The sequence below is a fragment of the Psittacula echo genome (assembly GCF_963264785.1).
Source record: "Psittacula echo genome assembly, chromosome: 7".
Lineage (NCBI taxonomy): Eukaryota > Metazoa > Chordata > Aves > Psittaciformes > Psittacidae > Psittacula > Psittacula echo.
Window position 1 is genome coordinate 17,181,730 of NC_137740.1, and position 255,986 is coordinate 17,437,715.

The 255,986-nt window shown below is 48.7% G+C and overlaps 11 protein-coding genes across 35 annotated transcripts; 6 read left to right on the forward strand and 5 right to left on the reverse strand.

Moving 5' to 3' along the window:
• Nucleotides 1-13,899: 13,899 nt before the first annotated feature.
• On the reverse strand, nucleotides 13,900-39,969 carry SEPTIN2 (septin 2). Of its 2 annotated transcripts, none has more exons than XM_080624096.1 (13): nucleotides 39,916-39,969; nucleotides 37,354-37,386; nucleotides 36,116-36,236; nucleotides 31,255-31,341; nucleotides 30,241-30,364; nucleotides 28,265-28,399; nucleotides 27,917-28,034; nucleotides 26,130-26,231; nucleotides 25,741-25,886; nucleotides 22,848-22,931; nucleotides 19,746-19,803; nucleotides 17,279-17,386; nucleotides 13,900-16,868 (listed from the first exon to the last, which is right to left on the reverse strand). In XM_080624096.1, the coding sequence occupies exons 2-12, from the start codon at nucleotides 37,360-37,362 to the stop codon at nucleotides 17,282-17,284; spliced, it is 1,089 nt and encodes a 362-aa protein (XP_080480222.1). In that variant the 5' UTR covers nucleotides 37,363-37,386; nucleotides 39,916-39,969; the 3' UTR covers nucleotides 13,900-16,868; nucleotides 17,279-17,281. The 2 variants fall into 2 exon arrangements, with proteins under 2 accessions (XP_080480222.1, XP_080480221.1); XM_080624095.1 differs by lacking the exon at nucleotides 39,916-39,969 and adding an exon at nucleotides 39,655-39,723.
• On the forward strand, nucleotides 39,828-80,816 carry HDLBP (high density lipoprotein binding protein). Of its 11 annotated transcripts, none has more exons than XM_080624093.1 (29): nucleotides 44,463-49,128; nucleotides 50,351-50,394; nucleotides 59,087-59,154; nucleotides 59,688-59,800; nucleotides 60,674-60,828; nucleotides 61,365-61,580; nucleotides 63,227-63,433; nucleotides 63,890-64,105; nucleotides 64,953-65,159; nucleotides 65,388-65,495; nucleotides 66,641-66,745; nucleotides 67,192-67,270; nucleotides 67,893-68,032; nucleotides 68,338-68,442; nucleotides 68,723-68,836; nucleotides 69,158-69,244; nucleotides 69,395-69,526; nucleotides 69,831-70,049; nucleotides 70,873-71,094; nucleotides 71,327-71,545; nucleotides 72,065-72,203; nucleotides 72,952-73,106; nucleotides 73,736-73,840; nucleotides 74,538-74,672; nucleotides 75,195-75,338; nucleotides 75,519-75,704; nucleotides 77,099-77,215; nucleotides 77,672-77,800; nucleotides 78,456-80,816. In XM_080624093.1, the coding sequence occupies exons 4-29, from the start codon at nucleotides 59,725-59,727 to the stop codon at nucleotides 78,540-78,542; spliced, it is 3,804 nt and encodes a 1,267-aa protein (XP_080480219.1). In that variant the 5' UTR covers nucleotides 44,463-49,128; nucleotides 50,351-50,394; nucleotides 59,087-59,154; nucleotides 59,688-59,724; the 3' UTR covers nucleotides 78,543-80,816. The 11 variants fall into 11 exon arrangements, with proteins under 11 accessions (XP_080480211.1, XP_080480218.1, XP_080480220.1 ...); XM_080624089.1 differs by lacking the exons at nucleotides 44,463-49,128; nucleotides 50,351-50,394 and adding exons at nucleotides 50,434-55,028; nucleotides 56,416-56,547; XM_080624084.1 differs by lacking the exons at nucleotides 44,463-49,128; nucleotides 50,351-50,394 and adding exons at nucleotides 55,112-56,323; nucleotides 56,416-56,547.
• Nucleotides 80,817-81,686: 870 nt separating this feature from the next.
• Nucleotides 81,687-99,164, reverse strand: PPP1R7 (protein phosphatase 1 regulatory subunit 7). 3 transcript variants are annotated; one of them, XM_080623667.1, is made up of 11 exons: nucleotides 99,087-99,164; nucleotides 98,293-98,370; nucleotides 98,003-98,125; nucleotides 92,287-92,342; nucleotides 91,426-91,491; nucleotides 90,633-90,763; nucleotides 89,708-89,870; nucleotides 86,435-86,551; nucleotides 85,368-85,472; nucleotides 84,349-84,435; nucleotides 81,687-82,082 (listed from the first exon to the last, which is right to left on the reverse strand). In XM_080623667.1, the coding sequence occupies exons 2-11, from the start codon at nucleotides 98,333-98,335 to the stop codon at nucleotides 81,906-81,908; spliced, it is 1,068 nt and encodes a 355-aa protein (XP_080479793.1). In that variant the 5' UTR covers nucleotides 98,336-98,370; nucleotides 99,087-99,164; the 3' UTR covers nucleotides 81,687-81,905. The 3 variants fall into 3 exon arrangements, with proteins under 3 accessions (XP_080479793.1, XP_080479794.1, XP_080479795.1); XM_080623669.1 differs by having other exon boundaries at nucleotides 82,003-82,120; XM_080623668.1 differs by lacking the exon at nucleotides 98,293-98,370 and having other exon boundaries at nucleotides 99,087-99,138.
• A 1,018-nt stretch (nucleotides 99,165-100,182) lies between these two features.
• Nucleotides 100,183-121,075, forward strand: PASK (PAS domain containing serine/threonine kinase; the record flags this gene model as incomplete). Its single annotated transcript, XM_080623735.1, has 17 exons — nucleotides 100,183-100,354; nucleotides 101,436-101,662; nucleotides 102,613-102,783; nucleotides 104,138-104,278; nucleotides 104,829-104,963; nucleotides 105,720-106,013; nucleotides 106,385-106,484; nucleotides 108,060-108,234; nucleotides 110,131-111,008; nucleotides 111,677-111,858; nucleotides 113,235-113,402; nucleotides 114,205-114,330; nucleotides 116,309-116,443; nucleotides 117,706-117,905; nucleotides 119,451-119,584; nucleotides 120,600-120,746; nucleotides 120,947-121,075. The coding sequence occupies 17 exons, from the start codon at nucleotides 100,183-100,185 to the stop codon at nucleotides 121,027-121,029; spliced, it is 3,468 nt and encodes a 1,155-aa protein (XP_080479861.1). The 3' UTR covers nucleotides 121,030-121,075.
• Nucleotides 121,076-122,527: 1,452 nt separating this feature from the next.
• MTERF4 (mitochondrial transcription termination factor 4) lies at nucleotides 122,528-123,717 on the forward strand. The gene is made up of 3 exons (XM_080623860.1): nucleotides 122,528-122,850; nucleotides 122,934-123,118; nucleotides 123,205-123,717. The coding sequence occupies exons 1-3, from the start codon at nucleotides 122,547-122,549 to the stop codon at nucleotides 123,559-123,561; spliced, it is 846 nt and encodes a 281-aa protein (XP_080479986.1). The 5' UTR covers nucleotides 122,528-122,546; the 3' UTR covers nucleotides 123,562-123,717.
• A 1,381-nt stretch (nucleotides 123,718-125,098) lies between these two features.
• Nucleotides 125,099-145,047, reverse strand: SNED1 (sushi, nidogen and EGF like domains 1; the record flags this gene model as incomplete). Its single annotated transcript, XM_080624149.1, has 33 exons — nucleotides 125,099-125,500; nucleotides 125,910-125,947; nucleotides 126,179-126,262; nucleotides 126,843-126,930; nucleotides 127,408-127,524; nucleotides 127,773-127,859; nucleotides 128,637-128,707; nucleotides 128,935-129,079; nucleotides 129,452-129,730; nucleotides 130,249-130,361; nucleotides 130,451-130,634; nucleotides 131,829-132,125; nucleotides 132,671-132,784; nucleotides 132,869-132,982; nucleotides 133,384-133,497; nucleotides 134,263-134,376; nucleotides 134,567-134,740; nucleotides 134,823-134,936; nucleotides 135,147-135,263; nucleotides 135,345-135,461; nucleotides 135,940-136,056; nucleotides 136,210-136,323; nucleotides 136,778-136,882; nucleotides 137,167-137,292; nucleotides 137,798-137,914; nucleotides 138,053-138,166; nucleotides 138,334-138,447; nucleotides 139,215-139,328; nucleotides 139,475-139,600; nucleotides 140,479-140,641; nucleotides 141,348-141,488; nucleotides 141,969-142,256; nucleotides 144,838-145,047. 32 exons carry the CDS (start codon nucleotides 145,045-145,047, stop codon nucleotides 125,911-125,913), a joined length of 4,329 nt encoding a protein of 1,442 aa, XP_080480275.1. The 3' UTR covers nucleotides 125,099-125,500; nucleotide 125,910.
• Nucleotides 145,048-154,465: 9,418 nt separating this feature from the next.
• On the forward strand, nucleotides 154,466-156,267 carry MAB21L4 (mab-21 like 4; the record flags this gene model as incomplete). The annotated part of the gene is given in 3 exon segments (XM_080623981.1): nucleotides 154,466-154,791; nucleotides 154,793-154,949; nucleotides 156,046-156,267. Coding segments are annotated over 3 exon segments (705 nt in total).
• Nucleotides 156,268-158,044: 1,777 nt separating this feature from the next.
• On the reverse strand, nucleotides 158,045-161,593 carry AGXT (alanine--glyoxylate aminotransferase; the record flags this gene model as incomplete). Its single annotated transcript, XM_080623037.1, has 11 exons — nucleotides 158,045-158,152; nucleotides 158,555-158,683; nucleotides 158,891-158,986; nucleotides 159,104-159,173; nucleotides 159,425-159,520; nucleotides 159,779-159,863; nucleotides 160,176-160,246; nucleotides 160,477-160,577; nucleotides 160,656-160,720; nucleotides 161,062-161,254; nucleotides 161,360-161,593. 11 exons carry the CDS (start codon nucleotides 161,591-161,593, stop codon nucleotides 158,045-158,047), a joined length of 1,248 nt encoding a protein of 415 aa, XP_080479163.1.
• Nucleotides 161,594-169,155: 7,562 nt separating this feature from the next.
• On the forward strand, nucleotides 169,156-201,913 carry KIF1A (kinesin family member 1A; the record flags this gene model as incomplete). 10 transcript variants are annotated; one of them, XM_080623280.1, is made up of 48 exons in its annotated part: nucleotides 169,156-169,261; nucleotides 173,983-174,059; nucleotides 174,154-174,333; nucleotides 174,828-174,893; nucleotides 175,092-175,270; nucleotides 175,618-175,729; nucleotides 176,078-176,155; nucleotides 176,474-176,539; nucleotides 176,807-176,824; nucleotides 177,170-177,245; nucleotides 177,360-177,438; nucleotides 177,713-177,855; nucleotides 178,264-178,290; nucleotides 179,646-179,854; nucleotides 180,371-180,450; nucleotides 180,773-180,848; nucleotides 183,008-183,087; nucleotides 183,376-183,482; nucleotides 184,107-184,190; nucleotides 184,299-184,479; nucleotides 184,562-184,634; nucleotides 184,897-184,990; nucleotides 185,121-185,269; nucleotides 185,426-185,604; nucleotides 185,694-185,831; nucleotides 186,682-186,939; nucleotides 190,146-190,264; nucleotides 190,345-190,430; nucleotides 190,777-190,915; nucleotides 191,086-191,254; nucleotides 191,597-191,687; nucleotides 192,112-192,230; nucleotides 192,411-192,466; nucleotides 192,897-193,005; nucleotides 193,127-193,193; nucleotides 193,286-193,370; nucleotides 193,948-194,053; nucleotides 198,630-198,744; nucleotides 198,986-199,119; nucleotides 199,260-199,321; nucleotides 199,425-199,570; nucleotides 199,679-199,891; nucleotides 200,050-200,127; nucleotides 200,424-200,548; nucleotides 200,689-200,835; nucleotides 200,954-201,146; nucleotides 201,222-201,340; nucleotides 201,871-201,913. In XM_080623280.1, the coding sequence occupies 48 exons, from the start codon at nucleotides 169,156-169,158 to the stop codon at nucleotides 201,911-201,913; spliced, it is 5,436 nt and encodes a 1,811-aa protein (XP_080479406.1). The 10 variants fall into 10 exon arrangements, with proteins under 10 accessions (XP_080479406.1, XP_080479408.1, XP_080479410.1 ...); XM_080623282.1 differs by lacking the exon at nucleotides 178,264-178,290 and adding an exon at nucleotides 195,814-195,840 and having other exon boundaries at nucleotides 179,721-179,854; XM_080623284.1 differs by lacking the exon at nucleotides 178,264-178,290 and adding an exon at nucleotides 195,814-195,840 and having other exon boundaries at nucleotides 179,721-179,854; nucleotides 186,706-186,939.
• A 3,372-nt stretch (nucleotides 201,914-205,285) lies between these two features.
• Nucleotides 205,286-218,987, forward strand: ILKAP (ILK associated serine/threonine phosphatase). Of its 3 annotated transcripts, XM_080623862.1 has the most exons (12): nucleotides 205,286-205,396; nucleotides 206,151-206,216; nucleotides 209,326-209,448; nucleotides 210,169-210,295; nucleotides 211,192-211,298; nucleotides 211,764-211,857; nucleotides 213,777-213,864; nucleotides 214,228-214,349; nucleotides 216,186-216,305; nucleotides 217,695-217,776; nucleotides 217,973-218,154; nucleotides 218,922-218,987. In XM_080623862.1, the coding sequence occupies exons 1-11, from the start codon at nucleotides 205,351-205,353 to the stop codon at nucleotides 218,111-218,113; spliced, it is 1,116 nt and encodes a 371-aa protein (XP_080479988.1). In that variant the 5' UTR covers nucleotides 205,286-205,350; the 3' UTR covers nucleotides 218,114-218,154; nucleotides 218,922-218,987. The 3 variants fall into 3 exon arrangements, with proteins under 3 accessions (XP_080479988.1, XP_080479987.1, XP_080479989.1); XM_080623861.1 differs by lacking the exon at nucleotides 218,922-218,987 and having other exon boundaries at nucleotides 217,973-218,261; XM_080623863.1 differs by lacking the exons at nucleotides 205,286-205,396; nucleotides 206,151-206,216; nucleotides 218,922-218,987 and having other exon boundaries at nucleotides 209,343-209,505; nucleotides 217,973-218,261.
• A 2,586-nt stretch (nucleotides 218,988-221,573) lies between these two features.
• KLHL30 (kelch like family member 30) lies at nucleotides 221,574-225,010 on the reverse strand (the record flags this gene model as incomplete). Its single annotated transcript, XM_080623982.1, has 7 exons — nucleotides 224,222-225,010; nucleotides 223,971-224,136; nucleotides 223,674-223,760; nucleotides 223,308-223,463; nucleotides 223,032-223,220; nucleotides 222,359-222,504; nucleotides 221,574-221,822 (listed from the first exon to the last, which is right to left on the reverse strand). The coding sequence occupies exons 1-7, from the start codon at nucleotides 224,993-224,995 to the stop codon at nucleotides 221,574-221,576; spliced, it is 1,767 nt and encodes a 588-aa protein (XP_080480108.1). The 5' UTR covers nucleotides 224,996-225,010.
• Between the last annotated feature and the right edge of the window lie 30,976 nt (nucleotides 225,011-255,986).

The window sequence follows — 255,986 nt, forward strand, 5'->3', positions numbered from 1 at the left end:
GCAAATGTTTAATTTGACATGGGGAAAAAACAGCCTGCATGTCTCTCCCTGGCTCTCCCACACCAAGGGAGCAGAGGCAGTATTTGCAGGTGGATTGAAGTGGGGTCTACACGAACAAGAGGCACATGCGCTCAGGATGCAGTGTGCCCAACAAAGCCACTGTCCCACTCTCATCACTGGCATGAAGGATTTGGCAGCCACGTGCAAGGCATTCAGCAGAAACACACACAGGAACATCTCAGCTCCTCAGTGCTTCTGGTTGCATTTCCCAAATACCATACTATGCCTAAACAATCAAAAATATGTGGATACTGACATTGGGACAGCCTTCACATGGCCACCACACTACAAAAAATTCAGTGAAGTGTTAGATTGTTTCCTAATAAATGTGTTTTGTCTAAAAAGGAGAGGCAGATCATGAAAACATTCCTTTGTCCCTCTACGCTTTGAGTAGGTAGGCAGCCTGCTGTGGGGATTTAAATGGAGCCAGGGTTATATATTGTTAAACATTGGGGAGTGGTGGGGGTGGGGGTTTTAGGTTTTTATCCTTGCACACATTGGGATTGGTCAAACATCTTCCTGGCTTGCAGACCAGTGGGTTTCAAGGTTTCTTTTTACACTTGCAGACCCCCCCAGGGAGGGGACAGATGCCTCCTACCTGATTACGCCTACCACAGGCTTGATTGGCTTAGCAGTCCCTCAGAGGCCATGTGAGTACTGCAGAGCCCTCCAGAGCAGCACGGCTCAAGACCACCAGAGAGATGCCTCCAGTCTCCCAGCTGATGACACACACAACAAGAAAGCATGAAAAGGACAATCTCAACCTTAGAAGTGTGCGTACACAGCTCAGTGCTCAACCTACAAGTTGTAGACAATTTCTGCTCATTTGTCACCTTTCACAGACCACCTTGTGCACACCATTTCACTGAACTCCCCACTCCACTGAACTTTTAGATCTCAGATTTTAAAAGCACCACCACCACAAGAAGAATCAGCAGAGACAATTGCCCAGGTTACGCCTTTAACTGCTAACCTGGAGAGAAACCAACAGAATCATAGTATGGTTTGGGCTGGAAGGGACCTTAAAGATCATACAGTTCCAATCCCTTGCCATGGGCAGGGACACTTTCCACTATACTAGATTGCTCAACGCACCATCCAGTATGGCTTAGTGTCATCTATACCCCCTTGATACTGCATCCCTTATAACTTAACTGCACGGTAAGATTTTGCTACTGCCATTCAGACGCTTACAAGCAACTGAAGTTGCCCAGAATCAGTTATGCTTCTCAGCAGGCTATTAGACAACCACTCTTAAAACTAGCACTATGTGACCACATTCATCCCGCTCTGAATAAACATCTACTAGAAGGGATGGACACTGCAGGAACCCAAAAGGAAAAAGATGTGAGCCCTGACAGAGGCTGTGCAAGGAGCAGTCCCATGGCAGAGAGGCTTCTGCAGCATCCTCTCCGGCTGAAGCCAGATGGTTCCTGAAGGCAAGGCAGGCAGACACCCCAACTCCACACTAACTGAGGAGCTCCTGGGTACTTTTACTAGCTCTGGTTACCAGCCAGGAGGGACCAAAGTCATGTCAAATGGAAACTGCAGATGTCAAAAGTCCTTCCCCACAGGAAAAGTGAATTCAGCAGTGCTTGGCCTCACATCTTGCTGATGACACATTTCTAAAAATATTTACCACTGGACTAGTCCCCATCCAGCATATATCCACATTTTAAAGATCTAACAAGCACCTAGGCAGAAACACAACAGGCAGCAGAACTAAGCCACGTTTCCCAAGGAAAACAGTGCCCTGCCCGCTGTGGGGCAGCTGAGAGGATCTCCAGACATCCAGCTCCCTCACAGCGCACACTACCAATGCAGTTGCAATCAGTACAAATCCCCAGATAGTCTGGTCTGCTCCAGCTGCCTCAAAAACCAAAACTGGGAGGAATATTAATCAACCCAAGCACTGTTTCCAGCTCACAACCAATTTTAGTTACATACCATGTTTTCTGTAAGCTGACTACATACAACATTTCTTAACAAAAACCATCATGCGATGATTTAGGAAGCGATTCAATTAAAGGAGCTGACTAAATGAAAGGCAGAGGAAAATTAAAGAGCTAAGCCTGAGGTAAGCTGCAAGCACTGGGAAGAAAGAGATGCTCTATGGATAATGGGCAGAGCAGAGAAAGTGTCCAAGAGCACTGAGAGTCTCCTATCGACCCCAGGCCAGCCAGAACAGGGTCTCATTTACCTTCTCACCAATGCAAAACTAAAATGCAATGTTAGCAGTTCTACAAAAAAAAGAAAATAATCTCCCTTGCACTCACCCACCCTGAACTTCTTTGCAACAAGTGCTTATCACGGTAATTTCCTATAAACCTGGGCCAGGCATCAAAGCTAAATCAGCCCCCTGAAGCACAGTGATGGAATGACTGCCACTTTCAGCCTCCAATGAAAGAACAAATGGAATAAAGCTTAGAACGTTTAGGTAGCTTTTTTGTTGCCTTTTTGAACTAGCTTTGAAGCCACAATGAATTTGATCTTCTACTTGAATGCAACAAACCTATTTTTTCAGAAGCAAGACTGTTTTTCAGCCAGCAGCAAATCTGGACAGGCAGCTTACACCTTTGCATATGCTTATGCAAGATACCAAGGGCTTCCAAAGAAACTCCTCCAGGTACAGTGCCTTTTGGTCAGTGACAGGTCACTATGACATTCCATCTCTCGCCTATGCAGAAGGCTGGACTGAAGTAACATCAGTTTCCCAGCTCCCTGGTCTGAGCAGAGCAATCCCTGCTTCCCATAAGAAAGGATCCCCTCCACCCGCACATAGTGGGACCCCATACAGAGCAGCAAGGGAGCACTCTTAGAAAGAAGTGCTTCCTGAAAATTTGAGAGACACTTTCAAATCAGGTCCTTTCAGTCCACCAGAAGCAAAGTTTCATCTTTTACCTTTTCTATTAGGCAACAGCAAACTATTAATGTCACTAAACCAAGCCGGAACCAACTGATGCATCAGGAACTCAACAACTGCAGCAAAGAGTGGTGAAGACTGAGTGCCCAGCTGCGCCAGGAGAGAAACATCTCCTTTAAACCCAGTTCCCTCACTCCCCTAGCAAACACCATCCCATCCCTCCTCACAACCACAAAAAGGGTCTTACAGCTTTTTCCTGCACTGCTGCATCCTGCAGCACTGCTCGTGTGGAATGAGCTGGAGGCACAGGTAGGATGGAGAAGGTCTGCGGCCGGTTCCTGCCAAATGAATGGGGCTTCAGGAACGCTTCTTTAACCCGATCACAGGGAACCAGCAGGGCGGCGCAGCACGACCCCCTGCACTGCGCCCGGCGAGCTCCGAGGGTCCCTCGCAGGGAAGCAGATGCAGAGCGCAGGGCATGGGCCGGGTGGCAGGTGCTCCAACACTCCCAGTCCGAGCAGGAAGTGCCGAAGCCGCCCAGTCCAGGCCCTGGGAATCATCCCGGGGAAGGCGCTCCCGAGCCCGCCAGCCAGAACCCCCGCCACCAGGGCTGCAGGAGCGACCACCGCAGACCCTCCGGCGACGCGGGCAGGGCCGAGCGCGGCCCTTACGCTAGGGCTTCTACCCGGGCCCGCAGCGCACGACACCGGCCGTGGGCGGCGGAAGCGGCGGACGCGCGGACAGGCCGAGCCGGCAGCCCCGCTCCACGGCCCGCGGGTCCCGCTCAGCTCCCGGCCCGCCGCCTTTCCCCCCGCCCGGCCCGCGGAGCCCGCTGTCAGGAACGGCTTGGGGCCGTTCCGCGGGGAACGCCGCACCGCGCCTCACCTCAGCGCCTACGGCCGGGCGGTGCCGACCGCCGTCCCACCGCGCGCCGCCGCAGCTGCCCCGTCCCCGCGCACCCCGCACGCACCGGCCCCGCCCATTGACCGAGCGGGGCGGGGCCTCGGTCCCTCAGGCGGCGCGGCCCGGCTCGGACCACCCCTGGCGCAGCGCAGCTCCTCCCGCCGTCGGGACCCATGGGGAATGTTGGCACCGAAGAGAGCCGCGCGCTGGGGGTCCGGGAGTCCCGGCCTGTGCGGCCGGAGCAGCAAGAGAGATGGAGGCACGCAAAAATGAACCCGATCCCTTCTTTCGAGCGTGTCGTGTTCCTGATCGTCACGCAGGGCTGCTGTGGCACACTTGTCCGTGTCCAATCAGTTCTGCCAGGCTTCTTGTATTATTTAAAAAACAAACACAAAAACCCCACCAAAATGTTTGTTTTCCGGCACGAGCAGTGTGCCGGGGGTTGGAACCTTTAAAAGAATATTTATGCCAAATCTTTTCCCGCCGGAGCTGAAGAGCAGTTGGCTTGCAGAAAGGCTGCCCCTTGCCCCTGCCCCAAAGAAGTGAACATACAATCACGCAGCCACACATACCAAAGCACCCAGGGCCAGCAGATGCTCTGCCCAGGAGTGCGAAACACTGGCAAATCCCATTTGGCACGGGTGAGTCGTGCTCTGGTAAAATATCATTACATGAAGCAGTCACTAGGATTCAGGCAACAAATCTTATGTATTTTGCTTTGAATAATAAACATTTTAGTTCTCATTTAGTTAACTTCCTTTTTCAGACAGATTTTATACACAGATACAAAGAGCCACAGCACTACAGAACAGGGGAGAAGACACCACTGCTGCACCCACGTGCTAAGATCCAGCACAGATGGCTGAAGACCATAAGAACATCCCCCTCCTCACTCTCCAGCCACCAAGCCCATCACTGAGTAACACCAACAAGAACCAAATGTGGTAGGAAATTCAACACAGGGTGAACAGAGCTCTGCCCAAACAGACCTCTGGACCTCCCAGATTCTGAGTCTGCTCAAAAGTAGACGCGGAGGCTGACCGATGACAGGGGACCAAGAATCACAGAATCCCAGACTGGTTTGGGTTGGAAGGGACCTTAAAGCTCATCCAGTTCCAACCCCCTGCCATGGGCAGGGACACCTTCCACTAGACCAGGTTGCTCCAAGCCCTGTCCAACCTGGCCCTGAACACTGCCAGGGATGGGGCAGCCACAGCTCCTCTGGGCAGCCTGTGCCAGGGCCTCAGCACCCTCACAGGGAAGAATTTCCTTGTGTCTAATTTAAATTTCTCCTCTGTCAACTTAAAGCCATTCCCCCTTGTCCTGTTCCTACAAGATCAGAGTATTCCCCAAAAAGGACTGCTTTTGACAAACCCCTCCAATCTCCTGAGGTACCATGTGTCACTAGAGCCTGCTTTTCAAGATGAGAAGCAACAGAAATGGGAGAAATACTTGTATTTCTCTAGGAATGGGTTGATGGCCAATAGCCCAAGAACTGTGAAGAGCCACCTTGTTTCTGAGAACTTGACCTTTTCACAGCAATCTGAAAACCAAAGTATTAGCATAGCACATGACTTTTATATTAAACAAAACACACAATTCATGCAGAACAGCCCTTTCAACCTGGACGAACTTCACCACTCTCACCCGCAGAAAGAAGCAAATTTTATGAGTAATTCCTGATTAGCAACATTCTCATCTCTTAAGAAGAAAAAAAGACGCAAGGTTTTAAAAATATGTCCCATTATTTCTTCAAAAGTGAAATGGAGCTGAAAAATCTCATGCATACAAAAAAAATCAGGAAAGTTACAAAAAGCATACACAGTATTTTAGATAACTCCATTCATAAAACCACTCATGATTCCAATAAACTGAAGTGCATTCATTACCAAAATTGATATTTCAGTATCCTGTTTTGCCAACCATTTACATTACATTTCCATAGGCAATGGGTTTTAGTCACAGCTTAAGCACTAACATAGTTTTGCATCCTTTAAAGTGCCGATACTTCAGAGCAATCTTCATTTCACTCATTTGCTTTAACATCTAAAAAGAGTAGAATTTGTCTTGTGCAAAAAAAGTAGCTGCTGCTAAGTTGAAGAACAGATCTGATGGGATCACTTTAAAGGCAAAATACAACAACAATCAGAGAGGAAGCAATAATTACAGATACAGTAAAGTCTTCAGAAGCATCAACACCCTGCTGTTTATGCTTCACTGTATATTGCTGTTATTGCTCACAAAAACACATGTAATTTACGGTGCTGAAACAATCCAGCACTGAAGGCGCTGCATGTTTAAGTGTCCACATACCCAGTACTTTGGTTTCTACCTGCAGCTCATTTCTAGCCTTTCCACCATAGCATTGGGAGTTCAGCAGGATGCACAAGTATTTCTCCAAGACCTGCTTTCTTGCCATGAACCTGAACCTTAAGAAGTCTCTCTTCTTACCTTTTCATATCTGCATTCCCAATTCTTCGGGGCAGAAAATATCACCTATGCTGATGGCACCTGGCAGTGGGGTTTCACCAGGTTGCTCAAAGCCCTGTCCAACCTCACCTTGAACACTTCCAAGGATGGGGCAACCACAGCTTCTCTGGGATGACCTGGCCTTGTGAAAAGTCCCTCTCCAGATTTCTTGTTGGCCCCTTTAGGCACTGGAAGCTGCTATGAAGTCTCCCCAGAGCCTTCTCCAGGCTGAACAAGCCCAGCTCTCTCAGCCTGTCTCCACAGCAGAGGTGCTCCAGCCCTCAGAGCATCTTTGTGGCCTCCTTTGGACTCACTCCAACAGGTTCACATTCCTTTTGCATTGGGGGCAAATGCCACACTGCCATTGTCCTGCTCTGGTTCAAGCTGGTACAGTGCCTTGTACTACAATTCTTGCATCTGTAGATATTCAGTGACTTGCTGTACACATTGTTAGCCTAAGCATAGTGTTGGTTAGGACTAACTGCAAGGGCTGACGGCTTTCTCCACAGGATAGTCACTCTTTTTTATCCTTCACCTTTGAGGACCTGGTGTCACAGTACCAGCCATACAGCACTTCAGAGGTCCTCCAAGGGAAAACTTCTAATTTCCACAAATGTGACCACATCTTAAGTGGACTGTCATGACAGTTAGTGACTGACCTGGTCGTATTCCTGATCTGAATGAGTTTCATCCCAGAAGACCTCAGTCAAGTACTTTGCAGTACTTTGTAGTTTGCAATGGTCTGTGCAGCAGAACCAGACAGGAGACCAGTTGTCTTGTCTCACTGTATTGTCTTTCACATTGATTCAGACATCTCAGTAGACAAGTCTACATGAATTGCCAAATCATTCCTCAACAAGCCCTCTTCCTAACAGCTCAGAACTGCATCAGACCACTTCTCAAATAGGAAAATCATGGCAATTTCAGCATTATAGCCAGGTGCTGTTCTGTACTTACAGCCCAATCGTACTCCAGATGGTAGGAAAAAAATGAAGAAGAGAGTGAAATCACAGAATTTGATCAATACACTGACTGTCATAAGCAAAGGGCAAAAGACCCAAGCCAAGGTGAACAGGAATTGCTGGATAATCAGAGATTTGATCCACATGATCAGCACAAAGAATGAGTAACACCTGAATAATACCTGTACATATTACTTTACAGAATTACTCTTTTATACGGGGTTCACTTACTGTTAAAATTGACCTGGAGGTACAAGAAATTCTGTTCTTCAGCAGTAATGAAGAGACTTCAAAACCTGGCAGAATGCACCTTGTTCTACTGGCAGAGATATAATGTCAAAAGTACTCATCATTAGCAGCATCTTGCTAAGCCAAATAGAGAAACTAACTTCCATAGTACAGAATTTTGTGGACTCTGGAGGGGAAGGGGGTTTTCCACTTCAAATCTTAACCTGTGTCTGCTTCCCCCCTCCCCAGTCATGCTATCACACTCCCCACCAGTGTAATCCTTTGGGCTTTTCAGGTTGCTTACCTATGCAGCATTTTTCAGCAGCCCATTTACACACACTGTACCTAACCAATTACTTTATCATTTATAAAGTGCAAAGTCCACTAGCCTCAGACTGTGACCTAGAATTAAACCTCCAGTGTTAACCAGTTCTTTAGAACAGGCATGGGCGCTTACATAGAGGGAAAATACTGCTCATCTGCTAACAGAAAAAACAGTGGATGCCATCCTTTTTTGCAATTGCCTATGTTGACTTTCCTAATCGTAGCTGCATTTTAAGTTGACTTTCATGGTGAAAGTGCCAATTATAACAGACAAATGAAACACAGCAGATGTTCATACCTGTGTGTGCACACGCAGGCACAGGCACTTGCTCTGCAACTTCTTTCAGCCTGATTAGTGTACTAGTCTAAACACGTTCTTGCTACCCAGAATGTTCAGTGTGTAGCCAGAAAAAGCTCTGAATCAACAGCACAGGAATCAAGAGCATGCACAGGCTACAAGCTGCAAAAAAATACAGCTGCTGAGCCACAACACTGAAACAAAAGTCCAGGCAAAACCTGGCAACTATGCCACCTATTTTCTTAACCTACAGGTAAACAACTCAGTCCAACCGCATATTGCCCCCGTGTGGTAAAACATCCTATTGCAGAAGAGACTAGGCACAGAATTCCCCTGTATTTGCTTTAAACTGAAATTTAACATAATTTGATAGGTGTCAGTTCTTTGACTGTAATAGCCTAAAAATTGAACAGCTATAAAACATTCTTTTCTACAGCTATGCAATTTATACATCTCTTTTTTTTGTTACCAAAACCTGCACCTGAGGTTGACCAAGCATATCTGAAGCAGCAAAGCCTAAAAAAACCCAACCCCACACAACTGGAAGCATCAGAAAGTTCCCCCTCCCCCCATTTTTTTTGTTTAAAATCTCATTAACATTCATCTAATTTCCCTACCCATTAAAATCAGGCAACTACTTATTTCTTTAGAGGAGCTGCACAAGGGTACAGTCCAGTCACAGCTTGTACGGTGCTTCAAAGATCTACATCAAAAACTTCTGTAAGTGGTTGTGAGGGGGAACAAGACATCACCAAAGAGAAACCACCACCCCCCAAATCTGAATTTCTAAAAGGAGAAAATTATCATCTCTTTTTCACATACCAGCAAACTTTAGTCTACACAACTACACAAGGGCCCAGTTGAATCATAGAATAGAATGGTTGGGTTGGAAGGGACCTTAAGGCTCATCCAGTTCCAACCCCCTGCCACGAGACCAGTTTGCTCCAAGCCCCGTCCAGCCTGGCCTTGAACACTGCCGGGGATGGGGCAGCCACAGCTTCTCTGGGCAACCTGTGCCAGGGCCTCAGCACCCTCATAGGGAAGAATTTCTTCCCAATATCTAATCTAAATCTCCCCTCTGTCAGCTCAAAGCCATTCCCCCTTGTTCTGTCACTACAGGCCCCTGTAAAAAGTCCCACTCCAGGTATCTTGTTGGCCCCTTTAGGCACCAGAAGCTGCTCTAAGGTCTCTGTGGAGCCTTCTCTTCTCCAGGCTGAACAAGTCCAGCTCTCTCAGCCTGTCTCCATAGCAGAGCTGCTCCAGACCTCGAAGCATCTTCACGGCTTCCTCTGGACTCACTTGAGCAGCTCCACGTCCCTCTTGTGTTGAGGGCCCCAGAGCTGGATGCAGGACTGCAGGGGGAGGTCTCACCAGAGCAGAGTAGAGGGGCAGGATCCCTTCCCTCAACCTGCTGGTCACCCTCCTTTTGAACAAGCCCAGGGCATGGTTGGTTTCTGGGGTGCGAGTACACACTGATGGGTCATGGTGAGCTTCTCATCAACCAACACCCCCAAGTCCTTCTCCTCAGGGCTGCTCTCAATCCAGTCTCTGCCCAGCCTGTGTTTGTGCTTGGGATTGCCCTGACCCAGATGCAGCACCTTGCACTTGGCCTTGCTGAACTTCACGAGGTTCAAACAGGCCCATCTCTCCAGCCTGCCCAGGTCCCTCTGGATAGCATCCCTGCCCTCCAGTGTGTCAGCCACACCACACAGCTCAGTGTCTTAAGGATCTATGTTTCAAAACAAAACAAAAAGAACAATCATAAAGGAGAAAAAGGCTTAGACCAATTTAATAAACAAAACACTTCAGAACAAAAAGAAAAAAGGATCTACAGACAATGATCACAGATAAGTATAGCAATTATTTTACTGCCAAATAAACCTGACTGGAGGTTTTCAGTAACATTAACTGTGCTACCTTATGTTACCTTCAAAAATTAGGCAACCAAATGGTAGTCTGCTAGCAAAACAGCAAACTGTTAGATCCCCACAAACACATTGTTTCAGCTGTTTGCACCAGTAAACAGAGCCCTTAAGCTCCCAATGCCATTGAAAGGCAGTAACTGAGCACAGCCCAGGGCTGCATGTGGCAACTGGACACATGTGCTGCCATTCCCAGGTTTCTGAGTAGATAAAGTAGACAGCCTGACACTATTTGCTGGGCATGAAAGGAAGATTAAAACCACTTGTATTGCTCCGGAAACAAACTTCCCAAAGAGAGCTCTAGTCAGCAAGGTAACTGCTGCACCAAAATACCACCAGAGAGCCAAATCACACATTTTCTTCAGAGGAAAAGGCTCTGAGCTTGGAGCAAGTATCACTAAAGGAACAGCCTGACCTAGGTTTTAGGCTCTCCCTTATGGAAAAGCTTCTTAAAAGTAGAAATTAATCAAGAACATCAAAACAACAGGGGAATTGCAGATTAGGAGGCACAGGAGTGGGCATGTTCTGAATAAAGCATTTCACTGTCAGTGCCTTCCCCTTTTTTAAATAAACATGCTGTTGAAGCAGCACAGGATCTGTTTCAATGAGTGTTTTACATTAGCTCTCGGGGTGTGTTTATTTACTCATTCTATAGAGTATGCTGAGTTATCTTCACATAACTTGGGAGCTCCTCTGTTTCCTACATGGGAATTTTCCCATGAATTTCTGGCTTCTGCTTATAAAAGTGAGGTGATTCCTTCTCTTTGCCCCACCATCCTCAATTTGTTTCTTAATAAAAATCAGGAGGGCAGCCAGCCTGAGACATTTTAAATATGATACCTCCACAGTGAAGTTGCTAATGGCTGGCACGCCTTTTAACTCAAATCTGACTGACCTTTTGCTGGCCGTATCTTCCTTTATGGGACTTATGGTTGAGCAGAAATTTGTACCTGGCAACACGGACCCCTCTTGGGAGATGGCCATAGCTTAAACCTGACGTGCCGCACACCAGTTACATTATCAAAGAAGATATGTGCAAAGCTGAGGATCCAGTGAGGACTGAGACTAGAGCATGAACAATTAACTGCATCAATCCTACAAAACCATTTATCCTGGGTTTCAAACAAAGTGAACAGGAGTAAGCCCCAGGCTCAGCAGTGAGTAGTTCTCCTCATTCTTTTCCTACCATGGAGCTCAGGCTTTCCCACAGCAATCAAAGCACTGAACTACTTGCTTTGTGAGACCTGCTTCTTAACAACTGGAGCTGTCTGCAAGGCCACCTCCACTCTAGCCAGAGGTAGTTTCCAAGAAGAATGCTGTTCTCTGCCTGAGATAGCTGGTCACCTCCTCTGTCTTGCTGGATTTACAGGCTCTCATTCCTGTGGGTGGAAGTAAACTTCATTTGTCTGCTGCATTTCAAGCACCGAAACTGACCTTACAAACGCACAGCTCCATCAGAAGATCTTGCCTTGCCAAACAGTGTAGAAACTCACCGACACACCTGAAACTTTGACACACCCATCTATGGCTATGATCCAGACCCAGCAATCCTGTCATGGCTGGGCTGCACTGTGAACGAAGCCGGCCAGCAAACCACTCCTTAGACAAACTTCTTTCTCCTCGTACTCCCTCCAATCCCAGTTTCTGGACTTAATCCAGAATTACACAAAATCTGACTTTCCTGCACATGCTTTCACCTGGTTACTGTGACAACAGCCTGATTTTGGCATCATTCAAATCTCCATATAAAAGGACACGCAAGCAGGTAACAGCACCTCCCATTTTTTTTGATGATGAAGAGACTCTTGTTCAGCCTGGAGAAGGCAAGGCTCCAGGGAGACCTTAGAGCAGCTTCCAGCCCCTAAAGGGGGCCTACAGAAAATCTGGAGAGTGGCTTTCTAAAGGGCCTGTAGTGACAGGACAAGGAGGAATCAGAGGGGAGATTTAGGTTTGACATTAGGAAGAAATTTTTCCCTGTGAGGGTGCTGAGGCCCTGGCACAGGTTGCCCAGAAAAGCTGTGGCTGCCCCATCCCTGGCAGTGTTCAAGGCCAGGTTGGACAGGGCTTGGAGCAAGCTGGTCTAGCGGAAGGTGTCCTTGCCCATGGCAGGGGATTGGAACTGGATGAGCTTTAAGGTCCCTTCCAACCCAAACCATTCGGTAATTCTATGGGAGAAAACAAACAAACAAACAAACAAACAAAACCCAAACCAAACAAAAAACAAAAAAAAAAAACCAAACCCCAAAACCCCCCAAAAAACACCAAAACCCCATATCCCTCTTTTTGCATAGGCCTTTTAATACTGCTGCCCAGGATAATTAAACTGCCAGTGTACTGCTAAGAGAAAGGCTGAATGCAGTCCTTTTTGGTAGTGCTTGTTAATGAAATGCCAAACATTCTTTTCTCCTTGCATCACAAGACAGCTTTCTTCTCAGTTGCTCACTCTGAGGTCATTAGAATGTTTATAAAGTATAACTAACTTATCCACAGGTGTCATCTAAATGCAAAGCCTAGGAGCAAGTGGTGTTAATTTGATTTCCAGCCCAGCCATCCTAATATTTAGAATGACCTGAAACAAGTACACAAGAGGCTCTACACGATCTCCTTTTTTGCTAAAGAACCAAGGTGGCCAGGAAGTAAGCTCCAACTACTCTCTTCAAAAAAGGGAACACATCTCTAGACAACTGTCACTCTAACCAAGACAAATGGAACCTACAACAATGTTACCCCAAAGGTATGGATGAAATATAAGAATAACAATGGATTCTTGAAGAAACAAAAAAAGGGCAGGAGTAGGAAGACAGAAGAAAAAAATTGACTGAATAGCACAGAGACAATAAGAAGAAAATTAATCTTGAGTATGTTGAAGAATGGCACAAGTAGGTGAAAAGGACTGGGAAAAGTTCACAGAAGTGCAGGTATACATTGGATGATAAATGAATTCAGAGGAAAAAAAAGGTTAAAACCCACAGTTATACAGAAAATCCAAATATATTTAGCTGTATTATGCTACTGCATCTAAAAGCCATGAGAGTTTATCTGCATAGCCATATACTAACAATGCACTGCAATTCCTCCAAAATAATGTGATCACTTGGTTTTATGAAGAAGATTTAAAGTAAAATAAAACTTGTTCCAGCCTCTAAGCACATAAGTCAACATGCTGCCTAAAAATGCATTAGTGCAACATTCCTTCTAGCACTGTCAATGGCAAAAAAAGTACACAAAGGACATTTGCAATGTGGACAGTTAGGTTTATAATGAATTTAATAATATTTATACTACAGTACTGTAATATTTTTATTTTTTGTTTCAAGCCCAATCTTCCTTTTTCTTTCTACAGAACAGTGTATAATAAAAAGGCTTGAGAAGACCCCTGCCACTAATCCACACATTTCAGAATAGAAAACTTACAATCTACTGTCCTCTTTCAAAAAGTAGGTCTGACATATTCAGGACGCTTCCTTGCCTCTCTCTCCTCTCCCTATAGCCTAAAGATGCATCTTCCTTTATTGTACCAGTTCTACACTAAATACTGCAGATAAATGAAACATAAATACATAATAATTAAGGGACATGCAAGTTTGGTGAGAACTGCTGAAAAGGCAAGATCCCATAGGTAGGACTTTGGCAGCTCTGGGAACACCCATAGGGAAATGCACTGTACCAATACACTTGGAGCATATCATACTAAATGACTGTATTTTATGCAGGTTCATCAGTGCATTCTCTTTCAAACACATCTGCATTTCTTCTTTATATTTAAAACATATCACCACAAACAAATTAATATTGCAAAGGTTGATTATAATAAAGAATCATAACAAGAAAAGGTGTATTTTAGCATTTTTTATTTTAGTTTTGGCTACTGGCAGTACATAAAACAGAATATAACAATTTTTATATCAAGAGCAAGTAATTTTTGCTACCAACTATAAAGCTCTGCAAATTCAAAAGTATTTTGACTCCTAAAATAAAAACCGTTACAATGTTGTAACAGAAAAAGAATTGTGGCTACTTCAGCAAGCCACTGAACAACAGCTATCTTTTGTCTCCAAGTATTTCTTCTACCAGTAGTTGAGTTTGTCTGAAACAGAATGTGAGAAAGGTAGTCTTGCTTTTCATGTCTTACCATGAAACCATTAATGACAAGACCACCACAAGAAAGTGAAGGTGAAACAGACTTTCACAGACATCAGGCACACTATGAAAGGCTGCCCCCAAGACCTGGAAAGAAGAAACAATTGGCTGTCTTAAGTGTTTCACTTAAAACAGCAAGTGACATAAACTTGCCTTTTCTTATTAAAAACCAAACCAAAACATAGGAAAATACTTCTCCTGCTAGATTTTGTAGATTAAAAAATATCTGCCTAAGAATCAATCAGAATACCCTGATCAAGTATTTTAATAGAAATATGATATTTCAAAGAGTAAGACATTGCTTAAAATAATTCCACAGGTAGTGACCCAACAGCACTAAATGCATGGACAATCTGCTTTTGTTCCCATGCTAGAAATTACAGGAAAAAACTATCAAACCAACATACAGAGAGAGCGCCATATACGCAACCAGTCTTCCCTTTGCATGCATTTTTGATTTCACAGTTTTTCTTCAAGTATGGGTTCATAGTACTATTGCAGGTTACCAGACCCTACCAAGCTTACAGGTGAAAACATGGGATGTCCCAGAACTGGCAAAGCAGACAGCATCTGAAGCATACAGTGTGCAAAACATTTAACAGAGAAAGACCACACAAACTGCTTAAAACTCTATAAATGCTGCATTATCAGGGAAAAATAAAAACAACAACAAACAAACCAAAACCCCAAGAAAACAAAACAGATTTGTGGCAACTACGCACAGCATGGGAATTCAGAAAGTACTCAATGACTTAAGTGTATAGTAACTTCATTTTGGAAACTTAGGACAACTGATTCACAAAATTCATCAAAACATGTAGAACTAAATCAGCTGTTGTGGAGCGTTTTCTGACAATACTGTCACATTACTTTGTTTCTACACTTTCTTTTGAAAAAGCAAAACAAGAACTTAGAAGTGCATGTTTTTCCATCTAACTTTTATATGTAAATATATGACAAAATAGGACTTACTCCTTCTGTGCACCTCAACATAGAAAAAGGTTCTCATTTTCACTTTTGTCCAGGTTAAGGAAGGTCAAATGAGTTGCACAAAACTTTGACAGTAACTGCTTTCGAGAAGAAAACTGGAGCTCCCTAGCAAAGGCTTCAATGCAGGATTTTACTTCACATTTTTATAAAGATCAAATATAAATCAACTCTCAAACAGTAGTTTCAGACAGGTAAATATTTCAGTTGCTTTGCAGGTTTGTATTTAATCGAGCCACGGAAATAGGGCTGGAATTACACGTTAGCTGTACAAATACTATTCATTTTTTCAAAGAAACATTGAAAAAAAACCAACCCCAAACCTATCAAAGTCATAGCTGCACCTGAGCTTAAAGAAGAGAAAAGTTGCAATTCTAGCTGTTTGTTAGCTGTTCAGATAGCAATGTTTTATAACAGATCAGATTAGGAAATCTGATTGCTGGCTTTATCAGAAGTAGTAAAAACCAACTATGGTATATTACTGTTTACCCTCCCAGCTGCCACCTATGGAGCTGCACACTACAGCTGTTCTTATGTAATGCAAATGCAGTACCAAACATGATATGTAGTACAAGTCCAGCCATGCTAAAAACCAGTCTCCTTTACTGTCAGTGTTAAGGAAAGTGACCTTGGCACAAAAAAAAAAAAAAGAAGTGTAACTTATCAGAGTCACTTCTGAAGTAATACTGCTGACTCCATCTTAGAAGCAAGACTTTAAAATACACTTTGCATTGATCCTGTCAGGCACAGATCACTTCAAAAACAAGAGGAGTGTGCTATTATATATATTTTTTACTACAATCAAGTTTCCAATGCCCTAAAAATTGTATGAAAATACTCATTAGGAATTCTAGAATCTTTTATGTGTTTGGATATAGGAAGCACCTGTGTTCCATGAAAATAACTCTTTGGGGTTTAACTCATTTAACAACATTGGCATTATTCAAGTTCCTTTGGCTACAGTAAAGCTAGAAAATAGCAGGACTGATTTGCGCTGGCCTACAAGAAAATCTTAAAAATTCTCTGCAAAAAGAGTTTAGGCAAACAATATAGAATAAAGAATATATATCCCACAAGGTTAAATCATGCTTATTATATAAAATACAGTGTGCCTCTTAAAGAGACATTGCCTCATTTCTTTTCTTAAGACAAAATGCATGCTTAAATTAATTTGATACTTGCAGAGGCCAGTGAAAACATCTGCAGTGAGCAGAGACAAAAAAAAGAGCTGATGGACTCACGGCATGGACTTACACACCTGTAAACACGGCAAAAAATACAAAGTTAACCTTGCAGGGATCTTTAGTGGGGATCCTTACATGCCACTGAGCAAGGTAACACTGTCAGCTGCTTATTTCTACATGTAATACAAAGTTAAGAGCAGGCAGCCAATAAGCCATATAAAAAAAAAAATATAATCTAACACCTTATCAGGCTGGAAAAGTTCCCATGTCTATTTCTTATCCCTCATACAATGGGAAATTGAAAATCAGCTCAATATAAGAATTACTAAACAAAACCAAAGTCAAATGTGTATAATATATAAAATACTGACTACATGTTATGAAATATGTATCACAAGTTACCACAATGCATTACCACATTAAACTCTAAAGCAAACTCCAAGTCACATGTTGAACAAAAGGCATCCTTTCCGGTATAACACCACCGTAATTCAACTTCAGAAGGTCTCCGTTAAGTCAAGGTATAATCTAAAATCAAGACAGAAAATACAACTGAAGATCAGCTATCTTCTTACAGTTAGAAACCTGAAAGAATAGCATGCATTTTAAAAACCACAATGAAACAATGATTTCATCATGAGTTTGAGAATCACTCATTTACCCAATTCCAAAGACTCCTTCCGTGATTCTTGCCAGCATATATTGTACTGACTTTCTGGAAAATTTGGATATATAGACACACATATACACACAACCACACTAATGTTTAGCTCAGCTCCGAGCCATTTTACTTCACAAACAGCAGTTAAACCTTTAAAATTAAGACTGAAACCTATGGAAACCCATCTTGTGAACATTTTTCCAAAACTTCTTAATACCAACCACAACAATGAGCAGCTAAAGGAAAAACCCTTTCAGTGGCTATTTAAACATCTTACCATTTATACATGGTGTTCATGAACTGCGCTGTTATCCCCGTCTCCACTTTGCATCTGCAGCTGCATCTGGGCCTTCATTCTCGCAATCATCTCCTGCATACGACGAAGCTGGAAAAGTAGCACAGAAGAATCCTGTGGCCTAGTCTCACCTCAGAATATGATTCTTCGCTGCCACCACATTATTAATTTTTTATATTAAGGAGAGGACACATCTGCATTGTCTTTATCTGTTAGGTAACAATCTCAGGTTTTGGCATCTTCTACTGCTCTTTTCATCCTTCAGAAAGTTGGAAGTTTACTGACTGAAATAAGCAGGCTTCATTACTGCAATCTGGGATGAGATTTTTGAGCATCCCTAAATGAGAGTCTCTGCTTCCTCTGAAGTTAAATGAATAAAAATGATGGTGCTGAAGTGCTGAACACTTGTTACTAAAGCTTATCACCAGAAGAAAGGCAGCTTATGTATGTCACTACAAACTACACCTGGATCAGTCATAAAAAAATTGTCAGGATCACTTCCCAACTCCCTTGCTAGTGGGGACTAGGTGGAATCACATATTACAAGCAAACCATCCAAGGAGACATAAAAGTAATTAGAAATGGTTGAAGCTCAATTTTAGAGCACTGCAACACTGTCAAATATGTAACTCAGCTACTAAGATTAAATTAGCTGTGTTGCATGTACAATAGTCAAATTCTTTTAATGTACCCAACTCTGACAGGTAGGAAGTGAATCTCACTACTGGAATATTTTTGTGTGTGCTTGCCTTTGTGCACCTATGCTGTAAACTCAAACTAAACTTTTAAGCTTAACAGTGAAAAGTTAAACCTATGAGTTCTCAACATGGACCTGCTCAAGTGAGTCCAGAGGAGGCCACAAAGATGCTCTGAGGGCTGGAGCACCTCTGCTATGGAGACAGGCTGAGAGAGCTGGGCTTGTTCAGCCTGGAGAAGAGAAGGCTCTTGGGAGAACTTAGAGTAGCCTTTCAATACCCCTTTAAAGGGGGGCTTATAAGAAAGATGGGGACAGGCAGGACATTTTTATTAGGATCTGTAGCAACAGAAGGGTTAATAATTTTAAACTAAACGAGGGTAGATTCAGACTATACATAAATTCTTTTACAATGAGGATGGTGAAACACTGAACCAGGTTGTTCAAAGAGGTGGTACATGCCCTGTCCTTGGAAACATTCAAGGTCAGTTTGAATGGGGCTTTCAGCAACCTGATCTCCTCGAAGATGTCCCTGCTTAATGCAAGGGGGTTGGAACTGGAAGAGCTTTAAAGGTCCCATCCAGCCCAAAGCATTCTATGATTCTAAGAAATGGTTACACTTTTTATATTCCTTGAAACAACAACCCTTTTAATTTTTATTCCTGGGACGTAGGTAGCCACTAAGAACACTAACAGAAGACTGAACATCTGCTTGTTCTAGGGGAGACCAAATAGTCCATCTAATTCAGCCTTCTCTCCAATGCTGGCTATCAGCATATGCATGGAAGAGCCCAAAAGCCAGATGCACACACCCAGTATTTCCCAGAATACGCTCTCAGACTCTAAGAGTCTGTCATTTTTGAACTTGCTAAACCAAAAAATTCTACCTTTTTGGTTAGTGAGCAGATTTGTGGAGAAACTAAAACTCTACAGTCTCTCAACATTCTTGAGCTTATGAGCATTCTTGTTATTGCACAAAATTCCATGCTAATGAGTTCTACAATTTACAGACTATCTTAAAACTATCTTTCTATTTCAAATCAGCCACCTACCACACATCCTGCTATCTATGCTTATATAAGCCCCTTAGTAGATCCTTCCCCTTCCCCGCTGCCATCTACTTCCCAACAAGATCATTAACATCATCTCTCCTTGTACAAGATGTGTTTCAGATCTCCACTTCAGCCTTTTTGCTTGCTTTTTGCCATTTTACTGCACTTTTTCTAGTCTTGGCTATATCCTTTTTGAGTTAGGGGGACAATGGAAACAGTGTTGGCGCTATGCATAATGAATTTATCATTGTGGCAGAATGAGAATTCCTGTTTCACTCTTTATTCCTAACAATTCCTACCATTGTTTCCTCCTTTGATGCAGAGCTGATCTGATTTCTTCCCAATCTGCAATTGCTAAATTTAGAACCTTGACTTATGTGAGAATGGTTCTCCTTCCCCACATAACATGCACTGCTGATCAGTACAATGGAATCAGACATTTTATCAGATTACACTTGTTCCAGTAAATCAGTATGCTGAGACTCCTCCAGACTTCTTCACATTATTTTGTCACTGCACCTTGAATAACTTTGCATTAGCAAATTCTGTCTTTTCCTTTTCAAATTATCAATATTTATATATAGATATTTATATATATAATATATATATCTATATGTAAATGGATATAAATCATCTGACCTAAAGTAGAGGCACAAGAATAAAAATTCCCCCATTACAAGAGTACAGAGTTCTGTCATCTTACTTCAGCTTCTTTTTCAAGCAGAATCTGGTCTTTATTTACTTCTTCATCTTCTATTTTCCTAAAAAAGATGAACATTCTTCAGTAACATGCATACATTCTACATTTTGTGCTTCCACAGAAAGCTTTTTTGACAAAATCGAGGCTCATAAGACACATGTCAGATTTTCATAGTACAACCAAAATTCACTAAAACATGTTGCCCACATAGCTGAAATTCATGGTTTTAAATTCTTTTTAAGACATCAATTTATCCTTTACTCCTTCATAAAGTTATACCCAGAACAAATATAACTCCAAAACACATTCTAGCTATTACTAAAATATGACAGATCTTCGCATGAAGTTATCAGTAAAAACTTTCTGAACAGTATTCAAGTATAGCAGTTTACTCAAGCTTAACATTATCCAAACTGATTGCAATTTGAATGCCACACAGATAGAACAAATTCAAAACTACTTCAAAGATTTATTCTTCCCGTATTTTATTATTCCCTTATTTAATTCCTCCCTTTCATTGGTGCAATAAATCAATACAACTAAATGAAAATCTAAGTTCAAGGTAATGCTGGACAAATGTAACAAAAATATGGAAGCAACAAGCAACAAGTGCTCTAAGAAACTCTGTATCTGTAAACTTGACTACCTCTCCAGGCAGAACCTTCCTGCCATGCAATTCTATCCCATCTCTTAACTTCATGAACTTTGTTTGCTACCAAACATCTAAAGAATCATAACCAAAACCATGAAAGCAACATGACCATTGTACATGTCTGGAATCCTTCCAATTAGAGGAACTCTCTATCCTCTGCTCCACTTAAGACTTTGAAATTTGATTACTTTTCTAGTATAGTCACTTTTTTTATTTTTCTTTTTTGCAAAGCCAGAAGATTTGTTGTGTGTAACCTGTTGAAGTACAATACAAACACTGACTACTCCTGTTAAAATAAAGCTTTCAATCAGTACCTCAGCGAACTCCTCCTTAATTGGGATGTTCCAGTTTTACATTGAGAAACAAAACATTTTATGTACTATATTTTCAAGGTTTCCTACCACTTTGCTAACAGATTTCTTATATCACATGTTGCAATGTGGAAGATCTGCTAACATATCTAATCACAGAAGTGCCATCAAAAGCACAAAGTGAACAACCTGATGCGTATCAGAAGCCTCTAAGAAGGCTGTGTTCACATTAGTGAATACAGCCAACAAGCACTAACTGCCAGTGAGGTTTGAAATCACATGCAAACTACCCTCACTTATAGTAAACTTAATGACATTCTAGCACCATTTCAGAGAGATGAAAACAAAGATATATGGGCCACTTAACCAGACAAGATACAAACCCATGTTTTAGTTTCACAAAGAAAGATAGCCCAGCTCAGTATCAAGTTGTCTCAAGTCCTTGGCAGAGGTAACTTTAAGTCTTCTAAAAATTGGTAAATGTTTGTCCTGGGTTCAGCTGTAACAGTTATTTTTTTCCTTCCTAGTAGCTGGTGTAGTGATGTGTTCTGGTTTTACTCTGGGAACAAAGCTGATAACACACCAATGTTGCAATTGTTGCTAAGTAATGCCTACTCTGATCAAAGACTTCCCACTCTCATGCTCTACCAGTGAGGAGGGACACAAGAACCCTGCAGGAAGCAGAGACAGGACACCTGACCCAAACTAGCCAAAGGGGTATTCCATACCACAGCACATCTGCCCAGTACATATATTGGGGGGAGTCACCCAGAAGGCCCAGATCACTGCTTGGGTTGGGCTGGGTATCTGTCGGTGGGTGGTAAGTACTTGTATTGTGCATCACTTGAGTTTATTGGTTTTTTTTCCCTTCCCTTTTTAGTTTTATATTCTCTCCCCTTGTAATAATAATCATGTCAAGGGAAATAACTAGCAGTAGTAGTTTTGTATTACACTTTAGTTACTGAAGTGTTCTTATCTCAACCCATGGGGTTTACATTCTTTTGATTCTCCTCCCCATCCCACTGGGAGCTGGGGGGTGAAAAAGGTGGGGAGTGAACAAGCGGCTGCATGGTTCTGAGTTACTGGGTGGGCTTAAACCATGACAACTTTATTTTAACTCTGGTTGACCTCAGGTTACATTACTTCTAAGATCTTCACACATACCTGTTCGAAAACAGACACCAGAACTTGGCAAAAGATATAGTTTTGTTTTGTTTTGTTTTTTAGCTTGAACTTCAGAAGAGAGGATTTAAAATGGGGGGAGAAGAGCATGACATCTTGCCTGAAGGGAAAACTGAACTTGTAGGCCAATGCTCCAGGCAGAGACAAATTCCTCTTCCTGAAAACTGACTGGGCATGTGACAAAACCTGTATCAACAGCTTGCTGGAAAAAGCTTTGCAAAATATATCAAGCCCACTGAAATGTGCAATTATGAAACCCTCTAGTGGTTGAAATAAGAGATGCAACTGAAAAGTCTAAACAGGGAAACATCCAGTTTTCAACAAGAATTCAAACTCAACTTTACAAATCTTGCTGTTTTAGTTTTTAACTAAAATATATCCCCATAAAATATATATGGGATGTTTTGACTGTCTCTTTTACCAGGAAAGCTGTGCCCTGCCCACCACAGCTCAAAATAGGGTGGAAAGCCATTATCCTGTTAGTGCTATGCAAAAAAAAACTATGTATGTGTACTATTCTGTGATTCTATGTTCAATAACTGCAGAGGATTTGAGTTTTTCTTATTAAAGACACAGTCCAAATATTACAGTAGATAATTCTGAAAAAAATCCACCTCAATATCAGCATTAATCTAGCTTGCAGATAAAAAGACATTTATCCTAGACACCTGCTTTACTTACTTACCTCAAACATTCCAGTCCAACTGTTTCAAACCTTAAAACAAAGCAGAGCTCTAACTCTATCCTGTTAATGCCACCACTGCCCCATTAGATTTATGTAATGCTTTTTCCTTCACCCACTGTAAGCCAATCAATTGAACTTGGTGCTGACTGCTGTTACCAAACTGTCCATCATCTATCAAATCCTAGCAATGAAATGGTAGAAGAGATAGAGAGAGGGACCCAAAAAATAAATTCAGAAGAGGAAGAAACAGCATGCAACAATTGTAAGATAACAACCTGCCGCCTCGTTTGAGCCTCTCAGAGCGGAAGTTCTCATAGTGAAGATCCTGGGTCACCTCCTGAAGATCTTGCATATGGGTGCTGGAGGAATAAAAATCATTAAAAGATAAAAAAAACCTGTGTCACTTCAGCTTGTTTAACGAGCTCTCACATTCAGCACTGTATGGGGTCAAAGTTTCAGCATGCACACCCATTTAACACACTGATTTAAAATCTAATTTAATTCCAGTTAGAATTAAATTTGGCTAGGGATGTGGAAGATAAGAGGAAGGGATTTTATAGGTACAGTGCAAATAAAAGACAGGCTAGGGTCAACGTAGGCCCCCTCTGGAAGCTATCAGGAGAACTGGCTACCCTGGATTTGGAGAAGGCTGAGGCTCTTAATGACTTCTTTGTCTCAGTCTTCACTGGCAAATGCTCCGACCACACCACCCAAGTCTTAGAAGGCAGACACAGGGACTGTGAGAATGAAGACCTTAGGCCCACTGTAGGAAAGAATCTGGTTCTTAAGAACCTGAACGTGCACAAGTCCATGGGACCTGATGAAATCCATCTGCGGGTCCTGAAGGAGCTGGCGAATGAAGTTGCTCAGCCACTGGCCATCATATTTGAAAAATCATGGCAGTCAGGTGAAGTTCCCCACAACTGGAAAAAGGGAAATATAACCCCCATTTTAAAGAAGGGGAAAATGGATGACCTGAGGAATTACAGACCAGTCAGTCTCACCTCTGTGCCTGGCAAACTCTTGGAGCAGATTCTCCTGGAAGAAATGCTAAGGCATATGAAAAACAGGGAGGTGCTTGGTCACAGCCAGCATGGCTTCACTAAGGGGAAATCCTGCCTGACCAATCTGGTGGCCTTCTATGATGGCGCTACGGAACTGGTGGACAGGGGCAGAGCAGTTGATGTCATCTACCTGGACTTGTGCAAAGCGTTTGACACTGTCCCACACAACATCCTTGTCTCTAAACTGGAGAGACATCAATTTGATGGGTGGACCACTTGATGGATAAAGAACTGGCTGGACAGCCGCATACAAAGAGTTGTGGTCAATGGCTCAATGTCCAGCTGGAGATCAGTAATGAGTGGTGTCCCTCAGGGATCGGTGTTGGGACTGGTCTTGTTCAACATCTTTGTTGGTGACATGGACAGTGGGATTGAGTGCGCCCTCAGCAAGTTTGCCGATGACACCAAGCTGTGTGGTTCGGTTGAAATGCTGGAGGGAAGGAATGCCATCCACAGGGACCTTGACACACTTATAAGGTGGGCTGATGCCAACCTTATGAAGTTTAACCATGCCAAGTGCAAGGTCCTACACCTGGATTGGAGCAATCCCAGGCACAGCTACAGGTTGAGCAGAGAAGAGATCCAGAGCAGCCCTGCAGAGAAGGACTTGGGGGTGTTGGTCAATGAGAAAATGAACATGAGCCGGCTGCAGTGTGTGCTCGCAGCCCAGAAAGTCAACCGTATCCTGGGCTGCATCAAGAGGAGCGTGACCAGCGGGTCGAAGGAGGTGATCCTGCCCTTCTATTCTGCTCTCCTGAGACCTCACTTGGGAGTATTGTGTGCAGTTCTGGTGTCCTCAACATAAAAAGGACATGGAACTGTTGGAACAAGTCCAGAGGAGGGCCATGAGGATGATCAGGGGGCTGGAGCACCTCCCGTATGAAGACAGGCTAAGAACGTTGGGGCTGTTCAGCCTGGAGAAGAAAAGGCTGCGTGGAGACCTCATAGCGACCTTCCAGTATCTGAAGGGGGGCTACAGAGATGCTGGGAAGGAACTCTTCATTAGGGACTGTAGTAACAGAACAAGGGGTAAAAGGTTAAAACTTAAACAGGGGAAGTTTAGATTGGATATAACGAGGATGTTCTTTACTGTGAGGGTGGTGAGGCCCTGGAATGGGTTGCCCAAGGAATTTGTGAATGCTCCATCGTTGGCGGTGTTTAAGGCCAGGTTGGACAGAGCCTTGGGTGACATGGTTTAGTGTGAGGTGTCCCTGCCCATGGCAGGGGAGTTGGAACTAGACGATCTTAAGGTCCTTTCCAACCTTAACTATTCTATGATTCTAATTTAGGTCAAATAGGTGCAATGAAAGACACAGACAGAGACCACCTCAGACCCTGAGGCAGCACTGGTGTTAGCTGTCCTCCTGGGTGAGGCGTTTGATAAAGCAGTGCTGGGCAGGTGAAGCAGAGTAGCAAAGCCTGAAAAACAATCAACTAGTGGACTTCTGAAGTCTCCTCCTATTCAGATTGTATGTACATATAGATACATTTAAATAAGCACAAGGAGGGAAGCAACCCTTTTATGTTCCTGAGGATCTGAATAGAATCATAGAATAGTTAGGGTTGGAAAGGACCTTAACATCATCTAGTTCCAACCCCCCTGCCATGGGCAGGGACACCCCACACTAAACCATGTCACCCAAGGCTCTGTCCAACCTGGCCTTGAACACCGCCAAGGATGGAGCATTCACAACCTCCCTGGGCAACCCATTCCAGTGCCTCACCACTCTCTCAGTAAAAAATTTCTTCCTTATATCCAATCTAAACTTCCCTTGTTTAAGTTTGAGCCCGTTACCCCTTGTCCTGTCACTACAGTCCCTAATGAACAGTCCCTCCCCAGCATGCTCTGTTTGATGAAAGAATTAGACAAAGGATTATTTTTGCAGAATCACTAATTCAGAATGGAAAGAACCTATTGAACCTATGTGGTCAAATTCCTGCCTAGGCCTGGGCCAGCTAGGTCAAGGCTGCTCATGGCTTTCTCCAGACAAATTCTGCATGTCTCTGAGGATTCCACAACCAATCCAAATGCCCAATACTGTGTTTAGTATCTTCCTAATGATTGTTTTTTAAACTACTATCTATTTGGAATTTTCTAACTTACATTAACATGGTCCTCAGCTTCAGGAAGTCATTATGTTCCGGATTTTCCACTTCCACTACACCCCAGGGGTAGAGTCGACCTCTAACTTTTTTACCTTTGGCTTCAATAAGTTGATTGGAACCCACTACACAAAATGGAATGCTGGCCTGAAAGCAGAAAATGCAAAAATTACTAATAACTAACCTGAACATACAACTCAAGTTCTGCTCAGCACTGCATATTATGGTAATAAGTTCTCAATGCTTTTAAATTTGAAGGCACAGAGACACAGTGACTCACTTCAAGTCTCATTGAAGGTCACAGAATGTATCTTGTTCTAAAGCCACCTGAGCAGTCTGAAAAGATCCAGTATATTACCCACATCTGTAACTTTATGAAGCTTGTCATACCTTCAGGAGTCTGGTTTGCTCTTTAAAATCTTCATCCTCATCAGATTCAGCATCAGGCAGGTGATAAATCTTGATGCCATGCTCTTCTATTTCATCCAGAATCTGAGATTTATAATGTAAGAAACTGAGATGATATACATGTAAAGTCATAGAATCATATGATAGTTAGGGTTGGAAAGGACCTTAAGATAATCTAGTTCCAACCCCCCGCCACGGGCAGGGACACCTCCCACTAAACCATGCCACCCAAGGCTCTGTCCAACCTGGCCTTGAACACTGCCAGGGATGGAGCATTCACAACTTCCCTGGGCAAAAAGTCAATACTTTTCAATCTTAATGCAAAATTACTTAATTGGTAACACATAGTCTCTTGAGCAATGTGGGCCTATCTTGCTGATCTAAGTTACCTAGGAAGTATTTGGTTTTAAACACCATTCTTTCTTCATGATATTCAACAACTACTTGCCACAGACTTTCAGACAAACAATAGTGTTCAAATAACCACTGTCCTTTGTGGACTACACATAAGAAATTTCACTTTTTTTAAACATTTGCAATTGTTTTGTTGTTTTGGTTTTTTGTTTGTGGTTTTTTTTTTTTTTTTTTTTTTTTATTTATTATAAAGCATTGACTCAGAAGTCATAATTGCTTTGAACAGCCTATAACTCCCTGCTCTTGCAATTATGGAGTCATGGAATCAACCAGGTTGGAAAAGACCTTGAAGATCATCAGGACAAATCATTCCACAGCACTGCCAAGGCCATCACTAAACCATGTCGCTAAGGGCCTCATCTACATGGTTTGTGAACACTTTCCTCTAAATTACTATTCAGAGGAGCAGGGGTAGGAGTGTTTAAAAACCTAACTGAGCTACAGACACCACAAACACTTTTTTCTGTCTTCATAACTGCCAAGAACGGCACCTGCAGCTGGAATCCCTTTGCCATAAGTCCAAATTTTGCTCTTTAAAAAAAAAAAATATTTCTGCAGAATTTTATCAAAATACATGTATCAAACTGAAGCATGTTTCTTTCATTTTTTGTTGCAAGCTTGGTCAGATAACTAGAAGGATTTTCAGAAAAATTGGGAAAAAAAAAACCAGAACCAAGCCCCCTGCCCGCCCGCCCCCCCCGATAAATTTTATATAGAACAGCTAAGACTGGATCAAGTCAAGACAGGAAAAGTGTGCCTTCTGGCAAATCAATTCTAACACTTCTTTCTAAATGTCATACTGTTACTAACTCACGATGGCTTACTGCATTTTCCCCCTCCTCAGCAAATAGATCAAGTCCTGCAAGACTGAATGTGTTAAGGGATCTTGTCTATGGAAGAAATATCTGGAATGTATTAAAAGAGGGTGACATAAGGGAAGAAAAACAATCCCCAGATCAGAAAAATCTCTGAAAATCCTATTTTTCAATCATCAGAATACTGAAAGTAACACACATGATACACGCAGGTAACTGTGTTTGCTTTTTGTTTGGATTAAACAGGTAAGGGAGGAATTACCATTAGAAAATGCATTTAAATATTTTTCCAAGGTTTCAAGATTCCCTCTAATGTAATTGGAAATGTAGCCAGTCTGCCATTTCACAGGCAACATTTTAAAGTCAATTTCTCAGTTGTCGCAGACATAATAGAAGAATTTACAAGATATCAAACTACATATGAAATGAAGTTTTCTTGGCTAGGACAGGTACGGTTGCATGAGAACACCCCTCTCTTCAGCAGCTGTGCTGCTCGAACCAAAGGACAATATTTTTTCTGCAAGCTAGAAGAATACTTACCCTTTTCTTTAATCTTTCTCGCTCTTTCAGTGAAAGAGTATCAGCTTTTGCAATCACTGGTACAATATTTACTTTGTTGTGTATAGCCTTCATGAACTCAACATCCAGAGGCTTAAGGCTAAAATTAAGATATGGAAAAAGTTTATTTTTAATCTAGATTACCAATTTATTTTCACACCAGTATAGAACTCTCTTTACATGGAAAGAAATAACATATCCAGTTAATCGCAAGAGTTCTAGTGCTTCCTTAAGCAATGGCAATCTCATCTGGAAAAATTTAACTCAACAGGCACAAACCAAATCCCCAAAATAAAATAATTTAGAAAATATAATCAGACAAACACCTACCCATGACCAAATGGCGAAATGAAATAGAAGCAGCAATGGACCCGGTTATCTATGATGTGTCTTCTGTTCAAACCACTCTCGTCATGCAGGTATCGCTCAAACTGCTCATCAATATAAGAGATTATGGTCTTGAAACTGGAAAACATATATGGATTTGAGAAATTAGGATCATTCCCAAACAATCATTTCAGTGGTATTACAAAGGCAATATTAAACCAAATAAATGCTGCTGCTGAACCAACCTGCTGCTGGACAAAAACTCATTTACAGATGCTGTAAGACTGCAAGAGTAGACAAGCACATATCTTAAAATGTTGATTGAATTTTAGAATAACAATCTACTCTGCATGTTTATATACATGTAAAGATAAAATATACATATATATAACACATAACTTCCATAGCAAACTTCTCATAGGTTTAGATGTAATTTTGACTAGTATTAATAACACATGCTCAAGATAATCTAAGCTTCTTGTTCCAAATTTATTTAAAATCATAAAATGGTTTGGGTTGCAAGAGACCTTTAAAAATCACCTAGTCCAATCCGGCCACAGTGACATCTTTCAGTATATCAGGTTATTCAAAACCCCATCCAACCTCACCATGAACACTTCCAATGACAGGGCATCCACAACTTCTCTAGGAAACCTGTTCCAGTGCCTCCTCACAACAACTGTAAAAAACTTTTTCCTTATGAGGATAAGGAGTTGGGGGTGTTGGTTGATGAGAAGCTCACCATGACCTGGCAGTGTGTGCTTGTAGTCCAGAAACCAACCATGCCCTGGGCTGCATCAAAAGGAGGGTGAACAGCAGGTCGAGGGAGGGGATCCTGCCCCTCTACTCTGCTCTGGTGAGACCTCCCCCTGCAGTCTTGCATCCAGCTCTGGGGTCTCCAAAACAAGAGGGACGTGGAGCTGCTCAAGCGAGTCCAGAGGAGGCACAAAGATGCTCCAAGGGTTGGAGCACCTCTGCTATGGAGACAGGCTGAGAGAGCTGGGCTTGTTCAGCCTGGAGAAGAAAAGGCTCCACAAAGACTTTAAAGCAGCTTCCAGTGCCTAAAGGGGCAGGAAATATGGAAAGAGACTTTTTCCAAGGACCTGTAGGAACAGGATGAGGGGGAATGGCTTTAAACTGACAGAGGGGAGATTTAGATTAGACATTAGGAAAAAATTCTTCCCTGTGAAGATCAAGTCCTTTAGCATGTTCAAGTTCCTCAGGTGGTCTCAGACCTGATCCTCTCATGATAGGGACAACTTAATTTTCAAGTCTCTGCCTTGAGCTTCAGGGGTTTGAGAGATGTGGGAAGAGGGATTACCTCTGATTTTAAGATTATTTCTCAGTACTTACTGTAATGTAAATTTCTTAAAAAAACAAACAAAAACCAAAACAAACCCCCAATCAAACCCAAAGATGACGAAAATGTTCTTAAAAATGAAGCACAGAATCTGAGAACACTCAAATGAACAATGGATAAGATCTACAGGTGGATTTTTACTTGTACTAAACACTAGATGAATTACTTCCTCAAAGTATTGCTTAATTTCTTGTGCCTGGTGGTTCCACTGCTTTCTGACTATGGAAAAAGTCAAGGTCACTGTTCACATAAAACTCTTCCAAGCTTAAGAAAGTTAATTATGGCAAAAAAGAATTGTGTCACAAAATGTATTTTGAGCTGTGTTGAAGTTATTGATGCCTTATGACATGTATCTGAATTAACTTGTAACATTGAAATTCAGCATTTCACATAACACACCAAAGAAAGGTAAGATAATGACTTAACAGTATAATCACTTTGAACCACCTCTGGAATGGACGTGTTTAAAAGAGCTAGGGTTGCCGCTGGGGACATCCTACTTTGAGTTGCCTATCATTAGTACAGCCCTACTTCAGTTATTTATTCTCACCCTCCTAGGACAAATATGAAATGGATGTCACTGCTTACACATACATCAGTATATACTCTGTGTACATACCAGTCTCGACAATTGATAGCATCCCCATATCCTGGTGTATCTACAACAGTCAGACGTAGCTTCACACCCCTCTCTTCAATTTCAACTGTTGAGGCTTCAATCTGCACAGTGCGCTCAATCTTCTCTAAAAGACAATGAAGTTGATCTTTCAGAATAGAATTTGTAAGACACTGTCATTTTGAGATAAACTCAAAAGACTAATTTGCAGATTCCACTCTATAAAGATTATTCCACATATTATCTCCTAAGACCTGATAACTTAAAGACTCACTATTAAAGGTCTTCAAATTTTGTTTGAAGATATAGGGGATTTCATACTGGTCTTAAATATAACAGAAACTAATGCAAAAGGGACTTAATTAAAAAATAAACCAGTAGGTAATCAGCAATCTGGAGAACAATACTAAATTATACATAATGGATCTTTTTTTTTCCTAAGGTTGAAAGTGATAAGTTATCATTAGCTAACATTATAAAGTATTATAACAAGTCATTCAACAGGTAGCAAAGAGGGGGAAAAAATAGCCTCTTCCTCTATTTTCTTACACTATTCTCTTTCCCTGGATTATTGTACGCCTTCTTTAACAGAATAAAAAAGAGATGGGACTGAAGAAGAAAAGGAGGTGAAGTTCACATCCACTACATATCAACCCAAATCAAAGAATCAAGTTGCAACTCCAAGCAGGCATCAACAATGTGTATATTTAGAATTGCAACAGAAAGAAAATTTCAGATTGTTTCTCACAGTGACACCATGACTTTTTTTTTTTTTTTTCTCTTAAGCAGAAGAAAGGATTAACTTTCTAGGTGCCCATATGAATACATCTGAGCACTAAACAAAGACCCCATCTACATCCTGGGTACAGAGGGAACCAATTCTATACAGTATCAGGAAACACATTAGAAATTATTACAGCTAGGAATGACTACCAGCTGTTACTAAAATCCAAAGATAAAGCCATTAAACTCCAAAAATCATTGACAACAGATAAACTTGAACAAAAGTGTGTTTACCAGCAGCTCCTGGGATTATCCTTTCTGGGTAGAGATCTGTCAAGAAGAGGCTATTTATTAATGTAGATTTCCCCAATCCAGATTCACCTGTGATTCAATATAAAAATAAATTCAATATATTTACATAAATAATTTCAACTATATCCAGACAGTATCATCTAACTATACATTTTTTTCATGTTAAATGTAAATATTTTCATTTAAAAATTTACACCTTATAGCTTTGTATTAGAAGAGTTCGCACAAAAAGGTTGAATAACAATTTTTACATCTTAGCTTTATAATACACTTTCTCAGAGCTTTCACTGATGATTTTTAATTAAATCTGTTAGTAGAGTTCTGCTCAATTTAGACTTAAAATTTCCCCATTTCATGTCTCCTGATTTGTTAAGGCATGCTTTTCTGCTGTCACTCCAGGATGTGAAAAATCATACACATGGGGAAGCTGGATCCTGCCTAGGCTGTATCATCAATTCAAATAACAAAAAAGGCACTTCTGACCTTCTGCACAGCCAGCCCTCAAAAAGTATGACTTATTTCTGCTTTTTATGCTAATATGGCAAACAAAGATCCAACATAAAAAGAATATTACATGGCCACTGAGCATACACACAGAGCAATTTTTTTCACTGATGAAACTGGGGATTATCACATTGTACCAGAAATATATTTTTGGTTTTAGGGCTACTGATTGAGCCATAAAGACAGTTCAAAAGCCAACTAATTAGTTAAAGATCAAGATCTTCATCAGAACAGATGTTCATGGTATAAAAAAGACTGGCAGCTCAAAGTGCTCAGCACTGAATTCACTGAACAAATCCTTTTTCTAGAATTTTATTCCAGGTGTTGATAGAGGCAATTAAAAAAAAATATATATGTTAAAAATGATGGGCTATATGACCCCTCTGAGTAACTGTATTGGGTTTGCGTGGCAGGGGTTTGGTAGTGGGGGGGCACAGGGGTGGCTTCTGTGAGAAGCTGTTAGAGGTTTCTCCCATGTCTCATAGAGTGAATGCCAGCTGGCTCCAAGTAGTACTCACTACAGGCCAAGGCTGAGACAATCAATCACAGTGGTAGCACCTCTGAGATAACATATTTAAGAGGAAGTAATTACTACACAGGAGCAATTGCAGCTGGAGAGAGAAGTGAAAATATGTGAGGAACAGCCCAGCAGACACCAAGGTCAGTGAGGAAGGAAGGACAGGAGGTGCTCCAGACGCCAGAACAGAGATTCTCCTGCAGCCCACAGTGCAGAACATGGAGAGGCAGGCTGTGCCTCTGCAAGCCCATGGAGGTCCACAGTGGAGCAGGTATAATAACCATGCCTGGGTCACCCTTTTCTAGTGGTTGTCCTAGGTTTCCAGCTCAGCCTTTGATTGCAGATTGTATCTCCAATCTTTCCTTCACAACCTGATGACCTTCTGCCTCCTACAAGTCCTTTATCTCCTTTCGGACCTGGGTTTCCTGGAAACACAAGTCCTGGGAAGCCTGTGTCACCTGTTGGTAGTTAAATCGTATTTCCATCACTTTGGGGTAGCTTTCTCTCGTGGTTTTCTCTTGATGAAACCACAGCACAACTCAATGCATTTCAGAAGTGCAGACTCAGAGGTGTCTCTTGCCACTGCTCTCTCAAGAATTGGTGTATTTTCCTGGTTGGCCTGAAACACGGCATGGCTGCAGAGACCTGCAATTCTGGACAAAGCAGTCCAAGTAGCTGAGCTCTTGTCAAAGGAAGCACCACTCTGGTTCTCTGTAGCATCGACCTCATGAATCTGATTGTCAAACCACACGTGTGCAACAGTGTCTGTCACTGGGGTTGGAGTGGCTGCAGTGTCTGTTGTCAGGGTTGGTATAGCTGCTGTGCTTGGGGGCTGAGTAGCTGCGTTGGCTGTTGCTTTGCCATCAGATCAAGAGACACCTTTTTCCAAAGAATCTCTGTAGGCATAAACCAAGTCCCTGCAGCCAATGGAGGACCCCACACAGAAGTAGGTTTGCTGGAGGGACTTGTGACTGCACAGGGGACCCACGCTGGAACAGCCTGTTCCTGAAGGACTCACCCTGTTGAAAGGGCCCACACTGGAGCAGTTCATGAAGAACTGTAGTCCATGGAAAGGACTCTCATTGGAGAAGTTAATGAAAAACTGTCTCCTGGGGGAGGGACCCCATGCTGGAGCAGGGGAGGAAGGAGTGGCAAACAATGTGTGACCCATTTCCTGTCCCTCTACACCACTGTGGGGGAGGAAGTACAGAAAATTACTAGTAAAGTTGAGCCCAGGAAAAAGGGAGGGGCAAGGCATTTTTAAGATCTGGTCTTATTTCCCATTACCCTACTCTGAATTAATTGATAAATTAAACTAATTTCTCCAAGTCAAGTCTGTTTTGCCAACAGTGGTAACTGGAGAGCGATCGCTCCCTGTCCTTATCTTGACCCAAGAACCTTCATATTTTCTCTCCACTGTCCAGCTGAGGAGTGATAGAACAGCTTCAGTGAGCACCTAGCAAGAAGCCAGGGTTAACTCACCACAGTAGCACACTATTCTGCCATAGGAGTCTAACAGATAACTGAGCAAGAGGAAAAAAAAAAAAAGAGATGAAATTATTTTTTAAATAAAGATTTGACTAGGATCTGCCAGTTTTTAATGCTTTATAGAATGCATCTCTCAAGATTGGATTTTACTGTGCAGCCTTCTCCAGTGAGAGAGACAAAGTAACAGCCAAATGGCATCATTTCAGCAAACCCCACAAAAGTATGATTTTAACCAGTAGCACGTTCCATACTTCCAGTCTGGGTAAATATTACATGCAAAACAAATCAGTTTTCATAGACGCTGTCAAGGATTATACTGGCCACAATAGTTAAGAGTTTAGTGACTCCCAAAAGAAATGACTATTTAGATGAAGTCATAGCTTAATAAAGAGAATGAACATGAAATTGTTAAATAAATACAAATGGTTAGGATTTCTTTGGAAGCAACATAGCAAAGCAGCCAAGTTGTTATAAATTCCAGCTCACATTATCACAAACAATAAACAATAGCATAAAAAAAAAAGCTAAGAATAAAAAGTTTTGATTAAGACTCTGTCAGTGCACACAGCTTTTAAAGAAACATTCTCCTGCTCAGAAACTAAGAAGCATGGCAACTTAATGAAGAATAATAGTTCAATACAGACATTGTGATACAGACCATGAGAGCATACTTCAACCCCATGCATACTTCAAGAGAAAGAATTCACATTCCAAACTGTTGAAATAATCAACATTCTACAGCACGGTTTATCTTACATTGCCTGCCTTCCTCTGCTAGTGTATCTTAAAATATCACTCCTAATTTTCAATGAAACTACATTTTTACAAGTTTTCTTCCTGTAGTTTTCATTTATCCCTTAGAATACTGGCAAATTTTACTAAGACACAGGTGGAGTTAACTGCATTTCTGTTACTCTGATACCATGTCATTTCCCCCCTATTTTCTATTTTATAAGAGGCTAGAAAAAACTGTTTGCTTTCTACCATTTCACATAGCTTTCTGAAAGAACTGTTTCACTTAGCACTATTTGGAAATTAAGTTTAGCTGCAGCAGAGAAAGCAGGTCTTTTGTTTCTCAGAACTGTCTAGATTTTTAGGATCACTGAACAGTAAATTCTGGAAAGTTATAGTAGATACTGTAATTTGAAACATCTGCTTATAGTTTGGCTTTACACTTAGATTTTATAAGATATCCATTATGATATTATCCTAAGTAAATCCAATGAAAGATACCATAAAGTTCTAGAAGGCAAAAATAAGGGACAGCTCTGTGCAACACTGAACTACAAGAGACAGAAACAGGATAAAAGCAATGCCAGGACTCTCATTTGGCAAAACTAATGAAAGGTTTGAAGACAGACTCTTTCTGTAACTACTGGAATTCAGAACAATAAAGAACTTAAACACCTCCTATCATGTACTGCCTCACCTCTCCTTCTCATTTCCACTGTTATCTCTCTTTGACAAACCTAACACACAAATGTGATTTACTTCTTATTACACCAGGAAATAAAGAACCTGATTCTATTAGAGTATACTTTTTTGCAAAAGCCTACTTTAAAAGGGAGAATTACAGAATTCAAACACCAAAACCCAGAAGCTACAGCTCCCAAGCACCATAACCAGGAAAGATACAGAAGACACCTAAGCCTGATTTGGGATCCTACTTCATTTGCAAAAATTACACTGACTTCTTGAAGGACCAACATATTTCTGCAGACACACTAAATTTTTCTTTCCTTTCTACATACCAACAGAAACTCAGTGAAATACCAAAGAGAATTAAACTTTGAAATGTAACTGCTAAAAGAAAATCAAGATCAATTTAAAAAGTAACAGCTCCCATTAAAACCAACTAATCCAATTCTTATTCTTCTCTTAGAATAGTATTTAGAAGGGGTGGAAAGACCACAGCTCCGATTCTTTTGAACTGCAGAAGTATAAACGCTTTTTAATAGAATAGTCTCCTTAATACTATTTTCTTAGTCAAAGCATGCAAACATTTCATTCACGTGCAAAACCAGTCTTAAATTGTATTTTAAATAGAATGCTTGAATTCTGTAAGACAGGAGAGAAGGAAGGAAGCAGTGAACACTGGAGTGCGCAACAGATTTTTTTCACTTCACCCACTAATTTATTAGTGTATTCAGTTTGTGATGTGGACAAGTGCTGCATGAATTAATAAACCTATAAAAGAAAGTAAAATGCTACAGTATAGAAGAGCTTTCTGATGCAAGCTGGAGACTCACAATAGTGTAAGTAATATCCATTTTAATTCCAAATTCCCTGCAAGGAAGTACTGATTTGGAGAAAGACTATAAAATATTTCCTTACCAACCACCATAAGAGTAAATTCAAACCCCTTTTTCACAGACTTTCGGTGAACCTGATTGGGCAGGTTTGCAAATCCAACATAGCCAGGGGTTTCTGGATTGGTAAACTGAGCAGGCTGTTGCTAAAAATAAAACAAAATAAGACGATAATAAGCAACCACTCAAGACATACTTGTTTGTATAACTGCTTTCCTCAGTTATTTCAAATGGCTTGAAGCTACACAACATGCAGAGAGAAAACTACACAGAGAAAAACACTACTCAGCATTTTCACAATACAGAGCAACTGTATTCACCTAGAGTTAAAAAGCTTCATTTATTCAGCTATCCAGCCAAGATCACTTGAAGAAGAAAAAATTCTGAGCATTTCTTTATCGAAGTATGAAGTGCGTTCACTAATCACACACTTTCTAGACAGTGTCTTCACACAGGTTTAAAATAAAAAAGCTTGTGTCCAATGTTTATGGACCTAAATAAAAAGGTGACCATTTCTAATTAGTTTTTAACATATCCAAATGAAAAGCCTAAATGACTACTGAAGTGACAGACATCTGCTGGAAGTTCTCTTTAGAGATCTCTTTTAAAGGGGGGACAGAATTTATACAATAGTGTTTGAAATGCCCACAACTACAAACACTGCAGAGAAATCCTTAGATCTGCTAGTTTCCCTCTTCAGGCACATTAACCTGAGTATCTTTTATCGATTCACTCCAATAAGCTAACATGGATGTTTTATCCATTATACCAAGTGCAGGGAGCCAAAAATTAAACGTATTCCAGCGTGTCAATAATACATTAAGTTACCACATTGTTTATGAAGGATTTTACTGTAAGATCAGTTGACCATATTAGTAAATGAAGAAATTAAATCTCAGAACATCCTGTTCTTAATGATTCCTGCTCAAAACGCAGTAGCAGAATGGAAGTTTCAATGGAAATGCACCAGGGAGCTTGTATGCAACTCCAGAACCAAAATTTAATCCTTCCAAAAGCATTAGTTAACTGCAGAGGTTTATACTTCTAGGAAACTACTTTAATGTATGCTTTACATCACTCAAGTTTTCAATACTATGTGATATAATATTACGTGAATTCTCTCAAATTTATGACCCATAAATTTAGCATATACATCATCATCAAACACAACGCAAGTTACACATTCTGCCCTTGCAGATTAGCATTTAAAAACATACACCTGTTTCACATTGTTACACTGGAAGACAGAAATGCTATTCTTACCTTGGACATTTTTATGGAAGGTCAGGAACAAATCTGGAAAAAAGTAATGTTTTTCAGCTTACTAAGAATCATATAAAAAAAAAACCCAAAAACCCCACAAACAACAGAAATCAGAAAACAATATAATATCCACTGTTGCACATTAAATTAAAAAAGAAGCATTCTTGACTGGCTGTCCAGATTTTGAAACAGTGTCGACTTCTCCACAGAGTACCAGTACCTGACTTTTCAGTGCTAGCGCAGAGCACAATTTTCAGCAGCCATCACTCCTTTTAACAACAATAAGCTCAAGCAACATGAATATGGGGTGCTAAAGGCACCAAATATATGACAAGCCATTTTGACGCCTTCAGAGGCAAAGTTCACATCCTTTCCGGAAACTAACCAAACCAGACTGCTAAAGACATCTCACTATTTACAGGAAACAGATCTTTCAAAGCTAAGAAAACCCCCCAAAAACCAACTAAGGTCTTTATTCTTTCCTTTTAAGCCTCCTTCCCCTCAGCATTTCCTTTCGTGCTTGAGTGTCTGTAAAGAGCTGACAGCTTCAAAATAAAGCATTTTCTCCTCTTCTTTCATCTGGATGTTTGCAGACTCAGTCACTTTAACTTCTGTTGTCAAGATAAGATTTTCATATGCAGCTGCATCACTTTGAAATACAAAGCAGACAGGCCAAAAAAAAAAAAAGTCAAAAAATCATTTAACACCTCTATGACAAAGACCCATCAACACACTTGTATCTCATTAACTTACAGGAGTTCAAGAGATCATGTAATTTACTATGGCAATATAAAAATGTCAGCATATGCTGTATCTTCAAGTGATGAGTGCTCCAAGACCCCCTTCTAGAGCCCCCCTTGGCTTGCTCTCTTAACGAAAAAGGTAGCTGTTCCCACTCACAAAGCCTACATATCACAGCCACCTCTTATCTATCTAGCTCACTCCCACTTCCATTCTATGGTTTTAAAATGATCACCATCTGATTCTTTCTGTCTTCCAAGCAGATTTGTGTCAGTGAATTTAGCTTCATGTGAAATGCCACTACACTGCTTCAATGCACAGCACCCTCCAGTCCACCCCTCCCATCAAAAAGCCATCTTCAGGTCAAAGCAACTGCCCAATGTCAGATGGACAGAAACCCAGTCTCTTTTGTGCTAGGTAGAAGGCAAAGTTGTTTTCAAACTGGTAATGATTTCTGGCAGCTATCACATTTGCTTCTCAAAGCTACTGTATTTTATATATATATATGCAAGTGCAAACTAATTCAGGTTTATGAAGATGGAACTTTTTAGCTCACTATGATTACTTCACTGTTAACAGTTACCAAGCTGGTTTCCCTCTTTACTCCCAAGATAAGGAAGAAGTCAGTTCTGAGGAAGGCTTTTTGATGGGAGAGACAGACTAAAGGTGCTGAACACTGAAGCAATTTGCTGTCATTTCACATGAAGCTGAACTCGCTAACAAAAATCTGTCATCCTGATTACACACACGGAATAAAAACTGAATCACATACTTCTCAAGTGACATTTCATGCTGAAAATCCACTATCTGCAATGCCTGTATTTCAGTCAATAAGCAGCTCTATGACCAGTGGAGTAAGTCTTCAACTACAGAGGAGGTTATCTGCGAGTCTTTTATCATCATGTAAGATTGCTTTGATAGCAACTCTTCCTTCCAAGTGTGTTTCCTGCCGAGTGATGTCACTGACTCCTACTTAACCATTCTCCATGAGAGATCTTCAATGCCAAACAAAACTAGATCCTGCTAGAACACAGAAGGACATTCTTTTAATTCACGAGGCTTGTCTGTTGCCCAACTATTTCTTAGAGGCAGGCCAAGAGCAAAGTTTCTCACAGCCACCAAGAAACAAAAGAGAGCTATTTATGCAGATGGCTGCAGTTACATTAGGTTTTAGCATATGGATCAAGCACAGAAATCTTTCACAGATCTTTCCCATAGCATTCCCCTGAGGGCAGCGGCTGAGTGCTCCCACATAGGCAGGAGCACGCAGTTCAGATTTTCCTCTGTAGCTGGTCCATCACGTTCCCTGCCCTCCGGTTTTAAGAACCCAGCTAGAGTTTTGGTTTGGGTTTTGGGTTTGGTTTGTTTTCTTCAGCGAACGTCTTCTGATGCGCTCCGTGCAAACGGCCCTGGAGTGAATATCTCACCCATTCTGAAAAGAGAGGACGGCACCTCCGAGGCCCTCCCGTTTCGCGGGTACCTCAGACACTTAGGCGACGCCACCCCTTCACCCAGCCGTCCCCCCTCCTTCCGCTTCATCCCACCGCCCCTTGCCCTCACCGTCTCTCCTTTCACCTCAGCAGCCGAGCCGCCCCACACGCCTCCAACGTCCACAACCACAGCTCCCGCGCGCGCGCGCCGTTGGGGGGTAAGTGGGAGGAGCGCGGCGGCTCCACCCTGCCCCTCAGGCCACGCCCCAGGGGCTGTGCCAGGACAGGCACGCATGCGCCCGGCCCGTTCCCATAGCAACCCGCCGGCCAAGGGTACGTAGGGGAGGGACCACCCATATGTTGGTAGGTCACGCACATCCCTCTTCTTTACCAAGATGGCGGCCGGTCCCTCGGCGTCGTACCCAGCATAGGCTTCGCTGCAGGCCTACTAGAGGTAAAGCCAGTCCCGAGGCCCAGTGGCGCCGACCGCGCGGGAGGGCGGCATAGGGTGGGGAGCGCCTCAGGTAAGTGAGGAGGAGGGCGCGGCCCAGCTGAGCGGTCGAGCGGGTTTTGCTGCCTCCAACAAGATGGCGGCAGCAGAGAGACGGGCTCCCCGGGCAGAACGTCTAGCGAGTGCCCGGCTCCGCTCTATGGTCTTGGCCTTTCCGATTGGCGACGGGTGGGCCACGTGCCGCCGGGCGCCTTCCTCCTCGTGCCACGCTTCTGCCCTTCGGTACGGGTGTGGGAGCTGCTCGGAGGGGCTCCGCCGCTGCTCCCTCGGGCAGCGGACAAAAAACATGAGTCATGCACCGCTTCCACTCCCTGCGGCGGCCGCGGGTCAGCCGGCGGTGTTTCCGGGCTGCCCCTGAGGAAACCAGGCTGAGGAGGGCTTGCACGCCTCCAGCCGTGACACGGATAAGGTCGTCTTCCACGGCCCCGCCGTCGTGTCAGCGTGATGGCAGGTTCTCTCATGGGGCCTCATCGGCCTCTTGGACTGTTAGAGTTCGAGCTTGAGTGTAATAGTCTCATTTTGCACTGCTGGTGGGCATGGAGGATGAGATTATGGTCATGGGCTGTTGTGGAGAAAGGTTTCTGTGTCACCTGTGACTTTCAATGAAGACAGGCTGAAAGAGCTGGGCTTGTTCAGCCTGGAGAAGAGAAGGCTCTGGGGAGACCTTAGAGAAGCTTTCAATACCTGAAGGGGCTGTCAAGAATTCCGGGGGGGTGGGGGGGAAGGAGGGAGAGGACGGTCGATGGCACTTTTTACAAGGACATGTTGTGACAGGATGATGGGGAACGGCTTTGAGCTGACAGAGGGGAGATTTAGATTAGACGTGAGGGAAGAAATTCTTCCCTGTGAGGGTTGTGAGGCATTGGCACAGGTTGTCCAGAGAAGCTGTGGCTGCCCCATCTCTGGCAGTGTTCAAGACCAGGTTGGACGGGGCTTAGAGCAACCTGGTCTAGTGGAAGGTGTCCCTGTCTATGGCAGGGGGTTGGAACAAGGTTAGCTTTAAGGTCCTTTTCAACCCAAACCATTATTTGATTCTTCAGGCAGAGCCAGCAACCTCTGTGTGATAGAAGGGAAATTGTTCTTCTTCACTAACTGCCCTCTAGTCGTGCAGTGTGGTTTTATTGCAGGTTATTTATAGGACAGGGAGATTCTGCAATTAAGCAGAACTGAAGAGGGTTAAGCACAGGGCACTCATGGTTCTTGGGCCCAGTTTGGCTGTAGCTGAAGTGGCTTGACAGATGGTAAGCAGTGCTTCTTGTGCTGGCCTTCCCCAAGCAGTAGGAAAGGATTCCCAACTGGCAAGAGTAATTCCTTCCACTGAAACACAAGAAGCAAGAGAGCTGGTTGTGCTGGGAGTGTTAGTAATAGCATCAGCAGTTCACTTTTAACTGATGAGGAGAGCCAAGGTCCTTAAATCCACAGCTCCAGTTTAGAATTTGAATTCAAATTTGCAACTCTGTGGCTGGGGGAAGAGAAGATTAGAGACACTGAGTACCAAGGAATTTCATAGAATAGTTAGGGTTGGAAAGGACCTTAAGATCATCTAGTTCCAACCCCCCTGCCATGGGCAGGGACACCTCACACTAAACCATGTCACCCAAGGCTCTGTCCAACCTGGCCTTGAACACTACCAGGAATGGAGCATTCACAGCTTCCCTGGGCAAACCATTCCAGTGCCTCACCACCCTTACAGTGAAGAACTTCCTCCCTATATCCAATTTTAACTTCCCCTGTTTAAGTTTTAACCCATTACCCCTTGTCCTATCACTACAGTCCTTAATGAAGAGGCCCTCTCCAGCTTCCTTATAGGCCCCCTTCAGATACTGGAAGGCTGCTATGAGGTCCCCACGCAGTCTTCTCTTCTCCAGGCTGAACAGCCCCAACTTTCTTAGCCTGTCTTCATATAGGAGGTGCTCCAGCCCCTTACTATCCTCGTGGCCCTCCTCTGGACTTGTTCCAACAGTTCCATGTCCTTTTTATGTTGAGGACACCAGAACTGTACACTTTTATCTTTTTTTTTTAAAAAGAGTCACTTCTTTTCTTATACTGGTGTGTAATATCAGAGAAAATGCTGCACACTGATACGTGCTGCATTGACTTTTTGCATATTTTCTTTTTAGTAAAGCAAGTGAAGCTGTTGCCCAATGATTTGTTGTCACTTTTTCCTATTGTTGCTCTTCAAATGCAATAAAATTGTTTTCAGTTAGAAGACAATTTAACAGATATGATAATGGCTGTTTTTTCTATTACTGGTCTTCCTCCCCCCACCACTCAGCCCAGACTTGAAAGTGTTGTTTCATGTGTTGTTCCATAGGGGGATTGGATATCCCTCCCTCTGACAGAGGAGCATATATCAGAGGCAGTGCAGGAAAGGAAGCAATAATGTAATGTGTAGTTCTGTGCATGCTAAAGCTCTGTTTCTCCAACCCGTTGCTTGTTCAGATTTCAGCTGTTAGAAAAAACTGTCTTCCTGTTTTTACATGGACTTTCATGCGGTGTGGTCCAAATCGTAGGTATGAACACCCATATACTCAGACCACCAAAAAACCCTAACCTTTTTCATCCAGAAAAGTCCACAGTAGTACGTCTTTCACAGATCAGAATGACAGGCACAGGAAGTGCGCTCACTAGATGTGGAGGTAACAGTATGGAGGTCCATAAATGTAGCGTAGAAGAGGCAGTGTAACTGTCTAGTCTGAGCTTTGCTACTGTAGCAAGATGCAGTAAGCTTAGGTCATTCTCAAGATTTTCTAAGGGGTTTCTAAGAAGCAGATAAAAAAGATTCCCTTGTGTTTGTCCTATATAGATTGTTCTGGTGTTTCACTCCTGATGGTGACACATACTCCTCTTGTCTCCTCCTTCACTGCAAGATAATCTGATTTCTTCTTGTCTTCTTTCTCTCCTCTCCCCCAGTTCTCCCTGAAAAGGTGAAAAAAATTATAACACCATTTCTTATATATTAAAGGTTATTATGTTCCCTCCTTTTTTTGTTGGTCCTACTTCTCTAGACTGGGATGATCAGGAAAGAGGTAACCGCTGATCTGGAATTGGAGCATAATGTTATTATGTTATGCAGCATGGTGGTAACAACAGTAACTTATTTTTGGCACAGTAGGGGCAGTTAATAGTTCTCAATCAAGTAGCTCATTTTTTCAATTCACATTAAGCTGCTTCTGAAGATGTATAATTTGTTAGAAGAGGGATCTGTAATCTTGGATTTCATAGCTGTTATCAGATTGGAGAGCCATCCCTGACAGACCAGCCTCTGCAGTTTATACTTTTTCAAACAAAATTGGGATGTTTTATTGGTTGCAGTATTTCAGCTGATACCACTTTTACCAGATCATACTCTTCCTTTTGCATATAGAAGCAAGACACTGTAGCAAGAAATATAAGCCTCTTAGTACTCTGTGGATCAAGCATAATAACAACCTCTTCTCTGTAGTTACCCTTATGGGAATGCTGTTATAATCTTGACAAACCCATGCACTGCTGAAGAAGTTTCAACAGGGGTTTTCAAAGTGTGCTGAGGAATTCATGTTCACCCAGTAACAAGTCTGACTTGTCCAAGAGTACATTACTGAGAGACGCAGAGCCTGTAAAACTTTTGCAACATGGGTCTGTGCAAGAGTTAAGTAGGTGTTGTATTAAAATATGAAAACAGATATAGAGGAGGTAGGAAAATAAAACCCAGCTGCAGGATTAGGCTTCTGTTCCTCTTCCTAATTATCCTGGCCTTGAGAGTATGAGGTTGTATTGTGTGGTGTGGTTTGCTGGTGGATTTTTTTTGTTTGATTATTGGTTTTTTTCTAGGGCTTTGATCCAGAAGCTATTCCAAGGGAATCTGTATTACCAGGAGGCTGTGGTATTTATGGTGGGTGGCCTGTGAGACTGTTTGGAGTAGGAGGTCAGTACGACCTACTGGGGGAGGGATTGTGGAGGAGCTCAAGACACCTGGAGCTGGTCTCCAGACCTCAGGTGCTTCGCTCATAATTATGGCAAGAGTCTGAAATCCTCAGTTTGGGGCTGGTTTCAAGAGCTCGTTTCATTTTAGAAGTTCCTAGCTATAGAAGAATAATTTTGGGTTACAGGCTTATCCTGGATACCTGAGAGAATTCAGCATGTGGCTTTATATTGAGCAGTCCTTTAGCTTTAAAAGAAAGGTTGTTTATGTCAGAAAAATCTGCTATTAAAATATTGTGATTTACTTTACCACCTTAAATGGGAAAGTCCTGCATGCCTAATAATTCTAGTGACCTTTTTCCCCGTCTTCCTTCTGTGAACTCATGTTGCCCCATAGCTCTCCTGGTGTGACTTCAGTGAAAGAGAATCATGGAGTCAGATTGAAAAAAGGTGTATAGAAGACTTCAGGTTACTGGGAGATTTATGCGGCTTAAAATTTTGATTCTAACATGGAAAAGTAGTTAGGCTGTGATGGATGTTCTGGGTTTATTGTTTTGTGAGAAACTTATGTTTGTTACAGCTGAAATGGTTCTATTTTCCTTCATTTAGGTGATCTTTGGTGTTTCTACCTACACAAGCTCTGGTGTTTTCCCAGCAGCCTCACAGAAATAAGAGCATCCTTTCTAGCAGCTACCATACAATACAGATACTTCTTTGAACTTGCTGGTAGACATCACTTGTTCCTCACAACTGGTTCAATTTTGTTGACTATTGAATCTGATGGATCTTTTAAGGCTTGAAAGAGCCCTACTAGTATTTTACAAATTATTACTAGATATGATAGTATGTAAATAACTTAGATACTTTTGTACCTCACCATGCTAATTTATTAATTTCATCTGACTAAAAAAACCTCCTTTGGTGTAATAACAATGCCAGTTGGATTTCTACTTACTACTCTAAAGCAAAACAGTAGTAGTATTGCGGGGGTGAGGCAGGCACAACAGGACTTGTAACTGCACTTACGGTGCTAACAATGCTCTTGCCTCAGTGAAGTGTCTTTAGTTGCACTTTCTCAGTTGCTGGACATGGGAATAAACCTGTGGGCTCAATGCCAGGAGCAGGTTCCTGAGCAGAGGCTGAAGGAGCAGTCTTGGTCCAGTTGCCGTGTGGGTGTGGAGGGCTGACCTTGGCCACAGCTGCCCTTACTGTGAGGCTGTGTTGCTGAGGCAACGATGGAAGCATGTCATTCTTTTGTGTGGAGCAGGGTTGAAGCAAGGAGCTATGTCCAGCTATGTCACAAAAGAGGTGCTCACAAAGCAGCAGGCAGAAAAAGAGGGAGAAACCTGAGAGAAAAGGTGGACCACAAAAAGCTCGGTTAGAGGAAATTGTAATGAATTTAACTTCATTGGAAAAACAGCACTGGAAGAAGGGAATGGATTGGGTCAGTAGCTGTAAGAGACCAAGAAATAATGATTCGCAGGAAAAGTTTTGCCTTTGAGAGGATTGAATAGCAGAGTAATATTCAAGCAACCTTCCTTCAGTGATGGTGTTTAATTGTAAAGTAAAATGGATTTACTCTGTGGCAGAAAATGGAAGTAGTGCCACATCCTCTTATGCTAAGCAGCGCAGTTTCCGGTAGTTTTGCTGTCTTTACTAAAGGTTTTTCATTGATGGGAAAGAACAAATGGAACTGATAGATTTGCTTAGCATTAATGAAAGAAAAGAAGATAAATGCCCAAACAAACCCAGTGTAACAAACAGAATTCCACGAGTGACTTGCATGTAAACATATCAGAAAGTGGGGTGATTCTGGATAAAACATCTGTGCATATAACTTGTGTGTACACCATACCTTTTACCTGCACGAAAAATATCAGTGAATGAAACATATTTGGAAACAAGTGCTGATATGGCAACTGATACTCCTGTGCTGTAGCTATGTGGTTGGCAGCAGCCCAGCAACTAACCTGATTTTAAGGACAAAAGACTTTGAACCCTGTCATGTTTTGACTATTACTATTCAGCTTGGAGGTGACAGGACCCAGTCCTTTCCCTTTGTTATTAAGCTGATAACTGCTTGTTGGAGTCTCTGTCAAAGCCCATGAAAGTGCTGTCTGGGCCATACGCAGGGCAGGTGATAAGGTCTGTATCAGCACTCTGATTTTAAAGGAAGGTTACCAGTATTATATCTCACAGTAAATATCACGAGGCAGGCATGGCTAACTTTCACAAAGCTAACTTCTGGCCTGTTTTTTCCTCAGGGATTGTATAACTGGAATAATCTTCTTGCATGATTCAAATGTCAAGCTTGGTTTAGGGTATTGGCATGTAGCACGGGCTTCACTCCCTTGTCCCTTTTCCCCCCAACTCTGCTAGGTTTGTTTGACTGGTATTTCAGAGGTTTTGCAGTGGGTTGTCTGAAAAATCGGCCAAAGCCTTTTTTTATTTCTTTTAGGGGAACAGTGAACACCTTGATGCTGTTGCTATATTTAGTTATTACCACCTGCAGTAGTACCGCTTGCTGGTTCTCTTCCTGTTGTTTCTGGTACTCTGTTTCTGTCTACCCTTGCATTTCTGTCACTGAGAATTAAACTGGATATTTCACAAAATAAACTGGATATTTGCCAAAAATGGGCAACAAACAAAGCCTAGGCCAGGCTGTGTGGCAGGAACAGGGACATCGGGCATGGGGTGTGTACATGGGTCAAGTTAGGGAAAAGGAAGGGAATAAGGGTCAGAGTTAATGCAAGGAAGATTTCTCCACTGGCAGGGACAGAGGCAGTCTTAGAGAGCCCCAGTGAGTGTGAGAGGCCAGGAGCAATCCAACTGGACTGGTTGCTGCTTGCACTGGCCGTGGCCTTGGGTGAGGAGTTGGAGATGTTTGTGTCTCTTGTGGGCACTGGGGATGGTGTGGGCTGGCTGATCTCTCCTGCCCTTCCCAAAGAGGGGAGCAGGGCTCTGCTCTTTGCAAACAAGGCCCTGGCTGTTTCCATTGCACAGTAGAAAGTAAGCTTGCTGTTATCTCTGTTCAAGTGATAATGCTGAAAGTAAACCTATGTTGAAGCAGTTGAAAGAAAAGCTGGGAACAACAGCTCACAGAGCAGCAGGGTGAGAGTATAGATGGGAGTATGTTATGCTTGGCCTGTTATTGCATATGCTTTTGTTTTCAAAATGAATACTTCAGCAGTTGGTGCAGCCTGCTGGGATTTAGGTGTTACAAGGACCTTTGAAATTGATGAACAACAGCAAGTTGTACGTATGTGACTGTTGCTTAAAAGTAGAGAAAGTTAAGTAGGGTGGAGGAAACTTTAAAGTTCTACTTCTGCTCTTACAGTTTCTTTAAATTAAAATACTGAGTTGATGGCTCTGTTGATTGTGCCAGACTTGTGGGTAAAAATGAGAGCAAGCAGTGAGTGTTTAGAGAGGTTTAGAAGTTCTTGTAAATTTAAGAAATGTTAATCCCTCTTTAGTTTTTTTTTATTTTAAATTTCATGTTGCTTATAGCACTCTTTTTTATTAATCCAAAAGACAGTAGCAACTGGGTGGAGGACGGTACAGAATAAGGTATCAAAGCAAAAAAAATCTACCTAAAATGGCACATGTACCCTTCTTGTTCAGCCCAAAGATGAGCAAGGTGGGACTGGCAATTAGTCAGTTATGAAAACAGGGTTTAAGCGTAGAATAATAGTATTTGTTACAATTCGTGGAAATAGTTTTACTCTGAGTTCTTGCTTGCTACCCTTTCATAGCAGGCTTAGAGTGGCCTTGCAGATTTGGAAGAGAAGACTGTCTGGTTTTTTCACTGTCAGTTTAGATCACTCTGATGTAATTCTGTCTAACACATGAAGAGCCTTTTGCTTGGCCTAGTAGAGATTAGGAATTAGTGCTTGTCTGTGGCTATGTTGAGCCCCTGTTGCATGTGCTATGAATAGGACAAAGGGAAGGCTGTGGTTAAATAGCGAGGGTCCTATCAGTGCTTTAAACAAGTGGCAGTTGGAATCAGGTATTTCCTTTAATGCCTTTTCAGAGGAATTGTTGCCAAAGTGAAGGTGGGTTCTTTTTGTATGGAAATTTTTTTGTTTGTTGTGTTTAGATTTTTTTTTTGTTTGGTTGTTGGTTTGTTTTTTTTTTATTTTTTTTATTTTTTTTTTTTTGGGGGGGGTGTGTTTCAATTTTAAATTGCTCATTACCTCTCCAAACAGAGCAGTAGCTTCCCTGCAAGTTTATTTTATTCTTTTGAGGGTTTTGTTCATCACAATAACACAATCATCTTTGGGTCATATTTTCAAACTGCTGAGTGTAACTGAGAGATAGAAATAAAGGGGAAAATATTACAGAATTGGAGAGTCTTGTGAAGCCATGTGACTTGGGGAACTGGAACTTGGAGGGAAACATACCAGAGCACGTAGAAAGTTTATAAAAATGGAGCTCCAGGATTCTCTGAAGCCTTTGTTATCCAATAAATAGTAACTGAGGAATCTTGAAAATCTTTCACAAAGCATCAACAACCTTTCTTCCGTTTTTTCTTCACAATAAATACCTAGTAGCTAAGCAAGTTAAAAACCAACCAAAACAGACAAAAGCAAATGTCTGTAAACACAGTTTACATGCTGAAGTTGCAAATTGTCCCCTGCCCCCCTGAAAAATGTCATTTGAGATGTCTCATTTAGTTTGCTAGTTTTTATTTGCTGTATATATTTAGCTAATTGATTCTCTGTGAAAAGAAGTGGTCATCATCTTTAGAAACTTTATAAACAGCTCCTTAAATTCTGCCCTGCAAAACATTAGCCTAACAGTATCTGTAGGAGGGTCTTTAGGGGGCATGGTGACAGCTTCAAGCTACGAGACAAGGGTCAGCTTTGAATTGTCTGAATATAGGGCAGTTAATGTGGAAAAGGGTGAGTCTAGGGCTTGCAAGTCCCCTGCCTTTCCAAGTTGTGTTATGTGTAGCACATGAGAGCTTCTGGCAGCATCTCCAAAAAAAGAAAAAGACTTTAAAAATTGCCACGTGTTCATTTTATATTGCAGTGGCCAAGGAAAAGGGAACAAAAGACACTGGAAAGGTAAACAAAAGAACTCCAACCCAGCAGCCAGAGGAGGTTGAAGTGAAAGTTTCCTTCTGAAGAACAGAAAGGGAATAATAGCCTGTGCCGTGTTCTGCAGCATCCCCGCAATCCTCGCTCTTGGGTAACTGTGACATTAGCAGGCGTTGGGAACTAGCTCTCAGCTAATTATTTGTGGAACATTTTTCTTTTCCTTCTGCAATGCAGGTTCAGCAGAGAGCAGTGTGGCAGCACCACTCTGAAAGCACCTGTTTGTGATGAGCACATGGTTGGGGGGGGGATCTAAATTAACAAGCAAGCTCTGATCAGCATTAAGATACAAAATTGAAATTAAAGGTTCTGACTGCAAGTAGGAAACTTAGGATAGTCACATGTTGGAACAGGTTGCCCAGAAAGCTTGTGCCTCTTTGAAGGTTTCAAAGATCTGAAGAAAGCCCTGAATGCCTTGGTCTGACCCTGTTTTGAGCAGAAGGTTGGACTAGAGACCCCAGAGACACAGACCTCCAGCTTGTTGTCAGATACTCTGAATTTCTTTAATTACTTTCACTTCTGCTACTCTGTGCTACTGCCGCTTTCTAGGCAATATATCAGGAATCTTTGGTTTTGGAATTTCCTCCTGATCTTGAATCGAGTCAGTGTTTTGCTTTGCTATGAAATTGTAAAGCAACACAAGAAGATACTTTATTTCGTTTTGTCCCTCACATTTAAAAAACATTCCTCTTTGAAGTCTTTATTGGCTCCCCAAGGCCAAGAACCTGAAATTTGCTTTTACTTTTGGCAACCTTTTCAATTCCTGAATTTGCCTATAACCACGCTTGAAATACAGGTGGAAAGTTCAAATCCGTCATTCTTTATCTGAATGTATTACTTCTGTTTTCATCTCATTACATTTCATCTTGGTTATTTGAAATCCTACTTCTGAAAACCAAATTTGTGTTAAATAATTGGATTTCTCTCCCAGTGTAAGTAGAAGGACAGACTCTGACCTATCCTGTGTGGTTTCCTTTTGCTTTGCTTTTGCATTGATCTTATTAAACTGTCCACTGGCTTTCTTCCTCATCTCTGAAATGGCGTTTGTTTTGTCAGAGCACCTGGCATCCAAGGATCACAGCCTTCTGAGCAACCTGAAATGAAATAATGAGTCCACAGAGTAAATCAAGACTGCTGTGTATGCACAGCCAGGGTAACTGAATTTCACTGGTCAATTCAATGAATCAGCAGCAAAACTAAGAGCAGAATTTGAGTCTCTTCACTGGTTTGTCTGCATTAAATCTAGTTTGCACAGTGTTCCTGTGTAGAACGTGCATCTCTGCCCATTAACTAGCAGCTTTTTTCTCTCTCTGCAGAGAGTTTGAAGCTACTTGCTCACACTGGAACTCTGTCCACACCAGTAAGTTGCTCCTGTTCTTCCTACCTAATTTGCTTTCCCCTTTTTATATTGTACCCTGTGATAGTCTAGGAAGCACAGTGTATATGGGTTTTGCTAACTGATGGTTGCATAATTTTATTGTCAGGATGCCCAGGAAATAAAAGCAAGTCTTTTAAACAACCATTTTGGCCTGAGAGGCCTGCTGAGGTTAGTCACCTTCATTTGATGTCTGGTCAGCTCTTCTGCTTGTGCAAGAGAATTGCTCTCGATAAACAATGTAGGTTTTGCCAGGAGTAGTGTTGCACTCCCCTGGGATCCCTTATCTATACCACCTAGGTCCCATGTGAGACACATACATGCAGTTGCTCCTCTTTCTTCCACCTCCCTCCTTTCTTCACAACATGATTGAATGATTGGAGTTGGGATTAGCGTATAGGTTCAGTTAGACTTTTCTCTTTCTACCATCAGTTCTCTACTTGGTTATTTACAATGGGCCTCTGAAGATGATGGGGTTGCATTCAGTACAGCTGAGAGGCAGAATTTAGCCTACAGAATCATTTCTTCCTAGTACTGATGTGTGAATGGGGAAGAGGGATGCCTGACTTGCACATCCCTGGAAGTTTCCTTCCTTGTGGCAAATACAGAAAATCTGGTCTCAAAGTCACTTAAGAGACATGAGTAACCTGGACTTGTGTTCAGTCATTTTTTTTTATGATGAAGCTTTTTTCATTCTCCTGGCAGAAGGATCTATATAATTTGAGCCTTAGCTTCAGTTTAATAGAGGTTTTCCTGTAAAAAATAAAAGCATTCTGTTGGAGGATCCCATGGCAAGCCATGGAGATAGCTTGAGAGCTGAGAGGTCTCTCTCACTTGCTGTGGCTGAGAACCTTGGTACTCTCTGACATACAAGTGCTTTGCGTCCTGAATCCTTATCCACTTCTTTTTCTAGTGTGATGCAAAGTATTCCTCCAGTCCTTTTCTGCTCATGCCACTGGTGAGAGATGTGTTGAAATAGATGATTTCAGGGATAGTTTTTTTGTGGTGTTCTCTAACTTAGATGTGTGGGATAAGCACCCAGGGTACAAAAAGGGGGCCTGTTTGTACAGTTCTAGAAATCTGGAGTTATATTTAACAGGAAGTAAAATCACAGCACACTCTTTGGAGCATACTTGGGTTGCTTTCCAAATAAGGCTTGCAGTCTCTGGCAGGAAAATTAGGGATCTCTTGTAACAACAGAAAATAAGAACAGGCTAGAAGAAATCCTTTGCAAAATCCTAGCTCAGCTAAGGGTGCATGTGCCAGGAAAGACCAACCTTTTTTGTGGTCCTTGCTCCAGTGGTTTAAGGAGCTGAAAGTTTTCTCTCCCTTCCCCAAGAGTCCTGAAGTGGTGTGATTATGGAAAGCTTCTTAACTCCTTAACCTTTTCTTTCATTGGCAAACACATGTTCAAAAAAACAAGCCCCAAACTTGTGAAGAGTTAGTTTTATCTCTGTGTGCATTTCATATTTTTGCTGGTCCTATTTCTGTGTCCTCCCTCAGACTGGTGATAGGAACTGCCAGTTTGATAAGCCATGGAAACTACATATTGCCCAATTGTTCAACTTTTCTGTCGCACATTTGTGCTCTTTTGGGGAGGCTTTCTCTTCCATTTTCTTTCAAGTCACGAAAATGAGGTCTGCCATAATGCTGCTAAAATATGGGATGCTAGAGGGAGGGAGGCAGATTCGTGTTTGTCAAGGGGCTGGGTACCTCCTGTCTCCTCCTCAGCTACCAAAAATTCCCATGCCTGATTTAGAGGAGCCATTTTACGTGCATCTCCACAACAAGCTTTTATTCATTTATTGGTGTGACATTGCACTTCAGGGTTGAGTAGAGACAGAACAGATACCAGGTAGCCCCTGCAAACCTCTGTCTGCCCATATGCCATTGCCTTATTGAAGAAGAAAGATGGGATGCAATGCAGATGGTTGATGATGTACTGGCAGGAGGAGCAAATATGCCTTTATCCATGCACATGACATTTCTGTACTTCCTGAACATGGGAGGAAAGGTGAGCTCTCCCCCTGCACTACCCTCTTTTCCTGTGGAAGATCTTCCTCTAAAAACAGCCTGTGACAGTTTTGCAGTGACAGAAATCATTATTTGAGGGTGGCATGCAGTGAGATGCTCTATGCCTTCCAGTAACTTCTGGGCCTGGCCGGCTTCCCTCCCACTACTTGCAGCTGCAAATAAAGGAAGAGCTACAGAAACACATGGGGAAGATTCCTTCTTAAACGGATCTGGAGAGGAAGCTGTGATAAAAGCCAGAAATCATAGAATCACGGAATGGTTTGGGTTGGAAGGGACCTTAAGGCTCATCCAGTTCCAAACCCCCTGCCATGGGCAGGGACACCTTCCACTAGACCAGGTTGCTCCAAGCCCCATCCAACCTGGCCTTGAACACTGCCAGGAATGGGGCAGCCACAGCTTCTCTGGGCAGCCTGTGCCAGTGCCTCAGCACCCTCACAGGGAAAAATTTCTTCCTAATCTAAATCTTCCCTCTGTCAGTTCGAAGCCATTCCCCACAGAGGGCCCATACTAAACTAGATAATGAGAGGGAGAAGGATGTTGGTGTTTCAGTAAGATGCTCTGATCTGGCGGTTGCGATGCTCCTCTGATTCCTCGCACAGGGGATTGCAGTACTTACCAGTGTTGTGGTTAACTGGATGCAGCGAAGTTGACTGTTGAGAGAAGGCTGCTTGCTTTGTGCTGGGGAGATAAACATGAGGGGGTGAAAGCATTGTGCACCTCAAGGGAGGTTCAGAGTGCTCAGCTCTAAGTCTCAAATCACAACCCCTTGCATTCCCAGCTGCTACCTGGAAGCAGAAGTGTCCAAAGTCTGGAGGTGCTGCTTCAGGTCCCTGAAGCTCTGCTTTTGCATGAACCACCTCTGTCTCTGTAGGCATGATCCTGCTTGTGTGTCTTACAGGGTGCTGCTGGCATGCACAGCCTAGATGGTTTGTGTTGGAGGAGCCTGAGCCAGCTCTTGGAAGTGTATATGACGTGGCAGTAGTAGTTGCTGCCTTTCTGTGTGGCAGCTCCATGCTTGAAGCGGTATCCCTGCATCCTCCCTTTAACATACTGCCCCATTTCACCCACAAGTGTATTATTTACAGTGATAAATTGTTGTTTGAGTCAGAGTTCAGGTGCTTTAATGATGTCCTCATCATTAAAAACCACAGGATTAAAAAAAGGAAAACTGGAGAAATCTACTCTTGCTCAATAATAGTAATAAGTAATCATAATTTTACTTATGGCTAAATACCATCTATCTTACCATAAATACAGCACATGAATATATCTAAAGATTACTGCATGTAATCAAAAGCAGTTGTTCCCAAAGACCTTGAATGTCTGTGGTCAGAGCTCCACAAAGCAGGTTCTTGTATTTAGTTTGCTGGGGTCTGGAAGAGAGCAAGATGTGAATGAGAAAAGCAGTCATTAAGTGCAGTTTATGAATGATGAGGAAAATTAATCCTGTGTAGCAAAACAGGCAGAGGCTGAGCTAATGCAAAAATCAGCTCAAATTCCATGTATTTTTACACTGATGTGATGATTTTTTTTTTCTCCCTCAGTTCCCTGAGTGTGCAGGGCTAATAATTAAAAACATCTATATTGCACAAACCGTAATAAACATCCTCTCAGCAGGAGAGTATTGTGCTTGTTGGCTTGCCTTGCCTTTGCTCTTCCCCATTTCCACGTTAGAGATTAGAATAAGGAGAGGGGGCTGTTGCTGGTGAGGGGGTATTTAATTTTATTTTTTTTTTTAGTCTTGCTCTTTAACTTGCTCCTTCTCCTGTTTGCAACCTCAGCAGCAGAGAAGCTGCTGCTCTGGCACAGGCTGCACGGAGAAGGAACTGGCTGCCTGGGGTTGGGGCCTCAGTGTCCCTCTCCACTTGTGGGACAGGACAGAAGCCCCAGGTGTTGGCTGCTCTCCGGTGCCAGCCGTGGTTTTAAGAGTGCTTAGAGCCCTCATGAGCCTCTCTAGCTCACAAGCCCTGCGCGAAACCGGCCTCAGCTGAACACAGTGGGTAGGGTAGTGGGAAGCTTTGGGGAGCTGAGCTGACTCCGCCACCGCAGAGGGGCCTGGCCCGGCGCTGGGGACAGCCAGCCGCGCAGGCTCGGTTCTGCAGCAGCTCTAGCTCTAGCTTTCGCGTCCCACGGAGCCGCCGGGCCACAGACGGGAGGCATTGCCCGTGTCTGCGTTGTGGAAGGCAAGGCGGCCGTGGGCTTTCCCGCGAGCGGCAGCCTGGGGCGGGAGCAGGCGGCGGCTTGGCAACCCCCGGGGCGCGCAGCGCGGGTGGAAGCGACCCGCGGCTCTTCTCTCGCCGTGCAGCCCGTCGGGCCGAGCGGCGGGAGCGGGACCGCCGCCAGAGCCGTAGGTTCCCGTCCGAGCCGCTGCTTCATTCCTCCGCGGCGGGCAGGCGACGGGGCGCCCCCGGCGGCGCGGGGCCCGCGTGGCGGTCCGGCCCCGCCGGGAAGGGGCATGTCCCGCTGACGTGCGGGCCGGGGATTGGCAGCGGCCCGGCCTATATAGGTGGCGGGGCGGGCGCCGCGCCGCTCTCCCAGGAGCGCTCCGGTTCTCCAGCAGGGCGGGCGAGCGGGCACCGGCCGGAGTGAGTCACGGGGGATGGGGGGCGGCTCCTCTGCCGCGGCGCCGACGTGGAGTCTTAGGGGGGCTCGGCCCGGCGCGGCCTCGCTTCCTTTGCCTCCACAACGACGTGCCGGGAAACTCCGGGATAACTTCCCGCCGGCTGGGCCGGGCAAAGTCCGGCGGGAGCCGCTCGGGGAAAGGGGCGCTCGGAGTAGCCGGTGGCGCAGCCTCGGCCTGTGTCGAAACGGCTGTGCCAGCCGACAGCAGCTGTTGGACAGCGCCGGCGTGCGGCGCCGTCCCGGGGCCCAGCTGATGGGGACGCTGGGCCCCGCGGGTGCGTGGGGAGGGGGCGCAAGGGTCGGGATTCCTCCACGTAGTCCCCGTTGGTCGGAGGGTTTGCGCCTGGTACAAGCAGAAACGGTTGGCGGCGGGCGCTCCTCTAAGCGCCGCATCAGTCCGCGGAGCGGAGTCGGCTGGCAGCGTTTCCTCGGATCCTGCTGTGACTTACAGTGCGAGCACCCCGGCCCCGCTCCCTGGGCCGTCGGCTGGGGCGAGCGGGCTTTGGTAAGGTGCTAACGCCGGACTCGGGGCAGACTGTGCCTGCGTAGTCTCGCACCCCACTCGCTGCCGTCACCGGCAGTCTCCCGGCTGTCACCGAGCCCCCCGCGGGAGCACTTTTCCCCCCACTTGTGTGTTGCGGCCGTCCCCGGCCTGCAGCCCGGAGGGCCGCGCCGGGCCGGGCCGAGGTGTACTGTGCTGGGACTGCCGCTGTCCCGAGGCGCGGCGCCCGCTGTGCTCCCGGCCTCATTCCCGCACGAGCGTTGCGTTGGCGCGTGCACCTTCCGCGCGCTCAGCCCCGCTCAGGGGGCGCGGGTGACAGCGGGGCCCCGCCGGGCCCTTTAAGGGCGCCGCCCCGCCCCGCCGCTCCGCCTCCGGTGCCGGCAGTGCTGAGGTGGCGCTGGCGGCGCCGCCCGCCCCAGCCTGGCTTGGCCTAGGCCGCGGGGCCCGGACGGAGGTTCCCGCGCCTCGGCGCGGCCGGGCACCGCAGAGATCGGCGGAGGGTGCCCAGCAGCCTGAGCTGCTGCGCTGCCCGTGCCGCTGTAGCGGTACAGGCCCGGCGGGTTCCAGGCGCAGCCTGCCCCACTCGAGAGGCGATCCCCAGAGGCCGGCTGCTCCCTGCGTGCGTGGCCATGGAAGCCCGGCCCCTGCGAGAAGTACCGCCAGGGCTCTCCTGGACCGTGTGTGAGTGCACGTTGGTAACTGGGCTCACACAGAACGCCTCCTGACCAAGGACGAGGAGTGACGGTGGGGAATGTGGTGGGTCATGGCATTGGTGGAAGAGTAAATACAAGGGTTGGTAAGGTGTAAGTCTGGCTGTGGCTAAGGCACCAGTTGTGTTGCTTTCTCAGATGTACTGCTTCCGGGATCAGTGCGAAGGGAAAAACTGTCCTGCCACACAGCAGCTGTCTGCATGCATGATCTCTCCAAAACCAAAGGGTCTGGGCCTTCAACATCTGGGAGAGCCAGCTGGTTTTCAGAAAGCAAGTATTTTCATGTCTGACCACTCATCTACCAAGAGATCACCCTGCCCTGGATGGACATCTGACAGAGGACAGTCAGATGCTGCCCCAACCAGCCCAGCCCCATTGCAGCGTGCAGTCCTACCTGCATCTGATTTTAGCTACCTTGATTAACGAAAAGCTAATATTTTTATTAAATATGTTTTTAAATAACAAGTAACTGATGTTTCTGACCACACGTACTGATTGCATTGGCAGAGTAACTCATGACTTTGCTTTTGTTTCTCTTGACACAAATGTTTCTTACATGGTTAGGTCTGTTCCTTGCTGGTGGTTATTTTTAGGATTTCATTCTCTGTATTTTAAGTGTGTGCTCTAGACTTCTGAAACTTCTTTTGTCGCATAAAGCCGGTGCTACAGTGTTTAAACTAGGCAGTTGAAAACCTGTTGACCCAGTCAGCCGCAGCGTTGGTGTGACATAGCTGTAATCTGAGTTTCAAAACCTAAGGTGGGAAGTCGAAGAGGTGTAGGCTCCAAATGCAGTGCCTGAGCTGCTGGTTTTGACGTTACATTTAGAATACCATTCTGATGGCTGCCTCCAATTTTGGCCAGAGATGAATCCCCGAGGCCTACAATGTGCCAGATGTTTGAGGTTACTGGAAATGGAGAGCATTTGTTCTTAGCTTGCTGTATGGATGACGAAGCAGAAATTCATATGGATAAACACTGTCCTTAGATTCCTCTTCGAATGTCTAGCTCTTCTCTTGAGGTGGAAACTGCAAGGAAGAGCTCTGCAGCTGGTGTGGACACAGCGTAACCAGCAGCTGTGCCTTGCGGCACTCAGGCAGGTGCTATATTGGGTGTCGCTCACAGACTTCTCATCCTTGACACCTCTCTAAGGAGGAGAGCACATGCAAGATGAGCCAGGTGGTGCTTTCCAGAGAAATGAGAGTTACAAGCACATCTGTGCTGTTAGTGAGGCTTTAGCCAGACCTTGGAAGCTACTTGTGATGTCTAGAATGGTTCTTTCTCCTGCCCTCTTCCCTGTTTGCAGTTTGCCAGGAGGTGGTGGCAGCCTTGATGTGACCCAGCGGACTGGAGGGGCTTACTGCATCAGTCTTGCAGGTCTTGCTGAAATACTGTGGGACAGATGCTGTGCTGCTAACAGGCTTTCCTTGGTTCTGTGGCGGCTTGAGCCATGCAGTTGTGTACCATGTACATGGAACCATATGCTACACCATAGTGTAACCATGAACAGCAAGACATCAGATAACTAGCCACCCTTTCATATACACCAGCTAATACCTCAGCATGGCTTGCTGGCTGTCCTCATAGCTGCCACCTTATAGTAGCAGATCATTACAGGATTAATTGTAACATTAGCTCTATTACTTTGATAGCACAGGTGCTGTTGCTGTGTGCCTGATAAGAGGCATGTTGAAGTAAGGGAAAAAACCCTCTGGCTTTCACTGAGGTGTGGATTAGGCCTGTACAGCCCAGTTGCATTACTGTTCTTCTCTGCTTCCTTTCTGCCGCTGTCGCCTTCGCTTACTGTGTCATGATGTGAGACACCACATCAGCAATGCTGTGGGTGTGGAAGCCAGAAATGGCAACTGTCAGTTTACTGGAAGGTGTCAGAGTTTGTTGTTGAGTAGGTTTGTATGGGAGAGGGGTCTCCTGTCCCTGAGGAGTCAGAGGCACTGACTTTTAGGAGAGTGCAAGCCCTGCAAGAGCACATACGACCACTTAGCAGAACTCAGGTGTGGGAAATTGTTGTACATCTAGCAGTGTGTGCTGTACTGGCTTGTACAGTTTTACTTAGATTCCTAGCCCCTTTTTCAGTAAATCTGCAGATCCAGATACAGGAGATGTAAAGCTCCCATCAACAGTCTGGGGTCTTTTTACTCGTTCCATTTTGTGTATGTGTTTAAAATAGTCCATGTAAACCAGCATGGGTTTTGTTCTTCCGATTTAGGCCTGGAGACAGAGTTCAGTACCTGGTGTGTCATCTTATTACAATAGAAAATGAAGAGGTGGACTGACCAGCAGCTCTATGTGGATAGCCCTAAGTGTTTGCCGTTGTTTGTGAGGATGTCTGTGTTGATTCAGCCCATCTCCACTAAACTACATTCCTAACTTCTGACTGATGGCAGTGTTGTTGGCAGGTTTTCAGGTTGCTAGTCTCTTCTGACTAGATGTTGATGCTGTTGCTTGCAACCCTGAAATTTCATGTCTATCTTGCACATCTGTTAATAATTAACTATATTTTTGCCTGATACTGGGTGGCTGCTCCTGTAGCCAGTTTGATGAAAGAGTAGCTACTCCAGGCTTCCTGCTGTGAAGTTTAAGTAGATAGTGGTGTTGCCTGTAGCTGTAGTAAAACATGACAGGTAAATTATGGTGAGATGTGACTCAGTATGAGAACATTTTGGATAGGTGGCAAGTTTGAAATGCAGTACAGGCGGTGCTCTTTTGAGAATTACAGTAACGGGGTGTCGTGTTTTCCTCTTGTCTTGGAGCAGGAGCATAATTTTTATTCCGTTTTTTTTCTCCCCTAAAGCAAAAGCTGGCAGGCTGACAAACGGGCAGCTTACAGGACGGACTCTCTGGCTACTGACCATTTAGCTGGTAAGTTCTTATTTTGAGAGAACCAAAGATCTTGCTGTTGCTGAGCTTGTTTCTCATAGTGGCTTCCTGAGTGTAGCCCTAAGTCTGTGGGAGTTCAGGCACCTAAATAAGTCTCTTTCAGGAAGAGGCAGCATCCTGGGCCTTTTTTTTTTTGTTTTATCTACAGGGTTATGTAGTGGTTTGCACTGACTATCCAGACCTTTGGATGCTCATTTAAAAATTGCACACCATTAATAAATTATAGATTAATTAGAGTACGCTTTGACAGCTTCTGGTGTCCCCTGTTCGAGTGACCTTCATAGGTTGCACATCTTCGGTCTCCTTAATGAGGAGCACTGGTTTGGTGACCACTGTGTTGTGAGGAAATATCCCTCCTGAGTTCCTGTCTGGTTCACCAAGAAAACTGGGCAGCTGCTGCCACTGTAGGTACTTTTCAAGAGGCTGACTGGAGAAGGGCTCAGTGACACATACTTTGTCTTCTTGGAGTGACTTTTACGCATCTTGAATGGTGTTGCCACCGCTGCCTTTTCCAGTGGCATACCCGGATTGTGTGTGGGTGGGAAGTCGACAATGAGCTCCGTGGCAGTTTTGACCCAGGAGAGCTTCGCTGAACACCGCAGTGGCCTGACTCAGCAGCAGGTGAAAGGTGAGGAAATGCACTTCAGTTCCTGTGATGTGCTTCAAAATACAGACTGCACAGGCAAGTGTCTTTATACCCAAGCTCACTCCATGTGTCCAGTTCCCCACAAGTGTGAAGGCACTGCGTTCTGCGTTCCTAGACTAGTGGCTTTCCACCAGAAGAACACAGTGGTGATGCTGCACAGTGCAGGGCCAGGAAGAGGCAGGCCTCAGATCTGCATCTTCTCTGGCTAGCAGTGCTGTCAGCTGTGGGACAGGTCACACGCAAGAATGGAGCTACAAGAGAGCCTCATGGGATCACTGCGCTTCCTCCTTTTACTCAGCCAGGTGCTGGGGGAAGTCAGTGTAACTGTATTAACTGCCTCACCGATGGGTTTGGCACATATCCTCCAGCTGTGAGCTGGCCCACCTAGCACGGCCCAGTGCACAGCTGAGTCCAGCATAAGGTACAGCCTTTCCCTGGACTCTACCTTAACTACAGCGCTTCTCTCTGTCTTCCTTCTGGGTGTGTTTGACCCCCTTCTGCCTGCAGCCCTGCTCTGTTCCTTTCACTTTCTTTCTGCTCAACCTGTTCTCCCCTAATTAAGCCCCTTTTGACAAAGTTTGCAAAAATGTGCTGTTCACTGCCATTATTCAGTTGCATGTTTACTTCCTGCATCCATAGTGCCAGCTTAGACAAGGCTGGTTCTTCATGACATCTGCTACAGTCTGTGCTGTACTGAGGCCACTTGTGCTCCAGACTTGGCTGCTCCACAGGCATAACTGTAATAGGATTACAGTAGTGCATAAGTCATTTGCTTTCTTTTGTTATTGGTGCCTAAATACAATTGCATTGCCTGTGAATAGGGGCATCTTGTTTACCCTGTTTGCTTCACCCCAGTTACAGCTTTAAACTCGGAAGAAGAGAATGATCCTCCAACCTACAAGGAAGCCTTCCCTCCGCTCCCTGAGAAAGCACCATGTTTGGAAGCTGCCCAGGAACCTGCTGGGCCCTGGAGCAAAATCCGACCAATAAAGGCTTCTGTCATCACTCAGGTTGGTGAGAGTCGGTATCTTATCTCACTCTGATTTCTTCCCTCCAAAAAGTAGGTGAAGTGAAGCTTTCCCTGGAGTATGAAATCCTTAGTGTGTCAGATTGACAGCCTTCTTGTTGTATGTATGCTGGGGCACGAGGAGGGCTGCAGCTGACAGCTAGGAGTGTTCTGGAGGGGTGGGATGTGTTGGAAAACTGTCCATTAAAAGTTCTGCATCCCTGTTCCACAAATAGCTGGAGCAGGCCTGAAGGGAGAATTGCAGAATTCAAGTAGTGAGCACTAATCCATTAAAGTATTCCCCCCATAGCACGTACTTTAGGCAGACACCCAGTGTGGGACAGACTACCTGCTCAGTGCTGTTGCACTTTTCCAGTTCACAGCTGGTGTCTCCACTGGAAAGCTTGATGGATTGCACAAACCTTGGAACTTAGTATGCCAATAAAGTCCTGTATGGCAATGAGAGAGAGAAGCACTGGCAATCAGAAGCATACTGACAGCTTGTTTTGCCCTTGTTTTATCTGTCCTGTGGCTGAGCAGGTGTTTCATGTGCCACTGGAGGAGAGGAAATACAAGGACATGAATCAGTTTGGAGAAGGCGAGCAGGCCAAGATTTGCCTTGACATCATGCAGAAGACAGGAGCTCACCTGGAGCTGTCTCTTGCAAAGGACCAGGGCCTTTCAATCATGGTCTCTGGCAAGCTGGAAGCAGTCATGAAGGCTCGGAAGGAGATTGTCGCTCGGCTGCAGACTCAGGTGAGGGCGTCTAACTGTTTCTCACTTCATCTTTGCTCTTCCCCAGGACTCGCAAATGCTTTGAGACCCTTGGGTGTGTGTGCTTATAAGCCAAAGAGGTATTATTAGATGACTAATTCAGCTTTGCCATATATTTTCAAAGCACACACTTGGCAATTTGGAATGGAAATGAGGCTTAAAATAGGGTTCAAAGCTAATTAAAGGCCACGGTGTTGCATGAAGGGTGGAGTCTGCAATCTCTGAACACTTGAATTGCAAACAGTGACTTTGTGCTGAGGTGCTGGTGCCAGAGGGCGTGCAGGCCCCTCATGCAAGGTTAGTAGTATGTGAGGACAGGACTGTGCTTTCTCTGAAGTCCTTCAGAGGAGAATGGGGAGGGATGGGAGAAATAGAAGTAGCGAAGAGGAACTCTTGCCAAAAGCTGAAAGCTTCAGGTCAGGGTCCTGAATTGTGTAACTCAAGCCACAATGGTAAGGAGCCACAGACCCGTTGTTTCCGTTGCTTCTCCTTTCATTCTGCTAGGTTTTGAATTCTTCCCTTCAGATTCTTGAGTTCGTATTCAAGATGGCAGTTCTTGTTTGGATATAATACAGCCAGTTGTCCTAGTGTGTTTTAAAGTGTGATGTCAAAGGTAGTTAGCGCAATAGTTAATACCATGTCTGCTTAGTGCTGTTCAGCAGCCTGTGTGTCATACCCTGCCAGAGGGAAGAGAAAGGGACAAACCCTACATAATATGCGTCTGAAAAAATAGTTCAGGTCGTACTGCCACAGATCAATTCCCCACTGTCCTCAAATGTACCTCCTACTGCCCTGGCCCCAGGTCTGAAAGGTGTGTCTGTATTCCAGCTTCTAGGCTTGGCTGGCTTTGGTACAGGGACACCAAATTGAAGAGTCATGCCAAGTGATCTGGTTTTGACTTGGGCTTTTTTTTTTTTTCCATTGTAGCTTCAATTTTAAGTGTCTGATTACTCTTAGTAGTCAAATATTCACAAACGTGGTAGCAATCATAAGCTGCCAGGTCAGTAAAAACTCAGTGAGAAGGGAAGAAGTCAGGAATCCTTGTTACAGACCAGCCCTTTAATGGTAGATTGAGAGAAGCTCTTGGACCCCTATTCCAAGAGGGACCATCTAAAAGCAGGAAGTGAAGACACCTTAGCACTTAGTAGTGGTAAGCGTCTCCGAGCTGTCTGCCTGCAGAAATAGGTTTGTGGTGTTGAATTTCTGTTTCCTAGGAGTCAGGCTGTGTCTTGTTTTCTATAGCCTTGGCAGCAGATGTCAGAGTTCAGATAAATTCCACCCATGAGCCATTGTCTCAGTTGCTGTCTGGTACTGCTCCAGTGTCTTGCACTGGAGAATAAACACCACCTTGTCTGTACCCAAAGGCCTTTGCTGATACAGACTACTACTCCTGTGCAAACAGAAGGGTTTTGAGAGAAAGGTGGGCTTTAGATTCCTGGTATACAGGCACTGTAGATCAACTATTCTGGTACAGTATCAATCCTTACACAGAATGTGCTGGAAAGTCATTGTATCTGCTCCTCAGCAGTACTGCTAAGCAGCATCTAACTTGCTTTTCCTGGCTTTGTTCCTGTGGATCTGCCAGTGCAGGCAAATGTTCTCATAGATGCTTGATTGTTGTGTTGCAGGCTTCAGCAACAGTTGCCATCCCCAAGGAGCACCACCGTTTTGTCATTGGAAAGAATGGTGAGAAGCTGCAGGACCTGGAGCTCAAAACTGCAACTAAAATCCAGATCCCCCGCCCAGATGACCCCAGCAACCAGATCAAGATCACCGGCACTAAAGAAGGGATTGAGAAGGCTCGACACGAGATCCTGCTTATCTCTGCTGAGCAGGTACTTCAGTACTGTGGTATCTCTCATGGCATTAGCTGGACAACCATTTTGCTTCTCCATGGTATATTAGCTGCCTTCAGCCACCGTGGCCATAGTCAGTGGCTTATACTGAGGCTTATACTGTGCCACTGGCTGCATAATCACTGCTGCCAGGTTCTGCAACTTGTGGTTCTCCATTTTGTCCATCTTTGAAGTCAGATAAGCATGTTTCATGTTTGAAATGAACCCTATTAGATGCCAGCTGAGATAAAACAGGAGATTACAGAGGTGAATATTGTAAATCACCAGCAGCAGTGTTCATAGATTGAAAAGGATGGAGATCTACAAGCCTGCAAACTGAAAAAATGTACTTGTGCCAGAGTGTCAAGCAAGACAGCACTGGGAACTTAGCTGTGTCTGGCAGAGACTGTAATATGGAGGGTGGCTCCCACCGAGGTCTGTTCTGGGCTTTTCCAGGATAAGCGTGCTGTGGAGCGGCTGGATGTGGAGAAAGTGTACCATCCCTTCATTGCTGGCCCTTACAACAAGCTGGTGAGCGAGCTCATGCAGGACACAGGGACACGCATCAACATTCCTCCACCCAGCGTCAACAAGACAGAGATAGTCTTCACAGGAGAAAAGGAGCAGCTGGCCCAGGCTGTGGCTCGTGTTAAGAAGATCTATGAGGAGAAGGTATGGATGGTCCATAACGCTTCCCATCTTACCCCCACCTGCTTGTAGTCCCTCTTTTTTGTGCATCCCTCTGCTGTGTCCTTCTCATGTCAGCTCTGGCTCAGCACCCCTTGCAGTACATGGCCCTGGATCTTACAATTTCCTCACTGAGCAGAGTAGGACTTGGGGTGATATTATTGAGGAGGTGACAGATTTCTCATTCTTCTACATGATGGGAATTAGCAGACCACAAAGAGCTCCCCTGGCTCTTGTTCACACAGGTGCTACTAAAGAAGGAAGTGTGAAGTCTACAGTGACAGCCAGCTGACAGTATCAAAGTTGCTACATAAGTAGAAGCTGCTGAAGAGTGAATTTCACTCCAGTTTATTTTCTACAATACTGCAATTTTCTACAATACTGCAATTTTCTACAATACTACAATATCCTTCTTGTGAGTTGTCAGGCTGTTTTTCTTCATGGTTAGGTCTGCATTTGTACCAGTCTGGAATTTCAACAGAGATAATCAGCTTATAGCCTAGTGGCCTACATGGTGTTGCATTGCAGTACTGCCTAGGGGACAGCTGGGCGTTGAGCCCTGTTGTGCAAGGGGATGTGTGTATGTGGTCTCTTCCATGTAGTGTCTGAGGGAGCTTGACACTGAATACCAGTGTTGTACTTCACCTGTGAATTTTTGGGCACAAGGCATTCTGTAGGCAGAAAGGGTGCTAGAATACTGCAGAACCACTGTGCTCACCGTTGCTGCATTCTTTCCTGGGTGCAGGGTTTCACTGAATCTTGTGCCTCTTCCATTCGCTCTTGTCCTTCCCTTCCCCCTTGTGATTGATGCCTAGTGCCTCTGCTCCTACAGAAAAAGAAGACTACAACCATTGCAGTGGAGGTGAAGAAGTCCCAGCATAAGTATGTCATCGGCCCTAAGGGGAATTCCCTGCAGGAGATCTTGGAGAAAACTGGAGTCTCTGTCGAGATCCCACCCACTGACAGTAGCTCGGAGACGGTGATACTGCGAGGCGAGCCTGAGAAGCTTGGGCAAGCACTGACTGAAGTCTATGCAAAGGTACACACAGGATGGGTTAGGCCTTCTTTGAAAGTCCCATAAACATATATCCATGAGCAGTGGGCGTGGGGTGGGGGGTGGTGTCTTTTTGGTGGCTGTCTCTAATCTGTCAGAGGAGCAGCTTAGAAGTCAATACTGCAGGTGCAGCATGAGAATTGAAACTGAATTTTTGTGAAGACCTCTTCCAGTCTGTCCACCAAACAGCTTCTCTGTTTTTCGGTGTCTCAGGCCAACAGTTTTACCGTCTCCTCAGTCTCTGCCCCCTCTTGGCTTCATCGTTTCATTATTGGAAAGAAAGGACAAAACCTGGCCAAAATAACTCAGCAGATGCCAAAGGTATGGATGAGCTGGTTAGGTTTGCACCCTTGATGTAGAATATGGTTTAGTCCAGATCACTCTTCGTAGAAAAGGGAAATGTATTTTAGCATGGTGTGGTTTAACCCCAGCTGGTAACTCAGTACCATGCAGCTGCTTGCTCACTCTCCTCTTCTCCCCTCCCTGGGTGGGATGAGCTGGAGAATCAGAAGAATGCAAAACCTGCATGTTGAGATAAGAACAGTTTAATAATTGAAGTACAATACACTACTACTAATAATAAGGGGAATAATGAGAGATACAAAACTAAAGGGGGAAAAAAATCCAAACAAACAAACCCCCAACAAACAAACAAAAACCCCAGAAACAAAAGTGATACACAATACAATTGCTCACCACCTGCTGACCCATACCCAGCCCAAGCAGCGATTGGCCCCTTCCAGGTAAGTCCCCCCAGTTTATATACTGAGCATGATGTGCTGTGGTACGGAATATCCCTTTGACTAGTTTGGTTCAAGCATCCTGTCTCTGCTTGCTGCCGGCTTTTCTTGTGTCCCTCCTCACTGGCAGAGCGTGAGAGTGAGAAGTCCTTGATCAGAGTAGGCATTACTTAGCAACAATTGAAACATTGGTGTGTTATCAGCGTTGTTCCCAGAGAAAAACCAAAACACATCACTGCACCAGCTACTGGAAGAAAATTAACTCTATCCCAACTAAATCCAAGACACATAGGTAAAACCAGGGAGGAAGTGACACAGATGTCAAGGAGACCCTCTTTTACTGCTGCAAACGCTACTCATCCTTTGTTATTCTCATGGGTTGAGCTTTTCAAAGGAAGCTTTATGTGGTACTATTTTGAGAATTGATGTAGTAGGATACCTGCAAATGGTGACTTCTGTGAGTTAGATGATATATAGAGAAAGGCTAGGTGATAAGTTCTGCAAAGCCCTTGCAGACTCCAGGACAGCAACAAAGCCTTGGTCTCTAGACACTGTGATATGGCCAAAATTGTAAGTTACCTATTTCTGAAACCATGGGAATGATCTGTGTACTCTGTGGAAAGGAAAACATCTCTTAATAGCAGGGGTTGGTGGTATAGGCCTCACTAACAGCATGGCCTGGCTTGTATCATGTATCTTACTGGATTTATTGCCTTGCCTCTCAAGGTTCACATTGAATTCACTGAAGGAGAGGATAAAATCACTTTGGAAGGACCTACAGAAGATGTGAATGTGGCTCAGGAACAGATTGAAGTCATGGTCAAGGATCTGGTAAGTTCTGGTACATAAAAAGAAAATGAGGGAAGAAGGGGCAACAGAGCAGAGATGATATGTTTACCATGTCCCTATGATGTCTTGGCATGCTTAACAACTTGCAGAAGACAAGTTTTGTGGCAGATGGATGGAACCTTTGGTTATGAAGCTAGCCCATAGCATTCTTAAAAAAAATCTGCTGCAGGTCTTAAATCTTCTGATGCAGAGAAGGAAGGATTCTCTTTCAGTTATAGCTGGAGAGCCATCTAAGTTCCTTTTTAATTTTTCACAATATGGTGCTCTCAGCTCAAACCAGAGGAGTGCTACTGCTCTCCTTAATAGCAGGAGGAGTGTTTGTAGCTGGCTACTGCAGAGTCAGTGCCAACACTAACAGTAGGCCATTACTTAGGGTATAAGACAGAAGTGGTGGCCTGCCCTACCTAAGCTCTATACTTTCTTTATAGATCAACCGGATGGATTATGCAGAAATCAACGTTGACCATAAATTCCATCGACACCTCATTGGCAAGAATGGAGCTAACAGTAAGTGGGGTGCCTTTCTAATCCTTCTTATGCTTGGACTCTCTGTGTTTAGTCCAGCGTATAAGGGGCTCTGTAGGTCATCCAGTGTGCTGTCTTAATCACATTTCCTCTGCTTTTCTGGGTTGGTGTTGGCACAAGAAGGTAAATGGGTGGTGAGGCCTTGGGATGGCTTTAATTTGTGAAGGTGTCTTGGGAAATTAAACAGTGGTGGGATTACTTTGTCTTGGCAAAAATACATTGTGGGGGATGAGGTTGGAGAATTGCCTGGTTTTGAAGTTGCTCTGTGTGTATTACATTTTCACAGCTGATTAGGAGTGGTAGAAATCTGCTTGGTGAGTTTCTCCAGAAAAAGAATTTGAGATTATAAATGAATGATCATGTCCTAATCTAGATGGGGAAGAGCCAAATGCCTCACTCTGGCATGCGAACAATTTGCTCTGTAGATGGCACAGTATCTACTTGTCCAGGTTCTTGTGTGGCACATGTCTGCTCTTGCTGAACTCTGGTGCCTTCTCAGAGGCTGATTTACTTTTTAAACAGTCTCTAAGCACTGATAAGCAAGATGCCTTGCTTCCAAGTCTTGCCCTATCAGACTGTGTCACCACGGTCTTTGCCTTGAAAGTTAACAGGATTAAGGACCTCTACAAGGTGTCTGTGCGCATTCCCCCGGACAATGAGAAGAGCAACCTGATCAGAATTGAAGGAGACCCACAGGGGGTCCAACAGGCCAAGAAAGAGCTGCTGGAACTCGCTTCCCGTATGGTGAGTAGGATGTGTGATGCTTGGGAAGCCACAGGGTTTAGGCTTTTATGTTCCCTTGGAACCTTCAGGGCCTTCTGTGTGCCCCTTGCCCACCGAGTACTTGGATGTCATGACAAGTGTGAATTTGTCTTCATGGATATGTCCCTCTATTCCCTTGCATACCACTTCTCTGTCAACTTAGAGTGAATTTTGACTGGAGGAGAAAAGAGGGAGAGTGCTGGCAAGTAAACTTGTCAGGCAGCAAACTGGGAATTAAGTCTGTGGCTCTCCTGCTGAACACTCAGTGTAAACTCTGTTTTCATCAGGAAAATGAACGCACCAAGGACCTAATCATTGAACAAAAATTCCACCGGACCATTATTGGGCAGAAGGGTGAGCGGATCCGGGAAATCCGGGAGAAATTCCCAGAGGTAAGGCTTTCTAGGAGATGAGGAATCCAGAGGATTCCAGTAGATATCCAGTAGATGTATCCTACTTGGGCAGTAGACACATTGTCTCCCAATTCATAAATTTATTGGCTCTGTATGTAATATGTATGAGAAGATAGTTCTTTTGGCCAGAGGCTGCTAACATGGTTACCCTTTCCGAATGGGAAAGTGGATGTGTAGGATCTTCCTGACAGGTTTCATTTGTCTGACACAGCAATTCTTTCATTTGCTTGAGCTGACTGTAAATGATGGCCTCCTGCAGGTTATCATCAACTTCCCAGATCCTGCACACAAGAGTGACATCGTCCAACTTAGAGGTCCCAAAAATGAGGTGGAAAAGTGCACCAAGTACATGCAGAAGATGGTGGCAGACCTGGTAAGGGGGTCATCTGTCTGCTGTTCTCTCCTACATGCCTGGATAACCCTGCATAGGGCAGAGCCATACTGGCTTGGCTAGGGCTGAAATACCTCAAGATGAGGAAGCTGTGAACACCTCTTCTGGCTGACTGGGGTTAGGGAATGGTATTTGTTATTTAAGGGCTAGAGGAGAAGGTACTTGCCTTTGCTTATTCTTGGAAGTATGTCTTATAGAGAACTTTATTGGGTTGAAGCCTATTGTCAAAAGCTTGTTTATCAAGTTCCTGGGATGGAGCATCACCATGACAGTGTAATCTTTGGTTCTTCCTTTCCCTCTTAGGTTGAAAACAGTTTTTCTATTTCTGTCCCCATCTTCAAACAATTCCACAAGAACATCATAGGGAAAGGAGGTGCCAACATAAAGAAGGTGAGATAGTTTTCTTATCACCAATGCTCATTATGGTCACTGCCTGCAGCTAAATCCCACTTGCTGCTCTCTCCTGCTCATTGGTGATGGAAAATATAATCTCCTTTTTTTGACATTGGACATCTCTGAGATTTTTTTCCTTTGTGGCAGATCCGTGAAGAAAGCAACACCAAAATCGATCTCCCGGCAGAGAACAGCAACTCGGAGACAATCGTTATCACAGGCAAGAGAGCAAACTGTGAGGCTGCTCGCCACAGGATTCTTGCCATCCAGAAGGAGCTGGTAAGTTAAACGACTGGCCTGTCACATATGAAGCACTTGAGAATGTTGCTAGAAGACATAAACACAGAAGTACTTGTAGTGGGGGAGGGCAAGAAGGAGACAAATGTGAGTGTCAGTCATTTTCTTGACTCTTGAACCTAAGTTTGTGGCTGCTCAAGTGTCAAGAGTAGCCTGTCTCAAACCCCTCTGGTAAGGCATTTCTAACACACAGCTATACAAAGCTCCTAGGAGTTAAAGAGTAAGCCAAGTGGATGCAGACTCATTTCTGCAGCTTGTCTAAAAGCCTGGTGCTGTCCTCTCTTAGGCCAACATCACAGAGGTGGAGGTGTCTATTCCTTCCAAACTGCACAATTCCCTTATTGGCGCCAAAGGCCGTTTTATCCGCTCCATCATGGAGGAGTGTGGTGGAGTCCACATCCACTTCCCCACCGAGGGCTCTGGCAGTGACACTGTGACCATAAGGGGCCCAGCCCAGGATGTGGAGAAAGCCAAGAAACAGCTGCTGCACCTGGCAGAGGAAAAGGTGAGCCTTGTCTCATAAGGGAAGGAGCAAATTGTATTGGCCAGGTGTTTCTTTTCGGGGGGTTGAAATGATCCCCTCTGCCTGCTAGGAAGCTCCTGGCATCAGACAGCCTAATTCTCTTTTGAGGGATTTCAGTACAGTTTAGATGATTAAAGGAAAACCATGCTTCCATAGTTGTGGCAGTGAGTTATTCCCCCATGGGAAGAATTGGCTGTAATGCTTCTTTGCCAAGGCGGGGGCATACTCAAAAGGTTAAGGCTCACTGCTCCTGTGGTTGATTGCTGTTGGGTATCCACACTTCTTCCAAACAGCTTACTCTGCATATCTCATTTACTTTTTTCTTGATCTCTAAATTCCAACTCAAGTTCTTCCATTTTACTGCATGTATCCAGGTTTGTGGCTGGGTGACTGGTGATTTTAATAGCAAGAAAACCTTTTTAACACGAGCATATGAACATGTTTTCCTGATTAGTTGGTTGCCTCTGCTGCCTGGCTTGCAGCAGTCAGCTGGCATATGGTTATGCTGACTTGTGTGTCAAACCCTCCTCCTAGGGAAGTCTTTTCTGCTCGTTTTCTCACCATTTGTGTTGTGTGGAGAGTTAGTTTTTCAGCTGATTAATAATACTACTTGAGAACATCTTTCAGGTGGTGTTATTAATTTAAGACATTGTATACCTTTTTGACTTGTACAGCACACTGCATCTGCCTTGCTCTTACAACACGCTGTTAGTGGGTGCAGGTAGCATACGTACATGCATACTGTTGATGCTGATGGGTATTTTCGCTACATTGTCATGTTCCATGGGTATGTGACTCCTTTCAGCAAACAAAGAGTTACACCGTGGACCTTCGTGCAAAGCCAGAGTACCATAAATTCCTCATTGGTAAGGGAGGTGGCAACATCCGTAAGGTGCGTGACAACACCGGGGCCCGCATCATCTTCCCAACCTCTGAGGACAAAGATCAGGAGCTGATTACTATCATGGGAACTGAGGAGGCTGTCAAAGAGGCGCAGAAGGAGTTGGAGGCCCTCATCAAGAACCTGGTATTATGAACTACTACTACTTCTATTTTCTTGCCTATCACTGTAGCAAGATATAATGAGCTAGTGTGGAGGTGCTTCTTCTCCTAAAACATCTGCTGCCCTTTATGGGAGCTCAGGAGTATTCTCCTTGCTGTTACTTGTTGGGGATGAGGTTGTAAACTGCAGTTGAGTGCAGCAAACTTGTGATTATCACCAGGGCAGGCAGGGTTGACTGGCTGTCATCTGTTGGCAGGATAATGTGGTTGAAGACTCCATGGTGGTTGACCCCAAGCACCACCGCCACTTTGTCATCCGGAGAGGGCAGGTTCTGCGTGAGATTGCAGATGAGTATGGTGGTGTGATGGTCAGCTTCCCGCGCTCCGGCACCCAAAGTGACAAAGTCACCCTCAAGGGAGCCAAGGACTGTGTGGAGGCAGCCAAGAAACGCATCCAGGAGATCATCGAGGACCTGGTATGTCACAGGAAAACTGTTTCTTTTTTAATTTGTTCTTGGGGTTTAGGAGTAGAAATAGGAGACCCTTCCTTGGTATACTTCTAGACATTAAAAGATAGGAGCCTTCTTGTGCCTCTCTGTGCCTGGCCTTGGGCAGTGGTTGCTCTCTGGGGTTTCCTGTGATGTTGGTATAGGCTTTTGGAAGTGGACAGCTGTCAGACCTGTTCTTTTTCCTTCTTTCCTTCATCTTTTTCCTTTCTTCTAATGCTTCTTCCTCTTCAGGGTAATAGAGAGCTTGAGCTTCGGTCCTGGAAGCCCTTAACATCATGTGTTGGAGGCAGCCTGCATTAAGAAATCCTCTGTTAACTTCTCTGAGAGAGGACAGATTCTATGAAACTTTCAGTTTTTCCCCTTTCAGCAGCTATTACCTTTTCTGACTCCTCTCTATGTCTGTTATGGATTTCACCATGCACCAGCATCCTGTTTTCTGGTGTGAAAGAGGCGGCATTGCAATAGAGCAACTCTTCTTTCTCACAGGAAGCCCAAGTGACAATCGAATGCACCATCCCACAGAAGTTCCACCGCTCCATTATGGGCCCCAAAGGATCCCGAATCCAGCAGATCACCCGGGACTATGCTGTCCAGATCAAATTCCCTGACAGGGAGGAGAACCCAGGTATACCCATGGACACATGTTTGCATGGTAGCTGGTGTGATCACATGAATGCAGTGCCTACACTCTGCATCAGGGAAGGTGTTCTACTTAAAATCTGTGGAGAACTGACCTCAAGTGTTCCCCATAGTGTCCTTGAATTTGGGCTTAGCACCAACCTTGCCCTTTCGGGAAGAGAGGACAGTTCTGGGAGGTAAAACTGCAAACCTGAGTGTTCTGAATGTATTCTCACTGCAGAGCACAGGGACCTATCCCAACAAAAAGGGCTCTACAGGCTTACCAAGGTCTCTGAGCTCGTGCCCTCATTGCTGGAGGTACTGAACTTCAGCACAGCTGGAGCCTGTTGGATACTCTGGCCTAGTGCTAGCCATCCTGCTGCAATATCCAGTGCTGTGCTGTTGAACTTCCCTGTTGGGGAAGAAACTGCCAGCATTACTTGTTGCTTCTGTTAACGTAGGAGTGCAGCTTCTGCTTCCATAGTGCAACTGCAGGTCCTTTCTGTGCAGGCAAAAGCAGTATCAGTGCTGTGCAGAGAGGTGTGAAGCAGACTGTCTCAGTGAATGTTTTTGTTCTGCTCATTCCAGGCTAAGCCATGGCAAGCTGCCTGTGCTAGGAGTGACCTGCTCCATAGTAGTCTATAGTGTCAGATCTTTGGTGGCAAAGCCCAGTCAGAGCCTGAGGATCTAGAGAGCGAGATAACGAGCAAAGAGGGGCCTCTGTGCATTTAATGTGAGACTTTCTATGTTTCCAGCCCCAGTTGCAGAGCCAGCCATGCAGGAGAATGGTGAGGAAGGTGGGGAAGGCAAGGATGGGAAGGATGCAGATCCCAGCTCTCCAAAGAAGTGTGATATCATCATCATCTCTGGCCGCAGGGAAAAGTGTGAGGCAGCAAAGGAGGCGCTGCAGGTATGTGGCTTTCAAAGCCTCTTAGCCCTGTAATGTATTGATGTCCTGATGCAAGAAGATCACTGCAGATTTAGTGGTGGTAATAAAAGTGACACAATCACAGTTGCAGTCCAGGTGGTCACTGATGCTGACTACAGAGGTGGTCTGTACTGCACAAGGGAAGTTCTCTGCTTTGTGATTTAGCCTGGCAGCTTGAATCACTGTGCCTGACCTTGCAGTTGCTAGAGCCTATAGGCAGTCCTACTTTTTTTATGCCATAAAAGCGTGACAGACTTGTTTTGTGGAGCACAGCTGGAAAGAGGAGTCTGAAGCTGAATCATTCTAGCTTTAGCAGACCTTGCCATGCTGCTTTAGTGATGATTTCAAAGTCTCTGCTAGATGGAAGCCAAGGATATGAAAACAGCCTGTCCCCAGAGGCAGGGTTTAAGATTGCTTGTTTGGAAAAAATGCTTTCAGCACCCAACAGGTCATGTTGGTGTTTGCAGCTGTTCTCTCTTCCTGTAAAGTTTGTATCCTTACTACAAGGGAATATAACTCAGTGCAGCAACACGTTCTTTTGGGCAAGTATATGGCAACCTGAAAGACAAGAGAAATATTTCAGCTGGTAAACTGTGCTCCACTCTCTGCAGGCTCTTGTTCCTGTCACCATTGAGGTGGAGGTTCCCTTTGATCTTCACCGTTATATCATTGGCCAGAAGGGAACTGGGATCCGCAAAATGATGGATGAGTTTGAAGTAAGTAGTTGCCCTTCCTCTGATCTCCTCCGTCCTGAAGAAACTGCAAGTGACCATGTTTGGGGTGGTGGCAGTCATTTGCGACATACTCAGGACTGTTGTGGCTTGACCATGGAATACAGGCTCTGTAATAAGAAAATGAGACCTGCGTGATTTAGTCACTGGCTCTGAAGCTCAGTAGATTTTGTGCTGAAGCTGTACGATTAGTGTTGATGCCATGAGTGCTGCATAACGTGTTTGGTGCCTACAGGGATTTCTCACCAGTGTGAGAGTTGTTTTCCTCCTAAGCCGTAGGAAACAGCTCTGCTGTGCCTGCCCATTTGGGAAAATTCTCATAAGCCCACAGGGACTCTTGGGGCTGATGCAGGTTGGCTGCAGACAGCCCTATTGACCATGTGTTTGTTTCCTAGCCTCTCCAGGCTGGCACAGGCGCTGCTAGGGGCTGAAGCCCTAGAGCAAAGCAATCTGATAATGGCTGAAGAAACAGTGTTCTATTCAAAGAACATCTAGATGCAGTACCAGACAACTGCTTGAGACAGGTGGTTAGTCCAGATGACTTCCAGAGGTCTCTTCCAACCTCAGCATTCTGTGATTCTGTGGTTTAGGCTATCTGGGTGGGAGCTGGTCTCTGTGATACCAACCTGCAGTGACAGGCATCACAAGTGATACAAAATGATAATTGCTTCTTGTTACTCAGGTGAACATCCAGGTCCCTGCTCCTGAGCTGCAGTCGGATATCATCACCATCACTGGGCTGTCTACCAATCTGGACCGTGCCAAGGCGGGGCTGCTGGAAAGAGTGAAAGAGCTCCAGGCTGAACAAGAGGATCGGGTAAGGCCTGTGCCTGTCCTGTCAGGTGAAGGCCTCGTCTTTTCAAAGTACCCTTAGGTGCTGTGTGCATGTGGAGTGCCCATCAGTGTGTTACCCAAAAGTAACTCACTTTACATGAACTGACAGGAGAGTTCTCAGATTTTACTTTAGGTAACTTTAGACTGTCCAGGGCTTTATCACTTCATGTGCTTTCAGGACTCTGCAGGATGGGAACCTCACTGTGCTAGGGATCTCTCTGTACCTATTATCACTGTATCCTTATTACAGCTCTGAAGTGAGGGTTGAGTTGGATGGTTGTTTGCTACTTGTAGTTTCCTGCTGAACTTGGTGAAAGTACAAGGCCCCAGCATATGTATGTCTTGGGTCCTCTTCTATAGCCACGTATACTCAAGCATGACCCTGCAGAATCTGTTCTGTGCATCTCAGAAGCCAGAAGGAAATGCTGCGATGTAGATGGACATCACTGGACCAGCCATGATGTGTTTCCTGCTGTTGTATCTCACGCTGCTTCTTTTGTTGCAGGCCTTGCGAAGCTTCAAGCTGACAGTCACTGTGGATCCCAAGTATCACCCTAAAATCATTGGGCGGAAGGGAGCAGTGATCACCCAAATACGCACAGAGCATGAGGTCAACATCCAGTTTCCTGACAAGGATGATGAAAGCCAGGTGAGAGGTCATAAGATGTGCAAGGGAGTGCTGGTTGTCACTGAGCATAGGAAGCACAGCATCTTCTTTAGGGCTCTAAATTCCCAGCACTGGCTCTGGATAAGGTGGAGGGGTAAATCAGGGAGAAAAGTTGCTCGGCTGCTTATGAGCCTGGTTGCACACACACTTCCCTGTTACCAGGCCCAAGACCAGATCACCATCACTGGCTACGAGAAGAATGCCGAGGCTGCCCGGGATGCAATCATGAAGATAGTTGGTGAGCTGGAGCAGATGGTGTCTGAGGATGTGACCCTGGACCATCGTGTTCATGCACGCATCATTGGTGCTCGTGGTAAAGCCATCCGCAAAATCATGGATGAGTTCAAGGTGAGCACTGGGGCAATGCCACACAGGTTGGGCTGGGCCTGAGTGGCCAGTGTGCTAAGAGCTTGGTATCAGCTTGATGCTAGGGCTTGAATTCTGGAACATGAGGCTCGTATCCTTTGTGGTCTTTATGTCTTGTGCCTGTTGAGCACTTTGAGCTGGAACAGGCACAAAAGAAACGTCAGTGCTGTCCTGCTTACCTCCACCTCTGTCACCACAAGCATGTGAGGAGAATCTGTGGGCCAGGGCACCCTGGTATGCCCAAGGCAGCTGGGCTACCTGGATACCACACCCAGACACCAGCTGAACCGTTCCCACGCAACCTCAGCTCTGAGTGATCTTTCTTCTGGGAGCCACACAGGGAAGAGGCTGAGCTCTTCCTGTCTTGCTGGAACACAGGCAGAAGAGGAACCTGGAAGTGCTTCCTTGGTGTTCCGGGTTAGCCCAGCAAACGTCATTGAGGTCTGCCCCTTTGTGCAGCCCTTTTCATGGGTTTCTTGCAGACAGGGTCCCCAGGTGGCCTTCAAAGGGAGGAGGTGGGTATGTCAGCTACTCTTGAGTACTCAAAGTGAACAGCTAGGCCTGTTGCTGGGGAGCTCTGGGAGGAGTCTGCACCCAGACCCTCTCCAGTGGAGCTTAACTCAAGGAAATACTCCGGATTTCTTTACCTCTCCAGGCCGCTGTTGATGCTCTTGAGTTTGGGAATCTTGACACACTCTCAGCGCTCCAGATGTGGCAGTCAGCTGGCTTGGGAAGGGCAGAGACCTTTGCCCCTGACAGCGTGTGGCAGTAGCAGTGAGCTTTACTACAGGGCAAGTAGTGAGTGTGAATCCAAAGTGATGATGCTTTTGGAGACTTGCATCTTGGCTAGACTCAGTTTGGCTTTCCTGCACACATCTGGAAGGCAAGCTGTGAGAAAACTTGGTGGCTGTGTATGTGGTACACTAAGCCAGCTCCATAAAGCGATTGTCAGCCAGGATTACTCTGACGGTGGAGGAGACAGAAAGCTTATTGTGTTTCATGCTAATGGCTTGATGATGAAAATGCTTACAGCAGTGTGAGGACACTGTCTGGAAATGCAAACTCTCGTGCCTCTGCTGCAAGTGCTGCACAGAAAGCAGTGGTCCTCTGGGCAGTGAGAACAGATGAAGCTTCTGGAAAATGGGTCATTACTGCAGACTGTCTTCTGCCTTCCGTCATGGGGAAACTGGACAGGCTTCAGGGATAGGTATATCCCAGTGTACTCTCCAGCATGTGAATTGTAGAAGTCCTAAAGAGACTTGTGGCAGTGAACAGATCATGGCTTTTATCTTCTGAGAATCTAATGATGAGGGTTGCGGGGAGTCTGGATTTTCAGATGTGCAGATGCAAGTCCCGTCCTGTTCCTTGTGTTGCAGGTGGATATTCGCTTTCCCCAGAGCGGAGCTCCTGACCCCAATTGTGTGACTGTGACAGGACTCCCTGAGAATGTGGAAGAAGCTATCGATCACATCCTGAATTTGGAGGAAGAATATGTAAGTGTTCAACAAATATGTGCAGGGGCTTAGAAGGGAGTTCCTCTGCCTTAGAGGTGGATGTCTGAAATGTCTGTATGTGGTATTTTCTGCCACTGCATTAAAGAACTTAAGCCCTGTGCAAGTGGCAGTCCTCTGCAACTGTCCCTCAGAATAACTGTGTGCAGAGCCCAGGCTGTGCTCTGTGAAGCAATGCAAGGACTGGTTCTGATGTCCAGGAGAGGATAGTGAATGAGAATGCTGGGGCACCAGCAGGATGTCCATATGCTTGTCTCGCTGCAGCTTGCATCAATTAGTTGTTGGTGGCCCTTGGACTAGTGCAGAAACACTGTTTGGTCATTGTAGAACAGACTGGTGACCTTGGACAGGTTGCAGCATGGTCAGGTGGTAAGAGGGAGGCATGTTATACCAGGAACTATCAGGATCCTCCCCTCTGACTGGGCTGTGTCATTACAGCTTGCAGATGTGGTGGACAATGAGGCAATGCAGGTGTATATGAAGCCTTCTTCACATGAAGAGTCCAAGACCCCATCCAAGGGCTTTGTGGTGAGAGATGCCCCTTGGGCTACCGTCAACAATGAAAAGGTGAGTGCTGCTGCTTCTACAAGCCTGGGGACACAGGGTCCTCTCTGCCGAGGACTTACTCTGAGGTCTGGCCCTCTTCTCTTGGTTGGGGAAACAGAGCGTTCCTTCCTCCTTTGGTGGCAGAGAAAGCAGTGGCCTTTGCAAGGTGAGAGCAGGCTGGTTATGCCTGTCCAGCTTCCAGAGCACTGCTGTCTCTTGCAAATGTCTTACCCACACTGACTTATCCCACTGTGGAGCTGCTGGAGAATGGGGGTTCCTTACCAGAAAGTGTCCTGCCAGGTTGTGGTGTTTCTAGAGGCAGGGCCCTGGAACTTCTGCCTCTTCTCCTGCAGCACAGAGCCAGCTCCACCTTTGCAGCTGTGTTCTGGCTGGGAGCAGTGATCTGGGACATGTGGCAGCTCTGTCTCCAGCTGTCCAAGTGCTCCTGCAGGACGGGCCTGACCCTGCTCCAGTGACTGAGTTGCTGAGGTTGGACTCTCAGAGTCCTTAATGTGCCTTGCTCCTATCTGCACCCTCCTAGATGTCATCTCTAGATGGCTTGACCACCCAGCCTGGGCAGTCCTAAGGACTCATGGGACGTCAGAAATGCTGCTGAGCTCCGTGCAGGTTTGTAGCAGGGCAGGAGCTTAACTTGTTCCCTTTTTGTTTGCTCTAGGCCCCTGATATGAGCAGTTCTGAAGACTTCCCCAGCTTTGGGGCTCAAGTGGCCCCCAAGACTCTTCCCTGGGGACCCAAACGATAATGACCTGGAAGCAGAACCTCCTCCAGCCCGCTGACCTGACACTAACCTGCCACAAATACTTCCTGTCTGAAATCTGACCCAGCGGCTGGAGCACAAGTCAATTGCCCCAAGAGGTCTCCTAATGGTGTCTGGAGTGCTAGACCCCATCCTGCTCCCCTCAGCTATCACCGTGGCTAGGACCCACCCTCATCTCTTGATGGATATTCTTTCCCCCTTTGGAACAAGACTTCACTGAGATTCAAACACTAAATGTGTGTGGTTTTGTTAGAAACTTCATAATCGACTCAAAATGGCTAAGATTCGCAGCTTCCCAAGAGCAATCTGCTCTCTTGAGCATGTCTTACTAGGCATTCTCGCCTTCATTAGGAGACCTCCTTTACTGTGGCTAGGAATCTACTTCCTGTCTCATGACCTCAGGAAATAAATTTCCTTGACTTTCTAAAGCCAAAACGTTTGCCCTCTTTCCTTTGTGTTTATCCCAGGCCTTACCTTACCTTTGTAGAGTGCAATCAACTTTTTTTCCTTTTAACTGCCAAAAAGTCATTTAATGCTGATAGCTGACTGTGGGGAGAGCTTAAAGTAATCTAAAAGGTCAGAAACTTGCTTTTTAAAGGAGCAAAGCCTTCAGTAGGTTGTAGAAGCAGCAGAGATGGAAGGGACCAGAGCAACATTATGGCTACTCTGGTCAGGTAAACACCTCGGAGCACAGCACCAAGCACAGCCCCCACCTGCACGCTTGACAAGTCTTCCAGTGCGTGATGACAGACCCCGCTCCTAGTTCCTGTGTGCCCACATTCACCCTTCCCAACAGCCCACAGTGGGAGCAGGCAGGTGATCCAGCACATGACAGTATTGCCAGATGGGACAGATTTGGGTTGGCCAAGGATGCTGCAGTGGTATGGCCCAGGAGGAGCTGGTGGGAAGCACGGCCTTGGGAAGCTGTAGTTCTCTACTAGCACTGCAGGATCTAGGCACGAGCGGTAGAAACACCTATTACTGTTGCCTTCTTTCTACCTCAAAAGTCAGTACGATGGTGGCCTCTGTGTAAGTGGGTGAGCAGCTATTCCAGTTCTTGCCCTTGCATCCAGAGCAGAAGCATGGAGGAGGAGCAACAGGAGCCTTTTTTCTTTGAGGGGCAGAGGGAGCTCTGCTGGGTGGAGGCTGAGTGTGGTGATGATGAGGGAGGCTGTGAATGGAGAGAACTGTAGGACTGCTCGCTGAGCTAGAACAGGGCTTGGCCCCAAGGCTGTAGGTGCAGCCTTGCCCCAGCCCTGGGCTGCAGAGGTTGTGAGCCAGGCTTCTGCTCTGATGGCACTGGGGGGCTGATGGTGTGTTGAGCCCTCCCTAAGGCCTCCATCATATGGGGGGTAGAGGGTGATCCATGCTCTGTACTCTGTGCCGCTTGTGCCTAGGTCCTACCACGGCTTGCGTGAAGAGGGGTGCTGTGTCCAAGCTCCTCCAGCCAGGAAGAGGGTGGCTTTGAGGAGGGAGGCAGGGAGTATGGGGTTTCTGTTCCCTCTTTCCCCTGCCTCAGTCCTACAGAGTTGTGGTCTGAGCCATTCCTCTATCCCAGCTGCTTCAGCCTTGGCCAAGCAGGAGTCCCTTAGCCTCTCCTCTCTAGAGCTGCTTACAGAGCCAGAGATCCAAAACTGGCAAGCTGAGACGAGCATTCTTGCCTTTCCCTCTATCTGGCGGGCTTGACATGCCGACGCTTCTTTCCATGCCAGCTCTTCTTGGAAGAGGCTGCTATGCAGAAGTTGAACCAAAATCTCACAGTGCTCTCCTTAGGTTTGAGACATGATTGAAGCTGACCTTGGCCTGATGCAGGGCACTTGGCTGCCTAGGGTGGCCTTGGCTCCAGCACAGGAGACACAGGGTGGGTCAGACAGAACTAGGGTGACACCCTCCCATCTCCATCTGTCAGAAAATGGTTATTACCCCTGTAGCTTAGGTTTGTCCTACGTCACCAAGCCTATCACCCCCCTCTCCCTCTTTAAGGCCCCTCACCAGTTGCACAGCTAGGCTTGAGTTACATTTGGGGCACCACCATCTGAGTTCATGCCCCATAGCCTGACCCTCCACTCTAAAGAAGGTCATGAAGTGATTGTACCTAATACTGTCCCCCCACCACCCTCCTTCCGCAGCAGACTGTGGCATGTGTCCATTTCTTCTCTTTGACGTCTTCCATATTGTACATTTCCATAGCAATGATCCCTTGGCCTTAACTTTGGAATTTGGAGACTATATGCAAACATGTAAAAAGGCTCATGAGTATGGATGACACTGGAATTTTATAAATTCTAAAATAAAACCTGAAACAGCTCAGAGTGTCATGGGTATTATTTCCGTGGTGGGTTTTGATCCAAGGCAGCCCTTCCTTGGCTGGTTCGAAGAGTTTGGTTTGCACACGTCAACCTCTGCTGCAGCGATGCCCTTGCTGAGGTGGGGCTCATGCAGCAGGCAGCTGGGTAAAGAGGCGGAGGTGACAGCAGCAGAGCCCTGCACCTGCTCAGTCACGGGCTGCGGGCAGTCATGGATCAAACTGGGCACCCAGATGGATCTCCACCCAGGGGTGAGCAGGGAGGAGAGGGGCCACCACTGCAGGACTGGGAGGGACAGTCTGAGAGATGGCAGCAGCAGCTACACCATCTCCTAGCCCTTTCCTGCAGGGAGTGAGCAGCCCTTCTCTCTGTAGCACCCATGGGCTACTTGGAGTGAAAGCTCCTGTAGCTCCTGCCTCTCCTCACCAGCTTTCTCTCTCCCAGTGCTCCAGCCCTCCCCACCCTGAGTGAGGCCTGTCCCTCCCCAACTCCAGGTACTCACAAAACAGCCCGTCGACCACCAGCAGCAGTTGGCCCATCACCCAGGGTGTCTGCTCCACCAGGACCACCCCACCTCCTCCTTGGTGGAAAGGAGCTTGTGCCACCAGCACTTCAGCCTCCTGGGGAGATGAGGGTCCAGGTCCTCACCTAAGCGCCCTGCAACACACTCGAATCCTGAAGCCCCATATGCTGTGCAGGCTGATGATCTACTTCCCCACTGTGATGACTCCCACAGAGTCAACCAAAGTCAGTAAGTGGCTCCAGTGCTCCAGTGTGTTGCAATCTTTCTTGGCCATAAATAATAGACACAAGCACAAGGAAGTCTCTTGTGTTAAGATTTAATAATTATTATTATAACAACAACATTTCAAAAACAATGAGTGCATTGTACACAAGATCTGGTATTCAGTGCTTTTGCTGGACCATTTGCTCTGCGAGTGTCAGTGTACTTAAGACCTGGGGAGTGAGTGGTAAGTGGATAAAAAACCCAGCTGGGACATTGCTGCAAGGAGGGCAGGAGAGAGATTGGGCAGCAGGAGGCTCAGAATCGAACAAAGGTGGCATCGATCTGCCGGACAGTGGGGAGGGTCAGCATGATCTTGCGCCGGTACTGGGGGTCCTTCTGCAGGGGGTTTCGCTCCAGATAGACGGTTTCCAAGTTCTTTGCTCCCTTCAGCTCATCCAGGTCACTCCAGCTCTCGACCAGATTATCATTCATCTGCAGAGCACACACAGCCACCCTCACACACACAGGCACTGCCAAAGTAAGCATGGTGAGCAGGAAACTACCCACAGCAGTGCTGGGAAAGCCCTAGCAGGACACTGAGACAGTCTGTAGAGTGTCCCAGCCCATACACTGTTCATTTAAGGGTTGGAAATCTTTGTTAAATGTTTCTTCTACTGTAACATCTATTATTACTTTCATGACTTCCCAGGAAACATTAAAAAAGGTCCCAAACTGTGTGAAAAGTGACATTTTCCCCTCTCCTCTTCTCCACATAACCTGCTCCTGTACACCAGAGAAAGCACAGAGCTCTCCTGTTCAGGCTCTCCTCCGCTCAGCCTGGGAGCTGCCTCAGTGGTGGCACTGCAAAGGAATTCCCATGCAAAGGAATGAATGCTTCACCTGGCTGGGCAAGAAAGCCAAGTGTGCAAGGTGGCAATGTGCTGTCCAACCTAGAGACTTCAGCCACCCATTGCTTTTGGATACAGAGGCACTCACTACACCACCACCACCTTTAAAAATAGTAATATATACATTATATAAAGAATCAATGTATTTGCCCTGGTACCCCTCAACAACTGTAGTTCCTTGCACTGGGCATCCCCAGTAAAGTGGGAAATTTGTGCCCCATTTCAGGATCATAGAATCACAGAATAGTTAGGGTTGGAAAGGACCTTAAGATCATCTAGTTCCAACCCCCCTGCCATGGGCAGGGACACCTCACACTAAACCATGTCACCCAAGGCTCTGTCCAACCTGGCCTTGAACACCGCCAAGGATGGAGCATTCACAACCTCCCTGGGCAACCCATTCCAGTGCCTCACCACCCTCACAGGAAAGAATTTCTTCCTTATATCCAATCTAAACTTCCCTTGTTTTAAGTTTTCACTCATTACCCCTTGTCCTATCACTACAGTCCCTAATGAAGAGTCCCTCTCCAGCATCCTTATAGGCCCCCTTCAGATACTGGAAGGCTGCTATGAGGTCTCCACTCAGCCTTCTCTTCTCCAGGCTGAACAGCCCCAACTTTCTCAGCCTGTCTTCATACGGGAGGTGCTCGATTCCCCTGATCATCCTCATGGCCCTCCTCTGAACTTGTTCCAACAGTTCCATGTCCTTTTTATGTTGAGGACACCAGAACTGCACACAATACTCCAAGTGAGGTGTCACGAGAGCAGAGTAGAGGGGCAGGATCACCTCCTTCAACCTGCTGGTCACGCTCCTCTTGATGCAGCCCAGGATACATTTGGCTTTCTGGGCTGCGAGCGCACACTGCCGGCTCATGTTCATTTTCTCATCAACCAAAACCCCCAGGTCCTTCTCCACAGGGCTGCTCTGAATCTCTTCTCTTTGCTGCATGGCAGATAAGCGCTCCATTTTCTCCAGCTGCGTCCCACTAGCTAGTTCAGTGAAAGAAAATTGCTTCTTCATGGGAACTGCCAGTGTTCCATCTGAAGAAGGCTTTGTAGTTAACACCCTGGTCTAAGATCCTGAAGAAAACCTGCTAGATCTTTCCTTTTGCTACAGCTCATCACAACATTACCTGAGCCAGGTCACTGGACCTTCAGATGTGTTAGTCCCTCCACTGCGAAGGTGGTGCTGGGAAACTGTCAGGAGATTCCCAGAGTCTCTAGGATTTGAAATTCTACTTCCTTAAGGTGTTAAAGGACTTTATGTTTCAGGAGGGGGTTCTCTGCATATTTCCTGACCTGACTTATGAATGACAAAGGGCTTACCTATTTAGGGTGTCAGAAAGAAACAGAAGCAACCCTGAACAGTTATCTACCTCACAGGAATGGAAGTAAGAGGACAGTTTTGTTTTCTTCATAATGATATATGAACATATGAACTCTCCTCTAAACAGGTACCGTGATCTACTGCACTGGTGAGACAATATCAGCTTGCCCCCCTTACACTGTCATGTTCACTTAAGGAAAGATGAGATCTGCAAAAATAGGACACAGTAGGGCTGTTTCATAATCATCACACGTGTGAAGGCAGGGGCTATCTCCTAGGTACAGACAGGCTCCTTAACACTAAGCAAAGCCCTGCAAGGAAGTTTTTAAGCTCAACTCTTTCCCCTGAGGAAACCATCACTTACTCTGTCCATGCAGACTGTCAAGACCTTAAAGCTGATCACCAGAACAGGAAGAATTTACTCCAAGACACAAAAGTACACACAATCCTCCCACTACTCCCTACCAGAAGGGATTCTTTCACCACTGAAGACATTTCAGGAACAACTCCAGGTTGTGCTTACCCAGAATTCCTGCAGCTCTGTTAGGTGACTGACATTTTCAATCTTCTTGATTCTGTTGGCTGCAATGTCCAGCATTGTGAGTTTGTTCTAAACAAAGAAACACAAAAACATTAGACTGAGCTTTCTTTCATCTTCTCTGCCTCAGTTTTTCCAGGCCCAGAGCTGGAAATCCCAGAAGCAGACACTTTGTTGCCAGCCTCTTGCATGCAGCACAGGAACTCTCACTGCCTAAACATAGCAAGGAAGACTGTTTTAATTCAGCTGGGTTACTGACCTCCCAGTCCCTCTGGAAAAAATGAAAGCAATCACTGGCCAGATGGCAACTGCCAGCTGAGGACTCCTAAAAAGTGAGCTTTCCTTGCAGTACGTTAAGAGAAACCCATTAAAAATCAGCTCTTAAGTGTCTTCTTGAGCAGCAGAGTTGAAAAACTTTCGGCAGGAGGAAAATCAAGTTCTAGAAGTTTTATGTTTTCCTGCCTTGCCAGCCAACTAAGTTCCAGACTGTCTCTGCTTTCTCACAATGCCATCTACTGTCAGGCAAGAATGAAAACACTACAGGCTTCTGTGAAATCCATCCTATCCAGACATCTAGAAATGTATGTTTACATGAAGCCACAAGCCACGACTTATCTCTCTTAGTCCCAGCTCCCGTTGCTGTCACACTGAGGCTTCCTCCTTGGGTATCTACAACCTGCTGTCTGGAAGGCTGCAGTAGAGACAGCCAGCTGTGGCCATCAGTCTCTCCACTTCTGAAGATCAGCCAGGCTACTGCATTAATCACATCTTGTGTTTCCCCTCCCCAGGTCATGAAAACACACCTACTCTAGAAGCTCTGGAGAAGCTTCACCCATGCAAGATAATTTAACAAATACTTAGATCTTTGTGGTCTTTTGAAGAGACTGAGAACCCCACATACAACTGGGGAAGCTGAGGAACAAAAGCTTCCAGACAAACACAGCCACTAACAGGAGCAGCTTGGGGCAACAGTCCTGTCCCACACTTAGTAAGAGCCTGCTCACATTGTTCTCTAGTCCCTCGATGACTTCAATGCCATTGTGGCTGAGGTACAGCTCACGCAGATTCACCAAGCTCTGCAGCCCCTCTATCTTGGTCAGACGGTTATTCTGAAAGAGAAATGACAGCTTAAGTCCACTCTAAACAAACCAAACCCCAGGGGAGTTACTGAAGAAAAAGCATGTATTTCATATATTCATCCATCTGATGTATTGATGGGCAGGGGAAATAGTCTGCTTGGGTCCACACTGATCTCATGAGCTCAGCTTGTTCCATCAAGCCAAGGCGTTTAAGTTTAGAAGAATCAGACTCTGAACTTCCCATCAAAAGTTGTAGCCTGAAAGTTTTCCATTTGGTGTCTTTGGACAGGCCTAGGTCTTAATAGCATTAATTTTTTAAGTCTTTTCAATGGAAAGGTCAGAACAGGAGTTACAACACTTCAATCCCAATACACTCCACAGAAGATAATTCTTTACATCCTATAGAATGACGATGCGTACAGGTATTACAACATGTAGTGAGCATGCCTGTCTCACCAACAGCTATAAGAGGTACCAGAATACACCACCATTGTCATGTGGACAAGAAGGTGACTCAGTGACATAAATTTGTTGAGTGTCTTTTATTCCACCTTTTCAAAAGAAAGAAACTTCCCATCAGCTAGTTAAGGCCAGATTTCATTAAGCACAGGCTTGTTCACGTTTCTTCCCTCTTCAGGAAGAGGTTAGTGACACTGAGCCCTTATAACAACTTCCCGGGCATAACTCATTTGATGTTATTGTAACGTATTAGGAAACTGTATTTCAGGAAGGAAATGGGGGATAACATAAATTTCCCGTCTTTCTTGCATAAAAATCAAGTATTTGTTTTATCATTTTATCAGTGCCTGCCAATTTCATTTAGTATGTAAAAATGAGAAAAGTTAGCACAAAAAAATATCACACGTTGTTCCAGTACAAGAGTTTGACTCAAACACTGAAACCTGCTGATTCAGAAGAGCTTACCATAAATTACAAGGCTGTTCATATAACCAAGGCTGTTCAAACATAACAGTACAAAGTAGAACTAATACCTGTATACTGAGCACAGTTAAGTTTGTTAGTGCATCCAAGTTCTGGAGCTTGGTGATTTTATTCTTTCCAAGGAACAGACTATCAAGATTAGCCAAGGCGTCGATGTTTTCAATTACCTGCAAAATGACCAAAGGACACAGCGTTATTGCTGTGATGCAGAACTCCAACCTGTAGATGTGGTTGGCATTTTCTAGCCTTAATCCACGGAGCTGCATTCCTGGGAAACGCAAACTTGTCAATTCCACAACACAAAGCATGCACAAGGTAGGGCCTCCCTTGTGACCCAAGAATAAGTGCAGGACTGCGCAGCAACACTGAACCTCAGCCCATGTGACAACTGGCTTGTGGCACTGCAATTCAACACAGCAACGGCTATGTCACTCTGCCCCAGCTGTTGCCTCTGCTGCCCAGGCAGCAAGAGCAGAGAATGGAAAGGCTCAGGGAGCACTGAAAATGACATTCCCTGTGCCACAAGGTACATTCTGGGCAGGAGACACTCATTTGTGAAGGAAGAAAAATCTGTCGCTAGTGAATGGAAAGAGAATCTGGGAGGAGAAAACACAATTTGCAAATGCCCACCGGTGACCACATAAAACAGAGACAAGCTCTTCAGCTTATGTGCACAACAGCTGTCATGAGCAGGGTTAAGAGTCTCATGGGTGTATGTGTTCATATATTTAACTACTGACTATATATTCTTGCTACTGACAGAACATACACAGACCAATTAAAGTGATGTATGTGTTTTAAATGTACATGCTACTGGCAGAACATACATGCTATACCAGTTTAAGTCCTGAGCTCAACCTTCAGTGGGAGAAAGTAAGGATCTCTGTGAGCCATCAAGAATTCTTTATTTACAAAGGCACCAGAAAGCATGAAGAGAAGAGAGAAAAAAGGGCAAGAAAAGGGGAAAAGCGTGGGCTTAAAAAGAGGCTCCTTTAAACTGAAGAAAAGAGAGGATTTGGGTGCTCAGTACCTTGTGACACCTCAGCTTTTCCACATCCTTTTTGTCTGGCAGTTTCAGAGACTAGTAGTGCTGGTAAGACAGGCTACAGAGTCCTACCACACCTTAGGTTACTGTGTGTTTGTGTGTGTGCATATTTACCTGCACATGTATAAAGGAACAGGAAGATGGACACAAACACACACACTATGAATTCAGAGATACCTTCTGGAAAGGAAAGCAGCTTTTCAACCTCTATCCCGCAACTGCCACCAGATTCAACATAAGATGTTTATCAGCTCAGATTTGGATTCACCCTCCTTCTAGCCTGTGGACTTACCCCTGTTTTGACTTTGCAAGAAAATGATAGATTTGCTGCTCATTGGTAGCTCCCCCAGCCACGAGGAGGAAATACTTGTGATTCTTGAGGATACTGAGAAGATATAGTCAGGGGAATAAAACGGTCCTTAAAACTATAAAAAAGCCACAGGTAAGTGAGAGTATGAAACAGATGGACATGAGGAGAAAAAAGATCTAAGGAGCAAATAAGTAAGTGCTTGCCTTATAGTTGCCTCAGTCCAAGTCTGGAAAAAAGCATGAAATGTGTCAGCTCAAGCATGAAGTTCTGCCTCCCCACCATTCATACAAAAGGAACAGAACTGCAAGTGCTTAGGAAGTCATGACTGACCCACTTCAAAAGGTTAGAGTGTGCAGCAAAATGACTAAGACAGCATTACTGCAGAAGCTTTAATGCACAGGGGATGAGTATATGAGGCACCTCAAAGCCAAGAACGCTACCTGAACAGAGTCCATAGGCTTTTACCCTAAAGAGTAAGGAGATGCCTACTTGTAAAGCACAAAGCAAGGCCATCCTCCCAACAGAAAGCTATTAAAAGAGTTCTAGGCACCCCAATTACCATGAGATGTATTTCTTCATGCCTAGCCTAGACACAGGTTACCCACTCCAATAAAGCCATTAGCAGCATAGAGCAGAGCTGTTTGAAGAAGCCAGAAGAGAATTAGCAGATAAACAGAAAAACACTGCTAAAAATTAAGTAATTTAAGAAGCTTACCAATTCCACAATACAAGCATATGTATTTTACCCAACAGTGATAATTTTGGGGCTCTGGGTTGTTTTGTTAATATGCTCGGGCTCAGTGCTGAGAAAACACACAAAATAAATGTAACCTAATTGCTTAAAAGATATTCTTTGGCTTGACAATATTAATGGCAATGTACCACCTAAGTATCAATTCAGAAATCTAGCTGATTTGTTTCTTTTTGCAGAAGGTAGTGATGCTTAGATATGGAAGACAGCACACTCTTGCTTAACCCAGCTTTTGAGGTGTAAGGATCAGTGTGCTCAGCCTACAGCTGAATAAAGGAAAGTGCCTCTCTCTAAATCATGTTTCCCCTACCTATGTAAATTCCAAGGTTCCTGATCACTCACCTGATCTGGCTGATGCTCTCACACTCTAGATTTATTCCCCTAAGTAACTTAATTTACAAAATAGAATTTGTTTTTGATGGAAAATAATTCAGTCCAATTTACCTTTAGGAGCAAAATAAAAATTTTCCAATTCATAAAAGCAGCATACATTTCTGCCTTCAAAGGCTGTTATAATAGCTGAAATTTCCTTTTCCAGAAAGAGAAGTGTGCTTGCACAAGGCTTGAAATAGAGAGGACAAACAGTTCTTTCCCTAATTTGCTCTTTCAGCCTAACAAGTAATTTTTCAGATACTGTAAATGAGGAGCACCAACTTACACAATTTTCAGACTGAAATGCACTCATCTGTTAGAAATATTATCTAAAGTGTACAGAATTGGAAAAAGCTTCTAAAAATCAATAGTTTACTTTGCACGTGGCTAGTCTTTTGTGTCTTCTCTTTCACCAGTTCTCTTACAAACTGGGCAAAACACAGGGAAGCACACCTTAAGGAAGGACAGACTACTCGGAACTGCTTCCTTCCCCTTAAGTGGAATAGATTTTAAATAACCTACACCGAAAAAGTCACAAATTTTACAATGCAGAAGTACTCTGTAGCAGAAGGAAACCATCACCTGCAAAAGGCAACACACAGGGGGTGCATGAGCTTGCTAAAGAGAGAAATCAATAAAATAGTACTTTAGTAGCCAGGCACTCCATGCACACATGATTAAAGCACAGAGCATGCACAGCAATAAGCAATTACACATTAAATGACTGGAATAATAACAAGAACAGAACTGCAAGTGTAAGTCAATGAAGTGCACTTTCAGAAAACGTTAACCCCAAGCCAAAGAGCTCAGAACTCTCCAGCTTACATCTTGCAGAGCAAGCCTACCCGAATTCGATTGGATCCCAACTCTAACATCTGCAGCATCTGCAAGTTGCTCAAATTCTCAATTTTGCTGATTTTGTTGTTGACAAGGAAGAGTTTTTTAAGTTGGCTAAATTGATCAAGTCCTTCAATGTGTCGCAGAACGTTAAAGGAGATGTCCAGGACCCTGAGGTAAAACAAAACAAAGGTCACTTCAGTCCATCAGGCGCAGATGACTCTGGAAGAGACACCTGTAAATTGGTGGAGAGCCTCACTATCTGCAGAGATCAGACTCTACTAGGTCTTAAGGCTACAGTCATAAGTGTTACTTATTTTTATTGGAGATGGCAACAAATATAACTTTCAAGATATTTCTATAGTGTGTCAGGGAAAAAGGATAACCTGTCACATGCAGAAGACAGCCATTGTTTCGCCCAGCCGTGAAGTACCACTGTGGGAGGAAGCCAATCTTCGGTACTGAATATTCCCTGGGAAAGATACATGCCTACATGATCTGCCTTTTACAGGACAGTATCAAGGCCTTCCCTAAGCATGAAACTGTGAGAGCACTACTCCTTCCCTAACACCCACCATAAGAAGTCCTAATCTCACCTGAAATCTCTTGTCAGGAATAAAAACCTGTTATACCAAGCTCTCGCTGCCAAGAGCAAGGGGTGCCTGAGTGCTTCCACACCTGCACAGAAGCTGCAAACTGCCTTACACAGCACGTGTTTCATTTCCAGCTGACTGTCCCTGGTGAGCTTCAGGTTAATGAAACTAGTTGACTGCACAGGTTACATGTTAATGGATAACAGACATTACCCTTCACAGCACCCAAATGAATCATGAGCAAGGCCTGTGTGATAAATACTGGAATAAGTGCAGCATGAGTAACTCAGTGCACAGCAAACCACCCTCAAACTAATCCTAGTGATTCCCCTGGACTCACTCAAGTTCCACCAGAGACTCCAAGTTCTCAATCTTCCGAATTTGATTGTCATAGAGATCCAGTTCCCGCAAGGTCTGCAATTGCTCCAGGTTCTCAATGCGCTTAATCAAATTCTGACGGAGACACAGAGTCTAATAGATGGAGAAAAGTTTGAAAACAAACAGGAAAATGGATATTAATGGCATTCTGACAATAAAGTGGTTTGGATTCTTTTTCTCCATAAAGTTCTGTTGGGTTTTGGTTTGGGGATTTTTTGGTGGTGTTGTGTTTTGTGGGGGGCTTTTTTGTGTGGGTGGGATTTTTTTGGTTGTTGGTGGTTGTTTTTTTAAATAGAATCTTTTCTTCTTTCATTCCAACTCTACAGAAGGAAATCTTTTTACCACACAGATGGTCAGACACTCTAACAAGACCTCAGAGAGACTATGTAATCTCCTTCCTTGGAAATACTCAAGAACTTGGCTGGAGAAGGCCTTAAGCAACATGCTCTAACTGAACTTGCTTTGAGCAGGGCTTTACTAGAGCCCTCCAGAGGTCCTTTTTAATCTATATTATTCTGTGTTAAGCTTGCTGTACATGTACAGAATGTATTCCTTAGGATAAACCCTGATGTGTTGTTTCTCACTCACAAAACCAACTTGTAAAACCCCAGGATTTTTATTACTTGACAAATGGATAAACACTATCTCCTTCAGTTAAACCTGAAGTGAACCCATCAGGATCTCAACCTATATCTGCCCTCTTATAGGTCATTCTCGAATTCCAAGAGGCATTCTCTATTCCTTAAGACTGATACCTTCACTTTCTTGAGCACCTCAAATCCTTCAATCTTCCCAATTCGGAAATGATTCAAGTCAACATCCTAAAAGAGAAATGGAAGGATTCAGCAGTTGTTTTAAAACACTTTTCAAAGACCAACCTGGTACTTTGTTCTAAGGAAAATGACAGACTTACAAAATGTGTAACACATTAAAACTTCCCTTCAAAAAGCTAGTGAGAACTGGTCTGGCACCAACCCCAGGGGAAACAGGTGGCCTAAGCCTGTCAAATGAAAACACAGTATCTGTGAAAAGGCAACAGCCCTTTCCTGAGTCTGAGCATTGTTTTGCCAAAATCAGAAATCTTTTGCAGTAATTTCTGAGTTTACTGAGACAGACAAATTCTGCTGCCTAGCATGAGTGAAGTGTTGCATAACATTCTCTTACCCACTTTGCTAGGGCTGAACTGGAACACACCTCGCTATTTTCAGTTCCAGGCATCAGATTAACAGGAATCACTGATAGTTCAAATAGCCTGGTCATTCTGTGAATGTTAACTCTGCACTGGCAATCAGCCCATGCACTTTACATCCATGCTGTCCCATCCCAGATGTTCCAGTTTTGCAGGTCAGTTAATTAAAGAGAAATAGAGCACTTCACCCCACCCACACTTAAAAACTCTGCAGCTAACTGGCTCATGAGGCTGTCAATGCCAAGACACAAAGCTGGTTAAGTATCTGTGCCAATTACAAATCATGGGTCTGACAGCAGCAATCAGCTCACTGGTAGCCAGCACCTTCGGAAGAATTAGATCTTTTAACTGGGTTTCAATACTTGCCTTTGCCTAGACCTTTTCTTCCTGCTGTATAAAGCCCGTAAGGACAAAAATCTGCCTTTACCTCAGCTTCTGGGTCCAGGCTAATTGTTTCCATGTCCACTGGTGTCTCTGCTTCTTCTGCAGGAAAAGCAAATACATTATGAATTTCTACCTGACAGCTAAAGGCAAGATAACAATGGTTAACATCTAGAGAGGCAAAGGGAACAAATGCTCCTCAGAAGATGCACAGTTCAGATACTCTGTTGCATTAAAAATATTCTTCACCTATTTGGCTTTCATGGTGACAGCTAAACACCAAGCTCTCTTAACAGAAGTTTTGCCTAAATGCAAAAGATATGCCTGTGTGGCTGCTGGATAATGTTGCCTGAAGGCTGGGCAGGATTCCTTTTCTTTACACTTATGGACATCATCCCTCTGATATACACCTCCCAAAGTGTTTGTGCTCCTCTGATAACCTAAAACATGGCCAAGGACTCTTAACTGTCTAGTGACAGTGCCAGGAAGGAACAAGCATTTCAGCAACCCCACCCTTATCATTTCTTTCCTAATTACTGTCAGCTTTTCTCAATGTTGTGCACACACCTGCATGGATTTTTTTCAGTGGTGTTCCCATGGATCAATACTGGGTCAGTCTTATTCAAGTTGCTATTCAACAACCTGGATTAAGGGCTAGACTGTACCTTCAGCAAGTCTGTTGATGATACAAAGCTGGGTGAGTGGCTGATATACCTCAAGGCTGTGCTGCCATCCAGCAGGACCTTGATAAGCTGGAGAACTGGGCAGGGAGAAACCTAATGAGGTTCAACAAGGGCAAGAGTAGGGTCCTTGTCGTGGTTTAAGCCAGTCGGCAAGTCAGCCACACAGTTTCTACTACATCCCCCCCCCCCCCGGGAGGGATGGGGAGGAGAATCGAAAGAATGTAACTCCCACGGGTTGAGATAAAAACAGTCCAGTAACTAAGGTATAACACAAATCACTACTGCTGCCACCAATAATAATAATAAGAGAAATAACAAGGGAAGAGAATATGATACCACCCGCCGGAAATGAGCCCAACAGAGAAGAGGACGTGCCCTTCCGGGTAACTCCTAGTTACATCCCTGGGCATAACATGCTGTGGTATGGAATACCTCTTTGGCTAGTTTGGATCAGGTGTCCTGTCCCTGCTTCCTCCCGGCTTCTCCTCCTCCCTGGCCGAGCATGAGACTCACAAAGTCCTTGGTCAGGGTAAACATTCTGACCAGCAACTGAAAACATCGGCTTTATCAGTATTATTCCCAGGCCGAAAGTCAAAACCATAGCATTGCACCAGCTACTAAGAAGGAGAAAAACTGACTGCTGCTGCTGAACCCAGGACAGTCCTGCACCTGGAGAGGAAGAACCCCAAGTGCCAGTACAGGCTGGGGGCTGGCCTACCAGACAGCAGTTAAGCTGAGAGGGACCTGGGAGTATTGGTAGATGGTAAGGTGACTATGAGCCAGCAGTGTGCCCTTGTGGCCTGGAGGCACAGGAGTGTCCAAGGTGCACTGGGAGGAGTATGGCCAGCAGGTCAAGGGAGGTGATCCTCCTCTTCTACTCAACCCTGGTGAAGCCACATATGGAGTACTGCGTCCAGTTCTGGGCTCCTCAGTACAAGAAAGACAAGGAGCTACTGGAGACAGTCCAGCAGAGAGTCACAAAGATGATCAGGGGTCTGAAGCATCTTTCTTATGAGGAGAGATTGTGGGAGCTGCGCTTTTTCAGTCTAGAGAAGATGAGACTGAGAGGGGATCTCATTAATGCATATAAATATCTCAACGGCAGGTGCCAGGAGGATGGTGCCAGACTCTTTTCAGTGGTGCCCAAGAAGGGCACAGGACAAGGAGCAACGGCAATAAACTAAAACACAAGAAGTTTCACCTCCACTTGAGGAAGAACTTTATGTTGAGGGTGGCAGAGCACTGGAACAGGCTGCCCAGGGACACTGTGCAGTCTCCCTCTCTGGAGACATTAAAAACCCGCCTGGACATGTTTCTGTGTAACCTGCCTTGGCAGACTAGATGATCTCCAGAGGTCCCTTCCAGCCCTAATAATTCTGTGATTCTGTGGATCTCCCTTCTTTTGTTTGACTGAACTCACTAATATGCTAGAAAAACACTACCACGCTGCATATTTTTTCTTGGAAAATGTGTTTATAGCTCTGGAAGACAACCCAACGTTTGCTATGCTTGCACAGCACAAGAAGGAGTGAAGTTTACTGGATAAATTTATGCTGAATAATTCATGCCTGATTCCCATTTTTGTTGAAGGCAGAGTGCTAGTTGCATCAACTTCCAAAGAAAGTCTAATTTGACTTTGCAAAACAGACATACAATGTGCAACCTCTTTCCTCTTCTGTGTTTAGCTTCAGTACCAAAAAAATAAAAAACTTTAATTAGTCACATCCCAAAGGCTTTGCATTAACTCCTGCACTACCACATGCAAGCTAATTCCATTAACCCAGAAGAAATCACTGTTTTTATAGTCCAGCATGGTTACAGCATCCTTGTAAACGCCAAATGCCCCCTATACTTCACAAGTGTTTACCTACTGATGCTTGGCTCATTAAGTAGTACTGTAAGGATGAACAGTACAAGCATTATAGTTTTTAATACTGCCATCAAATGCCAAGGTTTTGATAGCTCCACGCACCATCATTTACCTTGCTGTATCTGGGCTACTCCTCAGACATTCAAATAGGAAAGAGAACTAACTGAACTGACTCACAAAGTTACAACTGAAAAGCAATCCTCTGTCCTTCATTTTTAATATTCTTTATAGCATAAATTAGTAGGAAGCATAAATGGTATCCTGGGGACGCAAAATGAGCCGGTAGGTTTGGTGACATTTAATTGTGGTATAGAAATGCCACCAAAACTGACATGCATGCATACATACATACATACATACATCTGTCAGCATTTTAGCAGTGGACAACACTTGGATTTTCTTATTTTTCTTCCAGATGAGGAGCTGTGCACTTCAGCAGGGCAGTGGGATACCCTATCCTGCTGCTAAGGCTGCATCTATTTGACCTATTTCTAGGGTGCAAAGGCCACCAGCACAAAGTGCTGCAAGCCGAACAAGTACCTAGCTGAACTTACAGCCAACAGGAACATGGTCCAAGTCTGGAACAACAGTTATTTCAGATATCACATAAAACCCAAAACTGTTCTCCTTGTACTAAGCTGTACTAGTAGTTAGTGCTTAAGGTGAACGAATTTCTCCTTTTGAGACTTTAAAGTTGTCAAACAGTAAAGCCAGCCATGCACTCTGTAAATAAAAAAATAAATTCTTCTTTCAAAGAATAACTCAGGTAAAAAAAACTTTGGTCTTGTTTGGCTGGTAGAAAAATTATGAGTTCCATCACAGCAGCCACTACAGACCACTTCATACATATGAAGCTTCGGCAATGTGTTAAATACTTTGTTCTGGGATCTGTCAAAGGGTAGATCCTCCTATTTTTTGCCATATGGCTTTAAGCAACCAGTGCTGGTAGAGCCAGCCTGAGGAAAAAAGGCACTCAAGTCCAAAGGTGCAAAACCACATCACACAGGATATGTGTATCAAATTCACTGAAATAAAAGCATGAAAAACTGGAGGCATTCATGTAACAAGGCTAACTGTCAAAGTTTATGTACTGTGTATAAAACACTCTCCCACATAGCAGTCTAAGTGATGGGTATACATCATGATGTGGTAACACTGATAAATCAGTATCAGCATGGAAATGTTACATTTTCTCTCAAAGAAGAGAAACAAAAATGGTTCTACCCAATTTACAGTCCTATCAATTGTCAACCAACGTTTTATTTATGAACTAAGTGGACACAGAACACTCTAAACTGACCATTTTACCACCACTTTACAAGCAGAACTGCAATTTCACTTGCATGCAGTAACATGAACAGTGCTTCAGTTCACTTTTTAATGCAGCAGGTTTCTCAAGGGGGAATAAAATGTTGCTGTGGCAGTGAAGTTACGCCAGTGAATTCCTGTGTAACCCACGCCTGCAGGCTGCACAGCTTTGCAGATGTAGGAAAAAAAGACGACATTCAGGAAACCCAGATTCCGCAGTATAGAGCAGTAGTTACTGAGTTACGTAAGTTCACAGTACCACAAGCATTTAGAGCAACTAAAAGCCTAACTACACTTCTTAACTGCATATGCATGAAACATATTATAAATAGCCAAGTTATAAGCTTTCTGAGCAGAGGCACTATTCCTCAGAGAATCAGATGAATGATGAAGTTGAAATTTCAGCTGCTGTAGCTCTTTCTATTTCTGACTTTCTGTGAAGAATGTAGAAAACTCTTCAGTTTCCATTCAAACAAGAAACTCAAAAGCTGGCACGGAAGCTAATGCAAATGTTCCAAAATTATCCCTCTGCTTGGTTTCTGCCCTAGAAGTTTTCAGAATTCTAACACTTTGGAAGAAGTAGTAACTATATGGTGTTTATATTAAGTAATGTCAGTGTAATTCAGCACCAAATCTGAATGTGTTTTTCTTGCTTTCACTGGAATAACAGTGCATCACTTGAGGTATATTCTCCAGTATTGCAATTTCTGGGGGAGCAGCATAAAAATATATAACCTCAAACTCACAGCCAAATTCTGTCAGCTGAACAAATACTCAGTGTTGTGCATGCAAAGGAAAACTGTGATTGATTTGCATGGTTGTGTTAATCATATAGTACCTGAGATGTACAATTTGCAAGGTGAGCTCTGAATACTTTTACAGTCATCACCACAGCCTGTTGTAATTAATATATAAGGTTGCGGGGATTTATTTGCTATTACCAATGAGTTTGACCTACACAGAATTTGTTTAGATTCGTTTAGATTCTAACAGCCAAGGTGAAGATTAGGAGAGAAATGCAGTAGGTGCATAGTCAAAAAAAGACTGAAATTTGCTGCAGGAAGTTTGCTGCATTATTTCACTTCCATTTCCACAACAATAATAATCACATGAACGTCTCTATAAAAAGGATGCTATTATATCTCAGATTGTTAGCTAGCACCAAAAGCCCAGGTCATATTGCCATACATCTTCAGAAATGGATCTGCTCTGACAGATTCTATACAAGCTACTGTAAAGGAAACCTTTCCATCAAACATGCATAGGCTTAAAAGTCTGTCAGCATTTCTACCCAATGCTCTAATCCAAGCAATAAAAACAATAGCAAAAGTTAAAAGTCAAGAGGATTCAAAAAGATGCAATTTTGATACGTCTTAGAATTTTTAAATCTAAGAAATAAAAACTGACAGCTTCCCTCAATCTATATAGAAATAGGAGTCTCCGCCTTCCAAAGCAATCTGGCAACTTTTTAGGCAAAACAACCTACATACACTAAAGCAAAATTATGAAAAGCTGCTTATATTAATTTTTAATAAACATTTACAGAATCTTTACACAGAAAGTTACTATGTTTCCACAAAAAAAAAAAAAAAAAGCATGAGTAAAGGTGTTTCGCATTTTGATATTGAAGATCTCAAAAAGAAACACAGATGGATAAGTAAATCAGAAAACACCAGAGGCCTAATATCAGTGGCTCCATACAAAGAAGGCAGCTTTATTTTAGCAATAACACCACCATTTATTTATTTTTAAGAAGATCGTCTAAGGCAAGTTCATGTTACTAACTCACATCAATACTACCATCACACAGCCACAAGAAACACAGAACACTGAAACACACATGCAACTGGACACACTGGTAAGAACACTTCCTAAGGTGACCGTTTATGTTGTCAAGGTACCTGTGGAGTTCTCTCCATTCTGCTCATCTCTCAGGCTCTGCTGACTGAGGTCTGTCACTAAGCGAACTGCTTGCTTCTTCCCTTCTTCGTCTCCTGACTCCTCTGATTCAATCCGTTTATCAACTGTGTGAGATACATAATAGCAAAATTAGGCTATTTGCAGCAGTGGGGTAGGGGGAAGAAGTAGCAAGCAGATACAATAACCAAGATTCACATAAACCACTATGCAGTTAGTAGAAGTCCTAGGTTAACTAAACGAAAGGTTTAGTCTTAAATAAAAGGCCTCTTACCCCTTGTTTCTACTTTGATTTTGGATGCACTTTTTCCTCCCATCACATCTTCCTAAAACCAACAATCTGGGAAGAAGACTGGAGGAAAAAGGAAATTTCTTAGATCAATGAAGTGCAATTCCAAAGACTACTGAGATGGAATTAGAACTATTACATTTTTAAAGCTTTTAGGAAAAAAAAAAAAAAATCAGTATCATGTACAATAGTACCAATGACACAAAGAAGTGAAGACAAAAAAATTAAAAAAAGATATAAAACCCTGTAGATAAAAGCAACCGTCTCCCTTGCACAACTTGCAAGCTCCCTTCACCATTTACCCAGCCACATCTCTAGTGGCTACACTGGTCCTGGGGACCTGAAGTCCCTTGTTGCTCCTCATCCCCCCCCCCCCATTTATTCTGATTTCATGGGCGACTGAGGAAAAGCAACACCTGGGGATTTCTTCCTGATTATTTTTCACATCAGTCATCTCCACAAACCCACGTCTTCCACATCTCGCGCGCGGAGCCGCCGGGGAGGAGTGGTGCCTCACGGAAGGCACCACTCCATGCCCCAGGTAACACACATATACAGCGGATAACGGCTGGGGCGGCCGTCCCGGGTCGGCGGCCAACCACAGCCCCGTCCCCCCGAACAAGCCACTCTCGGGGTGGACACTCAATGGCTGCCTGGGCGCGGAGGGCCCCATCCCGCGCAGCTGGCAGCCGCCCCGCAGAGCAGAGTTGCCCGAGCAGTGAGCCGTCCCAACTTCCTCAGCTGCCGCGACCATGCTGGCCCGAGAGGGCTCTCCTCACCCTCCATCATCTCCTGCGGTACCTCTGCGCTCCCCGCCGCCATATTGCTTCTCCTCCCACCACCCCCTTCCGGAAACCGCCTCAAGCGTCGTCACAGCCAATCAGAGCCCGCCGCTGGTGGCTGGCCGCAGCCAATCACCTCTGCGGTTAGCGCGCCCTGGGGGCGGGGCAGCGCAGCGGTTCGCTTGCTTGCCCTCGCGACCGTTTGGAAGTTGTATGTGTCCATAGGTAGGGCGGGCACTGCGGGGTGTCGTTGCAAGGCTTGAGAACTGGCTCACCTTCAACCGGCACCTCGGGCTTGAGTTGCTTTCGGCCTTATCGCTCTGCCTACTAATTCTTTGGAGTATAGCTGTCATCCTGTGGAGGCGCCTTCCGCATGCGGCTTTCTAAGCCCCGGAGCGGGGGGCCCAGAGCTGCCCTGGGTCGGTGTCTCGCAGCGGGATGCGTGGTGGTGGCGGCGGTAAGGGAAGGAGAGAGCCGCAAAGTCCGTGACTCAGAGTCAGTTTTGCTTTCTCCCGCGCTAGCCTCCCATTGGTTCCCTTCCTTGCCGCTCTTCCCCTGCCTTCGCTTATTGGTCGTCGCGGCTGCCCAGTCCCGCCCCCTACTTCCTCGCGCCCTCCGGCTGTCTGGTGACCGCCTGAGGGGTGATGACCGCCGGGCTGGGGCTCGGGCTCGGGCAGGCGGGAGACGGGCTGGCAGTGCTGCAGGCGCTGACCCAAACCTGGAATTGCTTTCCAAACTACCAAAGCTTTTAAAACTTTGGAGCAAGAACGGGGACGGGGTGTCCTGCCGGGTGCTTGGTGGCTCCTACAGAAATAGGATGGTGGTGTCCTGTCGATCACAGGTATTCTGTACTGCCTGGGCAGGGTAATAGTCAAGAGAGTTGGCTATTTGTTAACTTTTGCGTTAACAAACACAGACAAAAAGTTGATTGGGACATGCAAGAATGAGCTGCAGTCTTGCCATAGCTTACAGGGTTGCTTTGGGTTACAAGGATACCTGTCAGCGATCCAAGCCATACTGCCTGACTGAATTTCTGATGTTTCTGTTGCAGATGGTGTCTCCCTAGGTGTGGCGTGGCAACCAGAGGGTGATAATGGCAGCCGAAGCTTATAGCCACTCTGAAGGGAGCCTTCTGCCTTCATCAGTAGGCTTAGACCGTGCACACCTGAAGGACTCTGATAAGCTAAATCGATCCTTTCCCTGGGCCAGCAAAAGCAGGAAAAGCCAGCTCTCTCAACTCTGCCGGCTAAGAGCATCTCTGTCTGGTAAGCACTGTATTTTGAGATCAAGTTCATGTGTTAGTGAAGGTGATGTGTTTCAGAAGGTTTCAGATCTTCCTCCTCCTCTCTCCCAGACCTAGAGGTGATAGCAATAAGTAGCTGCCAGAAAGTGCTTGTTCAATAAATATCTGAGCCACGGATTACTGCAGGCTGGGAGAGTTTACAGGAGAGGTGTTGCTGGATAGGTGATCTGCACCTGTATTTGTCCCTAGGCAACCTTTATTGGCTGCCATCAGACCACCCTGCAATCTCCTGAGTTTTAAATGAGGAGAAAGATGTTGTTCTGGATTCTGTTGGGAGTTTATAGTTCTTTGCAGTTCATAGTGCATCCAGATACAAGTCTCCCTGCTTTATCATGATGATCATATTCATACTGTATGCGGTGCATAAATGCAGAAATGTCCTTGTGGTGAGTTGTTCATAACACTTCTACCAATCTACTGAACGTGTACTACTGTTAGACATTCAAAGCTGCTTCCTGCTTTGGGAGTGGAGCGACGGCATTTGGCTGCTGATACCACTTCCCAAGAAAACATCTTTCGCAGGCAAAAGCTTTGAAAATTTCCGTACAGTCACTTGGCATTGTGTAACACAAAACAGTGGTGTGGGCACAGGTATTTCAGTGTCACATCTTCTGAACAGTTAATTAACTGGATTCTGACTAATGCAGTATTTAATAGGGGCTTGAACACTTACTGTAATTGCATTTAATAACAGCTTCAATCTTGAGAGATTTCAAAACCTTTTAAACTCTGTTAAGTGAAAAACAAAGGTGAACTGGTCTGGCTGAGTCTTATGGGTGTTGGCAATTTTTTTCAAGCCTACAGACTGAGTTTAATTGTTCCAGTGGCTGTGATTCAAAGACATGTTTGTTAGAACTGTTTCCGTTTTCCTTAGTTTCATTGATTCTATTTTCTTGTAATTTCTTTAAAGATTTAGGAATATGTATTTTGGGATTACTTGACAGTTGCTTCAGCTGACAGCTAATTTTTTTTAATTTGTTCCCCTAATACTGTAGTAGACTGGTATAGCTACATAGCTGATCTTGATTTTTATTTTTTCACAGGAGAGAAATGGAGCTCTTACTGTTTGTCTTCACTGGCAGCTCATAACATTTGTACCAGCAAACTTGGTAACTCAGGAGCTCAGTGGGCTTCTTCTTCTCTCTCCACTTCCATTGGAAGCTCTTCTCCTTGTTTGTTTACCCTCACTGAGGAATCCAGCCAGTACCTCCCAGCTGCTGCACGCAACCCAAACAAAGCCATCTTCACTGTGGATATCAACACAACAGAGGTATTTGCAGTAGTAAGTGCTAAATTAAACAGGCTGTAACTGGTATAGGTTGTATGACATCAAACAGGCTGAAATGCCTGTTACTCTTATGTGTATCTGAAGGCAGCTGGAGTGACATGAAGGTCTTTTATAGTCTGCTCAAACTCAATAGTCTTATAAAAGCAACACATTTACTTCCATTGCAGGTTGTAGTTAGCAAAATATACAAGGCAGTAGCAGAAGCACAGCTGTCTTGAATCTTTTTTCAAACAGAAAAATGGAATAAAGAAGACTGCAGCTGTGAAGTAGCATGAAGGAAGAAAGGAAAACAGAAGGTGCTTCAAGCCTTCTTCCTGTTAAGCGCCAACCCTGGGACGCGTTTGTGATGGCATGAGGTCTCTATCTGCCCTATAAATATGCTTTTTGCATTGGGAAGGAGAGAATTTCTCTCCTGTTCTGAGAGTAAACATGAATATTAATTTGAGTACCAAAAACTTTAAAGAGCTGTGCCATTTTTAGCTTGAACTGACAGTTCATGCTTACCCATCTTAAAGGTGTCTAATTCTGACTTGCTCTGTAGCACAGGCTTAAGTATGCCAATGACTGGTGTGATTGCTGCATGCCTTCAGGGATAAATTCTGTGGCTTGCCCAGGATTTGCTTGTAAATACAACTTTGTAGTTTTGCCTCCATGGGTGTAATTATTTACAGTTAAAAGAAATCAGGAAACCTAAAATGAAAGCAATGTCTCAAACCCTGTTAACCAAGAAGACATGTGGACAAGGGATATCCTAGAGTAAGAAGCTTTAGTGAACTGTTTGTGAAGAATGCAGAATTTTAAAGAACCACCAGGAGGAAGGGATATTATAAGACATTAAATCGACAGCCTGAGGAGATGATGATATGTGAACATAACTTAGAGCTTCTTTGTTTTGTTTTGGTAATTTGCTTGGGTTTTTTCCCCTTTTCTAGATCCTGGTGGCTAATGACAAAGCTTGCAAGCTCCTTGGGTGCAGCAGTCAGGAACTCATTGGTCAAAAGCTGTCTGGCTTTATATCCAAATCCAGTCAAGAGGCATGGGAAGCTGTCGGTGAGGAGTACACAGAAACTGATGAATGTTCATCTGTAGTTTCAGGAACTGTGGTATGTGAAAAGTTCAAGAAAATATTCTCCACCATATACAGTGGTTTTGTATGCTCTGGTTTGGGTTTGGTTGGTTAGGGTTCGTTAACATTCTCAATTCCCTGATATATTTAACTTTATGGGGATTTGGCAATTATGGCATTTGTAGGACTGCTTGGTTTAAAAGTTTGCAGATGTGGGAATTCAAAGGGCAAAAGATGGTTTGAGAGGCACCCATGAGAGCCTTGCAGCTGCCAACATGTATAGTCATGATGACTGACCAAACCAGAACTTAAGGGACATTAGATTTTCTAAAAAAGAAAATCAATACAATTGCTTAGCATGGAAAACCTATTATGGAAAAGTTCCCCATTGTCTGGTCTTTTAAAATACTTTTTAAACTATTTTAAATTGCATTGTGCATTTCACAAAGTTACAGTCAGTCAAATACTGTGAAATATCTGTGCCAAAACACCCCAGTTGGTGCAAAGGAGTGGAATGGATATTTTGCCTATAGCAGGGTTGTTTATAAGAAAGCTGCATGAAAAATGTTGCCAAATGATTTTTTTCCACTGCTGTTGCGAGTTGTCACTAGAAAATACTTTGAAAATGAGCTCATATTCTTCTTGGTGTGTTATTTTCGTACTGAAATTGCCAGCATCTTGGAGCTTGATCTTCCTGAATCCTTAATTGCATGGGGGTGGGGGAGGCGGAATATTTTAAGTTTGATTCACTGAAATCCAGGATTAAAATTAAACGTCTGATAAAGGTGCTAATTCAAAGCTACAGCCATTCCAATGGGTATATGCTTCTATACTTTATGGGAGTCACTGTGTAATTTATAAACCCCTTCTTGTCAAGATCACATAAAAATGATAAAAGGCTTGATAGGAACAGTGCAGGTCAGAAGATAAACATTTTCTGCTTTAAGAAGAATCTCCCATAAGAAACTGAACTGCTGTTTTTGCAGCTGAAAGTAAGAACTATGTTACTAATGTAGCTAATGTATTCATTAGCACCGGGGGACATTCCTTAAACAAGGCATCTCTGAAAGGCACTTCTCACTGAATGCAAGGTGTAAGATTGGCACGTATCTTATGCTGAAGGAAATGCCTTTAGGTTTCCTGAGGCAGCAAGAGAAGATACAAAAGCAGTAACATTTTGTGTATCATCAGTTAATTATTTGCAAACCTTTTAATCTCTATATTAAAACTGTGTTTCTTCCAGTAAAAGAACTAGTAGTCAAGAAACAATGTTTTTCTCACAATGACGGGGATATTTCTTGGCTTAATATCTTATTCTTGTTTGAAATTCTTGCTAAGAAACCTAGTAAGTCCTAGTAAGTTCTGACTACATTTCTGAATCCTTTGGAAAGGTGGATGTCATAGGCCATCTCAAAGAGAAGATCCCTGTCTCAGTCTGGCTGAGGCAAATAAGAAGCAAGGACAAGCAGTGTTGTGTGGTTGTGCTGGAACCAGTGGAAAGACTCTCAGCTTCTGTTTCCTTCACAGTTGACGTAAGTGTTTTCCTAATGATCAGATGAGTCTGCAGTTCGTGAGAGTTGATGTGCATATAAGATGTGTCTAAAAGCCAGTAGGCATGTTACTGTTTGTGAACATGAAGCACTGCCTGAAATAGGGATTGCACATGCAGGACCTGTGCCTCTATCTCCCATACAGCTCACCTTCATATGTGCAACAAGTCACATTAAAATACCCTGTTTCTTCTTCAGGGACATCTTAGACTTGAACAGTGATGGTTTGGCAGGGGGTTGGTTATTCATGGCAGGGATGCCCTTGTGAAGGGATCAGCTTGCTGAGGAAAAGCATTGTGAGGAGCATTGGACACCCTTACTTTTCTCCTATGGCAAGAGGCAGGCTGTCTGCATGATCATGGTGGTGTAGTATTGCATTATGCTGTGTCTGGTTTTATTAACTAGTTTTATCTATGAAGGGGCTACAGAATGAAACTTCCTGCATTTGCTTAGATATTTGCCAAAACTGTTGTTAAGAGATTGAGTGGACTGTGGCTAAAATGCTAAAATCAAAATGAATGTTCTTCCCAAGGGAGAGATTACATGGTGCGACCTCCATTTCGCCTATCTCCATGGCTACCCAACATTGGAAGAAGTAGTTGGGCTCCACATAAAGGACCTGATTCCTTCTGTGCAGATGCCTCCTCTAGACAAAAAAATCCCAAAGGTACAGTATAAGCACCAACCACGTTCTTCCAAAGCAACCTGGTCTAGTGGGAGGTGTCCCTGCACATGGCAGTGAGGTTGGAGATGATCTTAAGGCCCTTTCCAACCCAAATCATTCTATGATTCTGTACCCTTCCCATTTGGAAAACAGGTGCACATGGTTTTCCCTGCTTATGTAACAAGAAAGCCTTTTCAGAGAGAAGCAGAAGTACCCTGAAAAATGTATGGAGCTGCTGTCATAATATTTCCTAACTATTTTCTAGGAAAGAGACCAAGCCCCATCTTCTCATTGTGGAACCTGGTGAAAGACACTTTTCTCCAATCCTGGCTTTTTAGGAAACCATGCTGTCTCTGAAAGCTTCTTAAAATTCCTTTGCATTCTTCAGTGGATTCAGTCATGTCACTGAGGAGTGAAAGACTAAAAGGATATGCAGATCCTGCAAATGCCATTAAAGTGGCCAGATAGATAGTTGAAAGAGGCCGTATTAATGCCTTATTTGCTGGAAAGCTATAGCATGGACTTCCCTGGTCCTCTTCATCAGGTTGTTCATACAGGAATTTAAACACTGGATTCCAAATCCTTAGGAAACCAGACTTTCTTCATTTTGGTAGTCACAGGATTGGTTTGTTTTTCTTTTCCTGCTCTCTTTTTCCTGAGAAGGTTCCTGTGTAATTTTATATGAACGCTGAAATAACACCAAATCATTTGGTTAGTTAGAGGTTTCCTGTTTATTTTTTTCTTTTTGCTTTAATTCAGAACCTCAGGATCCAGCGAGCTGTAGGCAGATCCAGAGAGGGTAACATGTTTCCTCTCAGTTTAAAGCTGCAAGTAAGCCTTCTGGAGGAGGACCAAGTAACACTGCAGAAAAATGGTGTTCTGCAGGCAGAAAAAGGCAGCTCTTTCACAGGCTATCATTACTCTGCTACAGTCGTGGTTTTCTTCACCATCAGTGGTCTTATTACTGTCAAGTCAGACGGAACCATCTGTGGCATCAAGGATAGTTTTGCTTTAATGCTCTTTGGCTATGAGAAGAAAGAACTATTGGGAAAGGTAAGACAGGAGGTTTAATCCCTCCCAAAAGACTGCTATGTCTGGCAGTTTATCCATTAGAATTGTAAAGTTGTCTTTTATACTCAGGTCTGTTTGTCACAAAGCCTGTGTTCCATGTGTTTGGTGAGTGAGCTGTATGATGATAACTACATTCCCTTACTGTAATTGATAAGTTTTGCAGTGTTGAGGAGCTCATGTGGGTTTCAGCTAGCACAAAAGCAAGCTGCACACTTAGATGTGCTCTGTAAGTCACATGGATCACTTTTGGCTGGCTATCCATAAGAATCAGGTTCACAAATACAGATTGTTAGCATTTGTCCCTAACCTGTGAGAGCCAGCTTAGATTTATAAGGTTTCCTTCTGTGTTTTAGAACATTACATTCCTGATCCCTGGTTTCTATAACAACATGGAGAGAAGCAGTGACTGTTCTTTGCCATTACCTCCTTTTGATGGCTCCATGGGGACAGAGGGTGAGTGCATCTTTGAAGATGTTACTGCCTGCCATGCAGCTGGCTCTGGTTGCTCTAACAAAGCAAAATGAATAACATTAAGGAACAAAGTTAAAATTACAGAGATGAGAGATTTGCCTATGAACATAGGAACATGCTTTATAAAAGCAATGTACCTCCATGCAGTTTTGAAATTGGATTTCTGCTAAGACCCTAAGGTAAACTGAATTGTTCACCTGAGATTGTGCTTCTTTCTTTGTTACTAGGAAGATGAAACTGAATATCCAAGTTGGAAATTACACTGTTAGTAGAGAATGCTTTGTACTTAACAAGCACTTCCCTTTCCTTCCCTCCCCTGTTAGGATCTCTGAGTATTTTAACTCACGTAAAATACAGGTTTTGTGGCAGTATTGCAGCAGAGCTGTAGACAGGGCTGATATTTTAAGGGAGAATTCTAATATTCTTCTGAGTTGGCTCATGTTGCTGGCTACTATGCAGTGTTATGTTGCTGTGGAGTTTTAGTAGGAGGCATCACATATTCTTGTGATGCAGTTCACTGCATTTACAAAGAATTTGACAAAATTTTATTTCCCTGCACACAACAGGATAAACAGAAGCAGGGAAGCCTCATGTCTCCAAATCTGTCTTTCCAGCTGGCTCTGCCAAAAGAGAGAACACAACCAAGTACATACTTTTATTCTACGATTCTGTGATCTCTACCACAAGAAATCTTTTATGCTGGTTTTGTCTCTGTTTTGAGGTATTTTTCCCCTGGTTTGTTTTTTTTTTTTCACTTTATTTAAAAATGCACATGTGCATTGAAACCAGTGCACACTGCTGGAACAAAGAAGAGTTAATAGACAGCGTGTGATGTCTTAGGTATTTCTTTGACGAAGTAATGCCTCTAATCTAAGATCAGTTCTTCAGTGAGGAAGCATTGTTGGCACTCAGCCTTTACTAAATGGATGGATTCTTTTAGATTCAAATCTAGATTTGTCTACTCATTATCTTCTTCTGCAGCAGCAGTACTTGGTTTATTTAATCTTGCACACTTGTGGTTTTCTCTTTTGATCTGTTGTTACTGGAGAAGGAAAGTTCTTTTCTTATTCTTTCCCTTAACCATTTTTTAGACTATATACTTTTTGTCTGACAATTCCTGTGAGTTCTATAAATGCAGTCTAAAACTTTTCATTTAAAGTGTTTGGAATTGAGAGTGTATGTGTGTTTTGGCCTTTTTTTTTTTTTCCTTTCTTTTTTTGCTGCTGCTGTTTGTCTAACATTAACTCCAGGCTCTGTGTGGTCACTGGCCTTTTTTTACATCTCTGACCTTGAAGTATCTAACCCAGGAGCCTTGATAGGAAAACAAATTTTTGCAGCCCTGGAACTTTTAGGTTCCTGCATGTGATGATTTCTCAAGCCAAAGTAGAGCGGAGTGTTCATATTTGGACCACCTTGCTTTAATCTAGTCTTTTATACTCAGTTACTTAGGGATGAGACAGACCGAGGCATTTCCAAGATTGTTTTTAATCACTGTAGTCTCCGAAGCCTGAACACAAAAGGTGAAATTGGTGTGGTTTTTTTTCCTGTTTGGTACAGACAGCAGCTTCTTGGCTGCATCTGTATCGAGCCTTCTGTCGAGAGATGAAGAGCAGAAATTGGAAAGAAGACACAAAGACGAAAAATTAATGCATGATGAGAATGAACAAAAGAATGTGACCAGTTTCTTTTCTACTCCCTCACCTCCTGAAGTGGCACCCATTCCCTCTAATAGGTAGGCATTTCATGGACTGCATATTTACATATGTGGTGGTAATCACCAGCAAAAACTGTTCTATCACCTCTGTGATGTCTGTGGGAATATGTAACAAGAGCCTTCTGCACTATACTGTTTTTAGAATCTGAGCGCTATTTGCAAGACAGGTTGAGTTTTGCCTACCTTAGATTTTAATTTAGATCTGTGCAACCCAGAATTGTAAAGTTGCAGGAGTTCCATCTTTTAAGGGGACCAAATGCTTCATCCAGACTAGGGAAGGTAATTCGGCTCTGTCTTTGCTAAATCAGAAACAGTGGATGTTTATCTCCGTCTGTGGTATCCACCAGCTGATGTTGCACTGAAGCCAGGTTACCTGGAATGAATTCTAAGTATTGTTCCTTCTGGTGCTTGGTGTAGCTGTCAGGTCATCTATTAAAACAGGCTACTGTATTACTTAAATCCAGACATTTTTATTGTACGTTTCCAGGTCTTTTTCCTGTTACAAGGTTAGAAATTCTCCTCAAGTACCTACATGGTTTATCTTAATTCAAATTTTAAGCCTTCTGCATTAAAAATTCTAATCGTCAGAAAACATTTACTGCTCTTTTTAATGTATAGTCTATTACAGCACAGTTCTTGCTGCTTTTTAAAGCAAGAACTTTCTTGTGCTCTCCTGGGTTTATGTCTCTCATATCACATTTGGATTTTAAGTGCTCTCTTGCATGGGTTGTGTTTCTACTTTGTATTTTTACTGATAGAAATGTTTATAAAATACGTTGTGCTGTGGACTTTAGTGAACCATGGTTAAATTGGTGGTTAGGGACGTCCATCTTCTGTTGGACAGACAAAGGATCTGTTCTGAGGTCAGGAAGTATCCTGCCATATGTGTTGGCTTTTTGTTGTGGTAAATTATCTATGATCTATACTTAGAAATTAAGCTAGAGAAGGAAATAATTCATAGGGAAAGAGTGCCATTCAAGTATACCTACTCTTCTTTGGTCAAAATGGAATTTGTTAGGATCTTGAATATCTGTGCCAACAGCTTTTTGCTTTTTCTTTTAAACTTCAGAAAATAAAGCAGTTGGCGCAGGTTTTAAACAGTGACCATAGTAACAGAAGAGCAGGTAGTGTACAATATGACAGTATGACAGTTCTCTCAATCTTTTACCATCGTGTTACCACTAATTACTTTGAACCATTGCAGTAAAGACAGTATTGCTACTGATGGGCTGTCAGCCCACCACAGAGAGTCTTACCCTGAAACCTGCCATGACAGAATCAGATCTGAAGGTTACCATATGAAAAGCTGAAGCATCAGTTCTCTGCTGATGCCTGGGGACAAGCTGCTACAGTAAATGTTGCTTGGTTGCTGTTAAAGAAAAATCTTCACCCTGGGCTTTCCACAGCAGCCTCAGACATCTGATTCTTAGAAAAGCAATGTAATAATTGAGTGGTACACAAATCGGAGCGGCTTGAGCTGGGTGCCTCCAGGGAGGGACCCAGAACAAAGAAATTCCTGAGGTTTCGTACCCTTACATTTTATGCACTGGACCATCCCATGCTGTTGTTGGTCCAGCGATGAATTTTGGTCTGGGGTCTCCTGTCTATCATTGGATTCTTTTGTGGTCTTGAAGCCATAGTAAATGAAGGACAGGAAATTCTTTCTCATCACTTCAGTTTTTGTTCGTTACTAAGGATGCATCTTCTTTATCTGCCAGTTTGCATTGGCCTCATTTACACTGTCTTTTGTTTACATAACTAAGCACAAGTTGTTGCTTCTTAAGGCTCCAGCAACTTCAGCTACCCATGCTAAGCAACTACTCATGCTAAGCAAGGCCACCCAGTCAAAAAGAACACAGTTAAAGGAATTCATCTAACTAAACTTAATTCACAACAGTTGCCTGTTTGTTCTAGGCTGGAAGACAATCTAGATACTGAATCCTATTCCCCAATTAAGATGCCTTCTGATGTCACTTGTAACTCACCTGGAACACCAACAAAAGATGAGCCATGGTCTGGGACAACACCAGACTGCAGACAAGAATTTCAAAGCCATATGGCTACAGGGCAGTTGTCAAACTCAGACTTCACGTGTGATGGAAAACATTCCAGCCTTGAGCACGTTGTGGTTGAACACTGCCTGCTAAATGATGCTTCATGCTTCTTTGCAAATGGAAGAAATACTATCCATGATATCTGCTCAGGAAATAAAATGGGTTGCAGTGCTTCTGCAGCAGTTGCCACAACCTCTGAAGATGTTAAAGAATCAGACACTGAGCTGAACTGCATTTGCTCTGGTCTTGAGGTACTAAGGCTGAATACTGATGTCAAGAGGCACTCAGACAATTGTTTAAGTATTACTGCAACTCATGTAGGAGCATTCTCTGATGCAGTGGACTTGGGTGTAGGCAATAAGCTAACTCAGAATACCAGTGCCTTTTCAACTGGGCAAGAAAAGCAGCTGTTGAATGGTGTTGCTACAGAAAATGGTTCTGGGTGGCTGGCCTCCCAAAAGCCTTTAGAAGAGACTGAAGAATCCTCCAAAGCATTTATTAAGAAGCCTGAAACTCTTGCAGAGACCATGGGGGACAACATCAACAGAAACCAACTGAAGAGCAAATATAGTCCTGAAAACTGCTGTCAGCTGCATGGGCAACAAAATATGGAGATAAAAATAACATCAACCCCAGTGAAACAAGAAGGAAGGCTGAACCCAGCAGCTCCTTTGACCGTGGAGATTCTGGAAGGCAGCTACGCTGGCAATTGCTGCCACAGAGATGGGTCACAATTAAGTAAGTTAAACCTACTTCTCCCCTTCCCAAAACTCTTACTGGGGTGTTCTTTTCCACCCACATTTTTGCAGAAGGCAGACAGTTCTGGTTAGAAGCTTATGGTGGAGAGGAGGGAAGAAGCTCTAGCATCTGAAATAAAAATGGTATCACAGTCTACTCAGAGGGTATTAGAAAAGCAGGTATATAAAGTACAAAGTTACTAAGAAATTAATCCTGACTGAATAGTCAGAAATATTCTCAAAACGTAACTAAAAGATTTGAACTGAGTAACTTTTTTTCTGAACAGAAATTATAAGCTCCATTGTAAAACTTGTATTTAAATTGTGTAATGGACTGTGTTTCATTAAGGCATTCATCTGGATTCAGTGGCTTGTTGTATAAAATCCCCATTTTGCTGTAGTTTAGAGTAGCAATGTGAAATTAATAATCACAGTTGAACACTGACAAAAATTTCTGCTGGGGGTTGGGAACCATGGATGTAGCTGCCAACTATCTCTGAGTAGCTGTACTGTTGTCAGCACCTCTGATCATTCTTTCCTGGGTAGGTATTCCCCAAATAAATAATGTCACTTTGATAAGAGCTCAGAATGTTGTCCTAAAATATCTGTGGTCCCATTCAACACTAAAGTCTCATTGTACCATTTTAACTTACTCACCTGTTTCTACAGGTATACTCTTTGAAGTGAAACGTGTAGAACTGCAGGACCCTGCTGTACTTTTCTGTGTCTGGGTGGTGAAAGACCTTCTGCAGAGCCAGAAGGAAGCTGGAGCAAAGAGTCAGCTTTTGCTCTCCAGTCTAGCAAGCTCTGCCCAGTCTATTGCTGATCTTTCTACAAATAGTCTTGGAGAAGTAAGAAATCCTACCATTGCGTAATACTGAGCATCTCCTTGTTTGGCTGCTAAGCTGAAGCTAAAGTCAAAAAGGTTTTCAACCTAAAATGTCACATGGTTGTGGGTGGATATTGCTCTTTCTTTGTTTCACTATTTTTACCTCAAAAGAAATTTTTTAAATTGCTGTTTTGTAACATTCTGGTAGTGTGTGTTTTGCTTAGTGGAATTCCCTTTCCCAGGCTGAACAATGAAACCACCCAATTTGTTCTTGGGCTGCTCTAATTACATCTACAACAGAAGTTTGCATCAGTGTGGTTTTTAAATCAGTGGCACCATGACAGAACCTTATTAAGAAAGGAAATACCAGGCTGAAAACTTCCACTAACTGACTTGTGGCAACAAAAGAAAACTGCTTGAGCTTCTAAATTCCTTGAATAAATGGATGCATTCCTTCAATCTTTACACAGTTGGATTTTATGATGACCTTAACAGAGAAGTCCATACGTAGATATCACATGTATAGTGATGATGGTTCCAAACTACATGAGCCTGTAGGAGCTGCTGTTTATTGAAATGTAACGCAGATGAGACGCCCCCTCCCCTGCCTAAACAATGAGATGGGAGATAAAGTAGATATTTGAGTGAAAAGCTTGGCTATTGGCAAAACCTACTGTTTGAAATATTTTTCCTTTTAGAAAATCATCTTCCATGTACATGCACATGTATGTCAAAATATAAGCAGTTCTGATAATTCCGTGTATAACTCCAAATATCATTGTCCAAAACAAATGCCCCTGTGAGATTTGTTGGTTCCTCTCAGGATGTAAGGCTGTGTATGTCATAAAGATGTTCCGTTATACATTGTAGATGCCATCTTTGGTGGAGAAACTTAGTAATTGCAGAGACAAACAAGCCCAAGCTCTCTCCTCAGAGGAAGACAAAATTCTGTTGGGTTCATTTTTCATGCAGTGTTGTAAGCCTTGGTAGGAAAGCATGTGGTGTTTCTTTACTAGGGATTTTACTGGGATGTTAACATTTAGGAGGGTATGCCTTGAACTTGTTTGCTCTTTGTGTCTGCTGTGGTGATAGACCACAAGGACTTAATTTTCCTACTCACAGAGAGAATTTTATGCAAGAAGCTACGGTGCATATGCTTCTGTTTCCTTTACCTTTCTGTGAAGTAAGCAGTATTTGTAGCTGCCAAGAGCTGATTGTTGGCTTGTCTCGTATGGTGATATTTACTGCGATATGCTGTTCTTGCTATCAAAACCAAATATCACTACTTTTAGCTATTGCAGATGTGTACTTTCTTTTCAGTATTTACTTCATTTTACAAACATGATTCTATGGTTTGTTCATTTTTTTTCCTTGCTATTTCTTTTTCTCTGTACCTAGGCCATCAGATCAACTTCACTTTTTGAGAATTCCCGAGGAGCCGAAGAGCTTGAGTGTCTAAGGGCATGTGAAGGAGAATATGCAGAAAACTATAACACTCTCAGTCTTATTGGCAAAGGATCTTTTGGCTTTGTCTGGACTGCCAGGGGCAAGAAAGATCATCAGGAGGTTAAATATTTCTTTTAGATCTGATTGCAATAATTTAGGATGAAAACTGAAGGTTAGAGTAGTAGTGTAGTGTTATGTCAACTCTACACTATTAAAAGTTGAGTTTTGGTAGCTGGGCTTTTCCTTTGTTTAAATAGAAATTTGAAATCACTAACCTCATGGAAACAGGCCAGCAAAATATTTGCATTGATGTATATGAATATAACAGTATATGAATGTTATCTAAGACAGCAGGCACAGAATGACACTGGCCATGTATCTACTTTAACCTGCTGAAAGAAGGATATATTAAGCTTAACAGAATTACAGGTTTTCTGTTACTAAAGAGAACAACAAATTTCAAGGTCTTTATCATGCCACAACTCAAGAATGTGGAGTAGACATGTTGAGGTTATGGGACCCTCCTCTATCAGCAGAAGTATTTTGAGTGTTGAGAGGCAAGTGCTGGTGTTTTTCTGCATGAGTATTAAGTGCTTATGTCCCTCCACTGTACCTCTATGCCAGAAGTCAACACTGTTGTAACTGATAAAAGAGCTGTCCTGACAAAGCCTTTGGATTTCATAGCATCCGTAAAAAGAAAATAACTACATTCGATTTCTGTGCATTGCTTGGCTTCTAGGCCTAAATTAGTTTAAATATGTTTAAAGATACTATAAGCAATGCACATTGGGTTGGCTTACTTCTGTACTTCTAGTAATACGGCTCACTAACACTTTTCCTAGATATTAACTTACCATGATTTAAAAAGTATGACTTAAAGCCATACTTTTGCAGCTGATGCTGAATGCTGTTGTCTGTGCAGGTTGTTGTAAAGTTCATCTGGAAGGAGAGGGTGCTTGAGGACTGCTGGGTAGATGATCCTGATCTGGGGAGAGTGACTCAAGAAATTGCAATCCTGTTGAAGCTGCAGCACCCCAATATCATTAAGGTACAGTGAACTGAGTGAATGCAGTTTGAACTGCATCACGTGGCTCCTTTTGAATACTTAGTGTCTCATGTTTCTCTTCAGGACTGAAGAAATGTCCTATATTAAAATCTACACTTTCAGGAAAGAAAAGAGCCTACCTATCGTGCTTTGTTTTGGAGGGTATGTTACAGCAGACTGTCACTGGCTTCGACACTTTTACTCCGAGCAAATGATGTAAACATAGATCTGACTGTAATAGGAAAACTGTTAATAGGAAGAATCATAGAATCATAGAACAGTTAGGGTTGGAAAGGACCTTGAGATCATCTAGTTCCAACCCCCCTGCCATGGGCAGGGACACCCCACACTAAACCATGTCACCCAAGGCCTCATCCAACCTGGCCTTGAACACCGCCAAGGATGGAGCATTCACAACCTCCCTGGGCAACCCATTCCAGTGCCTCACCACCCTCACAGTAAAGAATTTCTTCCTTATATCCAATCTAAACTTCCCCTGTTTAAGTTTGAATCCGTTACCCCTTGTCCTATCACTACAGTCCCTGATGAATAGTCCCTCCCCAGCATCCTTGTAGGCCCCCTTCAGATACTGGAAGGCTGCTATGAGGTCTCCACGCAGCCTTCTCTTCTCCAGGCTGAACAGCCCCAACTTTCTCAGCCTGTCTCCATATGGGAGGTGCTCCAGTCCCCGATCATCCTTGTGGCCCTCCTCTGGACTTGTTCCAACAGTTCCATGTCCTTTTTATGTTGAGGACACCAGAACTGCCCACAATACTCCAAGTGAGGTCTCACGAGAGCAGAGTAGAGAGGCAGGATCACCTCCTTTGACCTGCTGCTCACGCTCCTCTTGATGTAGCCCAAGATAACGGTTGGCTTTCTGGGCTGCGAGCGCACACTGCCGGCTCATGTTCATTTTCTCATCGACCAACACCCCCAAGTCCTTCTCTGCAGGACTGCTCTGAATCTCTTCTCTTCCCAAGCTGTAGCCTTGCCTGGGATTGCTCCGACCCAGGTGTAGGACCTTGCACTTGGCATGGTTAAACTTCATCAGGTTGGCATCAGCCCACCTCACAAGCGTGTCGAGGTCCCTCTGGATGGCATTCCTTCCCTCTGGCGTATCAACCGCACCACACAGCTGGGTGTCATCGGCAAACTTGCTGACAGCGCACTCAATCCCACTGTCCATGTCACCGACAAAGATGTTGAACAAGACCAGTCCCAACACCGATCCCTGAGGGACACCACTCGTTACCGGTCTCCAGCTGGACATTGAGCCATTGACCACAACTCTTTGCGTGCTGCTGTCCAGCCAGTTCTTTATCCATCAAGTGGTCCACCCATCAAATTGATGTCTCTCCAATTTAGAGACAAGGATGTTGTGTGGGACAGTGTCGAACGCTTTGCACAAATCCAGGTAGATGACGTCAACTGCTCTGCCCCTGTGCATCAGTTTCGTAGCCCCATCATAGAAGGCCACCAAATTGGTCAGGCAGGATTTCCCCTTAGTGAAGCCATGCTGGCTGTCACCAACCACCTCCTTGTTTTTCATGTGCCTTAGCATTTCTTCCAGGAGAATCTGCTCCAAGAGTTTGCCAGGCAAACTTTTCTTTTGGCAAGAAAAGGCTATATGTTATTTCAAGAGGATGAGATGCCTACCTTGGAAGTGTGATGTCACATCTGAACCTGTACTAGTTCAGGAAATAATCTGCATACATATCTTGATTCCTCTGGTTTGAAGTTGTTGTTTGGTGGTTGTTGGTGGGGGAGGGGTGGTCCCCAGAAAAAGAATTCCTCTTGGTTTTAATTCTGCTTGGTTTTAATTCTGCTCTTTTTTCAAGAAACATTTGTGCTCAGTGAAATGAGACTTCGAAGATTATAAAACACGTTGATTAATTCTCCAAGAGGAGAGCAGGGTTTGCTTAAGTAGAAAAAAGGCAGTTTGAGGATGAAGCACCTGATTAAAAGAGTCTGTTATTTATAGGTGCTGAATGTGTTTGAAAATGAACACTTCTTCCAGCTGGTGATGGAGAAGCATGGATCTGGTCTGGATCTCTTTACATTCATTGATAATCAGCACAACTTGGATGAGCCACTAGCCAGCTATATATTCAGACAGGTGAGAATTGGGAATGTACAGTTGCTACATGCAGCTAAAATTTGGTTAATAAAAAAAGGATTTCCTATAAAGCCATTGCCTCTTAGCTGTGATGGGAGCAGCACAGAGCCCCTGTCATCAGCATGACCATCCATGTAGCAGCCACATATCCTCTGCGGAAGGAGGAAAGTGCACAGAAATTGCCCCAAGCTCCACTAAAAGCTACGCTTCCACTTAGACCAATGCTTGCTTTAGATTGGTTATGGGGGTAAGAGACTCTCCTCTTTTTAAGGAATTTAATATCAAGAAATTATCTTGGAATTTAATGTAGCATAATGCAAAATAACTCAAGGTAGTTGACTGTGAGTCAGGAACTCACGTGAGAGCTAAATTATCCTCTGTTCATTGAGTTAACCATAACGGGCACTTCCCCCTAACATGTTTTGGGGTAAATTTCTTCCTCAAAAGTATGAAAGAATTACTTCGCACTTGGTAACACATTGAACACTCCCCTTGCCTGGGATGCTGATGGAAGGTGGAAATTGCAATCAATGGTCTCTTTAGATTTATGATGGATAAGCCCTTCTCCTAAATCAACCTTGAGTCTGTAGGGGTGCTTCATTACCTCAGACCTGGACAGTATTTGTCTTCAAAGGGAGTTTTACATTATAAATAGAAACTTTTCTTCCTTAGCCATCTGCTTTTCTTGCTCAAATGTATTATGGTAGGAATCACAATTGTCTCCAGGGTGATAAAATTCTGATGCTATTCTTAATTATGGCACTACAGCATGAATCGTGCAGAAAGAAGAATGAAAATTAGGAGTGACTTTATTATTTATACCAAGCTTCACTCTTAAATGCTTTGTCATCCTGCAATATTGGAGGCACACAGTAATATCCTTCTGGATAAATCAAAGGACCCTCCAAATGAAGCTGGGATAAAAATAGAGTAACCTGCAGGAATGTAACAGTAAGCTCTGATGCTTCTAGTCAAAAAACCAAGCACATTCTGACCAAAAAAACCAAGCACATATGCCGCCTTCCTGCACATTTGTGAGAGGAAAGCAAGCAAAGGCTATTTTAAGTCTCTCCCAAGATAGACACCCTACTGCAGCAAAGCTGACAGACATGCCTGAGTTTGTTTTCTGTTACCAAAATTAGGATCTTGTTTATATATATATAAAAAAGCCAAAACGTGGCTACTGAAACTGAGTGATGCCACACAGATTATCCAGAAGGACACCTGGGGTAGTAACACCTAGTTCTTTCCTCCTCTTTCAGCTTGTATCAGCTGTTGGGTATCTTCACTGTAGAAACATCCTTCACAGAGATATCAAGGATGAAAACATTGTCATTGCTGAAGATTTCACAATTAAATTAGTGGACTTTGGTTCAGCTGCCTACCTGGAACCCAGCAAATTGTTTTATACCTTCTGTGGGACAATTGAGTACTGCTCACCAGAAGTGCTGTCTGGCAAACCGTATGTCACCCTCTGAAAAGTCATTTTTGTGTCCATTGCACCAAAAATTGTGGAATAGAGAAGACAAGCTACTTTGCCATTGGTGCTCTACTAGAATATCTAACCACAGAAAACTGCAGTGAGATTTAGGGCACTGCAGTGACAGAAATTACTTGTAAAGGTTTGAATGCATATAAAGTAGGGCACTGTGGTGACAGAAAGTAGTTCTAAAGGCTTGAAAACATACAAAGTTTCTTCTGATTAAGTCTGTTAACAGGCTGTCTGATTCTGGTCAGATGTTTTGCAAAGCTTTGTACTAATGTCTGTCGTACTGCAGAGCCAAGTTCAAGAACAAGCCTGAGTTTAATTACCAGCCTGGTAGAAGAGTTTAGATGAATTGGGTTGTACTTGAACGTGTCCTTTTCCTTAATCTTTCATAACACGTACATCAGCTTGCTAACCTTCTCTTCATACCTGTGTCTATGCACTCATGGGTCTCTACCAAAAGCTGCTCTTCTATAGAGATGGTATAAGCAAGTATTACTGTGTAATTTGCTCCTTACCATGTCCGTGTTTTGTACTTCTCCGATGCTCCTCTTGTATGCCCCTTTCTTTCCTACTTGCTTCTCTGTATGAATTTTTTGCAGTTTGATCATTGTTCATCTCCCCATTGATATTTGTGCTCCTCTGGACTCAAGGATTCTTCCCTTGCATCCTGTCGTGCTCCTGTCTTCGATGTTCTGCCCTGCTCCTGTCTTCGATGTTCTGCCCAAATCTTAGCTGACTTTTCCCTGTTCTCTCCTTCTCTGAGTGCTCTTTACCTGGAGGCTGGCAGTCTCATACTCACCCCTGGAGGGAAGCCTTATCATCACAGGGTGATAAACATTAATTGTACATGCAAGTATATTATCTTGCTCTCAGTTCACAGCTGTTTTCATAGGTCCTTCAAGCCGCTTCTCTTAATGGGGAAGGGGGAAGCAATGCTAGGAGGAGAGGAAATCCCTGCTGGGAATGAGATGGAGAATGCAGCACTGCCCTGGGTATTCAGCCTGTTACTGTGTGAAGAAACTCTCCCTTTTTATCAGATAGAATCTCAATAGTTTATGTTTATTTCCAGAAAATACTTGCTTTGAAAAGGTTGAGTGGGGATAAATGAGATTCCACTGAGGTGTCTGACCTTCCATTTAAATATTTACTTGATAATTTTGGCTTATGGTGAAGAAGGAGGAAGATTAAGTTCTCCTGTCACCAGCTTACACGTGTGGAAGTCTAGGTGCATATTTTACATACTTATTAACTGAAACTGGTTGGCCATTCTTCTGGCTGTTTTTCTTTTATGGAGAAGCATAACATGGAGAAGACTTCTCAGAAACATGTGAGAAACTTACTAGAATTCTCAGAAACCTCCTATGTTAAAACAGAAATTGGAAATAAGAGCTATCAACTGACTTTATTTACTATTATTGGGCTATTTTTACTTTTTTTAATTTATTGACTATTTTTACTTTCTTCAGCACACTATTATGTATGTGCAGTCTGAGTTTAGGCAAGTTTACCTCTGCATAGGTACCGTGGTCCTGAGCTGGAGATGTGGTCACTTGGTGTCACCCTTTATACCCTAGTATTTGGAGAGAATCCCTTCTGTGAGCTGGAGGAGGCCATGGCAGCTGTCCTGAATCCTCCTCGGCCTGTCTCAAAAGGTAATTTTTTGTCATTTGCTTTTCTAAAGGAGCAGATCTCTTGGGAAGGTATGAACAATATTTATTCTCCAGAAATAAAAGGGAAGACTGGAAAAAATGCTTCAAAATGTGCTCTGCAATGATTGTAAAAGCTGCTCAGTGCAGCAGAGTTACCCAGGGTATCCTTTTCAGGTAAGTTCTGCAGTTCTTCAGTGCCTATGATGAACACAGCTGTCTGCCCTGTGTTTTATTTGTTTCAAATTCCAGGGCACCCATGTATTACGATGAATCAACTATCAGCTGGTCAAGCTTCGGTGAGGTTTATACCTGAGAAAACCAGAACAAATAATGCCTGATGGGAAGGATCAGTCTAGTAGATAACTTTAAGATCAGAAATGGCAGTCACATAACTCTAATGCAAGTTTTATCTCATTGAACTATTACCAGTCAAGGCCGTGTCCCTTTGGCAACAGATGGTGGTGTGTGGATACCTTCTGAATGAATTGTATGGCTTGACCTCACAGGAAAAATACATTGGCCTTGTTTTCTGTTGGAGGTATAGAATGCTAATTACATGTCAGGCTAATAAAATCTCCATCAACAAATCCTCAGGGGTCCTTAGGAGCATTGTGGTTATAAGGCTTGAGGGGGCTGCAATTGACTGATAAATCCTTGAAGCCTTCCCTGACCCCTGAAGTGCATATTTAGTCACACAGCAAACATGGGATGACTGCAGGATAAGACTGGACTTGGAAACAGTGAGTCAAGGTGACCTCTGTGGCATTTGTTTCTACTTCTGTCCTCCTCAGTATAACTCTGTGCTCAGTTCTCTGTTTTCACAACCTGGAAATCTCAGAGCGTTCCCAGACCTGAGCACACATGAATAAGATTGTGATAGAACAGTACAGCACCAGGGTTTAATGGGGAGGATTTGTAATTACGATCTGCATTCTTTGAATATAAACCATATTTTGCATTCCAAGCATGCCTAAAATATAGCCTGAGCCATTCTTCTTACTGCTTTCTCTCTGCCCAGGTCTCATGAATCTCATGGTTGGCCTTTTGCATCCTGTTCCAGAGCAGCGCATGACTCTGGTGATGTTAGTAGAGGATCAATGGCTGAAGCAGCCTGTGAACCTGGGTGATTATGCCTGGGAAGAGGTCTACCCCTCTGCTGAGACAGGTGAGATGTTGTCCTGAAGGATTTCTCCCCCACCCAGGGCCCAATGAGCGTGTAGGAATGATTTCTAAGAGAAGACTGAACTGTGGTTAGCAAGATAATTCTCATCAGGTCACCTACTGCTATCCAAACATGCTCAGTTTGAAAGTATGCTCATTGTCCAGTAGGACCTGTGGTTCACTCCTCACTGTCTTTCTCCCTAGAAAGCAGCAGATTCAGAAACGGTTCTGGTGAGTGGTTGCATGGAGACAAGCTCCCAGCTCCTCACGCAGACAGCCAGTGTTGAATGCTCCTGACTGAGCATGCATATTCCCACCAGGAAGAAGCAACGGCTGTGGAGTGCCAGGGCTTGGGCCTGGGATGTTGCTGCCATTCTTCTCCACAGCACAAATCCCTCCCTGTGGAATGGTAACTCCCTTACTCAAGAATCGACAGGAATGAACTGTAAGCCCTAGATTGCTGCTACTTCTCTGATGTAGAAAGATCTGGTGGTCAGTACTGAACAGCCTTAAGGTGCTCCGCCTGGGCACAATTCCTCTAGAAAACCTTCTCGCCGTAAGCGTTTATTACTGTTCTTATACAGGATGTGTTTTAAAGTTGTGAGACAGAGATTTTAGTGTCTTGTTTAAATTGTTCATCACTCGGGATATATTTTTATTGGCTGGTTTTACTTTGTATATGTAGTTTCACTTGTTCTAAAAGAGAATTCCATGATGGGGGGTGTCCCTTCCCCCCCCCTTTTTTTATTTGTCAGTCCTCTCTGCATCTAGAAAAATAGTCTTTGATTTTGGTGAGACAAAGATAGTGGAAATAAAAAAACAGATTACAAAGAACTTGAACCAGTTCACAATATCGAGATGAAATCCTTTCAGCGTGCAGCTCAGCCAGACTCAGACTTCCTGAAAGTAAGTTCTCATGCCTGCTGCTGGTGTCAGGCATAATCTCAGTGGAGAAGCAAGAGGACTTGGCTGGAAAATCAAGGCTTTTAAAGCCAGCTAAAATATTAAAGACTAGCTGTTGGAATCCAGCTTTTGACTCTGTTACCTCCATCTGAACACATTTATATTAGGCATTAGGAAAAAATTCTTCCCTGTGAGAGTGCTGAGGCGCTGGCACAGGTTGCCCAGAGAAGCTGTGGCTGCCCCATCCCTGGCAGTGCTCAAGGCCAGGTTGGATGGGGCTTGGAGCCACCTGGTCTAGTGTAAGGTGTCCCTGCCCATGGCAGGGGATTGGAACTGGATGAGCTTCAAGGTCTCATCCAACCCAAACCAAACTTGTAACTTGTAAACTGGTAAAATGTATTCTGCAGCGTAACTGTGGCACTGAGGGAGGGCTGCATCCTGGCTCCAGGGCTTGGACCTCTTCCCCTCTGCCCTGACTGGGGGACAGTTCCTTATTGCCTCGTCCCCGTGGCAGAAATCACCTCTGCACCGGGATCGACTTTGGGAAGACCTTCCTTTCCAAAGCGCTTTCTGGGCTGAGTTTTAGAGGGTGGCATCCATCAGGCTGCTCCTTGTTCCATTACAGGCTCTCCGCGCTGTTTTGCCACTGCCGCTCTGTGCTCTCCCCGTGGGTTACCGTCACTGCTCTGCTGAGGACGAGTTCGCCCCTGTGGCTCGGGAAGAGGCCGGTTAGGGGCAGTTGCGCTTTCTCCTGGCTAAGAGGGGTCACGCTAGCACCGCCTCCAACCGAGCTGCCAGGGCCTTCAATGCTGCCCGCAGCGGGAGCGGAACTGCCCCGTGCCCCGGCGGCTGGGGCGGAGCCTCCGCGGCCCCTCCCCGGGGCGGCCGCGCTGTGCCGGGCATGGCGGGGCGGATGGTGCGTGGCTGCGTGCAAGCTGCGGGGCTGTATCCCCGCCGCTTCTGCGGGGAGGCGGCGGGGCTGCGGGCCATGGGCTTCAGTCAGGAGCAGGCCCGGCGGCTCCTAGGCGTAGAGTCCCGGCTCAGTCCGCAGCGCCGGGAGGCGGCAGTGGCTCAGCTGCTGCTGCTGGGGCTCAACGCCGAAGCCACCCTCGGGCTGCTGGAGCGGAGGCCGGAGCTTCTGCGGATGCCAACGGAGCGGCTGCAGGAACGCGCGGGAAAGCTTCGCCGCCTGGGGCTCGACGGAGGTAGGGCAGAGGGGCGGGGGAACGCGGGGACGGCTGTAAACGGGAAGCGGCACCTCCCGTCCCGCTCACGCCGGTGCCCGCAGGTCAGCTGCAGCGGGCCTTGATCCGCTGCCCCGAGCTCTTCACCTTGCCCCGGAAGACGATGGCGGCGGCGGTGCGGCTGCTGCGGGAGCGGTGCCTCTTCACAGCGGAGCAACTCCGGGAGGTGCTGTGGACCTGTCCCAACGTGCTGCTGGAGGAGCCGCACCAGCTCCACCACCACTTCCAGGTGAGGGGGGCGGCTACGGGGGACGCATCTCTTGCGTCGTGGGTACCAGGGCCAGGAGAGCATGAGCCACCCCGTCCCGCCCACAGTACGTGTACTTCAGAATGGGAGTCCAGCAGAAGGAGATGGTGAGGGCCCGCCTTTTCCGAATGCCCTTTGCTGAGCTCAGGAACCGGCACATCTTCCTGGAGCGCCGGGGGCTCTACGAGACCCCATGCAAAGGCCAGACCCAAACTAATAACCCAAAACTGAAGGACATCATTCAGCTCTCAGAGAAAGACTTCCTGGTCAACCTAGCCCGCTCCACCCCAGAGGAGTTTGAGGTCTTCAAGAAACTGCTGGCTCGAGAGGAAGAAGAGGAGGAAGAAGAGGATAACAGAGATGCTCTGTACACAGAGGAAGATGAAGACTTTGACAGTGAAGGAAGTAAACCAGCCCGGAAGTGAGAAGGTGAGGCTCCAAGATGCCCATGGTCTCCTATGCTAGTGCACTCCCGGGACCCACTGCACTTGTGGGTGCTCAGGGCCCCCACCCCACACAGGCACATGCCTTGGTGGCTGCAGGACTCCATGTGTTGGAGCCCCACTGAGGGGTTGCAATAAATCCCGTGTATAAGAACGCAACAATAACTCTCGTTCCTCCTCATTGGCCAACTACTTTAAAATATCCAGTTTCCATAAAGTGTTTTTATTTGGAAAAGAAAATCAAACCAAAATAACTAATTTATTTCCAAGGCTAGGTTAAAATTTTCTGGCTGCAGTATGTAGTGTGTTGGTGGTGGGGCAGGAAGTGGCAGGCTGCTGTGCCGGCTCACAGCGGCACCACACTGCCTGTCACTGCAGGAGCAGATCATGCGACTAGCCCATGGCAGGGTCACTACCATTGCCGCAGTCCGTGTTGGTGTTGGTTTTATGGCTGACAAGATCGGGGTGCATACACTTTGTGACCCTAGCCCCAAAACTTCCCCTCCCTTCCAGATAGCAGAGGCTATTGTGGCTTTCCCCTTACCCTGCTCTTCCTGGCAGGGGCTGGCTTCTTTTCATGCCCAGGGGAAGCAGGATTGCTGTGCTCACGTTGCGGGGGCACATCACATGGCCCTACTGGTTGTGGCTTTACAGTGTCCTTGTTGCTCCCCAATGCCTGGGCAGCTGCTACTGGGAGGGAGAGCATGGTGCCAGGAGCACTGAAAGTCCTGGGCCTGTTCTGCTCTGAGAGCAGCTTCTGGGCTGCAGCTTGACACATGTGGCTGAAGAACAAAGCGCCCTGCGATGCTTGCAGAACGCTGCTGGGGAAATAACACTCTATACCATAACTACGATATATCTCTGGTATGTATTAATTTATAATATACACTGTGTATGGTAATACACAAATCTATGTTTAACTAGTGTTGTCGTACAAACAAAAACTAGGAATGTTTCTAAGCTACGCTTTTTCCTTGCCTGCCCTGCCGCAGCTGGTGGGGCAGTGCTGCGTGCTGGTCTGCTCCTCTGTGGGGAACAGAAATGCTGTGAGCAGCTCAGGGGGGTGGCAGGGGGAGACCGCTTTGTCCCCAAGCCTGTACTGTGCCCTGCACTGGCTTAGAGGCACATAGTGTGGTGTTACGACTCGGCTGACAAACTCTGCTGTACGGAACACTTAAAATTCATTCTAGGTGCTCTACTGCTTTCTAAGCTGGAAAGCTGGTTAAACCAGGGATTGTTTACAAAGCAAAGGAAAAAGGCAGGCAGGAGAAGCTGCCTCTATTTCCCCCACTAGAGCAGAGGAGATGGGGACGTGACTCCAGTGCCTGTGCTCCCCTCACTGCTAAAGGGGAGTTGCTCCCCATTTCTAGCTTGTCTACACTGGGAAAGTCTCCTCCAACCAGATTGCTGTGGGCTCACATTTCAGGTGACAGCTACAGCTTTCTGGTCTGCAGTAAACCGTTTTATTTAGGGGTTATGGGTAATTTATAACTTTGGATTATGAAAAGAGGTTGGTGCAGATGCCATTGGCAGGGAGCAGGGCTTAGCTCCACTGATGCCTGAGCAGAGCTGGAAGCCTTCATGCAGAGCAGCTGGTGGGGGGGACAAAGTAAAGCTGGTCACCTCAGGGGCAGTCAGCCAGCTGCTGTGGGACACCAGCGCTCGGCTCCTTGTGGGGCAGAGACAGCTAGAGTAAGGCAAGCCAGAGTGAAGGCAGTGCTGGTCCAGCGGAGGGAAGGGAGTGCTGCTCAGTGTGCCGATGTGGCTGCGTATCCCTAACTGGCTGGGGAAGAGGGAGAGGCTGATGCCAGGCAGGAAGGTTCCCCTGCTGTGTTCAACCCAGTGAGCAGATCTGATCTTCCTGGTGTTACAGAGAAAGCCCTTTAGAAGTGGAAAGATGAAGCTTCTACTTGTTTGAATCCTGTGAAGGAGCAGGAGGAGAATAAGCTGGTGTGTAGAGTCCCCCAAAAGCCCTGCAGCTGCCTCTTCCCACTCTATGCACCTATCTCTGGTTGGGAGACGGGGATCTGCACCCTCCAGTGCCCAGGCTCTTTCTGTGCAGGAATCTATTGTTCATGGGGCTGTAGAGCCACAGGGAAGCAGGGCATTGCCTTCTGCCTTTCCACCCCACCACAACCAGGAGCCCTCAGCCGCATGCCCAAGCCAAACCAGTGCAGGAGCTGGAGAGCCCTCACACCCCATCAACATGGCAGTGTGAGCCTAGACTGTGCTCTGGCCTCCACCCCTATCCTCCCCAGCTCCCTGTGTGGGATATGCAGGAGCTGCCCCTCTTTGCCCATGGCTAAGGAGGGCCTAGAGCAGGTACTTACTTTAGGACTTCCTCAGTGTGTGACTGGTACTTGGTTTTCTGAAAGAGAAGAGAGGAGAGTGCTCTCAGCCATCGCTTGCAGGGAGGGCAACGCAGAGCTGGCGTCTGAGCCATGGTTGTGTGCTCCCTGCACCCTCTTCTGCATGGAGTGCCTCTCCCAGTCTAGGCTGAGCCCGGGCATCCCCACACACTCAGTGACACCATCTGGCTGCATCACCTTGTCCTGGGCCACAGGAAAGACAGTGCGTGGTGTGTTGCTGCTAGCTGTACCTGCTGGTTGTTGTCTTGGAACTGGTGCTCTTGCAACTCTCCTTGTAGCAGACATCCTGCCGTACCTTGTAGACTCTCCTGTACCTACACACAGAGTGAGGGGCAAGTTAGAGGGAATAACAGGGACAGATCTGCTTCTATGAGTACAAGGGGGGTAATATGGGGATCTCCCCTGTTTCCTTCCAGGCTGTGGTAGCCAGAACTGACTGATCCCACACACCAGGCCCTTGTGCTTCCATCACAGGAAGACTGGTGGTGTGGAGGACGCAAAACAGATGCACCCCCCCCCACGTCATGGTATTGCAGCAGGGCTGGCCCAGCCCTCTGCTTACAGATGGAAAGGCACCCGGGAACTGGGCTGGCAGGCAGCAGGCAGGGGAAGGACACACACACCAAATACAACCCCAATGACACATAGGTGGGTAACACAGCTATGGGGGCTGTCATTTCAGCAATACCCTGCCCTGAAACACCACTGGCGGGGCAGCACCAGGGACTTGGCACACAAAGCTGTTCAGCCTGCACTGGGGAGGGGGCAGCTGCCAGCTGGGGTCTGAGACAGCCTCGCGCTTGCGCTCCCTTCCCCAGAGCAAAGCTGCAGGGACACATCCCCGGCTCTGAGCACAAGGGAAGGGGGGGAGCACAACACGCAGGCAGTACTCACAGGTAGTGGCAGGTACCTCCTTCCCACACAGGGAATGACTTGGTTTCCGAGTACAGCCGTGTGCACGAGTGTGGCACCTTCTTGCAGGCTGCTTGGGGAATAGGAGAGGGGAGCTACCAACAAGCCCATCTCTGGCTCTGCCTGCCTGTGCCCTATGGGAAGGGAGACCCCTCTGGCTGCCCCTTTGCTGTCCTGGAGGGCTGGGCCCAACAGAGCTGGCCCACCAGGAGAAGCGGAGCCCCCAGCTTTGCAGTGCCCAGATAACTACACGGGCAGGGCAGGGGCCTGGGTTGCAAGGCTGGCTGGTGGAGGTGGAGGCCTTGGCCAGGAGCAGGGAGCAGACCTGCACTCCTTGATCTGCCCAAACTGACAAGAGCAGAGCACAGCCTTCCCTCTCCCACCATGCCCAGAGTTTGGGCATGGTAGAAGCACCTTTGGCTGAGAGGAGCTGGGTGCTGCTCGGTAACCTGTGCCCCAGGAGACCTGTGGCCAGGACAGCTCCAGGCTGGGCACACACCATCCCGTGCAAGAGGGAGCTTGCCCCCAGCAGCAGTGCAGCACTCACCCAGCTCGCAGAGCCGGCCCTTGAACCCTGGGCGGCAGCTGCAGTGGTAAGACTTGACATCTCTGGTGCAAGTGCCTCCGTTCCTGCAGGGGTTCATGGAGCAGTTCTGCCCCTCACCTGCAAAACATAACAGTTGTCAGACCCCATGGCACAGCCCTGCCCACCCCACTGGCACGCCAAGGTGCTCCCTGGAAGAGCTGTAAGTGGGTAAACAGGGATGGGGCAGTTGGCAGGCACCCACACTGTGCCCCTTGGGTGCCTCCTGGTAGGGCAGCAACATGGAGGCAGGCTGATGCCAAGTGCTTTGCCTGTCTGCAAGGCCTGAACCAGGCCCTGCTGCTCATGTGTCTCCCCCCAAGACTTACTTTTGCTCTTGTTCTCCTGCAGCTGCAGTGCCAGAATGCTGTGGCTGGATGGTTCCATGTTCTCCAGCTTCACTGGAGCATCTGGCTCTGGGCAACAAGAAGGTCCAATGTCACCTCCAGTCAGAGCCAGACCCAAAGGCAGCCCCTCCAATGGGATCCAGCTTGCCCACAGCATCAGGGGCCTGGTCAGGCCTGAAGCAGTGGTTTAGCCCTTCCCAGCTGGCATCCCTAGAATTAGGGTGACCAACTCCCCCTTACTGGAGCGCTGTGGGGCACAGAGGGCTGTGCCTGTCCTGGGGAGGCAGGAGCAGAGCAGAGACATGTGGCAAGTCCAGGGCTGTTGTCAGGTGTGCCAGACCCCTTTCCTACCCCATTGTGTGGAGTTCTCAGGCCTGGCAGGAGACCTTGGGGATGGCATTTGGATCCCTGGTGTTCCAGGGATGGCAAATGGGGGCTGGTCCTGGGCTAGTGAGGGGCTTCTCGCCCATGCACCCTCCTCGAGTGTGAGGCTGTTTTTGGCAGTGGGGTCTCAGGCTGTTGGGCAGGCAGGGCCTGTGCTGGAGGGCAGCAGGGTCACACTGCCTGGGCTACTGCTGCTGCTCACAGGGGAGAGGCAGCCTGTACCACAGCCAGCATTGCCTCCCATCAGCAAGGGTCCCTCTCTGGGCTTCCTGACTGGCTCTGAGTCACCTCTCTCCCTGGGCAGGGGTCTAGCAAGCAGGGCAGGTGTTTGTCTGCCTTCCTTTACGGCTCCACCATCCCTACAGCAGCCTGCCCAGCTGCCACCCTGTTCTGGGGATAGGCACAGGAGATGACACTGGATGAAGGGGGTGAGGGTGAGCAGAAAGGCAGCAGAGCACTTACGTGTCTTCATGCTGATGGATTTGCCAAACCTGGCACTGATCCTCCCTCTGCCATCTACCAGCTCGGTGAACCTGGGACAGAAGAGCCATGAAGCTAAGGGGCCCTGCGGGTCCCCCAAGCCATAACCATCCCACAGTCTAGGGCTGGATGCAGGGTTCAGTGTGAGTCCTGGGCAGCGCAGAGGACCTGCTCACAGCAGAAGCATGACTGACTTGATTATATGTGCACCCAGACACAGGAGCTGGGAAAAAGGGCCAACCACAGGTGGAAGGGCCAGGAGTGCTAGAGCAGTGCCTACCTGGGGGCTGGCGAGGGCTCCTCAGCTGCATTGTGATCTGCTAGCAAGCGGAGCTCAGGCAGAAAAGCTGGAGGCAGCCTGTTGCGCAGGACCCGGGAGTGTCCAGCTTGGCTCCACCGTCTCTCCGGAGCCCCATCTCTCTGCACTGCAGACCGAAGGGCCAGACTCAGTGGGAGGCAGGCCATGAGTTTTTATGGCAGCCCAGCTCACAGCCAGTCCCCTTGTCCCCACGTTGCTGTTTAGAGCTGCCTGAGGATACGTGTACGCCCTCCACAAGGCTGGGTTGTGAGTGCCATTCTCAGTGAAGCATCTGCCCTCCCCTAACAGAGGCAGCATCCTGCAACCCCCACCTCCTGTTCCTAGAGCCTCCTGCAAGCACCCAGTTCTGGGGCAGCAAGTCCCGATGAGCACATATATAACTCTTGATCAACTAGCCTCCAACCCCCTGCCCCACTGCCTCGTTAACCCACTGCCTCGTGCTGCAGCAAACCCCAGCCCCGGTGAGCTGGGCACTCACATGTGGTGATGTAGAGGTAGATGGGCTCACTGTGCACTTGGCCTTGCTCTGTGTTCTGCACAGCAGTGACAGACAGGCGGTACCGCTGCCCAGGGAGCAGGTCTCGCACCGTATAGGAAACCAGCTTCCCGTTGGGCACGTAGCGGCTCTTCACACTCTGAGCGGTGGTGACGTTGATGATGTACCCCTCGACGGCGCCGGCAGGTGGCTGCTCCCATGCCATGGACACGGACGTAGTGGTGACACGGGAGGCAGTGAGGTTTTGGGGGGGAAGAGGCCCTGGGGCAGGCAGCAGCCAGGGAGAAAAAAGGTCAGCACTCACATACTTAACTGTGACTGCCCTACTTGATCACGTGCCACCCTGTAAGCATGCCCTGGCCAGCCCTCAGCCTGGCTCCAGCCATGCAACACACCAGCAGGAGACACTCAGCGTTGGGTCCCTGCCAAGGCGGGCAGAGCCTCACTGCACCCTGGCACCCAGTCTGGCCCTCACCACCCTCCAGCTGCTGTACGCAGGGGAGCAACTTGGGCCTGTGCAGACTTTGCATGGGGCTGAGCTCACGCTGGTCCTGGGCAAGGAAAACCATCTGGCCCGGGAGGACAAGCACAGCCCTTCCTGCCACTCCCCAAGGCTGCCTGCACAGCTCCTGCCGGCTGTGCTTGCCAGACAGGCCGATGGCTTTCGCACCTTCCTCTCCCTGCAGCTTTCCTGCTGGCCACAGGCTGCAGCTGCCCTGTGCCTGCCAAGCCTCAGGGTCCCTGCAACAGCAGGGGGTGGCAAAGATAACCCCACTCACTTGTCCATACGTGGAAGGGAGCCGTGGCCAGACTCTCCGAGAGGTGGTCTTCTGTCCCCAGGCCGCTCAGTGTCGTGACATGGACAATGTACTTCTCTCCTGGCTGCAGGTCCCTGTGGAGGAGGAAGGCAGGGTGGGCAGGGGTAAGCTGGGCAGGCTGGGAGGGCCAGCTGGCCCAGCGCCTGCCTGCTGCCCCACTCACAGGAAGGTGTACTTGGCCACGCTGCTGTTCAGCTCCACGGTGCGGTCTGCCAGGTGCCCCGGTTGGCGGATGGAGACACGCACCCTACTGACAGTGGAGTGCTTCAGCCGGTGGAGAGCCCATTGCACCGTGATGGCGCTGGCTGTCACATTCGTGATCTCAAAGCCTTCCACCGGACGCGGTCCTGGCCGGAGCAAGCGGAGAGGGCTGTGGTCAGCCGCTGCTCACTGTGGGTCGCCCAATGTCTTCCCCACATCCCTGCAAGGAGGGTCCTGCCTGCCCCTCTGGGTTGACTTCCCAGTAGGAGCAGCTCAGCTGGACTGCTGCTTTCGCATTCTCACCACCTGCAGGCAGGCAGATGCATCCATCTGCCTGCCTGCAAGGCCTCATGCCATCCACTGCACCCCTGGGGCTGTCCTCTGGCCTCAGCGCCACCCCTCAGCTCCAATGGGGCTGCAGTGCCTCGACTTGGTCCTAAGCCCACCATATGGCCCAGCCACATATACTAAGCCCAGTTCTCACTGCCCTGGCATCTGACCCTGGCTTGAAGTCTTTCAAGATGTTGTGGCCAGGGGTGCAGGCTCCTGCTGTGCCCAATGCCACGCCTGCCTTCTGCCCTGGGTTTCACTCAGTCTCAACCCACTGCAGGGGATGTGGCCCATGGGCTTTCTCACCACCATCCCCCTCTCATTAGTGGGCAGCTTTTCTAGGTCTAATCCCCTCCATCCTCAGTTTGCACTCATTTCTACATCTGCCTGCCCTAGAAAGCAGAACTGCAGCTGCTCTGCCTGTCTGTTCCCTCGTAGAGGCATCACTGTGCCCTTTCCTCCACCTGTGAGCAGAGGTCCTTGCCAGCCCCTGCCTTCTCTGGCACATTCCCACACTGAGCCAGGCAGGACGGTGGGGTGGGAGACTCTCCTGCACAGCTCATTGTCAGCAGAGATCATCCAGCCCCACTGCCTAGCTGGTGTGAGAGCTTCTCCAGCTCAACCAAGCAGCACTGGGGACCTACACCACTCTGGGGCTAGTGACAAGGAGGAACCAGTGCAGCTGGCACAGCCTGGCCTTGGTGAACAGGATCCAGAAGCAGTCCCCACTGCTGGCTCCCTTACCAGCCCCTGGGCAGAAGCCCAGTGAGCCGAAGGGGGTTCAGTCCCCTTTTCCTCATAGCAAAGGGAACATCAATTCTCTGTGCCCAAGTGCTTTCCAAAGGCCCCCCCATGTCTGCATTTTAGGATCTGCACCACCAAACCCAGCGGGGTTCTATACAGGCCCAGGCTGCAGCTGGAGCCAGTGGCACGGAGGAGGCAGCACAAGCCCTGGCACCTGCAGGAGCCACGCGTGGTCACGACCTGATCCCCCTGGGGACACTACTCACTAGTGCGTGTGGTGAGCATGACGGGCCTGCTGATATCATTCTTGTTGTTCACGTTGCGTTTGACTGAAAAGACAGAAATATTGTAGGCTCTGCCGGAGGCTAGTGCCCGCAATTGGTGGGCAGAACGACTTCGGTCCACAAAATCTGTCCTGCGGTAAGAGCCGTCGAGGGATACGTACGTCACGGCGTAGCCGTCAATGAGTTGCCTGGCAGCTGCGTCCTCAGGTGGATGCCAAGAAATCAACACACCAGTGTCCTCCACCCTTTCCACCTTTAATGAGGTTGGTGGCAGCAATTCTTCAGGGTGTGGGCAAAAGCAAAGGGGAGAGGTAACGCCATGAATCTTTAGAGAACAGACCCCAGCAGCAAGAGGCAAGAGCAGCAGCGATGGAGCATGGCGCCCTTGCTCTCCCTTGGCACACCCGGCAGAGGCCCTGCAGGCACCAGCTGCCACCTGCCCAGCTGGCACAGGAGGAGCACCAGGAGCACTCCCAGCCACTGCAACACAGTGGTACAGTGCTTGCCACCGCCTGCCAGGCCAATGGCACCGGCGAGACAGGGTGAGAGGCCTCCCTCGAACACCTCAGCCTCCCCTGCGGAGGGGAGGCAAACCTGTCCCCAGCGTCCTCACGCCAAGCCTGGTGTCTGCAGCAGCGGCTCAGCGCCCTCCCGTGGCACCGGCGCGGCCTGGGCTGCCCCCTACAGAGGCACGGCCCCAGCCCTGCCCGCCTCAAGGAGAGCTGCTGGTCCCCGATGGCGTCGAGCCCCGCACGGGCAGTGGCCACTGCCGGGCCAGTGTCGAGCCCCGCGCATGTCCTGGTGCCGCTGCTGAGGGCCTTTACCTTTCTCGCAGCTCTTGCCTGTGTAGCTGACTTTGCAGGTGCAGCTGTGGGTGCCGTTGCCGGGCAGGCAGTAGCCTCTGCTCCCACAGGGACTGGAGAAGCACGGGTCGCTGGCTGTGGAGGTACCACAGCAGTGGTGTTAGCGGTGGCCAGCCAGCCATCGGCCGCCCTGCACCAAGCTGCTCATTCCCACCTCACCTGTCTCACAGTGGTAGCCGAAGAAACCCTCCGGGCACACGCAGAGGTAAGAGCCCCTGTAGCTCTCACACTCCCCTCCATTCTGGCAAGGGCCTGACTCACAGGCGTCCACTTCTGGAGGTGGGAGAAGGATGGTGGTGAGCAGGGGGCCCCCAGCATGGCAGCAGCCAGGCAATGGCCTCCCAAGCGACAGCAGGATGGACGTGCTGCCAGGGGCTCAGCACAGCCATTTTGGATCCAGAATCCCACCCAAGTGCCATGGTGGCCATGTTCCCTGGCAGGGGTGGATGCCTTCAGAAGGGGATCCGTTACCAGTGGACATCTTGTCCTTTGCTCCTTCCCCACCGGAGCAGTTTCAGCTCTGCCCCTGGAACCACAGGCAAGGAGGCACAACAGGCAGCAAGCGCCTAGTGTAATGGCTTGTGGACAGGGTGCCCAAGATGGCAACCAGTACAGGTCCTGACTGTGTCCCCGTGCCCACAGCCCAGCCTCCCACTGGAAGTGCGAGTCCCTACCTATCTCACAATGGGTCCCCACAAAGCCCTCAGGGCAGTAGCAAGTGAAGGATGCAGGGAGGTCCTGGCAGGTCCCACCATTCTTGCAGGGCTCTGACTGGCATTCGTCAATATCTGGGGAGTGACAAGAAGAAAGGCACCAGCTCAGCACAAAGACAGGGCCAGCAGCAGGGGATGAGGAGATTGGAGAGGCAGCGCTTCCCCTGCAGGGTGCAGACCCTCCCCATGTCACTTGCTACCCCAAGCCAACCAGACAAGAACAGCCCTGCTCCCAGAGACATCAGGAGCCCACTACCCAATGTCTGCCCCTGTATGGGGGCTGCAGTGGGAGCTGGGCATGGGGACATGCCCTCAGGGACAGCCGGTATGGTTGGCAGTCAGGGGCTGTGCCAAGAGGTCTCATAAGGTGCCTGCGGCATGTGCCCTCCTCTGATCCCCAGCATGCATCCCACCTCTTCCCACCACCATCCTCTCCTAAGCAGGGCTAGAGCTGCCTGCCATAGAGTCCCACCAGACCTTTCACTACCCGTTATTTCCTTCAGCCAGTGTCCACATGCACCCATGACCATGTGCATACACAGGAGCATAGCATGACCTCAAGCTGCTTCTTCCCCCCCCCCGCCCCCACCCCACCCTGGCCAATAGCTTTGAAGCCACAGGGGCACTTCCCACCCAGATCCCAAGATCTGGGGCTTCTCTGCATGGGCTTAACATGCATAAGGGTAAGTCAGTGCCCTATCAGTGATGGGGATGTCCATGCAGAGTCCATTAGTAGGACAGATACAAGTAGTGTATGTGCCTTCACAGCCCTGCCTGCTCCTCCAGCTGGCTGGGAGCAGCATGCAGCAGCCCTGGAGTGTACCTGGCATGGTCTCTTACCTGACTCACAATGCTGGCCAGTGTAACCCAGCTCACACAAGCACAGGAACTCAGCAATGCGGTCCTTGCACTGACCACCGTTTAGACAGGGCTGGGACTGGCACTCGTTGATCTCTGCAGGTATTTGTGCAGGGCAGAGACAAGGTAAGAGACATGAGCACTGAGGAGGGGTCCCCGGAGGGATCTGTCTGCAGACAGACAGGGGAGGACTGGAGTACATGTCCTAGGGTCACCAAACCATGGCCATGGCCACAGCCCACTGGGAGAGTGCCCCAGGGCTCAGCTGCTCCACAGCTCTCCTCACCATTGCATTCAGGGGGGTCACTCCAGACACCTGGTGAGTGGCAGACGCGAGGGTGGTTGTGCTGGCTGAGGGTGTAGCCCAGCTCACACTGGTATTCAGCCACAGAGCCCACCTTGGTGGAGTTGAAAGACACCTGGGCGTGCTTCACCTCACTGGGAATGCCACAGTCAACCACTGGGGAGAGATAGGGGTGCTGAGCAGGACATGGAGAGGCACCCAGAGCCCCTGACTGGCAGGGGCAGCACAGAGCCCTTACCAGTCTGGCAGTGCTTCCCTACATAGCCCATGGGGCACGTGCAAGCATAGGCCTCGCCAAGGTCCTCACAGGTAGCACCGTTCTCACAGGGGCTAAGGAAGCATGGGGAGGGCACTAGAAGAAAAACAAAGAGTGACTGCTGCGGAGCTGGTAGAGCCCAGAAACAAGAGCCACCTCCCTTCCCCCCCTCAGCAGGGTACAAGGAAGATCAAAAGTGCTTCAAATTACAGGGAAGGGGATTCAAAGCAAGCAGCGAGGCTTGCTTATTGCTGCCACCGCCTCCCCAAGCATCCCCTGGCACTGGCACACCCTGCTCACACCTACCAATCTCGCAGTGCCGGCCAGCGTAGCCTGGGGGACAGTCGCACTTGTACTTGCCAATGTAGTGGAAGCAGGTTCCCCCGTTCTGGCAGGGCCCTGAGGCACAGGGGTCCGGCTTACCTGAGGGCAGAGGGCAGGTGGGAGCTGAGCAGTGAGTGGGACAACTGCCTCATGTCCCAGGCGGGGGTCAGGAGGCCGTACCGATCTCGCAGTGCTTCCCGGTGAAGCGGTAGGGGCAGGAGCAGTGGTACTCGCCATCTGCCTCCCTGCAAGTTCCCCCGTTGCGACAGGGTCCTGTGCTGCAGAGCCGTGGCTTGGCTGCAGAGAACACCGAGAGCAAGGGGTCACCCACTGCTGCCCACATCCCAAAGGCCACTGCCTCCCACCAAACCCCTCGCTGCAGGAACACCGAGTGCACCCAGGTTTCCCCAGCACTGCTGAATAACCTCGTGCAGAACTAGATGATCTTAAGGTCCTTTCCTACCCTAACCATGCTATGATTCTCTGTGCCAGGACCTAAGGAGGCCACAGACACATGATGCCAAGACACTGGCAGCTCCTGAGGCCCAAAGCCCAAGCATGCAAAAACACCTCCAACACTGATGGTGTTGTGCAGGAAACAAAACAACTGGATCAGCTGCTGTGACTGTCAGCCCATGAAAGCAGACATGTAATCTTTCCTCCATGTGTGGGGTGGGATACCTGGTGCCCACTTCCAGCTGCAGCTCAGCAAGCAGCCACTCTTCTCCCACCCCCTGCCAGATCCTGGGGCCAGCAGAGAGTTCCATGCAGGTACCTTTCTCACAGTGCTTGCCAAGGAAGCCTCGAGGACACTCGCAGGTGTACGAGTCATCATGAACCTCGCAGGACCCCCCATTCAGGCAGGGCTCCGAGTCACAGGGGGATGGCATTGCTGTAAAGCCAAACACAGGGCATCAATGGGGATGTAGGACCAGCAGAGTGAGGGCTGCTCCCCAGCTGATAACAGTATTCCCTGCTCACACTCCCCGCCCTCATCTATGTCCCTTCCCAGAGCTGGTCCCACGTCCCCACAGATGAGACTCACTGTGGTTGGTGCCGTAGTCAGTGTGGCAGACACAGAGGTAGCTCCCACCATATTCCATGCAGTACCCACCATCCGGACACTGCGTGTTCATGTTGCACGGGGTGGTGGTAACTTCTGCAAACACACGGACAGCAGCAGCTTCCATCAGCTGGTGGCAGGACACCCAGCTGGCTGCCTGGCCAGAAATGGGGGCGTCTCCTAATTTTACCAGGTCTGAAGAGATGGGAGGGACGCTCTGTACCCCTCCACAGACCATGCAAACAGCAAGGGCCAGCCTGGATGACCAGTGAGATTCAGAGCAGGAGCGCGCTAAGACTGCCGTTCCCATTCCACCCAGGAAAGCCGGCTGGGGCAAGGGGCTGGGAGAGGCACAGCTCAGGGGGGAGTGTTGGAGATGGAAGTGTTGCCTCCTCACCAGGGACAATGTTTCTAGGCTCAAATTCAGGGCATGCCCCTGGCACCTTGCTAGGCTCAGGCATGGGCAGTTTCTCCTTGTTTGACCACAGCCTGCCTGGCTCAAGCGTCCCGGAGAGGGAGCAAATGTAGTACGTGAGAAGCCTTCACTTACCGAATTCACAGAGGAGACCAAAAAACCCAGGCAGGCACTGGCAGATGGTGACATTCCCCTCCAGACAACTGCCTCCGTTGCGACACTCGCAGCCCTCCGAGAGCTCTGCAAGAGAGAAGATGGGAGCTTCCCAGGACCCCTCTCCCTTGTGAGGCTGTGACAGGCAAGCAACCCTGCCAGATGCCATCCATAGGGGAAGCTCAGATGGGTGGCAGCTACGAGCCCCCACAGACAACAAGGCACAGCCTCCTTCAGCGGGATGGACCCACTGTTCAGTCCAGGGTCACCAAACAGGTTCTCATCAGGGACTGCTGCTTCTCCCTCTTAGGAATGTGAGAGCTCCCCTAGAGATGCCAAACCCCACTGCAGAGAATCCTCCTCATACTCACTGTCTCGACAGTCCTGTCCAGTGTAGCCCTCCCGGCACTCACAGAGGTAGCCCTGCTCCGTCTCCAGGCAGCTGCCCGCATTCTGGCAGGGCTGGGAGAGGCAGGCGCCAGGCACGCGGGGCCCGCCTGCAGGGAAAGGGGAGGCTGAGCTAGAGCCATCCCAGCGTGGGGCTGGAACACGCTCTGCCCCAGAGGAGCGAGTGGAGAACTGGTCCACACCGAAGACCCCACTACAGCTGAGTAGCGCTGCCGGAAGGAGTTCCCTCCCTGGCATCACCACAACCCCTGCACACACAGAATCATAGAATCAGCTAGGATGGAAAAGACCTTTAAGATCATCAAGTCCAACCTTTACCCCAGGACTGCCAAGTCCACCACTAAACCATGTCATTAAGGGCCTCTTCTACATGTTTTCTGAATGCTTCCAGGGACGGTGATTCCACCACTTCCCTGGGCAGCCTGTTCACCCTTTCAGTGAAGAAATCTTTCCATTCTGTAAGTCACATGCTGCCTGCCAGCTTTCAGCAGTGCCTATGGCTGATGCTGCCCCTTTTCAGCAATTTACCCTTCCCACCCAGCTCCCCAAGAACCAGCTCCCATGGCAGGCTCGGCAACGTGCACCTCTGCTCACCGTACTGGCAGTTGTTGCCATAATAACCCGGGGAGCACGTGCAGATGTAGCGGCCCGGGCGGATATAGTTGCATGTCTGCCGGTTTCGGCAGCTCCGGTCCTCACAGATAGATGAGTCTGGGCAGGAGGAAAGCAAGTGAGCAAGCTATGAGCAGAGCCCAGCCCTGGGAAAAGGGCCGTGCTGGCCCAGCTGAGCACTGGGGACACAGTCCCTGGCATGGGTCATCCTGTGGTGCAGGATGCAGGAGCAGGCACCTGTCTCGCAGCGCTGTCCCACGAAGGGCTCCAGGCACATACAGGTGTAGTTATCGACCAGGTCGACACAGTGACCACCATTCAGGCATGGGCTGGACTCACACTCATTCAGCTCTGCAAGGGGAGGTCAAGCGGGGTGGTTAGGCGCAGGTACAGCCGGTTCACCCACTGCCTCCCGTCCTGAGCACTCCCCTTCCAAAACTCCAGCTGGGGCTGAAGCATGGTGGGAAAGCAGTTTGCTAAGGCATGAGGTGTCCCCATTTCCTCCCCATGCCACGGACCTGTCTGGCAGTCTGCCCCCGTGTACCCCGGCTGGCACAAGCACACTGCTGTCCCATTCACTGCCTGGCACGTCCCGCTGTTGTGGCACACTTTGCTCTCACATGGCAGCTCTTCTGCAGGGGAACACCAAGAAAAGAAAAGAAAAGAGGGGGCATCAACTCAGGCACAGGACTGGCACATGCCTTTGCACAGACAGCGATGCTGGAACTGGGCAGAGGGTGTAGCTCGGAGCCACCAATGCACCCTCTGGCAGGAGACAGTGGCCATGTCCCAGCCCCGGCTCTTCCCAAAACTTTCCTTGGGCAGCTCAGCCCTTCCATCCCCCTGCACCTCTTGGATGCCAGCATGCTGGGCTGGGAATTCCTCCCTTCCTCGAAAGTCAACTCCCTGCTCGCCTTCTCCACCAGTGCAGAGGCTTGCTGGGAGCCAAACATTTTGGCAGCACTTCCACTGGGGGAATGGAGGCCAGCAGCAGGAGAAACCGGCCACCACAGACCTGTTAGGGATCGGGAGAGTCCCCACTGGCTTCAGAGGGCTCAGGACCACAGCATCACCTGCAAAGGCAGGGCCTCCAAGACTTCTGTTTAACACTGCCAGCTTTTCTCACTGAAGGAGTGGCAGGCGGCAGGGAGAGGTGCTGGCGGCAGCACTGAGCTGGGCCCTCAGCAGTGTGGACTGCCAGGGGCAGGAAGGGCTTGCGGCCAGAGCAAAGCTTCCTTTGCCTGCAGCATGCTGAAATCCAAGCTGGCTGTTGCAAACTGCAGCAGGAACCCTGGTCTGAAGAGTGCTCTCAAGAGCAGCAGTGCTCCCCAAGCCTGGGTCTTAGCTCTTCAAGCACAGCAAAGAGCCCGCCCTGCCGTGCTGGTGGCCCCATGCTCACCGGTCTCACAGTTGGCACCTCTGAAGCCCAGTGGGCACATGCAGCTAAAGTTGCCAGCACCGCTGAGGCAAGTGGCTCCATTCTGACATGGGTTGGAGAGACACTCGTCCACATCTGAAACACAGCCCCACATGGGGAAGGAGCTCAGAGCAGGGACAGAACAGGAACACACAGACTGCCAGCACGCAGCAGTGACACCAGGAATGGAAACCTGCTTCCTGTGGCAAAGCACTGGGAGCTCGCTCAGGACCCACACTCACCAACATGGCACCTCTTCCCAGTAAAGCCAGCCAGGCAGGAGCAGGTGTAGGAGGGGTTCCCTGTGATGCAGTCCTCAATACACTTCCCCCCATTCAGGCAGGGCCGCAGTGTGAGGCAGACAGAGGCTGTGGGGACAGGCGGTGGCCCCGCATCAGCCTGCATCCTGGCACAGCTCACCCGCCGCCTTCCAGCCACACCAGCGCCAGGGGCTGTCCCTGCACCCACCCAGCTCCCCAGAGCACTCAGGGAGCCCATGGGGGCTGCCTGCCTCACAGCAGGGTGGGGTTCACCCCTCATGGGCTCCCCTGGGACATGATGGGCAGTTTTAATTCCTCCCATGGGAGGGGAAAAGGCTGCACAGGGTCAGCCCCTCAGGCTGGAGGCACATGGACATGCCCTTTCTTATCACACAGGGCAGAGGGAAAAGGGTATGGGAGAGCCCATCTACAGCAAACCCACTGGTAATACGTGAGACACACACAGATCAAGTGTGGGAAAGGGGATGTGTCAGGCCCCCTAGGGTGGGGAGCATGGCCCAGCCCTTGTGCCCCAGCCCCATCAGGGAGGCTGGCACCCAGCAGCTCTCCACATGGCTTTCCCAACCTCCTGAGATTCATGGAGGCATGCATCCCTCAAGGGTGCTGGCCCCTCATGCCCTTCTCTGCCTGCAGCAGGCTGGTGGGGTTATGCTGTGTGTTGTCACCTTCTCCCCAGCCTCCCTTATTACTCCCCACAAGCTCTTTTCATCTCAAAGGTCTTCCTCCCCTCCCCATTTGCTCTCCCAGCCCCTTCCCAGTCCCGGGGCACCCATGGGTGCCATCCCCAGCCATGGCAGGTGCTGAGGAGGGTCCCCCCCATGGCTGCCTCCCCTCCCTCCCCAAGTACTTTGAGCTGCCTCCTCCACCCCCGTAGAGGTGAGGGTTTGAGGCAGGGAAAAGACAGGGCTGGAGAACAGTGTGGGGTTGGGTTGGGAGTTAAATAAACCTAACTGCTGTCCTCTTACTTGTATTGCTGCAGCCCCCCACTTGCACCTGGGCATCATCGATTCTGAACACCCAGCGCCCGGGGATACCCACATTTGTCGTCATCTCCACGTCAGCGATGTCATCGGTGCGGGATCCAGGGATGTTGAAGTAGCGCTTTCCATCACCGGCGTTAAAACCTGCCTGGAAGGACAAGGGCAGAGGGTAAAGAGACATCACTAGCACAGAGGGGAAGGCAGCTGGAGCATAAAGGCTTGTTTGCCTGCCACTCAACACTGCCAGCAGCACTGCTTGGACCGGCTGACCCCTTCCACACAGCACCAGCCAGCACTCAGCCCTGTCCATGTGCCAGGATGACAGCCAGCATGATGGGGCAAAGCAGCCATGCTGCCCACTCGGACCCTCCCCTGGGATTCAAAACCCATCCACTTCCTCTCCACCTGCAGCATCCTGCCTGCTGCAGGCTGGCAGGCAAGGAGCCAAGCACGGATCAACTGCCAGTAAATTCACACATCCGAATGGGTCCTGGGGTTTTTGTGGGTGGGGGATTGGTTTTTTTTCACCTTAAACACAACAACGAACACAAGGATTAAATATAACTACAAGTGAAAGCTGTGCTGGCTGTGGCAGCTGCTCTTAAAGGCTGTGGTTAGGAAGGAAAAGGGACTACAAGGCAGCAGCCAAGGCAAAGACCTGTGGTTTCAGGATTACAAAGCCCCCTGTATGGTCTCAGCTTTGGAAGCCAGAGCACACACGGATATTCAACAACTTAAAGAAAAGAAAAAATGGCAGGGGAGGCTTTTCACCTCCAAAAAACCCAAACCAGGAGCCGCAAGCTCTTGGTGCAGATGTGCTACCTGGGCACCCTGGGACCACGTTTGCCACTTACCTGTGCTGCAATGCCGCCGAGCCCGGCAAAGTCCCCCCCACTGCTGGCGTGCATACCCGTGGTCCAGGTGATGGACTCATAGTTGAAGATGGTGAAGGAGAGCTTGCCATCTGTGATGAGGACAATCTGGAAAGTGTTTACCTGCAGCACGGAAGGGAAGAACAGTGAGCAGGTAGGAGCAGGGCCAGCAAACCACTGAGAAGATAAAGAGATGATGGAAAAAGCATTTAGCAAAGGGGTGTTTATCTGAGCCTCAGTCCTCCTCTGCTAGAAAGGGTAGTTGGGTTGGTTGTCCAGCACCCCAGCCAGCAGGAAAAATGGAAATGTGGTTATCGGGCTTCTGGAAGAAAAGCACCAAACCCTGTCTGCAATCAGCTTCTGGTACACAAAATGGGGGACGCTGGCAATTTGCAGGCTTCAGACAACACAGAGAGGAGGGTTTGGTTTTGCCAGCCTAGGACTGCTCCACTATGGCAAAGCATGGCAAGGGAGCTGCTGGGGAAGGCTTAGCCCTGCTGACAGGAGCACCGCTGCCATGGAAAGCATCAAAGCTCTGTTGGGATGCTCCTTTTAATGAAACTCTACCCCTAAACTAGTGGTTCCTTTGCCTCAGCTACCCACCGGTGAAAATGAGTTGCCCCCGAAGAAGGTCACTCGGTACCAGGTGGCAATGAAGACCCACTGTGCGGAAAACCCTGGGAACTCGGGGAAATACTGTGCGATGTCCCTGCTCGCTCTCTCCAGGATGGACTGCTCTGTGCTCTCTCGGTAGTACACATCACCTGCCCGCCGGTTATCCACATCTGCCCAGAAAGCAGCCACCACACGCCGGTCCTTGGAGATAGGAAAGGCCACCGGCGTGAACTGGGAGACCTCCTTCAGGAATGAGATGATCCCGTTATTGTTCACCTGGGGAGAGGGAAGGAAAGAAACGGGTGGCCATGTTTGATTCCTGTCAGCGGAATGTATTAAAGGCACTTTCCATTTCACCTTTCTTCCCACCCCCCTTTCCACAAATATTGGAGAGCTTCCCCTTCCTGCCCTTGGAAGCAGAGTTGTGCCCCAGCGCCCGCAGCCCCCCGCTTGCTGGAGTGTGGCTACAGGGAGGCAGCCACCCGAACAAACCCAGCCCTGTTCTCTACTGTGCCCAGGCCAGGGGAAGGGGGAAACAGCTGAGAAAACTGCAGCGGCCCCAGCGCTTTAAACAAACAGTGCCCAGCGAGCTCGGCCAGCTCACGGCAGCACTCGTGGTGGGGACCTGGAGCTGCCTCGCCTGCTCTCTAAGGGCTGACACACAGCCTGTGGGCCTGCAGTCTTCGGCTCAGCATTGTTGCCACCCTCCTGGCCAGGAAGTCACCAGCCTGGAACAGGGGAAAGCCTTGCCAGTCAGTAACCCATCTGCTGCCATGTGTGGCACTGGGTGAGCTAACTGGCTCATAGTCCCCAGATGACCAAATGCATCCCATGCAACACCCCCAGGGCAGGCTGCTGTTGTTAAAGCAGGAGATATTAGACACCCCAAGGCAAGCTACTTTGAGCTCCAAGCCCTTCCCAGCAGTAATTAACTAGGATAATTAGGGTCCTGGGATGCCTAGCCTAGGGATGCATGGCAGAGGCAGCCCTCAGCCCAGGGAAGGAAGCAGGAGATAGTGAATGCTGCTGCCTAAAATGCTACCCTCTGGCTTGGGGACACAGCAGGAGCAAGGAAGCGGAGGGAAAACTCCTGCCTGCATTGTTGACTGAGCAGGCAAGGAGGGAGCAAGGATCAAAGGGAAACACTCTTGCCCTCAGGCTCCAAATTCCCCTGAGGAGACCTTGCCAGCAGTGGCAGCCACAGTGGGGCCAGCAGCTTCCAGCCGCTCCTCTCCTGTGCCCAGGGTGCTGCCTGCAAGCAACAGGAGCACAGACAGGAGCTCAGGCCCTCAGCTGAGCCTCCCAGCACATAATACCGGCTCCAGCAACACCATCCCAGCAATCGCCTGGGCTGCAGGGTGCAAAGGCTGGGGGGGAGTCACGGAGCAGGCAAGAAGCCCTTGAGCAGAGAGAGCAGCCCTGGCATGCAGCAGGCAGCAGTGTCATGCTCACATGTTGACAAGGACTTGAGAGCCAGTGTCCTCCCAGGAGCCATGCGGAAGCCAGCATGCCGCCTGGCAGGGGCAGGCTGCGATGACATCCTGCAGGCCCTGGGAAGGTCCCCAGCCCCTCCGTGTGAACACAGGGCAGTCCTTGCTGTGACTAAGGGGAAGAGGATTCTTGTTTCCCAAAGCCTCCGTAACCCCACGGTGTCCGCGGAGGAACATTCTTCCCCTGATTAAAGCAAGATGGGAGAGAGCTGGAGCCAAGGAGGGCTTTTTTTTTGTTGTTGTTGTTGCTGGTTTTTGCAAAGGAGGAGGGGATGGTTGGAGGCAGCCCTCGAGGACAGAGGTTTCCAGGTGAGCACAGTACCAGGCCAGCTCCCCCAGCATAGAAGCCCCTTAGGGAGGAACAGCCCTGTCACACAGACGCCATGCCCAGTGAGCTGTCCTTGCAGAGCCAGGGGGTCTTGGTTCCGGGGAGGCGGACACACTGCCCTCTGAGCCCTGCAGCCCCTCCAAGTCCCAGAGCAGTGCTTAGACTCTGTATGGGACAGCCATCACTTCCTCTGGTTTCTTCCAACCTCTTCTTCTCTTCCACCATGGCTCAAGCCCCAAGCCCAGGTCCCTCCCACCCAATGGCAGGGCTAATGCCTTTATTAGTGGAAAAAAAACCAAACCACTGCCGGCAAGGCCCAAGGACCTCCTGTGCTTAGCCGAGGCAGTGGGACAGTACATGAGCCCAGATCCAAGGTGATGCTCAACCTCTCCTCAGTCAGCTGGGTCCAGACTATTGATCAGCTCAGAGCAAACCATGGACAAGGACCAGGACACCACGGATTCACTGCTCCAGGTGGGAGCTGACATGGGGAGCACAGACCTCACTCCATGACACAAGGCAGATGTTCAGAGCCAGTGCTGCCCAAAAAAGGCTCCAGGGTCAACCTGGAGCCGATGGCCACAGCTGCAGGGGACATGATGGGCCAGGTGTGACTTGACCTCTCTGGCCACTATCCCCTTAAGGTGGGTCAGGGGCTGCAAGGGAGCACATGTGCAGACCTCCAAGCAGCGTGTCTGACCCAGTGGGCGCAGGGAGGAGAGGAAAGGGAGCAGGATGTGCCGAGTGGCCAGACAAGCCCCACTGCAGTACAACTCAAAGGGCAGCTGAATATTCTGCATCGCAGTGGGAGCCTTGCCATCACCTCCTCCTAGCAAGGGCCACGGCACACTGGCTCTTGTCCCACAGGATCTCCCCTGCTCTCAGCACACTGTTATTCCTCTGATGCTCCAAGTTAAACGGGGACCACCAACCATGGAAACTCAGATGCACTTGGATCCACCCGAGTGGGACGGTGAGGAAGTGAAAGGAAATAAAAGGAGGAAATAGGAGGCCCCTGGGACGACTCCTCGGTACTCACGTAAAGGCCGGTGTGCCCCGCCCCGAAAAAGGGGAAGGGGACAGAGAGGGGCCGCAACTCGGAGCCGCCGTCGTCCTGCTTCCTCGTGGCGGCGTCGCCCTCGGCGGGCCCGAAGGGGTAGAAATCCGCCAGCGGCACCACGCCGCCCGCCCGCAGCAGCAGCCACTCGCCCAGGGCCACCAGCACGGCCCAGCCCGCCAGGCCCCGCATGGCCGCCAGGGACCCGCTGCTCGCCTGTTCACGCCGGCACCAGCCACCGCGGCATGGCGGGGGAAGGGCGCCCGTCCACGGGCACAGAGCTCGCAGATGGCGGAGGCCGCTGCCCGGAGCGCAGCGCTGGGGGGCTGGGGCGCTGGGGCGCGGAGCCGGCGGCTCAGGAGCGCCGGGCGCCTTCACCCCTCCAGCCCCGCCCCCCGAAGGGGTAGATTTGCATATCCCGGCGCCGGCAGCCAATGGGTGCTCGGCGCGCCGGGAGGGCGGGGGCAGGGGGCGGGTTATGCAAATAAGACAGGGGGGTCCCTAGGAGGGGCTGCGGTCCCTCGGTGAGGAGCTGGGGCGGAGCGGGGACCCCACGCAGGGACCTCCCGTCGCGCCCCCTCCTCCCAAGCCACCCGCAGAAGGACCCCACGGAAGCCTCATGCCCTACAAGGGGAGGAGTGGGGATGGACAAGCCGGGCGCAGAGCCCCCTTCCAAGGATCCACCTCCCCCGGCCGCAGTTGAGCAGCGGGTCCCCTCTGCTTCGTTAAAACAGAGGCTGGAAGGGGCAAAACGTGGAAGAGGAGAAAAAAAAAAGTGTTATATGCTTTTTTTTTTCCCTTCTTTTTTCCATTTTCCTTTTTTTTTTTTTTTTTTTTTTTTTTTTCAGGTGCTAAAAATATTATCAGGAAATTCTTTTCAGGAATGCCATGTTTTGAGTTACACTCCAGGCTCAAGGGCCTCTTTGTTTCCACTGGAGGAAAAAAAAGAAACAACACACCCACCCCACATCTATCACCAGCAAATGGTTTTATCAAGCCAGAGTTCCCACAAAATTGTGGGCTGCCCCCTGAGAGACCCCAGTGAAAAGCACCACTGAGTTTGATCATTAATTCATAGTTAATCATGGGCGCTACTGCTAGGCAGGTGTTGGGCTGAGGGATCAAGTCCAGAGGGGAAAGCGGGGATGCTCAGTGCCCCATCCCCTTCCCCTCCCACCTCCTGGTGCTCAAACAACCCATCCTGCAGCAGGAGCAACCAGGGTGTGCAGACACAGCCAGTGAGTGGGGAATACGAGGGAGAACTCCATCATTCAGCCCTATATGGGGTTCTGGGAAAACTGCAGAAAGCTGTCGCCTGCCCCTGGTTGCTGGGATGGTGTCTGAATCCATTCCTTGGCTCCAGAGGTTTTCCGTGTTATTCCACACCCCTGCTGTATAAATATCCTCTTCTGTAACAATTGCGAGGTAGAAATTGAAAAGGACCCAAGGAACAAATTATGTAAAGAGCAGCAAACAGCAGTGGGACTGGTCTAGGACCAGCCATGGATGCTGGCATGGAACGTTTGCCCCACCAAGGGGACCAGCTCTGCCGTTGGTGTGAGGGAGCTTCCAAAATCCTTGTGCAGTGCTGCTGGATGCCAGGATCATCACCTCTCTGGAGAGCAGAGGAACTGAGGCATGGGGGTGGAAGGCCAAGAGTGGGTCTGGGCACAGGGGGGACCTTGCAGTCATCAGGGATGCGGCACCCAAGACAAAGCTGCAGGGCTTTGAAACGCCCATGGGGCAGCTCTGCACCCCTTGTCCCCCACAGCACCAGGACATGCTGCCTCCTGAAGTGGCCCTTAAAGCCAGACTCCAAGATCTGCCCAACCCTTTGAGATGCCAGAGGCACCTCAGCCGGCTCCCGGACCAAGCATCGTGCTGGCAGTCAAGCCCAGCTGCTAAACATAGCAAAGTGTCCCTGTTCCTTTAAAAATCTCCTGGAAGAAAATGTTAAAAGGAAAAAAAAAAGAGGGGGAAAAAAAAAAGCTAAATCCAAAATAAATAAACGGCCACATCCGGATTTCTCCCCTGAGACGCTAATAAAGGCTTTATGAGTTTGATATGAATTACCCTCCCTGGCCATTTACAGCTGATCTTCTGGAAGGCATTAGGCTGCTCTCCCCTTCCCTGGCCCGGTGGATGCTGGAGCGGGGAACACAGTGGGGGCACCACCACCCCCTCCATGCAGCCCATCTGAGACCCATCTCTTTTAGGGATCAACTGGGGGCTTCCGAAAAACTGGGGGCTTTCCCAGCCCTGCCCTGCCATGCCATGCCCCACTGCAAGCTCAGCTCCCAAAGAACATGGGGACATGGTGGTACCAACCTGACTCCTGCCACAAGCATCCCCACAGGGGTCATCCTTGGGTTCCTGCCAGTGGGTTTTCCCTCCAGGGATAGGCAGGGCAGGCAGCACCAGCCCTGAGTGTGAGGAAGGGGTTTTCTTGCAGGCAGGCTGTGCACGGGAAAGCAGTGCTATGCTCCCCCTGTGCTGTCCCAATCCAGCTCCCCGGGACGTTAAATTGAAAGCAGCAAACCGAGTGGGGAAAACAGCTGTGGGCCCCGGCCAGCAGCCATTTCCTCTGGGCCAGGAGCTGGAGCCGGTGCGAAGCCGGGCTCTGTGCTGGGAAGGCTGGGAGGAGCGCAGTGGGAAACAGCCCTTTCCCTGCATCATCTGGCCAAGCTCCGGCCACCGCCAGCATTGCCTGCTCTTTCTTCAGGAGCAAATGCCCCTTTCCTCTGCCTGCAGCTGCTTTTAGGCTGCCCAGCTTTTTTGGTTGCCTCCAAAATGGATCTGGGCCCACCCCAGGGGGTGTGGTTGGCAGGGTTGTGATGCTGGGTTGGGACTGTGCAGGTCCAGGGGCATCCCACATCCTGGGTCCCAGGAGCATTTGGACCTAGTGCTTTCTTTTGGGCTGTGTAGGTACCTGGGCAAGCGGGTTGAGGAGGCCAGTGGGCACCAGGCACGCTGAAGTGCAAGCTCTCACACTGCAAAGCTGCACTGGAGGGGCAGGCAGATGTCCCCTCTAGGAGCGAGGGATGGAGGCAGAGGTCCTTCAACTGACCCCAAGCCTGTGTTTCCTCAGCATCACAGCAGCAGGGTCTCCCGCTGCTTCCCACAAAAGGCAGCCCTGGAATGAGCACAGAGCCCTCTCCACACCCTCCCCCCAGCCAGGCCCCCCGTGTTTTCGATGGGGAACGTGTGGAAAGGACCAGGGGGAGCTATTAATGATCCAGAGAGCGTTCAGCTCGGATGCTTTCGGGCGGAGGGGCCTGCAGGTCAGCACATGGTTTGGATTTGGCCTTCCCCCTCCCTTCAGCTAATTAGGCTGAGCACAAGAGAGCATTCCCAATGGATGCCGAACACGTGCGCGGCACAAGCATCACCTCCTGCGGGGGTGAGGGGGTGAAGAAGGCTCCCGGGGGGGCGTGAAGCAGCCAGGTACCCCAGGGAGGTACATGGGAATTTGGATGGGGAGGGATGGAACGAGGTTTTAATGAAGGGGTTTGAACTCATTGTCTGGCCTGGGTTCAAAGAATGCAAGAACAGGAATCACGCGCATAAATGCGGGTGGTGGGAAGGGGCTGGCAGGCGGCCAGGAAGACCGAGGTTACTGCAACACAAGGCTCCTGCTCTCCCTGCACTGCCTGAGCCCGCAGCAATGCCCACCTCTGCCCTCCAGCTCTGCAGGGCCATGGGAAAAGGGGGATCCCTTCCTCTCTTGCACCCCCTTATGTCTCCCCAGGACCCAGAGACACCCTCAAACTGTGTGGTGGAGGCACCTGGGGGGCTGTGTGTCAGCTGAGCTATGGCTGAAAGGTCACCACTGGGTGACAACTGTGTCCCCTACCTTGCTCCAGCCATGAGAGCCCCAGGCAAGCAGAAGGAAAATAGGGCTGGGGGCTCCAGGACCTGCCATTTTAAGGCTGTTCCCTGTCTCTCTGTGGGGAAGAGCAGCTTGCAGCTGCTTGCAGCTTCTTGGTGGTGCTGGAGGGAATGCGGTGCCACAGGGACACAGGAGAGGAGCTGTGGCTATGTTGGCAATTGGTGACACCACTGTAGATCGGGATGTGAGGCCATTTAGATGCATACAAATCTCATTTCATGGGGGAAACCCTGGCCCAAAGCTCTCACCCCTTCACTGCAAAGCCAAATGTTTGAAATGCTGGGGGCACTACCAGCTCTGGAGGGATGGGGATGCCGCTGGGGAGTATCCCTGCCACCCCTGGCACCAGGAGCCGCTTTGCAGCTCAGCTGCCACCCTGTCACTCCCCATGACAGTCTCCAGCCTGGCCGCACAGCCTGGGGAGCACAGGGATGCAGCACTTCACCCTAGGGTTTCTCTGGCTCCTGGTTGGGTCCTGGTGCAAGGGACAGTGCCAAAACCAGTATGTGAGTCTGAAGATGGTGCTCAGTGAAGTCCTGTCCCAGACTGCGGCTCCTGGCAGCTGGCGGCTTGAGTCGATGTAAATGAAAGCTACCCACTGTCATGGTTCCCAAACCACATGGATGAAGGTCTCAAACCTGCTGTGAACCCACACCAGCAAGTCCAGCAGCCTGCAGGGCCAGGGCCATCCGTGAGCACCTCCAGCATCGCAGCATGGTGTCAGAAAGCAACACCGGATTTCCCAATCCAGCTGAAAGCTCTTCAGATGATCTGCTGCTTTGATTATTTGACAGACCATGTTTTTTAAATTATTCTTGTATAAATATTTATGCATTTTTACAAGAACCATGCTTTGAGCAACAGGCCATGGCAGAGGAAGGGCCAGAGGGGAGGGGGCTGGATGCTAGATTGCTCCATCCCTGTTTTGCAGGTCAGCTGGGGGTTGAGCAGGGTGGATGGTGGGGGATGCCGGGTTGCACCCATGCCCAGGCCCTGGGTGATGTACACTTGGTGCTGACAGCTCCCTCCCAGACAAGAAGTGACTGGTTGGTGTGATCCTGCCCCTTCCCCTCGCTCCCTGGCTTTCCCCTTCCAGAGGAGCAGAGCCTGGCCAAGCATGGGATGGGCTGGGAGCCAAACTGCCTGCTGTGGGGTTCACGCTGCCAGCTGCTGCTGGAGCCCCATGCAGCCCCACACACGTCCCAGGCCTTGTCCCTGGCCTCATGCCTGGCCCTTTTGCCTGGCCAGGTCTGCAAAACACCTCCTGCAGCCACCCTGAGCCAAGAAAGCCCCTTCGCTGCCCTGCCACTGGGCAGCAAGGCAGGGACATAGCTGCTGGCAGGATGGAGACCACTGCACTGTTCCCCACAGCCACCCTGGGTACAGCTCCTTTGTCTCCTACTCCAGCATTGCACCCCAGCACAGCCTTTGCATCCCAGACCAGGCCAAGGAGAAGGCGGTGGGTGCCAGGAACCCTTGCAGGCATCCTGGAGAGAGAAGGGGATGGATGGGGTGGGGGGCTCTGAGGGCCACTCCAGCCCCCATATCTGCTCCCAAAGCCCTGGCGCCAGGGCTGCATGGGCAGCGATGGCAGAAAGACCTCCTGCTGTTGTGGGCACCCTCCCCGCCAGCCCCATCCTGCTCCCCAGGACTGTTGCTGTGGATTTTGGGAAGGATGAGGGTGAGCTCCCCCCCTCCCCCACCCACAGATGGGATCCACAACCCAGGCTTGTGTTTTCCGCCGAGCTCAGCAGAAATTCACTCTGAAGGTCAGTGACCAGAGAAAGGGACGATCCATCATTAAATAAATTGTTTTCATTTCCCAGGATAAAGGGGAGGAAAAGGGGGTGGAAGGGGGGGGGTGTGTGTTGGACCGGGACTGAAAGAAGAGCGAGCAGAAGGCAGGAAAACCACCCCCCGCGCTCCCTGCCGTTAGAGCCTCAGCTCCTTCTCCGTGCTCTCACAGGGTTTTTACAGCCAAAGCTCTTAATGTGATTATAATAATTATTTCTTTCCTAGCATTTTTTTCTCAATAAACAGCCTCTTTTGAAACGTCGCTGGGGGAAGCCAAGACTCCAGCTGAGCCCTGGCCCAGAGGAAGGCTCAGGGGCTGGGGGAGCGTGCGAACGTGCGCGGGTGCGTGCAGGCAAGCACGTGTGTGCGGGAGCATGAGGGCGCCCGTGGGGGCACCTCTGAAGGGGGTGACTCCATCGGAGCATATGAGCACACCCCGGGCTGTGAGCACCCTGTGCTTCCGCGGGACAAGCAGGCAGGGGGCTCCTCTGTCTCTCTCTCATGGTCCGAGTGCCCCATTGAACCCCCCCTCACACTCCTGCTTTCCTGATCCTTTCTGTGTTACCCCCCAGCTCCAGGGCCAAGCTTTGAAATCTCTTGAAAAGAAAGCCTTTTTGCCAAAATAAACAGCCTGTCATGTTAAATCACTCTCCCTTCCTCTCTACCTCCCCTGCCTGCATCCCCTGTCTCCATTCCAGCCTTTTTGCCGGGGGCCATGCCACTTGGCGTGAACTCCTGACTCAGGCAGTGCTGGTGCTGGCACTGATGCAGAGCCAGAGTGCTGGGGCAGAGCATCACCTACGTCTCACATCCCAGTCTCTGATGCCAGCTTCTCCACCTGCCAGCTCAAACATCTGATGATGTCTTTCCATGGCAGTGGCATCTTGAAGGGCCCAGGGCTCAGCAGTGACACTGCACATGGAATTCTCAAGCTCACCATGACCCAGCAGTGTGTGCTTGCAGCCCAGAAAGTCAGCTGTGTTCTGGGCTGCATCAAAAGGCGCATGACCAGCAGGTAGAAGGAGGTGATCCTGCCCCTCTGCTCTGCTCTCACGAGAATCCCCCTGCAGTCCTGCATCCAGCTCTGGGACCCCAGCACAAGAGGGATGTGGAGCTGCTGGGGAGAGTCCAGAGGAGGCCACTGAGATGCTCTGAGGGCTGCAGCAGCTCTGCTATGGAGACAGGCTGAGAGAGCTGGGCTTGTTCAGCCTGGAGAAGAGAAGGCTCCACAGAGACCTTAGAGCAGCTTCCAGTGCCTAAAGGGGCTGACAAGAAATCTAGAGAGGGAGTTTTTACAAGGACCTGTAGTGACAGCACAAGGGAGAATGGCTTTGAGCTGACAGAGGGGAGATTTAGATTTGACAGTAGGAAGAAATTTTTCCCTGTGAGGGTGCTGAGGCCTTGGCACAGGTTGCCCAGAGAAGCTGTGGCTGCCCCATCCCTGGCAGTGTTCAAGGCCAGGTTGGACAGGGCTGGAGCAACCTGATCTAGTGGAAGGTGTCCCTGCCCATGGCAGGGGATTGGAACTGGATGAGCTTTAAGGCCAATTCCAACCTAAACCATTTTATGATTCTATGATCCTATGGAGGATCAAGCTGCGTGAGGGATGCCAGGGGCTTGCTGCAGCCACCTATACACCCCTGCCATGTCGAGTGATCCCATGCTCTGCTTTTTTTTTTTCCTGTTTCTCACTTGCCCTTGCTCTTTCAGGGTTGTTTTCTCTTTCCTGTTTCCAATAGAGCAAAAATTCGTAGAACCATAAAATGCTGAGATGGAAACCAAATGATTAGCTCATTCAGCCCTGCCCCTCTGCCAGTGCCAGGCCATTCCCCACCAGCCTCCCAGTGACTCGTTTGGACTGAGCAACACGCGCTCCAGCCATGTCTTCCATGGCCTGACATTCCTGTTAGGAAATCTTCCTCAAAGTCTCACCTCCAGTGATGACATGCTATGTATGAACACATCACTGGGTTACATGTCCTGGTACTGCTCTGAATGCTCGGCCCTGCACTGTGCCTGGCCATGTGACTTGCCCCAGCACAGCCCCCCTGTGCCTGGTAGCACGGGTAGCTGCTCCTTCAGGGCCTGATCCTGGTCCCTTGCCTGTTGAGGAGAGGAAAAGGAAGGGGAAATGGAAGAAAAAAAAAGAAAATGGAAGGGAAAGCGAAAGGAAGAAGGGGAAAGGAGGAAGTGAAAAGAGGAACAAGGAAGGAAAAAGAGAAAAGGAAGTGGAAGGGGAAGAAGGGAAAGGGGAAAGGGAAGGAGAAAGGTAAAGAAGAAAAATAAAAGGGGAAGGAGGAAGTAGAAGGTGAAAGGAGGAAGTGGAAAGGGTAGGGCCCTGGCTTGTGGGAAGGGGCAGAGGGCATGATTTTGCAGTACCTATCTCTCAATGGTGTCACCAGGAGATCCACAAAGTGCGGGTGCCAAAGGCAGTGAGGAGCTGGGAGGCCACATCACATGCTTTTCCTGGCACCAAAGCTGTAGCACTGATGGGAGCAGGACATCAGGGTTGTGCTGTTTCCCCACCCAGTACCAAGCTGCCCGAGGGGGCAGCCTCATCTCCCCACCCTGATCAGCCAGTGGGTCACCCACTGTCCCCAGGAATCACAGAATGGTTTGGGTTGGCAAAGACCTTAAGATCATCAATTTCCAACCCCTCTGCCATGGACAGAGACACCTCACATTAGACCATGTCACCCAAGGCTTTGTCCAACCTAGCCTTGAACACTGACAGGGATGGGGCATCTACCACATCTGTGGGCAAGCTGTACCAGTGCCTCACCACCCTCACAGTAAAGAACTTCTTCCTCATATTTAACCTGAGCTTCCCCTGTTTAAGTTTAATCCTATTACCCCTTGTCCTATCGCTAGGTTCCCTGATGGAGAGTCCTTTACGGGCACGGCATGCACCTCCCCTCTCTGGGATTTGTGGGATACGCAGGAGGACTAAGGTGCAGCCAGAAAGTCAGCGCGGAAGCAAGAGCCAGCCTTTGCTCTGTGTGGCCAGAGCTGTTCTAACCGCACGGGCTGAGCCTGCCCCAGGCAGCTCTCTGCAGGCGGAAGGTGAGCGAGGCCCGGCTCAGCTCTGAGCACAGCCCTTGACTCCGCAGCATCTGCTCCTCCTGGCGGCGGCTGGGCTGGGGACCGCCGCTTCCCGCTGCCCGCCGCATCTGGGGTCGTAAGCGCCTGTTTGCGCGTCCTCCCGTGGCGATGCTCCCCGCGGCCAGCGCCGTCGCCGGGCAACCGCGCCGATGGAACCCACGGCGACGGCGGGTCCGGTGTTACCGGAGTGACAACGGGGCCTACTGGAGAGGAGCCTGGCCGGGACCAGGGCTCTGCCAGGCCGAGGGGCACGGGGGTCTGCCCACATCGGGTAGGCTTGAGCCCGATGTGCCCACTGGCTGGGCACGAGTCTGGGCCACCAGCACTGTGCTGAGCACCTCCGTGGTGGTGTGGGGTCCCACAGCCCTCCCACTGCCACTCCAGCATAACGCAACACAAGCTGGGAGCATACTTGCTCAGGCAGCCCCAGGCAGCTGAGATGAACCGGATCAGGGTGGAAGGGCGGTGGGTTGCCTTCATCTGTCACTGGCTGTGAGGGGATGTTGCTGGCACGCAGCCTGGGTGCCAGGAGAGGAATGGGAGACCACAGCGTCGTCCTGGTGTGACCCACTGGCTGAGCATTCCTTATCACAGCCCTGGACTGCCTGGCAGGCCACCGTGTGACTTGGTTCCCTGCACTGGGTCTGCCCTGGGAGGACATGGTGCTCCCAGCAGCTCTCCCTGGCGTGTGCCCAGCGGTGGTGCTTGTCAACGCCTGGCTGTGACTTTTCTCCACCCACCCTGCGCTGGCTCCCAGCCCTACTCTCTGTGCCCACATACTTTAGCTCCTGCTCTGAGCAGGCATGGGACAGCAGCAGAGCTGCCATGGCAGCCAGAGCTTCCCACTGGCACAGCTCCCTCACGGCCATCATGCCCCATGAGAGGCAGTATCTGAAGCATTTCCAGCAGGCAGAGGACATCCTGCTAACCCTCCTGGAGGATGTCCATGCCAGGGAGCCCAGCTTCCTTGTGGACTATGCCAGGAACTGGGAAGCCTTCAAGTTCTCTCTCTGTGCCTCCAAGGATGCTGTCACTATGGAAGTCCCCCTGTGGACGCACAGTGCTGCCCTGCAGGTGCTGGGGTACTGGCCTGGGGACACCCCAGTCAGGCACTGTCTGGGACTGGACACCTGTGATATCTGGAAGTGTTCTGGGGACCGACCTGGAGGACTGGACCAGCGCTGTGTGTGTGATGGAGCAGGAGGGTAGTGCGGAGTGCCTGGTTCCAGTCAAAGTCCTCCAGCACCTGAAAGAGCTCCTTGTTTTGGCCATCGTGTGTTGCCAACGCTGCTTCCTGCCTCAGCCAGGTGTGGAGGCCAGTGGGACCCTTCCCTGCTGAGAGCTGCCTCCATCATGGCTGGGAAACTCAGCTCGGTGGTTGTTCCTGTTCAGACAGGCTGGGGCACAAGTCCCTGTGTGCGTGGCCCATCCAAAGCCTGCATGAACAAGCAAGCACCCTGCCATGTGCTGGGACAGGTTTTGCCGTCAGCTAAGGAAGGGGAGATGAAAACTACTCCCTGCCATCCCACAGCAGCAGTCACCCTTGGGAATCTACCCTGGGCTGATGGCAACTCTCCTTGGCAGGTTGCAGCTCCACACAGCCTTCACACACCTCTGCCTTTAGACCTCAGAGAAGGTTTCCTCAGTGACTTGGTGTGCTTGGCTCGCCCAAACCCCCATCTCCCCTGGACTCCAGCGCCTCCTGCTGCCCGGAGGAGGCTGTTAGAGTGAGCTGGAAGCGCATCACGGCTGGACCAGGACCTTGGGGCTGGACCAGGGCCTTCAGGCATGGGTCTGACCCCCGCATGGGCCCCCAGCTGGGAATGGTGTTCTTGCGAAGGACATGGTGGGAAGGGACCCTGGGAATGCCCATAGAGGGTCACATCAGCTCTTCATGAATTTCAATTTTCAAAGCAGCTTCTTGAAATAAATCTTGGCCCTGATGGAGAGGTGATGTGAGAGGACCAACAGGTCTAGAATTCTTAACCCAGACGCAGCAAGCCCACTTTTCCCTCCTTTCTCCATGTTCAAGACAGAGCCCTGTGTCTTCCTCTACCCTCCCAGCCTGAGACCTTTCCTGGTCCATTTTTCTTGGACTACATTGTTTGTGTTGGCACTGCGCAGCCACCCAGCAGCATGGCCCTGTTCAGCTGCTCAGGGCTTCCTGCTGAGCCCACACCCGCTGGCCCTGAGCCCTGCTAAAGCAATGCTCCTTCCCGAAAACCACACCAGTGGAGTTTGGAGAAAGGCTTTTGCTGGGGAACCACAGCCAAACCACATCATTGGAAGGGGTGAGTTGAGTGGGGTGAGACGTGCCCATGGGCATTGCAGCACACACCTGGGTTCAGCCCACAGGACTGGCTGTGGTAACCTCCTAACCACAGCCAAACCTTTCACATCTAAGTGATCTCAGCACTGAAAATCTGCAGGAAGATGCCATGGTGCTCTCCCTGCTGATCCATGATGGCTGGAAGACCACCCACTTTCACATTGTCCCTGTGGTGAAGAGGTGGCAGGAGCTGTTCCAGCTCAAGGGACAGCAGAGTGACAGGGGCTTCCTTGAAGACAGCCTCTGGAAGGCCAAGGAAGAGGCCCACTACTTCCCTGCCTCTCCCCATTGCCGGTAGTGAGCAGCTCAGCCATGCACAAAGCAGGGTGACCTTGCTCTGGGGATACCACATGGATGGCAGCACGTCCAGATGAAGGCAAAAAAACGGGATGGGAAAGTGGAGGAACATGTCAGCAGGGGGGTGAAGTCATCCCGTCAGGATACCAAACCTGCTGTCCTGTGCTGTGGGGAAAACCTCAGCCAGGTTCCAAGTAGCTCAAAGAAACAGGGGAGGAGGAAGTAACTGAAGGAGCCCCCCCAGTTGTTCAAGGGAGCTGAATCCTGGTCACATGGAGGGTGGCAGCTCTCTGATCCTTGCTTGGGCTTCGGGAGTGAGCCTGGGAATCTGGCAGCGGCAGCGTGATGGGCAGGCTGAGGGAGGGAGCAGTGCTGGGATAACACACATCTTGCCTGCCAGCACAGCTACCCAGCCCCAAGGAAGGGCCAAGCATCCAGCTGGACCAGCCCAGGATTAGTTTGGGCACAATATGGCCCAACTGGATGCTTGGCCCCTCCCTGGGGCCTCTCCAGGGCAGCCTGCAGCCCTCTCCGCTGCATGTAGGAGAGCACAATCCCGCTTTGCTTCCCCTCCTGTCTCTCCTGGAAAGGCAGAGGCTGCTCAGCAGCATTCCCATGCTGCAGTTTCCCAGGTTCCTCTTAGCCAGAGGTAGGTATGGGAGGAAGATCCAGGATGGTGCATGCCTGAGGCTGTGTGGGTGGCTGGGGGGGATCCCCATGCATTCAGGTCATTGCAGGTATCCTCTCCCCAGCTGTGAGGATACAGGTCTCCTAGTTTCTCTAGCCAGATCCTCCATTGCACTCGCTGACAGCTGGCAGGCAGACCCCAGCACCTGAGCCCTTCTGCAGCTACCCACTGAGGACAGGTCCTGCTGGGACACAGCCTCCTTTGACATTCTGCTCAGCCAGGAAATGCCAGACCCTCAGCTGGTATTGCGAGGCAAAGTGTGGCAGTGCCAGAAACCACTTGGGTCGGGCAGCTTAGGGTGTGCTGGAATTTGCCCCCCAGCTGCTGGCATGTGCTACCCATCCCCACTGGAGGCTGTGGAAGGATGGAGATGCTGGGGCATGGGGCTGAAGCACAGCAGGGAGCCCTCTCCTGTCACTCCCCACCTGCCTCTGCTTAGTTCCAGATGCACGAGATCCAGGATGGTGCACACCACTCGGGAATGTGCCAGCTCCTCTCCAAGATCCAGTGATAAATCCCTCAGCAGAGCTGAGAGGGATCATGCTGCCACCCCATCTGGATGTCTCGAAACTTGGGGGGGGTGCCGGGTATGCTATGGGGCCAGGGAGCAGGATGCTGCCATGTTGCTTTATTGAGGAAAGATGGTACTGGAGGGCAAGTACATGTCTGCTGCAGCTGGGTGGGGATGCACGGCCTCTCTGCTCTCCTGGTAGAGCTGGGTGCCAGGGCAGGTTTCATCCCAGGGTGCCTAGTCTGGGGTGGAGGGTGGCTGCTGTCCTGCACTGTTGGGCTCTGGTGCAGGTTGATGGTGGTGGTAGGGGAAGTGCACAGATCCTGCATGCAGCCCTCACATCAGCTTGAGGTGGGGCTGCCGTGTGCTGGCACCCGGCAGAAGGGAGAATCTGGGGGGCCAGGAAACCAGGGTGGGAGTGACCCTGCACAGGCACTGGGAGAAGGGGTTTTGAGTCAGGTCCTGCATCTGCCAAGCCACAGCCCTCACCTCCACGCCCTTCCAGCTTCTCCCTCCGGCTCTGGCTTGGGTTGCTGGGTTTTGTGGTGTTTCCTGCCGGCATCCTGGGGAGGGGGGTGCTTACAGCCTGCTGCGGCGGCAGCACCTCAGGGCATCTCGCAGAGCGTGCAGCACACGGTCCACATTCCTGCTGGTCGAGTTGCAGCCCATGAGGCCGATTCGCAGGACCTGGGAGAAGGGCGAGTGTTTCCCTGCCGCGCTCACCTTTGCATCCATGCTCTGCGAGCAGAGTGGCTTGCGGCAAAGCACAGGCTCCGTGTGGAGCAGGGGCATGGCCATGTGCGCTGCTGGGTGTAAGTGCATGTGTACAACTCCCTGTTTGCTCCTATTTTAACACACAGTTCCCCTAAAGATGTGTCACCCTGTTAATTATGTGCGCGGCTACTCAATTACGCGTGGCAATTGTGTGTGGTTAGAAGCCGCTATGCGCCGCTGCAGGGGATGGGATGCATCCAGCTGTGTGTTTGCTGTTTGCAGCCAGGGAGCACCAGTTAATTGTGGGGCATGAATGCAGCTCCATCTGGGTTTGGTGCCCAGCCATGGGCAGCAGGAGGGGAGCACGCTGCCCACCTTGCCCGCTGAGGGGCCCAGGCCCCCAGAGATCTCGATGGCATGGTTGTCCATGAGAAAGGCTGTGATCTCCTTCCAGTTGTAGCCCTCAGGCACCCTGACAGTGGTGATGGTGGGAAGTCTCGCTTTCTGGGGAAGAGAGAAACTGGGTTAAATCTGCATCCCCTGGCTGTTGCCCTATCCCTCAGTGAGCCCAGCAGCCTGACAGGAGAGAGCATCTCTGGGTGGTGAGGTTTTTCTCCAATATCAAAAGCTGCCCAGGCACATCTCCAGCTGCTCAGGGCCATGTTCTCACTCTGCCCCTGCACCATGGTGGTGGGCTCACCCCGCACTCACCTCCTCCTTCACAAAGAGCTCAAGCCCCAGGTCGCGCAGCCCCTGGCACAGCTGGGCACAGTTGACCTGGTGGTGTTTCCAGGAGTTCTCCAGACCCTGCAGGAACAGAAGAGGGAGAAGGTCTCTGCCGCTGGTGGATGCCTCCTAGCACCCACCCCTCCCCCAAGCCCACCAGTGCTGCTGGTGCCCCTCTGTCTGCCTGCTGCCACTCACTAGCTCCGCCAGCATGGCCAAGCCTTCCCGTAGGCTGAAGAAGCTGTTGATTGGAGCTGTGTGATGGTACCTGCAAAACCCAAGGGGCACCCAGGTGGATTCAGCCCAGCCCATCGCAGAGCAGTACTGCAGCTCATGGTGGGGAGAGCCAGGGCTCGGCATCCTCCTTCGTCTTCACACAGTGCAGGGGGGATGCAAATCCCCCCCGGAACACTTGGTGACCAGAAGACAGAGTGATGGGAAGACAGGGTCTCCAAGCTGGGGCAAAAGGCTGTGGGTGGGACAGCTGCAGCCATCTGTCCTGGGACAGCCTGCCCTCACCTTCGCGGCTCTCCATCACAGCCCCAGTAGTTTGCCAGCCAACGCATGTCCAGGTAGAAGGAAGGGGGGTTTGTCTTTCTCCTTAGGATCTTCTCCCTGGTGAAGCAGAGTGTTGGGGAGGAGCCAGACCTTGACCCCACCAGCTCTGAAGTGGGGTCAGTTCTGGAAGAGGGCCTCTCCAAAGTGAACACAGTGGCTCCAGCTGCTATGGCTGCGCAGAGATGGGCAGGGCTCTGGCCATACAGAGCTGCTGCTGGGTGCACTCTCCAGAGCAGGGCTGGAGCAGGTGTCTGGCAAAGCAGGGGGTTGCCAGCCCCATTGCCTTTCCCCGCATCAGTACAGGGTTGCCCCTACCTGGCTTGCTCACTGAACGAGATGGGTGCACTTCCGGGGGGGACATTAAGGACTTTCTGAGACCCCGAGTACAGGATGTCGATCTCTGCCCAAGAGGGAAGGCAGCTCTTTAGGTACCAGAGGCTCACAGCAGAGTCACGCTGAGCCCCTCCAAGCTCAGGGAAGCACAGAGTGGCACATGCTGCAAGTCCCATTTGTGTTTGGCCTGCACCAAGCACACCTGACACTTGATGGTTCCCCAAGGGGAACAGGCTCTCTGGCTGCAGCTGGACCAGTTTCTAGTGCTGCTAGCCCGAAATGCGAGCAGTGAGTCTGATTCCACCTTCCCTTCCTTCTTTGTCCTCCCTTGTGAGCTCCCTTGTCCCCTGAATGCCCATGATGGCACTGTGGCTCTTACCCTGCTGGTCCATGAAGATGGGGGCTCCCCCGAGTGATGCCACAGCATCCACAAGCAGCAGGCAGCCATGCCTGTGTGAAGATAGAGCTCAGCCTGGTGTCCCCGCCACCTCCTCTTGACACCTTTCTGCCTGCAACCCCTGCATCCTGGTCTCCCCAAGGCCATGTGTCTTACTGACAACCAACAACTTCCAGTACAACACAGCCAGAGAAGAGCCAGGGCATGTAAACCCCCATGCCCCAATCCCCAGTGGTGATGTTGGGGTCTCTCCAGCCCCCATAGATGCCCACTGTGCACTGACCGGTGGCACAGCTTGCCCAGCTCCTCCAGCGGCTGCAGCACCCCTGTGGAGGACTCGCCATGGGTGATGAAGAGCACTGAGGGCTTGTGCTGTACCAGGCCCTGTGTGAAACAGAGGGGAAGGTGACTGACCCTGGGGCCAGCTTGTACCCACTGCACTGCACCATGGCCAGCACTCACCTCCTCGATGTCCCAGGGAGTGAAGTACTCGCCTGGGGGCTTCAGCAGTTCATGTACACTGGCTCCTGGGAGACATTTGGGCAGAGGCAAAGTGAGGTTTTGGTGTGCCTTCACGTGGGCAGCCACTCGCTCCGTGGGGGAATTGGTTATGCATGAACCATGAGCGTGGCTGCCCACGGGGGATCTGACCTCCTGTGGATTTGCTCAGTGGAAAAGCTATAAACCACTTAACTGGAGGGACATCACCCTGGAAAAAACCTGGAGCGCTCTCTGGCTGCAGAAGCCGTGTCACTCACTGGACACTGCCTCCAGGATGGGGACAGCAAGCCAGGGGTCACAATATCGCATCCCACCCGCATGCGTTTCCGTCAGCCCCGCTGGTGCTATTTGGCTGTCCCTGGCATACCCAACCTCCTGGCAATGTCGGCCGCACGCTGTCCCCAGATGCCATTGACAGCCACCAGCACTGTGTCGTCATGCTCTACCAGGTTGAGGAGAGCAGCCTCCATGGCACAGTGGCCAGTGCCGCTGATAGCCAGGGTCAGCTGGTTCTGTGTCTGGAAGGCGTACTGGATCCCCACCTTAATGTCATCCATCACCTGTGGAGACAGGGGACTGACTGGCACCACTATTGCCCTCCCATCCCCTCATGGGAGGTGAGGAAGAGGGGAGTAGGGGAGGAAGGCTGGGCCGGGGCAGCTCACCTGCAGCACCTCGGGGTGCATGTGGCCCAGGAGCTGCCGGCCGCCTGCAGCCAGGATGCGGGGGGGCACGTTGCTGGGCCCCGGCCCGAGCAGCAGCCTCTCTGGCACCGCCAGGGGCCGGAGCAGCCGCTGGGGCGGGAGGACGTGAAGCAGGTTGGAGGCCATGGCTCGGCAAGTCCGGAGAGGAGCGGCGGAGGCTGCCCGTGAGGCAAGCAGGATCGCAGCGCAGTGCATCCCGTGCCAGCAGCGACCAACTTCCCCGTGGACCCTGACCCCAGGGCTCGGTGCTCCCCCCAGTGGCCTGGACTCTGCCCCTGGTCACCTCCTTGTCTGGTTAATGTGACACCAGCACCATCCCTGCTGCCTCAGCCCCCTCATTTGGGGGGATCCACACTTGCTAGTGCTGGGGGAATTGCTCCTCAGGTGTGCCAGCTCCTGGCACTGGCAAGCTCCCACACAGACCCCATCCCCATGGCTCCCAGGACACTGTGGTTGATGGTTCCTAACACCATCCCAGCAGGTGGAATCCCTGCTCCTGGGCACGCAGGTTCTGTGTCATGGGATGGTTGAGCTGGGACTGGCACAATCACAACTCCTCCAACAGCACAAAGCTCTTGTTGGCCAGTTTTCCCTGACCAAGGACCTGCCTTGCAGAAGGACACCTGGCTGAGTGACTGCTGCTCAGAGGAGGCTGCCATTGCAATGATTTGCACAAGGGCAGAGCCATCAGGTGGGCCATGGCCGCAGCCCCTGCTGCAGTGAACTGTGGGCTCTGTGGGCTCAGCCTGGCTCATGGGCATCTCAGCATGTCCTGATGAGGCCACGTGTGCCTGTTATCTGTCCCGTGTGCCCAAGGTCCATCATATCATGTCCATCCTCCAGCAAGTTCTTTGCCATCCCTACTCTGAAACAGGAACAAGCTTACCACTGCCAGCTCCTGGCAGATCCAGGAGCAGGTTGCTGGCCAGAGCAATGTTTGAGCTGGGTGGAAATTCCCCCTGGCAAAGCTGGCACTGATGGCTGGTGCTGAAGGCATTTGGGTCAGGTAGGTGGGGCTGGCAACAGTGCCAGGTGACAGCACTTCCGGCTAGGCAGCTGGATGGTCATCTCTGAGAGGAGCTGGGAGCTGGCACGGCTTACACTGCTTGAAACCACAGATAGCCTTGGGACTGCTGTCATCATCTACTAAAGTGAGGACAAGAAGTCCTAATGTCCTGAGAGATCCTGAGGCCCGCATCCTGTGCTCCCGCTACGTGCTCCTGTGGATGAGAAGCTGTGGCTGCCCCATCCCTGGCAGTGTTCAAGGCCAGGTTGGATGGGGCTTGGAGCAGCCTGGTCTAGTGGAAGGTGTCCTTGCCCATGGCAGGGGGTTGGAACTGGGTGAGCTTTAAGGTGCCTTCCAAACCCAAACCATTCTATGATCCTGTGACTCCGAGCCACCAGAATTGCTGCCCGATGTTTGCAGCATCGCCAAAACAGTTCCCAAAAACATCAGCAGGAGAGACCCACACTGCTGTTGATGAGTGGATGAAGATACCTCGGCTGCCTGTCCTCCAGGGAGATCTATGTGAAGTGTGGGGCAGGGTGGGTCATGCGGCCCCGCGGCAGGCATGGAGGGGGCAGGGAGGATGCGCTGCTGAAAACAGCTGGCAGCCGAGGGGTGATCTCCTTTCCGCGCTGGGTTTAATTCCGTCGCGCAGACGGGCAGGGCGCGCCGGGTGCTGCGGGTTCGGCGGCCCCGGGGGGTGACGGAATTCTGCCGGAGGTGGACCCGGCAGCCGGGGCTGGGGCCGGGACAGGGGCCGGAGCGGGGTTTGGGGAAGGGGAGCTCTGTAGGGGGCAGAGTTGTCGGGGGGAATCGGGGATGGAGGGAGGCGGTTGCCCGGCGACGGTTGCCGGGTGACACGGGGAGTTGCGCCCCTCCCCGCGCCCTTGCGGCGGTTCCGCAGCGCGGTCCGGGGGTGTGCGTGTGTGTGGGGGGGTGGTCTGACGTCACCGCTCCATCCCCTGCTCGCGCCCTCCCGGCACACCCCCCCCCCATTCTCCGGGTGGTGTCGGCCAACCAGCGCGCTGGGCGGGGTGGGGGGGGCGGGGGCCGCAGGGGCGGGGCACCGGGCACCGGGCATCGGCACCGATATCGGCACCGCACCGGCACCGCAGCAAGCGGCTCGGCCTCATGCCGGCGCCGCCAGCCTACGGCTGAGCGCTGCGCCCCGCGCCCCGCAGAGCCGAACCGAGCCGGGCACAAGCATACGCACAAGCACAGGTAGGGGCGGGCGGCATCGTGCGGGATGGGGCAGCTCTGCCGCGCCCGGGCGGGGCTGCGGTAGCGCGGGCGCGGTCCCAGGGTGCTGGTCGAGGGAGATGCAGCCCCGGCAGGGCTGAAGCGTGGCGCGGGGGAAGCGAGGCGCTCCCTCCCCGGGCCCGGCGGGGCGGAGGACTGCGGCCGGCGGGCGTTGTGCGAAGAGGCGCTGGAAAGGATGGAGGAGGGAGGGAGATTCACGCGGGTCCCCAGTGCTGCAGCCGGCGGGTGCCGCCCCGGCTTCCAGAAGGATCCCGCCGGGGGGGGCCTTCCTGGGGATGGGGCGATGCCTCTTCAGCCGCGGCACCAGCCTGGGGTGGGGTGGGGAAGGATGCTGTCCCCGCTGCCCGTAGGAGAGGCACAGGGACTATTTTTCACTCCAGAGCCGTCCCCGCTCTCCCCTCCGTGGCAGGTGGCTCTGCCGTGATGCTGAGCCATCTTGCACCATCATCGTTATGCTTCAGAGTCAACAACAGTGCTGGAGGAAGCCTCGAGAGCCCCATCTGGGGGTCTCACGTGGGGAGGGGTGGTGGGGTGGTTGCAAAGCCAAGGCCCTTGCTTGCCCCACAAAGATGAGCTGTGCTGCTGACCTTGCACTTGGGTGCAGCAGGGCAAGGGCTGCCATGTCACTGCGGGCCAGTGACGATGGTTTCTGTCTGAAGGAGTGGATGGCCCCTGGATGGAAAGGCTGGTGTAGAGCCCCATGCTTGGCCACCTTGGCTCCCAGGGAGCAGCCCTGCACCTGCTCTGTTGTCTTTTTCCTCTGCCTCTTCTTCCTCTTCCTCCCACATGGGACAGTGTCCCCTCCCCTGGACTCTATAGGCCCCAGTGTGCCAGCATCTCCTGCCCTGTCATGTCAGATGCCTTGGCTGCGAGGCTTGGGAAGGACAAGGAACTAGCTAAGAATTTCTCCTGCCACTTCATGGCTGTACTTCCACACCCCAGTGGAAGTAGCCTCAAGGCAGGTGGCGTTGGTGGCATGGGGAGGGGCAGCAGACCCCCTCTGGGGTTCGGCCAGGGGAGTGGTGGGCTCTGCCATCTATCCCTGCATGCTGCCACTGACCTCCATTTTGTCTGGGAGATGGCAGCAGGCGCTAGCACAGATGCCGTCACCACTCCCCCCCCACCTCCCTGCATGTGGTCAGAGCTGCAGCCCCCAAACCCTAGGCAGGGCCAGAACCTGGTGTTCTCCCCTCCCTCCTCCCAGCTAATCACCCGTGTCTGTGCCCAGCCATACTGATAACCCACCGGAGCTCACTGCCTTTTCCATGAAGCTTTTTCCCATTGTTGGTTTTAATGTGTGGAAGAATGGATGGAGAGAGCGGGCGATGGAGCGTGAGGTGACTCGCCTTTGCAGCAGGGTTAGGGAGCTGATCAGCAGCAAGCAAACCCCCTCATCCATGGCCTTAGATTTGCTACCTGCAAATTTTAATCCACATGGAAATTCATGATGAGCTTCAAGTACTGCCCCAAAGGCGTTGTCCCCCATTGGGATGGGAAGGAGGTGAGGAGGCACAGGGGCTGGGTACCCAAGCTGGCTCCAGGGAAGCTGGTGGCTGTTTTTCAGCTGGGGATGGGGGGGGACTGCTCATGCCCTGAGCTGTCCTCCAAGCTGCTTCCCCCACCCATGGGAAACTGCAGCGTCATGGCCCCTTGCTGCGCGCAATCTGCCATGTCATCTGGACCAGGTGCCCCCAGCATCCCCCCACACCATCCCTCTTGTCTCCAGAGGAAGGGCAGGGCCCCCTGGTCTCAGACAGAGCTGGGGGAGGGGGCAAAAAAGGGTGCAGGGTAAGGGCTTGCTAAAACAAAGCCATTGGTGGCTGAGAGCACAGCAGCTCAGAAGGCGCAGCCAGATGGGGCATTCGCCCTCACCACCGAGGTGATGTGGGGATGTGCTGCACAGACAAAAGGAGAAACTTACCTTTGACTTCCCTCAGTGCAGGCAGCTGCCAGAGGTGCCTGAGGCCCCAGGGAGGCAGCCCCTGCCTTGTGCTGGGTGCTGGGACGGGGCATCCTGGCTGTGCTGACCTGTGTTAGCATCACTGGAACCCTGGTGTCCTGCAGCACCCAGGGGTCAGGCAGCACGTTATGTCCCCGCAGCATCCTTAGGGGAGGAGCTGGCTGTGGGTGGCACTTGGGGACAATGCTCCCTGTCCCAATGGTCACCTCTTGGCAGTGGCAGGAGGGCTGCCAGTTGGTAGCCCTTGGACTTAAAAGAGCTCTCATTAGCTAATCTCTGCCCAATTAATCTTAGCTGATCCAGTTAATCATGGCTCTAGGCCTTTCACTCATCACTTAGGGCTGGCAGGGGTGCTGCAGGCTGTGCAGGAAGCAGGGCGAGAGGTGCCTTGCACAGCTGGGGGATAGATCCAGACCTTCCTGCCCCCCGGCACCATGGCGTGGGGACTCTACTGGCCTCGTCCACTGTCTCCTTTGTGTGTGGGGTGGTCCCAGGAGGATGCAGGGAGGAAGCCAGGAGTGGGGCCACGGTGCTGGCCAGCTCCCAGGGAAAGGCTGATAGCAGCTTATTGAATTTCTCTCGATGGCAGATTAAACAGGCGGTGGCTGACTGTCCCTGGGCAGAGCGAGCTGGGCTTGAGCCACCCGCTGCCCTGGGGGGAGGCTGCTTGCTTCTGCCCTGCCTGCCTGCTGCGGTGTGTGCCCCCCCTCTGAGGGATTCTGAGAACCTGCGGCCAGTGATGTGGGTGCTGGCTGTGGCTGGTGGTGCTGCCACATTGCCTGGAGTGCAGGCTGATTCCGCAGAGCCAGGAAAATAGTTCGGAGAGGGAAAAGAGGCACAGGAAGGAGTTGGGCAGGGGGCTGCTGGCACTCTCAGGAGGTGCATGGTGCTGTCTGGAGTCCTCGCACTGCTGTGTCAGAGATGGGACTAGAGAGCCGCAGAGGAGCAGGAAGGAAGCAAGTGGCACGTTGCCGACCGAGGAGGCTGAAGGAAATGGATGGAGCTAGAAAATGGAGCTGAGCTTGTGGCTCTGCAGCAGTGAATACGGGGAGGGAGAGGAGCCCACGCCCTGGGCTAGGCAAGCCAGATGGCTTGCTGGGAATACACTGGGATGTGGGCATCAGGATGGCATGGGGAGAGGAGAGGTCCTGATGGCGATGAGGGGGCTCCTCACAGCCAGCAAGGGTGGGCTGTGGTGGTATTGCAGTGGGACTGAGTGGGCCCTCCTGGCAGAGGAGGGCAAGCAGCATGCAGCAAGATAAGGCACCCAGAAAAGTGGGACGAAAGAGAAACCAGAGCTGCTTCGTGGGAAGTGATAGGGCTGGAGGGGGCTGTGATGGGAATGGCACAGGGGCGGGATGGAATGAGCAGCAGTCGGTTCCAGGGCTGGTGGGGTCACTGATGGGTGGTACTAGTCCAGTGCTGATGGCTCTTGCCAAGTGCTGTGCTGCAAGGTGGGAGCCTGGGGGCCTGAACCATCTCTTCACAGCCCTGGGAGCAGAGGGGAAGGAAGCTATCCAAGCTGTGGAGAAGGACAGGGCAGACTTTGACACGAGCACTTGCTGCCTGCTGTGTGGGCAATGGGTGCTCCATCATCCCTGAGCACCAGTGGTGCCACAGGGTGGAGCAGCTCAAGCCGATGGCCCCGTGAGGATGCAGCCCTTCCACCCAGGAATATATCCCATCGTTTGATGGGAAAACCCAACTTTTTCATTCCTCTTTGGCAAGGAGTCCTGCTTAATTTTTTCCTTCTCCCCATCTGAGACAGCAGCAGGGTGGGAAAGCAGAGGCCTGTTGGTATGTGGCAGCCTGCTTGCTGGCTCAGGGACTCAGCGGTGGTGTTGAACACCTGCTTAAAATAATCCATGCTCAGGAAAGCCTGAGACCAAATGCTTGAGCTCTGGAGCTGGTGGGATTTAAGGGTGTGTTTGCTGGATGAGCATGGTGGGAGCTCTGGAGTGGGCAGTGAGAGGAGGGCTTGGGAACTGGAATGAGAGAAGGTTTGTTCTACTGTCAGGAGTGCACGCTGGCTTTTAAAGCAAGCAAAGACAGCACCAAGCTTGTAACACTTTCTAGCTGTGAATTTTTCCACTGCGCCATTAGTATACCTGCCTTTGGCTTTCCTCCCAACCCCATTGGAAATGAAACTGGAACTGTCAAACCTCAGTTTGTTTTCAAGCCATCCTCTTCTCTTGGGACACTGTTCATTCTTTGGATTTCTTTTCTTCTTTCTTACCTCCCCCCACCCCCCCCTTTCCTTACAAACTCATCTGTATTTTTCATTTCCATTGTGGGAAAACCCATCTCATGTTGAGGACACATCCTTATTGCTCCACTTCCATCAGGTCGTGGTCTTCCTAACCAGAGCTGTGCCACTGCTTGCTCCTGGCAAAGACCAGGTTCAAAAGCTCCAGAGCATTTGCAAATACCTTTGCAGGAGTTCAGCAGGCAGGAGTTCCACAGGCAGGGATGCTGGAGGAGCTCTTGCTGTGTGATGCTGAGCTCCTCTTCCATTGGCAGGCTCAGCATGGGGAGCAGGAGACAGGCAGGAAAGAGGGTGGATGTTAGAAGGCAGGAATGGATTTTGTCAGGGCTGATACTGAATGATACTGATACTGAACCAGTAGTCAAGGGAAGAACCCCAGCATTCTCTAGCCAAAGCTAGTGAGACTTAACTGAGGCTTGAGGAAGATGGGACCAGCTGCAGAGAAACTGGACACCAGTGCTGGAATGAGTGGCTGCCCTGGCAGATGTTAGAGGGTGGTCCATTTCAACTTACAAGGTTTGTGATTAATAATTTATTAGTAAAAGAGGTGGACAAATGATCACGAACTGGGAACTTCAGCTGAGTGTGATTGCCACTGGCTTGCTGGCTGGTGCTGCTCCTGCTGATGCCGCACATCTGCTTTTGCTAGGAGCTGAATGAGAGGCAAATATCAGCAGTTGTGTTCAACAAGCACCTCTTTTTTCAACATGAATGCCATCATTTGTCCGGCCCTTCACCCAGTCCTGCTGCCCATTCCAGGCTTTGCTGGGGCTGGAGCGGAGGCAGGAGGCTCAGGTGATGGGCAGGGCATTGCAGGCTTGCTTGCAGATGAAGGGCTACCTGCTCAGTGCCATTGGCACCCTGGGATAGAATAACTGTTCCGTGGGGGTTATGCTGATGCTAACGATGCCTATGTGGACCTACAGCCTGTTGTGGGCACCCACTGAGTGATGCTGCAGGGCTCTGATTGCTGCCCTGGGGTAAGGGCAGGAAGGGATGTCCCCTGGGACTGACCAGGTGATCCTCACCCAAGACATAAGGGGAAGGGAGGGAAGGCAAAACATGGGCAGATCAAGGGATGCAACAGAATGTCATCTTTCAAGCAGAGGCAACCCAGTGTCCCCTGGAGGTTTTGTCACGCAGGCATTTGTCTGAGACACACACGAGATGGGGACTGGGATGTGAGGTCTCCTAACTCCCATTTCTTGCCTCCTTGCAGGACAGCCGCTGCTTCCTGCTAGCAGGACCCACCTCTAGCCGGCACGATGGCGGGAGCATCTGTGAAGGTGGCAGTGCGTGTCCGGCCATTCAACTCCCGGGAGATGAGCCGGGAATCTAAATGCATTATCCAGATGTCAGGAAGCACCACCAGTGAGTGCCAGTGTTGGTAACAGAGGGGCTCGGGGAGGTTTTGGGTGCTGCCTGGGTAGGAGCATGTGTGGTCAGGCTGCAGCAGCAAGCATTGGGGTGCTGGATCTTTGGTGTGGATGCCTGGAGTCCTTTGGAAGAGGGAGTCTGGGGGGTGGGTCGCCATGTTTCCCACAGGGAAATGCAGTCCTGCTGTTAAAATGGCAGCATCGGAATCTACATGGCACTGAGCCCTTGTGTTTTGGTGATACTGAATGGGGCAGCATCCCCCAGCAGGTGACGGGGTAGGGGGAGAATCAGAAGAGCCTGGAAATGCTGGTGCATGGATGTGGGGCTGAGGATGCCCAGCCTGTGGTTGCTTGGCCAAGCGTGGAAGCGGTGCACCAGCCAGTGAGCGGCTCCTGACAGCACTGGCTCCCAGGTACCATGCACCACATTGTGCCGGGACCCGTCCCTGCTTCCGTGGGGAACCATGCAGCATGGAGGGGTGGGAGCAGGGTTTGCCGAGGGAATCGTGTGCTTGGGCAGGGGGAAATGTAGCACAGGAGCTTGGGACTTCTTGTCCAATCAGACGTCTGTCTGGCATTTGCCCCTCTTTAAATAACTGTAGAATCATAGAACAGTGTGAGTTAGAAGGGACCTTAAAGCTCATCCAGTTCCAACCCCCTGCCATGGGCTGGGACACCTTCCACTAGACCAGGTTGCTCCAGGCCCTGTCCGACCTGGCCTTGAACACTGCCAGGGATGGGGCAGCCACGGCTTCTCTGAGCAACCTGTGCCAGAGCCTCAGCACCCTCACAGGGAAAAATTTCTTCCTAGTATCTAATCTAAATCTACCATTTCTCAGCCCAAAGCCATTCCCCCTTGTTCTGTCAAGGGCCTTGTCCTGGCACTTGTAAAAAGCCCCTTGCCAGAATTCTTGTCAGCCCCTTTAGGCACTGGAAGCTGCTCTAAGGTCTCTGTGGAGCCTTCTCTTCTCCAGGCTGAACAAGCCCAGCTCTCTCAGTCTGACTCCATAGCAGAGCTGCTCCAGCCCTCGAAGCATCTTCATGGCCTCCCCTGGACACACTTGAGCAGCTCCACATCCCTCTTGTGTTGGGGTCTCAGAGCTGGACACAGGACTGTGGGGGGGATCTCAGACACTGGAGTAAAGGAGGAGAATGCCCTCCCTTGACCTGCTGGTCATGCTCCTTTTGATGCAGCCCAGCATATGGGCTGGATCTATGGGGTGGGGAAGGCAGCCTTCTCTTTCACTGTGGAAGCCACCAGATAGGGATAGAGCCTAAAATAACTCCCTGCCTGTCTGCCTAGGGCTTCCTGCCTCACAGACGGTGGTGGGCAAAACACTGGCGCCAGCCACCCCCACAGTGTGTGCCACTGGGTGCTGTGACACCCACAGTGAGAGAGAGGGAGAGGAGGGCACCCAAAGGTGCAGGGTGGCTCTGTGGTCCTGCTGGGTCCCCTGCTTACCCTGGACCTGTGGAGGAGGAATGAGGAGTTGTGGGTCCATAAGGTAGCATTTGCTGGTCTCTGGCATCCCGGGGCGGGACTCTCCCTGCCCTGTTATGCAGCGATGCTCTGTCTGCCCGTGATGCAGAGCTGCTCCCTTCATGGCAAGGAAGCCACTCCCGGTCAAGAGCGTTGGGCATCCCTCATCTCCGCCATGGCCATGTTTGCTCAGAGCAATCTGTGCGTGGCCGTCCTGCTCCACTGAGCCCCCCCAGGCGGTGCCCCTGGCCCTTCACCCCTGCTTGCACTGGGAGGGCTGGCAGGGCTGCAGGCAGGCGGAGGGGCAGCCCTCGGCCAGCCCTCTGCTGACGGCGAGGTTTTTCTGCATGAGTGGACACACCGTCGGCTAATCCCCTCGGCCTGGGGGCAGGCACCAGGGAGGCTCTGGTTCCTGCTCCTGCTGCTGGCTGGGGAAGGCAGGGGACGCGGTATCGCCGACTGCTCCTCTGCAGAGCGGGGCTGTCTCGGGCCCCCGGCTCCTTGCAGAGAAGCCAAAAATAAATATGTTTGCGTGGGGCGAGAACAAGTCTCCCCCTTCCCAGCGCTATTTTCGGAGACACCTGGGCATGCCAGGGCAGCGCGGGTTGTTCTTGTCCCTAATGCACTCAGCCCCGCGGGGGCCAAGAGGGGCTGGGCACCGGGGCAGGAAGGGGTCAGCCCTTCTCTGCTGTCCTGTTCCTCCGCGGACTTGCAGCTCCCACGCCTTGGCTTGCTGCACCGCGGCTGCCAACACTGCTGCTTTGTTGCCGTGGCGTCCCCGCCTCTGCACGGCGGCGGCGACCAGCCCAACCACCAGCATGCCCCCGGCCCGTCTCCTGGCAGCTCCCACCAGGACGGCGAGGAAGCGACCCTGGCTTCCATCCTGAGAGGCCATTAATATTCTCTAGCTGAAGCCACGAGTCTTGTGGGCTTTGAAATATAGCGATTATGTTCACTCCTGTGGGTCTCGGGTTTTATCCTGCTCGGTGCTTGCTCACTTTCTATCTCTGCCATGCCTCTTCAGGGTGAAGACAAGGGTCATCTCCAGATGTTTTTCCTCATCCTGCTCATGTCTGTATGTCTGCCTCAGTCCTGTCTCTGTGCCCTCCCTGCCTTTTTTAACCCCCATTGGCCAGAGCACGGACCTTTTGCATCAGCTTTGCAAAAAGCCCTGGGGTGATGCCTGGTCACAAGAGAGGGAAAAATCACCCATGACATCCAGCCATGGAGCAAGGGCAAATAAATTGGAATGAAAGTGGCATGGGGAGCATATTTCTGCTCAGGGACGGGAGACTGCTGCTCTTGGAGTGCTCCCTTCTTGCCTATGTCCCAGTCTTTACTCTGCCGGGCCAGCTGGATAGCTGCAGCTGGGATGCCCGGAGCTGCTCGGTGCCATCCCTGGTTGCTTCCCCTCCCCGTGCCCAGCATGAGCTGGCACTGGGATGTAGAACAGCTGCCTTGTGCTGCCCCATTCTGTCTGCTCCTGCTTTTGCCCTCGTTGGACTCATTTTTGGCCCTGGTGAGGGTCACTTCTGCAGGGCAGAGACAGACCCAGGCTGAGCACTGGGTGGCTGGGTACCATGGCAGAGGTGCCAGGGGAACCCCAGGAGCCACTGGAGTTGCTCCATCGGCTTCTTGCATGGCCTCTGCATCTGCTTTTCTTTGCAATGGCTGCTCACACATCTTCAACACACCAACCAGTCACTAACAGTGATGGGCAGCCCCCATGGCCTGGTGCCATTTCAGTCTGTATCTCAGCGGGGACTTCAAAGTCCCCAGCCCAAGAAAACTGAAGCACCTCTCCTATGAATACAGTCTGAGAGAATTGGGGGTATTCAGTCTGAAGAAGGCTCAGGGGCTTAGAGCAGCTTTACATTAAATACTAAGAAAAAGTTCTTCCCTGTGAGGTTGCTGAGGTTTTCTGTTGCCCAGAGAAGTTGTAGCTGCCCCATCCCTGGCAGTGTTCAAGGCCAGGTTGGATGGGGCTTTGAGGAGCCTGGGTCTAATGGAAGGTGTCCCTGCCCATGGCAGGGGGTTGGAGCTGGATGAGCTTTAAGATCCCTTTCAACACAAACCATTCTGTGAGTTGTAGCTGCAGGATGGGCAGTTGCTGTGCAGCTGTCACTTCCCAGCCCTTTCTCCTGGTTAATTAGTCCTGGATGCTGTAGTCATCTGGAGCATGAGTCACGCTGCCTCCAGTAGGCAGGGAACCAGTGCCGAGCCCCTCTTTGGTGCTGGGCTCGTGCCTACAGTGAGGGGCATCTGGGCAGCACCATGCTGCAGTTTCATGGTCAGGGCTGGATCCTGGGGCCACTTGGGAAGGTCTCAGCTTGAATCCCAAGGGCACAAGCCCTGCCTAAGTGCCAGGACCAGGCAGAGCAGGTTGGGGCTGTGATGGAGGGAGCTCCATCATCCTTGGTAATGTGCGGCATCCTTGTCCCCAGCAGTGTCAGGGAGCAGCTGGGGGCTGTGGGCACAGGAGCTGTGCTGTGCCGCAAGGTCATTTCAATGTTGCCTAACATGGCTGGTGGCTGGATCTCGTGATTACCCCGCTGATTTGGGTTTCTTCTGACGCATCTGTTGTTTCAGAAAAAACCCATCATAAATGCCCAGGGAGGGGGGGGAAAGGGAGGATGAGAAGTGATGCAGTCTCCAATTTCCATGGCAACGTCCTTTTCACCAGGGGATAGGAAAAAGCAGGCTCTTGTTTCCGCTGGCAGTGTAACACAAGGCATTAACCACTCTGCTGGGGCTGGGTACCCAAAAGAAAGAGCAGGGGAGGAGAGACAGGAGCTGGAGAGGGATTGGGGGAGCCCCGATGGGGCCATGGCTGCTCCCACCCCACAGTGCCAATGTGTGTGGCCTTGGGCATGACTCCCCCAGCCGTGGGGTGAAGGAAGGCTGCGATTCTCCCATGCTGGTGCTGGGCTCCCACAAGCAGGAAGGAGCCCAAAGGAAGGAACTGTTTCCCTCACACTGCCCAGCAGGATGTTTGGGCAAGGCTCTGCCTGGTTCTTTGGGCTGGTGTAGCCTTTGGGGCCATAGTGCCCACCTCCTCTGCCGTGACTGAGTCTGGGAGCTCTGGACACATCTTTGGAGCTGGATGTTCCCAAGTTCTGCTTTCTATGACTGCTTTAGACTGAATTCCACACCCTTCTCCTTTCACAAGTGGGATGCAGGTGGCAGGGTACCACGGGTGACTGGGTGGCCTCACATTCCCTTCTGTTTTCCCCTAGCTATCCTGAACCCGAAGCAGCCCAAAGAGACACCAAAAAGCTTCAGCTTTGACTATTCCTATTGGTCCCACACTACGGTAAGCATCAGGAGGCCTAAGCCAGGAGCACTGGGCTGGGGAGGGCAGGAGGACCTCCTTGCCAAATTTCTCCTTATCCCCCTCCTCTCTGCAGCCTGCAGATATCAACTATGCATCTCAGAAGCAAGTGTACCGGGACATTGGCGAGGAGATGTTGCAACATGCATTTGAAGGCTATAATGTCTGCATCTTTGCCTATGGGCAGACGGGTGCTGGAAAATCCTACACCATGATGGGGAAGCAGGAGAAGGACCAGCAAGGCATCATCCCCCAGGTCGCGCCTGGTGAAAAGCTACCTGTTACCCCGGCCACAGTGGGATGCCCAAACTGAAAGTGGACTGGGGGGGAAAGAGGGAAGTAGGATGGGACCAGAGCCAGGCTTTGCCAAAGTCTGATGCAACCCTGTTACAGCAGCAAGGTGCTTGATGGAGGCAGGGGGACAAGGAAGCATAATGCTGGACTTCTCTGAGACTGGATAAATTATGGTCTGGCCACACAAGGTGTTTGTGAGAAGCTGTAGTCCAAGTGCCAAGCCAGCAGTGGCTGTGTGTACCGAGAGCTGCCGCATGCTGGACAAGCAGGGTACCAGGAGGGGTCTGTGTATGCTGAGCCCCCCATATCAGTGGGGGGGAGGCCTGCCAGCTCCCCAAGAGCTGTCCCAGCACTCAGGGTCTCTGTTTTTTGGGGTGAGAAGGTATAAATCTCTGTGGGTTGAGTATCTGCATCCTTCTGATGGGGGGTTGAGCAGCCTGGTTCTTCTCTCTGCAGCTGTGTGAGGACCTCTTCTCCCGCATCAACGATACGACAAATGACAACATGTCCTACTCGGTGGAGGTAGGCACCCCATTGCCTACCTTTGTCTAGTCCAGCTTCAGCCTCCCACCCAGGCCTGCAAGCCATGGGGGTGTGCAGACCCCTCTTTAGGGGGTCCCATCTCTGGATGTGGGTTGAGTTGGCAGGGCCTCATTCTGCCTATGCGCTGAGCATCCGCATGCTGCCAGCCACTAGACTTGCCCATACCTTCTGCTGTAGGTGAGCTACATGGAGATATACTGCGAGCGTGTGAGGGACCTCCTGAACCCCAAGAACAAGGGGAACCTGCGAGTAAGGGAGCATCCCCTCATGGGCCCATATGTTGAGGACCTTTCCAAGCTGGCTGTGACCTCCTACAATGATATCCAGGACCTGATGGACTCTGGGAACAAGGCCCGGTAAGTTGGGGAATCAGGAGATGATCATGATTTGGAGAGCTTGCAGACATCTCCAGAAGGTCCTGCTTAACTTCCATGCTTTGCTGGTCTGGCTGCTCTGAGAGGGGCAGGCCCCTCCTGTCTGAGCATTGGGTACCTCCCACTTGTTTTCACCTTACCTCTTTCGTGCTTTCAAAATGCCCTGAAGCCAGCAGGAAAAAGCCTGGACTTCTGCATGCCTCCTCCCAGAGTCCTCTCCTGTCCTCCAGACTTGCCTTTCCTGTCCTGAAATGAGCCCTGGCCTCATCGCCAGCTGCTCCAGTGTCCCCTGCAGAGTGTCAAACTTTCCTGTCCTCCTCTCCCTGCAGCACGGTGGCTGCCACCAACATGAACGAGACCAGCAGCCGCTCCCATGCCGTGTTCAACATCATCTTCACGCAGAAGCGGCATGACGCCGAGACAGACATCACCACTGAGAAGGTGAGAGCAGAGCCTGGGGGAATCCATGCAAACCCAGGAAAGACTTTGTGTGCTATCAACAGCACTTGGGATAAGATGGTGCAGCCTGATAGAGGGTCAGAACAGGTTGGAGGTAAGTCCCAGACGTGCACTGGGCTCACAGTCTTTCAAGGGACTGGCCCCTGGACAGGATATTTGGCAGCTGGTGCCTTCCAGCTCTGCCTGCAAGGATGTTAGCTCTGCTCCTAGCCAAATCCTGGCAAGAATGACCCTGCAGAGCCCACCCTTACTTTCAGTGTCATCTGTCAAGGGGTCTTTGCTCCCTCCTCGGCTCTGTGCTGGGGCTGACAGCCTCATCTCTGCCTGCAGGTCAGCAAAATCAGCCTGGTAGACCTGGCAGGAAGCGAGCGCGCTGACTCCACTGGTGCGAAGGGCACAAGACTAAAGGTGAGAGCTTGCATGAGTTCCCATTCTGCTGGCAGGGATGCCGTGTCCAGTCCCCTCATCCTCAGCTGTGACATCTCCTTTCCTTGCCTGGTTCCTTGCCCACTACACTGCCAAAATCCTTGACAGGGTTTTGTTTGAAAGCTGCTCAGTGCTCTTGTATCAGGGTCCATGCGTCCCAGTTGGAAGGTGCTGGTCACCCAGTAAGAGCAGCTGCTCTCTGTCCACCCTGCACTGGGACTTCCCCCTTCCCCTGGTGCACTGGGCTTTAACACCATTCTGAAATTACATGAGCATCTGAGCTTTTCCTCTCTCCACCAGGAAGGAGCAAACATCAACAAGTCCTTGACCACGTTGGGGAAAGTCATCTCTGCCCTAGCTGAAATGGTAGGTAGCTGGAGTGTAGGAGAGCAGCAGCACCATGGGGAATGGGCTCAGCTTAGCAGGGATGGTCTAGTTCTGAGGGATTGATCATCCTGGTTCCAAGGGATGGGCAGATACATCCCAAGCTGTCCCCAGGGCTGGAACAAGCTGGGCTGGTGAGCAACCAGTCAGGAATCTGTGCCTTCTGCCCTCTGCCTGGGGCTGAGGAGCTGTGGTGGGTGCTGATGAGGGGAGCAGCCCACTGAAACAGTTTTTCTACTTTCTTTGCAGGATTCGGGGCCGAACAAGGTAGGTGCTATGGCTGGGCTGGGAAAAGGAGGGTTGGTTTTTGACACAGATGGGTAGTAGTGGGTCACGGTGATTTGGGTGTGAGGCTCTGCCTGGATCCAAGCCACACTTCTGGAGCCTGAGAGCCCTCAGCATGCTTATCACCCTGTGGCTCTAGGTACCCAGCATTAAAACCCAGCATTAGGCCTTCCTAATGACCTGTGGATCTGAGCAGAGCTGCCTAAGGTCATGGTGGCTGGGCAGAGCCGTCCTCCTCCATGTCCCCATGGTTGAGGAACGGTTGTCACCTTCCTTTGGAAGAAAGCAGGCAGTTTGACAGCTCTTCCCTCCACTCTCCATCCCCAGAACAAAAAGAAGAAGAAGACGGATTTCATCCCTTACCGGGACTCAGTGCTGACCTGGCTGCTGCGGGAGAACCTGGGTGAGGATGCGGGTGGGAGGTATGGGCTTGGAGGTGCGCACGCCTGCCAGGCGAAGGGTGATGCCTGGAGTGGGGACCAGCATCTTCCTGATGGCGGTGTATCTCTCTGGGCAGGGGGCAACTCCAGGACAGCCATGGTCGCTGCTCTCAGTCCTGCCGACATCAACTACGATGAGACCCTCAGCACTCTCAGGTAGGAAGAATTACCATTGTACCTTCACAGTGGTCAAGGGTAGGGGTGGTCTGTGAAACCCAGGCACTGCCACATGCTCTCCTCACCTCTGTGGCATCCCTGGCTGGTGAGTGGGGACCCGGCAACCTCAGGCAAGAGCCCAAAGGCTTGTCCTGGTGCTGGGATCCTCCAAAGGATCACATACATGCTGGAGGGGCTTGGCAGCACTCCTGCTTGCCCAGCAGATGGGGTTTGCCCTGCTTCTGCTGCTGCTCAGGGCTCTGCGCTTTCCTAGGTACGCTGACCGTGCAAAGCAGATCCGCTGCAATGCTGTCATTAATGAGGACCCCAACAACAAGCTCATCCGGGAGCTGAAGGATGAGGTGGCACGCCTGCGTGACCTTCTCTACGCCCAGGGCCTTGGAGACATCATTGACAGTAGGTGTCACCTGGTGCTCTCTGGCAGTGGCTCCAGGCAGCAGGCTGGAGTCTCCCCTGCCTGCAGGGCCAGCGTCCCTGCAGCTGCCCCACATCCTGATCTGCTGGCCACGTGGCAGCATCATGCTGCCCATGTGTGTCTGGGGTGCTTCTGGTGAGCCCCTGTGTGCACATTTGCAACCCCCATACCACTCCTGTAAGCAGGAAGAGCTGCTTTACACCAGCAGATCTCCCCTTCTCCCCTTCCCCCTCCTGTCTTCAGCATCCCATGCCAGGCAGAGGTTCACGGGGCTGTACCTGCCTGTGGCCACTCCTCCATGTGTTGTCAGGTATCCTACTGAGATGAACTCACTCTTGTTCTGTTCTCACTGTCTTACTCCTGCTCCCTGCCCTCTCTCTCTTTCTTAGCCCATCCTGCTGCAGGAGGATCCAAATGTGTGTATTCCCCATCACTGGTACTCTCTGTTGCTTCATAGCTTTTGGGAGGTGTAGGCTGCGCCTGGGGGCACCTATGCAGCATGGGGAAGGGCTCCCGTAGCCAGCCCCAGCTGATCATAGAATCAACTAGTTTGGAAAAGACCTTTAAGATCATCAAGTCCAACTGCTACTTGCCTGCAGGCTGGCTGTCTCCAGGGAGCAGGCAAAGCCGATGGTGGCAGAGTCATGGTTGGCATCTGGGCTGAGCACAGTGCTTGGACAGACCAGCGTCCTCCCCCTCTGCCGTGCTTAGGGCCTGATCCCCATGGGGACTCCTTCCTCCATACTGTCATGAGGATTTCTGTCGCTACTGCTGCTTCTGCTGGCACTGAGGCTCTTTGGGACTGGAGCCCAGCACAGTGTTTGAGTGGACTGGTAGGGTGCTCTCCTGATAGAGGGATGCGTGGTGATGGCCAGTAGGTTTTTGCCTGTGGATAAGCACTATTCCCCCATCCCACCCTGCGCCAGGCAGTGCAGCCAGACTACGGTGAGTCCGCTGAGGAGATGGCAACCTGCCCCCTCCCCTCCTGGCTCAGCTTCCCCAGACACAGGCTGATAGAGATGGCTGACCAAACTGCACCCAATAACCTGTGCCATGCCTGCCTCTGGTACAGCGTGCTGAGCCCCTGGAACTGGGGACTGGAGGAGCATCTCTTATATCTGGGTCCCTTTGCCACAGGGTCTGGTGACAGCTGATTACCACTGCCTGTAATGGGAGTATTACCACCTTGCTCTCATTTTGCTCTCTTTGGATGCCTGGCCAGGGTGATGCTTCAACATGCCAGGGGTTGGACTCTGCCAGGGAGGGGATCCCACAGCTTCTCCTGCTCCATCCCCTGGACCCTTTTGTAGGGCGGAAGGCCACCAACTTTCCTCTCCTTCCTTTCTCATTCTCTGCCCCCAAATCCAGCTAGTCTGGGGCAGCTGGACAAGGAAAATCATCTGTGCTGTGTTAGTTGGGGGAGGACAAGAGGGACAGTGGCACTCTTGGGAGGGAGGCTGATCATAGACCTGATGGCTGCAAGATCTGGTGCTGCAAAAAAGCATCCACATGAGTCTAGGGAGTCTCCAGGGCTGTTGTTGTGGGGGCTGCCTGGGCTGGGGGAGACATGCATATGCCCTTACCCTGCTGCTGCCTGCGCTGCTCTGCTGTTGCACGTGCCTTTTCCTTGTAATTCCTGGCTTTCTTCTCAATGCATCCAGCCACTTTTTTTTTTTTTTCCAACAGCTTTTCTTGTCTCTGTCTTTCTCTTTCTCTCTCTTTTCCTGTCCGTGTGTCTTTCCCTGGCCCATCCCTCCTTCCTCACCCTTAGATGTGTCCGACTTTGAGAACAATAATGATGCTAGAGGGACAGAGCTGAGTCACCGCCATGACAATCTCTCCACAGTGACCAATGCCATCGCTGGGATCAGCCCCTCTTCATCCCTGTCGGCCTTGTCCAGCCGTGCAGCCTCTGTCGCCAGCCTCCATGAGCGCATCATGTTTGCTCCAGGCAGCGAAGAGGCGATTGAAAGGCTCAAGGTAAGAGACTGGTGCCCAGCACTGTGGAGGCTTCAGCTCAATGCTCTTGCACTCAGGCTTGTGGAGGGAGCTTGGTATTTTCTGGAAACCCATTTGGGAACGTTTGTGGGAAGCAATGCTAGGGTGTGCTCTTGCAGTGCGGACAGACCCAGAGCTGCCCAGTGTTCTGGATTTCCAGATGGGAGAGGACTTGGCATGGTAGGGTGCTGCTGTCTTCCCTATGGGGTGACTGCTGCCTTTGCCCTGTGGGATGGGCACTCCTGGCTTGAGATGGGTATTCCTGGCTCAGCATGGCACAAGAGCAGACTGGCAGCAAGGGGATGGAGAAGCTGGTCTTCATTCCTCTTTGAGGATGGGGATGATGGAAAGATGTGGATGAATGTTGCTGTGGCTCATATAAACCAGCCTGAAACTTGGACCAGTGTCCCACTGCGGCAGGCTAGCCAGAGCCAGGCAGAGCAGGCAGGTGTGCTGCCTGGAGGATGTCCTAACCCCTGATAACTCTGTGCTTGCCAGGAAACCGAGAAGATCATTGCAGAGCTGAATGAGACATGGGAGGAGAAGCTGCGTAGGACAGAAGCAATCCGGATGGAAAGGTGGGTGGGTTGGACTGGGATGGGATTCCAAGGGATGGCATGGGATGGGGGTCCTCAGGCATCTCCCCTCCTCCCCTCTTGGGACACCTGGCAATTTGACTGTCCAGCTGTACCTGAGCACACCAGTGTCCACCACATTAGCCTGCACAGACATGGTCTGCTCTGAGAAACCCTCCTGAGACATTAAAAGAGCTGAAGCAAGCCCTACAGCTGTGATCTATGGAGCAATCCCATGAGCTCAGGTCCTGTCCTGAGCTTGTCTAGTGATGGCTACAGGGACTCATGGGGCTTTGACAGGCTCTTTTTTCCCTTGCTCCTTCAGGGAAGCGTTGCTTGCTGAAATGGGGGTGGCCATGAGGGAGGATGGAGGCACCTTGGGTGTTTTCTCTCCTAAGAAGGTAGGATCATCTTACTTTCTTCTTCCTGGCAAACAAGGGCTGATTTGTAACCCCACAGCTCCCTTCCAACCTGCCCTGTCACTGCTGGCCAGCCCCAAATATTTTAGTAGCTTTTCCTCTGAAACCTATGGAGGAAATCACAGTGTTGACTCTGCTGGGTACGAACATCATTAGAAACACATGGCTAAATGTACAGCCCTCATTGCCTGGATGTTGTGCCTGCTCAAGTGGGGCTTTGCTGTGTTGGACTTCAGTGTTAGCTTATAAAAATCCATACTTTGGGATATTTGAAATTGCTGCCCCTGAAACCAGCAAGTCCTCGTTGAGAAATGTAGGTGCAGAAATATTCTGTACTCTACTGCTTGTAGCATGCTGGAAGGTATTTTCTAAGCAAATACTGGCTGTGCCCCAAAGAGTTTGTGTACCAGTGAACCCTGCCAAGCACCAGTTACAGCACATTGCTACCCCTTGCTCGTCTGTGTGACCATCGCTTGGCCAAACACCTTAGTAGATGTGTGTGTTCCCAGCTGAGGTGGTGACACTCAGTGATGAAGGCTTCAGGACCTTCCCCTTTCCTGCCTTGGTGTGGCTTTCAGGACAAATCTCTACCCTCTTATCTTTGTTTCTCATTCTTGTTTCAGCTGCTGCTTGTCAGGACCCCAGACCTTTGCATAGAAAGCATGGGGGTTTATTCCCCAAAGCAAGTTAGTCTGGGAGGTGGGGCTTTGCTGTGGTGGTCTTGGTTCCTCCTTGCTTTTCTGCTGTCTGGGAGGTGGAAACTCCTCCGGCTGTTCCAGTGGCTGGCGAGGAAAGTTAGCATCGATAGCATGCAAAACCCCATTTCATTAAGGGCAAAGCAGGGCAGGACTTCATTGTCCTGCTCTATGCCACTGCTGGGGCGGTTATGTCTCCAAGGAGCCCAGTGGAAGGTAGAGCATCTGCCTTCTGCTAGCCAGCCTCTCCATTCTGGAAAAAAAACTGTAAGCTGAAGGAATCTCAGGCCCTGGGGCTGTGTGTCTCCCCAAGAGGGGCCTGAGGTTAAATGTTACAGCCAACTTAGTCCTGTCAGCCACCATGGAGAAGAGCCTGCATTTCCCTTGACCTCCAGTTCTTCTGCACTATTTGGAGTGAGTCTCTCCGATCAGCCAGGGTTTATAGCACTGTTGTGAGGGGGAAACCTCTCTCTGCATGCCAGGTGTTAGTGGGCTGATCAGATGTTCCTTACGGTCTCTTCGTATTTCTGGGAAACTCAGAACTTCACCTACTGATGCTCCCAGGACTTTGCCTGTTGCCTGAAGGTGCAATCCCAGCAGCTTGTGATGGGTGAGCCAAGCTAGCTGCAGCCAGAGAGGTCTGTGGTTGAAGGAAAAACCTTGCCGCCTTAGAGCAAAGTGGTTTGTGATCCAATGGAAGAAAGTGATGGAGGGAAGTGTTAGGAAGGAGAGCAGGGTGTGAAATTCAGCATGAAGATATGGCTTCAGGTCTCCACTACTTCTGGTTGAACTTCTGGTCTGGGACCTGCTCTTTCGGGTGCTTCATCAAAGGAGGAAAACAGGCACTTTTAGTTCCTCTCATCCTAAACCAACCGCTGCATAGAATCATAGAATAGGTAGGGTTGGAAAGGACCTTAAGATCATCTAGTTCCAACCCCCCTGCCATGGGCAGGGACACCTCACACTAAACCATACCACCCATTCATGGGACATGTCTCTGCTTCAGCCACACTGTCCGCAGCACAGCTGAGTGTTATAGTGAGGTAAGGGCCTGTGGACACAGAGTGCAGGCGAGCAGGGTCCTGCTGCAGGAGACACTAAGCCATATCAGCGGCTTCCCATGAGAATTGTTTGGCTCCATGCTGGGCCTGTTTGGAACATAAGTTTCCAAAGGCAGCTGGGAAGAGGGTGTCCAGGGCACAGCCCTTTGAGGGGGAAAGTAAGGAGGCATGTGGAGGCAGGTCATCCTCATCCCAGCTGCTTGGTTCACTTCAATTCCCTTAAAAAGTACCTGCCTGGGCATGTTGTCCTGGGGCTGCAGACAGCAGGAGAGCCCATACTAGGGGCAGCATGAGGTGCTGTTGAGTTCCCCCCTCCTTTGGGAGCATCCCTCAGCATCTGGATAGACAAGGCGTACCGGTGTGATTCCTTGTTTGTCTCTCCCAGACACCCCACTTGGTCAACTTGAATGAGGACCCGCTCATGTCTGAGTGTCTTCTCTACTACATCAAGGACGGGATAACAAGGTGAGGGCCAGGTCTCGTGGAGCAGTGGGAACCTAGCCTGCATCTTGGTGCCTGACTTGCTGGGTGGGCAGCAGGGTGACAGCTGTCCCCAGGCTGGGCACCATTCCTGGGCCATCTCCAAAGTGCCATAGCCACGTGGGAAAAATGTATTTGACTGTAATCTTGTTAGGGGTGTTGGTCCTGCTGTGCACCAAGGGCTGCTTCTGTCAATCCCAAGAATGGTTTTGGGAGCAGGCCCAGGGAGGTGCTGCTTCAAGGAAGAGTAAGACTTGGGTTTCTCCGGGGCAGGGTTGGCCGGGAAGATGCTGAGAAGAGGCAGGACATCGTTCTCAGCGGGCACTTCATTAAGGAAGAGCACTGCCTTTTCCGCAGTGACAACAAAACCAGTGGTGAAGGTATTCCTTGTCTGGAGGGGCTCCACCTCCCCACAGACCCCAATCCCTCTGCATGTCCCCAGAACCTGGCCACAGGCAGGGGTCCTGCCCTCCTCAGACTAGGGAGGCTATCCTGCGTAGCCATGGCCTCTCCATACTTCCAGAGTGAGCTGCAGCCCTCACCAAGCTGGGAGGGAAGCTCATGCAAGGCATGTGGAAGCTGCCATGGTAAGGCAAGCCAGGGAGATCAGAGTGGGACAGAAGAGCAGACCGTAGCAGAGAAGGAGCAGAGACCACACCACAACCAGCAGGAACCTGAGGGTGAAAGGGCTTTCAGAGACAAGCCTGGGGAGGCTGGAGATACGTGCTGGAGGCTCTGATCTCCTCTCACATCCAGTCTCCAGCTGCTTTTAGTCCTTGGGACTGCTCTGATTAACACAAGGTTGGCCAAGCCCTGTTGGTTGCCTGAGGTGTCATTGCTGCCAGTGGGTAGCCTGGTGTCCCCCTACTTCATGCCTGGGGTGCTGGCTGGGGCAGCTTTCCCTTTCTGAGCCTGCAGCAGCTGTGGAGCAGGGGATGCAGGATTTATCCCTCTACTTCCACCTTACCTTTTGTTCCTCTCTTCCGCTCTGGCTGTTTCTCCAGTAATAGTGACCCTGGAGCCCTGTGAAGGTGCTGACACTTACGTGAATGGCAAAAAGGTGACGGAGCCCAGCATCCTGCGCTCAGGTGGGTCCCCACAGCTGGCATGCCAGCACTGCTCTAACCCACCTTCCTCTGTCTCACAGGAGCCCTGCACTAAACCCATGCCCTTTCTCCCCGCGTGCATCCCTGTAGGAAACCGCATCATCATGGGGAAGAGCCATGTCTTCCGCTTCAACCACCCCGAGCAGGCTCGGCAGGAGCGGGAGCGGACCCCATGTGCCGAGACCCCAGCTGAGCCTGTAGACTGGGCTTTTGCCCAAAGAGAGCTGCTGGAGAAGCAGGGCATCGACATGAAGCAGGAGATGGAGCAGCGGTGAGGGCACAGGGGTTGCGGTAATGAGGAGTTGGGTATCCACCTCCAGGTTGGTCATCCTCTCCTTCCCCATTCCTTCCAGGCTCCAGGAACTGGAGGATCAGTACCGGAGGGAGCGGGAGGAGGCAAACTACCTTCTTGAGCAGCAAAGGCTGGTAGGTGGCCAGGACCTTGCTCCTTCTTAGGCTCTTCAGGCATGTCTGAATTCATGGAAGATGTTTGCAAGAGTTGGTTCTGAGTGTCCTAAAAATAAGGGCAAACCTGTTGTTCCTGGGGTTATCCCCATAAACACGGATCCAAAGAAGGAAGGACGCTGGGTTCCTCTGGAGCGGGGATCAGGGGGAGAAGCACTATGTGGCAGCATGGAGGGAGGTCACACCTTGTGGGTTGCATCATCCCTCTCCCTGCTTCCCCCAGGACTATGAGAGCAAATTGGAGGCTTTGCAGAAGCAGATGGACTCTAGGTATTACCCTGAGGCAAACGAGGAAGAAGAAGAACCTGAGGATGAAGGTGAGGGCTATGTGCCGCCACAGGGTTTTGATGCTTTCTGCAGAAGAGTGGACTGTGGGTCCCCTGGGCACCTCTGTGCCGATATGCTCCCTCCCAGTGGTGAGGTGACTGTCCCTCTGTGTCCCCACAGTGCAGTGGACGGAGCGGGAGTTTGAGCTGGCCCTCTGGGCCTTTAGGAAGTGGAAGTGGTACCAATTCACCTCCCTCCGTGACCTGCTCTGGGGCAATGCCATCTTCCTCAAGGAAGCCAATGCCATCAGTGTGGAGCTGAAGAAGAAGGTGGGTGCCTGGGGCTCCTCTCTGGCTTGCTGCAGCACCCATGGCAGAGGCCACAAGCATGGGCAGCCAGGGAAATGCTGAGGAAGAGCTTACTAGAGGCACATGGAGCTTGCTGTCCTCACAGGTGGCTCACTGCCTCCCTCTACCCCTCTTCAGGTCCAGTTCCAGTTTGTTCTCCTCACGGACACGTTGTACTCACCTCTCCCTCCTGACCTGCTGCCTCCTGATGCTGCCAAAGACCGAGAGAAGCGGCCATTCCCCCGGACCATTGTGGCCGTAGAGGTGCAGGACCAGAAGAATGGGGCAACGCATTACTGGACCCTGGAGAAGCTGAGGTGGGTGAATGATGCCCACACCAGGGAAGGCTTGGATGGCTTCAGCCCAGTTTCTCATTGCTGCCCACTGCATTCCCCTCTGCCTGCAGGCAACGCCTGGACCTGATGCGTGAAATGTATGACCGTGCAGCAGAAGTGCCTTCCAGTGTCATTGACGACTGTGACAACGTGGTGACTGGCGGAGATCCTTTCTATGACCGCTTCCCCTGGTTCAGGCTGGTGGGCAGGTGAGCACTTTGGCTCCTTGTTAAGCACAGCTGGGACCCGCAGGCAGCTCGCAGGAGGAAGTGCTGCCAGCATTCACCTCTCTGGGGCTGTGCAATGGAAGGATGTGTTGTCCCCACACAATGGTGGTTGGGGCCTGTACTGTCTATGATGGCTCTCCTCCGCGTTGGCTGCTGGGACCCCGAGGGACCTGCAAGCCCCTGACAATGCTCCTGCTGCCTGCCCTAACCCAGTGCTGTGAGACACGGGCTCTTGGCTTGCTGACAGCGGGAGGTGGGGGACTCGCAACTGTCCAGCAGGCCAAGAGCCTGTGTTGTTGTGACCTCTGCGAACATGAGCACGTGTTGGTGTCAAGCGTCTGTCTGTCTGGTATGTGCCGCGTGTCTCACTGCACCTCCCGCATGCTGGTTGGAAGGGTGACGTGCCAGCAACAAGGATGGGCTACCCCGGAGAGTGGGTCTGCCCTGGTGGGCAGTGGGAGCAAGAGGCTGAGCTGCATGCATGTGGAGAGATTCCCTTTGGTGGCAGGGGTGGCAGCGAGCCTCATGCCACACGCAGTCCCTGTGCTGCCTGTAAAGCCAGCAAGGGGAATCCCCACAGTTTGCACCAGTTCCTTGGCTCACTCTTTTCTCCACCCTTTATAGCTGACGGTGGTTGGTGGCTTCCTTTTGGAGACACACTGGATGGGCAGGTCTTCCTGACGTCCGTTGGTTTAAGCAGAAAAACCCACTCACCCCAAAACCTAACCAGGAGAAAAACAACCTAGAAAAAACCCCAAAATTCCTTTTCTTTCTCTCTCTGTTTGGAACAGCTGGTGTTAACCTGTCTTCTATCTTGTTGTACTAACCTTAGTTCAGATATCTCTGGCTGCAACAGCTCTCCTCTTTTCAACACATGCATGAGCGAGCGCATGGCTGATCTCACCCCCTCCCCTACCTTCTCGAACCCCGACTCCGACATCACCGAGCCTGCTGACGAGCAGCACCAGGGGCAGGAGGAGGAGGAGGAGGAGGCGGAGGACCTGGAGGAAGACATCTTTCCGGAGTGCCCACTGTGTGATGGCCGGGATCCGTTTTACGACCGCTCCCCCCTGTTCAGTTTAGTAGGAAGGTTGGTGAGGTTTTAGGAGAGCATGCCGGGAAGGAACTAGCTCTTTCGCGTGAGGGAACTGCTTTCGGACATGACTCCCACCTCCGGGGCGTGCTGGAGGCGCAGGGGGTGGCCAGCTGTCTGGGATTGCTGCCAAGCCTGGGGCACCCAGTGGGGCAACAAGTTGCCCACCGAGGTAGGGCTGTGACAAGCATTGAAGCAATAGGGGACAGCAGGAGGAGTTAGATAACATTAGCTCCACTGGAGACCCTTTAGGCAGGTCCCTCTGTGGGTGGCCCCCACGAAGGGAAGCTCTGCTGCATCCCTGGCACTGAAGCAGCCAGTGAAGCTTCATGGTGGTCTTGGTCTTGGGTACTTTTGTGGACCTGGCCCAGGGTGACTCCCTGTTGTGCTGCTGGCTGGGGACATACAGGCACTTCGAATCCATGCATGCCTCTGGCACCAGCTTGGGCATCCTGGCTGAGTTGGTCAGTGTGAACCCTCCCCCAGACATGAGGCTTGGATGTCCTCAGGTGGTTGAGGACAAAGCTGATGGATGAAAGGGGAGACCAGGGTGCAGGAGGGAGAGGAGGACTCTGAAAAGAGGTGTTTTCTCTCACTGCACGTACCCAATGCTTGGCTTGCGGCCGTCCATGCCAACTTGGCACAGGAGATGTTTAGGGAGGCCATGGGGACCTGGGTGCAGGCTCCAACTCTTCCTCAACTCCAGCCAAGAACAAGAGTTTTGAGTATTCATACCTGTTGGCCAGGAGACACCCATGAGCTCCATCGGTCTTGGCCTGGAGAAACTCACCAGCTACCAAATCCAGTCTAGATCTGCCTATCCCCAAGATGGGATGTGGTTGCTGCCAGCTCTGCTGCAGGGTTTACCCAAGGTGATGTGTCCTGAGAGCTCGTCCTGGAGCCTCTGACCCATGCAGGAGCAAGAGGGTCTCATGACAGTGAACCTCTCCCTGTTGGGGCTGCTCCAACTGGGGTGGAGCTGGAGCAGTGGAGCTCTCTTCCTTGGTGTGCTAAAGCCAGGCTCAACCCTGCCGGGCAGAGTATGAGCAGCGAGGTGAGGAGGAGTGGGACCAGTGCAGGCAGAGAGGGTGGAGGTGGGATAAGAGTCCTGCAGCCTCAGACCGAAAGAGCTGGGTTCTTCCCCTTTTTTTTAACTTTTTCCCTTATTTTAAAAAACAAAACAACCAACACATCAAAAAACCCCAAAACTCTTGGGGACACTTCAAAAAACAAACAAGGCCCTGTGGCAGCAGCCCCGCTCCGTGCCGGGGACACATTCCCTGGAGCTTGGCGCATTCCGACTTCTTTTGAGTCTGCCCTGGATTTGGCTCCCCATGCAGCAGCTCCGCCGGCCACATTTCTTGTGAAGTGTGCTTGGATTGGTTTATGATTGGATCCTTGTATTTGATTTTTTTCCCTTTCTTTCCTTTTTTTTTTTTTTTTCTTTAAGGTTTTTGGTTTGGTTTAGTTTGGTTTGGTTTGGTTTTGGTTTTTTTAGCTGCTGGCTCTGTCTCTCCAAAGCTTTAGCAAAAATTGGGGTTATTTCACTTTTGTCTTCCTTTGGAAAGGCTTTTCTTTGGTCTGAGCATGCCATCTTTGCACCTCACCAATCTTGTGGTTAGTGTCCCTGCCCTCCTTCCTCTAGTGACACACGTGTCCCCCTCCTCCTTCCCTCCCCCTCTTCCCTCCCTCTCTTTCCTCCCCCCTCCACCTCCTTGGCTTCAACACCAGGTGCCCTGCTATTTCAGGATGGTGGGTGCCCCCAGATCCATGCACTTTCGAGACCTTCCCATGACCACAGGGCCACACGGGAAGCCCTGGCCCACTCCAACCAGTTGTCCCTGGTGGCCTCAAAGACATGGAGTGAGATTGCCCCAGCAGGAGACAGTGATGGGGCATCAGCTTTGCTTCACAACTTGAATCCTTTGAGATGATTTGGGTGGAAAAAGCCTCAAGCAGCGGTTGATAGTCAATGGGATTCACCAGAGCAAGGGGGAACCTCCAGACTTTGGGGCTTGGGCTGCAAGTGTGGGGCTGAGGCCTCCTGCAAGAGCCCACTGGGCCACGTTTGGGTGCTGTTGGATGTCTGCAAAGATGTCTGCAAGGCAAGAAAGCACTGCCAGCTGCCTGGAGATGCAGAGAAGCAGAAGTGTCCTGGCTGGCCCCATGACACCTGAAGACACTGCATGTCAAGACGGTGGTGGGTGCCCTGGGGAAGGGTGCCAGGCACCCTGCACTCTCTTTTGCTGGGAAGAGTAGTTGGCACCTCTCTGCAGGGAGCTTGATGCCAAAGGCTGTGTAGGTGACTTGTCATAGCTGACAGCACGGCAGCTGCCATCACCAGAGTACCAGGAGCCAGTCGAACAGCAAGCCAGCTGGCAGGGAGGTTGAAGAAGGCAGCAAGAGGAGTCAAAAGACTTGAGAAACAGGGAGCTGCAGCCTGACAGGAGTTGTCAGCAGCAACACGGGGCAGCTGTCACATCATGTTGAACCCCAATGTGGCCCCTTGCCTGTGACGTGCTGGTGGGCAGCCTGGGATCCTGAAGCCATGCATGAGAAGGGATGCGGTCAGAGGGACACATGCCACCAATGCTGCCAGCCGTGCCGTGCGGCAGGGCAAAGCCACCAGCAGTCCCGCAACACTGCGGGCAGAGCAGGTTCTCTGGAGGCTTCTGGCCTCTGGCCAGGACCTCCTCCTCTCCTCTCCTTCGCACCTGCTGGTCTCTACCTTCCTCATCACCCTCCTTTCCCCTCCCTGCCTTGCCCCTGTCCCCCTCCATGGTGATTCCGCAGCTGCCCCCAAGTCATGTCGCAGCACCTCCTGCCCTAGTGCTCCAGCTCTCCACCACAGAGAAGGTCCTCTTCCCTCCCAGCTTCACGGTGGCACCAGCGCAGCCCCCCTCCCCTCCCCGCCCGCCACGGAGGTGACAGCCGGAGAGGTAGGCAAGGCCGGTCTGCTTCGTGGTGCTGCCCACGGCGCGCTGCCCGCTGCCTGCCCGCTGCCCGTTCCCGACCCTTCCCGGCTGGCCCTGGCTGCCTTCTCTTTAGTTTTGCTTTGCAGCGCCGCGGTTGCGCCATGAGCGGTGACCTGGGATCCCGGCCGGCGCCGGCCATGCCACTGCGCCTGGGCGCCCACAGGTGGGAGCAGTGACCGCTCTCCCCCCCCATGTTGTGTGTCCCTCCCCCCTTCCCCTCACTGGCAGGGCCTTCGTCTACCTGAGCAACCTCCTCTACCCTGTGCCCCTGGTCCACCGCGTGGCCATCGTCAGCGAGAAGGGCGAGGTGAAGGGTTTCCTGCGTGTGGCAGTCCAGGCCATCTCAGGTAGGAGGGGGAACCCCCAAACATGTGCCCCTCCCATCCCCCACACCCCCCATGCTGGCTCACCCCCGTCCCTCCTCCAGCGGATGAGGAAGCCCCTGACTATGGCTCCGGCGTGCGGCAGTCGGGGACGGCCAAGATATCCTTTGATGACCAGCACTTTGAGAAGGTATGGTGGCAGCTGGCTCTTGGTGGGTGCCTGAGTACCACAGACCCCTTGCCTGCCATGGCAGTGCTCCCTCATGGGGACGACCAGGCTCCTAGAGGTGCAGGCATCACCCTGCTCTTGACTGTGTCATAGGGCGGGTGCTCTGGGATGGGGGGGAAGAGCTGGAAGTACCCTGCTGCTCAGGGCAGTGATGGACAGTGCAAGCAGAACCACCCTGAAGACCACCAACATCCCTTAGCCCCACAGTGGAAGGTGTCTCTGACACTGGTAGGGGGTTTGGAACTGGATGATCTTTAAGGTCCTCTCCAACCCAAACCATTCTATGATTCTATGATTCCTGGTGCAGTTCCAGTCGGAGTCATGCCCAGCCGTGGGAATGTCTCGCTCGGGGACCTCCCAGGAGGAGCTGCGCATTGTCGAAGGCCAGGGGCAGGTCAGCGACGTGGGTCCCTCTGCTGATGAGGTCAACAACAATACCTGCACAGGTGAGGGGATGCTGACAAGTGGCTGGGGAGCAGCCCCCACTCCTGACACCCAGCCTCTTCTACTCACCTGAGCATCAAAAGCCCATTGCCCTAGTGCAGGGCTGCTGGCAGATGCTGGGGGGTGTGATGCCTCACCTTACTGAGGACTTACTGAGGACCGCTCCCTGCAGTGACACCAGAGGACCTTCTCCTGGACAGCCCAGAGAAGTCTGTGTCAGAAGGGCCACTGGAGGCCGCTCTGGACCACTTGAAGCTGGGCAGCATGTTCACATTCCGTGTGACAGTTTTGCAAGCCTCCAGCATCTCTGCAGAATATGCAGACATCTTCTGCCAGTTCAAGTGAGTTCCCTATGCCCCTTCAGCCCTACATCTCTCACTGTGCTCTGGTCATTGCCTTGGGCTGGTGATGAATGTAGAGGAGCCCCAGAACCCCCACCTCTGAGCCCTTCAGGGATGGAAGGCAAACCCAAGGGCTGCGGGTTGAGCCCATGCACATGTCTGGTACCTTTTCTGGTTTCTGGAGAAAGGCAGGCAGGGAGAGGCTCCCATCAGGTTTGGGGGATTCTGTGCCAGCCCAAGGTATTGGGGGGAACTCTTGTCCTAGTCGCTTCCTTCTGTCTCCTCCCTGCTCCAGCACATCCCTATCCCACAGCTCCTGAGTCGCTTTCGTTCCCTCTGCAGCTTCATCCATCGCCATGACGAGGCCTTTTCAACAGAGCCCTTGAAGAACACAGGACGGGGGCCGCCACTAGGCTTCTATCACGTCCAAAACGTGAGTACCTCTGCCCTGCCCATATCCCCTCACCCCTATGGCTGCTGTAGTCTCTGCAGGGCTGTTGTCTGGATCTTCTGCCTGGAGAAGATAGAGCTGCCTAGCTAAGCCAGCCTTAGACAAAGTGGATGTGTGGGGCAAAGAGCAAAAACCTACCACCCAAAAAGACTGGGATTTCACAACAGTGGTCTTCGGAACTGGATGATCTTTAAGGTCCCCTCCAACCCAAACCATTCTATGATTCCTGGTGCAGTTCCAGTCAGAGTCATGCCCAGCCATGGGCTCTTTGCAAGAGCATCACTGGGCCACAAGGAAGGGGGTGGGTGAGGGTTGCAGGGGATCAGACAGGCTTGCACCCCGTGCTGTCGCTGGCTGCATCCCTTTCCCAGCTGAACTGTGCTGTTGATGGCTCTTTGTCTTTTAGATTGCTGTGGAGGTGACCAAATCCTTCATTGAATACATCAAGAGCCAGCCTATTGTATTTGAAGTCTTTGGGCACTACCAGCAGCATCCCTTCCCGCCCCTCTGCAAGGATGTCCTGAGGTGGGTGCACCCTGGGCTGCTCCAGCCACTGGGTGCCACTAGGGCACCCGGTACACCTGGCTTCCTGGGGACCTGGAGAAGGGGGTTAGGTGGTGGGAGGTGGTGGGCCTGGGGTGTAGGTGAGATTGGCTGGTTCAGGGGTCCTTGTGGATGCTTTAACCGAGCCAGTTCTCTCTGCAGCCCACTGAGGCCATCCCGGCGCCACTTGCCCCGTGTGATGCCGCTCTCCAAACCAGGTAGGGGATTTGGCCTCCTGATTCTCTGCCCACCCATAGTCCCTGTGCTGGGTACAGTGTCCCCTTCCCCAAAGGAACCAGTTAGGACCCCAGAGCATTACAAAATGTACTGCGGACCTAAATGTACTACCACCAGAGACACCCTAAAGGCCTGGCGCCCATTCCTGCATCACCCAGATGATACAAATCCCCCTTCACACCTCCTGTGGAATCTCAGGGAGGAGGCTACCCACCCTGGATGGCTCAGCAAGGGGTCAGCAAAGTCCCTGGGATGGGGCTGTCCCCCTCTGTGCACTCCCTCCTGCCTTGCTGCCACCTCCATGTGTCTTCCTGTGGTCCCTGTCTGCTCTGCCCGTATCCTGCCTGCCATCAGACACTCCAGATGCCAGCAGCAAGTCACCCTTTAAGTTGTCTTTCCAACTTGCCATAGTGCCTGCAACGAAGCTGAGCACCATGACTCGGCCCAGCCCCGGCCCATGCCAGTGCAAGTATGACCTGATGGTCTTCTTTGAGATCTGTGAGCTGGAAGCCAATGGCGAGTAAGTCCTGCTGCAAAGGGGAGCGGGAAAGAGAGGGAGGCGGCACAGTGATTTGGTCAGTGCTTGGCACCTCTGCTCAGGCAGATGGGTTTCTGTGTCATGCCATAATCCTCTCTTCCAGCTACATCCCTGCTGTTGTGGACCACCGTGGAGGCATGCCATGCCATGGGACCTTCCTCCTCCATCAGGTACTCCATCCCTGAGATGCTGTTCTGGCTCTGATACCTGCTAGGAGCTTTGTTAACCCCTATCCCTTCTCTCTGGCCTTGGGGGGGCTCAGGGCATCCAGAGGAGGATCACTGTCACCTTGGTCCATGAAACAGGCAGCCTCATCCGCTGGAAGGAAGTGCGGGAGCTGGTTGTAGGTAAGCCAAGCTAGGTTGGATAGGCTGTGAGCAGCCCCCACCCCACCAAGCTCCCAAGCATCCTCTTGGTCTGTTTCTCACTCGTGTGCCCATGTGGAGCTCTGCACCTGCCTTGTCTCCTCTCCTGCCCCGCAGTAGCAAAGCTACCAGAAGGTGACACTGGGACATAGTGTGGACAGGGTGCCTTGGTCCTGGGTATCACATCCAAGAGCTGTATTAGGGCTTCTGGCACCAAGTGGGCAAGAACTGGGAGGCTGCTGTCTATAATGTGGGAGTTACTGGGGCGATGCAGACAGGTGGGCTGCCCGTGCCTCCCCTCATGGGGACCCTCACAGGGCCACTTCCTGTAACCTGAGAGGCATCCTGTAAGGGTGATGAGGCACTGGAATGGGTTGCCCAAGGAACCTGTGAATGCTCCGTCCCTGACGGTGTTCAAGGCCAGGTTGGACAGAGCCTAGGGTGACATGGTTTAATGTGAGGTGTCCCTGCCCATGGCAGGGGGTTTGGAACTAGATGATCTTAAGGTCCTTTCCAACACTAACTATTCTATGATTCTATCCCTGTGCTGCACTTGCAGGTCGGATCCGAAACACCCCAGAAGCAGATGAGTCTCTCATCGACCCCAACATCCTGTCCCTGAACATCCTCTCCTCTGGGTACATCCACCCCTCCCAGGATGACCGGTGAGTGCTGCTGCTTCTCTTGTTCTTCCTGCACTGTGGTGAGGGCTGGAAGGGGAGACATGGGGAGGCTCTCAGCCCCTCTGCAGGGTCCTGCTGACCTGTTGCTGCCTTGGAGGGGACTTTTCTGGAGCTGCAGAGGGTCTTGGGGTTCAGGGTTGCCAGACTCCTCCCTCCTTCTCCCCAAGGCCTCCCTGCACTAGGCTTTGGCATGAAAGGGAATTTGGGTGGTGATCCTGCTCTCTGTTGGTGGCTGTGGCTGCCTGGGACAGAGAGCTGGTTGGTACTGCTGCCAGGAGGATGTACCAACCCCATGGCTGGAGAGGACCTGCCATGAAGAGTTATTTGTCCCGTGTCCCAGCAAACTCACAGGAAAGGCCGTTTGGTGCCCATGGCAGGTCCCTGTCTTTGCGGGAGTGATGCAGGAAAGCCATCCCTTGTGGGCACTGGGGGATGGCTGGGTGACCTTGGCGATGCCTGTCCTGGGGGACTGTGTTCTCACTGTAGGTTTGGCAGAGGTGTGGGAGCAGCAGAGCCAGAGGGTTTTTATCTCTAAGATCTCTCTGGCTGGGTCCTGTGGTGGTGTGAGGAACCAGTGGGTGCAGAGGGCAGAACTCTTCTCTGAACCCGGGCTGCTGGCAAATCTCAGGAGGCTGGCAGGGGTCCCTGGCCAGAATGTGTGTGTGCAGGTAGCTGTGACAAGGATGGTCATTAACATCATTGGGAGCAGCAGGGACCGATCCTGGGCTGTGCATCTGGCGGTTTCCAGTGTAGGAGCATCCTGCTGGGGTGTGGGAACCACTTTTGCCCTTGTTTTCTTTGCGGTCACTGCTGCATCAAGGTGGCCTGTCCCAAGGCAGGGTGTTTTTGGGCTGGGATGATAGGGCTCTGGGCAGGAGGTGCCAGCATGCAGTGCTCCCAGAGCCGCTCCTGGACATGGTGGGTGACAGGCATGCAGTGCTTGGGCAGCAGAGCCACACCATAGGGTCAGATATTCGTGCAAGTGGTGGACCAAGAGACTTTGGCACAGCCATGGGGACAACAGCAAGGCCAGGTGGGGGATGGTTGAGCAAGGAGGGCCTGGCCAGGCAAAGCTGTGATGGTTTTTGCTGGGCTACTGGAAGCTGGGTGGCTGTGGCACCTGTGGCCTCCTGGGGCTGCCCTGTTTTATGTCAGCTCCTGATCTGGTTGGTTGGTCCCAGGATTTGCAAGAGCCTGCCTCGCCTGTGCTGTCAGAGGGTCTGTGTCTCAGGCCAGTCCCAGTTCGGCTGCAGGCCAGCATGCATGCCATGTGTTACCTGTCCTGTGAGCCTGTCTAGGGCCAGGTAGGGGGAGGAGTGGGCAGCCGGCTTCCTGCGGGATGCTGGGGAGTCCTCCCCGCTTCCATCCTGCATGCAGGCGTGCATGCCTTAGCCCCACCAGCCTGCTAAGACAGGCAAAGGGAGGACAGCAGGCAGAGCCAGAGCCCGCTTCACCCTCCTTCCCAGCTGCTTGTGCGCCCTGCTTTGCTGCCTTATGCCGTGCAGCCTCCTTTGCACAGAGCAGCCCTGGCTCCCCTCCCTATCCCAGCATTCCCAGTTCCCTGGAGCTGCTCAGGAGACCAGGGAGCAATATGGCTCCCTCCCCAATACCCATCCATCCCTGCATTGAGCGCTCAGGGAGGAGTTCTGGGGGGCAGCCCCCAGGGTACCCCCTTGCTTCTCTCTGCTGCTGCTGCCCATCAGAGCCCACACTAACCATGTGATTGTTTTGTGTTTTCACAGGCAGTTTCTTGATTCGGATATGCCTAGGTATTATTTGTTTCCATTGATTTTTTTTCCACCTTCCCCTCTTTCTTTCTCTCCCCTCACCTTGGTGCACTCACTCCGGTTGGAGGCAGCACTTGGACATCCAGCCCCCCATCCCTCTACACGCCCCACCCTTTCTCCCTCCCATCCTGGCACCTCTTGCTCACCAGCCCCTTTTGCTGTTTGTTTGGGCCGCGCTCTCGCTGGCTGCTGCTCCCCTCGCACGCCTGCATCCCCATCGCCTGATTTGGGTTTTGGTTTATTTCTTGCTTTTTGACTTCACTGCTCTCTCATCTCTTTGGCATCGGGTGCTAAGTGTGCCGCTCCCCCGTTGCCTCCTACCCAGGTTCAGCCCCGAGCACCACTAGGAGTAGCTGCAGGGCTGGTGTAGACCATGGTGGGGGCTTCAGGCCATCTCCAGCCCTTGCCTGGGCACCTGGTGATGATGGCTGGGTGCAGATGACTTGCGGGTGCAGATGCGGCATATGGGTGGTGTGTTTGTACGTAGGTGCAATGATGGGTGCACACACACCCTAATGTGGCATAGACTGTTGTACCCCTGTGTAATGGTGGGGATCTGCTTCTGAGGATGGTGGGGGCTTCAGCTGGGACTGCAGCGTGAGCCTGGTGTATGGCTGTATGGGTATGTGGTGTATGGGCAAGAGCCAACAGATCCAGATGCTGCTGCCAGCCTCTGGATGGGAGCATCACCAAGGCCCCAGAGGAGGAGGTCCTATGGTAGACGAAGAGATGAAGATGCATCTGGGAGACAGGGGATGGGGTCTCCTGAGTCCTGGTGGGCTCCATACCTGGGAAGTTGTCCTTCCTTCATCAGCTAGAAGCTGGTCCTGCTTGGAGATGCCCAGTGACAGATCTGTCCCCCCATCAGTATCCCAGGGTGCAGGAGGACAGATCCAGCATGGATACAGCCCCTCTACTTCAGGAGATGTGGGGTCATATTGGCATTGCCTGTGGGCTGTCGGTACAGTGATGCTCTCCCTGTGGACCAGGGATGGGCCAAGAAATCTCCTGCTGTGTGGGTACCATGAGGGGCACCTTTCTGAGGGGCTGCACTGGGCAGCAGCTCCTTGCTCTGGGATGGCAGCGAGGGCAGGGTTAAGGGGATATGGAGCACATGTGCTGCTTCCCAGCTGCCAGACTGCAAGGAGGGTGGGTGGCAGAGGGTTTTCATCCATGCAGGTAAACCTCTAACCTTGCCAAGCTCCTTTTGGGCTCTGATTCAGCATCTGGCTCCTTTGGCCAGCAGAGCTGACACAGGGTGAGTCCCCTCTAGAGGGGCTCTCCATGGTTGTGGTCCTGCTCCAATGCCAGCCCCGTACAGACAATGCTTTCTGACCTTTTGTTTTTCTGTGTGTGTATGTGTGTGTGTTTGTCCTTGGGTTGCCTTCCACTTATAGCATTTCGTTCGGAAATGACACTAGGTATTTTGCGTGCACCTGCTCGGTCTGGTTCCACCTGCTTTTCTCTCTTTCTCCTTTGCCTCCCTTTGCTTTTTGCTCTTTTCCCTCCTCCCCTGAGGCTCCTATTCTCCTCCTCCCTGGGGAGCACTGCCTTCTCAAGTGACCTGTGTCTGAAAAGTGATCCTTCGCCTTGGCTCTGTCTCATGTGGGGGTTTTTAATGTATTTTATGCACCTTCTGAAAGCGTCGCTCTCCCTCTTCTTCCTACATGGGGGCAATCACAGCTGAGAGCCTCTCCCTGCTCCCTCTGGCTGCCCTGATTCTTGTTCAAAAAGCCCCTCAGCCACCTGGGTGCTGCTTCAGGGATGTGCTGAAGCATCCTCATTGAGACATTGCTGCTTCCTGACTATGCTGAGCCAGGAGCCAGGGCTGCAGCAGCGACAGGTGGCTTTGGGGAGTGGGTGTCCCATAACCTAAGGCTGGCCCAGGAGGCAGCCCAGGAGCAGGACAGGGAGTGAAAGAGGGATCCCCCATGCCTCCTGCTTCCCCCACTCTTGACTGCTTGACCTGAAGAGGCTGGCAGCCACTCTTGCTCTAGGTGGCTTTGCCATCCTCTATGGGACCCCATAGGCACTGAGCAAGTGGGGCCAGGTGTCCCCTGCTCCTTCCCCCAACCTGGGAATTATGGAAAACCAAGTGAGGAGAGTGAGGCAGCCTGGTGGGAATGGGGCTGGTGATCAGGGCAGAGCAAGAGCTGGGGCAGACAGCCCAGCAGGGGCCAGCTAAAAAAAGTGTGGTCCCTGGGTCTTGGTGGGGCTTAGGGCTGGCAGACAGAGCAGCCCCGAGGAAGGGAACTTGGCTGGTATGGGGACTCCCCAGTGCTGAGCATCCTCCCTCCTCTCCCTTCTGGCCACCTGAATGGCAACAGCTGCTCCTGGCGGGGGCTGGGAAGTGCTGTGTGCCCTGGGCTGGATGGTGGGGACCTTGCCTGGGTGTGCTGGTGTGGCAGACCCCACTCTGAGCATGGCGGTGGGGCATGCACCCTTCTTTGCCCTCCTTTGACTTCCCAGCCTGCCCTGCCTTGCCTGCACCCCAGCTGAGCCCCCACTCCTTCCACAGTCCCTCCTCCCCAGAACCCCGGCCTGCTGGCCATGTCAAGGATGCCACATCCTCTTCCTGCCACACCTTGTCCCCCTTTGCCTTGAGCCTGTGTCCTCTGGAGTGGCTGTCCCCATCTGTCCCTGTGGTGTGTGCATGTCCATGTGTCCTTGCAGGCCTTGCTGCAGCGGGGGACAATAGCAGCTCCTTGCTCACTTGCCTAGGGTTCTGGGGACATTGTTTTACCAGTTCTGCTATTTTATTTTTGTTGCAGGACTTTCTACCAGTTTGAGGCAGCATGGGATAGCTCCATGCACAACTCACTGCTGCTCAACCGTGTCACCCCGTACCGGGAGAAAATCTACATCACCCTGTCTGCCTACATTGAGGCAAGGACCTTTGTTGTAAAGCTAACAAAGTCTGATATTTCCCCTACTGCCGGGGTACAGCCAGTGTAAACCCCTCCTTTACCCTGCACCAATGCTGACAGGTTGCAGCCTAGTGGTTGGGGTGCCCGATGGGACCCCAGGAATGGAAACCACTGGGCACCAGTGGTGGAGAGACCTGACGGGTTGCCAAGACACAGCCCCCTCCCCCCCCATGACACCTTTTCCCCCTGCTCTGCTGCAGATGGAGAACTGCACTCAGCCCGCCGTCATCACCAAAGACTTCTGCATGGTTTTCTACTCCCGGGATGCCAAGCTTCCTGCCTCGCGCTCCATCCGCAACCTTTTTGGCAGTGGCAGCCTGCGGGCTTCTGAGAGGTACTGGGAAGCTCCTGCCTTTCTGGGAGAGGAGACCCAGGGACTGGGGCCTTTCTGGGGCATTCCAGCAGCCTGGGTGAACTAACAAGGGCATGGGGATGGGACAGAGCTGGTAATGCCTCATCTCCCTTTGACCACAGCAACCGCGTGACGGGAGTCTACGAGCTCAGCCTCTGCCGAGTGGCAGATGCCGGCAGCCCAGGTGGGTGCCATGTCTCTGCCTGGGTGTTCACCACGAGGCTGGCAGGCACAGCATGGTGGTTGGGGTTGGGTCTGTTCCCCCTAGTATGTGTCTGTCCCCACAGGCATGCAGAGGCGTCGCCGGCGTGTGTTAGACACCTCTGTAGCCTATGTGCGGGGAGAGGAGAACCTGGCTGGCTGGCGGCCCCGCAGTGACAGCCTCATCCTTGACCATCAGTGGGAGCTGGAGAAACTCAGCCTCCTGCAAGAAGTAAGAGTCTGGGCTAGCAACAGGGTAATGGGGCAGGGGACGCATGGTCCCCAGAAGGATGTCAGTAAGGGGAAGGGGCCACCTCTGAGCTATGATGTCTCTGCCCAGGTGGAGAAGACAAGGCACTATCTGCTCCTGCGTGAGAAGCTGGAGACAACCCAGCGCCTGGGCCTGGAGACCCTGTCCCCTTGCTCCAGTGAGGACTCTGAGTCCCGAAGCACCTCCTGCGTCTCCTCCCCGCTGTCTGTCGATGGAGCCGCTGAGAACCGTACCTCACCTCCTGAGAGTCCCAGTGAGAGGCAGAAGGAACTGGCTGTGAAGGTACCATCCTGCAGCATTCCCAGCTCACAGGGATGAAGCTGGGAAGGGGCTCCCATAGGGTGCAAGGGGACTACGGCAGGAGAAAGCCCAAGAGGAGCAGGAGGAGAAGGGTAGAAGAAGGTGCCTCCTATCCTACCATCTTCCTCCTTTCTTCACAGTGCTTGCGCCTGCTCACGCATACCTTCAACAGGGAGTACAGCCACAGCCACGTCTGCATTAGTGCCAGCGAGAGCAAGGTACTGCCAGTGCCCCGGGCTCACCGGGCTGCTGGGGGCTGGGAGGGATGTGTGGCCAAGAGGAACTGGCTGGACAAGGGCCAGGTGGGCACCTTGGTGCAAGTGGTCCCTGTTCTGGAGTCCCCGCTCCCTTCACCTGCCCTGGGGTTCCTGGAGCTGGTGGCTCTTGGGACTGTGCTGGGGGAGAGCCCTGCCGGCCAGAGGTCTTGCCTCTCTCTGTGTGAGTAGGCACCTGGTCCTTTGCCTGTGCCCAGCTTCAGGCAGAAACTGGAGTCCACACTTCCACTCCTCCACAGCTGTCTGAAATGTCTGTGACCCTGATGAGAGATCCATCTATGCCAGTTCTTGGGGTCACCACTCTCACCCCCTCTTCAACCTGCCCATCACTGGTGGAAGGACGCTACAATGCCATCGATGTCAGGTAAGAAGGTGACCAGGAGGTTTGGGTGATGTCCCACCATCCCTCAAGCAGGGCAGCTGTACCACTGGGACATGGTCCTGGTCAAAGGGTGTTCCCTAGCTGTCACTCTTCCTACATCCTAACCTTTCCTCCCTCCCTAGACCCCCCCAAGTCTCTTCCAGAGCAGAGAGCCCTGACCTGGAGCCTGCAGTAGAAGGAGAACAGAAGAAGTCCCCAGGCCACCGGCCTGAGGAGGAGAAGGAGCCCCAGCGTTTGCTGGTGCCCGACATCCAGGAGATCCGGGTCAGGTAGGAGCAACTGGGGCAGCCAGGAAGGGGAATACTTTGGGGTTGAGGGGGGACCATGCCCTACCATTACCACCTCCTTCTGGTCCATGTCCCACCCTGACCTCAGTCCCTTCTGCAGCCCCATTGTCTCCAAAAAGGGCTACTTGCACTTCCTGGAGCCCCACACCAATGGGTGGGTGAAGCGCTTTGTGGTGGTCCGGCGCCCATATGTCTACATCTACAACTCAGACAAGGACATGGTCGAGAGGGCCATACTCAACCTCTCCAAGGCTCAGGTGGAGTACAGTGAGGACCAGCAGGCCATGCTCAAGGTAGGGCGCCAGGAGCCAGCCGCATTCCATGCACCCCCTGAGGCAGGAGACTCATCCATGGCTCTCTCCTGGCAGACCCCGAACACGTTTGCAGTGTGCACAGAGCATCGCGGCATCCTGCTGCAGGCGAGCAGTGACAAGGACATGCATGACTGGCTCTACGCCTTCAACCCCCTCCTGGCTGGGTCCATAAGGTACCAGGGGCAGCTGGCTGAAGGGTGGTGCAGAGAAGTTGCTGGTGGGGGGGTCTATGGGCAGCCAAGTGTGCTCCCTGTCTTGGACCCAGTGCTCTCCCTGGTGCAGACCCCTCCAGCCAGGCGTGGGGAGCACCTCCTGCACAGAGCTGTGTCTAGATAAGCTCTCAGCTGGCAGAACTTGGACCATATTAATCTTGATTTCAGCTCCTTCTGGCTTAAATTCTTCAATCTAGGGACAGATATCGGCTGGTACAGAGGCATTGTTGTGCTGAGTTCAAAGCAACATTCACTGCTGGCCGCAGGGAGACTCGCCCTTTGCTCTTGAGACCATCTCAAGTGGCAGGACTAGGGGAACAGGAGTAAATGCACAGAAATTTGTGTGCTCTGGCTAAAAAGGCATTAATCCCATGTCCCTCCAGCTCTGACTGGATTAAAGCACCAGCCTGGAGCCAGGACACGAAACAGGGGGACCACACCTCTCCTTGTTCACATCTCTGACACCTTTGTTCCCTTGTTTTCCAAATCAGGTCCAAGCTTTCCAGAAGGAGAACAGCCCAGATGAGAATCTAACCTGAAAAACACCCTCCACCTCATCCGTCTGCCAACAGGATCAAGATAGCTGATTCTGTCTCAAGACTCCCCGTGTTAACGTCTGATCTCTCACACCATCTGCTGCCCCAGCTGCCTGCTCCATGGAAGGATCTGTCTCAATTCACACCTTCGCGGAGGAAACTCATTTCTGTTCGTAGCTGCAAAAGCCTCGACCTGCCTGGGCAGGATCTCTTGTGCACGTGCCATCTTCTGCCCGTCCCCTCATGGGTGACCTTCATATCACACCATCTGTAATGCTCCAGAAAGGTCCCTGTCAGAGAGGAGGGAGCGAGGAGGGCAGTTTTGGCTAATAGCTGGTCTTTGATCTACAGAGGTGGGAGCGTTGTAAAGCTTGGAGGTGGGAGAGCAGGAGGAATTGCCTCCACATGAAGGGAAAGGGGTAGTTTAAGTATGAGGATTTCCTAGTTTATTGATGTTTCTGCAAGAGACAGCAGAGTAAGATCAGGTGTCAGTAGTTTAAGATGATATTTATAAAGTATTTATTTCTATTTACATCACAAAAATCCTGTAAGTTGGGTTCTGGCCCCGGGACAATGCCTCCCCTAGGCAAGGGAGAGCCTTGGCAGTGGGCTGGGGCCCCAGAGATGACTCTCCTGGGACATCCCTGGCATGTGCCCGGCAGCAGCGGAGCTCTTGCCCTTGCTCCCTGCCCTTCCCCAACCCTCTGCTTTGCACCCCCCTGCAGCTTAAACTACTTCTCCCCTAAGTGGTGGCTGGACAGCCTACCATGTCTTCCCAAAGGAGGCAATTCCTACGTGCCCCATCTACCTCTGGAAGGGAGGGCCCCACCATCTTGGTGGGCTGGAGAATTGCACATCCATGTAGATGTGTCACCTCACTTTGGAGCTTGGTCCTGCTGGAGGGAAAAGGAGGGTTCTGGGGATGGCTCTGCCTGTCACCTTATGTGAGGCTGTCCTTCCCAAAAGCACGTAGGCCACCTCCACTCTCTCAGCCTAGGAGCCCCTGGGGGCTTGTCCAAAGGGATTCCTCCCCTCTTAGGACGGGACACCAAGGGTCCCATCCCTGCAGGGAGTGTGGAGGTTCAGGTGGCTACTTCCAGCGCTGGATGGAAAAGTTCTCCAAGATCTGGGGCTGGAAATGGCTATTCCAATCCACAGGACCCTCTTTACCCTTTCCCAAGAGAGTTGTCACATCCCTTCTCCTCCCAGCAGGACACCAGGCTCAAAGCAAGTCAGAGGGGCAGGGAGAGGCTGCGGTGGGGGTGTTGGGGTGGGGATGGGGCTTCTTTTTACTGTTGTATTTGGTGTTTTCTCACTCCTATTCCCCTGCTGCAGAAGCGAGTGCCCACCTCCTTCCCACCCTGCCTTCATCGGCACGTTAATCCAGGGGGCTTCCCACGGCAGAGGTGGCTTTGCCGAAAGGACCTTCTCCTCCAGCCATAACTTGCTTCCCACCTTCCCCAGCAGCAGCTCTCCCTTTCCTCTATCTTCCATCTCTCATCCATTGTGAGGGGGGTAGGATGCTTTCAGCTGGGGCTTCCCAAGCAGCCAGCTGCATCCAGCACAGCTCCGGGTGGGAAGGCGAGCATCTTCCTTCATGTATTTCCCGGGCACCCCCGTAGCTTCGCTGTCACGCCTCAGTGGCTTACCTTCCCTTGCACAGCACGGCTGCGCCTTGGCTCTGCTGCACCTCCCTGCACTGTCTGTGTGTGTGTGTGTGTGTGTGTGTGTGTGTGGGACTTGGTGCTGTCTTCTTGTTACGCTCATGTTGTTGGGGGGCACGGACAGGAAGGGACATGGCAGATGGGCAGAGGCTTGCAGGGACCCTCTCGCTGCGCATCAGAGGCCATTCAGTTGGAGTTTCAGGTGATGGAAAAGGGTTTTGGGATCCTGAGCCCTTGCAGGTTTTGCCCAGCCTTGCTGCAGCTCCTTGGGCATCTCACTGCATCACTCTGGCCTGGAGCTGTGGCAGGGCTGCTTTTCCCAGCCCTGCTTTCCAGAGAGGTGGTGAATTGTCCGCCCCATCAAACTGGGTTATTCCTGGCACCCATGATCTAGAAGCCAACTTGTGCCCTTTATGGAGGGACAGGTTCTCACTCGGGGGGCATGGAGGGGCAGAGCTGCGGCAGGGGTGGAGGAGGGGTTTAGGCTGTGACATCCCAGCAAAGACTAGTTGGTACCATCCCATATTTCAGTGCAAGGGGCTAGGGAACACTGGGTGTCCCAGGGGAGAGAGGAGGCTCTACCAGGGCGGAGGCAGCTTCTGGTGGAGACAGGAATCTGCGTCTGCCAGCGACCAGACACAGGTTCCTCAGCCGGGGCTGCGCAGCGCCGCCCGTGCTGCAGGCGAGGGGCGGCTGTGGAACGGGCACATCCTCCAGCTGGAGCTGAAGCCGAAGCTTTGCCTGAGGCCAGCAAACCTGCAGAGCAGACAGCTCGGCTGCGGGACACCGCGCTGAGGGAGACTCGGCTGGCAGCATCCCTGCGGGATGTCCCCGGCTTTGCAGGCTACTTTTGCCACCTCCCTGGCCCCGATCTCGCCAGCACCACGCACTCTCCCCGTTATACCCCCCATCCCCTCCTTCACCGCAGCCCCCCCGGGATGAGGAATGCAAACCTTGATGTATAGGCACGACTGTGAGCCCCATCCGAAGTGAAATCTCACAGGGGACAGTGGCATGGAGGGTGGGCGAGCACCAGCGGGAGGGCCGGGACCTGCTGAGGGGCGTCTGCTCCCTGTGCCCTCTGGTCCCGGCCCTCCCTGCCCCGTGCTCGGGGCTGGCGCCTCGGGTCCCGGCCGTCCGTGCACGCGTGAGGCTTGTTCGGTTCTGAAATAAATGTGGCATTTAACGCAGAACAGCCCCGCGCCGCTCCGCTCTCCTTCCTGGGCACGGTGGGTAGGGCGGGCGCCTTCGGCTCGGCGGCGGGGAGGCCCGCACCGATCCGAGGCTGCGGGCGAGGGTGCTGAGGGGCGCACCGGGTACGGGCACCCGAAACGGGCATACCGGATACAGACCTCCGTTGCGGTGCCACTTTCCTGCGCCGCTAGGGGGCACCGCCCTCCCTTCCTGCCCCCGCCAGCGATTGGTTAGGCACAGGAGGGCGTGACATCCCCGCCGCGGGATTGGTCAACCTGGAAAAGAAGGGGACGGGGCAAAGGGACTGATTGGCAGAGTTGCGCCGCTTTCCAATTGGCGGAGCAGCTGCAGCCCGGCGGGGGTGTTTGACGGCGTGTGCCGCGCCTCCCGCTGCGGGGATTGACAGAGGTCTTTGTGGGGCGGAGCCAATGGCGGCCTTCCGCACCCGTCACGTCGCGCGCCTACTTCCGGTCCGTCTGCGGCCGCTGATTGGCTGCGGGGGGAGATTGTTAGCCCGAGGAGGCGGGACGGCGTCTGGGCACGGGGTAGCGGCCTTGGCGGCGGCGCTGCTGGCGCGATGGATCTGTTCGGGGATCTCCCGGAGCCCGGCTGCTCAGCGGCGGGTGAGTGGGCGCTGACCCCGCGGCGGGCGCCTGGTTCCCATCCTGGCCTGTCCGCTCAGGGCAGCAGGGCCAGGACTCGCCCTCGCACGGAATGGCAGGCCGCGCGGCCCCGCCGGGCCTGCTGCAGCGCGCTGTGGGCAGCGAGCCTCTGCGGGCGGAGGTGCCGGCTACGGGCAGCCGCTGCAGCGAGCGCACCGGGGCGGTGATAGCTGAGGGCTCCCAGGGCTTGAGGGGCGAGGGGGAAGGGAGCGGGGCGTGTGAGGAGGCGGCTGCAGGAGGGGATGACTCGGTTTGGGTTTGTTTTGATGGGGTTTCTATGCTTTTTTCTTTCCCGGGGGCTCGTTCGGACGCAGGTGTTATCCGTGCGATTTAGGCCATGCTGGAGCCTTTCCTCTCACTGTGGTGCTGCGGGTCGTGGGACTGTGGAGAGCTGTAATGTTACTTGAAATAAGCTGGTGCTTTCTTGGCCCCCCTCACTCTCTAATATCTTAATTTGGCTGGTGAGGGGTGGTAATACACATTGTGTGGATTGCTAGAAACCAAACAAACAAGTTGTTCTCAAGATAAAAGTTCACATCATCCCCTGGCAAGTGGTTGTCTTGCACACGTAGGAGCTGCCTAAATTAGAGATGGACAAATGGTAGCCAAGGCTCTCCTCTGTCACCCCACCTGTGCTCAGCTGGATGGCAGTCCTTCCGGAAACCACCCCCCGAGTGCGTGCAATGGGTCCTGACTTTGTCCTGGTGCCTTACAGGGAAGGAAGCCCAGAAAGGACCTCTCCTCTTTGATGATCTTCCACCAGCCAGCAGTGCCGACTCAGGTATGGGTGCTGTATTTCTTCTATTATTTTGGCTTCACGTGCTTTCTGCATCAGCATCATTTTGAGATGAAACTGCTGCAAACCCTTTTCCTTGTTAGACAGGATAATAACAGTGGGTTTATCAGATCTGCACCTGTGTGCAGAGCAGCTACTCTCTTCCTGTGGTTTTTTTTTTTTTTTTTTTTTAATTTATTATTTTGGTAATCCCAGACTGGTGTGGGTTGGAAGGGACCTTAAAGTTCATCCAGTTCCAACCCCTGACCATGGGCAGGGACACCTTCCACTAGACCAGATCGCTCCAAGCCCCGTCCAGCCTGGCCTTGAACACTGCCAGGGCAGTGGGGCTGGGGCTTCTCTGGGCAACCTGTGCCAGGGCCTCACCACCCTCACAGGGAAGAATTTTTTCAATATGTAATCTAAATCTCCCCTCTGTCAGCTTAAAGCCATTCCCCCTTGTCCTGTCACTGCAGGCCCTTGTAAAAAGTACCTCTCCAGAATTCTTGTCAGCCCTTTTAGGCACTGGAAGCTGCTCTAAGGTCTCCCTGGAGCCTTCTCTTCTCCAGGCTGAATAAGCTCAGCTCTCTCAGCCTGTCTCCATAGCAGAGGTGCTCCAGCCCTCACAGCATCTTTGTGGCCTCCTCTGGACTCACTCAAGCAGCTCCACATACCTCTTGTGTTGGACACCCCAGAGCTGGATGCAGGACTGCAGGGGGGGTTTCACCAGAGCAAAGTAGAGGGAGAGAATCCCCTCCTTCAACCTGCTGGCCATGATCCTTCTGATGCAGCCCAGGACATGATTGGTTTCTGGGGTGTGAGTGCGCACTGATGGGTCTTGGTGAGCTTCTCATACACCAGCATCCCCAAGTCCTTCTCCTCAGGGCTGCTCTTAATCCAGTCTCTGCCCAGCCTGTGTTTGTGCTTGGGATTGCCCTGACCCAGGTGCAGCACCTTGCACTTGGCCTTGTTGAACTAAATGAGGTCTTCACTGTCCCACCTCTCTAGCCTGTCCAGGTCTCTCTGGACGGCATCTCTGCCCTGCAGTGTTGATTGCACCACACAGCTTGTATCATCGGCAGACTTCTTGAGAGTGCGCTGAATCCCACTGTCCATGTCACTGACAAAGATGTTGAACAGCACAAGTTGCAGTACCAACCCCTGAAGAATAGCACTTTTCACTGATCTCCACGTAGACATGGAGCCATTGACTGCAGCTCTTTGAGTGCGACCATCCAGCCAATTCCTTATCCACCACATGGTCCATCCACGCCTCTTAAGATTAGAAACAAGAATGTCATGTGGAACAGTGTCAAATGCTTTGCACAAGTCCAGGTAGATGACATCAGTTGCTCCTCCCATATCCACCAGTGCTGTAGCCCCCTCATCAGAATGTTATAGATGTTCCATATTAAATACTCCCTGGAACAAATGTAAGTTTGCCCCCACCATCCAGTAACAGCAGTTAAAGTTTAGCTCACTTTAGTAAACTGGCATTTTATAATTTCCACACCTCAGAAGGGGTGAGCACAGAGCATTATTCCTTCAGAGGGACAAAAGTTCTTAGTCGTTGCTTTTTCTTGTGCTCCAGGAAGAGGAGGCTCTTTACTCTTTGATGGTCTTCCACCAGCCAGCAGTGGTGACACAAGTAAGCCTCTGCTGACCTGCCCTTCTCAGGAAAACCCATGGGTGTAGCTTGTTATGTTGGTTGTACAGTAAGTTAACCTGGTGTCCAGGTTGGCTGACACTAATTATGGCAGTCTGTTTGTGCCCTGATAGTTTAAATTTGGATTCTGGCTCTTTAAAAGTAAACTTAGGTTTGTTTGCAGAAGTACGTTCCTCAGATTTTAGCACCCTGTCATCTGTGCCTGAAAGCTCCGTACGTTGGAAATTAAAGTGTGTGCTTGCAGGGAGCAAAGACGGTGGTTGTGGTTTAACCCCAGTCAGCAGCTAAGCCCTACACAACTGCTCCCTAATTCCTTCCCGAGTGGGATAGGGGAGAGAACTGGAAGAGCAAAAGTGAGAAAACTCACAGGATGAGATAAAGACAGTTTAATAAGTAAAACAAAACAAGGAATTCACCACTTCCCATCCGCAGGCAGGGGTTGGGCCATCTCCAGGAAAGCCGGGCTCTACCACATGTAACGGTTACTTGGGAAGACAACATGCCATAACTCCAGCCATCCTCCCTGCTTCCTTCTCCTTCCCCCAGCTTTATATGCTGACATGACATCATGGTATGGAATATCCCCTGGATCAGCTGTGGTCAACTATCCTGGCTGACATAGCCCTATACCAGCTACTATGATGAAAATTAACTCTACCCTAAGCCAAAGCCAGCACATCTGCAGGGGCCTGGTGCTGCCACTGCCCTGGTTTCTGTTGCTTTTCTGCTGTGGGAGCAGACTGCCACCTTGTTTCTAGCTGTGGTCTGTAGAGGTCTAGACTAGAGGCTGTTTAGACTAGTGGTCTGTCAAGGCTTTCTGCATGCAGCCAAGTGTTTGCTAGCACCTGGGAGGAGGTGAGATAATTTGGGGTGCCATCGAAGAGTAGATCTCCATAAGGAAAAGGTGAGGGTTCTCATGGCGTGGAAATCATAGTTTGCTTGCTAGCTTTTATTTGTAACATGTCTTGTGAAACCTCAAACAAATATGCATGTTAAGAGTAGTAAAATACGTTTCTTTGTATGACTGTGGGCACAATTTAGAGACGATAATAATAAAAATTAGAAGTGTTCAACCTGAAACATTAACTTCCTTAGCAGTTAATTGCAAAAAAGGCTGGTAGCTAAGAAACAAAATGTGGGTTGGTGGAGAGAGTCAACAGCCTCCTAGCTAAGCACAGCTGTGCTATGCCTGAGGTAGGCCACGCAATGTAAAGTGATCAAATCAGTGATGTGTGCTGTGGGTTGTACATGCTGAGTGAAGTTGTGTGTGTGCGTTTGCGGTCAGTTAATATGTCTTGTTCAGTACTAACTCTGGTCACTTAATACTGTGTGAGAGTGCCAGCCTGCACCCCTGGGAGTGCTTCGGTATAAAAAGGACTTGCTGCTGAATTTATGCAAGTAAAACAGACCTGGCAGATTTCAATCACCTGCATTTTTGCTTTCTTTCAGCTTCCAGTGCTACTGAGCAGGTCTCATCAGGAGGGAGCCATGGAAAAGGGGAGAAGAGAAAGTCCTTGGAGGAGGAAGAAAAGAATGGCAGGGAAGAACTTGTGGAAAAGAAAGTTTGTAAAGGTTTTCAGACAGTTTGAAAACAAATGTACTTAATTTGTACTTTCGACATTGGGCTTAGTAAGTCCAGACCAAAGCTAAGCTTTGGTTCTTCAGTCTGCTTGTGTTTTCAGCTTCCTGTAGGGAACAAACTGCTGCAGCAGTCTGTGGAAACCCTTCTTGCTCCCTGGCACTCTGCCTCCCTCACCTAGGTCTTCTTACCAGCCCTACTGAAGTGGCAAAAGCTGAGCAGCAAGCAGCTCAGCCTTTGCAGGATAAGTTCCTGTACTGCCAAGTGGGGTATTGGTTGTGAAACTTCCAGAAGGCTAGAGCCACACCAGTTTCTTTTGCCACATCCACAAATCTCTCCACTGGGTGACTGCTGAAAAAGAGACTTGCTGTTATATATAGGGCATTTGACTTCAGTGCAGGTGCCTGCCTGTCATGCCATGCTTTGTTAATCTGCAGGTTCAGTCACACACTTCCCCTGCTCTCCCGACACCATTTAGTAAAAGCCCTGTCTGATGTCCAGCAGTCCTGCTTGGTTATAGCTGCCTGCCGGAATGGGGGCAAGCAGCTTTTATAGCTGCTGACCTTGGGGTCACTTAAAATCCCATGTTACAAGTGTCAGAATAGGGTTCTGAAAGCTGAAAAGTGGTCACAGATTTACTGTTTCTTTTCGCCTGAGTTGAGAAGATGGAGGAGTTTGATTTGCGTGCATGTGTCTGCTTTCTTCCCCTTTAGGGTCAGTGGGCATTCTTGGATTGAAGGGTTATGTGGCAGAGAGGAAAGGTGAAAGAGAAGACATGCAGGATGCACATGTCATCTTAAATGATATCACCGAGGAATGCCAGCCTCTGCCCTCCCAAATGTAAGTGGGCCACAACTGTCAGAATAAAGCTGTGGATGGCAGCCATCACAAGAGTGAAGGAGCTCCAGCTTGCTTCAGCTAAGCCCATGATAGGATCCTTTTTGCTTTAAGCAGCTCATGCTCTTGACTACACCTGTGTTGTGTTGTGTAGTTTGGGCTTGTTGCTGGGAGACCTGGATAGCTGTGTTCTGTGCAAATCACAGGACTGCTGTATACAAATACCTCCCTTTGAGTGATGCTCAGTGGATTTGGTCACTGACTTCACAAGGGTTGTGAGGGCCCAGTAGCTCTGGATAGAGACTCTGTTAGCCAAATGTCGGCATGGGTGTTTAGAGACCCTCAATTTAATTATAAGTAATGAGGCCTTATGTTAGGGGTTTTACAGTTTGTTTCACAGTTAAGTGAGCCGTTTAACTGTGGCACTGGAGAATGTTTAAAGAAGGGAAAATCTCTTACTTGAAAAGTTGAAATCTTTCAGCAAATAAACACATACAAGTGTGTGTAAGGGGGAGTGTGTGTATTTAAAGGAATGGTTTCAAAGATCATCCTGATGTGGGATCTAGCTTCTAAACTAGTAATTGTCCTGAGAGCTTCATGTTCTGAGGGATCTGAGTTTTTTGTCTGTAGAATGGTTTCAACAATTTTAGGCATGGAAAGAACTGTAGGATTGCTTAGGCTGATGTCTGTGTAGTGCTGGGGAGTTGTAGTGCCCTTGAGGTGAAGCATATGCTTGAATATGTGAGCTTAGAGACTTGATACCTTTGTGCCTTGGAGAACGGTATTTACTCAGTTTGGCCGACATGGGACAGGGCATTATGGAGGTGAATGTTCTTGATCCCACTCTCTGGCTAACTGCCTCTCTTAGCCCCTTTCTGCTACACTTTGTTCCCTCACAGCACACGTGTCTCGTACTTCGCTGTGTTTGATGGCCATGGGGGAGTCCGAGCCTCGAAATTTGCAGCACAGAATATGCACCAGAACCTGATTAAGAAATTTCCTAAAGGTGAGAGGACTGGAATTAGGGCTGTAGGACAACCATCACCTTTTCTGCCTTGCAGTGGATAGGGAAATTGATTTATTTGGGCATCGTTCCCATCCTTTATTTCCAGGGAGTTACTGTGAGACTGCTCTGTCTCCTGGGGAAGAGGGCTGGAAGCCTTTTTGGCAGAAGGGTACAAGTAGCCAGTTATGAACCACAAAACAAGTGTGAGATGCACTGTTGCCAGTTTTGGCAGTGCTGCTTCAAGCATGGAAATACGCCTGTGGGGGAGAGGGATGTGTCATAAATTCTTCATACATGCTATTGCACAGATTTTTGGTAGTGTGAACCCAGGATGTACCCTAGCTGCTGTGCACAGGGTCTGAGAGATGCACTGGCTGACTGCATGTTGGGTGGGTGAAGGGAGGGGCTGGGATAGGTCAGGTACGTTTTAGCTGGAACTTAATTGCTCTTTTCTCTATCTGACAGGTGAGGTAGCCAGTGTGGAGAAAACTGTGAAGAGATGCCTTTTGGATACCTTCAAACACACAGATGAAGAGTTTCTAAAGCAGGCATCCAGCCAGTAAGTGTAAATGCTTCCCATGCATTTGTATTTCTTCATTTACATCTCACAGACCTTAGTTTTGAGCAGGGCAGAGGAAACTTTTGAGTTGTATCTATGCTTTGGCAAAACCTCAAGCATAGATAGGTGTGCCAGGCTGCAACTGTGCCATCTGAGTGCCCGCTAGAGCTAGATCATGGCATGTTCTGGTCTTACTCTGTGGAAAGCAGTCTGTAGGACCCCTTAGACCAAAATACACCTTTGTAGTAAAGGAAGGAGACAAAACGTAACCAGGAGTGCACTTCTGTCCTTACCAGGGCATCTTGTTTGTCTTATTTTTAAAGACTTGCCATGTTGCTGAAGTGGCTAATCCCCTACTGCCTGAGATGGGATCTCTGTATTGATGGCTTTGAAGTGCGACAGGAGGCTATCTGTAGAGCAGTACTTTGCAGGGTGTTGTGTGCAGCTTTCTTTAGAGCTGCATTCCTGTTAGCAAGTGTGTGCTTGCCAGGTTGGAGCACATCTCTGAGGTTGTTTTTAATGCCGTGTGTTGAAAGACTTAACTCTCCCAAGGTAAGCTGAAATCTTGCTTTCTTCACATCTTTTGAAAACAGAGATGTTGAAGAAAAATGTTCCTCATCTTAAGCTTGTTTCTAACAGATTCTTTTAAAACAAAGCTGAAAAGCACAGCAGCTACTTTCAGTGGAATAAATGCCCGCCCACCTTCCAGCTGAGTTTTGAGTGCAAGTTACCTTTTCTCAGTCTCTGGTGAACTGTGTGGACTAGGGGAGATGTGGATTGCATTTAAAACAACAGTCACTTTGCTACCAGTCCTTTAAATGTTTGGGTTTGTTTGTTTCCCTCCCCACATACTCCCCCAGTGCACCTCTAATGCAGATTGAGAGCCTGGTGGTGCATCTAATTCTGAGATTCCGTGCAAACTTTCAATTTTAAGTATATTGCAGACTGGCTTAGTCTTTTAAGACTAATCAGATAAATAAGTTTGACCAGGCAAAAGGAAAAGAGCTTCTTTGAGTTTGTCACAACAGTGTCATTCCCAAACTAGTTTCCATTTGGTCAGAAATACGATTTATGACAAAGGCACTACAAAGGATTTCTAGTGATAGCTGTATTGCTGACTAAATGAATGATCTTCATTCAGATGCACCTTTTGAAGTTAGGAAAAACTGGCTTATATATGTTTAGAAATCAGTCTTTCAAAGCTAGTTTCAGTAGAGTGGCATCGTAGTTGGTCTTAATTGTGGGGAGGACTAGTCTGGCAGCTGTAATCTAAGAAAAGCTTCTCATTTTACTTGGAGTTCTAGACTTACAAGCTTAACTACAGCAAGTGAAATATCAGGAGAGTGACTGAATGGGTGGTGTTGCTGCTGAGGTGGGATTGTGAGGACAGAGGCAGGTGTGCAGGGGTACTATGAGAAAAAGGAAGGGATATTAAAGCAAAAAGGAAGGCAACTCTGCTGCAGTTGTGCCTGTGCCTTTCTTTGCTGCAAATAAGGAGCCTTCCAAGGAGTTTGGGGAGCTTGTTTGCTTGCAGTGCTGTAGCTTCTGAGCAGCCACTGGGGCTGAGCCTGTTCCAGCCACAGCTGAACTTTTCTGGGAGCTGAGTGTGAGGAGGGGCTGGTGTGGGGAGCAGGGCTGGCAGTATTTGAACCAGTTGGGCATTGGCCATGCCTTTAGAAGGTGGTACTCTGCAGTTCTGCTGTTCTTGTCCAGCTCACTGTTCACCATCAACAGCTTCAGTAGCTGCTGGAGACAGCTGCTTTGGGCTTGTGCTAGCTGACTGTAGCATGTTGGCACACAACACTTCACAACACGCACACACACACATAACACTTCCTTGAGTACCCCGGGAGCACTCTGTGACTAATTTCTTAAACATTGTTTTCCCTCCTTAATAATTTCATTCTTGTTCCCTTCAGGAAGCCAGCATGGAAGGATGGCTCCACAGCTACTTGTGTCCTAGCTGTCGACAACACTCTCTACATAGCCAACCTTGGGGACAGCCGGGTAAGCAGAATGGGAAGCCCACTGCTGGAGCCTTTATTCTTCCAACATCTTTATTTACCCTGAAGGATGAGGTGTGTGGGATGTTCCAGTTGCTGTGAGCTCCCTAAATGTTCCTGCAAAGCATCTTGTTTTGGCTGGGTGCTCCCTATATGTTTCTACAAAGCATCTTGTTATGGCTGAGTATAGGGTACAACTATGTTGTCTCCCAAAAAACAACTAGTGTGCTAGCATTCTCTTGATGGTGCTAAATATCTAACAGTATGTAAATGTAGCCCCATTCACTGCAACTTGCGGCTCTCTCTCTCAGGAAGTTCTTCTGTAGTTTTGTTGTTGTTCACTCACAAAGGTCTTTCGTCAGCACAGGCGATTCTGTGTCGTTATAATGAAGACAGTCAAAAACATGCGGCATTAAGCCTCAGTAAGGAGCATAACCCCACCCAGTATGAGGAGCGTATGCGGATACAGAAAGCTGGAGGAAATGTCAGGTAAATGCCTAAATGGTGTGAGTGAGCAGATCTAAACCCTGGCCCAACTATGGGCCTTAACATTGAGTTTCTGGAGTTTTCTATGCCCAGCACTCATAGTAGTGACAGCCTGGAGAGAATCTGTTGTTGCCTATGGAAGGCACAGCAGTGCCTGAGGTGTTAAGGATTCAGTGGCTTGAGTTGGTTGATAGGGGCTACTTTGTTTCCCAGGGGCTTACAATGGCAGTGAGGTGCTGTGCTGGAGAGACAGGAACCCACATGAAAACTTGGCAGCATGATGCAAGCATGGACATGCTTAAGCTTGACCTACAGAGTTGAACTTGATTAGAATAGTTAGGGTTGGAAAGGACCTTAAGATCATCTAGTTCCAATCCCCCTGCCATGGGCATGGACATGGGCAGGGATTGTTTAAGAAGTTAATGCTTACTGCACACTGTGGCATTGAATAAAACTTGCTTCCTTGCAGCATCACCTTTCCCTGGTGATGGTTTGAGAGGGCATGAAAAACATTTGATGTTGGTTGGCGTTGCTCTCCTGGGGGTTAGCTGAGGCACTGAGGTGGCCCGCAATAGGAGGGAGGCTTCTAGTGGGAATTATATTAATGTTCCTGTGCATATGGATGCGCATGGCTGCTCGGGCAGCTGGTGCTATACACAGCAGGTGTGTCTGATTTCTCTGTCTAGGTTTTCTTCATTCTGTGAATGCTGTTTCTTGATTTAACGGTATTGTCACAAGAAAGAACTTTGTACAGGTGAAGTACGCTGGTGCCAGCAGAGGCAGAATGCCCTGTGTTGAGGAGTGGGTTCACTTCTGTCACACTGCTGTGTCCAGAGTGCCTTGTTCCCCTTATCTCTGAAGAACAAATGCTGCTTCTTATGCTTAGCACTGATCTATCTTTGCACACAGGAAAGAAATGGGCCAGTGTCTCTTAGCTCTTTTTAGAATGGGAAACATCTCCCGGCTGCCTGGGAGCCTTTTCCACTGCTTGCAGTTCAATATTTTGGACCCAAGAGATAAGTTGCATAGTGTATGAGTATCAGATCTCTGTGACATGCTTTTCTATTAAGTGGGGCTGGTTAGACTATGAGATGAATGAGCTTCTTTCTTTCCAGAGTGCACAGAAGAGCCTTTTGGGAAGAAGATGCTCTATTTTTGGAAAGGTGGAGTGTGGGAAGCTGCTTCTATTGGGGCAGCACTCAGTTAATTAGAAAAGTTTAGCAAGCAAAACTGCTTCCTAAGGAGAATTTTAACTTGGGTTTCACAGAACTGGTTGCTGTTAGTAAAGTGGTTAGTAAAGATTAAATGATCGGGAGGAAGTGCCATGGTTCTTGCTCCTTGGAACTGGCCATAGCTGAGCCAGTTTGTAGTGGTTGGTGTCCTGATAGTCAGAGCACAGGAGAGGGACTGCTGGCTCAGACATGGTCTTGCCTGCTGCCATTATGTGCTTTTACTGAAATGCAATCTGCTGGGTGCCTTGCCAAAAAATAATCTGTGAATTCAAACCTCCACCTCCAGGAATTCAGCTCAGCATATAACTCTTATTTCCCTGGCTTGCTAGGCCAAGCAGGATTTGAGTTAGGGAAGAGAGATGGAAAACAGCCGAGAACACTCCTAACTTCATTTCTTCCTCCCCCCTCCACTTGTTTCCCAAAATTTCACACAAACTTGCAGAAAGGGTATGAGATATTGAAGGGAAGATGGGAACTTGCTGGGGTGGGGGATTGGGTCAGGATTTGTAGGAGGCAGCTGAACGCACATAAAGCATGTCCTGGTCAGGCAGTGCAGTGAGATGTGCATGTGTGTGAAGGGCTCTCAATGTTTTCTTCCCTTGTGCAGGGACGGAAGAGTCCTGGGAGTGCTGGAGGTTTCCCGCTCCATTGGGGATGGCCAGTACAAACACTGTGGTGTTATCTCTGTGCCAGATATCAAACGCTGCCAACTCACAGACAATGACAGGTAAAGGGTGCCCTCACAGAGGGGCGGATGGCTGTGTCCTAGGTCTGCTCAGCACTAGCACAAGCTGCACAACCCTGTGTGCTCTGTGGTTACGCCCAAGGCACTTTAGATCATGCAGAATGAGAAGATGCTCTTACTGCTGCTGTCTTTCTGCTCCTGTTTCTTATCAGTGTAGTGGGATAATGCTGCTGCCTTACCCTGCCAAGATACTGTGAAGGCTTCTGATGGAGAAACCAGTCTTGCAGCAGCGACAACATACATGAGCCTTAGACTTCTTTCATCCCCTGCATAAGTTCACACACCACTGTTAAAGCAGTTAGTTAAGGCTTCAGTCCTTGGATCCCCATCTTGTCCAAGAGTTGTTCCTAGCAGCTGTGGTGCCCACAGATACTTTTGCATTTGACTCTGATATTTGAAGATTTGAGTTACTTTTCTAACATATGATCGGCAATGACAAATTGCTATGAGCTTTTATGTCAGTATGACCCTGCAGGCCCTCTGAGGTGAGAATGTAACCCAGTACTGCTGCTTTTTCTGGGATTAGAGTTTCATATCAAGTGATCCACTAAAATATTTCTAGAGATATTCTGAGCATCAGGCTCTGAAATGATGTCTTCAGAGACAGGTGCTGCTCTGGCAGGCTGGACACCTCTGTGGGATGCCTGTGGTTTTCCTTATCCAGTAACTGTGATTAGGGCTCCTAGTTTATGCAGTCCCCTATGCAGACAGGGAGTGCACAGCAGGCTGGCTCCCCCATCCTCTGATGAGGAGCTGTGACTCAGTTCTCCTGGTCTTGGCCTTTGTATCCCCTCAACCATCTGCAGCCTGCAGCAGTACCTTGTGGCAGAGGTTTCCAATCACAATTATGCATCTCTTTCTGGGTTAAGCTGCTTGTTTTTCTTTTGAATGTTTCTATTAAGATATCACGTACCTCAGGGGTGTGGAAATGTAAAGGATTTAAAGTGGTGCACATGCTGGCTGTGTTTCTCTTCTTTCCTTGCATTAGCTACTTCACAGGGAAACTAGGGGAATGAAAAGGGCTCAAAGGAAAGAAGCAGTCCTAAAGAAATAACGGAGGTTTCCAGCAGGGCATGGTATATGGCCTTGGCTAATGATGCAGTATCAGTGGGTCTGCCAGGGTGTCTTGTTCTAGGTCTTACATTGGTTGCTTGGATCTTTGGCCTGTTCTTTGAATTTCTTCAGCTCTGTGAATAGTAGATTCTAGAGCACGAGAGGACATCTGGTGTTTCTGAGGGATTTTCAGATGAGATTTATAGCACCTTCCATTTGGATTGGAGCGTGGGTACTCATAAAATAGCTTGGAGGGATTTTGTTGTAACTGGGGAGCCAAAGATTCAGCCTTGGAACTTGTCTCTGCTTGATTTCTAGGTTCATTCTGATAGCATGTGATGGCCTCTTTAAAGTCTTTACACCAGAAGAAGCTGTAAACTTCATTGTTTCCTGCCTTGAGGTGAGGAGAAGGGAGCTGGGCTTGTCAGGGCGGGGCACATGAAATGGAATGATTCTGACTTGCAGAAATGTACTTCTGCCTGGATATCCTCCCTTATACCTGAGGTTGTCCTTACTTGTTTTGCACTTTGTCCTTATTTGGGGCACTTACGTGCTTTGCTGGGAGCAATCAGTATTGTCTTTCCTTGTCCCACCAGGATAAAAACATCCAGACGAGAGAAGGGAAGCTGGAAGCAGATGCTAGGTATGAAGCTGCATGTAACCGACTGGCCAACAAGGCAGTACAGCGAGGGTCGGCGGACAATGTCACAGTCATGGTGGTGCGGATAGAGCACTGAGAGATGAGGAGCAGCAGCAGGTTCCCCAGCTTCTGGTGGATGTAAGGAAAGGGAGAAGTCTGGGTGTGTGCATGTGTGGCCAGGAGAGGGAGGGTCCTGCTGGATGCTCTTCAGTGTAAATAAAGTTGGGTTGGTTTTTTTTCTAATAGTTGTAGTTCACTTGGCTAACAATGTTTTTTAAGTGTCTGCCAGAGTGGATCAGCCTATGGGGGAATCTCTTCTTCTGTCAACCCTCCGTGAATGTCTTGGCAAACCAAATAAACCCATTTGGCAGAGGTGCTAGCAAGAGCAGGTATCTGTGGGCATGAACTCTGACAGCTGGTGTAGCTCTGCTGTTCATTACTTTGAGCTTTGTATTGAGGCCCTGGGAGAGTCATGAGCTCTTAGGACTTGGTGGGAGCTCCCAGTCAGGCTGTACAGTATGGACTGTGCAGTACCCAGGCCCCTGACTTGGGATGTGGTGTGGGCTGTCTTAACGCCAGGAAGGAAGTCTGGTTCTGAAGCTGAGTTGTGAGGTTGCATGCAGCTTGAGTGATACAAACACTGCTTTCAGAGCAGCAGTGTACCTTCCCTCTGTTTGCAGAAAACAATGGGGTTTTGTCCCAGTTGCTGATACAGCAAAAGTGCTGGAGTTTGCTCCTGATGTTTATTGGGAAAGTATTTTCACTAAATGGATCTGTCAGGCAGCTGAGATACAGGCAGGTCCTGTGCTTGTCTGTCTGCTATTTGAGGAGCAGGCATCTCGGGTTTTAGGTACTTGTTGCTATTAAGTGTCTGGTATCTCATCCTGTCCCCATTCCTCCACCAGCTGTTGCTGCAGAGTCAGTGTGCTGTTTTCCAGAGAAATACTGGCTTCAGACCAAATGACAGCGTGAAAGCTAAACCAAATGGGCTACCAAAGAACTTAAATTCCAGATTATGCAACTTTCCCATCATGTGAGTCCGAGGTGCAATGAGAGAGATGAGCCACTGTGTCTGTGGTTTCTTGCCCAGCCTCCTTGCTCTGCATGAGAAACTGTGCAGTCTTAGAGGGAGGTTGGTACTGTGGTATCTGCCATTTTGTGCATAGTCCTGTGCAGGGTTGTGAGGCTTCCTTGTATCTTTCCTGCTCCCCATGTTCCCTAAAGCTTTAGGAGATGGTCCTGGATCCTAGGCTATCTGTTTTCTTGAGCACACAAACCTATCTTGACCTATCTTGTTGTTTGGGACAGGTGGCTTGACCTGTCAATGACAGGTCAAATGACATCCATTTGTGCTACAGCAGAAGTCAGTTAAGCTAAAGTTCATGCATTTATTCTAACACTTCAGTGCACTTGGCCTAGCTTGCACTAACTCTTCGCTCTGTAGAGTACTGAGGAAGGAAGTGGGCTTCCATCACATGCATTAGGTAGCGCTTGCTTCTGCCACCTTGTTCTGCTCCCAAATATTCCTGCATACTCTGATGTAAGGTTGCACTGCTGCTTCTGTTCTTGAAAGACAAATTTGGAGAGCCAAGATGGAGCAATGTGGAGTTTAGTCAATCTGTGGCAAAAGAAACCCTGATGGCAGATCTCAGGGAGCAGCTCGCCCTCCCTTCTCACCTCCCTGCTTTTCACAGCTTTTGGGCTGGGGAGAGGTGTGTGCTGTCCTGTGAGAGCTGAGCCAAGCACCCATCTCTGGTGCTCCCTCCAGGAGGCACCTCTTAAGTCCAGCACAAGAGCTGGTGAGAGAAGTATCAGCTTGTCCTTCTCTGTCTTCTCTTCCCCTCCCTCACTCTTATAAAAAAATGAAAACTTAAAAACACAACTCCAGCCTGGAACATAATATACAGGAGAGCTGTCATGAATAAGGTCCAGCCCAAGGAGACTGCCTCCCCCTTGCCTGTACGCCTGGATCCCTCAGGGAATGTGGAGCCAGGTGCAGTTCAGGCTGTCTCGCAGTGTTGCTGGCACAGCTTATGCGCTACTAAGAAATAAACTGTGTGGCTCCCTTGCCCCATGCCCAGCCTGCCCGGGTACCACTCCTGCAGCCCTTGCTCAGGCACGTAGCCCTGCCCCTATCCTCTCCTCAGATGGCTATCAGAGACAAAGTAGGGAGCGTATCTGTGGTGCCCACAGCCTGGGCCCTGTGCCATGGGCAGGGAACGCCTGGTATGGAAAACCATGGGGGAGGAATTTGCTTTAATCAGATGTGCAGTGTTATCAGGACATTGCTCTGCTTTGAAGATTAGTTGCAAAGGACAATGACTTCTGCCAGTAAACGTTTGCTGCTAATACATTGCAGGGAAGCTAAAGTGATACAAGTAACCTGGTTTCTGCTGCTGGGAAGCTGGGCAGGGGAATCTGCTGAGAGAGAAGTTACTTAAAGCCATTCCCCTTTGTCCTGTCACTACATGTCCTTGTAAAAGTACCTCTCCATATTCTCTTTAAGGCCCCTTTAGGCACTGGAAGCTGCTCTAAGGTCTCCCTGGAGCCTTCTCTTCTCCAGGCTGAACAAGCCCATCTCTCGCAGCCTGTCTCCATAGCAGAGGTGCTCCAGCCCTGGAAGCATCTTTGTGGCCTCCTCTGGACTCACTTGAGCAGCTCCACGTCCCTCTTGCGTTGGACACCCCAACTGAAACCATTCTATAATGTCCCTGGCCCCAAAATGACAGTGCCTGGCTCTGCCGCCCAGCTCCATGGTACCTCATCTCTGCTGTCCCCTGATCCTGTTCTGGGGTCCCCCTTGGCTCCTACTTCCTACAGCATGCCCCAGGGCTGGTGGGTATCTTTCAGCAGAAGCTGTAGCTCCTTGAGTTGCTCTCCTGGCACAGTGGATCCCAGTGAGTGCAAGGGCAGTGCCTGGCACATAGACTCACACAACAGCGTGGGGTGATCTTCCTGGAGATTGGCCACTGGCTGTTACAAGTGACCCTCTGTATGTAAAACCCTGTGTGGCCTGTGGGGCTCCCGCCAACCCACAGTATGCATTTTTAATGCTTCAAAACCATCAAATGACTCTGGAGCAGGTCTCACACTTCAGTCTTGGCAAGCAAAGTGCTGGAGAAGTTCGGGTGTCAGGAAAGAGAGGATTCACCCGATCTCCCTCATGTTCCCTCATGCTAGATGTCAACATTATGGGGAAAGCGGCCATGGCTACCAAGCAGCAATGCCAGTCTCTGATGGAATAGGCCACACTTTGGGAGGCCTCTAAATACTCTAAAAGCTTTGTGGTTTTGGAGGATGGGGAAAAGGCAGTTCTTAAAGAAACCAAAACCAAACCACCAAATGAAAAGAGAGTGTTAGCCACAGCATGTTTATAAGGAAAAGCATTTTCCCAGTGGTGGCTGGGCAGCGGGATACACATGCTCCTGATGCCCTGGCCAGCTCGGCAGAGGGTTTTCCATCTCCCCCCACTCTGCAGAGCTGAGCTGGCAGAGAGGAGAGGCAAGAGGGGAAAGAGCAGCTGCACAGGGTGACAGCCAATGCTGCAGGCTCTCCTACTACCTATGGTCACCCTGGAAAGCCTCTGTCCACTTGGAGGTGTCCATGAAGATGGAGGAAGAGCTGTGGAAGAGCCACAGGCACGGCAGGGAGCCCTCCCGTGTCCAGAGGTCCTTGGTGCAGTCGTACACCTCCATTTCTACCCGGTAGTCCCCGTTCATGCCCTTCCAGTGGCCGCCGGTGACGAAGAGCCGGTCCCCCAATGCCACCATCCCGCCATTCTCATGGAGTGTGTGGAGGAGCTGCACCTGTGTGAGGGTTCCAGGCATCTCACCCTGGAGAGATGACTGGGACCTTCCTCGGGGCCCTCCCAATCCCACTGAAGAGGAGATTAACCCACCAGGCGCATCCCCCTTGCCTCATCCTCCCTGCAAGGTTTGAGAGTCCCTGCAGGCACATCTTGCTTTTAGCAGCATCTCCCTGTTGTGCTTGTATAGGAGCAAGGTTGGGGGTGCTTTGAGGGGCCTGGGGTGAGTGGAGGGGACAGGCAGGATTTTGTTAGAGTGCAAAGGCAGGAGGCCTGCAAGCCCTGCTGGAAAACCCTGATCTTGTAGGCTTCTGCATTGTGTACACTGCTTAAAATCAGCAACTCCGTACAAAAGCCATGCTCCTAGTGTGGGAAGGAATGATTGGGGCATCTTCAGGTCCACAGGGGTTAATAGAGCCAAGGGATGAGCAGGCAGGAGGGAGCAGGAGTCAGGATATGGTTGTGGGGTGCTGACAGGGAGGGAACACCTGCGCCACCTCCCTGGGAGTGCTTTGCCCCAACCCAACATCCCGCTACCTTCTGCCAGATGTTGGCCTCTGGGTCATACACGTGGACCTTCTTGGTGTTGTCCCCGATAAGGTAGATGAGCCCGCGCAGGGTGGCACAACGCGGGGCTGAGAGGTATTTGGGGATGAAGGGGGATGTGATCACACTCCACAAATCTGCAAGAAGCAGCCGTCAGCAGCGCGTCCCACCCTTGGCTCTTGATGCAGCTGCCACTGACCGAAAAAAGCATTGCCTCACCCATGGCTATTTAAGGGGCAGTTTGAAAGGGAGGAGACAGAGCAGCCAGGCAGGATGGCACCCGTGGTCCCCAGTCCAGATGAGGCTCTTGCATTAAAAAATGTGTGTGGGGATATTTTTTGTAGTGGTGGTGTGGGAGACCACCACCTGAGGAGGTGGCATTGTCACAGGGGTTTGGCTTCTCCCTAAGGCGGGCAGTATTCCCGCAACCCTCTGCCCCAAAGGGATCCTTCTCCACTGAAGGTCTGAGCTGTGCTGCCAGCAGCTATACTCCTGGCTGGCCCCCTACCCTGTGCCACGGCCATCACCAGAACCCCATTAGCACCCGATCCCATCCCACAAGATCATGCCCAGTGGCACAGGATGTTGTCTGCCTGAGGGGTCACCCTCAGTCCTGCTTCCTAGGAAGGTGTTGGTGGGATGCAGTGGGAGGGCCAGCTCTCACCTTGGACAGGGTTGTAGCACTGCAGGGTGAGTGCATTGTACTTGACAGCGCAGGAACCCACCAGGTAGAGCTTGCCCAAGCAGCTGGCGGCTGCAAAATTGCTCACATACTTGAGGGCGGGGCTGATGGCACACCAGCTCTTGTTGTATGGGTCATAGCGCTCCACCTCCACCACGTCCACTGTCGTCCCTGCAAGGCAGCAGGACACTGCCCACTGCTCTGGGGCACCCACAAACCCCTGCCCCAGCAACATCCGCAGGGTCTTTGCAGCCTTACCCCCAATGACATAGATCTCGCCATTGAGGATGGCACTGGTGTGGTTTGTCCGGGCTTTCAGCATGGAAGCGATGGGTTTCCAGGCACCGTCCCTGGGGCAGAAGCACCAGGCCTGGGTTGTTGACCATGTGTCATTCTGGGACCCACGGGAGCCACCTGGGGAGGGACAGGTCAGGTGGACACCCCTCTGAGTGCAGCCATCTCTGGGCATCCCCTGCCAGATCCACCCAAGAGGGGAGCTATGAGAGGGCTTTACTGGGAGAGGAGGGTAGCCCCTGGCCCCACGCCAGTGCTCTGTGCCCACATCTTTGTCCTTCACCCTCCATCCCCACTCCCATGGGACACCCACCCTGCACTAGCACCTACCTGTGACGTAAACATCGTTGTTCAGAGCCACCAGGGAAAAGCCCCATTTGTTGTAATCGGGGAAGTCGGGCAGAACCATCCATCGCCCTGAAACCCAGCAGAGCCAAGTGGTGACCCCCCTTCAGACAGTGATGATGCTTCTAAGCCAGCCCTGTTTCATTCTTCCCTCCACCCCCTTTTTCCCCAGTGCCCCTCCTGACACCAGATCATTTGGCAAGAGGTGGCTTTGGGGTAGACGGAGGGTTAATTAACATGTAAGGGGTGTACACTTGCCCCATCCATGCCATGCGCACTTACTACTTTTGGGGTTGTAAAAGGCAAAGTTCCTGGGGGTGGCTGGCATCTGCAGCCCCCTGTCCTCATCCTCACCCTCCTCCAGCACACGGCCACCAACCACCACCAGCACCTCCTCCAGCTTCTGCAGTGAGGTGGGGGAGTTCTTCACACCAGCATTGCTCTGCCCCTGATGGAGAGGCCAGGCCAGGACCATGAGGGTCCAAACTGAGCCACCAGCTTGTGGAGTGGGATTTGGGGCAGGGGGTACCCACCGTGGTGCGGGATCGTGTGACGAGGGCCTTGCTGGCATCTGAGTCACGGATAAGGGGCTCAGTGGTAAGCAGGTTCTGCAGGTACTGGTCAGGCAGCAAGACGAGGTGGGCCAGCTCCAGCAGCTCAGGAAGAAATTGGGCTCGGGACCCTGGGTCGTGGCGTACCCAGCGCAGCACAGCCTCAGCCAGGCTCTGCTCCTCCTGCACCTGCAGCTGGTCCTTGGAGAGGTAGGCAGCCAGCCTCTCCTTGGAGAGCTGGAGGAACTCCTCCTGCAGAGAGACAGCTTCAAAGTTCTCCTGCAAGAAAGACCAGGCCTTGGAGGAGACCTCAGGGCAGCCGTGGCTCTCGCCGAACTCGCAGATACCTAGGCAGTTGGTGGCATCCATCTGCTGCCGGAGGTAGCGGCTGCAGACCTTCTGGATAGTGGGGAAGTGCAGTTGGCTGGAGGTTTGCATCAGCCCCTCCACGTTGTCCTGGTTGACGGTGACCTTCCCCGTGTAGGCAAAGTCGAGCAGCATCTCCAGTGCACCAGGGTCCACCCCTTTCAGCTCCACCCGTGCTGCAATGCTCTCGGCGAAGTCACCGGAGAACATGGCATAGAAGTAGTGGCTGCAGAGGGCCAGGATGCCGCGGTGACAGGGGAACTCCCGCCCGCCCGCCACCAGCGTCACATCTGCCAGCTTGGGGTTGGTGCGCAGCCGCTGCAGCCCCTCCAGCATGCCCTGGGCATGTGAAGGCAGGCAGAAGTCAAAGTCGTCCACATTCCTCACCATGGTGCTGGGGATGAGCGCAGTGCCCCGCTGGCTGACAGAGCCCCCGCGGAGCGTGGCAGGGGTGCCCCTGCCAGGAAAAGGCGATGACATCTCCCTCCCTCCGCACAGCCGCACCTTCCCAGCGCCTGATCTACAGGCACCAGCAGGGACCAGGGAAGTGCTCTCTGGACCCCCCCATTCCCACTTCCACCGGTGGCCTCCCCATGCTCCGAAGCTGCCCTGCCGGAACTGCCACCGATTTTTAGGGGACAGGGGGTGGTTTTGGGGGTGGGTTCAGCCCCGCTCTGTCTCGTTCCCTCCCGCTCTCACCTGGGCTCTGCAGCCCTCCGGCCAGCCAGCCGGGAGGGAAGTGGCCGCGGTCTGGCACTAGGGAGGGACACTCTTGTTGAGACACTGGATCCAGGCGGGACAGGGCAGCACACTATTTTTAGGCGGCACTCGGACACCGCTCCCTGCTCTTAAAGGCACCGTACAGGCAGAGCTGCCTGCTCCTCCCCATCCCTGTCGCCCCGTGACTTTGCTGTTTTGGAAAGCATCCCTCTGCAGCCAGCTGGGCACCACAAGCCTGGGGGTTCCTGCAGCACCTCCCCGACCTTCCGGTCGCTGGGGGTCTCTGCGATATCTCTACTCCCTCTGGCTATCGTTGTGATGTTGTGTTAAATATAGGATGTTATCTCACTCCGGCCACAAATAGCGGCAGCCGCCTCACCGCGGGGAGTGAGGCCGCCCCAGGGGCCAAAACACTGGTCCTGCAGAGGGTGGGAGGGGGCCAGGGTGCTGGGGCTGACCCCCTCCACACAAATAGCTTTCTCCATCACCTCGGGAAGCTTCACTCAGCTCGGACAGAAAAAAAAAGGCCTTTATTGCAGCCCGCGGTTTCACGCAGCCCTCCCCGCCAGCGGGTGGGCATCACTCCTCTAAGCTGAAGATCTCGGCTTCCTTCTCCTTCCAGAAGGCGAAGCTGCGGTCGATGTAGCGGCAGATCTCCTCCCCATCTCCTCCGGCCTCCCCCAGCCGCCAGGCTGAGCTCTGGGGGGATCCAAAATACTTCTCCTTGATGTCCTCGAAACCGTCCTGCCAGCCCCGCCGGCCGGCTGCGATTTCGTCGGTGACGGCGCGGTGGAAAGCACGCACCGCATGCCAGCCATGCCGGCCCAGCTGCTCGAACACTTCGAAGCAGAGCAGGTGGCGGCCGCGGCGCTCCTCGGGGGACAGCTCCTGCTCCAGGATGCGGAAATAGCCCAGCATGAAGAGCTCCAGTGACAGGCTGTCGTAGTCTGCCGCCTTCCCCCCGGTCAACACCACGAACTGCTCCGGAGAGAGCAGGGCGCTGGTAGAGGGCGGTGGCGGCGGGGGGCGGCGGGAGGCGGCGTCCCGCCAGCTGCCTAGAAGCCGCTGGATGGCCTCCCTCTGCCGCGCCAGGCGGGCCGTTCCCCACTCCCCAGTCACCGCTGCCTCCCGGGGGTCCCCGGCGGCCGGCAAGGAGGGCCCGTAGACAGAGGACCGTTTCCAGTGGCTCAGGAAGAGCATCACGATCCGTTCCTTCCTCAGGCTGCCCCACTCCGGCCCCGGCCCCGGGGATCCGCCGCCGCCGTCGGAGAACCCCTCCTCGCAGCTGATACCCGAGTCGCTGGCGGCCTCCGTACCTTTCCCTCCGGCCGCCTTCTCTCCCGCCGCCCCCCAGGCGGGCTCGAAGGCCCCGCGGAGGCTGCGGACGCAGACCCCGTACTGCCGAATCTCCCGTTGCGCCAGGCTGCCCGCCGTTTCTCGGGGCTGCCCGACGGCGGCGGCGGGGGGAGCGGCGGGGGGAGCGGCGAGAGAGGAGATCCGCGCCCCCTCGGCGTGTGCCAGCATCGCGGCCAGGCTGCTCACGGCGCCCGCCAAGCGGCCACACCAGAGGGGCAGCGGCTGCCCGGGAGCGGGTGGGGGGCTGCGCACGGTAATGCTGAGCAGCGGGGCGGGCAGGAGGGCGCGTAGCTCCCGCGCCAGCCGTCGCAGCTCGCTCTGGTACGCCTCACCCCGCCGCCGCAGCTGCAGGCTCTCCACCGCCTGTTCCAGATGCTGCAGGTCTGCCTCGGTCAGCAGCTCCCCGAAGGGGCCCAACATGGCCTGACGGGAGGGCGAAAAGCTCCAGGAGCCCTCGTCCTGCGGAGATGGTCCGTCACCCGGCGGCCCCCGGGCTGGCAGCGTGGGTCCGGTCTCTTCCCATCCCCGGGACGCCCGTACCTGGCCTCCCGCCTCCTCCTGGTCCGCCAGCCGGGCCCGCAGCCGCCGCACCATCACCTGCCTCTTCCACTCGTGGATGGGGCGGCCCTTCTCGTCATGTGTGGGTACCAGGAAGTCCGCTTCTGCCTCCGCGGGGTCCGGCCCCGGAGGTTTCACCGGCTTGGCCGCTCCATGCTGCGCAGGCAGAGTCACGGGAGGATCGTGGGGGGGCGGCAGCTCGAGGGGGATAGGCCGGGGGCCGCGGACGGAGCCAGCGACCTACCGGGTGGGCGAAGAAGGGCGCAGGGATCCTGGCTCGCTGCGAGGGCTTACGGAGCTTCAGCTCCGCCGATACCGACCCGCCGGGCTCCATCCCCAGCCGGGCCGGGTGGCTGCCGGAGGGAGAGGCGAAGGCTTCCTGCTGGAGAAGGAGGGCAGGCAAGGGGAGATGCCTCCCTCCCAACACTCCCAGGGCCCCCCAGGAGGGACAGGGTAAGGGGTACCCCGTGAGGATGCCCAGCACATCGCCCCAGTTCTTGAGGGAAACCTTTCCCGGGAAAGACCCACTGCTGAGCGTTTCCGTCAGAAAACGGGATGGAGCTGCAGAGCCTCTGCTGCGCCTTCTTTCCCCGGGGGACATCGCGATGCCCCCGCAGCTGAGGACCAAGCCCGGAGCCGCCCACATCTCCACCATCTCTTCTCAGGGTGCCCCATGCCCACGGCGGGCTGGCTTTTCCCAGGGGATGGGGGCACCCACAGCCCCAGTGGGGCCTTACCTTCCGCGAAGGGGAGGCTGAGCCAGCGGCAGGGGACAGGAGGCACCCGGGAGCCCGCCACTGAGTGCAGGAGGTCGGGTCCTGTCCGGGCAACACACAAAAGTGGGTGCAGCTGCACCCCTGTTCAAGAAGCAATGCTCAGTACTGAGCAGGAGGGGAGAATGGAGGTTGAGCAGCCCTGGAGCGGGCTAAGGCCAAGGCTGCAGCGCTGGGGCAGGGAGTGCACTGAGCATTGCATTAATATTTCACCGGAGCATCGAGTGGCAGTGCTGGAGCTCAGTGGGTGTCACCGGCACTAGCCCTGGAAATAGTGGCTCGGTGGCTTGGCTCCAAGCCTTGTCCTACTCTTCAGGCCAACAGAGAACGTCCAAAGCTGGTCACTGTGCCTACCTCCACGCTAGGTTTTGGGGACAAGAAGTGTTTTGCACTGGCTGGCACATGGGGCAAGTACTGGCAGTGGGGGATCTTTGGCAGAGGGACCCACCGCACTGCTGCTGAACATCTGTTGCCAATATTCAGCCACATTTATGTTCTTTCAGTCCAGCGCCATCCATTATATATGGCCAGGATGGATTAGTGGAGCTCAGTTACATGTGAGAAATTCCATCAAGGGGCTGGAATACAATCAAGAAGCAGCAGATCAAAGCCTTAAACACCAATCACCTGGTGAGGATCCGTTTCAGATTCAGCCTCTCAATCCCTTCCCAGCCCAGCGGACTCCCCGCACAGGGCGGCGCTTGCGGGGATGTGAGCTGACACCGCCCTGCAGTACAGCCGCAGCTCCAGAGTGGGTTACACAGTGCCTGCAGCAGTGTGGCACCCTGAAATATTAATGGGGATGTAGTATGAAACACGGGAACATGGCCCAGTGCTGGATGTGCCACATGTCTCAGGTTAAGCAGACAGATGTTGCGAGCTGTGACATGAGCCACATGCTAGCCTGCTTCTGTGTCTTACTGCTGGCATGGAAGGAGAAGGCTGGAGCTTTGCCAGCTGCTGTGCCAAGGGGGTATTTTGCTGAAAGGCCTGCAAGGGTTGAGTCTTCCTCTGGGTACCAGACATCCTGCCTCCTGCTCCCTTGGAGTGCTGGGGAAGGACAGAAAGCCACCTCCATACCTGGCATGGCTTGGGACCTCTGATAAGAGGATCCTGCTCAGAGGCAGCCTTTGTGAACTACCAAAGAGGCACCTCCCCCCGCCAGCATTTTCCAATAAAAATCTCCATGAGAGTTTAATCTTTGCATATGTCTCTGGGGCCCAGAAGGCACTGAGAGGCTGTGGTCCCCCTGAGCAGCCTCACTCCATGCTCAGCTGCCCTTGCTGTGGCATATGTGGTCCTCAAAACTCTTGACAACAATGTTTTGGCCTGCTCCCTGGGAAGCAGGCAGGTGTGGGCAGCAGCTCAGCCCCAGCGCCGGGAGCTCTTCAGTTACCTGGTCCATGGGAGGGATGGAGCAGGATAGCAGTGAAGGCCAGGCACTTTGGGACATGCCACAATGTGGCTGCCACCAAAACGCTCTTTAGGGTGCCTCAAAATAAGGAAGAGCTCCACATTTCCCTGAAGAAAAGACTCCCTAAATACGATGCACGTCCTGGCTGGGGCTGCTCCTCTCACAGGCAGTCCTCTTCTGCAGGACCAGGAAAAGAGAGGAGGGTCTCTCTTAAACCTCCATCTCAGCCACTTTCCTCACTCTGGACTTCAGGAGAGCAGACACTGGCCCCTCCAGGGATCTGCTTGGCACAGTCCCAGGGTGTTATGTCTGTTTGTATCTCAACCCACAGGTTTTATCTCTCCTTGTTTTTTCAATTCTCCTTCCCATCTCAGTGTGGCAGCCAAATTTAGCAGCTGTGTGGTACTTAGTTGCTGTCTGGGCTCAAATCACAACTGAGTTGTGATTGCACTCAACAAATGTACAACACACAATTCACTTACTGACCGTTTTTTAAAACTCTTTATTAGTATCTCAGATAACGTCAATAAAATGTGAACTCCTGGATCACTTCTGAAAATGAGACCTATGCTCAAAAAAAAAAAAAAAAAGTAATTTGGTGGTGGTTACATTTTTGCCAAAAGAAATTCTGACTCCTTTATTTGGGCAGAACTCTGTCATTTCCTGTGTCCTAACCCATCCACTGAGGAGGATGTCTCCTAGAAACAAGAGCACAAAAATAAAGGTACATAATGTCTTTGAATGTTCATGAGAAATATCTTTCAAACTATTGCATGACCCACAAAACTGTTATCTGTCAGCCTGTTGAGTTTCAGTTCTGCAAGTGCTCCGAACAGTAAAGTCTTAACTTGGAACCTGAGTAATCTCCTTGATTTTAGAGACTGTTTAGTGTATTTCCTTTAACTTAATAAATTATTATTTTGCCTCACTCAAAATGGGATTCCATGTGTTTCAATTTGGAGTGTCTTCAGTTTTTTTCTTTTTGGTTATTTAGTAATTTCAGTACTGTTGTTATTTCAATAATTAAACAGACTTGAAAAAGAGATAGTATTGAATAGCAGTATCACTCATCTTACAACACTGAACAATTGGTGTTGCATGCATATGAAATTAAATGTCCCTATGGACGGTTAATCCTATTAGTATTCCTCGAAGTTATGTACTATATCAACAGTGTCCAGTGTATTACTTACGTTTTTCTTCTCTCAGTGAATGAAATCCACTCTTGTATAGGACATGCCCGCATTACGGAACTCTTCAATGAACCACAATTTGTGAGTTTAAGACTGGCAGCTTTTTAGTGACACAGAATAGGCGAATCTCCTTTATTTGAATTACAACTTCTCATGTACTTAAATGTGTATATTTATATATTTTATATAAAATATATGTATGCACATATTTAGCATATATGCATATGTAAAGCACCAAGGCTGTGCTGTCTGTTATGTGATATGGCTCTGTCGTGGTGTAAACCCTGTCGTCAAGTTAGCCATGTAGTCCACTCCCCCCCAGCCCTTTCTTCCCCCCCGGCTCCCAGAGGGATGAGGAGGAGAATGGAAATAATGTAACTCCCACAGGTTGAGATAAGAACAAGCCAGTAACTAAGGTATAACACAAATCAGTCCTGCCGCCACCAATAATAATAATGATAAGGGAAATAACAAGGGAAGAGAATACAGTACCATCCGTCGAAAAACAGCCCGAGCGAGCAGTGAGCCAGCCCTTCTGGGTAACTCCCAGTTACATCCTGGGCATGACGTGCTGTGGTATGGAATACCTCTTTGGCTAGCTTGGGTCAGGTGTCCTGTCTCTGCTTCCTCCCGGCTTCCCCTCCTCACTGGCAGAGCATGAGACTCAGAAAGTACTTGGTCAGACTAAACATTTGAGTGGTAACTAAAAACATCGGTGTTATCAGTGCTGCTCCCAGGCCGAAAGTAAAAAACACAGCACTGTACCAGCTACTAAGAAGGAGAAAAAATGACTGCTACTGCTGAACCCAGGACAGGCTTATACTCTTCTGTGTTCTAGTGCCTAGGGAAATCCTTTTGTGAGCTGCCACAGTATCATCCCGAGTCTTTCGTTACTGCTAGTTACAGCATATAAGCTTATAGAAGTGCAACTCTCCATTTGAACTGCAGAAGTCCGTCTTTCACCAATTTTTATCTTTTTTTAATCTATTACTTCAAATGCTTATTTGTCTTATAATGTGGCTAGCAACCTGTAGTCATATCCAAGTGTACTGTAGCTTCAAAGTGATAAACCCGTAAATGACAACACCCCTGTAGATATATATAGAAAAATTAATATAATCCTATTTTGATGAAAAAGTAGAAGATTAACTTTCTGCTGGAATACTACCCCTGTATGAATACTAAGCAGGGCAAACAGCTGGTCTAAGGAAGATATTAATAAGAAATTAGAATAATAACTTGCTGCTGGGAGATTTCCTATATAACAATACTAAACAGCATAAACTCCACTGGTCTCAGTCAAACAAATGTGATCTGTGATAAGCCCAATATGTTGTTTATGGCCCTAGAAGATCAACTAGTGACAGAGTTGCAAATGCTAAAGCTGCATGTTTATCAGCCACAATAAAAGTGGAGAACGACTGGATTTTAGTAGTGATTACAGACAGGCTATGAGCCAGTGTTGTGCTACTGATGGAAAAACTGAGCAAATGCAGGAAAATAGAGATGCGTTCCGGTTAGAGCTAGGGAGGGATGGACACTGCTATATGTGGCCAAAGTGCTGTTTTACCTTAAATATACTGCACAGTTATGATTATCCAGGTTCTGCTTTGAAAGTCACTTTCTAGGCTATGTGCTAATTGTGATGTCTAGCAACCTAGCTCTTCTTACTAACATGCATTGGCCTTGGCTTAGAGAGGCAAAAGTTAAGATGGGTTATGATTATTGCCAATAAATATAGGGTATGCTGTAGAACAAGAAGTCTAGACAATGCTGGTTCTACAGTAAAATGTATATGCTGCTACCGAATAGCTGGTTTTGATACCAAAAGAAAAAAATTCTGTAACTGACTTTATTTCAGAGAAACCAACACAGCTAATTTAAGAACAGCTGAGATTTAAAAAGAAAATGCCAGTAAATATCTTAAATTTATAACAACTAAGATAACTGTAATATCTAACTCTTCTATCACTGATGTAGTGATAGAAGCAGTGGAAAATAAGTAACAAATGCAATTATTTGAAAAAAGCCAGAATTTCCTCCTAAACTAAGTGATGAGAAATGTTCTCAGAGAAACATGGTCCTTCTAAAGACAGCATTTTTTGTGATGCTTCCAAATTGGAATGGAAAAAAGCAAGAAAACGATTCATTTTTTTTCTTCCTTTTTTTTTTTTTTGTGTGTGTGTGTGTGTATCCTGCTATTGAGATTAATCTCAAAGGGAAAAGTGACAACAATTTCTAGCGCAATGTAACTTTTATTAATAGAAATTTTCAATCACTTTGTTTTTTATTTTATTAGGAAGGCACAACCCTGCTGATATTTGTGTACATTAATAACTGCAGGCTAAGAAAGTTCAACGCAGTTCAGGTTTGCATACAGCAATATTGTGATAATGTTGGCACACTGATGTTGAGCTTCCTCTGAATTTTTTTTCTTTTTCCGAATAAAAAAATCTGAAAGATACAGATTAAACTCTCACTACAGCAAATCTGGTTATTTTAATGCTATTTTGAAACATTTAATTCGTGTAATCTTAACGCCAAAAAGGCTATAAAAAGGGTTGCCACAAGATGGCACCACAGCATGCTGAATAATCATAGAGAACGGTTCCAAACCCCCTGCCACAGGCAGTGACACCTTCCACTAGATCAGGTTGCTCCAAGCCCCTTCCAACCTGGGTTGAACACTACCAGGGATGGGGCAGCCACAGCTTCTCTTGGCAGCCTGTGCCAGGGCCTCATCACCCTCACAGGAAAGAACTTTCCCCTAATATCTAACCTAAATCTCCCCTCTGTCAGCTCAAAGCCATTCCCCCTTGTCCTGGAATTTTGTGGGTGTAACTTAGCCAGGTAGTTTTCTCAGGGAGACAATGCTCACTGCACGTGGGAGGTTTTATGTCTCCCTAGTTACTAATTTAATTTCTCCCTTTGATCTGATGTTCTGGAGGGGCTTGCATTTGCTATTTCCTGATATAACAGCAGTCAAAGATAGAACTGTGCAAGCTGAAACTACAGATTCTGTTATATGAGACTACCTATGCAGTTTCCTTCAGCAGCAACTCTTCCCATCTTTTCTAGCTGAAATACTTTGTGTTAACTTTCATAAATATGAGCTATTGTATTTTCTTTGTAAAGCTGTATTTCCATTGGTAAATGATTTAGCATCAGTAAATGATTTACTGTTGTAAATTGAAATGCAGCCAGATATCACTGCATTATGCAACACATCAGTGCGATGATGACCAGGACAAAAGGCTCTGCTGAAGTGGGAATTGTGAATTTACAAAAGTGAGTATACTGATTAGAAATTAGTTACGCCTGTTGTTGAGTAGTAAATACAAAAACTGGTAGGGAGCATCTGCACAGAAGAGATAGAAACTGCTTTCGCTTGGTAAACAAAAAATACTGCACTGTAAATATGTTCCATAAATACGTATATTAATCTTTTATTTTTTTATATGTAAAATATAATTTTATGCTTTCTATATATTTATACCTACACGAAATGAAGCAAATATTTTCCTCAGTCCAAGCAAATGCTTTTCTTTTATCCCCTGGAAAGCACATTGTTATCCTCATGTGTATATATTCTTGCATAGTTTCAATTGTCATGCCTGTGAAAGATAAGGCCACGTTAGCTGTCAGTCTTAACAAAAAACCAAAATCTGGCAAGTCACATGAGTTGAGGGAGGCTGCTAGGGATTTTATAATTTTCTGAAGTGTTAGCCTTTCATCACAGGTGGCAAAACTAGTGTACATGCTATACCTTTGCTTCTAAGCATTGAGGATGCTGCTGCTAATTTAGAAACATACATAACTCTCAGAAGAAAAATGGATTGGACCCATTTGGAAGACTAACTGGTATAGATATGAAATGCAAAAAAGCACTTTTATGTCTCAGTTACTAAGGATGCTAACACATTCCTTTCATAAAAATGTTTGACTTCACTCTGACCTTGTTGATTGAAACTGAGTTTCTCTTTCAGCACTTAGTAGCTTACTATTTCAACCAGTGCACAGTGCTGAACATGAAGAAGGTAGCTTCTACACCACTACTATTTTATCTTCAAAGAACAAGGCATCTAGAGTATCCCTGAAATTTCAAATTTGTTTTTCTGACAAAATAAAGTGTGTGTGTATTTCCTCACAGAGATTAGTGAGAGCAGTTGCAAGATTATTTTCTGTGTGATTCAAAGGTGTTAGCTATGCTTAAACCATTCATCCAACAGCTGGAGTAGAACTGAAAATTTCTGTATTTAAAGAGATAGCTGCAGTTTGCCCTCAGGGGAATTGGGTCCGTATGCTTCTGAAACATAGTGTTTTCATATGGCAGTCTCCATGGCATGCTTTAGTGAATTGTAAAGTGACAGCCAGGTGTCCAAAAGATCTCTGAGCTCCTCTACTTTCAGCAGTTAGACTTTTGGACATGTGGATGCTCATGGAAATTTTACCATTGCTACCTTCTCTTCTCACTGCGAGTAATACTAATAATGGCAAAAAAGCAACTGTGACTTCAGTTGCATTTCCTTTGAAATTGTTTATTTTAAGATGTCATGAATTTTCATGTTGTACTATGTAAAAGGATCTTAAGACAAAGTCAGAGGAGCTGTTTGGAAAGCTTGGAAAGTTTCCTGTCATTTTTTATCTAAAAGATTTATTAGACACATTTTAAAATTCAGATTTTCCTTAGACAGATGGAGTCAGATTATTCAAACTTTGTATTTTGCAGTAAGCATGTTTTCAAAGATTCTACAGCTCAATTATTTTCAGTATATGAGGAATAGCTATTAAAACCCCCAAACCCTAATGATGATAATCATTATCATAACAACATGACTTGTTTTGACAAAATAGGAAGAAATACTGAGGCCTGAGTTAATGCCTGCTGGATGTAAAGTCTGTGTGTTACGGTAGATGCAATCAGTGTATTTGCAATTTAACAGCGAATGATAAAATTAACTTTCCCACTCATACTAAAAAGCCTGGAGAGTGCTATCTGCAGGATTGCTCTTGTATAAAACCATTCATGTTATTTAATACTAGCAGCAATTTTATATAAATAGTTGCTACATTGCAATATATGATCTGGGTACTTTAATTTCTGGATGTGCACTACCTCCTGATATCTCTTTTAGAGAGGAAAGTCCCATTTGGTGCCATTAATCATATGTTGTTTAAATTCTTCTGTGTTCCACCAAATGCTCTGTAAGTCTTGAGATTTCCATAAGTTTGTCAATATCTAGGGACCTGGACTAAGAGAATATTTCTTTATTTTATTTCATGGCTGTATGTTGAATGCATAAGCACTGTAAAGAAAAGATGCTTTCACTGAATACCTTGTTTTCTTGTGTGATTTCAAAATTTCATGGTATTGAAGACTTAGAAGTAACCTATTTCTACAAATTTATAACTGATTCACCTTACCTGATTAGATCACTTTTTTGATCATATGCAGCCATCACAGGTCAAAAATGATCAGACTCAGGAACAGCCTAGTGATGTCAAGGAATATTCTCTGCAGATGGTCTCATTTTAAGAGCAAAGTGAAGGTATGCAGAGCACTCTCTTGCTTACAAGATGGAGCACCTTTTGCCCACTAAATGCTCAGTTTTGTTATCTGCAAGAACTGTGGAAAGGAATGTTTGTTTGTTTGTTTGTTTGTGTTTTTTTTTTTTTTTTTTTTTTTTTTTCCTATGTGGAAAGCAGAAGAGTTCTATTTCCTTAGCTTCAGCATATGTACTTGTATTTTCAATGCTCAGAATAGGTGGCCAGAGAATGTTCTGTTGCTCGGCAACGTTTTTCTTGGAAAGCAATCAGCGAAGAGGGAAAGAGGAGAACTGAAGAATAAATGCCCATCTGCCGTTTTCGTTATACAGAACAGGCTCTTTAAAATAATGAATTTTACTAGGAGAAAGGTTAAAAACCTGAACTGATTTATTTCAAGATCCTCAGGCAAGGATACACTGTTTCTGAGCATCTTACTCATGTCTATGAAACTGCCACATATCTTCAGATGTTCAGATTGGTAAAATCTCTCCTGTTAGAAGTGCTTGTATTACCTTCAACTATTTAAAAGGGAAGAGTTTAAGTCATCAGCCCACTTGCATTTGCTGCATCTAAGATTTTCATCACATACTTTTGTCTTCCACCATTTGCTAATTTATTATTGTATATTTAATCTATATGATTACAAGAAGTTATTGAATAACAGTTTACAGTACCAACAGTTAGAATCTGAAAGAAACCAGAATTATTGTGAAATGTTCTGGTAATAACATGAATATTTTGTCAGAGAATAAATGTGTCTTGTGGAACAAAGATCAAACATATTACCTCTTTTGTAATACTCTTTCATTAGTAAACTGAATTTAAAAATCCAGATTTAACAGTTCCAGAATCAGTTATAGTAGATAAATGAGTTCTACTTTCTTTAAAATGCAGATGTTCTTGGAATTTTGAAAGCTACTCGTTACTTTGTCTTTTATCTTCAATATGAGGTTCATCACAGAATTCCCTGAAGCCTTTTTGTCCTCTTAGTTCTTCTAAGGAAAATTTAGTGGTATCTTTCCCAATTATATTGCAGTGACTTGTGTGTGCAAAGTCATAGGAAGGTAAAGGATACAGTATATTGAAAGATGCTCTGCTCTGATAGAGCTGTAATGGATCGATGAAAATATGAGGGTTATTATTATGACAGAAATTTATAACAGCTTTAGAAGATAGTTTTTAGTACAGTAAGGTATCATGGTGTTCTCTAATTGCATCCTAAGTAAATGCATCCCGTTTATCTGAAGTGTTTCTTATCATCCCTAGCCTTAATTGTGTAGATTGTTCTACATTTTCTAACTTATGTTTCCACAAATAGATTGAGCCTTCCTGAAGCAGATTGATTTTAAAAAGAATTAAAGAAGTGTTACTGCATCAGTCTTGTACCCTTTAAAAGGCAACATGAATTAAAAAATTAATTGTTCCTATACGCAGACTGTGTCTGCCAAATTTCAGGCCTGAGAGAATTTTTCTTTTGGGTTAACATTAGGCGTTTGACTAGCCCTTATTTACAGCCATGCTCCTAGTCAGTGCTGTAATCTGTCTCTTGTATAATTGTTCAAAGTCATGCGGTTATGTTAAAAACCCATCTTCATCTGTTTTAAAACAGCAGACATGTTAGAATTAATTCCATCCAAACTGTGCCAAAGGTAATAAAATTAATGAAGATATTCACATATATTCAATATCTACATGACATTCATAGCTGCTTCCAAGAAGAGATACATAACTCAGTCTGCTTCCTCTGATTTACTGAAGCAGTTTTCCCTAGTTCTTAAAAAAAAATGAAATGGAATATTTTGATTAGAAGTACACTTCTTGCAAAAAGGGCAGTGATCATATTTATAGATCTTCAAGCTAATTTTATCATCTAGCAGACACAATTGAATTATGTCCTAGAAATGACTGGAATATTTACAAACACAGTACGTCTGAGTAGAGTAAGCAGAACAATTTTTTTTTCTTACATTGGAGGGTAATGGACATCCAAGTTTCAGTTTTGTTTTCACTCAAATTAATGGCCTGCTTTTTGCTGCTCACTCACTTTCTTGTCAGAAAGCTGCTGTCTTATCTTATCAGTAACTGTTTAAAAAAAAACCCCAAACTTTGAAAAATAATCCTGTGGCAGAGTCTGGTTTTGACAACGCGTAACTGTAGACTTCATAATGCTGACAAGGATGTCTGCATGAGCAATGCAGAGAGCACTGCACATACTTGTGCCTCTCAGCACCAGGAGGTGCTTGAACAGAATAGAAACACCTTTTCTCTTATAACAATACAGGATCGGCAGGAACATCTGTCTCACTGTTACACAGGTAAGGTTTCCATTTACTTAGCAGTGATGCATTTGTCCCTATAATTATCAGTCTGAAGAAGAAATGTGTGTGGGCAGTAACCAGATGCTACTGTGCTGTAACTGGGTGATAATTGTAGTAGCACTGGTGGGACAGAGTACCATATCCTCCCATTGGAAATATGTCGCTGTTTAAGCCCAGCCACACAGCTGCTCTCTCACTCCCCCCCTTCCTCCCCCCTGCTTCCAGAGGGATGGGGAGGAGAATCAAAACAATGTAACTCCCATGGGTTGAGATAAGAGCAGCCCAGTATCTAAGTTATAACACAAACCACTGCTGCTACCACCAATAATAATAATGATAAGGGAAATAAAAAGGGAAGAGAATACAACTGCTCACCACCTGCCGACTGATACTCAGCCTGACCTGAGCGGTGATCTCACCCTTCTTGGTAACTGCCCCCAGTTTATATAGTGGGCAGGACGTGCTATGATATGGAATGCCTTTTTGGCCAGTTTGGGTCAGGTGTCCTGTCTCTGCTTCCTCCCGGCTTCCCCTCCTCCCTGGCAGAGCATGAGACTCAGAAAGTCCTTGATCAGAGTAAACATTACTGAGCAACAACTAAAAGCATCGGTGTTATCACTGCTGTTCCCAGGCCGAAAGTCAAAAACACAGCACTGCACCAGATAACTAAGAAGAAGAAAAATGACTGATACTGCTGAACCCAGGACAAAATAGAATCATAGAATCATAGAATGATAGAATACTTAGGGTTGGAAAGGACCTTAAGATCATCTAGTTCCAGCCCCCCTGCCATGGGCAGGGACACCTCACACTAAACCATGTCACCCAAGGCTCTGTCCAGCCTGGCCTTGAACACTGCCAGGGATGGAGCATTCGCAACTTCCTTGGGCAGCCCATTCCAGTGCCTCACCACCCTCACAGTAAAGAGCTTCTTCCTTACATCTAACCTGAACTTCCCCTGTTTAAGTTTGATCCCGTTACCCCTTGTCCTGTACAAATAAAAGTAAAAATTTGCATAGAAGACTCATCCCAGCAGTCTATATGAAAGTCCACCAATGTGTTTTAAAAGTGATGGAAACAGAAATATTAATGCTTAACCATTGCTTGGCATCAATATGAAGTGGCACAGGAAATTATAGACTGGTTACTACTATTAAGATCATTAATGTTACTGAAAACAGGAGAACAAGTTAACTATTTTAGGTTTAGATGGTTGTAGCCAATAGTAAATCTGTCAATTTTCGTTTTTCTCTAAATATATGCTAAAAGCTTGAATAGTTTAGGTAGTTTAGTGATAAAATAATAAGTTAGATCTCAACACAAAATTTGTAGTCAGAACAAATGCTATAATAGAAGTTATGAATATCTTTATAACAGAAGTGAAAATACTGTAAATGAAAATTGCATCTCTTGTTCATAATTCTAATCCTAATATCCCCTTATCCTAGTTTTGGCTTGGATAGAGTTAATTTTCTTCCTAGTGGCTGTGTTTTGGTTTTAGTCTGAGAATAATGTTGCTAATGAATCTAATGTTTTAGTTGTTGATAAATAGTGCTCACCCTGATAAATGACTTTCACTCTTGTGCTTTGCCAGTGACGAGGGGCACAAGAAGCTGGGAGGAAGCAGAGACAGGACACCTAACCCAAACTAGACAAAGCGGTATTCCATATCGCAACATATCACACTCGGTATAGAAACTGTGGGCAGTTATCTGGAAGGAACCAATCAGCTGGGGTTAAACCACAACACCCCTTTAAATAACAGGATTCTTTCTTTTTCTGTTTTGTTTTGTTTTTTGTTTTGTTTTGGTTTGTTTTTTGTTGTGGTTGTTTTTTTTTCTTCCTGTGCAACGACAGTGTAATTAGGAACAGGTCAAATAAGGGAACTACCTGAGAAAATATTACCCTTTATAGCATGTGATTGATGAGATAACTTTTCATCTCACACTTCTATTTACTTTTTTTTGGACAAAATACTCAATTTTCATGTAATGAGACTATGAAGATTGTGGCATTAGAGTAATATATTCAGTGTTTTTCCTCAGATGGATTATAAAACTGATGAGCAGGTTTTTAACTTTCTTGGCTCCAGGATATTCATATGAAACCTGTGAAAGTTCCTTTGATCATTCTCATTTTTCTGCCTTACGTATTGTAAGTAAGTTTCAACTCTTCATGAAAATACTGAATTCTAGGCAGGACATATTATTTCTGAAGCAACTTGAGCAGTGGTTTAGTGATGGTTTAGACAATATTTCTAAAATAGTGGAGGGCACAAAATCAGCTTCAGACATGTATTCTCCTCCAAATACAGTTTTAACACTGATTTAAACCCCAATCTCATAAGACTGAAGTCTATTGAATTCTATTGCTTTACAGTGCAACAAAGGCATAGAGGAACATAGGTAGTTTCATGACAGTGAGCTGTAACTAGACTTTTGGTATTTTCTAAAGCCTTTAGACCTGCTTGCACAACTCAAAGGAAGCTAAAAATGGCAGCAGGTGAGGATGTCCTTGATACAGCAGCCTCCTAGCCATGTCTGGCATGCTGATAATGGAGACAGTCTGCCAGGAAAGCCACTGGACACTGTCAAGTAGATTCTTGTTTTACTGGCAAAAGAGCTTTGAGTTTGTCCTACCTAATGTGTAGCTCCTTATTTTAGAAAGTAAACATTCCAAGCTTTCATATAAACTAACTGGTGGTATAAAAAATGGGTGGAAAGGGAGACGTGAGCTTTAGCTAACAGCCAATACCCTTTTCACAGGGATAGTTGAGGGGAAAATAAGCTGAGAAATTTCATACTTGAAACATGTTGAGATGAACACAGGGAGATCATTTACCAATGCCTACCAACTACTATTGCAGGCAAAACAGAGTCAGCTTGGAGGAAAAAAAAAATATTGCTGATTAAATTGATTTGTGTAGGGAGAAACAAAACAAAAAAAACCATCAAACCCCAACATCTTCTCCTGCTTTCCCATGCTCAATGTCTCTCCTGACTCCTCTTCCCCTCGCTCCTGATCCTTTGAGCCATGCAGGAGAGGTGGGGAATTAAGGAGGTTACAGTCAGTACAAAGCAGATTCTCTCTGCCAATCCTTCCAGCTCACATTTTATCCTTGCTCCAGCACTGGTCTTTGAGGAAATATCAGCCTGCTCTGGTCCAGGGTTCTCTATAGGCTGCAGTAAACCTCTGCTCTGCTGCCTGGAGCATCTTGTCCTTCTCTGACCTTAGGTTTTGCAATGATGTTTTACACTTTTTTTCCCCTACTTTCCATTCTTCTCTGCTTTGTTACACATTGTATAACATTTTTTTTTTCCTTGTTGGCTTTTTGTTCAGATGGAACATCTTTTGATATTTTCATAAATATTCAATAAAGATCGCTGATTTACTTTTCCCAAAGCTATGTGAATGGCTGTAGAAGAATACAAAAATACTGTCCACAAATAACATGATAAACCCTTACTTTATTGTATGATGTGGCAGAACAAAGCATGGTGAAAAATTAAAGGGAGTATGTAATGATAAGTATCAGGAAACACTGCCTATTTGTTCATAAGCTTTCTATTTATATCAAAGCTTGTCCTGCTATTACTCTACAGGTGAGCCTGTAGGGAACTAGAAGGACGAGAACCACTAATATCCTATTGTCTTCTCATTTGTGAAAAACCTGCTTTAAAACCTTGGCCAAGACAATTAATCTTTCTGAGTACCATCATATATCCATGTAAAATGGATGTAATAACTCACTCATGGATCTCACAGGAATCTTGAGATACTTAATTAACGTTTGTCAAATATTTCAGGTGTTAGAATGAAAGACACTATACCAGTAAAACAAATCTTAATTAACTGTATATAGAAATGAAGATAACCTGTAGATGGCAAATGCATACATAAAAAAGGTAGGTTTAGTGTTTTTATTCTTTTGTTTATTTATCTGTTTAAGCCAAATGTTGTGGTTTAACCCCAGCTGGCAACTAAGTACCGTGCATTGCTTGCTCACTCCCCTCCCCTAGCCCAGTGGGATGGGGAGGAGAACCTGGGGAAAAAAACGCAAACCCATGAGTTAAGAACAAAGTTTATAAAGAGCCTCAGAACCAGCTATTTGTAGTAATGACAATCAGTTGCATGCGGAAGCCAGTTCCAATCCTACCTGCTTCATGGAAGCATGACTGTTTCATTTGTCCAGACCTTGTTTCAACAAGACAAATGAATATATCTTGATAATAGCTCACATTATAATAAAAAAAAAGGAAAATTGAAAATGGATTTAACTAAATAAAATTAAATACTGAACAACATCTCATTGAAACAGTGTTGTTTTTCCTTATGACTGTTTCCCTTGTGATCAAAGACATTTTTCACAATCACTTCCACTAGCACAGCAGTGAAAGGAATTGTTTTTTAATTTGGAAACTGTTCTGATATTAACAAGTCTTGATTGTCTAAGTTTTGCAAAGTCTTAAAACTTTCATTCACTTATAGACAGAATTCTGTTTTAGTTTATATACTCCTGACTTTCCAAGATGCAAATACTATGACAGGTAACAAGGATAAAGACAATTCAGACACATATCACACAAATGTCACGCCAGTCAATAAGAAGGGCAAGAAGGAGGACCCGGGTAATTATAGACCGGTCAGCCTTACCTCCATCCCTGGAAAGGTGATGGAACAACTTATTCTTGACACCATTTCTAGACATATCAAGGATGAGGGAGTCATTAAGAGTAGCCAACATGGTTTTACCAAGGGGAAGTCATGTTTGACCAACCTTATAGCCTTCTATGAGGAAGTAACTAGGTGGATGGATGATGGTAGAGCGGTAGATGTGGTTTTTCTTGATTTCAGTAAGGCATTTGATACTGTCTCCCACAACATCCTCATAGATAAGCTAAGGAAGTGTGGGCTTGATGATCAGGTAGTGAGGTGGATCAAGAACTGGTTGAAAGGAAGAAGGCAGAGAGTTGTGGTCAGTGGGGCAGAATCTTCCTGGAGGTCTGTGACTAGTGGAGTCCCTCAGGGGTCAGTGCTGGGACCAGTGCTGTTTAATATTTTCACCAATGACCTGATAAGGGAACTGAATGTACCCTCAGCAAGTTCGCTGATGACACTAAACTGGGAGGAGTGGCTGACACACCAGAAGGCTGTGTTGCCATTCAGCGAGACCTGGATAGGCTGGAGAGCTGGGCGGGGAGAAACTTGATGAAATTCAACAAGAGCAAGTATAGAGTCTTGCATCTGGGGAAGAACAACCCCATGTACCAGTACAGGTTGGGGATTGGCCTGCTGGAGAATAGTGAAGGGGAAAGGGACCTGGGGGTCCTGGTGGATAGGAGGATGACCAAGAGCCAGCAATGTTCTCTTGTGGCCAAGAAGGCCAATGGCATCCTAGGGTGCCTTAGAAAGGGTGTGGTCAGTAGGTCAAGAGAGGTTCTCCTCCCCCTCTACTCTGCCCTGGTGAGACCGCACCTGGAATATTGTGTCCAGTTCTGGGCCCCTCAGTTCAAGAAGGACAGGGACCTGCTGGAGAGAGTCCAGCGCAGGGCAACTAAGATGATTAAGGGAGTGGAACATCTCCCTTATGAGGAGAGGCTGAGGGAGCTGGGTCTCTATAGTTTGAAGGAGACTGAGGGGTGACCTCATCAATGTTTACAAATATGTAAAGGGTGAGTGTCAGGATGATGGAGCTAGGCTTTTCTCAGTGATGTCCAGTGATAGGACAAGGGGTAATGGGTGTAAACTGGAGCATAGGAGGTTCCATGTGAACATCAGGAAAAACTTCTTTACTGTGAGAGTGACAGAGCACTGGAACAGGTTGCCCAGGGGGGTTGCGGAGTCTCCTACGTTGGAGATATTCAAGGCTCGGCTGGACAAGTTCCTGTGTGATGTACTCTAGGTTACCCTGCTCTTGCAGGGGGGTTGGACTAGATGATCTTTTCAGGTCCCTTCCAACCCTTGGGATTCTGTGATTATGTGATTCTGTGATATGCCTCTGATACAAAATACTGTTCCAACTGTCTTTACGGGACACACAAGGATAAAAATAAGGGAAGAGCAATCTCAAAGATTCTCTGTATTTTACAAAGTCCATTAGTAAATACTACTAATAATAAAAGGTCTGCTTATTTGTGTCTGTAATACCTGCATACAAACTCTGCATTGATGGGTGTTACTACAAGTAGCTGGTTCTGAGGCTCTCTATGCCCTTTGGATGCAGTAAGAACAGATACATTTTTAAACATATAAAAATGAACTTGTGTTGGAATATTTCCTCCTAGTATGATTTTAAGCACGTATTTGGATAAATACTTCTATATGGCAGAGAGGTAGAAGATAAATCTGGATATGATTCCTATTCAGATCCCAGTTTGATATCCAAGAAACTAATTTTTAGAGCTATTATACTATGCTCCTTGATCCTTCAAGCTCTCTCATGCTAGCCAGAGTGTAGCTCTAACACTGAAAATGCCCAGCCAGTCCTCCCTAGTGGAAAAAATATTGAAAGAAAGGCTTATCATTGAACTACAGCTTTGAGGAAACTGAGAATGATTTGCAGCTTCAGCGCAGAGTCTGTACATTTCATGTCCTCACCAAAACTCTATGGACTTCATATTGTGTACCACATACGTGCTAGAACCCAGAAGCAGCCCATGGTTTCAGGAAGCCTGAATTAATCTTTTCCTGCTAATGAAATCTGCTATTTTGCTATACTTCTAGGTATTTTTAGCTATACTTCTATACAGGTTCACTGTAAGAATAAGCTGCCTAGCAACTATAGACCAGAAAGCTCAGACTGTCTGGGGACTGAGTGATGGTCTGAAACTCATTCCTTTGCTTGTCATGCTCAGGTCTGAGGGCAAGTGTACAGCAGTCTGAGGACATTAAGCCATCTGCTCTCTCATTTTCGGGTTTCTCAACTCTGATCACTTTGGTCTCCAGGACAGACAGCATCAAGAACCATATTCAGCAATATTAACTGCACAGCATGTGCTTCCAGGTACTTTAAGATCACAGATAAAGTACAGTAAAATTGTTAAAGGGATAATTTTCTGAATATGTGATAATAATTGATGGCTATTAAGATGTAATAACAGCTAATGTGTATTTTTTGTTAATGAATTTCAATTTAATCAAGTATTATGAAGTTGCAGAGTGGCCTCACTTACCCATCTTTTAAAAGCTCTCATTACTGTGTTCTATAATTCCCGAAGTTTTATATACACATCTATATTCCATAGCAAAATTCTTTTAGCATGATTTTTGAGTCCTTAAATAAAGTGACAGATTCAAGCTGTGTGAACAAAGCAGTCAGCAGTTAACTTACCCTATACACACAATTACTGTGGTTACAAACATATTCCGTACCAAAAAGTTGTATTTCTTTCAACATTAAAACATAAACATAAAAATATGAAATCAAAGTAATATAATTAATAGTATTTCCAATTTAAAGCTTTAAAATTCATAAATACCTGCATACCATTAACAGGAAAATATCTCCCCTGTTAACTATTAACAATGTGTTAGGTAAAAAAATTTATATATATATATATATAAAATACATGAATATTTTCTTCTCTTTCATTATATTTTTCCTCTTTGACAGAAATTCTACAGTAAAATCCATTAAATACTAAATTAACTTATAGCTTTTTTCTAAGAGGAAAAATAATAAAGATACTTCTTTGTATTTTTTTCAAATTAAATTTTGACTGATCATATTTCATCCATGGATTTATTTTGCTGAGAGAGTCACAAAATTTGTTAATAATACAATATAAATAACCATGCAAATAGAAAGACATTATTAAAGAATAACATATTTTATATTTATTTTATTTTAAAATATCACTTGTAGACAAAATATTACCTATATTTCAAATCTCTTATGTGTTCATAAAAGTGTTTTAATAGGTAACAAAGCAGCATCTGCAGTATTATAAAATTAAAGAACAAATGACTCAGTTACCAGCAATTCTGACAATTTTGTTTCCAAAGCTACTTATTTATTAATACAGCTCTAAGATTTATCAAGAAACATGATACAAAAGACCAGCTAAATCAAATAGAGGCTATAAAGAGTAAAAGATGTTGTTGAGTTTGGTAAGTCAGAAATGTTCAGATGTTGTTTCTTTGACCTACTGACTCTGGAATCTTTGATATGAAGTGTGGGCTAAAATGGAATAAAACAAACGATCATCTAAATCGCATATTGGGAAGTGTTTTAATTTATAAACCATGTTGTGTTCAGTAAGTTACAAATGTTCAGATTCTGTTTCTTTGACCTACTGACTCTGGAATTTTAGACATGAAATGTAGGGATATCACTCATCCCAGCAACAGTGTGTTTTAAAAAGTGCAGTTAAAATTCAGGGAGTTAAGAAATTTACCTAATAAATAGTGTAAAGTAGAAAGACTAACTAGTGAAGTTAAGGTGAAGGTCAGCAAATAACAGAACCAGGAAATGAAAACCTTAGAATCTTTTTTACAAGGGCAATTTTGATGAAATCACAACAGTTGGAAAATAAATGAAAAATAAATTATTTTTTTTGTGTGTGTGTGTAAGGCTGTGTATAATAATGACTTTTTTCTAATACATGTTTTAAAATTGGTTTTTATATATGCAGTCTTGGCATTCCCGTGCTAAAAATAACATTTATCATGGTGGTAATGAAGTTTCTCCTACTTCTGTGTATTTTTGAGTATAAGTAAATTTAGTTGTGTGGCATCCTTAAATGTAAAGTATTAAAGATGAGCTTTATTGTCCATTTCTTTTAGTCTTATGTACACTCTAGAAATTTCTGTTTTCTATACTCTTAACTGTTCTGTCTATATGACAACATCTATTTTCAAGCCTAAATTGTTTATGCTGTCATTTGCTTAGCACAACTTTTGAAATTTATATGAAAATTTCTTCTTGGTCTACAAGTTTTAAAGCCACTTTTATTCTCTTAGAGGTTAACTTTTTTGCTCACCTATGTGCACTGCATGTGTATTCTTAGCACTGCCATGCTACAATAAAGTCTGTAAATAGCGATCTGTTATTATAAGGTTATTCTTACTTTTTCCTATTACAAAATTAAAAGATTCTTAGAAAAGGAAATCAGCAGCTTCATTAAGTTTGATTAGATTTAGTCCCACTGAAGAAATACCTATGCACTAAATTGAGTTGTTTTTTCCTTAGATTAAGCAGTCTAAGCCTTCTAGCTGAATTCTACATAGTCACACTATGTTGCCCTATGACTTACCCCTGCATCTGTCTCTCCAGGTAAATCTTTACCTCTACACCAGAAGCCTTTATTCATCATTGTGATTGACAGCCTTGGACTTTGAGAGCAGTTTGTTGCTCTATTAAATGCTAGTCCTGACTGTGGGGCATATGTTATTTATGAATTCTAAATGTGCTTCTTTTTTTTATTTAATGATCCAAAGAATGTTTCCTTGTGTACTGTACATCATGCAGGTTTGGAAAGAAAAATTTCCATAGGTTTTGAAATAGAAATAAGATGAAAAGAAGAAGAGGTAATTTGCTTTAGTGAATGGACTTCTAGTTTTTTCAACTCTTTCTGCTCCTCTGCCATCTTTGCTGATGGTACAACACATTTGATTTAATGTTGTTAGAATGCTGTTCATAGTAATTTCTAAACTTAACTGTCACTATAAATAGCTTTTGTTGTGCTGGTTTTTTTTTTTTTTTTTCCTGAGGACTTTGCTATTTACATAAAATAGAGGTACCTGAATTTATTCTTTCTCTCTATGAGCTTACTAACATTAACTGTATTTTATCAGTTAAGACATTCTTAGAAGGTATTATCATACAACTTTATAAGCCTTCTTATTAATGAAAATTTCAGTTATTAACTATTTCTTTAAAAAAAAAGAAGTGTACATTATCTACTTTGGAAACTACTTACAAAGAGAAGTCATATGTGAAGTCTCTGTGAAGAAAATGTCATATCTGTCTTATCTGGAATATCTACTAATACTATCTACTGTACCCAAACAGGGATACAGCTGAAACATCTTTTCATGTAAATAAAACATGTATTTAAAATATTATTGTGGTTCTACTTTTTTTTTTTTCTTCAGTGTTAATGAAAAGGACCTGTTTGCATTTTCTGGTTTTCTTTTAGCTTGCTCATGACTAACAGAATGAAGGCAGTAGAAATACACTGTAGTTAAAACCCCTTTTATTGCCAGCAATAAAGGTGACCTCTCAGCCTGGAGCTTGAGAAGGAAATGGTGTTACGTTCTTGATCTTTTTTTTTATCTAAAATTTCAAGACCATTCACGTATTTGTTTTCACACCTTACTTAGCATGTTGTCTTTGGCCATGAAGTCACTTGCTACCGTTCACTTTTCAGTATTTGTTCCAAAGAACTCTGCCGTGCTAAAGTGCTTAAGGCATATTTATTAGCCAAGTTTGCGCTCTTTTGCTGCAATTTGCGCTAAGATACAGAAAGAAATACAAACCATCGCTGTTTTGGGCTTTTTTTTTTTTTAGACCTGGCAAGCCCTGGCACACATAGTAGATAAATAAGGGATGCAAGTTCTTTCTGTTTTTCTTTCAAATTGAAATATAGCTCTTTGACACACTCAGGTTCTTATTAATACTCAGTGATGTTGGAACCCTCTTCTTAGCTCGAATGACCACTAAAGCTCAAAACTCTGGTCACAGGTATTTTGTGTTCTATTAATGTAAGTATAGTTATTTATTGTGCTTTTAGGAATATTTAATTTCATTTGAGAAATAGCAAAACACCAACCTGATATATTAAAAACCATTGTATTTCCTTCATTATAAACTCTTCTATGTGACAATCTGTTTATATTATTTTAGCATTGACACCATTAAAAATATTCTTACAAACATACCTCAAGACAAAGTAAAAAACTGCTCTCCTTTTTTCGCAACATGTTCAGACTTTCATCCTCCACTGATGTTTGAATGCCAGCAAAGGTGAACTGAGATGCCTGAAAAGATTTCTTTTATTTTTGAAAATATATCAAACATTAAAAAAAAAAAATTAAGAAGAAAATAAATAATAATATTCCAGAGAGAAAAAGACTTAATACTGACTATGCGCTAGAAAGGTCATTCTTTAAGATGTGGTATAGTGGTAATAATTGCAACTAAAATTAAAAAGGCAACTAAAAATTTATGATTAATCTTCTGTATTTTTCCTAATCTCAGTATATAGAATTGGCCAGGACAGAAGCATGATCTTATTATCATCTAATCTTTAGATACTAGACAATTTATGCTATAGTTTTTCTCAATACAAATTATTAAGGGGAAAAAAGCAAAAAAAAGAGTGATTTTAAAATAATTTTTGTTTTCAAATAGCCTTGAGAAAAAACGACCTGTAAGGACTTTATGTATAATAAATCAGTTTAATTTCAATTTCGTATTACAGATGGATATTCTTAAATTGCATCCAATTTTTGAGATTACACCTACAGAGGTGCATTATCATGAGTGTAGCCAACAGAGAATAAGTAATTTTTTCCATCTATTTAGGACTGATGATGTTACATTTATCTTGTGAGCGCAGTTGGGGATCTCACAGGACAGAAATAACCACAAGCTCATGTATGTCTTGAGGAGAACTACTAGATCAGCAGGCTCGAGCACACAATACAGAAGGCAATGCTGAGGGAAATGGGTTCATTTGGCCTGCAAAGGAAAAGGTTTTAGGTGAATCTCCTTGCTTCCTTGTACTTGACAGAAAGTTCAGCAAGATTTTCTATAGAGGTGCAGAGCGAAAGGACAGGAGGCCAGGGCCATAAACTGAAGCCAAAGAAATTCTGATGGTACGGAAGGAAAAAGACGTAAGAGCTTTTATGCACTAAACCAGTTTCCTGTGAGAAATTGTGGAGCCCATGGTCTTAGAGTTTGTAAAATTTTGAATGGATCCTGAGCAATTTGCTCTAGCTTCCAAGTCAGTCCTGATTTTTAACAGGAGTTTGTTCTGTACAATGTTCAGAGGACCCTTCCATCATGGTCCATCGTTCTATGATAGTGCAACACAAGAGCCAGAATCATAGAATGTTGTTTTCTTTTTCTGGAAGTGACTTTGCAAGGTCATCTAGTCCAACGCTACTGCAATGGGCAGGGACATCTTTCACTAGATTAAGTTGTTCAAAGCTCAGATCACTGAATCTCTAGTCACTGGGGTCTTCATCTGACTGCTATGACTTTTCAAGTATGCTGGACAGAGGGGCTCGGCAACTGTAATCTACCTGTTCCACTAGGACTCTGGGATACTTCTTGGTGGGTTCCATGGACATGTGCATGTTCAGGTGCCTCAAGTGGTGTCAAACATGATCTTTGACAACGAGTGCGACTTCAGTTCTTCAATCCCCGACTTGAGGTTCAGGGACTTCAGAGATTGGGGAAGACACACTGGCAATGGAAACGTCATTGATTCCTAACAATCGTGCAGTGTTGAAATAATTCTTATTTGTAAAGTACTTTTTCTCTACAAGGAAGTAGGACTTTCCATTTTCTGTGGAAAATAAGTAGCATCACAGCATTTCCTTTCAGGAATAATTACCAGATAAATATGTCTGTAATTACCAGAACTGACCACTACATGTCACTCTTGTTTCACATGCATAGCAGAAGAGACTGCTAGTGCTCTCATACTTCCTCACCATTTTGAATTTATAGATGAGGAATCGCTTTCTGTCAAAACACAAGGTAAGTCATTCTACTGAAGGAGAAGTCTGGAGGAGGAGCAGGAAACTACAGCCTAATTAAAATCTGAGGATTAAGTATTTCACAGCCTTTACTTATATATGGGAAACTAAAATGGAGCTACAGTTTCTTTATCCACAGGAGAGGAATATCCTGATGTTTTGGTTTAAGAGCTCACCACAGTATTTCAGAAAGGTGAAAAGCCAAGAAGCAGATGCATTCTGTAGTGAAGTTCCTTTCCACAGCTGGTGTGCTGTGCAGCTTGCACAGCTGCTTGCACTACTAGGCACAAGTGAAGAAAAAGCTCCCTTCTTATAGGTCCCACCTCAAAGTTGCAGAGAATTAGAGTAAGAATGATAATCAGGGTCTTAGTTTCTTTTCTTTATTGCACATATTTTGAGCTACTTAAAGGGTTCTGGTATTGCAATGAATCATCCTTTGCTGGAGACTCTTCTAAGCTTCATTCTCCTCTTAATGATTCTTCTGCATTCTGGAAAAGATCCTGTTCCCTTTTCTTTCTGTTTATCTTCTACTATGCCTCAGCTGGTAAAAAAATAATTACTAAGCTTCTGCTTTGGAGGAGAGAAAACACAACAGCAAATGTCATTCAGATGCTTCAAGGACATTGTGCTATCTAATGAAAAGGTTTACAAAATCCTACTGTCTGGAATTATTAATGAAGAATATTTTAATGAATACAAGCTTATTTATAGTGAGAATGTATATGCCCACCCTCACTTCCCCATTTGTTACAGAAGGCATTGCAACATGCTTCTGATATTCAGTATACCCTTTTTGTTACTTATATAATGGATGGAGAAAAAAAAAAGCTTAAATTTTTTTTTTTTCTCCTCAAAAAATTGCAGGTAGATAAACTAAGAGATACATGCTAGTAAACTAAAAGTCCCTCTGTTTTTTTGAAGAGGTATATGCCTGACTTGAAAGGTGACACTTCTCTTATAAACCAATTTAGCTGATGTTAAAGCTAGTAATTCTTCTTGAAACATTACATCTTGAGGTGTGTGTGTTTGATAAATACTTTTGAGGTCATAGAATCATAGAATAGTTAGGGTTGGAAAGGACCTTAAGATCATCTAGTTTCAACCCCCCTGCCATGGGCAGGGACACCCACACTAAACCATGTCACCCAAGGCTCTGTCCAACCTGGCCTTGAACACCGCCAAGGATGGAGCATTCACAACCTCCCTGGGCAACCCATTCCAGTGCCTCACCACCCTCTCAGTAAAGAATTTCTTCCTTATATCCAATCTAAACTTCCCCTGTTTAAGTTTGATCCAGTTACCCCTTGTCCTGTCACTACATGTCATGTTGACATGTTCAGAATGAATTCCTTTATTAAATTCCCATGCTTTGTCTGCCCAGTCCTACATACTTCAGACATGATTTATTTTTTCCAGAAGTGATATTTGATACTGGAATAGTCAGCCTTTTGCAGCTTAGTGAGACTATAGCATGTGGATAGCTGGAGATAACCATTAGGGAGGAGGAGAAAAGTCCTCCAGGTTTGCTTGCAGTATGTTTTCAGTAATAGATTCATTGTAATTATCCATTTCCCCTTAAAAATACTGATGGGACAAAGCAAATATACTAATGGAAAGAGATAGCTACATTCTTTCTGCGAAAGGAAGCACAAGTTTTTGTTCCAGTTTACATCTTTTTATGTAAGATGAGCATTTTACTAAATTTCCCTAAAGTCCTCTGACTAAAAGTTGTCAGAGGCAAGTAGGATTTGTTGACCTGTACAGCATAACTCAAATAAATCCATAATGTTAATGTTCTCCCCTTCACATCCTGCAAACTGTAGTCAAAGGGACAAAGTCAGCTTGCAAGCAAAATAAAAAACATGCTTAATGGCATAGAACTATTGTGAAGATATATCGTCAACATGCTCAGAAAACCAGGAAAGATATAGGAAAGACAGGGATGGCAAAGCTTTCAGTGAGCAAGGCAGGCAGCTTCCAGAAAAGATGTAATGTAACGGCTTCCCCTATTACTCATTATTTATTCTAAGCAGAAGCCTATAATTAAAGATTACAATAAATGCAGATTAAAGCCTATGGAAAACTGGGATTTAGATGTTTTTTGAATACAGTTTGAAGACGATTAATAGTGGAAGTCCACATTTATAGACGTATGCCGTGGTTTAAGCCAGTCGGCAAGTCAGCCATGCAGTTTCTACTCCCCGCACGCCCCCCCCCCCCCACCCAGGGATGGGGAGGAGAATTGAAAGAATGTAACTCCCACGGGTTGAGATAAAAACAGTTCAGTAACTAAGGTATAACACAAATCACTACTGCTACCACCAATAATAATAATGATAAGAGAAATAACAAGGGAAAAGAATACGATACCACCCACTGGAAATGAGCCCGACAGAGAAGAGAACGTGCCCTTCCGGGGCACTCCCAGTTACATCCCCGGGCATGATGTGCTGTGGTATGGAATACGTCTTTGGTTAGTTTGGATCAGGTGTCCTCTCCCTGCTTTCCTTCCAGCTTCTACTCCTCCCTGGCAGAGCATGAGACTCACAAAGTCCTTGGTCAGGGTAAACATTCTGACCAGCAACTGAAAACATCGGCTTTATCAGTATTATTCCCAGGCCGAAAGTCAAAACTACAGCGCTGCACCAGCTACTAAGAAGGAGAAAAACTGACTGCTGCTGCTGAACCCAGGACAACATATTTGTGAACTCAAGGGTATTACTGTTTAAAAAGAGGATTGCACTGAACAGAGTAACTTCTTAATATTTTTACATATTTTATGAGAAATAAAGGATACATTTTATATATTCTTTTACATATCTTAAGAACACAACATTAAATAACAGGACTCTGAAATGGCAAAAATTGAGAGTGTAAGTCGCATAGTCAAAGCAGATCATGTTCTTGGGGACTTCACAATTTTTTTACATTATTGTTCACATCTGTACATATGTACACACCCACTTTTATTAGTGGGTATGTACAATTAAGAGCAATTTACATTCCAGGAAGAATTAAATTAAACTGTCATGAAATACAGGAGAGACAGACAATACATATTTAGCCTGTTAGGTGGTCAGGCCATTTAGCTAAACCAAGAAGTCCTACTATTGCTATGTTGTCATATCTTAGTTCTATGTTCTCATCCACTGTTGATTCAGAATTCTGCACCATTTGTCCTCAGATTTGTTGGAGACTGGCTGTCCATAGCTCTACATGGAGATATATTAGCCTCATCCTGAAGAAATATGGAAACATGCCATGGCTGCTTTTAGTTGGAATTCAGTCTGAATATTTCTTCCATTGCCTTTCTCTGATATCTCTGACATTAAGCAGATACAATAAGAACTGTTTTAATTCACTTTGAAATAGGAAGTCAATATAGCATAGCCTCTGTATATATTACTACAAATCTAGAAGAAACTGGTATTTCTTGCCTAGACGAAAAACAGCAAAAGAGGTTTCAGCTATGCAGCGTAAACAGTTATCACTGAGAGTTTCTCACGTCCTTATAAAGACAAGAAATCAGAGATTTCCTCTGAGTAATGTTGTATCTGGATGTTAAGGTGCTGAGATGATTCTAGGTGACTCCATGCTTATTTCACAAAAATGGCATGACATTTCTGCAATATTTTATAGGTCAAAGGGGAAAAATGGGATAATTTATTTCTCACTGTCAAGCACAATAAATCATTACTGCTATAGGCCACACAGGAAAAAAAAATCTTGTTCCTCAACAGTTTAATACTTGAAAATAATAATACATCTTTTAGTAAAGAAGCAAGTATTTCAAACTAAATGAAAATAGAATCACTGGGGCAAATAACAGACTGCTATCACAGACAGATGCAAAAGTATAATAACATGCCACATAGTAAGACTGGAGTTAGTGTGGAAGCATATCCTAAGAATAACTATGTATCACAGTATCACAGCATCACAGTATGTTAGAGATTGGAAGGGACCTCAAAAGATCATCTAGTCCAATCCCCCTGCCAGAGCAGGAACACCTAGATAAGGTCACACAGGAATGTGTCCAGGCGGGTTTTGAATGTCTCCAGAGAAGGAGACTCCACAACCTCCCTGGGCAGCCTGTTCCAGTGTTCCGTCACCCTCACTGAGAAGAAGTTTCTTCTCAAGTTCAAGTGGAACCTCTTGTGTTCCAGTTTGTACCCATTACCCCTTGTCCTATCATTGTTTGCCACTGAGAAGAGCCTGGCTCCATCCTCGTGACACTCCCCCTTCATATATTTATATACACTAATAAGGTCCCCCCGCAGTCTCCTCTTCTCCAAACTATAGAGACCCAGCTCCCTCAGCCTTTCCTCATAAGGGAGATGCTCCACTCCCTTAATCATCTTAGTTGCCCTGCGCTGGACTCTCTCTAGCAGGTCCCTGTCCTTCTTGAACTGAGGGGCCCAGAACTGGACACAATATTCCAGGTGCGGTCTCACCAGGGCAGAGTAGAGGGGGAGGAGGACCTCTCTCGACCTACTGACCACCCCCCTTCTAATACACCCTAGGATGCCATTGGCCTTCTTGGCCACAAGGGCACAGTGTTGGCTCATGGTCATCCTGCTGTCCACTAGGACTCCCAGGTCCCTCTCCCCTATACTACTCTCTAACAGGTCGTTCCCCAACCTATACTGGAACCTGGGGTTGTTCCTGCCCAGATGCAGACTCTACACTTTCCCTTGTTATATTTCATCAAGTTACTCCCTGCCCAACTCTCCAGCCTGTCCAGGTCCCGCTGGATGGCAGCACAGCCTTCTGGCGTGTCAGCCACTCCTCCCA

Excerpts from the sequence above, each read along its gene's own strand:
- SEPTIN2 (XM_080624096.1), bottom strand. Across the intron at positions 31,342-36,115 it reads ATTTACTCTTATGGTGGTTG|GTGAATCTGGATTGGGGAAA; the intron begins GTAAGGAAATAT and ends ATTGAATCACAG. Across the intron at positions 19,804-22,847 it reads AGGCTCAAACGAGGCGGCAG|GAAAATAGAAGATGAAGAAG; the intron begins GTTGTTATCTTA and ends CATCTTTTTTAG.
- MTERF4 (XM_080623860.1), top strand. The coding sequence starts at position 122,547 with ATGGCGGGGCGGATGGTGCGTGGCTGCGTGCAAGCTGCGGGGCTGTAT. Across the intron at positions 122,851-122,933 it reads CCGCCTGGGGCTCGACGGAG|GTCAGCTGCAGCGGGCCTTG; the intron begins GTAGGGCAGAGG and ends CGGTGCCCGCAG. Across the intron at positions 123,119-123,204 it reads AGCTCCACCACCACTTCCAG|TACGTGTACTTCAGAATGGG; the intron begins GTGAGGGGGGCG and ends TCCCGCCCACAG.
- PPP1R7 (XM_080623667.1), bottom strand. The coding sequence starts at position 98,335 with ATGGGAGGAAAAAGTGCATCCAAAATCAAAGTAGAAACAAGGG. Across the intron at positions 92,343-98,002 it reads GAATGGAGAGAACTCCACAG|AAGAAGCAGAGACACCAGTG; the intron begins GTACCTTGACAA and ends CTTTTCCTGCAG. Across the intron at positions 89,871-90,632 it reads GAGTCTCTGGTGGAACTTGA|GGTCCTGGACATCTCCTTTA; the intron begins GTGAGTCCAGGG and ends GTTTTACCTCAG.
- HDLBP (XM_080624085.1), top strand. The coding sequence starts at position 59,725 with ATGAGCTCCGTGGCAGTTTTGACCCAGGAGAGCTTCGCTGAACACCGC. Across the intron at positions 60,829-61,364 it reads AGGCTTCTGTCATCACTCAG|GTGTTTCATGTGCCACTGGA; the intron begins GTTGGTGAGAGT and ends GTGGCTGAGCAG. Across the intron at positions 70,050-70,872 it reads TGCACCTGGCAGAGGAAAAG|CAAACAAAGAGTTACACCGT; the intron begins GTGAGCCTTGTC and ends GACTCCTTTCAG.
- ILKAP (XM_080623862.1), top strand. The coding sequence starts at position 205,351 with ATGGATCTGTTCGGGGATCTCCCGGAGCCCGGCTGCTCAGCGGCGG. Across the intron at positions 205,397-206,150 it reads GCCCGGCTGCTCAGCGGCGG|GGAAGGAAGCCCAGAAAGGA; the intron begins GTGAGTGGGCGC and ends GGTGCCTTACAG. Across the intron at positions 217,777-217,972 it reads TCATTGTTTCCTGCCTTGAG|GATAAAAACATCCAGACGAG; the intron begins GTGAGGAGAAGG and ends TTGTCCCACCAG.